Raw genomic sequence first — 287146 nt, forward strand, 5'->3', positions numbered from 1 at the left:
GCACATAGTAGGCGCTTAAGAAATGCCATCCTTATTATTAACAAATACCATCATTAGTAGTAGTAACTTCTCTTAACTTCACTTAACTTCTCTGTGCCTCGGTTTCCTCATCTGTCCAATGGGGATGAAGACTGTGAGCCCCCTGTGGGACAACCTGATCACTTTATATCCTCCCCAGCGCTTAGAACGGTACTTGGCACATAGTAAGCGCTTAACAAATGCCATCATCATTATTATTATTAGTAGTAGTAGTAGTAGAGCGCCTGGCACATAGTAAGGGCTTAACAAATACCATCATTAGTAGTAGTAGTAACAACTTCTCTTAACTTCACTTAACTTCTCCGGGCCTCAGTTCCCTCATCTGTCAAATGGGAATGAAGACTGTGAGCCCCCCGTAGGGCAACCTGATCACCTTGTATCCCCCCCCGCCCCCCCAGTGCTTAGAACAGTGCTTGGCAAAGAGTAAGTGCTTAACAAATACCATCATTAGTAGTAGTACTAACAACTTCTCTTAACTTCACTTCTCCGGGCCTCAGTTCCCTCATCCGTCAAATGGGGATGAAGACTGTGAGCCCCCCGTGGGGCAACCTGATCACCTTGTAATCTCCCCAGCGCTTAGAACAGTGCTTGGCAAAGAGTAAGTGCATAACAAATACCATCGTACTAACAACTTCTCTTAACTTCGCTTCTCTGGGCCTCAGTTCCCTCATCCGTCAAATGGGGATGAAGACTGTGAGCCCCCCGTGGGGCAACCTGATCACCTTGTAATCTCCCCAGCGCTTAGAACAGTGCTTGGCAAAGAGTAAGTGCATAACAAATACCATCGTACTAACAACTTCTCTTAACTTCGCTTCTCTGGGCCTCAGTTCCCTTATCTGTCAAATGGGGATGAAGACTGTGAGCCCCCCATGGGACAACCTGATCACCTTGTATCCCCCCCAGCGCTTAGAACAGTGCTTGGCACTGAGTAAGCGCTTAACAAATACCATCATTAGTAGTAGTACTAACAACTTCTCTTAACTTCAGTTCACTTCTCCGGGCCTCAGCTCCCTCATCCGTCAATCAATCAATCAATCAATCGTATTTATTGAGCGCTTACTGTGTGCAGAGCACTGGACTAAGCGCTTGGGAAGTCCAAATGGGGATGAAGACTATGAGCCCCCCGTGGGGCAACCTGATCCCCTTATATCCCCCCCAGCGCTTAGAACAGTGCTTGACACCGAGTAAGCGCTTAACAAATACCATCATTAGCAGTAGTACTAACAACTTCTCTTAACTTCACTTCACTTCTCCGGGCCTCAGCTCCCTCATCCGTCAAATGGGGATGAAGACTGTGAGCCCCCCGTGGGGCAACCTGATCCCCTTGTATCCCCCCCAGCGCTTAGAACAGTGCTTGGCACAGAGTAAGCGCTTAACAAATACCATCATTAGTAGTAGTACTAACAACTTCTCTTAACTTCACTTCTCCGGGCCTCAGCTCCCTCATCCGTCAATCAATCAATCAATCAATCATATTTATTGAGCGCTTACTGTGTGCAGAGCACTGTACTAAGCGCTTGGGAAGTCCAAATGGGGATGAAGACTGTGAGCACCCCGTGGGGCAACCTGATCACCTTGTATCCCCCCCCCCCCCCAGCACTTAGAGCAGTGCTTTGCACCGAGTAAGTCCTTAACAAATACCATCATTAGTAGTAGCACTAACAACTTCTCTTAACTTCACTTCACTTCTCCGGGCCTCAGCTTCCTCATCTGTCAAATGGGGATGAAGACTGTGAGCCCCCTGTGGGGCAACCTGATCACCTTGTAACCTCCCCAGCGCTTAGAACAGTGCTTGGCAAAGAGTAAGTGCTTAACAAATACCATCGTACTAACAACTTCTCTTAACTTCGCTTCTCTGGGCCTCAGTTCCCTTATCTGTCAAATGGGGATGAAGACTGTGAGCCCCCCGTGGCGCAACCTGATCACCTTGTATCCCCCCCCAGCGCTTAGAACAGTGCTTGGCACCGAGTAAGCGCTTAACAAATACCATCATTAGTAGTAGTACTAACAACTTCTCTTAACTTCACTTCACTTCTCCGGGCCTCAGCTCCCTCATCCGTCAAATGGGGATGAAGACTGTGAGCCCCCCGTGGGGCAACCTGATCCCCTTGTATCCCCCCCAGTGCTTAGAACAGTGCTTGGCACAGAGTAAGCGCTTAACAAATACCATCATTAGTAGTAGTACTAACAACTTCTCTTAACTTCACTTCTCCGGGCCTCAGCTCCCTCATCCGTCAATCAATCAATCAATCAATCATATTTATTGAGCGCTTACTGTGTGCAGAGCACTGTACTAAGCGCTTGGGAAGTCCAAATGGGGATGAAGACTGTGAGCACCCCGTGGGGCAACCTGATCACCTTGTATCCCCCCCCCCCAGCACTTAGAGCAGTGCTTTGCACCGAGTAAGTCCTTAACAAATACCATCATTAGTAGTAGCACTAACAACTTCTCTTAACTTCACTTCACTTCTCCGGGCCTCAGCTTCCTCATCTGTCAAATGGGGATGAAGACTGTGAGCCCCCCGTGGGGCAACCTGATCCCCTTGTATCCCCACCCCCAGCGCTTAGAACAGTGCTTGGCACCGAGTAAGCGCTTAACAAATACCATCATTAGTAGTAGTACTAACAACTTCTCTTAACTTCACTTCTCCGGGCCTCAGCTCCCTCATCCGTCAAATGGGGATGAAGACTGTGAGCCCCCTCAGCTCCCTCATCCGTCAATCAATCAATTGTATTTATTGAGCGCTTACTGTGTGCAGAGCACTGGACTAAGCGCTTGGGAAGTCCAAACGGGGATGAAGACTGTGAGCCCCCCGTGGGGCAACCTGATCCCCTTGTATCCCCCCCAGTGCTTACAGCAGTGCTTGGCACCGAGTAAGTGCTTAACAAATACCATCAGTAGTAGTAGTACTAACAACTTCTCTTAACTTCACTTCTCCGGGCCTCAGCTCCCTCATCCGTCAAATGGGGATGAAGACTGTGAGCCCCCTCAGCTCCCTCATCCGTCAATCAATCAATTGTATTTATTGAGCGCTTACTGTGTGCAGAGCACTGGACTAAGCGCTTGGGAAGTTCAAATGGGGGTGAAGCCTGTGAGCCCCCCGTGGGGCAACCTGATCCCCTTGTATCCCCCCCAGCGCTTAGAACAGTGCTTGGCACCGAGTAAGCGCTTAACAAATACCATCATTAGTAGTAGTACTAACAACTTCTCTTAACTTCACTTCACTGGGCCTCAGTTCCCTCATCCGTCAATCAATCAATTGTATTTATTGAGTGCTTACTGTGTGCGGAGCACTGTACTAAGCGCTTGGGAAGTCCAAATGGGGATGAAGACTGTGAGCCCCCCGTGGGGCAACCTGATCCCCTTGTATCCCCCCCCAGCGCTTAGAACAGTGCTTGGCACATAGTAAGCGCTTAACAAATACCATCATTAGTAGTAGTACTAACAACTTCTCTTAGCTTCACTTCTCCGGGCCTCAGCTCCCTCATCCGTCAAATGGGGATGAAGCCTGTGAGCCCCCCGTGGGGCAACCTGATCCCCTTGTATCCCCCCCTCCAGCGCTTAGAACAGTGCCTGGCACATAGTAAGCGCCTAACAAATGCCATCATCATCAGTAGTAGTAGAAAGCCTGGCACATAGTGAGCGCTTGACAGCTCCCCTCCTTACGATCTCAGCCTGGGTGGCAATCAATCAATCGTATTTATTGGGCGCTTACTGTGTGCAGAGCACTGTACTGAGCGTTTGGCAGGGCTGCAGCCGCTGTGAGGGTTAAATCCCCGACCCCCCTCTCTCTTTCTCTCCCTTGCAAGTGCCCCCTCCTCCTCTGGCTCCGGCTGCCGTCATTTCCGCCCCGCTGCCGCCCGTGCCGTCTCCCAAGTAGCGGCCCGGGGGGTCCTGGGGGGTCCGGGGGGCCCGGGGGGTCCGGGGGGCGGCGGTGGAGCCCGCGGGGACCCCAACGGGGCGCCCCCAGCCCCAGCCCCCAGCCCCCAACCCCCGGCATGACCAGCACCGGGGAGGGGGAAAGGTGAGTTGGGGGGCTTGGGGAGAGGGGGGGGGGGTTTGGGGGGGTCGGTCAGGTATGGGGGGGTGGGAGGGTGGGGGGCTGAGAAGAGGAGGGGGCAGGGTGGGGCCTGTGCCATGTGGCACAGGGGCAGCGGGCTTCGGCCAGGGATGGAGGGCGGCCTGGAGGAAGAAGGAGGAAGGCCCCTGCCTCATTCAGTCGCATTCTTGGAGCGCTACCTATCTATTCTATTGATTTTATTACATAGCTATTCCATTTGTTTTATTTCCATGTCTATTCTCTTGATTTTATTTTGTTAGTATGTTTGGTTTTGTTCCCTGGCTCCCCCTTTTAGACTGGGAGCCCACTGGTGGGTAGGGACCGTCTCTAGATGTTGCCAATTTTGACTTTCCAGGCGCTTGGTACAGTGCTCTGCACATAGTAAGCGCTCAATAAATGCGATTGATGATGATGATGATGATGGAGGGCGGCCTGGAGGAAGAAGGAGGAAGGCCCCTGCCTCATTCAGTCGCATTCTTGGAGCGCTACCTATCTATTCTATTGATTTTATTACATAGCTATTCTATTTATTTTATTTCCATATCTATTCCCTTTATTTTATTTTGTTAGTATGTTTGGTTTTGTTCCCTGGCTCCCCCTTTTAGACTGGGAGCCCACTGGTGGGTAGGGACGGTCTCTAGATGTTGCCAGTTTTGACTTCCCAGGCGCTTGGTACAGTGCTCTGCACATAGGAAGCGCTCAATCAATGCGATTGATGATGATGATGATGATGATGATGATGTGCTGAGCGCCTCTGCGGGGAAGGGGCCGGAGGATGGACAGCCCGGCCCGGCCTCCCCTCCGACCTGAGGCTCGTTGGGAAACTTGGGGTCCCGTGTGGGGGGCTTTCTTCCCTTCAAGGCCCTGCTGAGAGCTCACCTCCTCCAGGAGGCCTTCCCAGACTGAGCCTCCTCCTTCCTCTCCCCCTCCTCCTTATCCCCCCATCTTACCTCCTTCCCTTCCCCGCAGCACCTGGATAGATGGATTTATGTTTGTACAAATTTATTACTCTATTTCTTTATTTTACTTGTACATATCTATTCTATTTATTTTATTTTGTTCGTATGTTTGGTTTCGTTCTCTGTCTCCCCCTTTTAGACTGGGAGCCCATGTTGGGTAGGGACGGTCTCTATATGTTGCCAATTTGTACTTCCCAAGCGCTTAGTACAGTGCTCTGCACATAGGAAGCGCTCAGTAAATACGATTGATGATGACGATGTTGATGGAGGGCGGCCTGGAGGAAGAAGGAGGAAGGCCCCTGCCTCATTCAGTCGCATTCTTGGAGCGCTACATATCTATTCTATTTATTTTATTACATATCTATTCTATTTATTTTATTACCTATCTATTCTATTTATTTTATTTACGTATCTATTCTATTTATTTTATTTTGTTAGTATGTTAGGTTTTGTTCTCTGTCTCCCCCTTTTAGACTGTGAGCCCACTGTTGGGTTGGGACTGTCTCTAGATGTTGCCAATTTGTACTTCCCAAGCGCTTGGTACAGTGCTCTGCACATAGTAAGCACTCAATAAATACGATTGATGATGATGATGATGATGATGTGCTGAGCCCCTCTGCGGGGAAGGGGCCGGAGGATGGACAGCCCGGCCCGGCCTCCCCTCCGACCTGAGGCTCCTTGGGAAACTTGGGGTCCCGTGTGGGGGGCTTTCTTCCCTGATGGACCCCTTCCCCCAATTGCCCCCATTGAGGGAGGTCTCTGATCTGCACTGCGACCCCCAATTCCAGGGGGGCCGCAGGACCGGTTACTTTCAACCCCCCATCCATCCATCAATCAATCAATCAGTCATATTGATTGAGCGCTTACTGTGTGCAGAGCACTGGACTAAGCGCTTGGGAAGTCCAAGTTGGCAACATCTAGAGACAGTCGCCACCCAACAGTGGGCTCACAGTCTAAAAGAGGGAGACAGAGAACAAAACCAAACATACTAACAAAATAAATAGAATAGATATGTACAAGTAAAATTAATGAATAAATAGAGTAATAAATATGTACAAACATATGTAATCGGGGGTGGCTACTGTGTGTACCAGGCACTTCCTTCCCCTCCCCCTCGTCCCCCTCTCCATCCCCCCCATCTTACCTCCTTCCCTTCCCCACAGCACCTGGATAGATGTATATATGTTTGTACAGATTTATTACTCTATTTATTTATTTTACTTGTACATATCTAGTCTATTTATTTTATTTTGTTAGTATGTTTGGTTTTGTTCTCCGTCTTCCCCTTTTAGACTGTGAGCCCACTGTTGGGTAGGGACTGTCTCTAGATGTTGCCAACTTGGACTTCCCAAGCGCTTAGTCCAGTGCTCTGCACACAGTAAGCACTCAATCAATACAGTCGATGATGATGATGACAAGCAAATCAGGTTGGGCCCAAACCCCCGTCCCATATGGGGCTTAAGGTCTCAATCCCCATTTTACAGACGAGGTAACTGAGGCACAGAGAAGTGAAACGATTTGCCCAAGGTCACACAGCAGACCTGTATATATGTATATACGTTTGTACAGATTTATTACTCTATTTATTTATTTATTTATTTTACTTGTACATATCTATTCTATTTATTTTATTTTGTTCGTATGTTTGGTTTTGTTCTCTGTCTCCCCCTTCTAGGCTGTGAGCCCACTGTTGGGTAGGGACCGTCTCTAGATGTTGCCAACTTGGACTTCCCAAGCGCTTAGTCCAGTGCTCTGCACACAGTAAGCGCTCAATCAGTACAATCGATGATGATGATGACGAGCAAATCAGGTTGGGCCCAAACCCCCGTCCCATATGGGGCCTAAGGTCTCAATCCCCATTTTACAGACGAGGTAACTGAGGCCCAGAGAAGTGAAACGGTGTGCCCAAGGTCACACGGCAGACAGTGGAGTCCCTGAGGGGCCGGCCATCCATCCATCCATCCATCCATCCCCCCGGTCGGTGGTTGGGTGGGGTGCAGGGAGGCGCTTGCTGGGGGGTGGGTGGGGGTCTCCTTAGGCCTCAGGGGCTGGTGGGCTTTGGTTGTACATATTTATTACTCTATTTATTTATTTATTTATTTATTTTACTTGTACATTTCTTTCCTATTTATTTTATTTTGTTGGTACGTTTGGTTCTGTTCTCTGTCTCCCCCTTTTAGACTGTGAGCCCACTGTTGGGTAGGGACTGTCTCTATGTGTTGCCAATTTGTACTTCCCAAGCGCTTAGTACAGTGCTCTGCACATAGTAAGCGCTCAATAAATACGATTGATTGATTGATTGATTGATTAATTTGTATCTCCATGGTAGGGGGTCTCAGACCAAAAGGAAGGCAGACTGGGGCCCCCACTCGCCCCCCGACCTCTGACCCTGGGCCTGTCGTCCTCCCCAGGGGCCCTGGAAGGAAGCTGGCTAATTCAGCCCCCTGGGTCGGGGGGCTTCCCCTCCCTGGGCCCGGGGAGGGGGGTCCAAACCGTCCAAACCCCTTCTAGACTGTGAGCCCACTGTTGGGTAGGGACTGTCTTTATATGTTGCCAATTTGTACTTCCCAAGCGCTTAGTCCAGTGCTCTGCACACAGTAAGCGCTCAATAAATACGATTGATGATGATGATGATGATGGGGAGGTTCCAAGGTGATCAGGTTGTCCCAAGTGGGGCTCCCAGTCTTCATCCCCATTTTCCAGATGGAACCGAGGCCCAGAGAAGTGAAGTGACTCATCATCATCATCATCAATCGTATTTATTGAGCGCTTACTATCATCGTCATCATCATCATCAATCGTATTTATTGAGCGCTTACTATGTGCAGAGCACTGTACTAAGCGCTTGGGAAGTACAAATTGGCAACATCTAGAGACAGTCCCTACCCAACAGTGGGCTCACAGTCGAAAAGGGGGAGACAGAGAACAAAACCAAACATACTAACAAAATAAAATAAATAGAATAGTTATGTACAATAGATATGCACAAACAAAATAAATAAATAAATAAATAAAATAACTATGTGCAGAACACTGTACTAAGCGCTTGGGAAGTACAAATTGGCAACATCTAGAGACAGTCCCTACCCAACAGTGGGCTCCCAGTCTAAAAGGGGGAGACAGAGAACAAAACCAATCATACTGACAAAATAAAATAAATAGAATAGATATGTACAATAGATATGTACAAATAAAATAAATAAATAAATAAATAAAATAACTATGTGCAGAGCACTGTACTAAGCGCTTGGGAACTACAAATTGGCAACATATAGAGACAGTCCCTACCCAACAGTGGGCTCACAGTCTAGAAGGGGACTCACCCAAAGTCACACAGCTGGCAGTTGGCGGAGCCGGGATTCGAACCCATGAGCTCTGACTCCAAAGCCCGCGCTGTAATGGACCCTGACCCTCTGGGCCCCGGCCTGTGTCTCCCCCCTGATCCTGTGTCTCTGTCTCTCTCTCTGTCTCTCAGAGACGCCCATGGGCCAGGAGGACCGGGCTGGGGGAGATGTCTCTCTGGGCGAAGAAGCGGCCCCCAGGTAAGGCCACAGGCTGGGGGGCTCATGGGGGGCTGACGGGCGGCGGGGGTGAGACAATTCCTTCCTTCCCGCCAGTCCTGAGCACCCCCCTGCACGCGTTGGCAGGAGAATAATAATCATGGTACTCATTAAGCGCTTACTACATGCCCAGCAATGTTCCAAGCGCTGGGGGTGGAGGGGGATACAAACTAATCAGGTTGGACCCACCCCCGGCCAGTTCCCCCTCCTTAACTTTTTTTGGGTTCGTTAATGGTACTTCATTCATTCAGTCGTATTTATTGAGCGCTTACTGTGCGCCCAGCACTGTACTAAGCGCTCGGGAAGTCCAAGTTGGCAACGTATAGAGACGGTCCCTACCCAACAACGGGCTCACAGTCTGGAAGACTTGTTATAATAATGGTGATGATGGTATTTGTTGAGCGCTTACTATGTGCGAGGCACTGCTCTAAGCGCTGAGGGGGAATGCAGGGTGATCAGGTTGTCCCACAGGGGGCTCGTGGTTTTAATCCCCACTTTACAGATGAGGGAACTGAGGCCCAGAGAATAATAATAATGTTGGCATTTGTTAAGCGCTTACTATGCGCAAAGCACTGTTCTAAGCGCTGGAGGGGCTACAAAGTGATCAGGTTTTTCCACGGGGAGGCTCGCAGTCTTCATCCCCATTTTACAGATGAGGGAACTGAGGCTCAGAGAAGTTAAGTGGCTTGCCCAAGGTCACACAGCAGACATGTGGCGGAGCCGGCATTCGAACCCATGACTTCTGACTCCAAAGCCCGGGCTCTTTCCACTGAGCCACGCTGCTTCTCTAAGGGAAGTGACTTGCCCAAAGTCATAATCATCGTCATCATCAATCGTAGTTATTGAGCGCTTCCTGTGTGCAGAGCACTGCACTAAGCGCTTGGGAAGTCCAAGTTGGCAACATATAGAGACGGTCCCTACCCAACAGTGGGCTCACAGTCTAAGTCACCCGGCTGACCAGCGGCAGAGCCGGGATTAGAACCCATGACCTCCGACTCCCGAGCCCGGGCTCTTTCCACTGAGCCACGCTGCTTCTCAATGTGCCGGACACTGTACTAAGCGTGATATCCCAAGCGCTCAGTCCAGTGCTCTGCACACGGTAAGCGCTCAATAAATACGATTGAATGACTGAATGAATGAATATCAGCCAGTACTGGGGTCCCTGCTGTTCCTCGCCTGGACTGGAGCAGTTCTAATAATAATAATAATCAATCAATCATATTTATTGAGCGCTTACTATGTGCAGAGCACTGGACTAAGCGCTTGGGAAGTACAAATTGGCAACATATAGAGACGGTCCCGACCCAACAGTGGGCTCACAGTCTAAAAATTGGATTTGTAAAGCGCTTAGGACGTACCAGGCACTATCCTAAGTGCTGGAGGGTGGGGGGGGGGGAAGAGCGTCCCCCCCATATTGTGTCCCCTCCCTCCCCGTCACCCACCCTGCCCTCGCGCCTGTGATCAGAAGGGTTTAGAACAGTGTTTAGCACATAGTAAGTCCTTCTAGACTGTGAGCCCACTGTTGGGTAGGGACCGTCTCTATATGTTGCCAACTTGGACTTCCCAAGCGCTTAGTACAGTGCTCTGCACACAGGAAGCGCTCAATAAATACAACTGATTGATTGATAGTAAGTGCTTAACAAGTACCATTATTACTTATTATCATTATGGGTTCTAATCCCGGCTCTGCCGCTTGTCAGCCGTGTGACTTTGGGCCAGTCACTTCACTTCTCCGGGCCTCAGTTCCCTCATCATCATCATCATCATCTATCGTATTTATTGAGCGCTTACTGTGTGCAGAGCACTGTACTAAGCGCTTGGGAAGTACAAATTGGCAACATATAGAGACGGTCCCTACCCAGCAGTGGGCTCACAGTCTAAAATGTGTCATCTGTCAAATGGGGATTAATAATAATAATGGTATTTGTTAAGCACTTACTATGTGCAAAGCACTGTTCTAAGCACTGGGGGATAGAAGGTGATTAGGTTGTCCCACGTGGGGCTCACGGTCTTACTCCCCATTTTCCAGATGAGGTCACTGAGGCACCGAGAAGTTAAATGACTTGCCCAAAGTCACACAGCAGACAAATGGCAGAGTCGGGATTCGAACCCGTGACCTCAGACTCCCAAGCCCGTACTCTTTCCACTGAGCCTACGGGGATTAAGACTGTGAGCCCCACGTGGGATAACCTGGTCACCTTGTATCCCCCCCAGCGCTTAGAACAGTGCTTCGCACATAGCGCTTTACAAACGCCATCATTATTATTATTATAAGAAGCAGCGTGGCTCAGTGGGAAAGAGCCCGGGCTTTGGAGTCAGAGGTCATGGGTTCAAATCCCGGCTCCACCACTTGTCAGCTGTGTGACTTTGGGTAAGTCACTTAACTTCTCTGGGCCTCAGTTCCCTCATCTGTAAAATGGGGATGAAGACTGTGAGCCCCACGTGGGACAACCTCATCACCTTGTATCCTCCCAGTGCTTAGAACAGTGCTTTGCACATAGTAAGCGCTTAATAAATGCCATTATTATTATTATTATTAACAAATACCATTATTATTATTATTGTCTGCTGTGTGACTTTGGGCCAGTCACTGCACTTCTCTGGGCCTCAGTTCCCTCATCTGGAAAATGGGGATTAAAACTGTGAGCCCCCCGTGTGACAACCTGATTACCTTGTATCCTCCCCAGCGCTTAGAACAGTGCTTTGTACGTAGTAAGCGCTTAACAAATACCATTATTATTATTATTGTCTGCTGTGTGACTTTGGGCCAGTCACTGCACTTCTCTGGGCCTCAGTTCCCTCATCTGGAAAATAGGGATTAAAACTGTGAGCCCCCCGTGTGACAACCTGATTACCTTGTATCCTCCCCAGCGCTTAGAACAGTGCTTTGCACGTAGTAAGCGCTTAACAAATACCATTATTATTATTATTATTGTCGGCTGTGTGACTTTGGGCCAGTCACTGCACTTCTCTGGGCCTCAGTTCCCTCATCTGTCAAATGGGGATGAAGACTGTGAGCCCCCAAGTGGGGCAACCTAATACCTTGTTGTTGTCTGTCTCCCCCTTCTAGACTGTGAGCCCACTGTTGGGTAGGGACCGTCTCTATGTGTTGCCAACTTGTCCTTCCCAAGCGCTTAGTACAGTGCTCTGCACACAGTAAGCGCTCAATAAATACGATTGAATGAATGAATGAATGAATGAATGAATGAATCTACCCCAACGCTTAGAACAGTGCTTTCTAGCCTGCGAGCCCGTTGTTGGGTAGGGACTATGTTGCCGACTTGTCCTTCCCAAGCGCTTAGTCCAGTGCTCTGCACACAGGAAGCGCTCAATAAATACGATTGAGTGAATGCATGAATGCTTGGCACATAGTAAGCGAAAGAGCGCGGGCTTGGGAGTCAGAGGTCATGGGTTTGAATCCCCGCTCAGCCACCTGTCAGCTGTGTGACCTTGGGCAAGCCACTTAACTTCTCTGGGCGTCAGTTCCCTCATCTGTCAAACGGGGATGAAGACTGGGAGCCCCACGTGGGACAACCTGATCACCTTGTATCCTCCCCAGCGCTTAGAACAGTGCTTTGCACGTAGTAAGCGCTTAATAAATGCCATCATCATTATTATTATTCTCTGAGCTCCAATTACCTCATCTGTAAAATGGGGATGAGGACTGTGAGCCCCCCGTGAGACAACCTGATCACCTTGTGTCTCCCCCGGCGCTTAAACAGTGCTTTGCACATAGTAAGCGCTTAATAAATGCCATCATTATTATTATTATTATTCTCTGAGCTCCAGCTCCCTCATCTGTCAAACGGGGATGAGGACTGTGAGCCCCCCGTGGGACAACCTCATCACCTTGTATCCTCCCCAGCGCTTAGAACAGTGCTTTGCACGTAGTAAGCGCTTAATAAATGCCATCATTATTACTATTATTCTCTGAGCTCCAGTTCCCTCATCTGTCAAACGGGGGTGAGGACTGTGAGCCCCCCGTGGGACAACCTCATCACCTTGAACTCAAAGGTGACAATATGTACAGTTGTGAAAAGTGCAAAAAGTAAGTGAAAATCAACCTTAATGTTTTTCCTCCTGTAAGCGTTATTGCCCTGAGAACTGTAGTTCATTCACTGGAAAGGCTATGCCTGTCAGTTTTCAAGAAAATTAGAATTAAAAATTGGGGCTAATTTGTCACTTAAATTTTGAGAGAAAATTTGGGTCATAATATAAGCTTAAACTTTGTATAAAAGATAAAAAGCAAAGTGATTTTTGGCAAGTCTGGCTAATGAATTTGGGTTAAAGGAGATGTGTATCATTTGACTTGACGAGGACTTGAATAAGACTTGTAAGTGGAGTATCCCGCTCTGCCCATTGTCAGCTGTGTGACTTTGGGCAAGTCACTTAACTTCTGTGTGCCTCAGTGACCTCATCTGTAAAATGGGGATTAAGACTGTGAGCCCCACGAGGGACAACCTGATCCCCTTGTAACCTCCCCAGCGCTTAGAACAGTGCTTTGCACATAGTAAGCGCTTAATAAATGCCATTATTATTATTATTATTGTATCCTCCCCAGCGCTTAGAACAGTGCTTTGCACATAGTAAGCGCTTAACAAATGCCATCATCATCATTATGATTTGCACGTAGTAAACGCTTAACAAATCCCAACATTATTATTACAGTAAGCGCTCAATAAATACGATTGATTGATTTTAGAGAAGCAGCGTGGCTCAGTAGGAAAGAGCGCGGGCTTTGGAGTCAGAGGTCATGGGTTCAAATCCCGGCTCTGCCAATTGTCAGCTGTGTGACTTTGGGCAAGTCACTTCACTTCTCTGGGCCTCAGTGGCCTCATCTGTAAAATGGGGATGAAGACTGTGAGCCCCCCGTGGGACAACCTGATCCCCTTGTAACCTCCCCAGCGCTTAGAACAGTGCTTGGCACATAGTAAGCGCTTAATAAATGCCATTATTATTATTATTATTATTCTCTGAGCCTCAGTTCCCTCATCTGTAAAATGGGGTTTGACTGTGAGCCCCACGTGGGACAACCTCATCACCTCGTATCCTCCCCAGCGCTTAGAAAAAGTGCTTTGCACGTAGTAAGCGCTTAATAAATGCCATTATTATTATTATTATTGTATCCTCCCCAGCGCTTAGAGCAGTGCTTTGCACATAGTAAGCGCTTAACAAATCATCATCAATCGTATTTATTGAGCGCTTACTGTGTGCAGAGCACTGTACTAAGCGCTTGGGAAGTACAAGTTGGCAACATCATCATCATCATCATCATCAATCGTATTTATTGAGCGCTTACTGTGTGCAGAGCACTGTACTAAGCGCTTGGGAAGGACAAATTGGCAACATATAGAGACAGTCCCCACCCAACAGTGGGCTCATCATCATTTTTATGATTTGCACGTAGTAAACGCTTAAGAAATCCCAACATTATCATTACAGTCAGCGCTCCATAAATACGATTGATTGATTGATTTTACTCTGAGGGGAGGTGGCCGCCCATTGGAAGCGGTTGCCCCAGGCAACGCGGCGGTGGGGGGGGGGGAGGGAGACCCAATCGGCCCGTTCCCATTGGTCGAGCCCGCCGGGGTGGGCGGGGCTTGAGTCTGGCGCGCGCTCCCCCCCCTCGCAGTGGTGCGCGTGCGCGGTGTGTGGGGGGGGGGGGAGGGGAGGGGAAGGGGTTTCCCCTCGCAGCTGTGCGCGTGCGCGGTGTGGGTGGGGCGGGGGGAGGAGTGGCCCCTTGGAGTTGTGCGCGTGCGCGGTGTGTGGGGGGCGGGGGGAGGAGTGTCCCCTTGGAGTTGTGCGCGTGCGAGGTGGGGGAAGGGGGCGTGGCCTCGAGGGGGCGCGCGGCAGGGGGCGTGGCCGCGCAGGCGCGCTGGCGCCCCCCGCTCGCGGGCGGCCGTCGAGGATGGCGGGGCTCCCCTCAGAGCGGCCGCCCTGAGGCGACGGCCGGCGGGAGCCGCCGCCATGACGGTCCCCAAGGACGGGCCCGAGAAGCGGCCCCGGGCCGGGCCCCCCGACGACTGGACCCGTCGGGGGCCGCCCTGGGGAACAGGTAATGGCGGGGCGGCCTCCCCCCCACACTAACCATCCATCCATCCATCCATTTTTAGACTGTGAGCCCACTGTTGGGTAGGGACTGTCTCTCTATGTTGCCAGTTTGTCCTTCCCAAGCGCTTAGTCCAGTGCTCTGCACACAGTAAGCGCTCAATAAATACGATTGATGATGGCCAAGCTCGCTCTCTTCCTCCCTCCAAGGCCCTGCTGAGAGCTCACCTCCTCCAGGAGGCCTTCCCAGACTGAGCCCCTTCCTTCCTCTCCCCCTCGTCCCCCTCTCCATCCCCCCCATCTTACCTCCTTCCCGTCCCCACAGCACTTGTATATATGTATATATGTTTGTACATATTTATTACTCTATTTATTTATTTTACTGGTACATAGCTATTCTATTTATTTTATTTTGTTAGTATGTTTGGTTTTGTTCTCTGTCTTCCCCCTTTTAGACTGTGAGCCCTCTGTTGGGTAGGGACTGTCTCTAGATGTTGCCAATTTGTACTTCCCAAGCGCTTAGTACAGTGCTCTGCACATAGTAAGCGCTCAATAAATACGATTGATGATGATGATGATGATGATGATCCACCTCCAGCCCCACTTCCGGCCCCCATCATCCCCCTCTCCATCCCCCTTGCCCACTGTGAGGCCCCACCTTGTCATCCTCATCAGTCGTATTTACTGAGCGCTTACTGTGTGCAGAGCACCGTACTAAGCGCTTGGGAAGCAGAGAAGCCGCGTTGCCCAGTGGAAAGAGCCCGGGCTTTGGAGGCAGGGGGCATGGGTTCGAATCCCGGCTGACTTTGGGCGAGTCACTTCACTTCTCTGGGCCTCAGTTCCCTCATCTGGAAAATGGGGATGAAGACTGTGTGGCCCCCCCCCCCCCCCCGGGGGGACAATCTGATCTCCTTGTAACCTCCCCAGCGCTTAGAACAGTGCTTTGCACATAGTAAGCACTTAATAAATGCCATTATTATTATTATTACAAGTTTGCAACATATAGAGACAGTCCCTACCCAACAGTGGGCTCACAGTCTAAAAGGGGGAGACAGAGAACAAAACCAAACATACTAATAAAATAAATAGAATAGATATGGACAAGTGAAATAATTAAATAAATAAATAGAGTAATAAATCTGTACAAACATATATGCATCTATCCAGGTGCTGTGGGGAAGGGAAGGAGGTAAGATGGAGGGGGGATGGAGAGGGGGACGAGGGGGAGAGGAAGGAAGGGGCTGAGTGTGGGAAGGCCTCCTGGAGGAGGTGAGCTCTCAGTAGGGCCTTGAAGGGAGGAAGAGAGCTGGTTTGGCGGATGGGCAGAGGGATTGGGGGCATTCCAGGCCCGGGGGAGGATGTGGGCCGGGGGTCAATGGCGGGACAGGCGAGAACGAGGCCTAACGGTGAGGAGATTAGCAGCAGAGGAGCGGAGGGTGCGGGCTGGGATGGAGAAGGAGAGAAGGGAGGTGAGGTAGGACGGGGCGAGGGGATGGATGGACAGCCTGGAAGCCCAGGGTGAGGAGTTTCTGCCTGATACTGTCACCTCTGCCCCCTCCATCTTCATTCATTCATTCATTCATTTATGGACTTCCCAAGCGCTTAGTACAGTGCCCTGCACACAGTCAGCGCTCAATAAATACGATTGAATGAATGAGGAGGAGGAGGAGGACCGTCTCTAGATGTTGCCAACTTGGACTTCCCAAGCGCTTAGCCCAGTGCTCTGCACACAGTAAGCGCTCAATAAATACGATTGAGTGAATAGTCCAGTGCTGTGCACACAGTCAGTGCTCAATAACTACGATTGAATGAATGAATGAACCCCCCGCCTCACCTCCTTCCCCTCCCCACAGCCCCTGTATACGTGTTTGCACAGATTTATTACTCTTATTTATTTTACTTGTGCATATTTGCCATTCTATTTATTTTATTTTGTTCATATGTTTTGTTTGGTCATCTGTCTCCCCCTTCTAGACTGTGAGCCCGCTGTTGGGTAGGAACCGTCTCTAGATGTTGCCAACTTGTACTTCCCAAGGGCTCTGCACACAGTAAGCGCTCCATAAATGCGATTGAATGAATGAATGAATGAATGAACTGAGGCTCAGAGAAGTGAAGTGATTTGCCTAAGGTCACACAGCAGACGTGGCGGAGCCGGGGTTAGAACCCATGATCTTGGACTCCCAAGCCCGGGGTCTTTCTGCTGTAGAGGCCGCCCCCCTGCACTGCCGTCCTTTCCTTCCTCGGCCTCCCCTCTTTCCGCCCGTCAGCTTTGGAAAGGACCCCGCACAGCTGACTGGAAACCCCCCCCATTCCGCCCCGACACTGTTGGGCAGGGACTGTCTCTATGTGATGCCAATTTGTACTTCCCAAGCGCTTAGTACAGTGCTCTGCACATAGTAAGCGCTCAATAAATACGATTGATTGATTGATTGACTGTGAGGACCCCCAAGGACCACCCCCCTCTCCGGGACCAGGGAGGGCCCTGATGGGAGGGTGGCGGCGGCACCGGGGCGAGAGGCAGCGACCCCCTGGAGTTCCCGTCCCGGGTCCTTCCGACCGGGCCCGGCATCCCTTCCCGCCCCCTCCCTCCATCCCTCGGTACCCCGGCCCGACTTGGGGATGAGCCTTGAAATAGGCTGATGTCATCGCGGGCCAGTGAGGCGCCGGGCCCGGGGACATGTGACTGCCACCGGCGCCGGTCCGAGAGGCTGCACGTGGGGGTTGGGACACCGCCGCCGCCGCAGCGGCCCCGCTGAGAGACATCCAGACCTCCCTCCCCCTTTTCCCCCCCCCTCCCCTCCCATCCTTCCCCCCCAACCAGGATCGCGTGAGCAGGGGACTCCAGTGCGGCACGCACAGTGCTCCCACCGCTGGGAGGACCAGCTTCCCCCCGTCCATTCCCCCCAACCCTCGCCCCAGATAACAGGAATGGTAATGGTGCAATTTAAATGCCTGCCGTGGGCCAAGCACTGTGGTAAGGACTGGTGTAGACAGGAGATAATCAGATCGGACCGAGTCCGAAGGGAGCGAGTCGATAGCGCAGGCCCCGTGCCCCAGCTGGATTTCCCCCGAGGTGGGGAGAGGGCGTGCGGGTGGGTCGGCCGCAGAACAGACCCGGCCGCGTCCGGGGACGGGGCCAGGACGGAGAGACGGAGAGGCCCCGGGTGGTGGGGAGGGGGTGTGGGGGTGCCGCCCCTCCAGGGAAGGGCCCCTGACCGCCCTGTCCCCCGCAGAGGAAGAGCGGCGCGCACGGGCCAACGACCGGGAATACAATGAGAAATTCCAGTACGCGGTGAGTGGCCCCGGCTGGGCGGACAGATCTAGGGGGCGGAGGGGGCTGGGGGTCCAACCCCATCGAGGCAGGCGGGGAGGCGGAGGCCTGCGATCTGACGCTCCTCGCCCTCCTCAGAGTAACTGCATCAAGACTTCCAAGTACAACATCGTCACCTTCCTGCCCGTCAACCTCTTCGAGCAGTTCCAGGAAGTGGCCAACACGTACTTCCTATTCCTCCTTATCCTGCAGGTGAGCGGCCTGGGGTGGGATGGAATGGGGATGGGGACCGGGAAGGGGCCCGACGGGGGGAACCCACCCGGGCCTCTTTTCCCCCGCAGCTGATTCCTCAGATCTCGTCACTGTCCTGGTTCACCACCATTGTGCCTTTGGTTCTCGTCCTCACCATCACGGCTGTGAAGGACGCCACCGACGATTACGTGAGTCTCCCCGGCCCAGAAAGCGGGGAGGAGGACGCCGTGCCCAGAATCCTCGGGGAGGGGCCCACCACCTTGATTCTCACTTCCTGTCTAGACCGGCAGCTCCCTGTGGACAGGGAATGTGTCTCCCAACTCCGTGGTACCGTCCTCTCCTTAGCGCTTAGTACACAGCTCTGCACGCGGCAAAGGCTTAATAAATGCCGCGATTGATTATCGATCGATTTCTGCCCCCGCCCTCTAGTTCCGCCACAAGAGCGACAACCAGGTGAATAACCGCCAATCTCAGGTCCTGATCGGTGGAATGTGAGTACCGGCTGCGAGGGAGGCCGGGGTGGAGCGGTGGACCGGAGGTGGCGGGGGTAAGGAGGCCTGACTCTGCCTCCCCCCGCCCCCGGTCTCTGCAGCCTCCAACAGGAGCAGTGGATGAACGTCCGCGTCGGCGACATCATCAAGCTGGAAAACAACCAGTTTGTGGCGGTAAGGGCGGGTGCGGGTGGCGGGGTGGGGGTTGGGGGGGGCCGCGACGGGGGCCAGAGCCCCCATTTATCCCCCGGACTTCTACCCCAGGCGGACCTCCTCCTGCTGTCCAGCAGCGAGCCCCATGGGCTGTGCTACATTGAGACGGCTGAGTTGGATGGGTACGTGACCCGACCCGAGGCGGCGGGGTGAGTGGGGGGCGCGGGGCGGCCCCGGCTCGAGGCGCGGGTGATCCCAGCGCGGCCCTGTCCTTGCAGAGAGACCAACATGAAAGTGCGCCAAGCCATCCCCATCACCTCGGAGCTGGGCAGCACTAGCAAACTAGCCAAGTTTGACGGTGAGGGGCCGGGGGACCACTGGGGCGGGTGGGTGTGGGTGAGCATGTGCGGACCCGGGAGGGCGATGGGTATGGAGCGCCGGGCCTGTCGGGACGCCGGGATCATGGCGTAGTGCCTAGAGCCCCGGCTTGGGAGTCAGGAGATCCATGAGTTCTAATCCCAGCTCCACCACCTGTCTGCTGTGTGACCTTGGGCGAATCACTTTACTTCCCCGGGCCTCAGTTCCCTTATCTGCAAAGTGGGGATTGAGACTGTGAGCACCACGTAGCACAGGGACTGTGTGTCCACCCCAGCGCTTAGTAGGGTGCCTGGCACAGAGTAAGCGCTTAACGAATACCGTCATCATCATCACCTATTCCACCGCCGCCTCCCGGGACCTCCCCCTCCTTGCCTCCCTGCAGGCGAGGTGATCTGCGAGCCCCCCAACAACAAGCTGGACAGATTCGGCGGGACCCTGTACTGGAAGGAGAGCAAGTTCCCGCTGAGCAACCAGAACGTGTTGCTGCGCGGCTGCGTGCTGCGCAATACCGAGTGGTGCTTCGGCCTGGTCATCTTCGCAGGTGGGCCTGCACCGGCCCGTCCCCAAGGGGACGGTCGGCAAGTCAGTCGACAAGTCAGTTTCACTTCTCTGGGCCGCAGTGACCTCATCTGTAAAATGGGGATGAAGACTGTGAGCCCCAAGTGGGACAGGGACTGTATCCAATCTGATTAGCTGTTATCTACCCCGGTGTCTGGCACGTAGTAAGCGTTTAACCGATACCATAAAAAAGCGGGATGGGGGGCACGGAGACACCCGCACACACTCTCTGTCTGTCTCTGGCGCTGTGGGGAGGAGGGACGAGGAGATACGGGGGAGCTGCCTGTCTGATGGGGAGTTGGGGCACACACACACACCAGCATGTGAAGAAGCGTGTGGGGGGGATAGGTGTGGGGTGCGTAAGCCACAGGAAGTCACACACCAAGCCTCTAGCCACGCAGGTCAGGCTTGCGGAAGCCAATTGTGGTTCCTAGGGGCAAGTTGAGGGTGGGAGGGTTTGTTTTGGGGCGTGGGGGACGGGAATTTCCCAGGGCGGACGGGGAACCAGGACGTGGGGAAGAGGCTCCCAGCTCGCTCTCCATCCCTCTGTCCCTTCCTCCCTCCCTCCATCCCTCTCTCTCTCTCTCCCGTCCCCTGTTGTCACTGCCGCTCTCCCCGCCCCGCGACCAGGCCCCGACACCAAGCTGATGCAGAACAGTGGGCGAACCAAGTTCAAGAGGACCAGCATCGACCGGCTCATGAACACGCTGGTGCTCTGGGTAGGGACTGCTGCACCACCCTACCTCTGCATCCAGTCCTCCCTGCCATCCCGATCTCTCCTCTATTCCCCTTCTCTCCAACCCCCACCCGGTCTTCTCCTTTTCCCACTATTTCGCTTCCCCTCAGCCTCTTTCATGCCTCCTCCTGTCAAACTCCCCCATGTCTCCTCCCCTCCGCTTCCCCCGTGTCTCTTCCCCTCAGCTTCCCCTGTGTCTCTTCCCCTCAGCTTCCCCCTTGTCTCTTCCCCTCCGCTTCTGTAATGTCTCTTCCCCTCAGCTTCCCTCATGTCTTTTCCTCTCAGCCCCCCATGTCTCTTCCCCTCAGCTTCCCTCATGTCTCTTCCCCTCAGCTTCCCCCATGTCTCTTCCCCTCAGCTTCCCCCTTGTCTCTTCCCCTCCGCTTCTGTAATGTCTCTTCCCCTCAGCTTCCCTCATGTCTCTCCCTCTCAGCCCCCCATGTCTCTTCCCCTCAGCTTCCCTCATGTCTCTTCCCCTCAGCTTCCCCCATGTCTCTTCCCCTCAGCTTCCCCCTTGTCTCTTCCCCTCCGCTTCTGTAATGTCTCTTCCCCTCCGCTTCTGTAATGTCTCTTCCCCTCAGCTTCCCTCATGTCTCTTCCTCTCAGCCTCCCCCTTGTCTCTTTCCCTCCACTTCTGTAATGTCTCTTTCCCTCAGCTTCCCTCATGTCTCTTCCTCTCAGTCTCCCATGTCTCTTCCCCTCAGTTTCCCCCATGTCTCTTCCTCTCAACCCTCCAGGTCTCTTCCCCTCAGGTTCCCCCATGTCTCTTCCCCTCAGCTTCCCCCTTGTCTCTTGCCCTCAGTTTCCCCCATGTCTCTTCCTCTCAGCCTTCTATGTCTTTTCCCCTCAACCCCCCTCGTGTTTTCTTCCCTCAGGTTCCCCCCATGTCTCGTCTCCTGAGCTTCCCTCATGTCTCTTCCCCTCAGTTTCCCCCGTGTCCCTTCCTCTCAGCCCCTTATGTCACTTCCCCTGAGCTTCCGTCATGTTTCCTCCCCTCAGCTTCCCCCATGTTTCTTCCCCTCTACTTCCCTCAAGTCTCTTCCCCTTCGTCTCCCCTATGTCTGTTCTTTTCCGCCCCGTGTTTCTTCCCCTCAGCTTCCCTCATGTCTCCTCCCCTCAGCCTCCCCCATGTCTCCTCCTCTCAGACCCCCATGTCTCCGCCCCTCAGGCCCCCACATCTCTTCCCCTCAGTTTCTCTCATGTCTCTTCCTCTCGTGTCTCCTCCCCTCAGTCCCCCATGTCGCCTTCCCTCAGCCCCCCATGTCTCCTCCCCTCAGCTTCCCACATGTCCCTTCCCCTCAGTTTCCCCCATGTTTCTTCCTCTCAGTCTCCCAGCTCTCTTCCCCTCAGCTTCCGTCATGTCTCTTCCTCTCAGTTCCCTATGTCTCTTCCCCTCAGTTTCTGCCATGTCTCTTCCTCTCAGCCATATGTCTCTTCCCTTCAGCACCCCTCATGTTTCCTCCCCTCAGCTTCCCTCATGTCTCTTCCCCTCAGCCCCCTCATGTCTCTTCCCCTCAGTTTCCCCCATGTCTCTTCCTTTCCGCCCCCTGTGTTTCTTCCCCTCAGCTTCCCTCAGGTCTCCTCCCCTCAGCCCTCATCTCTTCCCTTCAGCTTTTCTCAAGTCTCTTCCCCTTGTGTCTCCGCCCACCCCATGTCTCCTTCCCTCAGCTTCCCCCATGTCTCTTCCTCTCAGCCCCGCCATGTCTCTTCCCCCAGGCCCTGTGATGTGTCTTCCCCTCAGCCCCCCAATGTCTCCTCCCCTCAGCCCCTCTGATGTCTCTTCCCCTCAGCTCCCCTCGTGTCTCCTCCCCTCAGCTTCCCCCATGTCTCTTCCTCTCAGCCGCTCACGTCTCCTCCCCTCAGCCCCCCCCCCCCGTGTCTTCTCCCTTCAGCCCCTCTAGTGCCTTTTCCCCTCAGCTTCCCTCGCGTCTCTTCCCCTCTGCCCCCATCCCATCCCCTGTGCCCCCCACCGTGTCCCTCCCCCATCCCCCATCAGCCTCCTCCCACCCCATCCCCCCGCAGTCTCCCCTCCTCCACCCACCACGTCCCCTCCCGGCTCGGCTCTGGCCCCGGCTCCCCGGGCCAAGCCCTAGGTTTGTTCCTGGCCGCGGCCCCGGCCGGACCTCGGAAAATATGACGGGAGCCCTGGGAGCATCTGCAGGGAAAACAAGCCGGAGAACAAGCCCGACTTTCAACCGGCCGCCCCCGCCCCTGCCCCCTCCCCCGCCGGGCTCCTGGGCCTCCCAGGCAGGGGCGGCCTGGCCCCCGGCCGTGGCAGCGGGGGGAGCGGGCAGGGCGCGGTGGGCCGGGGCGTCTCAGCAAACACGGCCACCGCCCGGCTTTCCTGGCCGAACCTCAATCCCGCTCCTCGTGGCACTCCCCGCACGTTCCCGCCGCCGCCGCCCGCCACGCGCTCCCGATGCCCACCCTCCTGGCATGGAGCTTGAAGGCCCGCAGTCGCCCGCCGGTGGCCACCATCCGGGCCATCCCATCCTTAGCCTTTCGTAATCGAGCCCCCCACCCCACCCTCACCCCCCGAGGCCTCTTCACCCTCCCCGCGCCCGCATCCGCCTGCCCATCCTGTCACTGAATGCCCCCCCTTCCCCGCCCCCCGGCAGATCTTTGGTTTCCTGGTGTGCATGGGGGTGATCCTGGCCATCGGCAATGCCATCTGGGAGCACCAGGTGGGCGCCCGCTTCCAGGCCTACCTGCCCTGGGACGAGGCGGTGGACAGCGCCGCCTTCTCTGGCTTCCTCTCCTTTTGGTCGTACATCATCATCCTCAACACCGTGGTGCCCATCTCCCTCTACGTCAGGTACCGCCCGCCGCCCCCCAGGGTCCCACCCCTCCATGAAGCCCCCCGGTCCGAGGGGGGCCCCGCCCCCTCCCCCGCCCCGCCAGCCCGGCCCGGGCTCCCCCTCTGCCTGTCTCTCGTCCCTCTCACGCTCTCTCTCGTTTTTCTCCGCACGGCCCCTGTCACAATAACCCGGAGGTAAGAGCCGTCCCGCTCCCCAGCCTAGCGGCCTCCTCTGTCCAGTTCCCCGCTGCCCCGACCCTGCCCCCCCTCGGCCCCAGCTGGACAGCTGGAGCTCCTCCGGGCCTCAGTTTCCCCCAGCCTTCGGGTACCACCCCGCTGTCCTCCCCAGCCCCGTTCCCGTCAGCCCCTCCCTCAGCAAACGTTCCCTGTGGCTGGTCCTTCTGCGTGTGTTCGGGTTTGGGCGTGTGGGCTCCCGGGGGAGCGGGCCCGGCCCCCAGCCCCGCCCCGTCCTTCCCGCAGCGTGGAGGTCATCCGGCTGGGCCACAGCTACTTCATCAACTGGGACAAGAAGATGTACTGCGCCAAGTGCCGCACCCCGGCCGAGGCCCGCACCACCACCCTCAACGAGGAGTTGGGCCAGGTGGAGTACGTCTTCTCCGACAAGACTGGCACCCTCACCCAGAACATCATGGTCTTCAGCAAGTGCTCCATCCACGGGCGCAGCTACGGTGGGGAGTCAGCCCTGGGGACGGGGAGAAGGGAGGGAGGGCCGCGGGGGACGGGGGAGTCAGGCCGAGGGACGGAGGACCCATCCTGAGGGAAGGCGGGCCGCAGGGGGAGTCAGAACCAGGGACGGAAGACCGCATTCATTCATTCATTCAATCGTATTTATTGAGCGCTTACTGTGTGCAGAGCACTGGACTAAGCGCTTGGGAAGTACAAGTCGGCAACATATAGAGACGGTCCCTACCCAACAACGGGCTCACAGTCTAGAAGGGGGAGACAGACAACAAAACAAAACACGTGGACAGGTGTCAAGTCATCAGAATAAATGGAAGTAAAGCTGGATCAATCAGTCGATCAATCGTATTAATTGAGCACTTACTGTGTGCAGAGCACTGGACTAAGTGCTTGGGAAGTACAAGATGGCAACATATAGAGACAGTCCCTACCCAACATGCACATCATTAACAAAATAAGTAGAATAGTAAATACGCACAAGTAAAATAAATAGAGTAATAAATCTGTACAAACCTATATACGGGTGCTGTGGGGAGGGGAAGGAGGTAGGGCAGGGGGGATGGGGAGGAGGAGAGGAAAAAAGGGGGCTGAGTGTGGGAAGGCCTCCTGGAGGAGGTGAGCTCTCAGTAGGGCTTTGAAGGAAGGAAGAGAGCTAGCTTGGCGGATGTGAGGAGGGTGGGCATTCCGGGCCAGGGGGAGGATGTGGGCCGGGGGTCGACGGCGGGATGGGCGAGAACGAGGCCTGGTGAGGAGGTTAGGGGCGGCAGAGGAGCGGAAGGTACGGACTGGGCTGGAGAAGGAGAGAAGGGAGGGGAGGTAGGAGGGGACGAGGGATGGAGAGCCAGAGGAGTCAGCGTGGGGGAGGGAAGGCGCAGCAGGAGCCCCCGGGGAGGGCAGCATTACCCTAGCTCCGGCGCAGACCACCACCACCTCCCACTCCCCCAATCTCTCCCGGGCAGGTGACGCGATCGACGTCCTGGGACACAAAGCGGAGCTGGGAGAGGTAGGACTCGGGGGGCCAAGGGCCCGTGCCCGCGGGTCTGCCGCCGAAGCGAACGAGAGGACGGTTGGCTGCCCCGGGCAGCTCGGATGACCCCACCCTGTCTCCCCCCCCCCCCGCCCCCGGCGTCCCAGAGGCACAAGCCCATCGACTTCTCCTTCAACCCGCTGGCCGACAAGAGGTTCCTGTTCCGGGACGCCAGCCTGCTGGAGGCGGTGAAGGTGGGAGACCCCCACGCCCACGAGTTCTTCCGCCTCCTCTCGCTGTGCCACACTGTCATGTCCGAGGAGAAGAGCGAAGGTGAGGCCAGGGGCCGGCGGGTCCCCGCGGAGCCCCCCGCCGCAGATGGTCGGGCGGGTGGCCGGTCCATACGTCGCTCCGCTGCCCGAATCGCTGTTCTATAAAAATGTTCGGACCACGTTTCCCCCCTCCTCGAGAACCTCCAGCGGTCACCCATCCACCTCTACGTCACACAAAAACTCCTCATTCCCTTTGCCTTCATTCCCCTTACCCCCTCACCTCTCTACTCTCAACTCAGCCCGCACACTTTGTTCCTCTAAATCAATCAATCGTATTTATTGAGCGCTTACTGTGTGCAGAGCACTGTACTAGGCGCTCTAAAGCCAACCTGCTCAATGTCCCTCCATCTCATCTGCCTCACCTCCAGCTCTCGCTCACGTCCTGCCTCTGGCCTGGAATGCCCTCCCTCCTCGTATCCAACAGACAACGACTTTTCCCGGCTTCAAAGCCTTATCGAAGGCCCGTCTCCTCCGAGAGGCCTTCCCTGACTTAAGCGCTCCTTCCTTCTCTCACTCCCTTCTACATCGCCCTGACTCGCTCCCTTTGTTCTCCCCGACTCCTAGCCCCTCAGCACTTAGAGAAGTAGCGTGGCTCAATGGAAAGAGCCCGGGCTTTGGAGTCAGAGGTCGTGGGTTCAAATCCCGGCTCCGCCAGTTGTCAGCTGTGTGACTTTGGGCAAGTCACTTCACTTGTCTGGGCCTCAGTTCCCTCATCTGTAAAATGGGGATTAAGACTGTGAGCCCCCCGTGGGGCAACCTGATCACCTTGTAACCTCCCCAGCGCTTAGAACAGTACTTTGCACATAGTAAGCGTTTAACAAATGCCATTATTATTATTATTCTTATTAGGTCCAATGTCCACCATTATATTCATTATATTCATTCATTTATTTATTTTACTTGTACATATCTATTCTTTTTATTTTATTTTGTTAGTATGTTTGGTTTTGTTCTCTGTCTCCCCCTTTTAGACTGTGAGCCCACTGTTGGGTAGGGACTGTCTCTAGATGTTGCCAACTTGTACTTCCCAAGCGCTTAGTACAGTGTTCTGCACACATTAAGCGCTCAATAAATACGATTGATTGGTTATAGTGACGTCTGTCTCCCCCTCGAGACTGTCAGCTCATCGAGGGCAGGGAACGTGTCTGTTTATTGAGAAGCAGCGTGGCTCAGTGGAAAGAGCCCGGGCTTTGGAGTCAGAGGCCGTGGATTCAAATCCCGGCTCCGGCAATTGTCAGCCGCGTGACTTTGGGCAAGTCACTTCAGCTCCCTGGGCCTCAGTTCCCTCATCTGGAAAATGGGGATTAATGACTGTTAGCCCCCGGTGGGACAACCTGATCACCTTGCAACCTCCCCAGTGCTTAGAACAGTGCTTTGCACATAGCAAGTGCTTAATGCCATTATTATTATTATTATTGTTGTAGAATCAATCAATCAATCAATCAATCGTATTTATTGAGCGCTTACTGTGTGCAGAGCACTGTGGGAAGTACAAGTTGGCAACATATAGAGACAGTCCCTACCCAACAGTGGGCTCACAGTCTAAGAATCAATCAATCAATCAATCATATTTATTGAGCGCTTACTATGTGCAGAGCACTGTACTAAGCGCTTGGGAAGTACAAATTGGCAACGTATAGAGACAGTCCCTATCCAACATTGGGCTCACAGTCTAAAAGGGGGAGACAGAGGACAAAACCAAACATACTAACAAAATAAAATAAATAGAATAGATATGTACAAGTAAAATAAATAGAGTAATAAATATGTGCAAACATATATACAGGTGCTGTGGGGAAGGGAAGGAGGTAAGATGGGGGGATGGAGAGGGGGACGTGGGGGAGAATCCTCTCCCAAGCGCTTAGGACAGTGCTGTACACCTAGTAGGTGCTCAATAAATAAGACCGACTGTATGTTCCCACTGCCTGGCTCTGTTCCCCCGTCCCCCAGGCGAGCTGTACTACAAAGCGCAGTCTCCGGACGAAGGCGCGCTGGTGACGGCCGCCCGCAACTTCGGCTTCGTGTTCCGCTCGCGCACGCCCAAGACCGTCACCGTCCACGAGCTGGGCCGACCCGTCACCTACCAGCTGCTGGCCATCCTCGACTTCAACAACATCCGCAAGCGCATGTCCGTCATCGGTGAGACCGGGGCCTCTGAAAGCCCCCCGGGGGGCGGAGGGGGCCGGCGGGGAGACCGATCCGTCCTCCGGCCAGTCGCTCGGGCGGGTTTGCGGAGCAAGGGCACGAGGGACAATTCCGTAGGAGGACGCGGCCCCCCTCCGCACCCTCAAGGAGCGTCCGGTCTAAAGGGAAAAGCTCAGCGGAGGCGGTCTGGGGGCCTCCGACGTCCGGGTTAGGGGAGCGGCAGCCATAACTTTGGTGTGTATTGAATGCCTACTTGGTTCAGGGTGCTGTAGTAGGTGCCTGGGAAGGGCAGCGAACCCACCCAAGTGAACCAATCTCGGCTGGCGCAGTAGCAGGAGAGACCGGCCTGCGGGACCCGGGGCTGGGGGTGGGACGGGCAGACGGCCGGACACAGTTCCCGGGGGGCGGCGGAGCAGTGGGGTAGATTGGTCACCCCCCCCCCCCCCCCATCTGACGTATGTATCTCCCCCGCGGCGGCGACAGTGAGGGACCCCGAGGGCCGGATCCGCCTCTACTGCAAGGGGGCCGACACCATCCTCCTGGAGAGACTGCACCCCCCCGCACCCCGAACTCCTCAGTGCCACCACTGACCACCTCAACGTGAGGCCCGGCCCGTGACCCCCACCCCCGATTCGCCCTCCTCCCCCCAACAATCCCCTCACCCCCTTCACATTCCCCTTCTCCACCCCCCACAATAATAATGGTATTTGTTAAGCGCTTACTACGTGCAAAGCCCTGTTCTAAGCGCTGGGGAGGTTACAAGGTAATCAGGTTGTCCCACGGGGGGCTCACAGTCTTCATCCCCATTTGACAGATGAGGTCACTGAGGCCCAGAGAAGTGAAGTGACTTCCTCAAAGTCACACAGCTGACAGTTTGCGGAGCCGGGATTTGAACCCATGACTTCTGACTCCAAAGCCTGTGCTCTTTCCACTGAGCCACGCTGCTTCTCCCAATAATAAGGGTGGTATTTATTAAGCATTTAGCATGTGCCAAGCACTGTTCTAAGTGCTGGAGTGGCTACAGGGTAATCAGGTTGTCCCATAATAATAGTAATAATAATAATAATAATAATAATGGCATTTATTAAGCACTTAGTAGGTGCAAAGCACTGTTCTAAGCACTGGGGAAGTTACAAGGTGATCACGTCCCACGTGGGGCTCACAGTCTTCATCCCCATTTTACAGATGAGGTTACTGAGGCACAGAGAAGCAGTCTTAATCCCCATTTTACAGATGAGGTTACTGAGGCCCAGAGAAGTGAAGTGACTTGCCCAAAGTCACACAGCTGACAGTTGGCGGAGCCGGGATTTGAACCCATGACCTCTGACTCCAAAGCCCGGGCTCTTTCCACTGAGCCACGCTGCTTCTCCCCTAAGCGCTGGGGAAGTTACAAGGTGATCAGGTTGTCCCATGTGGGACTCACAGTCTTCATCCCCATTTGCAGATGGGGATGAAGGGCCTTCAAGGCCCTGCTGAGAGCTCACCTCCTCCAGGAGGCCTTCCCAGACTGAGCCCCTTCCTTCCTCTCCCCCTCGTCCCCCTCTCCATCCCCCCATCTTACCTCCTTCCCTTCCCCACAGCACCTGTGTATATGTATATATATATTTGTACATATTTATTACTCTATTTATTTTATTTGTCCATATCTATTCTATTTATTTTATTTTGTTAGTATGTTTGGTTTTGTTCTCTGTCTCCCCCTTCTAGACTGTGAGCCCACTGTTGGGTAGGGACTGTCTCTAGATGTTGCCAATTTGTACTTCCCAAGCGCTTAGTACAGTGCTCTGCACATAGTAAGCGCTCAATAAATACGATTGATGATGATGATTTACAGAAGAGGTAACTGAGGCCCAGAGAAGTAAAGTGGCTTCCCCAAAGTCACACAGCAGACAAGTGGCGGGGCCAGAATTAGAACCCACATCCTGTGACTCCCAAGCCCCTCCCCAGCGTAGCCTCGTGGAAAGAGCACAGGCCCGGGAGTCAGAGGACCTGGGTTCTAATCCCTACTTGCCTGCTCTGTGACCTTGGGCAAGTCACTTCACTTCTCTGGGTCTCAGTTACTTCATCTGTAAAATGGGGATTAAAACTGTGACCCCACCGTGGGACAACCTGATCACCTTGTAACCTCCCCAGCGCTTAGAACGGTGCTTTGCACATAGTAAGCGCTCAACAGATACCGTCATTATTATTATTATTATTATTATTCATTCATTCATTCAATCGTATTCGAGTGCTTACTGTGTGCAGAGCACTGTACTAAGCGCTTGGGAAGTACAAGTTGGCAACAGCGTGGCTCAGTGGAAAGAGCACGGGCTTTGGAGTCAGAGGTCATGGGTTCGAATCCCTGCTCCGCCACTTGTCAGCTGTGAGACCTTGGGCAAGCCACTTAACTTCTCTGTGCCTCAGTTACCTCATCTGTAAAATGGGATTAAGACTGTGAGCCCCACGTGGGACAACCTGATCACCTTGTATCCCCCCCAGCGCTTAGAACAGTGCTTTGCACATAGTAAGCGCTTAATAAATGCCATTATTATTATTATTATTATTATTATTATTATATAGAGACGGTCCCTGCCCAACAGTGGGCTCACAGTCTAGGAGACTAAGCGCTTGGAAAGTACAATTCAGCAACAAAAAGAAACAGTCTCTGCCCACGATGGGCTCACAGTCCATAAGAGGGGAGGTACATTGTGGGGGTTAACAAATAACAAACAGCGCTTAACAAATAATAATAATGGCATCTATTAAGCGCTTACTATGTGCTAAGCATTGGGGAGGTTACAAGGTGATCAGGTTGTCCCACGGGGGGGCTTACAGTCTTAATCCCCGTTTTCCAGATGAGGGAATCGAGGCACAGAGAAGTGAAATGGCTTCAATCCATCAATCAGTCGTATTTATTGAGCGCTTACTGTGTGCCGAGCACTGTACTAAGCGCTTTTTAGACTGTGAGCCCACTGCTGCGTAGGGACTGTCTCCATATGTTACCAACTTGTACTTCCCAAGCGCTTAATACAGTGCTCTGCACACAGTAAGCGCTCAATAAATACGATTGGTGATGATGATGGGAAGTCCAAGTTGGCAACATATAGAGACAGTCCCTACCCGACAGTGGGCTCACAGTCTAAAATAAAATGTAAAGTAAAATGGGGATTAAGACTGTGAGCCCCCCGCGGGACACCCTGATCACCTTGTAACCTCCCCAGCGCTTAGAACAGTGCTTTGCCCATACTAAGCGCTTGATAAATGCCATTATTATTATTACAAGCGCTCAGCACAGTGCTCTGCACGCTGTAAGCGCTCAATAAATACGACTGATGACAAAAGGACTTGCCCAGAGTCACCCAGCTGACAATTGGCAGAGCCAGGCTTTGTGCCCGTGACTTCCGAGTCCAAATCCCGGGCTCCTTCCATCATCATCATCATCAATCGTATTTATTGAGCGCTTCCTATGTGCAGAGCACTGTACCAAGCGCTTGGGAAGTACAAATTGGCAACATATAGAGACAGTCCCTACCCAACAGTGGGCTTACAGTCTAAAAGGCTTCCACCGAGCCGCGCCGCTTCCCCAGCACGATTGTTGTCGTTACCCCCCGCCCCGTCCGCGTCCCCTTCGGCCCATCCCGACCGGGGGCCGGTGTCCGCCCCCCACCAGGAGTACGCGGGGGACGGGCTGCGGACCCTGGTTCTGGCCTACAAGGACCTGGAGGAGGGCTACTACCAGGCCTGGGCGGAGCGGAGGCTGCAGGCCAGCCTGGCCCAGGACGGCAGGGATGCCCGGCTGGCCAGCGTCTACGACGAGGTGGAGAGCGGCATGACGGTGTGTGTGGAGACCGCCGCCCCGGGAGGCGGGAGGGACGGGGGTCCCCTCGCCCCAGCCCCGCTCCCGTGGGCCTTGGAGACCCCCCTCCCGACCCTCCGCCCCCGCCTTCCCCCGCAGCTGCTCGGGGCCACGGCCATCGAAGACAAGCTCCAGCAGGGCGTGCCCGAGACCATCGCCCTCCTGACTCTGGCCAACATCAAGATCTGGGTGCTGACGGGCGACAAGCAGGGTGAGGGCCCGGGCGGGGAGGGAGAGGCCGGGCCGGGCCGGGCCGGGGTGGAGGCGGGCACCGGGCCAGGGGGATCCGACCCTCCCCGCCGTTCCCCGCCCAGAGACGGCCGTCAACATCGGCTACTCCTGCAAGATGCTGACGGACGACATGACCGAGGTGTTCGTGGTCACGGGGCGCACGGTGCTGGAGGTGCGGGAGGAACTCAGGTGAGGGGCCGGGAAACCCCCCTTCCGGCGCGGGGAGCTGCCCATTCTCCCTCTCCTGCCGGGGGCCGCCTCCCCCCGGCCGGCCCGCATCCCCGGGGAAGCAGCGTGGCTCGGTGGAAGGAGCCCGGGCTTTGGAGTCGGAGGTCGTGGGTTCAAATCCCGGCTCCGCCAGTTGTCAGCTGGGTGACTTGGGGCGAGTCACTTCACTTCTCTGGGCCTCAGTGCCCTCATCTGGAAAATGGGGATAAAGACCGTGAGCCCCCCCACCCCCGTGGGACAACCTGATCACTTTGTAACCTCCCCGGCGCTTAGAACGGTGCTTTGCACGTATTAAGTGCTTAATAAATGCCATTATTATTCCTGTATATATGTTTGTACATATTTATTACTCTATTTTACTTGTCCATATCCTATTTATTTTATTTTGTTAGTATGTTTGGTTTTGTTCTCTGTCTCCCCCTTTTAGACTGTGAGCCCACTGTTGGGTAGGGACCGTCTCTAGATGTTGCCAAATTGGACTTCCCAAGCACTTAGTCCAGTGCTCCGCACACAGTAAGCGCTCAATAAATACGATTGATGATGACTTCACTTCCCCGGGCCTCAGTTCCCTCATCTGCTAAATGAGGATGGAGCCTGTGAGCCCCCCATGGGACAACCTGATTACCTTGCACCCCCCCACCCCCCGCGCGCTTAGAACAGTGCTTTGCACATAGTAAGCGCTCAACGAATGCCATCATTATCACCTCTCTCGGTTCTCTTGTCCGTCGCCGTCGGCTCACACGCTTCCGCTTGGCCCTCCCCATCCCCGCCCCGCCGTCTCCTCCGCCCCGTGCCCCCCGGCCGCCCCTCAGGAAGGCCCGCGAGAGGATGATGGACTCCCAGCAGCCCGCGGGCAACGGCTTCTCCTCGCCGGAGAAAGCGGCTTCGGCCCAGCTGACGTCGATGCTCGAGGCCATCGCCGGGGAGTACGCCCTCGTCGTCAACGGGCACAGCCTGGTAAGGGGCCCCCCGCCCGACCCCTTTCCTCTTCCTTCCCCGCCCCCTCTGCCAGTCTGCACCCCAAACCACCACCATCACCCACACAATCACTCCCTCACTCTCCCCGCCCCAGGGCCGCCCCCCTCACCTGGAGAGAAAAAGTGGGGGTTGTTGGAAACAAACCCTTTCACCCCCTTCGCCGTGGGAAGCAGCATGGCGTAGCGGCCGGAGCCCGGGCCCGGGAGTCGGAGGAAAGTCATGGGTTCTAATCCCGGCTCCCCCGCTTGTCTGCTCTGGGGCCTTGGGCAAATCACTTCACTTCTCTAGGCCTCAGTCCTCTCATCTGTAAAATGGGGATTAAGACCGTGAGCCCCATGTGGGACAAGGACTGTGTCCAACCGGATTTCCCTGTATCTGTCTTACGTGGCTTGGCATGTAGTAAGCATTTAATAAATACCATTATTGTCATGCTTCCTCCAAGAGGCCTTCCCCGACTAAGCCCTCATCTCCTCTTTTCCCACTCCCTTTTGTGTCTCCATTCCACTTGGATTTGCTCCCTTTATTCCCCCCCCTCCTTCAGCCCCACAGCACCTATGTCCATATCCCTAATTTATTTATTTATATTAATGTCTGTCTCTAGTCCATAAACTCGTTGTAGGCAGAAAACACGCCTACCACTCTGTAACGGTTTACTCCCCCTAATACAGTGCTCTGCACCCAGTAAATCCTCAATAGATACGATTGATCGAAGGACAGACTATCAATTCTGTTGTACTGTTAATCAATCGATCGTATTTATTGGCTATTGTGTGCAGAGCAATAGAACAGACACATTCCCTACTCATAAGGAGCTTAGTCTAGACGGGGGGACGGATATTAGTAGAAATAAATAAATGAAGGATGTAGACCAAAGCGGAATTTGGCCGGGAGGGCAGATGAATGAAGGGAGTGAGTCAGGGCGACGCAGAAGGGAGTGGGAGAAGAAGAAAGGGGGGGCTTAATCAGGGAAGGCCCCTTGGAGGAGACGGGATTTTAATGAAGATTTGAAGGCGGGGAGAGTCACCGTCGGAGATGAGGAGGGCCAGAGGCAGAGACGTGGACAGGAAGTCGGGGCGACCTCCCGAGCACTCAATCGCTTGCTCCACACATCGTCGTATTTACTGAGCGCCCGCCGTGTGTGGAGCACTGCAGCGTGGCTCAGTGGGAAGAGCCCGGGCTTGGGAGTCACAGGTCAAGGGTTCGAATCCCGGCGCCGCCACTTGCCCGCTGTGTGACCTGGGGCGAGTCACTTCTCCGGGCCCCAGTTCCCTCATCTGTAAAATGGGGGTGAAGACTGTGAGCCCCACGGGGGACAACCCGATCTCCTCGTATCCCCCCCCCCAGCGCTTAGAACAGTGCTTTGCACGTAGTAAGCGCTCAACAAATGCCATCATTACTATTATTATTATTATTATTGCTAAGCGCTTGGGAGAGGGCAGCTCACAACCGCATCCGCAGATGCGGTCGACTGCCGGGGGACTGACCTGTGCCGGCCCCGTGCGCCCCGCCCCCCCCTTCCCCGGTGCGTCCCCCCTCAGGCCCACGCGCTGGAGGCCGACATGGAGCTGGAGTTCCTGGAGACGGCCTGCGCCTGCAAGACGGTCATCTGCTGCCGCGTCACGCCCCTGCAGAAGGCCCAGGTGGTGGAACTGGTCAAGAAGCACAAGAAGGCCGTGACGCTGGCCATCGGGGACGGCGCCAACGACGTCAGCATGATCAAGAGTGAGAGGGGGCACCCCAGGGGGCGGTGGCGGGGGGCCGGAGGGGGAGCCCGAGCCCCCCTGACCGCCCGCCCTCTCCCTTTCTCCCCCTCCCACAGCCGCCCACATCGGGGTGGGCATCAGCGGGCAGGAGGGCATCCAGGCGGTGCTGGCGTCCGATTACTCCTTCTCGCAGTTCAAGTTCCTGCAGCGTCTCTTGCTGGTGCACGGCCGCTGGTCCTACCTGCGCATGTGCAAGTTCCTCTGTTATTTCTTCTACAAGAACTTCGCCTTCACCATGGTCCACTTCTGGTTTGGCTTCTTCTGCGGCTTCTCGGCCCAGGTCGGGGCCGGGGGGGAGGACCGTCCCCTTTCCGCCTCTCCCCTGCCCCCCTTTGCTTTTGTAAATGGTATTCATAATTATAGTGGCATTTATGAAGCGCTTACTATGTGCCAAGCACTGCCCTAAGCGCCGGGGAGGTTACAGGTGACCAGGCCGTCGCTCACGGTCTTCACCCCCATTTTCCAGATGAGGTCGCTGAGGCCCAGAGCAGTTAAGTGACTTGCCCAAGGTCACGCAGCTAAGTGTGTGACAGACTGAGCCCCCTCCTTCCTCTCCCCCCGCCTTACCTCCTTCCCCTCCCCGCACCACCTGGATATATGTATATATCATCATCATCAGTCGTATTTATTGAGCGCTTACTGTGTGCAGAGCACTGGACTAAGCGCTTGGGAAGTCCAAGTTGGCAACATCTAGAGACGGTCCCTACCCAACAGTGGGCTCACAGTCTAAAAGGGGGAGACAGAGAACAAAACCAAACATACTAACAAAATAAAATAAATAGAATAGAATAAATAGAATTATTTATTCTATATATATATGTATATATACATATATGTATATGTTTGTGCATATTTATTACTCTATTTTATTTGTATGCATTTATTCAATTTATTTTATTTTAATATTAATATCACTCTATTTATTTATTACTCTATTACTCGATTTATTTATTTATTATTACTCTATTTTACTTGTACATATCTATTCTATTTACTTTGTTTTGTTAATATGTTTTGTTCTCTGTCCCCCCCTTCTAGGCTGTGAGCCCACTGTTGGGTAGGGACCGTCCCTAAGCGTTGCCAACTTGTACTTCCCGAGCACTTAGTACAGTGCCCTGCACACAGTAAGCGCTCAGGAAATACGATTGAATGAATGAATGACTGAAAGCGGCGGAGCCGGGATTTGAACCCGCGACCCCCGACTCCAAAGCCCGGGCTCTTTCCACTGAGCCACGTCGAAAGCGCTTTTAAGCGCTTACCGTGCGCCGGGCACCGCGGTGGAGCCGAGCGAATCGAGGTGGACCCAGCCCCCGTCCCACGGGGGGCTCCCAGTCTCCGTCCCCATTTTACGGCTGCGGGAACCGCAGAAGCGACGCGACTCGCCCTAGGTCACCCGGCAGACAAGTGGGGGAGCCGGGATTAGAACCCGGGACCCGACTCCCGGGGTTGGGCTCCGTGCATTGCGCTGTGTAGGTCTGCTCCCCTGCCCACCTCTCCCCCAGCCTGTTATCGAGAGCCGCCGCGGGCCCCCGATGGGCACCGTGACCCCGTCGGTCCTCCCCCTCCCCACAGACGGTGTACGACCAGTATTTCATCACCCTGTACAACATCGTCTACACCTCCCTGCCCGTCCTGGCCATGGGCGTCTTCGACCAGGTGCGTCCAGACCCCCGTCCCGGCCGCGGCGGAGGGGACGGGGCCGCGGGCGGGAGCGGAGGCGGCGGGATCGGGTGGGCCCCGGGCCAATAGGAGGCCGCCCTTGGCCGTGGGATGAGGTGGGAAGGGTAACGATAATAGTAATGATGATAACGATGGTACCTTTATAAAGATAAATTTATTTATTTATTTATTTTACTTGTACATATGTATTCTATTTATTTTATCATCAATCATATTTACTGAGCGCTTACTATGCGCAGAGCACTGTACTAAGCGCTTTATTTTGTTAGTATGTTTGGTTTTGTTCTCCGTCTCCCCCTTTTAGACTGTGAGCCCGCTGTTGGGTAGGCACTGTCTCTATATGTTGCCAACTTGGACTTCCCAAGCGCTTAGTACAGTCTGCACACAGTAAGCGCTCAATAAATACGATTGATGAGAACGATGGTACCTTTATACGGGTAAATTTATTTATTTATTTATTTTACTTGGACATATCTATTCCATTTATTTTATTTTGTTAGTATGTTTGGTTTTGTTCTCCGTCTCCCCCTTTTAGACTGTGAGCCCACTGTTGGGTAGGGACTGTCTCTAGATGTTGCCAACTTGGACTTCCCAAGCGCTTAGTACAGTCTGCACACAGTAAGCGCTCAATAAATACGATTGATGAGAACGATGGTACCTTTATACGGGTAAATTTATTTATTTATTTATTTTACTTGGACATATCTATTCCATTTATTTTATTTTGTTAGTATGTTTGGTTTTGTTCTCCGTCTCCCCCTTTTAGACTGTGAGCCCACTGTTGGGTAGGGACTGTCTCTAGATGTTGCCAACTTGGACTTCCCAAGCGCTTAGTACAGTGCTCTGCACACAGTAAGCGCTCAATAAATACGATTGATGATAACGGTGGTACCTTTATAAAGGTAAATTTATTTATTTATTTATTTTACTTGTCCATATGTATTCTGTTTATTTTATTTTGTTAGTATGTTTGGTTTTGTTCTCCGTCTCCCCCTTTTAGACTGTGAGCCCACTGTTGGGTAGGGACTGTCTCTAGATGTTGCCAACTTGGACTTCCCAAGCGCTTAGTACAGTGCTCTGCACACAGTAAGCGCTCAATAAATACGATTGATGATGATGATGACCTGTTCGGTGCTTACTTTGTGCCAAGCACTGTCCCAAGCGCTGGGGCAACTCCAAGGTAATCAGGTTGGACACGGTCCCTGTTATTCAGTCGTGTTTATTGAGCACGTACTGTGTGCGGAGCACTGTGCTAAGCACCTGAGAGAGGACGGTGCAGCCCCAAGTAGACACATTCCCTGCCCACAAGGAGCTGAAAATCTGGAGGGAGAGAACAGCTCCAGGTCTCCATCCCCATTTTCCAGATGAGGTCACTGAGGCCCGGAGAAGCCAAGTGACTTGCCCAGGGTCACAGAGCGGAAGCGTGGCCGAGCCGGGATTAGAACCCATGACAGCCAGGCTCCCGGGCCTGCTCCGTCCACTGTGGGAAGCAGACGGGCTTGGGGTTGCCATCCTTTTAGACTGTGAGCCCACTGTTGGGTAGGGACTGTCTCTATATGTTGCCAATTTGTACTTCCCAAGCGCTTAGTACAGTGCTCTGCACATAGTAAGCGCTCAATAAATACAATTGATGATGATGATGATCCGGGAGAGGCGGGCGGGACGGTGGGCCGCCCTGACCCCAGCCCTCCCCGCCGGGTCACTTAGGACATATATGTATATACCTGAATATATGTATATATGTTTGTACATATTTATTACTGTATTTATTTATTTTACTTGTACATATCTATTCTATTTATTTTATTTTGTTAGTATGTTTGATTTTGTTCTCTGTCTCCCCCTTTTAGACTGTGAGCCCACTGTTAGGTAGGGACCGTCCCTGTATGTTGCCAACTTGTACTTCCCAAGCGCTTAGTACAGTGCTGTGCACACTGTAAGCGCTCAATAAATCATCATCATCATCAATCGTATTTATTGAGCGCTCACTGCGTGCAGAGCACCGGACTAAGCGCTTGGGAAGTACAAGTTGGCAACATCTAGAGACAGTCCCTACCCAACAGTGGGCTCACAGTCTAGAAGGGGGAGACGGAGAACAAAACCAAACATACTAACAAAATAAAATAAATAGAATAGATATGGACAAGTAAAATAAATCAATAAATAGAGTAATAAATATGTACAGACATATATACATCTATACAGGTGCTGCGGGGAAGGGAAGGAGGTAAGATGGGGGGAGAGAGCAAAAAAAGGAAAATAATCGGAGGCGGCCAAGGCCTTCTGGCTGCTGTAAATCGGGAATAATTTCGCAGCGAGAAGTGGGGAGTTTTAGAGACGAAACCCTATCCTGGGGATGTGGGATGGACAGAGCAGTCATTCATCAATCAATCAATCAATTTGTCGTATCTATTCATTCATTCATTCAATCAATCGTATTCATTGAGCGCTTACTGTGTGCAGAGCACTGGACTAAGCGCTTGGTAAGTCCGAGTCGGCAACATATAGGGACGGTCCCCACCTGACAGCGGGCTCACAGTTGTGTGCAGAGCACTGTACTAAGCGCTTGGGAAGTCCAAGTCAGCAACATCTAGAGACGGTCCCTACCCGACAGCGGGCTCACAGTCGGTCCCGGGGGTCCCGGGGGTCCCGAGCCGGCCGCTCCGCGGGGCCTCGGCTCGCCCAGCGCGTCACTTCAATACGATTGATTGATTGACTGATCGATTAGGACGTGCCGGAGCAGCGCAGCCTGGAGTACCCCAAGCTGTACGAGCCCGGCCAGCTCAACCTGCTGTTCAACAAGCGTGAGTTCTTCATCTGCATCGGCCAGGGCATCTACACGTCCGTCCTCCTGTTCTTCGTCCCCTACGGCGCCCTGGCCCACGCCACGCGCGACAGCGGCCCGCAGCTGGCCGACTACCAGTCCTTCGCCGTCACCGTGGCCACCTCGCTGGTCATCGTGGTCAGCGTGCAGGTGCGGGGAGGGGCGGGGGCCGGAGGGGCTGGGGGTGGCGGGGCCGGCTCCCCGGCGCTGACCGCCCCCGCCCTCCCCAGATCGGGCTGGACACGGGCTACTGGACGGCCATCAACCACTTCTTCATCTGGGGCAGCCTAGCCGTCTACTTCGCCATCCTCTTCGCCATGCACAGCGACGGGCTCTTCGCCATGTTCCCCAACCAGTTCCGCTTCGTGGGTGAGGCTGCCCGGACCCCACCACCCCCGGGAGCCCTCCCGGACTGCGGCCCCCAGTTCTGGACCCCCCCCATCCCTTAGGGCAGCGGGCGTGAGCCCCCGGGGCCTGGGCCCCCGGGCGGGTGGGGGGCACGGACAGGTCAGCGGACTCCCCGCGCGCTACCCGCCGACGCCGCCCCTCCGTCCCCTCATCCCAGGGAACGCCGCCAACACGCTGGGCCAGCCGTCGGTGTGGCTGACCATCGTGCTGACCACCGTGGTCTGCGTCGTGCCCGTCCTCGCCTTCCGCTTCCTCAAGCTGGACCTCAAACCCGAGCTGTCCGACACGGTGGGCATGTGTTTGTGTGTGTGTGTCCGGGAGAGACCCCGACTCATCGCCAGGCAGTCAGTCAGCTGTATTTATTGAGCGCTTACGGTGTGCAGAGCACTGGACTGAGCGTATTTATTACTCTATTTTACTTGTCCGTATCTATTCTATTTATTTTATTTTGTTAGTATGTTTGGTTTCGTTCTCTGTCTCCCCCTTTTAGACTGGGAGCCCACTGTTGGGTAGGGACTGTCTCTAGATGTTGCCAGTTTGTACTTCCCAAGCGCTTAGTCCAGTGCTCTGCACACAGTAAGCGCTCAATAAATACGATTGATGATGATGATGATGAGGGGCCGCCGGGGGCGGCGATGAATGAAGGGAGACGAGTCGGGGCGACGCAGAAGGGAGGGCCTCTCGGAGGAGGTGCGTTACCCCGGTGCCCAACGCCCCTTCCCCGTCCCCTTTCCTTGGCACAGGTGCGCTACACGCAGCTGGTGAAGAAGAAGCAGAAGGCGCAGCACCGGTTCATGCGGCGGGTGGGCCGCACGGGATCGCGGCGCTCCGGCTACGCCTTCTCCCACCAGGAGGGCTTCGGCGAGCTCATCATGTCCGGCAAGAACATGCGGTTCAGCTCCCTGGCGCTGGCCAGCTTCGCCACCCGCCCGGGCTCCGGCTGGATGGACACCCTGCGCCGTGCCAAGAACCCCAGCCCCGCCAGCCCTGTCGGCGCTGCCGGCGGGGGCGACCGGACCCTCGGCCTGAGCGCAACCACCCCCTCCCCGCCCGGCCCCAAGCGACCAAAGTGAGTGAGCCAGCAGCCCGCCTCGGACGGACGGACGGACGGACGGACGGGGCCCGGGCCGGTGCCCCTGCCCCCTCCGGCCCTCTATTTTTCTACTGCCTGGCACTTGGAGGGGGCCGGACCGCCCGCCTCCCACACCCGTCCGCACGAATGTATCGTCCGGCCCCGACCTTCCGCGCGCGTGTCCCGTCGGCGTCCGCCCGTCTCGCCCTCTCATCCGTCCGTGTCGCCGCCGGGCCCCTCAGTCGGGGGGGGTGCCCGGGCCCCGGCCCCCAAATGCCTGCTGTCCATCCCCCACGTGCGCATCCAGACGCATGCACGCGCTGGCTGACCCGCCGGGAAGGCTGGAAGAGAGAAGCCCCCCACTTCCCTCCCCCAGCACAGGGAGCCCGTCCACCCCTCTCCCCCTACCCCTTTGAGCAATAGGTCAGTTAGCCGTCCCCGTCCCCCCGCCCGAGCCCCCCCAGCAATAATCCCGACGGGGTCATCGCCAACCCCCTCGCCCCGACCAGCTGACCAACCGACCGCCCGTGGTCACCGATCCCAAGCCATTGCGGCCGGCCGGCTTTGGTCCAGCCCGCCTGGGTAGGAGGGGAGGGGGTCCGGTGGCCGCCCCTCCTCGTCCCCCGCTGTTCCTGCCCCGGGACTCCTTCGGAAGCCAGGGGGGCGACTCCCCCATCCCCCTCGCTCCGCCTGGGGACCCCCCGACGCCCTTCCGGGGGGGATGGGGAGGCAAGGCACCGCTCGGGCAGGTGGGTTCCGCAGCCCCCTCCCCAACTTTTCGGCCCACAACCAAGTGGACCGGACCAGTGGGGAGGGGGACGGGTGGGGAGGGTGGGCGTTAGCCTCGCAGTTTACAACCCACATCATCGCATCTTGTCTCTGTGCGTCCCGGCGAGTCTGATTTTTATACCAAAGAGGAAAGAATTTTTTTCATATTTTGTTGTCTATATTATATATATATATATATATATATATACATACAGTTCTATATATTATTTTTGGTTCTCGTTTTGTTTCGTTTTTTTTTTTTTTTTAAGGGAGGGGGGTCAGTACCAAGCTGCGGGAAACGAGGGACATTCCGTATAATTTATTACATATTTCTATACTGGCAGAATTGTATCATTTTATGGGGGTAAAGAGAGAAAAAAAAGCCTTTTATAAAGCTCGTGTTGGTTTCTGAGCCGTTGCCCGTCTGGTTTCTGCGCAGCCTGTCCGTGGGCGGGGGGCTCGAGGGGCCGGGGACCCCCTTTTCCAGGGAGGATGGTGTGGGGCAAGTGGCAGGATTTTCCCTTCCTCCCTCCCTCCCTCATCCTCCTCATCCTTCACCTGGTGCGGTGGAGCTGAGCTCCTGGAGGGAGCAAATATTTGCTGTGACCAAGCGGCAGGTGAGAGGTTAATTAGCCCATCAATCAATCGTATTTATTGAGCGCTTACTGTGCGCAGAGCACTGTACTAAGTGCTTGGGAGAGGCCAACAGAATAAAGACACCTTCCCTGCCCTCAGCCAGATTAGAACCCGCTGTTGTCATCATCATCATCAATCGTTTTTATTGAGCGCTTACTGTGTGCAGAGCACTGTACTAAGCGCTTGGGAAGTGCAGGTTGGCAATATATAGAGACAGTCCCTACCCAACAGTGGGCTCACAGTCTAAAGGGGAGAGTACTTCCTAAGCGCTTAGTACAGTTCTCGGCACATAGTAAGTGCTCAATAAATACGATTGATGATGAGTAGGGACCGTCTCTATATGTTGCCAACTTGTACTTCCCAAGCGCTTAGTACAGTGCTCTGCACACAGTAAGCGCTGAATAAATACGATTGAATGAAATCCTCCTGACCACAAGGACACGTTGCTCCTCAGAGAAGCACCGTGGCTCAGTGGAAAGAGCCCGGGCTTGGGAGCCCGAGGTCGCGGGTTCTAATCCCAGCTCTGCCACTTCATTCACTCAATCGTATTTATTGAGCGCTTACTGTGTGCAGGGCGCTGTACTAAGCGTTTGGGAGATACAAGTCGGCAACACACTTAGCTGTGTGACTTTGGGCAAGTCAGTTAACTTCTCTGGGTCTCAGTTCCCTCATCTGGAAAATGGGGATTAAGACTGTGAGCCCCGTGTGAGACAACCCGATCACCTTGTATTTCACCACCACCCCCGGTGCTTAGAACAGTGCTTTGCACATAGTAAGCGCTTAACAAATGCCATCGTTATTATTAAGATTCTGGCCTTCCCAAATGACCCTGAAAGAGGTGGGGGGGGGGGTCTGCCCCGCCCCAGAAAAGCCCCTGAGCCTCCTGGGCCCTGCCCCAAACCTTGGCTTTTAGGGGTGAAATATCAACTGGGGGGGTCGGATCAGTTCAGACACCCATCTCCCAGACATGAGGTGGCCCCCTCTTCTCCCCCATTTCCTCCCTTTCCCTTCTCCCCTCCCTCAATCAAAAAATTGTATTTATTGAGCGCTTGCTGTGTGCAGAGCACTGTACTAAGCGCTTGGGAAGTCCAAGTTGGCAACATCTAGAGACAGTCCCTACCCAACAGTGGGCTCACAGTCTAAAAGGGGGAGACAGAGAACAAAACCAAACATACTAACAAAATAAAATAAATAGAATAGATGTGTACATATACATATACAGGTGCTCTATCTTTCTTCCTCTCCCCCCTTCCTCTTTTTTTTTGTATGGTATTTATTGAGCGCCTACTATGTGCCAGGCACTGTTCTCAGCACCTGAGTAGGTACAAGCTAATGGCGCTGGACACAGTCCCCGTCCCACGCGGGAGTCAGAATTCCTTCATTCATTCAATCGTATTTATTGAGCGCTTCCCGTGTGCAGAGCACTGTACTAAGCGCTTGGAAAGTACATCGGCAACAGAGAGAGGCCATCCTTACCCGACAACGGGCTCACGGTCTACAGTCTTAATCCCCATTTGACAGAGGAGGTAACTGAGGCCCAGAGAAGTGAAGTGACTTGCCCAAGGTCACCCAGCAGACGAGTGGAGGAGGCGGGACTAGAACTCAGATCCTTGTGATTCCCAGGCCCCGGCCCTCACCACGAGGCCACGCTCCTTGCCTTCCCGGACCCGCCCCGCCTCCCCTCCCGCTTTCTCCTTTCCGCCCCTCCCCTTTTCCTCTCCCTGCCCCCGTCCCTCTTCCCTGCCGCCTCTCCTCCTCCCTCCTAGCTCTCCTCTGGCTCCCCATCTCCTCTCCCCGGCCCCCCCTCTTCTCCTATCTCTCCTCTCTCCCTTCTCCTAGCTCTCCTCTCCTCTCTCCCTTCTCCTATCTCCCCTCTTCTCTCTCCCCTCTCCTATCTCTCCTCTCCTATCTCTCCTCTCCCCCTCCTATCTCTCGTCTCTCTTCTATCTCTCCCTCCCCCTCCTATCTCTCGTCTCTCCTCTCCTATCCCTCCTCTCCCTCTCCTATCGTCTCTTCTCTCCTATCTCTCTTCTCCATCTCTCCTCTCCTATCTCTCATCTCCTCTCTCTCCCCTCTCCTATCCCTCCTCTCCCTCTCCTATCGTCTCTTCTATCTCTCTCATCTCCTCTCGTGTCTCCTCTCCTATCTCTCCTCTCCCCCTCCTATCTCTCCTCTCTCTTCTATCTCTCCTCTCCCCCTCCTATCTCTCGTCTCTCCTATCCTATCTCTCCTCTCCCTCTCCTATCGTCTCTTCTCTCCTATCTCTCTTCTCCTATCTCTCCTCTCCCCCTCCTATCTCTCCTCTCCTCTCCTCCTACAATCATCTCTCCTCCCCCCCTCCTATCTCTCGTCTCTCCTCTCATCTCTCTTCTCCTATCTCTCTTCTCTCCTATCTCTCTTCTCCTATCTCTCTTCTCCTATCTCTTGTCTCTCCTCTCATATCTCTCCTCTCCCCTTCCTATCTCTCGTCTCTCTTCTATCTCTCCTCTTCCCCTCCTATCTCTCGTCTCTCCTATCGTATTTCTCCTCTCCCTCTATCGTCTCTTCTCTCCTATCTCTTCTCCTATCTCTCGTCTCTCCTCTCCTATCTCTCTTCTCCTCTCTCCTATCTCTCCTCTCCCCCTCCAATCGTCTCTCCTCTCCCCCTCCTATCTTTCATCTCTCCTCTCTTATCTCTCTTCTCCTATCTCTCGTCTCTCTCCTATCTCTCGTCTCTCCTCTCCTATCTCTCCTCTTCTCTCTCCTATCTCTCCTCTTCCCTTCCTATCTCTCCTCTCCTCCTCCAATCGTCTCTCCTCTCCCCTTCCTATCTCTCATCTCTCCTCTCATCTATCTTTCGTCTCTCCTCTCTCTCCTCTCCTCCCCTCCTATCTCTCCTCTCCCCTCCCATCTCTCTTCTCTCTTCTATCTGTCGTCTCTCCTCTCCTGTCTCTCCTCTCCTCCTCCAATCGTCTCTCCTCTCTCATCTCTCGTCTCTCCTCTCTCTCCTCTCTCTCTCCTCTCCTATCTGTCTCTCCTATCTCTCCTCTCCCCCTCCTATCTCTCGTCCCCCCTCTCTTATCTCTCCTCTCCCCTCTCCTATCTCCCTCCTCCCCCTCCTCCTCCCCGGCCTCCGCCCTCCTCCCCAGTCATCTCTGCTATCCCTGCCATGTCTCCTCCCCCCCGCCCCGGGGGTCCCCCGGGGTCCCCCTCCCCGGAGGGGGAGGGTGGCGGGGGTTTCCCCCTTGGGGGGGCCTCGCCCAGGTGCAGGAGGGTGGCAGACAGGCTGGCACCCAGACAGACAGCAGACAGGCAGAGGGGCGGGTTAGTGGTGCCATCCGCCCCTCCGACCGCTTTCACAATCTCAGGGGGAGGAGGAGGAGGAGGAGGAGAAGGAGGAGGAGGAGGAGGAGGAGGAGGAGGAGGAGGGCCGAGGGTGGGGGCAGCCGGGACCGGCGAGTTCCTCCAATGTTTTCCTGTTTGGCGTCGTAGGCGTGGGGCAGGACTGGGCCTCGCCGCCGGTGGTGGCCCCAAGGGCGGGCATGGGCGCCCCCCAAAGCCCCTGCCCGGGCCACTAGAGCCCCCCTGCCCACCGGGCCCCCCCGCCCACCGGGCCCGGGGGCGGCTGCCGACGCCAGAGCGGGGGGTCTCCCGGGGGGCCTTGCCCCCCGACCCCCTATGCCGGCCGGGGAGCATGAGCTGCCTGGTCCTCGCCGTCCTGCTGGTGGTCGTCGGCGAGGGGCTGGCCCGGGGACGCTGCCCCCCTCTAGGTAAGACCCCCCGGACTGGGGACGGACCGAGGGGAGGGGTCTCCCCGGGACCTAGCCCCCCTATCTCTCATTCACTCAATCGTATTTATTGAGCGCTTACTGTGTGCGGAGCACTGTCCTAAGCGCTTGGGAACTACAAGTTGGCAACATATAGAGACGGTCAATCAATCAATCGTATTTATTGAGCGCTTACTGTGTGCGGAGCACTGTCCTAAGCGCTTGGGAACTACAAGTTGGCAACGTATAGAGACGGTCAATCAATCAATCAATCGTATTTACTGAGCGCTTACTGTGTGCAGAGCACTGTACTAAGCGCTTGGGAACTACAAGTTGGCAACATATAGAGACGGTCAATCAAACAGTCAATCAATCGTATTTATTGAGCGCTTACAGTGTGCGGAGCACTGTCCTAAGCGCTTGGGAACTACAAGTTGGCAACATACAGAGACGGTCAATCAAACAGTCAATCAATCGTATTTATTGAGCGCTTACTGTGTGCGGAGCACTGTCCTAAGCGCTTGGGAACTACAAGTTGGCAACATATAGAGACGGTCAATCAATCAATCGTATTTATTGAGCGCTTACTGTGTGCGGAGCACTGTCCTAAGCGCTTGGGAACTACAAGTTGGCAACGTCTAGAGACAGTCCCTACCCAACAGTGCCCATCTTCCCCTCCCCACAGCACCTGTCTGTATGTTTGTACAGATTGATTACTCTATTTTACTTGTACAGAGTTACTCTTCTATTTATTTTATTTTGTTAATATGTTTTGTTTTGCTGTCTGTCTCCCCCTTGTAGGCTGTGAGCCCGCTGTGGGGTAGGGACCGTCTCTATACTTGTACATAGTTACTATTCTATTTATTTTATTTTGTTAATATGTGGCGTTTTGCTGTTTGTCTCCCCCTTTTAGACCGTGAGCCCACTGTTGCGTAGGGACCGTCTCTAGATGTTGCCAACTTGTACTTCCCAAGCGCTTAGTACAGGGTTCTGCACACAGTAAGCGCTCAATAAATACGATTGATTGATTGATTGACCGTCTCTATACTTGTACATATTTACTATTCCATTTATTTTATTTTGTTACTATGTGTCGTTTTGTTGTCTGTCTCCCCCTTCTAGACTGTGAGCCCGCTGTTGGGGTAGGGACCGTCTCTATACTTGTACATATTTACTCTTCTATTTATTTTATTTTGTTAATATGTTTTGTTTTGCTGTTTGTCTCCCCCTTCTAGACTGTGAGCCCGCAGTGGGGTAGGGACCGTCTCCATACTCGTACATATTTACTATTCCATTTATTTTATTTTGTTAATATGTGTCATTTTGTTGTCTGCCTCCCCCTTCTAGACTGTGAGCCCGCTGTGGGGTAGGGACTGTCTCTATACTTGTACATATTTACTATTGTATTTATTTTATTTTGTTAATATGTGTCGTTTTGTTGTCCGTCTCCCCCTTCTAGACTGTGAGCCCGCTGTTGGGTAGGGACTGTCTCTATATGTTGCCAACTTGGACTTCCCAAGCGCTTAGTACAGTGCTCTGCACACAACAGGCGCTCAATAAATACGATTGATTGATTGATTGACCGTCTCTATACTCGTACATATTTACTATTCCATTTATTTTATTTTGTTAATATGTGTCGTTTTGTTGTCTGCCTCCCCCTTCTAGACTGCGAGCCCGCTGTTGGGGTAGGGACCGGCTCTAGATGTTGCCAACTTGGACTTCCCAAGCGCTTAGTACAGTGCTCTGCACACAGTAAGCGCTCAATAAATACGATTGAATGAATGAATGAATGACCTCCCACCCCGCTGTCAGGGCCCCTCGGCGGCCCCTGCTTCGGGGGTCGGAGGTCAAGGGACGGTCTTGGGGGGGCTGGGCGGCTTGGGAGGCAGAGGTCGTGGGTTCTAATCCCGCTCCGCCACTTTCATTCATTCATGAATCGTACTTATTGAGCGCTTACCGAGTGCAGAGCACTGGACTAAGCGCTTGGGAAGTCCAAGGAGGCAACAACAGAGACGGTCCCTACCCAACAACGGGCTCACAGTCTAGAAGGGGGAGACACCTGGGTGTCTTCGGGCAAGTCGCTCTGGGCCTCAGTTCCCTCCTCTGTCAAATGGGGATAATAATAATAATAATGATGGCATTTATTAAGCGCTTACTACGTGCAAAGCACTGTTCTAAGCGCTGGGATGAAGACTGGGAGCCCCATGGGGGACAACCTGCTGACCTTGTATCTCCCCCAGCGCCTAGAACAGTGCGTGGCGCATAGTAAGTGCTTAATCAATCAATCAATCGTATTTATTGAGCGCTTACTGTGTGGAGAGCACTGTACTAAGCGCTTGGGAAGTACAAGTTGGCAACATATAGAGACAGTCCCTACCCAACAGTGGGCTCACAGTCTAGAGCTAAGTCACAGCTTAACAAATACCATCATTGTCATTATTATTAAGGTGGGGGTGGACCTGTTCCACGCTGGCCGCCCCTCCGGGGCCCAAACCTGAGGGATGGGGCCAGACCTTGGAGCCTCAGTTTCCCCCTCCGCCCTCCCTTGGGGGTCAATCAATCAATCGTATTTATTGAGCGCTTACTGTGTGCAGAGCACTGTACTAAGCGCTTGGGAAGTACAAATTGGCAACATATAGAGACAGTCCCTGCCCAACAGTGGGCTCACAGTCTAAAAGGGGGAGACAGAGAACAAAACCAAACATACTCACAAAATAAAATAAATAGAATAGATATGGACAAGTAAAATAAATAAATAAATAGAGTAATCATCATCATCAATTGTATTTATTGAGCGCTTACTGTGTGCACAGCACTGTACTAAGCGCTTGGGAAGTACAAATTGGCAACATATAGAGACAGTCCTTGCCCAACAGTGGGCTCACAGTCTAAAAGGGGGAGACAGAGAACAAAACCAAACATCCTAACAAAATAAAATAAATAGAATAGATATGGACAAGTAAAATAAATAGGGTAATCATCATCATCAATCGTATTTATTGAGCGCTTACTGTGTGCAGAGCACTGTACTAAGCGCTTGGGAAGTACAAATTGGCGACATATAGAGCCCAACAGTGGGCTCACAGTCTAAAAGGGGGAGACAGAGAACAAAACCAAACATACTAACAAAATAAAATAAATAGAATAGATATGTACAAGTAAAATAAATAGAGTAATAAATCTGTACAAACATATATACATCTATACAGGTACTGTGGGGAAGGGAAGGAGGTAAGATGAGGGGGATGGAGAAGGGGACGAGGGGGAGAGGAGGGAAGGGGCTCAGTCTGGGAAGGCCTCCTGGAGGAGGTGAGGAGGTCGAGGCCTCCGGGACGGTGAGAGGTCACTGACTGTCGCTCCTCGGAAACTGCTGACTCACCCGGAAAAACGCATCCCGACCCCCCCACGACCCTCCCACGACCCCCCACGACCCTCTCCCCCCAATCCCGCGGGGCCTGGGGGCGGGAGGCGTCCCCCCCACCGGCCTCCTGCTGGGAAGGGTCCCCAGGGCCGGGGGGTGGGCACAGGGCCCAGACAACGTCCAAGCTGGGAGGGAGGAGGGGCACCAAAGGGCAGAAGGACGGGCCCCGGGGGAGAGGGAGGGGGCCTGGGCACCCATGCCAACTGCCGTGGGGTCCCAGAATAGCAGGAGGGCCCTGGCCGCCCGCCCGGGGCCCTGGCCAGCTCCAGATTTCCCCAGGGGCCCTACTGCCCCTTCCCCCTCGGCCCTGCCCGTACTGATGATGATGGCATTGGTTAAGCGCTTACTATGTGCCAAGCACTGTTCCAAGCGCTGGGGGGATACAAGGTCATCAGGTTGTCCCACGTGGGGCTCACAGTCTTCACCCCCATTTGACAGATGAGGGAACTGAGGCCCACTGAAGTGGACTGGTCCCAAGTCACACAGCCGACAATAATAATAATGGTATTTGCTAAGTGCTTACTATGTGCCAAGCACTGTTCCAAGCGCTGGGGGGATACAAGGTCATCAGGTTGTCCCACGTGGGGCTCACAGTCTTCATCCCCATTTGACCGATGAGGGAACTGAGGCCCAGAGAAGTGAAGTGACTGGTCCAAAGTCAACAGCTGACAATAATAATAATAATAATGGTATTTGTTAAGCGCTTACTATGTGCCAAGCACTGTTCTAAGCGCTGGGGGGATACAAGGTGATCAGGTTGTCCCACATGGGGCTCACAGTCTTCATCCCCATTTGACAGATGAGGGAACTGAGGCCCAGAGAAGAGAAGCAACTGGCCCAAAGTCACACAACTGATAAGTGGCAGAGTCAGGATTAATAATAATAATGATGGCGTTTATTAAGCGCGTATTATGTGCCAAGCACTGTTCTAAGCACTGGGGAGGTTACAAGGTGATCAGGTTGTACCTCGGTGGGGGGGGCTCACAGTTTTAATTCCCATTTGACAGATGAGGTAACTGAGGCCCAGAGAAGTTAAGTGATTTGCCCAAAGTCAGACGGCTGATGATTGGCGGAGTGGGGATTAGAACCCATGACCTCTGACTCCCAAACCCGGGCTCTTTTCACGGAGGGTGGGGGGGCGGGGATGGGGTCCCTTGGGACCCCCTGCTCCAGACCCTCTGGGCCAACAAGGCCCCGCTCCCCCCACCCCCGGGGCTGGTGATAAATAAGGGTGCCCAGGTGACGGGGGCGTTTCAGACCGGACACTTGACTGGTCAAGGGATGGAGTTGATGGAAAGGGGGGACCCCAGTGGGGGGGAGAGGAGGGAAGGGAGGGAAAGGGGGGTCCACTCCCCCAGGGAAATTCTGGGAATTTGGTTGGTCCACGGGCCAGGTCTCCCTCCAGGAGAGTCCGGGGTGCAGGGTGGGCCGTATTGGGTCCCTGGGGAGAGGCAGAGATAATAATAATAATAATAACTGTGATATTTGTTACGCGCTTACTACATGCCAGGCACTGTACTAAGCCCTGAGATGGATGTAAGCAAACCGACGACGTTGGATGGTCCATGCTGGGTCACTGGGGAGACCCAGGGATCAATCAATCAATCAATCGTATTGAGCGCTTGCTGTGTGCAGAGCACTGTACTAAGCGCTTGGGAAGTACAAGTCGGCAACACGCAGAGACGGTCCCTACCCAACAGCGGGCTCACAGTCTAGAAGGGGGAGACGGAGAACAAAACCAAACATATTAGGAATGGAGAGGGGCGAGGCAGAGATGTTCAGTGGGCCATGCTGGGACACCGGAGGAGTCAGGGATCGATCAATCAATCAATCAATCGTATTTATTGAGCGCTTACTGTGTGCAGAGCACTGTACTAAGCGCTTGGGAAGTACAAGTTGGCACCATAGAGAGACAGTCCCTACCCAACAGTGGGCTCACAGTCTAGAAGGGGGAGACAGAGAACAAAACCAAATTACCAAAATAAAATAAATAGAAATGGAGAGAGAGAGAAACAGAGAGGGGGCAGAAAAACAGAGAGATAGAGAAACGGAGAGAGAGAGAGAGGGAGAAACAGAGAGGGGGCAGAGAAACAGAGACAGAGAAAGAGAGGAAGAAATAGAGAAATGGAGAGAGAGAGAGAGAGAGAGAGAGAGAGAGAGAGAGAGAGAGAGAGAAACAGAGGGGGCATAGAAACAGAGACAGAGAAAGAGAGGAAGAAATAGAGAAATGGAGAGAGAGGGAGGGCAGAGAAGCAGAGACAGAGAGAGAGACAAACAGGCAGAGACAGAAAGAGAAACAGAGACAAACAGGGAAACAGAGACAGAGAAACAGAGAGAGGCAGAGACAGAGAGTTAATACAAGGGGGCAGAGAAACAGACAGAGAAAGAGAGGAAGAAATAGAGAAATGGAGAGAGAGAGAGAAACAGAGGGGGCAGAGAAACAGAGACAGAAAGAGAGAGGAAGAAATAGAGAAATGGAGACAGAGAGGGCAGAGAAGCAGAGACAGAGACAATCAGGCAGAGACAGAAAGAGAGACAGAGACAAACAGGGAAACACAGAGAAACAGAGGCAGAGACAGAGAGAGAGAGTTAATACAAGTTAATCAGGTTGGACACAGTCCCATAATCCCCATTTTACAGATGATGGAGAGGGGCGAGGCAGAGATGTTCAGTGGTCCATGCTGGGGCACCGGAGGAGTCAGGGATGGAGAGGGGCGAGGCAGAGATGTTCAGTGGTCCATGCTGGGGCACTGGGGGAGAGTCAGGGGATGGAGAGGGGAGAGACAGGGTGGTTGGGTGGTCGGTGCTGAGTCCCTGGGGGAGAGACCCTGATGGGGAGAGAGGGGTTGGCCGGCCCTTTCCTCCTTGGGAGTGTTGGGGTGCGGGAGGGAGAGACCTGGCGAGCATCTCGGGGCGGTGGGCCACCCGGGAGGGGGTCCCAAGCTCGGCGGCGGGGCAACGTCCAGGGCAGCTGAGGCCGGAGGGGGCAGTGGGGTGGGGGGGGGGGGTCACCTGCTGTCCTCTGGGCCTGTCCGAGGCCCCGCCCGGACCATTGTTTTGGAGAGAACCGAAAGCTGGGGCGGAGGAGGGGAAAGGGAGAGGCCGCAGGGTCTTCCCTTTCCGTCGGGGACTCTATTTACGTACTTATTTTACTTGTACATATCTATTCTATTTATTTTATTTCGTTAATATGTTTGGTTTTGTTCTCCGTCTCCCCCTTCTAGGCTGTGAGCCCACTGTTGGGTAGGGACTGTCTCTATACGTTGCCAACTTGTACTGCCCCTTCCTTCCTCTCCCCCCACCTCGTCCCCCTCTCCATCCCCCTCATCTTACTCCTTCCCTTCCCCACAGCACCTGTATATATGTATATATGTTTGTACAGATTTATTACTCTATTTATTTATTTTACTTGTACACGTCTATTCTATTTATTTTATTTTGTTAGTCTGTTTGGTTTTGTTCTCTGTCTCCCCCTTCTAGGCTGTGAGCCCACTGTTGGGTAGGGACTGTCTCTAGATGTTGCCAACTTGGACTGCCCCTTCCTTCCTCTCCCCCTCGTCCCCCTCTCCATCCCCCTCATCTTACCTCCTTCCCTTCCCCACAGCACCTGTACATATGTATATATGTTTGTACATATTTATTACTCTATTTATTTTACTGGTACATATCTATTCTATTCATTTTATTTTGTTAATACGTTTGGTTTTGTTCTCCGTCTCCCCCTTCTAGACTGTGAGCCCACTGTTAGGTAGGGACTGTCCCTATATGTTGCCAACTTGGACTTCCCAAGCGCTTAGTACAGTGCTGTGCACACAGTAAGCGCTCAATAAATACGATTGATTGATTGATTGACTTGGAGGGGAAGGGAGGAGGGGTGAGGAGGAGGAGGAAGGCTAGAGAGGATGGGGGCGGGAGGGGTTAGGGGCAGGGGGACTCGGCAAGGAAAAGACAGGAGGGTTTAAGGAGGTTCATCAATAGAGTTTATTGAGTGCTTACTGGGCGTGGAACACTAATAATAATAATAATAATAATAGCATTTATTAAGCGCTTACTATGTGCAAAGCACTGTTCAAAGCACTGGGGAGGCTACAAGGTAATCGGGTTGTCCCACGGGGGGCTCACAGTCTTCATCCCCATTTTACGGATGAGGTAACTGAGGCCCAGAGAAGTTAAGTGACTTGCCCAAAGTCACACAGCAGACAATTGGTGGAGCCGGGATTTGAACCCATGACCTCTGACTCCAAAGTCCGTGCTCTTTCCACTGAGCCACGCTGCTTCTCATCGCTTACAGCGCTTAGTGCTGTACTAAGCGCTTGGGAGGGTATATCACAACAGAGTTGGTAGAGGCTACCCCTGCCCACAGTGAGCTGACAGTCTAGGGGGGCGGCTAGAGGAGGGAAGGCAGGGAGGAGGCTTCATTCATTCACTCAATCGCATTTATTGAGCACTTACTGTGTGCAGAGCACTGTACTAAGCGCTTGGGAAGTACAAGTCGGCAACATATAGAGACCAACAAAGGGGTCAGGAGGGTGAGGGGGAGGAGGGTTAATGGGGAGGGGAGGAATGGAGGAAGGTGAGTGAGGAGGGGGAGGAGGGAAGGCAGGGAGGAGGGTTAGTGGGGAGGGGAAGGGATGGAGGAAGGTTAGTGAGGAGGGGGAGGAGGGAAGGCAGGGAGGAGGGTTAGTGGGGAGGGGAAGGGATGGAGGAAGGTTAGTGAGGAGGGGGAGGAGGGAAGGCAGGGAGGAGGGTTAGTGGGGAGGGGATGGGATGGAGGAAGGTTAGTGAGGAGGGGGAGGAGGGAAGGCAGGGAGGAGGGTTAGTGGGGAGGGGATGGGATGGAGGAAGGTTAGTGAGGAGGGGGAGGAGGGAAGGCAGGGAGGAGGGTTAGTGGGGAGGGGGAGGGATGGAGGAAGGTTAGTGAGGAGGGGGAGGAGGGAAGGCAATCAATCAATCGTATTTATTGAGTGCTTACTGTATGCAGAGCACTGGACTAAGCGCTTGGGAAGTACAAGTTGGCAACATATAGAGCCGGTCAATCAATCAATCGTATTTATTGAGCGCTTACTGTGTGCAGAGCACTGTACTAAGCGCTTGGGAAGTACAAGTTGGCAACATACACAGTCCCTACCCAACAGTGGGCTCACAGGGAGGAGGGTTAGTGGGGAGGGGGAGGGATGGAGGAAGGTTAGTGGGGAGGTGGAGGAGGGGAGGCAGAGAGGAGGGTTAGTGGGGAGGGGGAGAGATGGAGGAGGGTTAGTGAGGAGGTGGAGGAGGGAAGGCAGGGAGGAGGGTTAGTGGGGAGGGGGAGGAATGGAGGAAGGTTAGTGAGGAGGTGGAGGAGGGAAGGCAGGGAGGAGGGTTAGTGGGGAGGGGAGGGATGGAGGAAGGTTAGTGAGGAGGTGGAGGAGGGAAGGCAGGGAGGAGGGTTAGTGGGGAGGTGGAGTAGGGGAGGCAGGGAGGAGGGTTAGTGGGGAGGGGGAGGTGAGGGAGAGATGGAGGAGGGTTAGTGAGGAGGGGGAGGTGGGGGAGGAAAGGAGAGAGGAGCGTTGGTGGGGGGGAGGTGGGGGAGGAAAGGGGGGGTTGGCCTTGGGTCCGTGGGTCCGGGGGTCGAGGGCACCCGGAGAGGAGCCCAGGGAAAACAGGTGACGTCAGATCTGGGCCCAGCTCATCGGGGGAGGCCAGGACAGGGCCAGGACAGGGCCAGGGGAACCCCCACACCAACACAGATGGTTTTCTCGGGTCCTGGGGGGGCGGGGGGGGGGGAGGCGGAGGAGGATCCTGACCCCTCGCAGCCGCTGACTAGGCCCCCTCCCGCTGGCGGGGCCCAGCACAGCTTAGGGGGAGGAGGGGGAGGAGATGTTCTCTGATGGAGCCATTTGACTCTGACAAATATTGACACAGCTTCCCCCCACCCGCCTCCGCTTGTGGAGGAGGAGGTCGGTTGAGCATCAAGGCGGAGGGATGGACCAGATGACCTTTGGAGATAAACGGCATTGAGAGAGTCCCTTCTCTGGGGCCCAGCGCCGCTTTGGGGACTAAGAAAGGAGTCCTCTGGCCTCATCAATCAATCAGTGGTATTTACTGAGCTCCTGCTAGGTGCAGAGCACTGTTCTAAGTGCTTGGGAGAGTAACCTTGCAACAGAATTAGCAGCTGTGTTCCCTGCCCCTAGCGATCAATCAATAATAATAATAATAATGATGGCGTTTGTTAAGCGCTTACTATGTGCAGTGCGCTGTTCTAAGCGCTGAGGGGGATACAAGGTGGTCAAGCTGTCCCACGTGGGGCTCACAGTCAATCTCCATTTTACAGATGAGGAAACTGAGGCCCAGAGAAGTTAAGTGACTTGCCCAAGGTCACACAGCAGACATGTGGCGGAGCCGGGATTCGAACCCAAAGCCCGGGCTCTTTCCACTGAGCACGCTGCTTCTCTAATCAATGAGAAGCAGCTGACTGAGAAGCAGCGGGGCTCAGTGGGAAGAGCCCGGGCTTTGGAGTCAGAGGTCGTGGGTTCAAATCCCGGCTCCACCGCTTGTCAGCTGGGTGACTTGGGGCAAGTCGCTTCACTTCTCTGGGCCTCAGTTCCCTCATCTGGAAAATGGGGGTGAAGACTGGGAGCCCCACGTGGGACAACCTGATCACCTTGTAACCCCCCCAGCGTTAGAACAGTGCTTGGCACATAGTAAGCGCTTAATAAATGCCATCATTATTATTATTATTATTAATGGTATTTACAGAGCTCTTGCTAGGTGCAGAGCACTGTTCTAAGTGCTTGGGAGAGTAACCGTGCAACAGAATTAGCAGACGCGTTCCCTCATCATCAATCGTATTTATTGAGCGCTTACTGTGTGCAGAGCACTGTACTAAGCGCTTAGTTCCCTGCCCCTAGCGAGCTGGGAAGCAACGTGGCTTAGTGGATGGAGCCCAGGCCTGGGAATCAAAGGTCGTGGATTCTAATCCCAGCTCTGCCACGTGTCTGCCGTTTGACCTTGGGCAAGTTGCTTCACTTCTCTGGGCCTCAGTCACCTCATCTGTAAAAATGGGGATCAAGAGTGTGAACCCCACGTGGGACAGGGACTGTGTCCAACCTGATTAACTTTGTATTCATTCATTCATTCAATCGTATTTATTGAGCGCTTACTGTGTGCAGAGCACTGGACTAAGCTCTTGGGAAGGACAAGCTGGCAACATATAGAGGCGGTCCCTACCCAACAGTGGGCTCACAGTCTAGAACGGGGAGACAGGGAACAAAACAAAACGTATTAACAAAATAAAATAAATAGAATAAATATGTACAAATAAAATAGAGTAAGATATCCATACAAACATCTATACATATATACAGGTGCTGTGGGGAGGGGAAGGAGGTAAGGCGGGGGGGATGGGGAGAGGAAGGAGGGGGCTCAGTCTGGGAAGAGTGTCAGTGCTTAACAAATACCCTTATTATTATGGGGGAAGACATAGTTCTATGAATAATTTATAATATATAATTTAAATACATGTACATTATTGCTCAGTGGTACTGACTTGTCCATATCTATTCTATTTATTTTATTTTGTTAGTATGGTTTGGTTTTGTTCTCTGTCTCCCCCTTTTAGACTGTGAGCCCACTGTTGGGTAGGGACTGTCTCTATATGTTGCCAGCTTGTACATCCCAAGCGCTTAGTACAGTGCTCTGCACACAGTGAGTGCTCAATAAATATGATTGATTGACTGCAGAATGATTTACCTCAGTGCTTAGCCTCAGAGGGGCTGCCAGTCTGAGGGGGCTACAGGGGATACACACCCACACAGGCTGCCAGTCTGAGGGGGGACTGGACACACAAACACACACACACATACACACACAATTCCTGGGGGCCTGAAGTTGTCCAGTGGAGAGGCACAAACTAAGGAGTCAAAGATTCTTCCGGGGTCCACGGGGCCGGGGCTGTAGGGTGGTCTCTGAGGGGTGCAGCGGAGTCAGAGCTGGTGGGAATCGTCGGTGTGGAGGGGCAGAGGTGGGCCAGGAGGAGTCGGGGAGACGGACCGGGGGTCGGAGGGTCGGGCCGGGCCTTGTTTAGAAGAGAAGCGGCGTGGCTCGGTGGAAAGAGCCCGGGCTTGGGAGACAGAGGTCATGGGTTCAAATCCCGCCTCCGCCACCTGTCAGCCGTGTGACTTTGGGCAAGTCCCTTCACTTCCCTGCGCCTCAGTGACCTCACCTGGAAAATGGGGATTAAGACTGTGAGCCCCCCGTGGGACAATCTGATCACCTTGAGACTGTGAGCCCACTATTGGGTCGGGACTGTCTCTATACGTTGCCAACTTGGACTTCCCAAGCGCTTAGTCCAGTGCTCGGCACACAGTAAGCGCTCAATAAATACGATTGATGATGATGATGATGATGAATTGTGGCATTTACTAAGCGCTTACCACGTGCAAAGCGCTGTTCTAAACGCTGGGGAGGTTACAAGCTGATCAGCTTGTCCCACGGAGGGGGGGCTCACCGTCTTCATCCCCGTTTGACAGGTGAGGGAACTGAGGCAGAGAGAAGTGAAGGGACTTGCCCGAAGCCCCCCCGGCTGACAATTGGCGGAGCTGGGATCTGAACCCCCGACCTCTGACTCCAAAGCCCGGGGTCTTTCCACTGAGCCACGCTGCTTCTCTTGTACCCTCCCCAGGGCTTAGGACAGTGCTTTGCACATAGTAAGCGCTTCACAAATGCCACCAGTGGTATTACTAGTATTAGAAGGTTGAGCTCCTCTTGTTGGGAATCTGATCCGCCTCCCTCCTCCTCCTCCTTCTCCTCCTCCTCCTCCTCCTCCTTCTCCTCATCCTCCTCCTCCTTCTCATCCTCCTCCTCCTCCTTCCCAGGTGTCCCCGTAGGGATCCTGCCGAGCGCTCCGGGGACCCTGGTCACCCTGCCCTGTCCGGCGGACGGTCCGGGGACTGACACCGACAACGACTCGGCCTCCGCCTCGGCCTCCTGGAGCCTTGAAGGCCGGGTCCTGGAGCGGGAGCCCGGCCGCCCGGTGCTGCTCAACGGAAGCCTGTTGTTGGGGCCGGTGCGGCCTGACCACGCCGGGGTCTACACCTGTTACCGCCACGGACGCCTCGTCCAGAGGGTCCAGCTGCTGGTGGAGGGTCAGCCCGGAGCCGGGGGATGGAAGGGGGTGACGAGGAGGGTGGGAAGGGAAAAGGATGGGGAGGGGGCGTCGGGAAGGAAGCAGTCTTTCCGGAACCGGCCCCGGGGTCCTCAGGGTCTCAGTGGGCCCAGCCCGGGCCTCCGGGCTCCATCGCCCTCGGGGGTCGCAGACGGGGGTCCCGAGACCGTGCTCCCCGTTCCCTCACGGCCGCCCCCCGTCCCCTGCAGCTCCGCCCGAGGTGCCCCAGATCTCGTGCTATCGGAAGAGTCATAACAGCAACGTCCTGTGCGAATGGGTCCTGGACCGCCCGCCGTCCCCGCGGACCCAGGCCGCCCTGTGGGTGAGGCACGGGTGAGTGTCCGCCGCCGGACGGTCCCTTCCCCGCGGGGTCCCGGGTGGGGTGTGTGTGTGTGGTTGTGTGGACTGCCAGCTGGTTGTGGGCAGGCAACGTGTCTGTTTATTGTCTTGTCCTCTCCCAAGCGCTTAGTACAGCGCTCTGCACACAGTAAGCGCTCAGTAAATGCGATTGAGTGAATGAATGGGCTCGCCGATCCTCTTGACCCAGGCCGCCATTTGGGTGAGGGGCGGCTGGAGGGTCCCCTCCTCAAGGGTGTGTATGTGGACTGTACGCTTGCTGTGGGCAGGGAATGTGAACGTGTCTGTTTCTTGTATCGTCTTCTCCCAAGTGCTTAATACAGTGCTCTGCACACAGTAAGCGCTCAATAAATACGATTGACTGACTGAATGTGCCCGCCAGTCCCCATGGACCCAGGCCACCATCCATGGGAAGCAGCGTGGCTGGGCCTGGAAATCAGAAGGTCCTGGGTTCTAATCCCGGCTCCGTCGCTTGTCTGCTGTGTGGCCCTGGGCAAGTCACTTCACTTCTCTGTTCCTCAGTTCCCTCATCTGTCAAATGGAGATGAAGGCCGTGAGCCCTATGTGGGACAGGGACTGTGTCCAACCCAATTTGCTGGGATCCACCCCGGCACTTAGAACAGTGCCTGATACACTCGAAGCACTTAAAAAGTACCTTTTTAAAAAAATCTTGGGCAAGTCACTTCTCTGGGCCTCAGTTCCCTCTTCTGTAAAATGGGGATGAAGGCTGTGACAGGGATAGGGACTGTGTCCAACCCGATTTACTTGGATCCACCCCGGCGCTTAGTACAGTGCCTGACACACTCTAAGCACTTAAAAAGTACCTTTTTAAAAAAATCTCGGGCAAGTCACTTCTCTGGGCCTCAGTTCCCTCCTCTGTCAAATGGGGATGAAGGCTGTGAGCCCTGTGTGGGACAGGGACTGTGTCTAAACCATGAAGGCTGTGACAGGAACAGGGACTGTGTCCAACCCAATTTGCTTGGATCCATCCCGGCGCTTAGTACAGTGTCTGACACTTCTAGACTGTGAGCCCGCTGTTGGGTAGGGACCGTCTCTGTATGTTGCCAACTTGTACTTCCCAAGTGCTTAGCACAGTGCTCTGCACACAGTAAGCGCTCAATAAATACGATTGAATGAATGACACGCTCTAAGCACTTAGAAAGTACCTTTTAAAAAAAATCTTGGGCAAGTCAAGGCCCTACTGAGAGCTCACCTCCTCCAGGAGGCCTTCCCACACTGAGCCCCTTCCTTCCTCTCCCCCTCGTCCCCCTCTCCATCCCCCCATCTTACCTCCTTCCCTTCCCCACAGCACCTGTATAGATGTAGATATGTCTGTACGTATTTATTACTCTATTTATTTATTTATTTTACTTGTTCCCCCTCTCCATCCCCCATCTTACCTCCTTCCCTTCCCCACAGCACCTGTATATATGTCTGTACATATTTAATACTCTTTATTTATTTTACTTGTACCTATCTATTCTATTTATTTCACTTTGTTAGTATGTTTGGTTTTGTTCTCTGTCTCCCCCTTCTAGACTGTGAGCCCACTGTTGGGTAGGGACTGTCTCTAGATGCTGCCAACTTGGACTTCCCAAGCGCTTAGTCCGGTGCTCTGCACACAGTAAGCGCTCAATAAATACGATTGATTGATTGATTGATTGACCGTCTCTATATGTTGCCAACTTGGACTTCCCAAGCGCTTAGTCCAGTGCTCTGCACACAGTAAGCGCTCAAGAAATACGATTGATTGGCTGATTGATTGACGGATAAGGGAACTGAGGCCCAGAGAAGTGGGTTGGCCAAAGTCACCCAACTGACTGTGTGTGTGTGTGTCCCCGTGTCCCCGGTGTTTGGGGGTGTCCCACAGGTCCCGGTCCCGGTCCGGGGAGCCCCGGGGCGCGTCCTGCGAGTACTTGTCGGGTCGCCGGGCCTTCTCGTGCCCGCTGGCCCTGCCCGGCTGGGAGGACGAGGACTACGTGGCCTCCGCCTGCGTGGCCAACACCGTGGCCGGACACCTCAGCCCCTACCACCGCTTCAACAGCTACAGATGCGGTAAGCCCGCCGGATCCCGCCGGATCCCGCCGGATCCCACCGGATCCCGACACGTGACCCCACCACGGCCCCGCCCGTCCTATTGGCCACTCCCCGTCCATCACGTGACCCGCCCTCGATCCTTCCCCTTGGCCTCACCCTTCAATCAATCGTATTTATTGAGCGCTTACTGTGTGCGGAGCACTGTACTAAGCGCTTGGGAAGTACAAATTGGCAACATATAGAGACAGTCCCTACCCAACATTGGGCTCATCCCAATGGCCATTCCTCTTTCCAGGGCTGGGGGGGGGCGGGGGGTGTCACGTGACCTGCCCTCAGCCCCGCCCTCCACCGCCCATCCCATTGGCCACTCCCCCTTAAGGCCCCGCCCCCGCCCGCCGTCGCCTCATCCCATTGGCCACGCCCCATCAATCAATCAATCGTATTTATTGAGCGCTTACTGTGTGCAGAGCACTGTACTAAGCGCTTGGGAAGTCCAAGTTGGCAACATATAGAGACAGTCTCTACCCAACAGTGGGCTCACAGTCTAAAAGGGGGAGACGTGACCCGACCACGCTCCTTCCCGTCGGCCTCGCCCTCCATCGCCCCACCCCATTGGTCACGCCCCTTCCCGACCGCTCGCCGCCCTCCGTCGCCTCATCCCGATCCAGGCCCGGGGCCCACGGGCCCGCCACGTGACCTGACTTCGGCCCCGCCCCTTCCCCTTGGCCCCGCCCTCCACCGCCAAATCCCATTGGCCCCGCCCCTTCAGGCCCCGCCCCTTTCCCACAATGCCCCCTCCTCCTTCTGCCCCGCCCCTCACGGCCCCGCCCCTTTCCCTTCCTCCCCTTCTCACCCCTCCCTGTCCCCGCCCCTATACGGCCCCGCCCCCTTCCCCCTCCTCTCCCCACAAAGGCCCCTCCCCTTCTCTCCCCTCATTGACCCCGCCCCTCCATCGGCCCCGCCCATTCCCCCGCCCCTCCCTCCTTGGCCCCTCCCATTCTCAGCCTTCATTGGCCCCACTCCTTCACGGGCCCCCTTACCTCCCCTCCCTCCTTGGCCCCGCCCCCTTTCCCCAGGCCCCACCCCTTTCCCCATCGCTCCCCACAAAGGCCCCTCCCATTCTCGCCCCTCATTGGCTCCGCCCATTCGCAGGCCCCGCCCAGTTCCCCCCATCCTCGCCCTTATTGGCCCTGCCCCTCTATAGGCCCCGCCCCCTTTCCCCCTTCCTTCCCTCCTTGGCCTCACCCCTTCCCCTTTCTCTCCCCACAAAGGCCCCTCCCATTCACAGGCCCCGCCCCCTCCCCGCCCTCTTTTACCTCCCCTCCCTCCTTGCCCCCACCCCCTTTCCCCAGGCCCCGCCCCTTCCCCCTTTTCATTCCTTCATTCAATCGTATTTATGGAGCGCTTACTGTGTGCAGAGCACTGTACTAAGCCCTTGGTAAGTACAAGCAGAGAAGCAGCATGGCTCAGTGGAAAGAGCACGGGCTTTGGAGTCAGAGGTCATGGGTTCAAGTTTCGACTCCGCCAATTGTCAGCCGTGTGACTTTGGGCAACTCACTTGACTTCTCTGGGCCTCAGTTCCCTCATCTGTAAAATGGGGATTAAAACTGTGAGCCCCCCGTGGGACAACCTGACCACCTTGTAACCTCCCCAGCGCTTAGAACGGTGCTTTGCACATAGTAAGCGCTTAATAAATGCCATTATTATTATTATTATTATTATTATTGTTATTACAAGTTGGCAACATATAGAGATGGTCCTTCTCTCCCCACAAAGGCCCCACCCATTCTCACCCTCATTGGCCCGCCCCTTCACAGGGCCCGCCCCATTCCCCCCTCCCTCATCGGCCCCACCCCTTTTGCCGAGGCCCCGCCCCTTTCCCGTCTATCCCCACAAAGGCCCCGCCCCTTTACAGGCCACGCCCCTTTCCCCTCCCCTCCCACATCGGCCCCGGCCCCGCCCCTTTCCCCGAGGCCCCGCCCCTTTCCCCATCTCTCCCGGCCAAGACCCCGCCCATCCTCCCCTCTCATTGGTCCCGCCCCTCCGCAGGCCCCGCCCCCTTCCCCATCCTCGCCCCCCATTGGCCCCGTCCCTTCGCAGGCCCCGCCCCTCACGGCCCCTCCCTCCGTCCCCCCCTCAGTGCGGCCGGACGCCCCGTCTGACGTCACGGTGACGTCAGTGGCGGGCAGGCCTCGCTGGCTGAACGTCACGTGGAGCTACCCGCCCTCCTGGGACTCGCTCTTCTCCCTGCTGCGCTTCCAGCTGCGATACCGGGCCCGGGCCTCGGCCGCCTTCACCACGCTCAGGATGGTCAGCACATCATCATCATCATCAATCGTATTTATTGAGCGCTTACTGTGTGCGGAGCACTGGACTAATCGCTTGGGAAGTGCAAGTTGGCAACATCTAGAGACAGTCCCTACCCAACAGTGGGCTCACCGTCTAAAAGACTAAAAGCACACACACACATACACACCCTCCCCCCACCGTTCCGCCCCGAGACCTTGGCCAAGTCATTGCATTCCTCCTTTGGGCCCCTGGCACCTTGGTAAAGTCATTGCACTCCCCCTCTGGGCCCCTGTCTCCTTGGCCAAGTCATTGTAGACCGTGAGCCCGCTGTGGGCAGGGATGGTCTCTCTTTGTTGCTGAATTGCCCTTCCCAAGTGCTTAGTACAGTGCTCTGCACACAGTAAGCGCTCAATAAATACGATTGAATGAATGAGTGAATGAATGGATTGTACTCCTTCTCTGGGTCCCTGGCACCTTGGCCAAGTCATTGCACTCCTCTGGGCCTCTGTCACCTTGGCCAAGTCATTGTACCCCTCTGGGCCTCTCTCATTCATTCATTTAATCATATTTATTGAGCGCCTACTGTGTGCAGAGCACTGTACTAAGCGCTTGGAAGAGGACAAGTTGGCCACATATAGAGACGGTCCCTACCCAACAACGGGCTCGCAGTCTAGAAGGGGGAACCTTGGTCACCTTGGCCAAGTCATTGCACTCCTCTGGGTCCCTGTCACCTTGGCCAAGTCATTGCGCTCCTCTGGGTCCCTGTCACCTTTTCATTCATTCATTCAATCATATTTATTGAGCACTTACTGTGTGCAGAGCACTGGACTAAGCGCTTGGGAGAGGATAAGTTGGCAGCATATAGAGACAGTCCCTACCCAACAACAGGCTCATAGTCTAGAAGGGGGAACCTTAGTCACCTTGGCCAAGTCATTGCACACCTCTGGGCCTCTGTGACCTTGGCCAAGTCGCTGCTCTTTTCTGTGCCTCAGTTCCCCCTTCTGTAAAATGGGGACTGAGGCCGGGAGCCCCACGTGGGACAACCTGATGACCTTGGATCCACCGCAGCACTTAGTACAGGGCCCGACACATAGCAAGCGCTTAACAAATACCGTAATAATAATATCAATAATGATGGTATCAAGCGCTTAACAAATACCATAATAATAATATCAATAATGATGGTATTAAGCGCTTACTCTGTGCCAAGCACTGTTCTAAGTGCTGGGGGAGATACAAGGCTATCAGGTTGTCCCTGGTGGGGCTCACAGTCTTCATCCCCATTTTCCAGATGAGGCAACTGAGGCCCAGAGAAGTGAAGCGGCTTGCCCAAAGTCATACAGCAGACAAGTGGCGGAGCCAGAATTAGAACCCACGACCTCTGACTCCCAAATCTGGGCTCTTTCCACCAAGGCACACTGCTTCTCTACCATCATCATTGTTATTATTATTCTCTCCCTTTTGCTCCATCCCCCTGTCTCTCTCCCCTTCCCTGTTTCCTCCTGCTTCCCCAGCTCCGCCACTTGTCAGCTGGGTGACCTCGGGCAAGTCACCTAACTTCTCTGTGCCTCAGTTGCCTCATCTAAAATGGGGATGAAGACTGTGAGCTCCACGTGATACAGGGACTGCATTCAGCCAGATTAGCTTGGATCCACCCCCCCGCGCTTAGTGCAGGGCCTGGCACATTCATTCATTCGATCGTATTTATTGAGCGCTTACTGTGTGCAGAGCACTGGACTAAGCGCTTGGAAAGCACAATTTTCAGCAACAGAGTTGCTGCATGTAGTGAGCACATATGGCACGTAGCAAGCGCTTAAAATACCGTAATTATTATCATTATTGTTGTTCCATCTCCGTCACTCGGGGGCAAATCGATCAATCAGTGCTACTTACAGAACGCCCGGGAGAGTACAATACAACAGAGTTTATAAATGTGATCCTTGCCAATTTGTACTTCCCAAGCGCTTAGTACAGTGCTCTGCACATAGTAAGCGCTCAATAAATACGATTGATTGATTGATTGATCCCTGCCCACCAGGAGCTTACAATCTTGAGGGGGAGACAGACCCCCCAAAAAAATCCTGGCTATGTGCACGAATGCCGTGGGTCCTTCTCTCCTCTGCCACCCCCATCCTCCCTTTCTCCTCCTCTTCCTCTGGTGCTCTTTCCCCCAAGCCACGCTGCTCCTTTTGGTCGGAGAACATGTCTACCAAATCACTTGTACTTTAGTAGTCTCCCAACCGCTCAATACAGTGCTCCGCACGCAGTAAGCGCTCAATAAATACCACTGGTGGAATGTGTCTGTTGCTCTATCGTACTCTCCCAAGCGCAGTACGGCGCTTTGCACCCCGTAAGCGCGCGATAAATACGATCGGATGAATGAGCGAATAGTCAGTCGTATTTATTGAGCTCCTACTCTGTGCAGAGCACTGTACTAAGCGCTTGGAACAGATCGATAGCAAATAACCAATAAATTGAGCCATCCCAGCGCTCGGCTCAGAATGGACCCAGTAACGGAAAGCCCGGCCGAGGCGGGACGGGGTGGCGGGGGCCGGGTGCGGGTGCGAGTGGCCGTCTGTTTGAACGTCCCCCTGTCGCGGTCCCCCTCAGGAGGCCCAGTCGCACTGGCAGCTGTCGCACCTCATCAGCGATGCCTGGGCCGCCATGGATCACGTAGTGCAGCTGCGGGCGCGGGAGGAATTCGACGTCGGAGAGTGGAGCGCCTGGAGCCCGGAGGCCAGGGCCACGCCGTGGACCGGTAGGAGCCGGGATCTGGGGGCCGTTGCAGCGTGAGGGACTCGGGCTAGACCTGAGGAAAGACTTCCAGACCGCGCGGGAGTGTGGCAGGAGTCACGGGTGGACCGGAGATGGGGGAGAGACTGGCTCGTGAGCAGGGAATGTGTTTATCGTTATAGCTTACTCTCCCAAGCGCTCAGTAATAATAGTAATAATAACAATAATGGCAGTTGTTAAGCGCTTACTATGTACCAAGCACCGTTCTAAGCGCTGGAGGGGATACATAGTAATCGGCTTGTCCCATATGGGGCTCACAGTCTTAATTCCCCCTTCTAGACCGTGAGCCCACTGTTGGGTAGGGACTGTCTCTAGATGTTGCCAACTTGGACTTCCCAAGCGCTTAGTCCAGTGCTCTGCACACAGTAAGCGCTCAATAAATACGATTGATGATGATGATGATGATGGAGGGGATACAAAAGTAATCGGCTTGTCCCATATGGGGCTCACAGTCTTAATTCCCCCTTCTAGACTGTGAGCCCACTGTTGGGTAGGGACTGTCTCTAGATGTTGCCAACTTGGACTTCCCAAGCGCTTAGTCCAGTCCTCTGCACACAGTAAGCGCTCAATAAATACGATTGATTGATTGATTAATCCCCATTTTACAGATGAGGTAACTGAGGCCCAGAGAAATGAAGTGAGAAGAGAAGCAGCGTGGCTCAGTGGAAAGAGCACGGGCTTTGGAGTCAGAGGGCATGGGTTCAAACCCCTGCTCTGCCAACTGTCAGCTGTGTGACTTTGGGCAAATCACTTAACTCCTCTGGGCCTCAGTTACCTCATCTGTAAAATGGGGATTAAGACTGTGAGCCCCAAGTGGGACAAATTGATCACCTTATATCCTCCCCAGTGCTTAGAACAGTGCTTTGCACATAGTAAGCGCTTAACAAATGCCATTAGTAGTAGTAGTAAACCCCGGCTCTGTCAACTGTCAGCTGTGTGACTTTGGGCAAATCACTTAACTCCTCCGGGCCTCAGTTCCCTCATCTGTAAAATGGGGATGAAGACTCTGAGCCCCCCGTGGGACAACCTGATCACTTTGCGACCTCCCCAGTGCTTAGAACAGTGCTTTGCACATAGTAAGCGTTTAATAAATGCCACTAAAAAAAAAAAGTGACTTGCCCAAAGTCGCACAGCTGACAAGTGGCAGAGCCGGAATTAGAGCCCATGACTTCTGACTCCCAAGCCCGGGCTCTTTCCACCGAGCCACGCTGCTTCTCTAAGCTTAGTGCAATGCTCTGCGCACAGTACGCGCTCAATAAATACCACTGAATGATTGAATGACTATATAACACATTCCCTGCCCACCACGAGCTTATAGTATCAGTTCCCTCATCTGGAAAATGGGGATTAAAATTGTGTGAGCCCCCCGTGGGACAACCTGATCACCCTGTATCCTCCCCAGCGCTTAGAACAGTGCTTTGCCCATAGTAAGCGCTTAACAAATGCCAATTATTATTATTATAGAGCGGGAGGTAGACATTAAGAAAATTAAATAAATGACAGATAGGGACGTAAGTGCTGTGGGGCTGGGAGAGGGAATCGGGGGTCTCTGACCCTTTTAGACTGTGAGCCCACTGTTGGGTAGGGACTGTCGCTATATGTTGCCAATTTGTACTTCCCAAGCGCTTAGTACAGTGATGATGATGATGATGGCATTTATTAAGCGCTTACTATGTGCAAAGCACTGTTCTAAGCGCTGGGAAGGCTACAAGGTGATCAGGTTGTCCCACGGGGGGGCTCACAGTCTTCATCCCCATTTTACAGACGAGGTAACTGAGACACAGAGACTGGGGAGGCCCTTCCTCCGCGGATAATCTTCGCCCAGACCCCCTGCTCGGACCCCTGAAAGGCCTCACCTTTCATCCATCCAGTCGTATTTATTGAGCGCTTAACTGTGTGCGGAGCACTGGAGTAAGCGCTTGGGAAGCCCAAGTTGGCAACAGCTAGAGCCGGTCCCCACCCGACAGTGGGCTCACAATCAATCAATCGTATTTACTGAGCGCTTACTGTGTGCAGAGCAGTGCTCTGTACATAGTAAGCGCTCAATAAATACGATTGATGATGATGATGATGATGATGACCCCTCCCGCCTCCCCTTTCCAGATCCCAGAGTGCCCGTGGCCAGAACGGAGGCCAGCAAGTCCCCGCAGGTAAGTCGGCCCGCTCCGGACGGTGACCCTCGGTGGTGGGGTCCACTCCCCTTGAGTCCCGGGACCCCCCCTGCCCAAAGATCCTCAGGCCCAGGGGTCTCCGGGAGTGGGAATGGGGGCCCAGGCTTACCCGTCCTCCTTTCCAGCCGCCTCTTGCCGACGACCACTTCACCAAGCTCCCCACCGGCCAACCGGACAAATCCGGATCGGACAGCCTCCCCAGTAAGTGAAAACCCATCTGTAAAATGGGGGACACAATACCTGCTCCCCCTCCCCCTGAGATCGTGGAACGGGGACTGTGGCCACTTCGCTTACATTGTATAATAATAATTATTATTATTATGGTATTTGTTAAGCACGCACTATGTGCCAAGCACTGGGGTAGATACAAGGTGATCGGGTTATCCCACTTGGGGCTCACACTTTTAATCCCCATTTTACAGACGAGGTAACCGAGGCACAGAGAAGTGAAGTGACTTGATGATGATGGCATTTGTTAAGCGCTTACTATGTGCAAAGCACTGTTCTAAGCGCCGGGGGGGATACAAGGTGCTTAAGTTGCCCCACGTGGGGCTCGCAGTCTTAATCCCCGTTTTACAGGTGAGGTAACTGAGGTTCAGAGAAGTTAAGTGACTTGCCCAAGGTCACACAACAGACACGTGGCAGAGCCAGGATTCGAACCCATGACCTCTGGCTCCAAAGCCCGCGCTCTTTCCACTGAGCCACGCTGCTTCTCTGCTACCCCCGTGCTTAGCAGAGTGCTTGGTGCATAGTATGTGCTTTTCATTGTTATTATTATTATTATTATTAACCTACACTGAACTGAGCATTGGGAGAGTAATTAGTAGATCCCCCCGTCTTACCTCCTTCCCTTCCCCACAGCACCTGTATATATGTATATATGTTTGTACATATTTATTACTCTATTCATTTATTTATTTTACTTGTACATATCCATTCTATTTATTTTATTTTGTTAATATGTTTGGTTTTGTTCTCCGTCTCCCCCTTCTAGCCTGTGAGCCCACTGTTGGGTAGGGACTGTCTCTGTGTGTTGCCAACGTGTACTTCCCAAGCGCTTAGTCCAGTGCTCTGCACACAGTAAGCGCTCAATAAATACGATTGATTGACAACAGGGAACTCTGTTATAATTATGACTGCTATAATTGTACTCTCCCAAGTTGTGGGGCAAGGAATGATTCTGTTCTATTGTTATCTTGTGTTCATTCATTCAAAAGTATTTATTGAGCACTTTCTGTGCGCAGAGCACTATGCTAAGCACTTGGGAAAGAACAGTATAACAGTAAACAGGCACATTCCCTGCCCGCAGTGAGCTTGCAGTCTGGGGGGGGGGGGGGGGGCAGATGTGAATATAAATAAATAAATTGCAGACCTTGTCCTCTACCAAGCGCTTAGTACAGTGCTCTGCACCCCCCAGGCACTCAATAAATATGATTGACAGAAGTGCTTAGAACAGTGCTCTGTACACAGTAAGAGCTCAACAGATATGATTCATGGATTGATTGAAAGAATTTCAGCCTGGCAGGTCGACACGCCCGAATTTGGTAATTATCATCGTGACATTATTTACCGAGCACATGCCCGGCGCTTGGGAGTGTGTACCAAGTAGCAAGCTACATCCTCCCTACCCCGGGGGAACTTGCAGTGTCTTGGGGAAGACGTGATCAGATAGCGAAAGCCAGAGGAAGAAAGGGTTGAGCATTCATTCGGTCGGTCGTATTTATTCAGCCGTGCTTATTGAGCACTTTGTGCGTGCGCGGAGCACTGTTAACGGATGCATTTCCTGTCCACAAAGAGCTGACAGTCTAGAGGGGATGTGTAGGTTGTAAGCCCCCTCCTTACCCCTCATCAAGGCATTTTAACTCCCTATCCATTCCCAAATTATTCATTCATTCAGTCGTATTTATTGAGCGCTTACTGTGTGCAGAGCACTGTACTGAGCGCTTGGAAAGTACAAGTCGGCAACATATAGAGTCGGTTCCTACCCAACAACGGGCTCGCAGTCGAGAAGGGGAAGACAGACGACAAAACAAAATAGATGCCCGTGGCCAGCCCCTGGGTACCAAGCCTGGAGTCCCTGGCGAAGAAAAGCAGGGTGGCCTAGTGGGAAGAACCCGGTGCCTAGGAGTCAGAGGACCTGGGTTCTAATCCCGGCTCCACTACCTACCTGCTGGGGATTTTGGGCTGGTCACTTCAATCCTCTGTGCCTCCGTTTCCTCACCTGTAAAATGGGGGTTCAATACCCATTCTCCCTCCTACTCTGCGAGCCCCAGGGACTGTGTCCAACTTCATTCATTCCATCGTATTTATTGAGCGCTTACTGTGTGCACAGCACTGTTCTAAGCGCTTGGGAAGGGAAAATGCAACAATAAACAGATACGTTCCCTGCCCACAAGGAGCTGACAGTCTAGAGGGGGGGAGACAGACATTAGTATAAGAAAATAAATGACAGATACGGAAATAAGTGGTGTGGGGCTGGGAGAGGGGAAGAACAGAGGGAGTGAATCAGGACGACGTAGAAGGGACTGAGAGAAGAGGAAAGGGGGAGCTTAGGGAAGGCCTCTTGGAGGAGATGGGGGAGAGTAACTGTCTCAGTACGGTGCTCAAGAGCTTAGTACAGTGCTCTGCACTCAGAAAGCACTTAATAAATACGATTGAGTGAATTTGAGAAGGGAGGGCGTTCCAGGCCAGAGGCAGGACGTGGGCCAGGGGTCGGTGGTGAAGTAGATGAGATGGAGAAGGTTAGCATTAGACTTGATGATCTTGTATCTGCCCCGGCGCTTAGTGTACCTGCCCCAGCGCTTAGTACAGTGCTTGGCATACTGTATGGCCTTAGCAAATACCACAGAGGAGTCACAGTGTCCCCAGGCAGGCGGGGGTCCCCCCGAGGCAGGCAGGCAGGCCGGCGGGGACCCCCTGGAACTGTTCCTGTTCCTTTCTCCCAGGGCTGCTCCCCTCGGGGCCGCAGTACTCCTTCCTGGTGGCCGGAGGAAGCCTTATCCTGGGCATGGCTTTGTTCGTCGGCATCATGATCAGGTGAGGTGGGTGGGGGGCGCAGGTGTGGGCGGGGGGGTACCCCACATCCTGAGCTCCCCCTGCTCCCTCGACACCCCCACCCCCCACCCCAATTATAGTTTCCCTATTGGACGGGAGTATTTTGGCCGGATTTTTCGGTTTTGCCGGATGCCCGATCCATCCAAGGATGGGGATCCCCCCTCCCCCAGGCCCTCCCAGACCCCCCCACCCCCAGGCCCGACGACCCCAGCCCCTTCCCCAACCCGTGAGGGCCGCTTGGCGCCGGTTTTGGGTGGAGGAAACGGGGTGGAAGATTTGGGTCCTTCTTCCTCTTTCCTCTGGGGGAGGGGAACACAGCGGACAGAAAAATCCACAGCGGAAAATCCCTTCTGTCTCCACTTCCCTTCTGTCCGGGGCCGGGCCCCAGGGGGCTCCCGGGTCGTGAGAGCTTCCTCCCCTGGGCCCGGGTGCCCCCTGCCCCCCATCATAAACTGGGGGGAAGGGACGGGAGTTGGGAGGGCTTGATTCTTTCTCTCTCAGCTCACTCGGGGCCCTCCTGCTTCCTGCATCCGACCCGGGTGGCTTAGTCTTCCCTGCCCCGGGGATTATTGGGGTCCACGGCGGGGGGATCCGGGGGACACCCACGGACTCTGTCTCTCTGCGTTTGTGTCTGTCTCTGCAAAGGTACTGGAGAACGTGGAAAAAACAGGGCAAGCTCAAGGCGGGCAAAGCGTCCGGACCGCCCCAGTGTCCGTGGGGCCGGCAGGCGGCCGCGTGGATCGGTTCCGGCCCGGTCCTGGCCTCCCTCATCTCGGGCCCCGGGCCGGCGTCCCCACGGACCGAGCCCCCCGCGAACGGAGGGCGGCCCCCACGGAGGGCCGAGGGGGCCGGAGGAAGGACCCCCCGAGACGGAGGAAGAGGGAGGATCGTCTAGAAGAGGAGGTGGATTGAGGACGCCTCTCCTGGCCCCTTTGGACCCCCGGCTATACTGCTGAGATTGACTGAGCCCCCCTGGACCCAGCCTCTCCCCTCCTCCTCTTCTTCCTCCTCCTCCTCCTCTGAACCGAGTGACCCCAGCAGCCTCGGCCCCGGGGAGGGGGACCCTCAAAGTAGCCCGGGGCTTGAGTTGGCTTGGCCGCCCAGGTTCCTTGGGCGGTCTCTGGGAGAAGGAGGTGGCTGGGGAGGGGAGGGGGCGGTGTGTATGTGTGCGTGTGTGTCCATGTGTCCATCCCAGAGGGAGCCTAATAGGGAAATGGGGGCATCGGGGACGCTTTATTAGGGGCAGCCCGCCTTTCCCCGCTGTCCAGAGGCTGGTTTAGGGGGTCTCTGACCTTTCTCCTGGGCTGGGCCGCTGACTGCACAAAGAGGAAGAAGAGAGGAGGGGGCCTGCACCCCAAACCCCCCTCCCCAAGGGGTCCGGACCCAGGGATCTCGGTGTGAAGACAGGCTAGGGAAGAGAGAGAGGGTGTGTACGTGTGCATGCATGCATGCGTGCGCGCATGTGCCAGAGGACTGGCATTGACAGGGCAGCATGGCCTAGTAGCTAGAGAAGGTGACCAGAAGGTCATGGGTTCTCATGCCGGCTCCGCCACATGTCTACTGTGTGACCTTGGGCAAGTCACCTCACTTCTCTGGGCCCCAGGTACCTCATCTGTAAGAATGGGGATGAAGACAGGGAGCCCCACGTGGGCCCGGGTGTCCTACCCGATTTGCTTGTCTCCATCCCAGCGCTTAGGACAGTGCCTGGCACATAGTAAGCACTTCACAGACACCGCAATGATGATGGTGATGATGGGGGTGATGATACCATTCCCCTTCTCGTCCCCTTCCCTATCCCTCCGGCCCCGGGACCGGAAAAAGCCCTCCCCAGGCCCCCACCCCCAGCCTCCGTCTGAAATCGCTTATTCCGAGGAAACTTCACAACCGAAACTGGGCGAGCGAAAGAGCGAGCGAGGCCCGGGGGCGGAGGCGGGGGAGGTACACAGAGACACACAGAGACACAGAGAGATAGCGCGTTATCACGGGACGAGAGGGCTCTCTGTTCTCCGCGCTCCCCACTTTTGGCACCTTTGACACTTTGAGGGCCCCCCCCCCAGGCCCCCAGCACACTCATACACACCTGCGCGCATGTGTTTACGTGCACACATGTGCATACACACACCTGCACACGTGTGCTCACACACGTGCCTCACACCTGCACACACATGCTTACCCACAGACAAGTCTCCCAATTCCTCCTCCGAGAGAGAGAGGGAAGGGCAGGGTATAATCTGGGGGGGACCCCCCCTGAGGCCTAGGGGGGCTCCGTCCATAGCCCTTTGACCTCCCAGGGGCGTCTTGGGAGTTCAGGTAGCCAGGGGTGGCTATGGGGGAGATTCCCCCCGCTACCCAGAGTCGCGTGTGCCTCGGTTGTAAAGAATTAGAGAAAGGGGTTTTAACCCCTAGAACCGCCCCCCACCCAGACTGTGAGTTTGATGTGGGAATGTGAATGTGTCCGTTTATTGTATTATCCTCACCAAGCGCTTAGTACAGGGCCCCGCACACAGGAAGCGCTCGATAAATGCGAATGAATGGATGAACCAAGGCCCCCCGGTTTTCAGGCCGGGGGATATTGGGCTCAGCCGGGGGTCAATAAGCCCCCCGGTGAGGCTACTGAAATACCTCACCCCCTCCTCTGGGCCACCCTTCCACCCCCAAGGTGGCCCACCCAAAGCTAAGCGCTCTGCTGGGGCCGGGGCTCCCGCGCGCAACTATTTTCCGGTCGCTTCTCTGAAACGCGTGGTTTTTGTTTTTTTAATAAACGGTGTCCGAAAGAGCCTCCTCGGTCCTGTTAGTGAATTTGGGGTGCGTTCCCCCCCGCCCGCTGTCTGGGAGGTGTCAAAAGGACCTGGGTTCTAATCCCGCCTCTGCCACTTGTCTGCTGGGTGACCTTGGGGAAGTCCCTTCACTTCCCGGGGCCTCAGTTACCTCATCTGGAAAATGGGGGTGGAGACAGAGTCGTCCCCCCCGGAGGACAGGGACTTTGTCCAGTCCGATTACCTTGTATCGACCCCAGGGCTTAGTACAGTGCCTGGCACGTAATAATAATAAGCACTTTACAAATGCCAATAATAATAATAATAATAAGCACTTTACAAATGCCAAAATTATTATTATTAACCATAGGAAAGAGCCGGGGGAGGATTCTCTTTTCCTGCTCTAATTTTTCTCTCCCCATCACCGCCCTCCAGGAACCCCACCTCCTCCCGGAGGCCTTCCCTGATTCATTTGTCCCCTCTCCCTGACTTTATCCCCTCCTCCCCCACGTCACCAACACCCCAGCACTTTGTCCCAACTCCACCCTTGTGCACTCCTAATCTTCGGGACACACCTACTGATTCACCTACTAAAAGCAGTATTTATTAAGCACTTACTATGTACCAAGCACTGGGGTAAACCCAAGATAATTAGGTCTAACAGGGAGGAGGAGGAGGAGGAGGAGGACAAGGAAGACCTAGTGGGCAGAGCCGGATTCTGGGAGTCAGAAGACCTGGGTTCTAATCCCGCCTCCGCCACTTGGCTGCTGTGTGACCTTGGGTAAGTCACTTCACACCTCCTCAACTGTAAAATGAGTATTAAATACCCGTTTTCCCTCCTACTTAGCCTGAGCCTCATGAGGGACAGGGACAGAGAAGCAGCGTGGCTCAGTGGAATGAGCACGGGCTGTAGAGCCAGAGGTCGTGGGTTCAAATCCCGGCTCTGCCACTTGTCAGCTGTGTGGCTTCACTTCTTTGGGCCTCAGTGACCTCCTCTGTAAAATGGGGGTGAAGACTGTGAGCCCCCCGGGGGACAACCTGATCACCTTGTAACCTCCCCAGTGCTTTGCACATAGTAAGTGCTTAATAAATGCTGTCATTAATAATAATAATAATAGTAATAGCATTTATTAAGCACTTACTATGTTCAAAGCACTGTTCTAAGCGCTGGGGTGCCATTATTATTAATGCTAGCATTTATTAAGCACTTACTATGTTCAAAGCACTGTTCTAAGCACTGGGGTGCCATTATTATTATTATTAATGCTAGCATTTATTAAGCACTTACTATGTTCAAAGCACTGTTCTAAGCGCTGGGGTGCCATTATTATTATTATTAATGATAACATTTATTAAGCACTTACTATGTTCAAAGCACTGTTCTAAGCGCTGGGGTGCCATTATTATTATTATTAATTATAGCATGTATTAAGCACCTACTATGTGCAAAGCACTGTTCTAAGTGCTGGGGTGCCATCATTATTATTATTATTAATGATAGCATTTATTAAGCACTAACTATGTGCAAAGCACTGTTCTAAGCACTGGGGGAGTTACAAGGTGACCAGATTGTCCCACATGGGGCTCACGGTCTTCATCCCCATTTTACAGATGAGGTCACTGAGGCCCAGAGAAGTGAAGTGACATGCCCAAAGCCACCCGGCCGACAAGCGGCGGAGCCGGGATTTGAACCCCCGACCTCTGCCTCCAAAGCCCGGGCTCTTTCCACTGAGCCACGCTGCTTCTCCTCCTCCAGGAGGCCTTCCCAGACTGAGCCCCTTCCTTCCTCTCCCCCTCGTCCTCCTCTCCATCCCCCCATCTTACCTCCTTCCCTTCCCCACAGCACCTGTATATATGTATATATGTTTGTACAGATTTATTACTCTATTTTACTTGTACATATCCTATTTATTTTATTTTGTTAGTATAATAATAATAATAATATGTGTTGCCAATTTGTATTTCCCAAGCGCTTAGTACAGTGCTGTGCACATAGTAAGCGCTCAATAAATACAATTGATGATGATGATGATGATAATGGCATTTATTAAGCGCTTACTATGTGCAAAGCACTGTTCTAAGCGCTGGGGAGGTTACAAGTATGTTTGGTTTTGTTCTCTGTCTCCCCCTTTTAGACTGTGAGCCCGCCGTTGGGTAGGGACCGTCTCTAGATGTTGCCAACTTGGACTTCCCAAGCGCGTAGTCCAGTGCTCTGCACACAGTCAGCGCTCAATAAATACGATTGATTGGTTGATTCTCCTGCTTAGAACAGGGCTCGACACGTACTAAGCGCTTAAAAAATACCTTTAAAAAACCCCAAAGAGTTGGGTAACAGCAGCTGCACCCCTGGGGAGGGGGTAGGGGACAAACATCAGGGTGGGAAGGGCCCCGACTTCCGCTTTGGGCCTGATTCGGCCGTTAGAAAACCGCACAGGACACAGATGAAGGAACCAGGAAAATGGGCATCCAGGGCCCGGATGGGCTGGACCCCGGGACAGGGAAGAGGAGGGGGTCTGGATGGAGGGAGAAGAAGAAGAGGGGGTCTTGGATGGAGCCCCCAGTTCGGCGCTTAAAACAGTGCTCGGCCCAGAGTAAGCGCTTAACCAATACCATCTTCATTATTATTATTATCTGTGCCCACAGGTTCTTCCTTCCCCTTCTCCGCCTTCTTCCTCCCCCAACCCCTCACCCCCATCTTCCAGCCTTTCAATCATCATCATCATCATCATCAATCGTATTTATTGAGCACTTACTGTGTGCAGAGCACTGTACTAAGCGCTTGGGAAGTCCAAGTTGGCAACATCTAGAGACAGTCCCTACCCAGCAGTGGGCTCACAGTCTAAAAGGGGGAGACAGAGAACAAAACCCAACATGCTAACAAAATAAAATAAATAGAATAGATATGTACAAGTAAAATAGAGTAACAAATATGTACAAACATATATACATAATACATATATATACATATATACATATTAATAATAACAATGGCATTTATTAAGCGCTTACTATGTGCAAAGCACCGTTCTAAGCGCTGGGGAGGTTCCAAGGTGATCAGGTTGTCCCACGTGGGGCCTCACAGTTTTCATCCCCATTTTACAGATGAGGGAACTGATGATGATGATGGTATTTGTTAAGCGCTTACTACGTGCAAAGCACTGTTCTAAGCCCTGGGGAAGATACAAGGTTATCAGGTTGTCCCACATGGGGCTCACGGTCTTAGTCCCCGTTTTACAGATGAGGGAACTGAGGCCCAGAGAAGTTAAGTGACTTGCCCAAAGTCACCCAGTTGACAAGTGGCAGAGCTGGGATTCGAACCCATGACCTCTGACTCCAAAGCCCGTGATCTTTCCACTAAGCCACGGCTGCTTCTAAGCCACTAAGCCACTGAGGCACGGAGAAGTGAAGTGACTTGGCCAAAGTCACCCAGCTGACGACTGGCGGAGCCAGGATTTGAACCCATGACCTCTGACTCCAAAGCCCGGGCCGCGCTGCTTCTCTGTTTCTCCAATCAACCGTTGGTTCAAGCCACTCTTGGGGGTGCGGGCCTCTCAGCTGGACGACGGCTGGGTATAAATGCCGCTGTACTGAGCGCCTGTTGGGCACCTACTGTATGCAAAGCACTGGGCACCAACTCTATGTAGAGTGCCGGACTGAGCGCCTACTGTGCGCAACCTCCTGTACTTAGGCATCAGCGTGGCTCAGTGGAAAGAGCCCGGGCTTTGGGGTCAGAGGTCATGGGTTCGAATCCCACCTCCCCAACATGTCTGCTGTGCGACCTTGGGCAAGTCACTCAACTTCTCGGAGCCTCATTACCTCATCTGTAAAATGGGGATGATGACTGTGAGCCCCACGCGGGACAACCTGATCACCTTGTATCCCCCCCAGCGCTTAGAACAGTGCTTTGCACATAGTAAGCGCTTAATCAATCAATCAATCAATCATATTTACTGAGCGCTTACAGTGTGCAGAGCACTGTACTAAGCGCTTGGGAAGTACAAGTTGGCAACATATAGCGACAGTCCCTACCCAACAGTGGGCTCACAGTCTAAAAGATAATAGTAATGGCATTTATTAAGCGCTTACTATGTGCAAAGCACCTTTATAAGCGCTGGGGAGGTCACAAGGTGATCAGGTTGTCCCACGGGGGGCTCACAGTCTTCAGGCTTAACAAACAAACAGGCTTAACAAATGCCATTATTATTATTATTTTATTATTATTATCTCCTGGATACAGGTCACTGAGCTGGGCACCCACCGTGTGCAGAGCGCTGTGCTGGACGCATTTTAGCAGGCAGCTGTGACCCCAAACTAGGAGGGCCCTCCCTCTTTCTCTCTCCCTCTCCCTCTGTTCTTTTTTTGAGTTAGCCACTTCCTACCAGAGACGAAAGCGGCTTAGGAGGAAGTGCAACAGGGGGATCGAAATCTTGATTTGCTTCTGGTGAACTGAGATCAAGGATTTTTTTATTTTTTCAGAGCTTAAACGAGATCATATCTGCGCACAGGAGGGGGAAGGATCACAGAGAACTGAAGAAGCAACCACTCATTTTTTTTTCATAGTATTTGTTAAGCGCTTATTCTGTGCCAGGCGGTTGTGCTAAGCGCGGGCGGGAGGTTTCGTTCAATCGTATTTATTGGGCGCTTTCCGTGGGCAGACTACTTGGGACAGGACAATGAAAGAATAAACAGGCACATTCCCTGCCTTCAGCCAGCTTACAGTCTAGCTGGGGAGACGGACATTAATAGAAATGGTATTAAATGACGGATTTTGTAATTTTGTAAATCACAAATGTTCTCATGCTCCCTTGCACAAGATCACTTCCTTTTTCACCTTATAAAGCGCGTTTTCCACCTGGGCTTTAGAAACCTTGTCGTGGATTTAGCGACATGTGTGCAGTCAGATAGACAAACTCAAATCTAACTCCCAGGCCGTGCTTTGACTTGCTGCCGTTCATTGACTTATTTAAGATTTTAGGAACAAAATTAATCCTTCCCGCTGAAACTGCCCGCTGAAACTGCAAACTCTATGTGGGACAGAGACTGTGTCAAACCTGTTTATCTTGTCTCTACCCCCGCACTTAATACAGTGCTTGGCACCTAGTAAGCACTTGAGCCCGTGGTGGACAGGGAATCAATCAATCAATCAATCAATCATATTTATTGAGCGCTTACTGTGTGCAGAGCACTGGACTAAGCGCTTGGGAAGTACAAGTCGGCAGCATCTGGAGACGGTCCCTACCCAACAACGGGCCCACAGTCTAGAAGGGGGAGACAGACAACGAAACAAAACATGTGGATTCATTCATTCAGTCGTATTTATTGAGCGCTTATGTTGCACAGAGCACTGGACTAAGCGCTTGGGATGTACAAGTTGGCAATGTGAATAGGTGTCAAGTCATCAGATCAGACAGAATTAAAGCTAAATGCGCATCATTAACAAAATAAATAGAATAGTAAATATGGATCTACCCATCCGGTTGTATTGTAATCAATCAATCAATCATATTTATTGAGCGCTTACTGTGCACAGAGCACTGGACTAAGCGCTTGGGAAGTACAAGTTGGCAATGTGGATAGGTGTCAAGTCATCAGATCAAATCGAATTAAAGCTAAATGTGCGTCATTAACAAAATAAATAGAATAGTAAATATGGATCTACCCATCTGGTTGTATTGTAATCAATCAATCATTCAATCGTGTTTATTGAGCGCTTACTGTGTGCAGAGCACTGTACTAAGCGCTTGGGAAGTACAAGTTGGCAATGTGGATAGGTGTCAAGTCATCAGATCAAACAGAATTAAAGCTAAATGTGCATCATTAACAACATAAATAGAATAATAAATTCATTCATTCATTCATTCAATTGTATTTATTAAGCACTTACTGTGTGCAGAGCACTGTACTAAGTGCTTGGGAAGTCCAAGTTGGCAACATATAGAGACAGTCCCTACCCAACAGTGGGCTCACAGTCTAGAGTCTATTGTACTTTCTCAAGCGCTTAGTACAGGGCTCTGCACACAGTAAGCACTCCATAAATACATTGGATGGTTTGAATTAACACATATTCTCACCAATGTACAGTATAGAGATATCTTTAATATTTGAAAGTGAACATCAAGAAGCAGCCCGTCTTAGTGGATTGAGCGCGGGCCCAAGAGTCAGAAGGCCCTGGGTTCTAATCCTGCCTCCGCCACTTTGCTGTGTGACCCTGGGCAAGTCACTCGGTCAGTCGTATTTAACCCAGTGCAAAGCGCCGTACTAAGCGCTTGGGAGTGCACAACAAAACAGACACGTTCCCTGCCCACTATGAGCTTGCAGTCTAGAGGGACAGAGACAGATGGTAATAGAAATAAATCAGTAAATGACAGATCTGAACGTAAGTGCTGTGGGGCTGGGAGGGGGAATTAATAAAGGAAGCAAGTCAGGGCAATGCAGAAGGGAGTGGGAGCAGAGGAAAGGAGGGTTTAGTCGGAACAAGTCACTTCACTTCTCGTTGCCTAGGTTCCCTCATCTGTAAAATGGGAATTAAGGCTGTGAGCCCCACGTGAGACAGGGACTGTGTCAACCCCAGTGCTTAGTACAAAGCCCCGTACGAAGGAAGTGCTTAACAAATACCATTAAAAAAAATTCATTTTAAGAGTTCCTGTCAGGCTGAGAAGATCCATGTGGGTGGGACCCAGAATCTCAACTATATTACACACACACGCATTCATTCACTCATTCAATTGCATTCAGTTATTCATTCATTGTCGTATTTATTGAGCGCTTAGTCTGTGCAGAGCGCTGTACTAAGCACTTGGAAAGTTCAATTCAGCAACAAATAGAGACAATCCCTACCCGACAACGGGCTCACAGTCTAGAAGAGCACTTATGGAGCACTTACTGTGCGCAAAACACTGTACTAAGCGCTTGGGAGAGTACAATAGAACAATAAACACACGCATTCCCGGTCCACACTTTCCTTACAATCTAGACACAAAGCTTACAGTCACCCAGGCAAGCTCTGCCGCTTGCCTGCTGTACGACTTTGGGCAAGTCACTTCACTTCCCTGGGCCTCGGTTCCCTCATCTGGAAAATGGGGATGGAGACCACGAGCCTCATGTGGGACGGGGACTGTGTCCAACCTGATTAGCTTGTATCTATCCCAGCGCTTACTCCAATAATAATAATAATAATGGCATTTATTAAGCGCTTACTATGTGCAAAGCACTGTTCTAATCACTGGGGAGGTTACAAGGTGATCATGTTGTCCCACGGGGGGCTCACAGTCTTAATCCCCATTTTACAGATGAGGTCACTGAGGCCCAGAGAAGTTAAGTGACTGGCCCAAAGTCACACGGCTGACAATTGGCAGAGCCAGGATTTGAACCCATGACCTCTGACTCCAAAGCCCGGGCTCTTTCCCACTGAGCCACGCTGCTTCTCTAATGTCTCTAATGTGCCAATGTCTGCCACAAAATAATAATAATGATGGCATTTATTAAGTGCTTACTATGTGCAAAGCACCGTTCTAAGCGCTGGGGAGGTTACAAGGTGATCAGGTTGTCCCACATCGTAAACGCTTAACAAATACCATAATAATTATTATTAGACAAGCCCCGTGTCTTAGTGGAAAGAGCCCAGGCTGGGAGTCAGAGGCTGTGGGTTCTAATCCCGCCTCCACCACTTGTCGGCTGTTTGACCTTGGGCAAGCCACTTCACTTCTCTGGGCCTCAGTGACCTCATCTGGAAAATGGGGATCAAGACTGTGAGCCCCGAGTGGGACAACCTGATAACCTTGTATCTATCCCAGTGCATAGAACAGTGCTTGGCACATAGTAAGCGCTTAACAAATACCATTGTTATCATTATTAATATATCATTATTATAATATATCAATTATATAGTCATTATATTACTATATTATTTTGTGCTAATATTAATAATAATATATATTATAAATATATATATTATAAAATATATCCTTTTCTTAGAGAAGCAGCGTGGCTCAGCGGAAAGAGCCCGGGCTTTGGAGCCGGAGGTCATGGGTTCAAACCCCGGCTCTGCCAATTGTCAGCCGTGTGACTTTGGGCAAGTCCCTTAACTTCTCTGTGCCTCAGTGACCTCATCTGTAAAATGGGGATGAAGACTGTGAGCCCCCTGAGGGACAACCTGATCCCCTTGTAACCTTTCCAGTGCTTCGAACAGTGCTTGGCACATAGTAAGCGCTTAATAAATGCCATTAAAAAAATAATAACAATAATGTCACTTCACTTCTTTGGGCTTCAGTTCCCTCATCTGGAAAACAGGGATGAAGACTGTGAGCCCCACATGGGACGGGGACTGTGTCCGACCTGATTAACTTGTATCTAGCCCAGTGCTTAGTACAGTCCCTGGTGCATAGTAAGCGCTTAACAAGTACTATTAAAAAATAACCCAAGTGCACACACACACACATCCTCCCTCCTGTTGTGCTGTTGTTTTGATGTGAGCAACACCTGGCCTGTTTTTTTTCTTTTTCCTCCTGGTCTGTCGTTTCTTTCAAAGCCTTGGCGGGCAAAGCGCTGCGGCGTCCCTGCTTGGCAATGCCCCCTGCCCGTCTTTTCTCCACCACGGTCTCCCAGTGTTCAGCGGAGGGTGCGGTACTGTCTGTGACTTTCACTCATTCCTTCACTCGTACTTATTGAGTACCTACTGGACATGTTCCCAGCCCACAAGGAATTCGCAGTCTAGAGGGGGAAGCAGACACTACAATAAATTAGAGATAATAGTTATAATAATAATGATGATGGCATTTATTAAGCGCTTACTATGTGCCAAGCACTGTTCTAAGCGCTGGGGAGGCTGCAAGGGGATCGGGTTGTCCCATGGGGGGGCTCACAGTCTTCATCCCCATTTTACAGATGAGGGAACTGAGGCACAGAGAAGTGAAGTGACTCACCCGAAGTCACACAGCTGACAACTGGTGGAGTCGGGATTTGAACCCCCGACTTCTGGCTCCAAAGCCCGGGCTCTTTCCACTAAGCGGGGGCGAGCTGATAGAGAGCTTTAAAGATGAGAGGGAGGTGTTTCCGTTCGATGCGGGGGTGGATGGGCAGCCACTTGAGGTTCTTGAGGGGAGTTGGGATAATTTTTGAGAAAAGCGATCGGCGTCGATAAAGAAATAATGCAAAGAAATAGTGATTATTGAGCTCCCAGTAAGCCAAGTCCTGGAACAGTTCCCAGACAATCAGATCGGACACAGTCCCTGTCCCACACAGGGTGAGCAGGAATCTTATCTCCATTTTACAGAAGAGGACACAAGCTCAGAGAGGTCAAGGGCTTTGCCCGAGGTCACACAGCGAGCCAGTGTCGGAGCTGGGATTGGAGCCAGGTTTTCCCGATTTCCAATGCCAAACTCTTTCCATTAGACCACCTAGGGGTAGACATTGTAAACTCTTGGAGGGCTATCAAGTACCAACTACTCTCCCAAGCGTTTAGTATAGCGCAGTGCTCTGCGTCAATTGATAATTCAGATACCTCCAATCAATCAATCAATCAGTCGTATTTATTGAGCGCTTACTGTGTGCAGAGCACTGTACTAAGCGCTTGGGAAGTACAAGTTGGAAACATATAGAGACAGTCCCTAACCAACAGTGGGCTCACAGTCTAAAAAGGGGAGACAGAGAACAAACCCAAACATAATAACAAACCAAAATAAATAGAATAGATATGTACAAGTAAAATAAATAGAGTAATAAATATGTACAAACATATATACATATATACAGGTCTCCCAGTTCTCCCAGTTGTCCTGAGATGACTGGTCCATGACCTAATGGAAAGAGCTCTGCTCTGGGAGACAGAGGATCTGGGTTCTAATGTCGCCTCTATCACTCGCCTGCTGTGTGACCTCGGACAAGTCTCTTAACTTCTCTGTCTCAGTTCCCTCCTCTGTAAAATGGGGATTCAATCCCTGAGGAGCAGCATGGCCTAGTGGGAAAAGCACGGGTCTGGAAATCAGAGGACCTGGGTGCTAATTCTGACTCTACTATGTGCCCGCTGGGTGACCTTGGGAGACTCACTTAGCTTCTCTGTGCCTCAGTTTCCTCATTTTGTAAAATGGGGATTCAACACCCGTTCTCCTTCCTACTTCTACTGTGAGTCCTATGTGAGACAGGGCTGTGCCTAACCGGATTATTTTGTATCTTTCCCAGCACTTAGAACAGTACTATCAATCAATCAATCAATCAATCGTATTTATTGAGCGCTTAATATGTGCAGAGCACTGTACTAAGCGCTTAGCACTGTACTAAGCGCTTAGCACTGTACTAAGTGTACTAGACACATAGTAGGTGCTTAACAAGTGACATTATTATTATTAATATTATCATTATTATTACCTGTAAGCCCCATGTGAGCCAGGGACTGTGTCCCAATTAGCACAATGTTTGGTTCACTTAACAAAATGCCATAATTATCATTAATTATGACCCCCGTTTCCTCCCCATCAGTCCTATTTATTGAACGCTTACTGTGTGCACAGCACTGTACTAAGCTCTTGGGAGAGTCCAATACAACAATAAACAGACACATTCCCTGCCCACAATGAGTTGACAATCGAGCGGGGGAATAGTAAGCGTGGTTTCACCAGGACACAAACCAGGAACCACTCAGATATAATAATGGTATTTGTTAAGCACTTACTATGTGCCAAGCACTGTTCTAAGCGCTGGGGAGGTTACAAGGTGATCAGGTTGTCCCACGTGGGGCTCACAGTTTTAACCCCATTTCACAGATGAGGTGACTGAGGCCCAGAGAAGTGAAGTGACTAGCCCAAAGTCACACAGCTGACAGTTGGCAGAGCCGGGATTTGAACCCATGACCTCTGACTCCAAAGCCCGGTCTCTTTCCACTGAGCCACGCTGCTTTGGACACCCATGGGAAGGATTTAAAAGTGAGAAGCAGCATGACCTAGTAGAAGCAGCACAGGCCCGGGAGTCAGAGGAGCTGGGTTCTAATCCTGACCCTGCCATCTGTCCCTTTTTAATGGCATTTAAGTGTTTACTATGCGCCAGGCACTGTACTAAACACTGAGGTAGATACAAGCCAAGACAGAGTCCACATCCCACATGGGGCCCCCAGTCTTCACCCCCTTTTTACAGATGAGGGAACTGAGGCCCAGAGAAGTGAAGTAACTCGCCCGAGGTCACACAGCCAACAAGAAACAGAGTCAGGATTAGAACACAGATTCTTCTGACACCCGGGCCCATGCTCTAACCATTAGGCCACAGTGCCTGCTGTGTGACCTTGGACAAGTCATGTAACTCCTCTGTGCCTCAGTTTCCTCATTTGTAAAAATTGGGGATAAGACTGTGAACCCCTTGTGGGACAGGGACTGTGTCCAATCTGATTAATTTGTATTTACTCCAGTCTTTAGAACAGGCTCGGCACATAGTAAGCGTTTAACAAACACCATTTAGAAGAAAAAACCCCCTAAACACCCGCCCTGAGGACTTATGGACTTTAATCTTCTCTTTAGCGCTCGGAAACCCGTGACTAGGACACCCGTGACTGTGGCTATTGATTTATAGCAATTTTTGTTTGCGTTTCTCTGCATCTTTGAATCTTCATTTAACATTTTCGCTGCAGTGCGGCCTCCCGGAGGGAGCCCGGGGAGTAGGAGGACTGGGTTCTGATCCAGCTGGTCTCGGGCAGGTCACTTCATTTCTCTGAGCCTCAGTCCCCTCACCTGTAAAATGGGGACTAAATACCTGGTCGCCCTCCCCCCCTCCCGAGACTGTGAGCCCTATGTGGAACAGGAGCTGTGTTCAAACTGATTATCGTGCCTCTACTTCACCAATCTCCAAATCAATCAATCAATCAATTGCATTTATTGAGCGCTTACTGTGTGCAGAGCACTGTACTAAGCGCTTGGGAAGTACAAGTTGGCCAAAAATGATTGAATCTCCTACTCCAACCCAGCCCACTCCTCTAACACCAGCTTCCTCATTGTGCCCCAATCTCATCTATCTCTCCACCGACCCCTTTCCCACATCCTTCCCCTAGCCTGGAATTCCCGCCCCCTCCACAATAATAACGATAATGATGGTATTTGCTAAGCGCTTACTATGTGCCAAGCACCCCTCTCCCCTCCTTCAAAGCACTCACATCCCAAGCGCTTAGTACGGTGCTCTGCACGCAGTAAGCGCTCAATAAATACGATTGAATGAATGAATGAATGAATCTCCTCCGAGAGATCCCCTCTTGAGATCACATCTCCTCTTTTCCCCAGCTCCCTCTCAATCAATCAATCAATCCATCAATCAATCGTATTTATTGAGCGCTTACTGTGTGCAGAGCACTGTACTAAGCGCTTGGGAAGTACAAGTTGGTAACCCTTTTGCATCTTCTGTGCCCTTGGATCTGTGACCTCTGGGCATTTGATCATCAATCGTATTTATTGAGCGCTTACTGTGTGCAGAGCACTGTACTAAGCGCTTGGGAACATATAGAGACAGTCCCTACCCAACAGTGGGCTCACAGTCTATTGATATTTGCTTATGTTCAGAACAGTGCTCTGCACACAGTAAGCGCTCAATAAATACGATTGAATGAATAAATGAATACCACAGAGTTATATATTCTAAATTATTTATTCATATAATTGCTGGTCTACCCCTCTAGGATGTAGGCTTGTTGTGGACAGGGAACGTGTCTACCAACTCTGTTATATTGTACACAGCCAAGCGCTTCGTACAGTGCTCTGCACATAGTACGTGCTCAGTAAATACTATTGATTGATGAATTCCCTCCTTCAAAGCCTTACTGAGGAGACATCTCCTCCAAAAAGCCTTCTCTAAGCCTTCCTTTCCTCTTCTCGAGAAGCAGCGTGGCTCAGTAGGAAAGAGCACGGGCTTTGGAGTTAGAGGTCATGGGTTCAAATCCCGGCTCTGCCAATTGTCAGCTGTGTGACTTTGGGCAAGTCACTTCACTTCTCTGGGCCTCAGTTCCCTCAACTGTAAAATGGGGATTAAGACTGTGAGCCCCCCCGTGGGACAACCTGATCACCTTGTAACCTCTCCAGCGCTTAGAACAGTGCTTTGCACATAGTAAGCACTTAATAAATGCCATTATTATTTATTTATTATTATTTATTATTCTCCCACTCCCTTCTACGTCGCCCTGACTTGCTGTATTTATTCATCCCCCCTCCCAACCCCACACCACTTATGTCCATATCTCTCATTTATTTAATTCTCTTCCCGTCTGTCTCCCGCTCTAGACTGTCAGCTCTTCGTGGGCAGGGAATGTTTCCATTTATTGTTCTACTGTACTCTCCCGAGGGCTTAGTACAGTGCCGTGCACACGGTATGCACTCAATCAATCAATCAATCAATCAATCGTATTTATTGAGCGCTTACTGTGTGCAGAGCACTGTACTAAGCGCTTGGGGAGTACAAATTGGCAACATATAGAGACAGTCCCTACCCAACAGTGGGCTCACAGTCTAAAAGATAAATATAACCGGCTGACTTGTTTGATTGATTAGCTCAGAGTAAGGGCCCCACAAATAGTCTCAACATTATTAGTAATATTGATATTAATTATTAGTATCGTGGCTCAGCGGAAAGAGCCCGGGCTTGGGAGTCAGAGGTCATGGGTTCTAATCCCGGCTCCGCCACTTGTCAGCTGGGTGACCTTGGGTGGGTCACTTCACTTCTCTGTGCCTCAGTTCCCTCATCTGTAAAATGGGGATGAAGACTGTGAGCCCTACGTGGGACAACCTGATTACCGCGTGTCTTCCCCAGTGATGATGACGATGGCATTTATTAAGCACTTACTATGTGCCAAGCACTGTTCTAAGCGCTTAATGCTTAGAACAGTGCTTGGCACATAGTAAGCGCTTAACAAATACCAACATTATTATTATTATTTTGTTCAAATATTTTTGTGCTGCCTCCTGTTTTATCTCTCTGTCCCTGTTCTCCCTTTCTCTTTCACTACCTATAAGTAGTTTATCTCTGTTTTCCTGATTAGTTTGCAAACTTCTTGAGGCAGAGAACACTTTTTTTATGATATTTGTTAAGCGCTTACTAAGTGCCAGGAACTGTACTAAGCAAAGATCCAAACTAATCAGGCGAGAACCAGTCCCTAGCTCATATGGGATGCGCAGATATTGAATCCCTATTTTACAGATGAGGGAACTGAGGCACAGAGAAGTTTAGTGACTAGCCCAAGGTCACACAGCAAAGCGGCAGAGTCCAGATTAGAACTCAGGTCCTCTGGCACCCAGGCCCAGGCTCTTTCTGCTAAGCCATGCTGCTTCTCCAGTGTCAGCTCCTTGAGATGTGTCTGGTGGCTGTTGTTCATTCAATCATATTTATTGAGCACTTACTGTGTGCAGAGCACTGTACTAAGCACTTGGGAATTACAATTCGGCAACAAATAGAGACAATCCCTGTCCACAGTGGGTTCTCTCTCAAGCTCTTAGTACAGCATCTAGAGCTCAGTCGGCGCTCAGTAAATACTATTGATGATGACGTTGAAAATAATCATAATAATTGTGGTATTTGCTATGCACTCACTAGGTGCCAGGCACTGTACTAAGCGCTGGGGTGGATTCAAGCCAATCAACTTGGACGCAGTCCCTGTCCCACGTGGGGCTCACAGTCTCAATCCCCATTTTCCAGATGAGGAAACTGAGGCCCGCAGAAATGAAGCGACTTCCCCAGGGTCACACAGCAGAGAAGTGGCAGAGGCAGGATTAGAACCCACAGCCTTCTGACTCTCTGGCCCTTGCTCTATCCGCTGCGCCATGTGTAAGAATAACCAATTTGTGCCTGTCTCCCCTATTAGCACAGAAGCTCCTTGGGGGCCGAGACCATGTCTCTTATTAACAATAATAACAACTGTGGTTATTATTAACTGTGGTTAAGCGCTTACTGTGTGCCAAGCACTGTACTAAGCGCTGGGATGGATACAAGCAAAGCAGTTTGGATAATAATAATAATAATAATAGCATTTATTAAGCGCTTACTATGTGCAAAGCACTGTTCTAAGCGCTGGGGAGGTTACAAAGTGATCACGTTGTCCCACGTGGGGCTCACAGTCCTAATCTCCATTTTACAGATCCAGTCCCATGTGGGGTTCACAGGCTCAATCCCGATTTTCCAGAAGAGGTAACTGAGGCACAGAAGAGTGCTTGCCCAGGGTCACAGAGCAGCCAATTGGCAGAGACAGGATTAGAACCCACACCCTTCTGAGCCCCCGGTGTATACTCTCTCCACGTTTCTTGTTTCTGGTAACACTCCAAAGATGCAGAGTAAATCAATCAATCAATCGTATTTATTGAGCGCTTACTATGTGCAGAGCACTGATAAATGCCATTTATCGATTGAATTTTTCGGTTTTAGCTCATTGCCAGATGATCAATAGATTCATCATTCCCACCTCCACCACAGTATTTATTTATATTGACGCCTGCTTACTTATTTTAATGTCCGTCTTCCCCCTTCTAGACCTGTAAACCCGGTGTGTGGGTAGGGATCGTCTCTCTTCATTGCTGAATTGTACGTACCAAGCGGTTAGTACAGTGCCCGACACGCAGTAAGTGCTCAATCATCATCATCATCATCATCAATCGTATTTATTGAGCGCTTACTGTGTGCAGAGCACTGTACTAAGCTCTTGGGAAGTACAAATTGGCAACATCTAGAGACAGTCCCTACCCAACAGTGGGCTCACAGTCTAGAAGGGGGAGACAGAGAACAAAACCAAACAGACTAACAAAATAAAATAAATAAAATAAATACGATGGAATGAATGAATGAATCCCCCGACTACCAAAATAAAGAAATTCTATGGAGTGAATTCAGTCTCTCCCACTGGGCGAGGGACTGACAGGTTGAAACACACCAGATCTCAATAGCCTCCCTTTGGAGTCCCAAAATTAAAATTAATTTAAATAATAATAATAATGGTGGTATTTGTTAAGCACTTACTATGTGCAAAGCACTGTTCTAAGGGCTGGGGGAGATACAAGGTAATCAGGTTGTCCCACGTGGGGCTCACAGTCTTCATCCCCGTTTTACAGATGAGGGAACTGAGGCCCAGAGAAGTTAAGTGACTTGCCCAAGGTTACACAGCTGACCAGTGGCGGAGCCGGGATTTGAACCCACGACCTCTGGCTCCCCAGCCCGTCCGTGCTCTTTCCACTGAGCCACGCTGCTTCTAATCATATATATATGATATAAATAATCATATTTATGAAGCACTTACTGGGTGCAGAGCAGTTGCGTGACTTGACCAAAGTCACCGAGCAATCCAGAGGCAGAGATGGAATAATCATCATCATCAATCGTATTTATTGAGCACTTACTGTGTGCAGAGCACTGTACTAAGCGCTTAAATAATCATATTTATTAAGCACTTACTCTGTGCTGAGCAGTTACGTGACTTGACCAAAGTCACCGAGCAATCCAGAGGCAGAGATGGGACTGAACCAAGGTCTCCTAACAATTATTATTATAATAACATTAGTAATAAGCCATTTGTTAAGCAGCTGGGCCTAGTGCGTGGATAGTGCACGGGACAGAAGGACCTGGGTTCTAATTCCAGTCCTGCCCCTTGTCCACTCTGTGACCTTGGGAAAGTCACTTGATTTTTCTGTACCTCAGCTACTTCATCTGTAAAATGGGGATGAAAACTTGGAGTTCCATGTGGGTTAGGAACTGTGTCCAACTTGATTATCCTGGATTTAGCCCAGCACTTAAAAGTGCTTGACCCAGAGAGACAGCGTGGTTTAGTGGCAACAGCCTGGGCTTGGGAGTCAGAAGTCTTGGGTTCTAATCCCGGCTCCGTCACTTGTCTGCTGTGTTGGGTAAGTCATTTCACTTCTCTGGGCCTCAGTTACCTCATCTGTAAAATGGGGATTAAGACTCTGAGCCCCACGTGGGACAACCTGATAACCTTGTATCTACTCCAGCGCTTAGAACAGTACCTGGCACATAGTAAGTGCTTAACAAATGCCATCATTATTATAGTAAGCACTTATTATTATTATTACGAATTAAGCACTTACTATATGTCTGGCACCATTCTAAGCGCCGGGATAAACACAAAATAATTAGATTGAACACAGTCCCTGTCCCACATGGGGTTCACAGTCCAAGTAAGAAGGAGAACAGAAATTTTGTAAAATGGAGATGAAGACCATGAGCCCCACGTGGGACAACCTGATTACCTTGTATCTACCCCAGCGCTTAGAACAGTGCTTGGCACATAGTAAGTGCTTAACAAATGCCATCATTATTATAGTAAGCACTTAGTATTATTATCATGAATTAAGCACTTACTATATGTCTGGCACCATTCTAAGCGCCGGGATAAACACAAAATAATTAGATTGAACACAGTCCCACATGGGGTTCACAGTCCAAGTAAGAAGGAGAACAGAAATTCTGTAAAATGGGGATGAAGGCCGTAAGCCCCACGTGGGACAACCTGATTACCTTGTATCTACCCCAGCGCTTAGAACAGGGCTTGGCACATAGTAAACGCTTAACAAATACCATCATCATTAGTATTATTACTATTAATTCCCATTTTACAGATGAGGAAACAGGCACAGAGAAGTGAAGTGACTGGCCCACACAGCGGGCAAGTGGCAGAGCTGGGAAATTAGAACTCGGGTCCTCTGTCTCCCGGTTCTTTTTCAACTAGGCCACGCTGCCGTTGTGATCAAGCGATAGTATTTACTGAAGACCTCCTCTGTGCAAAACAAGTGTACTAAGCACATGTACTAAACTCCACTCTAACAGGGGGGCAGACAGTTAAATATATTCCACACAGGAAGGAGGAGAAGGCAAAGTGTGTGTGAGTCAGAGGGTGTGTGCGATAGGGAGAGGAACGCTCTGGGGTTGGGCGTTGGTAAATTGAACTCCGCCACTTGCAGCTGTGTGACCTTAGGCAAGTCATTTCACTTCTCTGGGGCCCATTTCCCCCATCTGTCAAATGGGGATTAAGACTGTGAGCCCCACGGGAGACCTGGACCGGTCCAGCCTGATGATCTTTTATCCACCCCAGCGCTTAGTACAGTGCCTTTTAGACTGTGAGCCCACTGTTGGGTAGGGACTGTCTCTATATGTTGCCAACTTGTAATTCCCAAGCGCTTAGTACAGCGCTCTGCACACAGTAAGCACTCAATAAATACGATTGATTGATTGATTGATTGCCTGGCACATAGTAAGCGCTTAAGTAATTCTTAGAGAAGCAGCGTGGCCCAGTGGAAAGAGCCCGGGCTTGGGAGCCAGAGGTCATGGGTTCTAATCCCGGCCCCGCCGCATGTCTGCCGTGTGACCTTGGGCAAGTCACTTCACTTCTCTGAGCCTCAGTTCTCTCATCTGTAAAATGGGGATTAAGACTGTGAGCCCCATGTGGGACAACTTGATCACCTTTTATAATAATAATAATAATGATAGCATTTATTAAGCGCTTACTACTTGCAAAGCACTGTTCTAAGCGCTGGGGAGGTTACAAGGCAATCAGGTTGTCCCACAGGGGGCTCACAGTCTTAATCCCCATTTTACAGATGAGGGAACTGAGGCCCAGAGAAGTTCAGTGACTTGCCCAAAGTCACACAGCTGATGAGTGGCGGAGCCGGGATTCGAACCCATGACCTCTGACTCCAAAGCCTGGGCTCTTTCCAGTGAGCTATGCTGCTTCTCCAGCTTATCCCCCCACAGAGCTTAGAACAGTGCTTTGCAGATAGTAAGTGCTTAACAAATGCCATTATTATTATTATTATTACTACAACAATTAATAAAAAATAAATAAATAGTAAAGATAAATCATTACAAACAAATAATAATAATAACATTGTCCAGCACTGTTCTAAGGGCTGGGGTAGATAGAAAGCTATTCTAATTACTATCATTTATTCATTCAATCGTATTTATTGAGTGCTTACTCTTTGCAGAGCTCTGTACTAAGAGCTTGGGAAATACAAATCGGCAACGTATAACTATCGTTCAGCAAATACCATCATTAATAATAATAATAATAATAATAATAATAATAATGGTACTTGTTAAATTCTTACTTTGTATCAAGCACTGTTCTAAGCTCTGGGGAAGAGACAAGCTAATCAAGTTGAATACAGTCCCTGTCCCACGTGGGGCTCACAGTCTTAATCCCCATTTTACAGATGAAGTTACCGAGGCCCAGAGAAGTGAAGTGATTCGTCCAAGCCCACACAGCAGACAGTTGACAGAGGCGGAATTAGAACCCAGGTCTTCTGACTTCCAGGCTCCGGGCTCTTTCCACTAAGCCATGCTGCTCCTCACAGAGTCAGAGGTCTGGGTTCGAATCCCGACTCCGCCGCTTGTCGGCTGTGTGACCTTGGGCAAGCCACCTAGCTTCTCTGTGCCTCAGTTCCCTCATCTGTAAAATGGGGATGAAGACTGTGAGCCCCACGTGGGACAACCTGATCACCTTGTATCCCTCCCAAAGTTGTGTGACTTTGGGCAAGTCACTTCACTTCTCTGTGCCTCATCATCATCATCAATCGTATTTATTGAGCGCTTACCATGTGCAGAGCACTGTACTAAGCGCTTGGGAAGTACAAATTGGCAACATATAGAGACAGTCCCTACCCAACAGTGGGCTCACAGTCTAAAAAGGCCTCAGTGACCTCATCTGTAAAATGGGGATGAAGACTGAGAGCCCCACGTGGGACAACCTGATCACCTTGTATCCCTCCCAGTGCTTAGAACAGGGCTTCGCACGTAGTAAGCGCTTAACAAATATTAAATAAATGTCCTATAAAAGGGGGCGCCATCAGTTGCACTTCTGTGTTGGGTGGAGAGGGGGCGCTGCCGGCTTCGTTCGGCGTTCTACCAGGAGGGGGCGCCCTGCGGAGTCGCTGTGCGTTCGGCCGGGAGGGGGCGCGGCCCGCTGCGTTTCTGCGATCTACCAGGAGGGGGCGCCCTGCGGGGGCGTTCTGCGTTCGGCCGGGAGGGGGCGCGGCCTGCTGCGTTTCTGCGTTCTACCAGGAGGGGGCGCCCTTCGGGGGGCGTTCTGCGTTCGGCCGGGAGGGGGCGCGGCCCGCTGCGTTTCTGCTATCTACCAGGAGGGGGCGCCGCACAGTGCGCTCTGCGTTCGGCCGGGAGGGGGCGCGGTCCCGCTGCGTCTCTGCGATCTACCAGGAGAGGGCGCCGCACGGTACGCTCTAGGTTCGGCCGGGAGGGGGCGCGGCCCGCTGCGTTTCTGCGATCTACCAGGAGGGGGCGCCCTGCGGGGGCGTTCTGCGTTCGGCCGGGAGGGGGCGCGGCTCGCTGCGTTTCTGCGATCTACCAGGAGGGGGCGCCGCACGCTGCGCTCAGCGTTCGGCCGGAAAGCAGCATGGCCTCGTGGCTCGACCACGGGGCCCGGGAGTCATTCATTCATCCATTCATTCATTCATTCATTCATTCAATCGTATTTATTGAGCGCTGACTGTGTGCAGAGCACTGGACTAAGAGCTCGGGAAGGACAAGTTGACAACATCTAGAGACGGTCCCTACTACCCAACAGCGGGCTCACAGTCTAGAGTCAGAAGGTCACGAGTTCATTCATTCAATCGTATTTATTGAGCGCTTACTGTGTGCAGAGCACTGTACTAAGCGCTTGGGAAGTCCAAGTTGGCAACATATAGAGACGGTCCCTACCCAACAGTGGGCTCACAATTGAGCGCTTACTGTGTGTAGAGCACCGTACTAAGCGCTTGGAAAGTACAAATCAGCAGCATATAGATGGTCCCTAACCAACAACGAGTGCTCTGCACACAGTAAGCATTCAATAAATACGATTGAATGAATGAATCCAGGCTCCGCCAGCTCGTCTGCCTTGTGACGTTGGCCAAATCACTGCACTTCTTTTCGCCTCAGTTATCTGTAAAATGAGGATAGAGACTGTGAGTGCCCCACATGGGGCAGGGACTTTGTCCAGCCCGATTTGCTTGGATCGACCCCAGGGCTTAGTACAGTGCCAGGCACATAGTAAGCGCTTAACAAATACCGTAATTATTAGAACAGTGTTTGGCACATAGTAAGCGCTTAACAAATACCATCATTAATTATGATGATGATTGCTATTTAGGGGGGCGAGCTTGCTGCGTTTCTGCATTCTACCAGAAGGGGGCGCCTCACGGTACACTCGGCCTTCGGCGGGGAAGGGGCGAGGCCCGCTGCGTTTCTGCGTTTTACCAAAAGGGGGCGCCGCACGGTGCGCTCCGCGTTCGGGTGGGGAAGCAGCATGGACTATTGGCTAGAGCCCGGGCCTGGGAATCAGGAGGTCATGGGTTCTAATCCCGCCTCCGCCAACTTGTCTGCCTTGTGACCTTGGGCAAATCACTTCTCCGTCCCTCAGTTATCTCATCTGTAAAGTGGGGATTGAGACTGTGAGCCCCACATGGGACAGGGACTAACCCGACAGAGAAGCAGCGTGGCTCAGTGGCAAGATCCCGGGCTTGGGAGTCGGAGGTCCTGGGTTCGAATCCTGCCTCCGCCCCTTCATCATCATCATCAATCGTATTTATTGAGCGCTTACTGTGTGCAGAGCACTGTACTAAGCGCAAGCTTGGGAAGTCCAAGTTGGCAACATGTAGAGACAGTCCCTACCCAACAGTGGGCTCACAGTCTAAAAGGGGGAGACAGAGAACAAAACCAAACATACTGACACCCTTGTCATCTGGGTGACTTTGGGCAAGTCACTTCACTTCTCTGGGCCTCAGTTCCCTCGTCTGTCAAATGGGGATAAAGACTGTGAGCCCCACGTGGGACAACTGATTACCTTGTATCTCCCCCAGTGCTTAGCACATAGTAAGGCTTAAATACCATCCTCATCCTCATCATCATTTGTTTGGATCCACCCCAGCGCTTAGTGCAGTGCCTGGCACGTACTTTCCAAGGGCTTAGTGCAGTGCTCTGCACACAGTAAGCGCTCAATAAATACGATTGAATGAATGAATAGTAAGCACTAAACAAATACCAAAATTGTTATTATGATGATTGTTATTTAGGGAGGGGAGCTCGCTGCGTTTCTGTATTCTACCAGAAGGGGGCGCTTCATAGCCTTCGGCGGGGAAGGGGCAACTCGTTGCGTTTCTGCGTTCTACCAGGAGGGGGCGCCGCACTGTGCACTCTGAGAAGCAGCGTGTCTTAGTGGAAAGAGCCCGGGCTTGGGAGTCAGTGGTCATGGGTTCTAATCCCACCCCCCGGCCAGTTGTCAGCTGTGTGACTTTGGGCAAGTCGCTTCACTTCTCTGGGCCTTAGTGACCTCATCTGGAAAAGGGGGATTGACTGTGAGCCCCACGTGGGACAACCTGATTACTTTGTATCTACCCTAGCGCTTAGAACAGTGCTCTGCACATAGTAAGCGCTTAACAAATGCCATCATTATTATTACTTATTCAGCCGGGATGGGAGCCCGCTGTTGGGTAGGGACCGTCTCTGTATGTTGCCAACTTGTACTTCCCAAGCGCTTAGTCCAGTGCTCTGCACACAGTAAGCGCTCAATAAATACGATTGAATGAATGAATGAATGAATGAATGAATGAATGGGGCGCACCCTGCTGCGTTTCTGCGTTCTACCAGGAGGGGGAGCCACATACTGCGCTCCGCTTTCGGCCGAGATGGGGCGCGGCCCGCTGCGTTTCTGCGTTCTACCAGGAGGGGGAGCCACATACTGCGCTCCGCTTTCGGCCGAGATGGGGCGCGGCCCACTGCGTTTCTGCGTTCTACCAGGAGGGGGCGCCGCACGGCGCACTCTGCGTTCGGCCGGGAGGGGGCGCAGCCCGCTGCGTTTTCTACGTTCTACCAGGAGGGGGCGCCGCACGGGGCGCTCTGCGTTCGGCCGCAATGGGGCGCGGCCCGCTGCATTTCTGCGTTCTACCAGGAGGGGGCGCCGCACCGGGCGCTCTGCGTTCGGCCGCGAGGGGGCGCAATTCGTTGCATTTCTGCGTTCTACCAGGAGGGGGCGCCACCGATCGCCCCTTCATCATCATCATCATCATCAATCGTATTTATTGAGCGCTTACTATGTGCAGAGCACTGTATTAAGCGCTTGGGAAGTACAAATTGGCAACATATCCCTCCAATTAGGGGGATCGCAGGGAAGGAAAAGGCGACGCTTTTCTGGTGTCGATTTTTATTTAAGTTACACTTCGGGGTTATGGGCGTCGAGGAGGAGGAGGAGAAGGAGGAGGTGGGGCCTCGGTCCAGCCAGAAACTTTTATAAACCATTTCTCTGGGGTGGAACATAAATATTTTGAACAGGAAGAGAGCGGCCGCGCGTTAGGATACATTCTTTAAAAACGTATGTGGGTTTTGAGGGTCCAGGAGGGGAGGGGAGGGACATTAAAACCCCCCCGGCTTTGGAAGTGACTGCCATCTCCCCGGGGGAAGAGGCCTGAGTGGTTAGAAGCAGCGACAGAGCGGGGGTTGGCCCAGTGACTGGTGGCTAAAACGGGGGCGAAGGCAGGGAAGGAGGCCAAAGATGGACCCAACCGCGTGATATCCAGATGCCAGCGTGTTCCTGGGCACAGTGGCTTTACGATAGAGCCGGGCGGCAGGCACTGTCGAGGCCGGGGGTTCCCAGCCGCGGGGGGAAGGTGGGTGGGGGGCGACCACTTAAGGGTGGAGGGTCCTTGGAGACTCGGAGGGTGAAAGCAGCCACCGAGGAGGGGAGACCACCCTCCTAGGAGGGAGGGGAAAGCGGGAGGGGCAAGGCCCGGAGGTGTGAAGGAAAGCAGAGAGCTGGAAATTCGGGTTCTGGAGGGTCGGGAGAAGCGGGGCGCTCTAAGGGGGTCCCGGCCGTAGAAGGGGCTGGTGGAAAAGGGGAACGGGGTTGGGAGGAGGGGGAGAGGAATCCCGATGACCAGCTCCTCTTAGCAGGGAGCGTTAAGTGCAGGAAAAGGTTGAAAATGAGGCTGGGGTCGCTTGGTGGCCCCCAAGTCCGCCACGTGCCAAGGGGCGAGGCACCCCCTTCCCCTGGACCAGTTCCCCCCGGGGTGGGCTGGGGAAGGGGCTTTCTCCCAAGTCCTCCCTGGACCAGAGTGATCACGGCCTGAGGAGGCCGGAGAGACCCCTCCCCGGCTGATGAGATCCCCGGGGAGGATCCGGGGAAGACCCTCTGGCCGGGCCCGGGCGCCACGAGGGACGGGAAGAGCGAGGAACGGGCGAGGAATGGGCGTCTCTCCCCTTCCCTCGACACTCGGCCTGGGCGAGTAGGCTTGGGCGAGCAGACGGGCCTGCAAGCCTGTTGTAAAAGAGGAGCGGGCCGGCCAAGGAGGCCCTGAGGGTGGTGGGGGGAAGGAGGGGGTCGCCCGGGGGCTAGTGCATCTTGCAGGGCACCGGGTAGAGGAGGGTTAGGTGCCCGGCTTCCTTGAAGGGCAGCTTTTCGTTGGAATAATAGTGTACCACCTCAGGGATGCTCCCGAACACGGCGCTGGTCTGGTCCAACGTGTATTTGCCATCTTTCGTCTGGGCCACGATGATGTGCGCGCAGCCCTGAGGCGTCCTAGGACCCACAAAAACCGATTTGTTATCCTCCACGACTGCCCCTTCCCTCCCACCCAAATGAAAATCTTGCTACTCGTTAAGCGCTAATAACGATAATCATAATAATGGGATTTTTCCACGCTTACTATTGCTCCCGAGCACTATTCTGAGCACTGTCGTGGATAGTTGGGTAGGGACCGTGCCTATCTGTTGCCGATTTGTACTTTCCAAGCGCTCTGCACACAGTAAGTGCTCAATAAATACGATTGAATGAAATTAATCAGGTCGGACACAGTCCCTGCGCCACGTGGGGCTCACGGTCTAAGAAGGAGGGAGGACAGGTAATCCTAATGACGATGGTATTTGTTAAGCACTTACTATGTGCCATGCACTGTTCTAAGCGCTGCGGTGGATTCAAGGTAATCGGGCCGGACGCAGTCCCCGTCCCACATGGGGCCCACACTCTGAATCCCCCTTTAATAATAATAATAATAATGGCATTCGTTAAGCGCTTACTATGTGCAAAGCAGTGTTCTAAGCGCTGACAGATGAAGGAACTGAGGCACAGACAAGTGAAGTGACTTCCCCAAGGTCACCCAACAGACCTTTTGAACATTTTACAGAGGAGGAAAGTGGGGCACGGAAATGACTGGCCCAGAGTCACACAGGAGGCAGGGGCCGCCTCTCCCGCCCACCCTGGGCCCAGGCCCACCCCGGGCTCGTCAACCACATCAGTCCCTGCCCCCTCCAAACCAGACCTCACTCTTCCGACCCCCACCATTCCTCCGAAACACCATTCTATGGTATAACGGGGTCTACCCTCCTCAAAACCCTCCCCAAAGACCATCCTCCGGCTACCCCCGGGCCTGATTGTTTGGGCTCCACGAGTCTGCTCCAACCCGCGTCCCAGACCCCGGACCCCATCATCATCATCATCATCAATCGTATTTATTGAGCGCTTACTGTGTGCAGGGCACTGGACTAAGCGCTTGGGAAGGACAAGTTGGCAACATAGAGAGACGGTCCCTACCCAACAGTGGGCTAGACCCCAGACCCCAGGGCGAGAGACATATCTGCCCCTTCGGCCCTTCGGTCCACCTCCGCCCTCCGGCCCGTCCAAACGCCCACTTTTCCGGGGACGCATCCGGGAATCCCCTCCTTCCCGAGGGGACACTCATTTCCCGCCCTTCTTCCCCATCCAGGCCACTAGCCTCTCCTGCCCACCTCCTCCAAGAGGCCTTCCATGACTGCGCCCTCCTGATCTCTTCTCCCACTCCCTTCTGCGTCCCCCTGACTCGCTCCCTTTCTTCATCCCCCCTCCCGGCCCCACACCATTTTTATGTCCATATAATAATAATAATAATAATAATGTTGGCATTTGTTAAGCGCTTACTATGTGCAAAGCACTGTTCTAAGCGCTTTGGGGGATACAAAGTGATCAGGTTGTCCCACGTGGGGCTCACAGTCTTAATCCCCATTTTACAGATGAGGTCACTGAGGCTCAGAGAAGTGAAGTGACTTGCCCAAGGTCACACAGCAGACATGTGGCGGAGCCGGGATTCGAACCCATGACCTCTGACTCCAAAGCCCGTGCTCTTTCCACTGAGCCACGCTGCTTCTCCCGACCTCATAATAATAATAATTATTATTAGTATTATTATTATTATGGTACTTGTTAAGTACTTACTATGTGCCAAGCACTGTTCTAAGTACTGGGGAAGATTCAAGTTAGTTTGGACACAGTCCCTGTCCCACATGGGGCTCACCCTCTTAATCCCCATAATAATAATAATAACAATGATGTTAAGCGCTTACTACTACTACTACTAATAATGATAGCATTTCTTAAGCGCTTACTATGTGCAAAGCACTGTTCTAAGCGCTGAGGAGGTTACAAGGTGATCAGGTTGTCCCTCGTGGGGCTCACAGATTTAATCCCCATTTTCCAGATGAGGTAACCGAGGCTCAGAGAAATTAAGTCAATCGATCAATCAATCGTATTTATTGAGCGCTTACTGTGTGCAGAGCGCTGGACTGAGCGCTTGGGAAGTAGAAGTTGGCAACATCTAGAGACGGTCCCTACCCAACAGTGGGCTTACAGTCTAGAAGGGGGAGACAGTTAAGTGACTTGCCCAGGGACACACACCAGACACGTGCGGGGAGCCGGGATTAGAACCCGTGACCTCTGACTCCCAAGGCCGTACTCTTTCCACAGAGCCACGCTGCTTCTCCATATCTGTCATTTATCGATTTCTATTCACGTCTGTCCACCCTTCTGGACGGTCAGCTCGCTGTGGGCAGGGACCGTGTCTGTTTATTGTGCTGGCGCGCTCGGCCAAGCGCTTCTCTGTGCCTCAGTTACCTCCTCTGTAAAATGGGGATGAAGACCGGGAGCCCCTGTGGGACAACCTGATCACCTTGTACTTCTCTGTGCCTCAGTTCCCTCCTCTGTAAAATGGGGGTGAAGACCAGTAGCCCCTGTGGGACAACCCGATCACCTTGTACTTCTCTGCGCCTCAGTTCCCTCCTCTGTAAAATGGGGATGAAGACTGTGAGCCCCTGTGGGACAACCTGATCACCTTGTACTTCTCTGTGCCTCAGTTCCCTCCTCTGTAAAATGGGGATGAAGACTGGAAGCCCCTGTGGGACAACCTGATCACCTTGTACTTCTCTGTGCCTCAGTTCCCTCCTCTGTAAAATGGGGATGAAGACTGGAAGCCCCTGTGGGACAACCTGATCACCTTGTACTTCTCTGTGCCTCAGTTCCCTCCTCTGTAAAATGGGGATGAAGACCGGGAGCCCCTGTGGGACAACCTGATCACCCTGTACTTCTCTGTGCCTCAGTTCCCTCCTCTGTAAAATGGGGATGAAGACTGTGAGCCCCTGTGGGACAACCTGATCATCATCATCATCATCAATCGCATTTATTGAGCGCTTACTATGTGCAGAGCACTGTACTAAGCGCTTGGGAAGTACAAATTGGCAACATATAGAGACAGTCCCTACCCAACAGTGGGCTCACAGTCTAAAAGACTGATCACCTTGTACTTCTCTGTGCCTCAGTTCCCTCATCTGTAAAATGGGGATGAAGACTGGGAGCCCCTGTGGGACAACCTGATCACCTTGTACTTCTGTGTGCCTCAGTCATCTGTAAAATGGGGATGAAGACTGGGAGCCCCTGTGGGACAACCTGATCATCATCATCATCATCAATCGCATTTATTGAGCGCTGTACTAAGCGCTTGTACAGAGAAGTACAAGGTGATCAGTCTTTTAGACTGTGAGCCCACTGTTGGGTAGGGACTGTCTCTATATGTTGCCAATTTGTACTTCCCAAGCGCTTAGTACAGTGCTCTGCACATAGTAAGCGCTCAATAAATACGATTACTGCGCTTACTGTGTGCAGAGCACTGGACTAAGCACTTGGGAATCAATCAATCAGTCATATTTATTGAGCGCTGACTGTGTGCAGAGCACTGTACTAAGCGCTTGGGAAGTACAAATTGGCAACATATAGAGACAGTCCCTACCCAACAGTGGGCTCACAGTCTAAAAGACTGATCACCTTGTACTTCTCTGTACAAGCGCCTAGTACAGTGCTCTGCACATAGTAAGCGCTCAATAAATACGATTGATTGATTCTCTGTGCCTCAGTTCCCTCATCTGTAAAATGGGGATGAAGACCGGGAGCCCCTGTGGGACAACCTGATGACCTTGTACTGCGTACTCCGCACATAGTAAGCGCCCCGGATTGAATGACCGAATGAATCCACCCACCCCGTCTCTCCCCCCAGGGCCCCGACGTCGGCCACTCACTTGAGCGCAATGGAAAACTTGCTGTTGCCGGACTCGCTGTTCCTCACCAGGTAACCGGCCTCCTTGCCCGGCTGGAGCCGGCTCTCCGCCTCCGCCCGGGAGATCGACCCGTGATACCACCTGGGAATGGGGGGGACACACGCCCGGCTCAATCTTCCTCGACCCGTCAGTCAATCCGTCGCATTTATTGAGCATCATCGTCAATCGTACTTATTGAGCGCTTACCATGCGCAGAGCACTGTGCTGAGCACCTGGGAAGTCCAAGTTGGCAGCATATAGAGACGGTCCCTACCCGACAGAGGGCTCACAGTCTAATAATAATAATAATGGCATTTATTAAGCGCTTCCTATGTGCAAAGCACTGTTCTAAGCGCTGGGGAGTTACAAGGTTATCAGGTTGTCCCACGGGGGGTCACAGTCTTAATCCCCATTTTACAGATGAGGGAACCGAGGCCCAGAGAAGTGAAGTGACTCGCCCGAAGTCACACAGCTGACAGTTGGCGGAGTCGGGATTTGAACCCATGACCTCTGACTCCAAAGCCCAGGCTCTTTCTGCCGAGCCACGCTGCTTCTCTAAAAGGGGAGCCTAAAAGGTTGAGCTCTTACCGGGTGCGGAGCATGGGACTAAGCGCCTTTCATTCATCCGTCCCGCTGTGTTTATTGAGCACTATGTGCAGAGCACTGGATTAAGCACCCGGGAGAGGACAACTGAACAACAGACACAACGAGCTGACCGTCAAGAGTGGGGGGGGACGGGAATAGAAATAAATAAATAACAGTTATGGACGTTCCCTGCCCACAGGGAGCTTACAGTCAGAAGCAGCGTGGCTCAGTGGAAAGAGCCCGGGCTTTGGAGTCAGAGGTCAACGGGTTCGAATCCCGACTCTGCCACGTCCGCTGTGTGACCTCAGGCGAGTCACTTCACTTCTCTGAGCCTCAGTTACCTCATCTGTAAAATGGGGTTTAAGAGTGTGAGCCCCCCGTGGGACAACTCGATCACCTTGTATTCCCCCCAGCGCTTAGAACAGTGCTGTGCACATAGTAGGCGCTTAACAAATGCCATCATTATTATTATTAGAGAGGGACAGGCAGGCGTTCATAGCAGCGTGGCCTAGTGGAGAGAGCCCGAGTCCTGGGAGTCAATCAATCAATCGATCAATCAATCGTATTTATTGAGCGCTTACTGTGTGCAGAGCACTGGACTAAGCGCTTGGGAAGTCCAAGTTGGCAACATCTAGAGACGGTCCCTAGCCAACAGTGGGCTCACGGTCTAGAAGGGGGAGACAGAGAACAGAGCCAAACACACTAACAAAATAAAATAAATAGAATAGATATGTACAGGTAAAATAGAGTAATAAATATGTACAAACATATATCCATCTATACAGGTGCTGTGGGGAAGGGAAGGAGGTAAGATGGGGGGATGGAGAGGGGGACGAGGGGGAGAGGAAGGAAGGGCTCAGGCTGGGAAGGCCTCCTGGAGGAGGTGAGCTCTCAGCAGGGCCTTGAAGGGAGGAAGAGAGCGAGCTTGGGTTAGCTTGGGTTGAGCTAGCTAGGGTTGGATACAGCCCCTGTCCCACGCAGGGCTCACAGTCTCAATCCCCGTTTTCCAGCTGAGGTCACTGAGGCCCAGAGAAGTGAAGTGATATGCCCGAGGTCACCCAGCAGGGAAGTGGTGGAGCCGGGATTAGAACCCATGACCTTCTGACTCACAGGCCCGGACTCTAACCACTAGACCACCCTGCGATGAATGCTTGTCTCCCCCTCTAAACTGTAACCTCCTCCTGGGCAGGGAAGGTGTCCACCAACTCTGTTGTACTGTCCTCTACTCATGGTGCTTCTAGCCCTCTAGACTGTAAACTCACTGTGGGCAGGGACTGTGTCTATGTATTATTCTAGAGTCCTCTTTTAAGCGCTTAGTACAGTGCTCTGCATAGGTATATATGTTTGTACATATTTATTACTCTATTTATTTATTTATTTATTTTACTTGTACATGTCTATTCTATTTATTTTATTTTGTTAGTATAGTTTTGTTCCCTGTCTCCCCCTTTTAGACTGTGAGCCCACTGTTGGGTAGGGACTGTCTCTAGATGTTGCCAACTTGGACTTCCCAGGTGTTCAGTACAGTGCTCTGCCCACAGTAAGCGCTCAATAAATACGATTGAATGAATGAATGAACGCCAGGGTGGCTCCCAAGGAGATCGGGTTGGACGCAGGTCTACGCTGATGACACCCAGATCTCCATCTCTGCCCCTGCTCTCTCCCCCTCCCTCCAGGCTCGCATCTCCTCCTGCCTTCAGGACATCTCCATCTGGATGTCCGCCCGCCACCTAAAGCTCAACATGTCGAAGACTGAGCTCCTTGTCTTCCCTCCCAAACCTTGTCCTCTCCCTGACTTTCCCATCTCTGTTGACGGCACTACCATCCTTCCCGTCTCACAAGCCCGCAACCTTGGTGTCATCCTCGCCTCCGCTCTCTCATTCACCCCTCACATCCAAGCCGTCACCAAAACCTGCCGGTCTCAGCTCCGCAACATTGCCAAGATCCGCCCTTTCCTCTCCATCCAAACCGCTACCCTGCTAATTCAAGCTCTCATCCTATCCCGTCTGGACTACTGCACCAGCCTTCTCTCTGATCTCCCATCCTCGTGTCTCTCTCCACTTCAATCCATACTTCATGCTGCTGCCCGGATTATCTTTGTCCAGAAACGCTCTGGACATATTACTCCCCTCCTCAAAAACCTCCAATGGCTACCGATCAATCTGCGCATCAAGCAGAAACTCCTCACCCTGGGCTTCAAGGCTCTCCATCACCTCGCCCCCTCCTACCTCACCTCCCTTCTGTCCTTCTACTGCCCAGCCCGCAACCTCCGCTCCTCCACCACTAATCTCCTCACTGTACCTCGTTCTCGCCTGTCCCGCCATCGACCCCCGGCCCACGTCCTCCCCCGGGCCTGGAATGCCCCCAATCCCTCTGCCCCTCCACCAAGCTCGCTCTCTTCCTCCCTTCAAGGCCCTGCTGAGAGCTCACCTCCTCCAGGAGGCCTTCCCAGACTGAGCCCCTTCTTTCCTCTCCCCCTCGTCCCCCTCTCCATCCCCCCGTCTTACCTCCTTCCCTTCCCCACAGCACCTGTATATATGTATATATGGTTGTACATATTTATTACTCTATTTATCTATTTATTTATTTATTTTACTTGTACATTTCTATCCTACTTATTTTATTTTGTTGGTATGTTTGGTTCTGTTCTCTGTCTCCCCCTTTTAGACTGTGAGCCCACTGTTGGGTAGGGACTGTCTCTATGTGATGCCAATTTGTACTTCCCAAGCGCTTAGTACAGTGCTCTGCACATAGTAAGCGCTCAATAAATACGATTGATTGATTGATTGATTGATTGATTGTAGCGGGCTCTTACCATGTGTATTACTCTATTTATTTATTTATTTATTTATCTTATTTACTTATTTACTTATTTTATTTGTTTCATTTGTTACTTATTTTATTTTACTCTTTATTTACTTATTTTATTTGTACATGTTTATTCTATTTATTTTATTTTGTTAATATGTTTTGTTTTGTTGTCTGTCTCCCCCTTCTAGACTGTGAACCCACTGTTGGGTAGGGACCGTCTCTCTATGTTCCCGATTTGTACTTCCCAGGCGCTTAGTCCAGTGCTCTGCACACAGGAAGCGCTCAATAAATACGATTGAATGAATGAATGAATGAATAAATACGATTGAATGACTGGGTCTCTGCTCGGGTCCCTCGAGTCTGGGGACTCGCTCCCCTCGGCCCAGCCCGGAAGCCGGCCGGCCCCCACCCCCTAAGATGGCATAATAATAATAATAATAATAATAATAATAATAATAATAATAATAATAGCATTTGTTAAGCGCTTACTATGTGCAAAGCACTGTTCTAAGTGCTGGGGAGGTTACAAGGTGATCAGGTTGTCCCACGGTGGGCTCGCAGTTTTAATCCCCATTTGACAGATGAGGTCACTGAGGCACAAAGAAGTGAAGTGACTTGCCCAAAGTCATCATCATCATCAATCGTATTTATTGAGTGCTTACTATGTGCAGAGCACTGTACTTAAGTGCTTGGGAAGTACAAGTTGGCAACATCTAGAGACAGTCCCTACCCAACAGTGGGCTCACAGTCTAAAAGGGGGAGACGGAGAACAAAACCAAACGTGTTAACAAAATAAAATAAATAGAATAGATATGTACAAGTAAAATAAATAGAGAAATCATCATCATCATCAGTCGTGTTTATTGAGCGCTTAACTATGTGCAGAGCACTGGACTAAGCGCTTGGGAAGTACAAATCGGCAACATCTAGAGACAGTCCCTACCTAACAGTGGGCTCACAGTCTAAAAGGGGGAGACGGAGAACCAAACCAAACATACTCACAAAATAAAATAAATAGAATAGATATGGACAATAGAGTAATAAATCTGTACAAACATAAATCCATATATACAGGTGCTGTGGGGAAGGGAAGGAGGTAAGGCGGGGGGGATAGAGAGGGGGAATAGGGGCAGAGGAAGGAGGGGGCTCAGTCTGGGAAGGCCTCCTGGAGGTGGTGAGGTCTCAGTAGGGCCTTCACAAATACTACGATTATTATTATTAATAGTCCCGGTCAAGGAGTCCAGCCCCCGGGGTCTCCCCACCCCATCCACTCACGGTTGTTTCTCCAGTGAGACGGCCGGGTCCACTCTCCCCCCGTCGCCGTGGTCGGTGGTGCCACTGGTCTTGAGGATCTTCTGGGTCCAGCTCTTCTGCCGGTGGTTTTGCTGTGCGTTGCCCTCCTCCTTGACCGGCCCCGGCCTCTCGGGGCCCTCGAACTGAGCTAGAGGGGCAGCGTTGGGAGGGGTTGCCGCTGGCTCCCCCATGGACCAAGTCAGAGAGACCCCCCCTGCAACTTAGCCCTCCCCCCAGACCAGCCCAGGGAATAATCAATCAATCAATCGATCGGATTTATTGAGCGCTTACTGTGTGCAGAGCACTGGACTGAGCACTTGGGAAGTCCAAGTTACAGAGAAGCGGCGTGGCTCAGTGGAAAGAGCCCGGGCTTTGGAGTCAGAGGTCATGGGTTTGAATCCCGGCTCCGCCACATGTCTGCTGTGTGACCTTGGGCAAGTCACTTCACTTCTCTGAGCCTCAGTTACCTCATCTGTCAAATGGGGATGATGGCTGTGAGCCCCACGTGGGACAACCTGATCACTTTGTATCTCCCTTAGCGCTTAGAACAGTGCTTTGCACATAGTAAGCGCTTAACGAATGCCATCATTAGTATTAGTAGTATTACAAGCTGGCAACAATAACTCCCCCCTCCCCCCTTTCCTCCAACTCTATAATAATAATAATGGTGATGATGGCATTTATTAAGCGCTTACTCTGTGCAAAGCAATCAATCAATCAATCGTATTTATTGAGCGCTTACCGTGTGCAGAGCACTGGACTAAAGCGCTTGGGAAGTACAAGTTGGCAACAATAACTCCCCCCTCCCCCCTTTCCTCCAACTCTATAATAATAATAATGGTGATGATGGCATTTATTAAGCGCTTACTCTGTGCAAAGCAATCAATCAATCAATCGTATTTATTGAGCGCTTACTGTGTGCAGAGCACTGGACTAAAGCGCTTGGGAAGTACAAGTTGGCAACAATAACTCCCCCCTCCCCCCTTTCCTCCAACTCTATAATAATAATAATGATGATGATGGCATTTATTAAGCGCTTACTATGTGCAAAGCAATCAATCAATCGGATTTATTGAGCGCTTACCGTGTGCAGAGCACTGGACTAAAGCGCTTGGGAAGTACAAGTTGGCAACAATAACTCCCCCCTCCCCCCTTTCCTCCAACTCTATAATAATAATAATGATGATTATGGCATTTATTAAGCGCTTACTATGTGCAAAGCAATCAATCAATCAATCGTATTTATTGAGCGCTTACCGTGTGCAGAGCACTGGACTAAAGCGGTTGGGAAGTACAAGTTGGCAATAATAACTCCCCCCTCCCCCCTTTCCTCCAACTCTATAATAATAATAATAATGATGATGATGGCATTTATTAAGCGCTTACTATGTGCAAAGCAATCAATCAATCAATCGGATTTATTGAGCGCTTACCGTGTGCAGAGCACTGGACTAAAGCGGTTGGGAAGTCCCAGTTGGCAACAATAACTCCCCCCTCCCCCCTTTCCTCCAACTCTATAATAATAATAATGATGATGATGGCATTTATTAAGCGCTTACTCTGTGCAAAGCAATCAATCAATCAATCGTATTTATTGAGCGCTTACCGTGTGCAGAGCACTGGACTAAAGCGCTTGGGAAGTACAAGTTGGCAACAATAACTCCCCCCTCCCCCCTTTCCTCCAACTCTATAATAATAATAATGATGATGATGGCATTTATTAAGCGCTTACTCTGTGCAAAGCAATCAATCAATCAATCGTATTTATTGAGCGCTTACCGTGTGCACAGCACTGGACTAAAGCGCTTGGGAAGTACAAGTTGGCAACAATAACTCCCCCCCTCCCCCCTTTCCTCCAACTCTATAATAATAATAATGATGATGATGGCATTTATTAAGCGCTTACTATGTGCAAAGCAATCAATCAATCAATCGTATTTATTGAGCGCTTACCGTGTGCAGAGCACTGGACTAAGGCGCTCGGGAAGTACAAGTTGGTAACAATAACTCCCCCCTTTCCTCCAACTCTATAATAATAATAATAATGATGATGATGGCATTTATTAAGCGCTTACTCTGTGCAAAGCAATCAATCAATCAATCGTATTTATTGAGCGCTTACCGTGTGCAGAGCACTGGACTAAAGCGCTTGGGAAGTACAAGTTGGCAACAATAACTCCCCCCTCCCCCCTTTCCTCCAACTCTATAATAATAATAATGGTGATGATGGCATTTATTAAGCGCTTACTATGTGCTAAGCAATCAATCAATCAATCGTATTTATTGAGCGCTTACCGTGTGCAGAGCACTGGACTAAAGCGCTTGGGAAGTACAAGTTGGCAACAATAACTCCCCCCTCCCCCCTTTCCTCCAACTCTATAATAATAATAATGATGATGATGATGGCATTTATTAAGCGCTTACTATGTGCAAAGCAATCTATCAATCAATCATATTTATTGAGCGCTTACTGTGTGCAGAGTACTGGACTAAGCGCTTGGGAAGTCCAAGTTGGCAACATATAGAGACAGTCCCTACCCAACAGTGGGCTCACAGTCTAGAAGAGCACAGTACTACGTGCTTGGGAGAGTATTAGGTGTTTGGGAGAACTGCGCTTCACAAGTACCAACATTATTATTATTATTCCATAGTAAGCGCTTAACAAATATCATCATCATCATAATGATTACTAAGCGGTGGACATCCAAGTAGAGTTGGAGTTAAGACAAGCAGCGTGGCTCAGTGGAAAGAGCCCGGGCTTTGGAGTCAGAGGTCATGGGTTCAAATCCCGGCTCCGCCAATCGTCAGCTGGGTGACTTTGGGCGAGTCACTTCTTCGCTTCTCTGGGCCTCAGTTTCCTCATCTGGAAAACGGGGATTAAGACTGTGAGCCGCCCCGTGGGACAACATGATCACCTTGTAACCTCCCCAGCGCTTCGAACAGTTCTTGGCACACAGTAAGCGCTTAACAAGTACCAACATTATTATTATTATTCCATAGTAAGCGCTTAACAAATATCATCATCAGTTCAGTCCACATCTCCGCTCTTCTCAAGAACCTCCAGTCGTTTCCCAATCACCTCTGTATCAAACAGAAATTCCTTACCACCGACTTTAAAACGTTCAATCAACTCTCTCCCTCTGACTTTACCTTGCTGATATTCTACTACAACCCAGCCCTCACACTTTGTTCCTCTACATCCAACCTATTTACCGATGATTCTATTTGTTCTGACGATTTTGACACCCGTCAACATGTTTCGTTTTGTCGTCTGTCTCCCCCTTCTAGACCGTGAGCCCGTTGGGTAGGGACCGTCTCTAGATGTTGCCGCCTTGTACTTCCCAGGCGCTTAGTCCAGTGCTCTGCACACAGTAAGGGCTCAATAAATACAGTTGAATGAATGATGATGATGATGGTATTTGTTAAGCGCTTATTATGTGCCAGGCACTGTTCTAGGCGCTGGGGTAGAAACAAGGTAATCAGATTGGACACGGTCCCTGTCCCACACAAGGCTCACCCTCTTAATCCCCGTTTTACAGAGGAAGGAACTGAGGCCCAGAGAAGTGAAGTGACTTGTCCCAGGTCACCCAGCAGAGAAGTGGAGAATCAAAGAAGCAGAGAAGTAAAGGATATTACTCTATTTATTTATTACTCTATTTATTTATTTATCACTCTATTTATTTATTACTCTATTTATTTATTTATCACTCTATTTATTTATGACTATTTATCACTCTATTTATTTATCACTCTATTTATTACTCTATTACTCAATTTATTTATTACTCGATTTATTTATCTATTATTACTCTATTTACTTATTTATTTTACTTATACATATCTATTCTATTTATTTTATTTTGTTAATATGTTTTGTTTTCTTCTCTGTCTCCCCCTTCTAGACTGTGAGCCCGCTGTTGGGTAGGGACCGTCTCTAGATGTTGCCAACTTGGACTTCCCAAGCGCTTAGTCCAGTGCTCTGCACACAGTGAGCGCTCAATAAATACGATTGAATGAATGAATGAAAGTGGCAGAGCCGGGATTAGAACCCATGACCTTCTGACTTCCAGGGCCATGCTCTAGCCACTGAGCCACCTCGATGTCGTCTATCGTATTGCCAGACTCTTGATCTCGTCCTCCCTCTGGCCTGGAACTCCCTTCCCATGTATATTCCCCAGACCACCACTTCCAATTAATCAATCATATTTATTGAGTACTTACTAAGTGCAGAGCAATCAATCAATCGTATTTACTGAGCGCTTACTGTGTGCAGAGCACTGTACTAAGCGCTTGGGAAGTACAAGCTGGCAACATATAGAGACAGTCCCTACCCAACAGTGGGCTCACAGTCTAGAAGAGCACAGTACTATGTGTTTGGGAGAGTATTAGGTGTTTGGGAGAATTGGTAGACCCATTCCCTGCTTACAGCAACCGTACAGTCTACTCATCTGGGGTACCCTCCTAAAAGCCCACCTCCTCCAAGAGGCCTTCCCAGACTAAGCCCATATTTCCCCTATTCCCTCTTCCTTTTTGCGTTATTTTTGCATTTGGATCTGTTCCCTGGAAGCATTTGAAAATCCACCCCACCCTCATCCCCACAGCACTTCTGGGCACAGAATATGTCTTCTAATTGTTCTATTGTCCTCTCATTCATTCATTCATTCAATCGTATTTATTGAGCGCTTACTGTGTGCAGAGCACTGTATTAAGTGCTTGGGAAGTCCAAGTCGGCAACGTATAGAGATGGTCCCTACCCAACAACGGGCTCACAGTGTAGGAGGGGGAGACAGACAACAAAACATGTGGTCAAGTGTCAAGTCATCAGAATAAATAGAAATTAAGCTAAATGCACATCAGTACAGTGCTCTGCACACAGTAAGCACTCAATACATACGACTGACTGACTTACTTATGTACATATCATTACTTTATTTTAATGTGTCTCCCCCCTCTAGACTGAAATCGTCTTGTGGGCAGGGAACACGTCTTCCAACTCAGTTGTATTGTCCTCTCCCAAGTGCTTAGCAGAGTGTTCTGCACACAATAAACACCCAATAAATACCATTTGATTGACTGACTGATTCTATCCGCCTGTCCCCCCACCTCAGTCTAGGGAATTTCTCCCTCTCTTAGACCGAGTCCACTATGGGAAAGAGATTGTGTCCAACAATATTAATAATAGTAATAACAATAATTACGGTGATAGGCGCTTACTATGTGCCAAGTACCGTTCTAAGCGCTAGGATAAATTCTCATGCATCTACCCTAGTGCTTAGACCAGTGCTTGGCACTTGGTAATGGTAATAGTAATAATATTGTTATCTGAACTTCTTCTGCAACTTTCTCCCCGGTCAGACTGGAAGTTCCTTGAAGGCAGAAACTGTGTCTGCTAACTCCAATCATCATCATCATCAATCGTATTTATTGAGCGCTTACTGCGTGCAGAACACTGTACTAAGCGCTTGGGAAGTACAAGTTGGCAACATATAGAGACAGGCCCTACCCAACAGTGGGCTCACAGTCTAAAAATAATAATGATGGCATTTATTAAGCGCTTACTATGCGCAAAGCACTGTTCTAAGCACTGGGGATGTTACAAGGTGATCAGGTTGTCCCACGTGGGGCTCACAGTCTCAATCCCCATTTTACAGATGAGGAAACTGAGGCACAGAGAAGTGAAGTGACTTGCCCAAAGTCACACAGCTGACAACTCCAATTCCCCGAGCGCTCAGTACAGCACCCTGAAGCAGCACGGCCTAGTGGCAAGAACATGGGCTTGGGAGTCAGAGGACGTGGGTTGTAATCCCGGCTCTGCCACTTGCCTGCTGCGTGACCTTGGGCTAGTCCCTTCACTTCTCTGTGCCTCAGTTCCCTCCTCTGTAAAATGGGGGTGAAGACGGTGAGCCCCACGTGGGACCGGGACTGTGTCCAACCTGATTAGCTTGTATCGGCGCTTAGAACAGTGCCTGGCACATTGTCAGTGCTTAACTAATACCACAATGATTAATTATTATGATTTTATTATCTAGAGAAGCAGCGTGGCTCAGTGGAAAGAGCCCGGGCTTTGGAGTCAGAGGTCAGGGGTTCAAATCCCGGCTCTGCCATTTGTCAGCTGTGTGACTTTGGGCGAGTCCCTTCACTTCTCTGTGCCTCAGTTCCCTCATCTGGAAAATGGGGATTAAGACTGTGAGCCCCATGTGGGACAACCTGATCACCTTGTGACTTCCCCAGCGCTTAGAACAGTGCTTTGCACATAGTAAGCGCTTAACAAATGCCATTATTATTATTAGTAGTAGTGCTCTGCACATAGGAAGCACTTAATAAATGCCATTATTATTAGTAGTAGTAGTATTAATATTAGTATTAGTATTACTCCAGTGCTTAGAACAGTGCCTGGCACACAATAAGCACTTAACAAATGCTATTATTATTAATCAATCAATCGTATTTACTGAGCACTTACTGTGTGCAGAGCACTGTACTAAGCGCTTGGGAAGTGCAAGTTGGCAACATATAGAGACAGTCCCTACCCAACAGTATTATTATTATTATTATAGCGGGCGCTCAGTAGGTCATCCTGATGGACTGAATGGGTCAATAGCAGAATGTGTTCATTGACTGCCGGGGGGGGGATGGAGGGGAGGGGAGGGGAGGGGGTCCCGCCCTCCCCGTCCCCCCACGCGTGGCCGAGACCCCCTTACCGGACAGGGCTTTCACGATCTGCTCCTTCTTCCACTCCCAGGGCTGCTCGTACTCGGCCGCCGGACGCTCGTCGTTCTCGGGCAGGCGAGGCCTTCGCTCCAGCCCCGCGACCCCCGGGGCCTCGGGACCCCCCGGCCCCCCGCAGCCCCCGGCCGGTTCGTAGGGGGTGTCGTACAGCTGGGGGGTCTTCCCCAGCACGTCCCGGGACCCCCGCCGCTTGGGCCCGGGCTCCGGGCGCCCACACCCACTGTCCCCCGCCTCGCAGGGGCCTTCTAGCAGCTGGGCCACCTTGACCAGCGGGTCCTTGGATCCTCTCCGCCGGATTTCTGAAAGGCAGGCGGGGGGTGGGGGGGGGCAGAGAGGGACAAGGGGAGGTTGAGGCCACCCCCTTAGAGGCAGACATGGACAGAAAGGCAGCTTGGTCCAGTGGGGTTCATTGGACTCTCCCAAACGCTTAGTACAGTGCTCAGCACACAGCAAGCGCTCTATAAATACCATTCAAGGAATGACAGAGCTCGGGCTGGGAGACAGGAGGCCAAGTTCCCGCCCTGCTCTGCCCCAACTTGCTGTGTGACCTCTGGAAAATCACTGACCTTCTCTGGACTTCGGCCTCCTCCTCTGTAAAGTGAGGATTCATTCATTCATTCATTCACTCAATCGTATTTATTGAGCGCTTACTGTGTGCAGAGCACTGTACTAAGCGCTTGGGAAGTACAAGTTTGCAACATATAGAGACGGTCCCTACCCAACAGCGGGCTCACAGTCTAGATGACCCCCCCAGCCCTCTCTCCCTCCCTCTAAGACCGAGAGTCCCACGGGGGACAGGGACTGGGTTCCCATCTCATTACCCTCCATCTGCCCCAGCGTTCAGCACAGCGCTCGGCACAGAGTAAGCACTTGATGAACGCCACAATAATAATAATAATGATGATAATTACAGCGCTTGGTGCCACTTGGTTGTACTAATGTGCCAAACACTGCTCTAAATGCTAGGGCACACAGAAGCTAATCAGGTTGGACTCAGCCCCTGCCCCACATAATAATAATAGCAATAATGGTGGTATTTGTTAAGTGCTTACTATGTACCAGGCCCCGTACTAAACGCTGAGGCACTGTACTAAGCACATGGGGCTCACACTCTTAACCCCATTTTACAGACGAGGCAACCGAGACACAGAGAAGCGAAGTGATTTGCCCAAGTCACCCAGCAAACAGGTGGTGGAGCCGGAATTCGAACCCAGGTCCTTCTGATTTCCAGGCCCGGGCTATCTACTAGGCCTCACTGCTTCTCAAAAACTATCGCTAGAATGAATATACTGAGTGCTTGGAGGAGCACAGCCGAAGCCAAGCTCCGCCCTTAGGAGTTCACACCCTGGAGAGGCCGGAGAGGAAGGGTGGGGAGAGAGCGGAAATCGGGCCGATGTGTCTCATGGACTCACACCATCAGAGATTAGAGCGTGGCTTAGTTCAGAAAGCAGAGGAGGCCTGGGAGTTAGAAGACCTGAGTTCTAATCCTGGCCCCGCCACTTGTCTTCTATGTAACCTCGGGCAAGTCACTTACTTCACTTCTCCGTGCCTCAGTTCCCTCATCTCTAAAACGGGGATGAAGACTGTGAGCCCCATGTGGGACTGTAAATGCGCCTAACCTGAATAGTTTGTATCTACCACAGTGTAAGCGCTTAACAGATACCATCATTTGTCCACTTTTCTGGGCAAGTCAGCTTCTCTGGGCCTCAGTTTTTCATCTGTAAAACTGTTAGTATGTTAGTATGTTTGGTTTTGTTCTCTGTATCCCCCTTTAAGACTGTGAGCCCACTGTTGGGTAGGGACTGTCTCTATATGTTGCCAATTTGTACTTCCCAAGCACTTAGTACAGTGCTCTGCACATAGTAAGCGCTCAATAAATACGATTGATGATGATGATGGTGATCTGTAAGAATGGGGATTAAATACCTGTTCTCCCCCGGCATTTTAGACTATGGGCACCACATGGGACAGGGACCGTGTCCAACCCGTTTATCTCGCATCTCCCCCGGTGCTCAGTACAGTGCCTGGCACAGAGTAAGCGCTTAACAAACACCTTTATCATTAGGAGAGGCCCGCCGGAGCCGGCGCGAGAGGAAAAGGAAACACAAAATGGGGGAGGAGGGCGGGGGTGGGAATCGGCAGCGAAAAATCTTTTATTTCCAGCTTCTGTTCCACTCACTTCCTGTTATTCTGCCCAGCTGGGTCCCCTCCCCCCCCATCCGAGGGGGGAGGAGGAGGAGGAAGAGGAAGAGGAGGGAGGGCCCAGAGCCCCTGCATTTGGGGAGTAGGCCTTTGGCCAAGGGACTCAGGCCTGCGACCCTCTCCCCTGGGGGATGGTCCCCAGCTCCCCCTGTTTTTCCTGGGGGACAGCCACCAACTCCCCTTGTCTCCCCTGGGGGACGGCCCCCACTTCCCCCCAGTTTTCCTGGGGGGACAACCACCAACTCCCCGTGTCTCCCCTAGGGGACGGTCCCCAGTTCCCCCTGTTTTTCCTGAGGGACAACCACCAACTCCCCCTGTCTCCCCTGGGGGACGGTCCCCAGTTCCCCCTGTTTTTCCTGGGGGACAACCACCAGCTCCTCCTGTCTTCCTTGGGGGACGGTCTCCAGCTCCCCCTGTTTTTCCTGGGGGACAACCACCAACTCCCCATGTCTCCCCTGGGGGTCGGTCCCCAGTTCCCCCTGTTTTTCCTGGGGGACAACCCACCAACTCCCCCTGTCTCCCCTGGGGGACTGTCTCCACCTCCCCCTGCTTTTCCTGGTGGACAACCACCAGCTTCTCCTGTCTTCCTTGGGGGACAGTCTCCAGCTCCTCCTGTTTTTCCTGAGGGACAACCACCAACTCCCCCTGTCTCCCCTGGGGGACTGTCCCCAGTTCCCCCTGTTTTTCCTGGGGGACAACCACCAGCTCCTCCTGTCTTCCTTGGGGGATGGTCTCCAGCTCCCCCTGTTTTTCCTGAGGGACAACCACCAGCTCCCCCATCTCCCCTGGGGGACAGTCCCCAGTTCCCCCTGTTTTTCCTGGGGGACAACCACCAACTCCCCCTGTCTCCCCTGGGGGGTGGTCCCCAGCTCCCCATTTTTCCTGGGGGACAAACAACAACTTCCCCGTCTCCCCTGGGGGACGGTCTCCAGCTCCTCCTGTTTTTCCTGAGGGACAAACACCAACTCCCCCTGTCTCCCCTGGGGGACGGTCTCCAGCTCCCCCTGTTTTTCCTGGGGGACAACCACCAGCTCCCCCATCTCCCCTGGGGGATAATCCCTAGTTCCCCGTTTTTCCCGGGGGTCAACCACCAGCTCCCTGTCTTCCCTGGGGGGAGGCCCCCAGCTCCCCCTCTTTAGGACAACCTCTCAAACTTTCCGTTCCAGTCTCACCTCCCCCCGGCCCACGCACCCACCCACTCCTGCACACTGCAGCATCTTGAGCACTCCCTACCCCTGCCCCTGCCCCACCCCAGTATTTAGGGCCTCACTCACATCCCCCATCTCCTCTCTTTCTCTCTCCCGCCCCTTCCCCATAGACCAACACCCACCCCCCCCCCGCCTTCCCTGCTAGACTTGAAACTCCTTGAAGGCAGGGATTGTGTCTACTAATTATTGTACTCTCTGGAGTTCACGGTGCTGTGCAGGGTGGGTGCTCAATAAGTACTATTGATGGATTGATTGAGGACATTAAATTATTTAAGATTGTTCTGTCTGATCCGATCCTATTTTATCTACCCCAGCGTTAAGCATACGGTTGCTTATCTGCTGTATGACCGTGGGCAAGTCACTTCACTTTTTTGTGCCTCAGTTCCCTCATCTGTAAAGTGGGGATTGAGACTATGAGCCCCACACGGGACAGGGACTGCATCCAACCCGATTTTCTTGGATCCACCCCAGTGCTCAGTATAGTGCCTGGCATACAGTAAGTGCTTAACAAATACCACAGTTATTAAATTATTATTATTAACACATACCATGGTTATTATTATTATTGTCAATTATTAATAATAATAGTCTGTCTTCCCCAGCTAGACTATAAACACTTCAAGGGCAGGGATCATGTATAATAATAATAATGGCATTTGTTAAGCACTTACTATGTGCAAAGCACTGTTCTAAGCACTGGGGAGGATACGAGGTGATCAGATTGTCCCGTGTAGGGCTCACAGTCTTCATCCCCATTTTACAGATGAGGTAACTGAGGCACAGAGAAGGTGACTTGCCCAAGGTCACACAGCTGACTATTGGCACAGCTGGGATTTGAACCCATGACTTCAGACTCCAAAGCCCGTTTTCTTTCCATTGAGCCACGCTGCTTCTCAATAATAATAATAATATATAAGTGATTACTTATATATTATTACTCCCAAGCACTGAGGTAGAATTTAATCCGGTTGGACACAGTCCTTGTCCCAGCTACGGCTCCCAGTCTAAGTACGAGGGAATAGGATTTAATCTCCATTTTATAGATGAGGTAACTGAGGCACTGAGAATTTAAGTGACTTGCCCAAGGTCACAGAGCAGAATGTGGTGGAGTCTGAATTGGAACCCGGGTCCTCTGATTCCCAGGCCTGTGCACCTCTCTCCAGCCCTCAGTACAGTGCTCTGCACAAAGTAATAATAATAATAAAAACACTTAGTACATAATAATAATAATAATAATAATGTTGGTATTTGTTAAGCACTTACTATGTGCCAAGCACTGTTCTAAGCGCCGGGGTAGATACGAGGTAATTATTATTGACTGATCAATCCCACATAAACCAGCCACATAATAATAATAAATAATGGTACTTGTTAAGCACTCACTATGTGCCAAGCACTGGGGTAGATACAAGCTAATCAGGTTGGACAAAGTCCCTCTCCCACATGGGGCTCACCCTCTTAATCCCCATTTTACAGATAACTGAGGCCCTGAGAAGTGAAGTGACTTTCCCAAGGTCACACAGCAGATATGTGGAGGAGCCAGAATTAGAACCCAGGTCCTTCTGACTCCCAGGCTCTGTGCTCTAAACCACGCTGCTTCATCTCTGTTGACTCTAGAGGGTGAGCTGTTTGGGCTGGAAACATGATGATGGTAATGACGGTGGTGTTTATTAGGCTCTTACTATGTGCCAAACATTGAACTGAGCTCTGGATAATAATAATAATAATAATAATAATAATAATAATGGCATTTATTAAGCACTTACCATGTGCAAAGCAGTGTTCTAAGAGCTGGGGGGATACAAGGTGATCAGGTTGTCCCACGTGGGGCTCACACTCTTAATCCCCATTTTACAGATGAGGTCATTGAGGCCCAGAGAAGTGAAGTGACTTGCCCAAAGCCACACATCTGACAAGTGGCAGAGCCGGGATTTGAACCCATGACCTCCGACTCCAAAGCCCGGGCTCTTTCCACTGAGCCACGCTGCTCAGTGGAAAGAGGATCAGTGAATTATCTGACCTGATAATCAGATCAGAGACAGACCCTCATTGGAGTCCCAATCTAAGGGAGAGGGAGAAGGTACTGAATCCCCATTTTACAGATTAGGAAACTGAGAAATGAAATGATTTGCCCAAGGTCACCCAGCAGGCCCTTGGCAGAGCTGGGATTAGGGACCGCCTCTATATGTTGCTCATTTGTACTTCCCAAGCGCTTACATATTTACTATTCTATTTATTTTGTTAATGATACGCATATAGCTATAATTTTATTTATTCTGATGATTTTGACACCAGTCTCCCCCTTCTAGACCGTGAGCCTGTTGTTGGGTAGGGACCGTCTCTATATGTTGCCGATTTGTACTTCCCAAGCGCTTAGTCCAGTGCTCTGCACGCAGTAAGCGCTCAATAAATACGACTGAATGAATGAACCCTGGTCCTCCAACTCCCAGGCCTGGGCTCTGTCCATTAGGCCATGCTGCTTCCCTGACAGCCTTTGTTTACTTCTGGCCTCGGTAGCCAGTTGCCTGCTCTGTGACCTTGGTCAAGTCATTTATCTTCTCTGTGCCTCGGTTACCTTATCCGTAAAATGGGGATTAAGGCTGCGAGCCTTATTTTATTTTGTTAGTATGTTTGGTTTTGTTCTCTGTCTCCCCCTTTTAGACTGTGAGCCCACTGTTGGGTAGGGACTGTCTCTATATGTTGCCAACTTGTACTTCCCAAGCGCTTAGTACAGTGCTCTGCACACAGTAAGTGCTCAATAAATACGATTGATGATGATGATGAGCCCCATGGGGGTCAGGGACTGCGTCCAACCTGACTCATCTGTCAAATGGGGATGAAGACTGTGAGCCCCACGTGGGACAACCTGATTACCTTGTATCAACCCCAGTGCTTAGAACAGCCCTTGGCACATAGTAAGCGCTTAACAAATACCATCATTATTATTATCATTAGCTTGTATCTACCCCACCCGGCATTTAGTACAGTGCCTGGCACATAGTCTTTTAGACTGTGAGCCCACTGTTGGGTAGGGACTGTCTCTATATGTTGCCAACTTGTACTTCCCAAGCACTTAGTACAGTGCTCTACACATAGTAAGCGCTCAATAAATACGATTGATTGACTGATTGATAGTATTATTCTGGGCAGGGAACATGTCTACCAACTCTGTTACATTATACTCTCTCAAGAGCTTAGTAGTGGGCTCTGCACACAAGCACTCAGAGAAGCAGCGTGGCTCGGTGGAGAAAGAACGGGCTTTAGAGGCAGAGATCATGGGTTCAAATCCCGCCTCCGCCACTTGTCAGCTGTGTGACTCTGAGCAAGTCGCTTCACTTCTCTGGGCCTCAGTTCCCTCATCTGGAAAATGGAGATGAAGACTGTGATCCCCCCGTGGGACAACCTGATCACCTTGTAAGCTCCCCAGCGCTTAGAACAGTGCTTTGCACATAGTAAGCGCTTAATAAATGCCATCATTATTATTATTATTATTATAACTTTTTTTAAAAAAAACTGGGGAGGTGGAAAAACACTGGCTGAGGAGGGCGCCATATGCTCGCCTGGTGGCCAAAAGGGGGAACTGCGCCTCCCTCCGGAACTCAGAGCCGGGAGAAAACTTGGATTTTATTCGTTAATGGTATTATTATTTTTTCCTGGTATTTGTTAAGCGCTTACTATGTGCCACGCACCGTACTAAGCGCCGGGGTAGATACAGAGATAATCAGGTTGGACCGTGCCCCCCAAGGGGCTCACACTCTTAAATAACAATAATGATAATGTTGGTATTTGTTAAGCGCTTACTCTGTGCCAAGCACTGTTTTAAGCGCTGGGGGGAGAAAAGGTAATCAAGGTTTACAATCAAGGGGATTGTAAAATGTAATCCCCATTTTACAGATGAGGGAACTGAGGCACGAAGTTAAGTGACTTGCCCAAAGTCACGCAGCTGACAAGTGGCAGAGTCGGGATTAGAACCCATGACTCTCAAGCCCGGGCTCTTGCCACTGAGCTACGCTGCTTCTCATTTTCCAGAGGAGGTAAATTAGGAACAGGAGGAATGGGTGACGCGGGATTAGAACAGTGCTTTGCACATAGTAAGTGCTTAATAAATGCCATTATTATTATTATTATTATTATTAGAACCCAGGTCCTCTGATTCCCAGGCCCGTGCTCTTTCCGCTAGTCCACACTGCTTCTCCGCAGACCGTGTTGAGCGTCTACAGGGTGCAGAGCACTGTACTGAGCGCTGGGGAGCGAACAGTAATAATAATAATGATAATAATGGTATTTGTTAAGTGCTCACTATGTGCCAAGCACTGTTCTAAGTTGCCAACTTGTACTTCCCAAGCGCTTAGTACAGTGCTCTGCACACAGTAAGCACTCAATAAATACGATTGATTGATTGTTCTAAGTGTTGGAGTAGATACAAGGTAAGGAGGTTGTCCCACGTGGGGCTCCCAGTCTTCATCCTCATTTTCCAGATGAGGTAACTGAGGCACAGAGAAGTGAAGTGATTTGCCCAAAGTCACCCAGCTGACAAGTGGTGGAGCCGGGATTAGAACCCACAACCTCTGGCTCCCAAGCCTGGGCTCTTGCCACTGAGCCACGCTGCTTCTACAGTAGAGTAGACGGTATCCCCAGCTCTCAGGGGGCTGCCAGTCTAGCTGGAGGAGATGGACACAGAAATAGTTAACAAACAGGGGGAAGTGGGTAATCAATCAATCGATCGTATCTATTGAGCGCTTACCGTGTGCAGAACACTGTACTAAGCGCTTGGGAGAGGACCACACAACAATATGAGTGAGTTAGTGTGCTGGAAACGGGAGGGTGGGTCTGCCCAGATGGACCCAAGTGTTATCCCGGCCTAATGGATAGACCTGGGAGTCTGAAGGACCTGAGTTAATCCCAACTCCAACTGTCAGCTGCGTGACTTTGGGCAAGTCACAACTTCTCCATGCCTCAGTTACCTCATCTGTAAAATGGGGATTAAAACTGTGAGCCCCCCGTGGGACAACCTGATCACCTTGTAACCTCCCCGGCGGTTAGAACAGTGCTTGGCATAAGTGCTTAACAAATACCATCATTATTAACTCCACCACTCGTTTGCTGTGTGACCTTGGTCAAGTTGCTTCACTTCTCTTTTATTTTATTTTGTTAGTATGTTTGGTATTGTTCTCTGTCTCCCCCTTTTAGACTGTGAGCCCACTGTTGGATAGGGACTGTCTCTGTATGTTGCCAACTTGTACTTCCCAAGTGCTTAGTACAGTGCTCTGCACACAGTAAGCGCTCAATAAATTTGATTGATTGATTGATTCTCTGTATCTCAGTTGCCTCCAGGGTAAAATGGCGATTAAGACCGGGAACCCTCTGTGGGTCAGGGACTGTGTCCAACCTGATTACCGTGTATCTACCCCAGCGCTTACAAGAGTGTCTGGCACATAGTGAGCGCACAACAAGTACAATAATAATAATAATAATAATAATACTTCAAGACCTCTGCTGCCTTTTTCTTCTATCGGTGTTTTGTTGGGTTTTTTTAATCCCGAACGCCTGCCCCCTGACTCATTTATTACTATTATTATTTTTTTTTTTTTCTGGTGGACGAGGGTCTTGCCGGGAGGAGGAGGAGGAGGTGGAGGGGGTGGCTCGGGCCTGCTACTGACTTCCTTCCATTCAAGAACATCTTCAGGGTTCACTGGCTAGTGACCCTTGGGGTCCCGGCCCGGGCGGGGAAGGGTGGGGAGGGCCCGGGAGGGAGGCCCCCGCCCAAGAGCTGCCTCCTTATCTCTGGGAGCAGCGAGGCCGGCCGGAAACAGGCCTCGGGCTTTCCTGTCCCGGCTGGCCGGCCGGCCGGCCGGCCGCCTGCCTGTCCCTCCCTCCCTCCCCGCCCGGCCTGGGCTGCCCCAGGACACCCCAGACCCTCCCCCAACGCCCCCAGCCCCTGTCCCTCAGCCGCTTCTACCCCTCGAGACCCTTTCCCATCCCTCAGCCCCTCTACTCCTCAAAACCCTGCCCCTGTCCTTCAGCCCCTCTCCCCAAGACCCTGCCCCGTCCCTCAGCCCTTCCCTCCCCGACCTACCCCCATCCTTCAGCCTCTCTGCCCCCTCCCCAAGACCTCCTCCTGTCCCTCAGCCCCTCTCCCCCACCCCAAGACCCTGCCCCTGTCTCTCAGCCCCTCTCCCCTCCAAGACCCTACCTCTGTCTCTCAGCCCCTCTCCCCCCCTCCCCAAGACCTCCTCCTGTTCCTCAGCCCCTCAGCCCCCCTCCCCAAGGCCCTGCCCCTGTCCCTCAGTCCCTCAGCCCCCCTCCCCAAGGCCCTGCCCCTGTCCCTCAGTCCCTCTCCCCGCCCCAAGATCCTGCCCCTGTCTCTCAGCCCCTCTCCCCCCTCCCCAAGACCTGCTCCTGTCCCTCAGCCCCTCTTCCCCCAAGACCCTTTCCCTGTCCCTCAGCCCCCCTCCCCAAGGCCCTGCCCCTGTCCCTCAGTCCCTCTCCCCACCTCAAGACCCTGCCCCTGTCTCTCAGCCCCTCTCCCCTCCAAGACCCTGCCTCTGTCTCTCAGCCCCTTTCCCTTCTCCCCAAGACCCTTTCCCTGTCCCTCAGCCCCTCTCCCCTCCAAGACCCTACCCCTATTCCTCAGCCCCTCTCCCCCGGCCCCCCAAGATCTGCTCCTGTCCCTCAGCCCCTCTTCCCGGGCCCCTCAAGACCCCCTCTCCCCCCCAAGACCCTTTCCCTATCCCTCAGCCCCTCTTCCCCCTCCCCAAGACCCTGCCCCTGTCCCTCAGCTCCTCTCCCCCCTCCCCAAGACCTGCTCCTGTCCCTCAGTCCCTCTCCCCCTACCCCTAAACATTGGCTGCTCCCCCCAATCCCCGCCACTGCCCCGTCCTCTGTCCCCTCCTCCCCAACACCCAGCCCCTGTTCATTCATTCATTCAATCGAATTTATTCAGAGCTTACTGTGTGCAGAGCAATATACTAAGCGTTTAGGTTCCCCCTTCTAGACTGTGAGCTCCCCCTCCTAGACTGTGAGCCCACTGTTGGGTAGGGACCGTCTCTATATGTTGCCAACTTGTACTTCCCAAGCGCTTAGTCCAGTGCTCTGCACACAGTAAGTGCTCAATAAATACGATTGAATGAATGAATGAACAACAATAAACAGACACATTCACTGCCCACAACGAGCTTACAGTCTAGAGGAGATTCGAACCTGTGAGGGTGGGGGGAACCCATTGGATTTGAGCCCGTTGTTGGGTAGGGACCGTCTCTATATGTTGCCAACTTGTACATCCCAAGCACTTAGTACAGTGCCCTGTACACAGTAAGCGCTCAGTAAATACGATTGAATGAATTTCAACTCCAACGCTAAAGCTTTCGGGCCATCACAGGCCCCTCCTCCTAAGACCCTGCCCCTACTGCTCTCGCCCAGCGCTGACCGTCGCAGTTTTAGCGTTTCGTTTGGATTTTTACAGACCAGAAACCCCAAAACCTCAAGTGGACGACGAGCCCACTCGCGACCCCCCTCCCGGCTCTGTGAGCCCCACGTGGGACAACCTGATTCCCTTGGATCTCCAGGGAATCCCTTGGATTCCAGGGACTGTCTCTATATGTTGCCAACTTGTACTTCCCAAGCGCCTAGTTCAGTGCTCTGCACACAGTAAGCGCTCAATAAATACGATTGATTGATTGATTGATTGATTGATTGATCCACACGGATTAGCTTGTGCCCTGCCCGGGCAGGGAGGAGTTGGGGAGGCGGGGAAGGACTGACCCCCGGCCCTGTCACGGTTCTTCCTACGATCCTGGAATTCTAGGAAAACGTTCTCGGCTCCAGACCCCCGCCCTCGTTCCAAATCGGGCTCCTGGGGAGGGGGTCTCCAACTCAGATACCCCCCAACCACACACTCTCTCTCTCTCTCTCTCTCTCTCTCTCTCTCTCTCTCTCTCTGTCTCAGACAGGGTCGACAGGCACTGTGGGGAGCCTTCGGGAGCTGTTTGAAGAAGCCCCCTCCCCTAAACTGACTGGCTCCCTCCCTCCCTTCCCTCCCCAGCCACAGTGGGGACGGAGGGAGGAGGAGAAGAGAGAGGGGGCCCCTGTCCTGGGGGGCGGGAGGCTGCGCGACTGATGAGGGAGACAGGACACACACACACACACACACAAACCCACCCTCTCTTTCCTGCTTAGACAGTGTGCCACATCGAACAAGGGTTGTGTCTGACCTGATTATTTTGTATCTACCCCAGCGCTTAGAACAGTGCTTAACGCATAGTCCTCCTCCTCCTCTTCTTCTTCCTCCACTTCCTCCTCCTCTCCTCCCTTCACCTTTCCTCTTCCACCTCCTCCCCACCTCCTCCCTTCTCCACCTCCTCCCTCCTTTTTCCTCCTCCTCTCTCCTCCTCCCCCTTTCTCCTCCTCCTCTCTCCTCCTCCCCCTTTCTCCTCTTCCCTTCTCTCCTCCTCCTCCCTTCTCCTCCTCTTCCTCCTCCTCTTCCCTCCTCCTCCTCTCCCTTTCGCCTCTTCCCTTCTCTCATCCTCCTTTCTCCTCCTCTTCCTCCTCTTCTTCTTCCTCCACTTCCTCCTCCCCCTTGTCCTCCTCCTCCTCTTCCTTCTCTTCCTCCTCCTCCTCCTCCCTTCTCCTACTCCTCCTCTCTCCTCCCTTCACCTCTTCTTCCTCCTCCACCTCCTTCTTCTTTCTCCTCTTTCCTCCTCCCTTCTCCTCCTCCTCCCCTTCCTCCTCCCCCTCCTCCTCTTCCTCTTCTTTCCTCCTCCTCCCTTCTCCTCCTTTCTCCTTTTCCCTTCTCTCCTCCTCCTTTCTCCTCTTCCCTTCTCCCCTCCTCCACCCTCCTCCTCCTCCTTTCTCCTTCATTCATTCAATCGTATTTATTAAGCGCTTACTGTGTGCAGAGCACTGTACTAAGCGCTTGGGAAGTACAAGCTGGCAACATCTAGAGACGGTCCCTACCCAACAGCGGGCTCACAGTCTAGAAGGGGGAGGCAGACAACAAGGCAAAACATATTAACAAAATAAATAGAATAAATACGTACAAATAAAATAAATACAAACATCTATACATATCTACAGGTGCTGTGGGGAGGGGAAGGAGGTAAGGCGGAGGGGAGGGGGAGGAGGGGGAGAGGAAGGAGGGGGCCCAGTCTGGGAAGGCCTCCTAATACTGGTCTCCTCTTCCCTTCTCCCCTCCTCCTCCACCTTTTTCCTCTTCCCTTCTCCCTTCTCTCCTCCTCCTCCTCTTCCCTCCTCCTGCTCCCCCCTGCCCGTGCCCCCCGGGCCCGTTGGGCAGCGGGGAGGAGCCCGGGTCGCCCCCGCACCTGTAATGAGCTGCTGGGCATCATAGGGCTCCATGTAGCCGTCGTTCTCGCCCTCTCTGTCGGCCTCCCTCGGGCTCCTAGTGCGCTGGGCGTCGTACGGATCGGCGTAGTCTTCCACGATGGACACCTGCCGGGCCGGGACGAGGGACAAGGAGGGCTCAGCCCCCGGGGAGACCCCCGGGGAGACCCCCAGAGAGCTCCCACAGACCCCCAAGTAGCCCCCAGAGACCCCCACACAACTCCTAGGGAACCCCAAGGAGCCCCCCAAAAACTCCCAGAGACCCCCAAGGGGCCCCCCAAGACTCCCCAGAAAGACTCCAGGGATCCCCAGAGACCCCAAGAGAGTTCCCAGAGACCCCCAGGGAGCTCCCCGAGAACCCCAGGCAGTCCCCAGAGACCTCCCAAACTCCTAGAGACCACCCAGAGACCCCCCGAACAACTCCTAGAGACCCCCAAGGAGCCCTCCAAGACACCCCAGAGGGACTCCAGGGATCCCCAGAGACCCCAAGAGAGTCCCCAGAGACCCCCAGGGAGCTCCCAGAGACCCCCAGGGAGCCCCCAGAGACCCTCAGGGAGTCCCCAGAGAGCTCCCAGAGACCACCAAGGATCCCCCGGAGACCACCAGGAAGCCCCCGGAGACACCCCAGAGAGACCCCAGGGACTCCCAGAGAGCTCCCAGAGACCCCCAAGTAGCCCCCAGAGACCCCCACACAACTCCCAGGGAACCCCAAGGAGCCCCCAAAGTACTCTCAGAGACCCCCAAGGAGCCCCCCAAGAACCCCCAGAACGACTCCAGGGATCCCCAGAGACCCCAGGAGAGTTCCCAGAGACCCTCAGGGAGCTCCCCGAGACCCCCAGGCAGCCCCCAGAGACCCCCAGGGAGTCCCCAGAGACCTCCCAAACAACACCTAGAGACCCCCCAGAGACCTCCCGAACAACTCCTAGAGACCCCCAAGGAGCCCCCCAAGACACCCCAGAGGGACTCCAGGGATCCCCAGAGACTCCAAGAGAGTCCCCAGAGACCCCCAGGGAGCTCCCAGAGACTCCCAGGGAGCCCCCAGAGACCCCCAGGGAGTCCCCAGAGAGCTCCCAGAGACCACCAAGGATCCCCCGGAGACCACCAGGAAGCCCCCGGAGACACCCCAGAGAGACCCCAGAGACACCCAGAGAGTCCCCAGAGAGCTCCCAGAGACCCTCAAGCATCCCCCAGAGACCACCAGGGAGCCCTCAGAGACTTCCAGAGAGCTCTCAGAGACCCTCCCAGGGAGCCCCCAGAGAGTCCCCAGAGACCCCCAGAGAGCTCTCAGAGACCACCGGGGAACCCCCAGAGACCCCCAGCGAGCTCTCAGAGATCCCCAAGGATCCCCCCAAGACCACCAGGGAGCCCCCAGATACCGCCAAAGAGCTCCCAGAGACCCCCAGAGAGCCCCGGGAGCCCCTCCAGCTCCGGGGCCGCCGGGGAAACCTGCCAGCCCCCGTCGCCCCCACGGAGTCAGCCAATCGATCGTTTGAGCTTATTGACAGGGAGCTTATTAAGTGCAGGGCGCTGTACTAAGCGGTTGGGAGAGTCCGATATAGATAAATCCACCTCCGAATGACCGCAGGCTAACTGGGCGGGGGGGCGGCCACCCCCGACCCCGATGCACTTTAGGGGCCCAGCCTCACACTCCTGCAGCTCAGGCTACTGTCTACCTCCCCCCGGGCTACGCTGAAAGCTCCTCCAGAGCAGGGATTCGGGACTACTCAGTGGATATATCACACTTGTACATATTGTCCATATCTATCCTATTTATTTTATTTTGTTGGTATGTTGGGTTTTGTTCTCTGTCTCCCCCTTTTAGACTGGGAGCCCACTGTTGGGTAGGGACTGTCTCTATGTGTTGCCAATTTATACTTCCCAAGCGCTTAGTACAGTGCTCTGCACATAGTAAGCGCTCAATAAATACGATTGATGATGATGATGATATATCACACTTGTACATATTGTACATATCTATCCTATTTATTTTATTTTGTTGGTATGTTTGGTTTTGTTCTCTGTCTCCCCCTTTTAGACTGGGAGCCCACTGTTGGGTAGGGACTGTTTCTATGTGTTGCCAATTTATACTTCCCAAGCGCTTAGTACAGTGCTCTGCACACAGTAAGCGCTCAATAAATACGATTGATGATGATGATATATCACACTTGTACATATTGTCCATATCTATCCTATTTATTTTATTTTGTTGGTATGTTTGGTTTTGTTCTCTGTCTCCCCCTTTAAGACTGTGAGCCCACTGTTGGGTATGGACTGTCTCTATGTGTGGCCAATTTGTACTTCCCAAGCGCTTAGTACAGTGCTCTGCACATAGTAAGCGCTCAATAAATACGATTGATGATGATGATATATCACACTTCTACATATTGTACATATCTATCCTATTTATTTTATTTTGTTGGTATGTTTGGTTTTGTTCTCTGTCTCCCCCTTTTAGATTGGGAGCCCACTGTTGGGTAGGGACTGTCTCTATGTGTTGCCAATTTGTACTTCCCAAGCGCTTAGTACAGTGTTCTGCACATAGTAAGCGCTCAATAAATACGATTGATGATGATGATGATGACTCTCCCCAACGCTCAGCACAGTGCTCTGCGCCCAGTAAGCGCTCAGTAAATGTCTCTGATTGATTGGAAGCCAGTTCAGCAACCTCCCCCCGGTTCCTCCAAGCTCTCCCCCGCCCCCCGGACAGCTCCGGGGGTCGGGCTTGGGAATTGGAGGTCGTGGGTTCTAATCCTACCTCTCATCATCATCATCAATCGTATTTATTGAGCGCTTACTGTGTGCAGAGCACTGTACTAAGCGCTTGGGAAGTCCAAGTTGGCAACATATAGAGACGGTCCCTACCCAACAGTGGGCTCACAGTCTGAAAGGGGGAGACAGAGAACAAAACCAAATGTGTGACTTTGGGCAAGCCACTTCACTTCTCTGGGCCTCAGTTCCCTCATCTGTCAAATGGGGGTGAAGGCTGTGAGCCCCACGGGGGGCAACCTGATTACCTTGGATCTCCTCCAGCGCTTAGAACAGTGCTTGGCACATAGTAAGCGCTTAACAAAAGCCATCATTATTACCTTCTAGACTGAGAGCCTGTTGTTGGGTAGGGACCGTCTCTAGATCATCATCAATCGTATTTATTGAGCGCTTACTGTGTGCAGAGCACTGTACTAAGCGCTTGGGAAGTACAAATTGGCAACATCTAGAGACAGTCCCTACCCAACAGTGGGCTCACAGTCTAAAAGGGGGAGACAGAGAACAAAACCATCATCATCATCCTCATCAATCATATTTATTGAGCGCTTACTGTGTGCAGAGCACTGTACTAAGCGCTTGGGAAGTACAAATTGGCAACACATAGAGACAGTCCCTACCCGACAGCGGGCTCACAGTCTAAAAGGGGGAGACAGAGAACAAAACCAAACATACTAACAAAATAAAATAGATGTTGCCGAATTGTAGTTCCCAAGTGCTTAGTCCAGTGCTCTGCACACAGGAAGCGCTCAATAAGTACGATTGAATGAATGAATGGGGGGGAATAGTAAAAGGAAGATCATCATCATCATCAATCGTATTTACTGAGCGCTTACTATGTGCAGAGCACTGGACTAAGCGCTTGGGAAGTACAAATTGGTAACATATAGAGACAGTCCCTACCCAACAGTGGGCTCACAGTCTAAAGATGAAGATGAAGAGGGGCGAGATGGGCGGCCCCCCGCCATGAGCACAGAGTTGCGTTGGAAAACCCAAGCGCTCAGTACAGTGCTCCGCACACAGTAAGCGCTCAATAAATACGATTGAATGAAGAATGAATGGAGGCAGAGGGAGGGGAGAGAGCAGGGGGAGCCCAACCCGCTTGGACCTACGCAGCGCTTAGCACCGACCACTTCATTCATTCCTTCGTTCAATCATATTTATTGAGCGCTTCCTGTGTGCAGAGCACTGTACTGAGCGCTGGGGAAGTCCAAGTCGGCAACATCTAGAGACGGTCCCTACCCAACAACGGGCTCCCAGTCTAGAGGCGCTTTAGGTTGTCCTCTCCCAAGCGCCGGGTGCAGTGAGCGCCCAATAAATACGATGATCAATAAACACGATGATCAATAAATACGATGGATGGATTCGATGGACGCCACTTGCCTGCTGTGCTGCCTGGGGCGCGTCACTTCACTTCCCTGGGCCTCAGTGACCTCCTCTGGAAAATGGGGATGAAGACTGGGAGCCCCACGTGGGACAGGGACTGTATCCAACCTGACTTGCTTGTACAGCGCTTAGTACAGTGCCTGGCACATAGTAAGCGCCTAACAAATACCATTGTTACTATCACAGTGTCTGGCACATAGTTAGCGCCTAACAAATACCCTTGTTACTATCACAGTGCCTGGTACATAGTAAATTCATTCATTCATTCATTCAATCGTATTTATTGAGCGCTTACTGTTTGCAGATCACTGTACTAAGCGCTTGGGAAGGACAAGTTGGCAACATCTAGAGACTTAGCAAATGCTTCCCTGGGCCTCAGTGACCTCCTCTGGAAAATGGGGATGAAGACTGTGAGCCCACCGTTGGGTAGGGACCGTCTCTATATGTTGCCAACTTGTCCTTCCCAAGCGCTTAGTACAGTGCTCTGCACACAGTAAGCGCTCAATAAATACGATTGAATGAATGAATGGATGAATGAAATACCATCATTATTATTACAATGCCTGGCACGTAGTAAGTGCCTAACAAATACCACTGTTACTATCATCACAGTGCCTGGCACATAGTAAGCGCTTAATACATGTCATGATTATCACAGTGCCTCCAACATAGTAAGCGCTTAGCAAATACCATCATTATTATTACAGTGCCTGGCACATAGTAAGTGCCTAACGAATACTATTGTTACTATCATCACAGTGCCTGGCACATATTAAGCGCTTAATACATGTCATGATTATCACAGTGCCTCCAACATAGTAAGCGCTTAGCAAATACCATCACTATTATTACAGTGCCTGGCACATAGTGAGTGCCTAACAAATTCCATTTTTACTATCATCACAGTGCCTGACACATAGTAAGCGCTTAATACGTCATGATTATCACTGTACCTCCAACATAGTAAGCGCTTAGCAAATACCATCATTATTACTACAGTGCCTGGCACATAGTAAGTGCCTAACAAATACTATTGTTACTATCATCACAGTGTCTGGCACATAGTAAGCACTTAATACATGTCATGATTATCACAGTGCCTGCAACATAGTAAACGCTTGGCAAATACCATCATTATTATTACAGTGCCTGCATAGTAAGTGCCTAACAAATACCATGCTACAGTGCCTGGCACATAGTAAGCGCTTAATACATGTCATGATTATCACAGTGCCTGCAACATAGTAAACGCTTGGCAAATACCATCATTATTATTACAGTGCCTGGCACATAGTAAGTGCCTAACAAATACCATGCTACAGTGCCTGGCACATAGTAAACGCTTAATACATGTCATGATTATCACAGCGCCTGCAACATAGTAAACGCTTGGCAAATACCATCATTATTATTACAGTGCCTGGCACATAGTAAGTGCCTAACAAATACCATGCTACAGTGCCTGGTACATAGTAAGCGCTTAATACATGTCATGATTATCACAGTGCCTCCAACGTAGTAAGCGCCTAACAAATGCCATTGTTACTATCATCACAGTGCCTGGCACATAGTAAACGCTTAGCAAATACCATCATTATTATTACAGTGCCTGGCACATAGCAAGTGCCTAACAAATACCATTGTTACTATCATCACAGTGCCTGACACATAGAAAGTGCTTAATAAATACCATTGTTACTATCCCAGTGCCTGGCACATAATAAGTGCCCCAAAATACCACTGTTACTATCCCAGTTCCTGGAACATAGTAAGCACTGAACCAACACCATCGTTATTATCCCAATGCCTGGCACATAGTAAGCGCCTAACAAATGCCACTGTTGCTATCATCACAGTGCCTGGCACATAGTAAACGCTTAGCAAATACCATCATTATTATTACAGTACCTGGCACGTAGTAAGTGCCCAAAAACACCACTGTTACTATCCCAGTTCCTGGAACGTAGTAAGCACTGAACCAATACCATCATTATTATCCCAGTGCCTGGCACATAGTAAGCGCCTAACAAATGCCATTGTTGCTATCATCACAGTGCCTGGCACATAGTAAACGCTTAGCAAATACCATCATTATTATTACAGTACCTGGCACATAGTAAGTGCCCAAAAATACCACTGTTACTAACCCAGTACCTGGCACATAGTAAGCACTGAACCAACACCATCTTTTCTAGACCGTGAGCCCGTTGTTGGGTAGGGACCGTCTCTCTATGTTGCCGATTTGTTCTTCCCAAGCGCTTAGTACAGTGCTCTGCACACAGCAAGCGCTCAGAATGAATGAATGAAACTGTTATTATCCCACTGCCTGGCTCATAGTAAGCGCTTAACCAATACCATCATTACTATCACACATAGTAAGCGCCTAACAAATGCCATTGTTACTACCACAGTGCCTGGCACATAGTAAGCGCTTAGCAAACACCATCATTATTATTACAGTACCTGACACATAATAAGCGCCCAAAAAATACCATCATTACCACCCCAGTGCCTGGCACCTAGTAAGCGCTTAACAAATAGCATCGTTACTATCCCAGTGCCTGGCACCTAGTAAGCGCTTAACAAACAGCATCGTTACTATCCCAGTGCCTGGCACATAGTAAGCGCTTAACCAATACCACTGTTACTACCACAGTGCCTGGCACATAATAAGCGCTTAACCAATACCATTGTTACTACCACAGAGCCTGGCACATAGTAAGCGCTTAGCAAACACCATCATTATTATTACAGTACCTAACACATAGTAAGCGCTTAACCAATACCACTGTTACTACCACAGTGCCTGGCACATAATAAGCGCTTAACCAATACCATTGTTACTACCACAGAGCCTGGCACATAGTAAGCGCTTAACAAACAGCATCATTACTATCCCAGTGCCTGGCACATAGTAAGCGCTTAACAAACAGCATCATTACTATCCCAGTGCCTGGCACATAGTAAGCGCTTAACCAATACCACTGTTACTACCACAGTGCCTGGCACATAATAAGTGCTTAACCAATACCACTGTTACTACCACAGTGCCTGGCACATAGTAAGCGCTTAGCAAACACCATCATTATTATTACAGTACCTGACACATAATAAGTGCCCAACAAATACCATCGTTACTATCTCAGTGCCTGGCACCTAGTAAGCGCTTAACAAATAGCATCGTTACTATCCCAGTGCCTGGCACCTAGTAAGTGCTTAACAAATACCATCATTACTATCCCAGTGCCTGGCACATAGTAAGCGCTTAACCAATACCACTGTTACTACCACAGTGCCTGGCACATAATAAGCGCTTAACCAATACCATTGTTACTACCACAGTGCCTGGCACATAGTAAGCGCTTAGCAAACACCATCAGTATTATTACAGTACCTGACACATAATAAGTGCCCAACAAATACCATCGTTACCATCCCAGTGCCTGGCACCTAGTAAGCGCTTAACAAATAGCATTGTTACTATCCCAGTGCCTGGCACCTAGTAAGCACTTAACAAACAGCATTGTTACTATCCCAGTGCCTGGCACATAGTAAGCGCTTAACCAATACCACTGTTACTACCACAGTGCCTGGCACATAATAAGTGCTTAACCAATACTATTGTTACTACCACAATGCCTGGCACATAGTAAGCGCTTAGCAAACACCATCATTATTATTATAGTACCTGACACATAATAAGCGCCCAAAAAATACCATCATTACCATCCCAGTGCCTGGCACCTAGTAAGCGCTTAACAAATAGCATCGTTACTATCCCAGTGCCTGGCACCTAGTAAGCGCTTAACAGCATCATTACTATCCCAGTGCCTGGCACATAGTAAGCGCTTAACCAATACCACTGTTACTACCACAGTGCCTGGCACATAATAAGCGCTTAACCAATACCATTGTTACTACCACAGTGCCTGGCACATAGTAAGCGCTTAGCAAACACCATCATTATTATTACAGTACCTAACACATAGTAAGCGCTTAACCAATACCACTGTTACTACCACAGTGCCTGGCACATAATAAGCGCTTAACCAATACCATTGTTACTACCACAGAGCCTGGCACATAGTAAGCGCTTAACAAACAGCATCATTACTATCCCAGTGCCTGGCACATAGTAAGCGCTTAACCAATACCACTGTTACTACCACAGTGCTTGGCACATAATAAGCGCTTAACCAATACCATTGTTACTTCCACAGAGCCTGGCACATAGTAAGTGCTTAGCAAACACCATCAATATTATTACAGTACCTGGCACATAATAAGTGCCCAACAAATACCATCATTACCATCCCAGTGCCTGGCACCTAGTAAGCGCTTAACAAATAGCATCGTTACTATCCCAGTGCCTGGCACCTAGTAAGCGCTTAACCAATACCATTGTTACTAAGCAGCGTGGCTCAGTGGAAAGATCCCGGGCTTTGGAGTCTAGAGGTCATGGGTTCAAATCCCACCTCCACCAATTGTAAGCTGTGTGACTTTGGGCAAGTCACTTCACTTCTCTGTGCCTCAGTTCCCTCATCTGTAAAACGGGGATGAAGACTGTGAGCCCCCCGTGGGACAACCTGATCACCTTGTAACCTCCCCAGCGCTTAGAACAGTGCTTTGCACATTGTAAGCGCTTAATAAATGCCATTATTATTATTATCATTATTATTACCACAGTGCCTGGCACATAGTAAGCGCTTAGAAAACACCATCATTATTATTACAGTACCTGGCACATAATAAGTGCCCAACAAATACCATCGTTGCCATCCCAGTGCCTGGCACATAGTAAGCGCTTAATAAATGCCATCATTATTATTATTATTATTACCACAATGCCTGGCACATAGTAAGCGCTTAGCAAACACCATCATTATTATTACAGTACCTGGCACATAATAAGTGCCCAACAAATACCATCGTTGCCATCCCAGTGCCTGGCACATAGTAAGCACTGAACCAATACCATCGTTATTATCCCAGTGCCTGGCACATAGTAAGCGCTTAATCAATACCATCGTTATTATCACAGTGCCTGGCACATAGTAATAATAATGATGGCATTTTTTAAGCGTTTACTATGTGCAAAGCGCACACAGTAAGCGCTTAGCCAATCCTATCGTTACTGCCACAGGGCTGGGCACATAGTAAGTGCCTGACAAATACTACCGTTGCTATCCCAGTGCCTGGCACATAGTAAGCGCTTAGCCAATCCTATCGTTACTGTCACAGTGCCTGGCACATAGTAAGCGCTTAGCCAATCCTATCGTTAGTGTCACAGTGCCGGGCACATAGTAAGTGCCTAACAAATACTACTGTTGCTATCCCGGTGCCTGGCACATAGTAAGCGCTTAGCCAATCCTATCGTTAGTGTCACAGTGCCTGGCACATAGTAAGCGCTTAGCCAATCCTATTGTTAGTGTCACAGTGCCGGGCACATAGTAAGTGCCTAACAAATACTACTGTTGCTATCCCGGTGCCTGGCACATAGTAAGCGCTTAGCCAATCCTATCGTTACTGTCACAGTGCCTGGCACATAGTAAGCGCTTAGCCAATCCTATTGTTAGTGTCACAGTGCCGGGCACATAGTAAGTGCCTAACAAATACTACTGTTGTTATCCCGGTGCCTGGCACATAGTAAGTGCTTAGCCAATCCTATTGTTACTGTCACAGTGCCTGGCACATAGTAAGCGCTTAGCCAATCCTATTGTTAGTGTCACAGTGCCGGGCACATAGTAAGTGCCTAACAAATACTACTGTTGCTATCCCAGTGCCTGGCACATAGTAAGCGATTAGCCAATCCTATCGTTACTGTCACAGTGCCTGGCACATAGTAAGCGCTTAGCCAATCCTATCGTTAGTGTCACAGTGCCGGGCACATAGTAAGTGCCTAATAAATACTACTGTTGCTATCCCGGTGCCTAGCACATAGTAAGAGCTTAGCCAATCCTATCGTTACTGTCACAGTGCCTGGCACATAGTAAGCGCTTAGCCAATCCTATCGTTAGTGTCACAGTGCCAGGCACATAGTAAGTGCCTAACAAATACTACTGTTGCTATCCCAGTGCCTGGCACATAGTAAGCGATTAGCCAATCCTATTGTTACTGTCACAGTGCCAGGAACATAGTAAGTGCCTAACAAATACTACTGTTGCTATCCCAGTGCCTGGCACATAGTAAGCGCTTAGCCAATCCTATCGTTACTGTCACAGTGCCTGGCACATAGTAAGCGCTTAGCCAATCCTATCGTTAGTGTCACAGTGCTGGGCACATAGTAAGTGCCTAACAAATACTACTGTTGCTATCCCGGTGCCTGGCACATAGTAAGTGCTTAGCCAATCCTATCGTTAGTGTCACAGTGCCTGGCACATAGTAAGCGCTCAGCCAATCCTATCGTTAGTGTCACAGTGCCGGGCACATAGTAAGTGACTAACAAATACTACTGTTGCTATCCCGGTGCCTGGCACATAGTAAGCGCTTAGCCAATCCTATCGTTACTGTCACAGTGCCTGGCACATAGTAAGCGCTTAGCCAATCCTATTGTTAGTGTCACAGTGCCGGGCACATAGTAAGTGCCTAACAAATACTACTGTTGTTATCCCGGTGCCTGGCACATAGTAAGTGCTTAGCCAATCCTATTGTTACTGTCACAGTGCCTGGCACATAGTAAGCGCTTAGCCAATCCTATTGTTAGTGTCACAGTGCCGGGCACATAGTAAGTGCCTAACAAATACTACTGTTGCTATCCCAGTGCCTGGCACATAGTAAGCGATTAGCCAATCCTATCGTTACTGTCACAGTGCCTGGCACATAGTAAGCGCTTAATCAATACCATCGTTATTAACCCAGTGCCTGGCACGTAGTAAGCACTTAGCCAATCCTATCGTCAGTGTCACAGTGCCAGGCACATAGTAAGTGCCTAACAAATACTACTGTTGCTATTACAGTGCCTGGAACATAGTAAGCACTTAATCAATACCATCGTTATTATCCCAATGCCTGGCACATAGTAAGCGCCTAACGAATAGCATGGTGATTTCATTTCATTTCTATTTGTTCTGACGACTTGACACCTGTCCACATGTTTTGTTTTGTTCTCTGTCTCCCCCTTCTAGACTGTGAGCCCGTTGTCGGGTAGGGACCGTCTCTATATGTTGCCAACTTGTACTTCCCAAGCGCTTAGTCCAGTGCTCTGCACACAGTCAGAGCTCAATAAATACGATTGAATGAATGAATGAATGATGATGATGAGGCCCGGGGTGGGGAGGAAAGTTGTGGTGATATGGATGTTCTGCCCCAGACTTCCAGTCTGGGGTGGGTGAGGGGGGTGTTTGCCAACTTGTCCTTCCCAAGCGCTTAGTCCAGTGCTCTGCACACAGTAAGTGCTCAATAAATACGATTGAATGAATGAATGAATGATGATGATGAGGCCCGGGGTGGGGGGGAAAGTTGTGGTGATATGGATGTTCTGCCCCAGACTTCCAGCCTGGGGTGGGTGAGGGGGTGTTTGCCAACTTGTACTTCCCAGGCGCTCAGTACAGTGCTCCGCACACAGTCAGCGCTCAATAAATACGAATGAATTAATGATTGAATGAATGAATGATGATGATAAGGCCCGGGGTGGGAGGGAAAGTTATGGTGATATCATCATCATCAATAGTATTTATTGAGCGCTTACTATGTGCAGAGCACTGTACTAAGCGCTTGGGAAATACAAATTGGCAACACATAGAGACAGTCCCTACCCAACAGTGGGCTCACAGTCTAAAAAGGGGAGACAGAGAACAAAACCAAACATACCAACAAAATAAAATAAGTAGGATAGATATGTACAAGTAAAATAAATAAATAAATAGAGTAATAAATCTGTACAACCATATATACATCTATCCAGGTGCTGTGGGGAAGGGAAGGAGGTAAGATGGGGGGATGGAGAGGGGGACGAGGGGGAGAGGAAGGAAGGGGCTCAGTCCGGGATGTTCTGCCCCAGATTTCCAGCCTGGGGTGGGTGAGGGTGGTGTTTGCCAACTTGTCCTTCCCAAGCGCTCAGTACAGTGCTCCGCACACAGTCAGCGCTCAATAAACAGGATTGAATGAATGAATGATGACGATGAGGCCTGGGGTGGGGAGGAAAGTTGTGGTGATATGGATGTTCTGCCCCAGACTTCCAGTCTGGGGTGGGTGAGGGGGGTGTTTGCCAACTTGTCCTTCCCAAGCGCTCAGTCCAGTGCTCCGCACACAGTCAGCGCTCAATAAATACGATTGAATAAATGAATGAATGAATGAATGAATGATGATGATGAGGCCCGGGGTGGGGGGGAAAGTTGTGGTGATATGGATGTTCTGCCCCAGACTTCCAGCCTGGGGTGGGTGAGGGTGGTGTTTGCCAACTTGTCCTTCCCAAGCGCTTAGTCCAGTGCTCCGCACACAGTAAGCGCTCAATAAATACGATTGAATGAATGATGATGATGAGCCCTGGGTAGGGGGGAAAGTTGTGGTGATATGGATGTTCTGCCCCAGACTTCCAGCCTGGGGTGGGTGAGGGGGGTGTTTGCCAACTTGTCCTTCCCAAGCGCTCAGTACAGTGCTCCGCACACAGTCAGCGCTCAATAAACACGATTGAATGAATGAATGAATGATGATGATGAGGCCCAGGGTGGGGGGGAAAGTTGTGGTGATATAGTTGTTCTGCCCCAGACTTCCAGTCTGGGGTGGGTGAGGGGGGTGTTTGCCAACTTGTACTTCCAGGCACTTAGTCCAGTGCTACGCACACAGTCAGCGCTCAATAAATACGATTGAATGAATGATGATGATGAGCCCTGGGTAGGGGGGGAAAGTTGTGGTGATATGGATGTTCTGCCCCAGATTTCCAGCCTGGGGTGGGTGAGGGGGGTGTTTGCCAACTTGTCCTTCCCAAGCGCTCAGTCCAGTGCTCCGCACACAGTAAGCGCTCAATAAATACGATTGAATGAATGATGATGATGATGAGGCCCGGGGTGGGGGGGAAAGTTGTGGTGATATGGATGTTCTGCCCCAGACTTCCAGTCTGGGGGGGTGTGGGGGTGGTGAGGGTGGTGTTTGCCAACTTGTACTTCCCAAGCGCTCAGTACAGTGCTCCGCACACAGTCAGCGCTCAATAAATACGATTGAATGAATGATGATGATGAGCCCTGGGTAGGGGGGGAAAGTTGTGGTGATATGGATGTTCTGCCCCAGACTTCCAGTCTGGGGTGGGTGAGGGTGGTGTTTGCCAACTTGTCCTTCCCAAGCGCTCAGTCCAGTGCTCCGCACACAGTCAGCGCTCAATAAATACGATTGAATGAATGAATGAATGAATGAATGATGATGATGATGAGGCCCGGGGTGGGGAGGAAAGTTGTGGTGATATGGATGTTCTGCCCCAGACTTCCAGCCTGGGGTGGGTGAGGGGGGTGTTTGCCAACTTGTCCTTCCCAAGCGCTCAGTCCAGTGCTCCGCACACAGTCAGCGCTCAATAAATACGATTGAATGAATGAATGAATGAATGAATGATGATGATGATGAGGCCCGGGGTGGGGAGGAAAGTTGTGGTGATATGGATGTTCTGCCCCAGACTTCCAGTCTGGGGTGGGTGAGGGGGGTGTTTGCCAACTTGTCCTTCCCAAGCGCTTAGTCCAGTGCTCCGCACACAGTAAGCGCTCAATAAATACGATTGAATGAATGAGGAAGAGGAGGATGATTACCGTGTCCTGGGGTCTGACGCCCTTGTCCGGCTCGGATCCCTGGGAGGGGGCGGCGGTGGAAGAGGAGGAGGAGGAGGAGGAGGAGGAGGAGGAAGAGGAGGAGGAGGAGGAGGGGGGCGAGGAGGACGGCTGTCCGGACCCCCTGGCGTTCCTGTCGGGGGCGTCCAGCTTGATGAGCCGGTTGATGTAGGAGCCGCCCCCCGGGCCGGGGGGCTGCGGGTCTTCCTCGGGGGCGGCCCTCGAGTCCTTGCGGCGCCGCCCGTCGCGGGGGCCCGGGGGGGGCCCGGCCGGCTCCCAGCTCTTCCTCAGTTTCCCCGGGCCGGTGCCGCCGCCCCCCCCGCCCCCGGCCGGGCCCCCTCCCCCGCCGCCCCCGGGCCGGGCCCGCTCCGACACCGTCTTCAGGTGCTGCGGGAGGTCGCGGAACCAGCGGGTCGCCATGCGGGGGGCACCGGGGGGCGGCCCCCCCCGACGGCCGGTGGGCACGGGGCGAGGGGCCCACGCCTCCAGGCTCGCCCCCACTCCTGGGGAGGATGGACGGTTGGACGGCCGGGGGCAACGGGAAACACCACCGGCACCACCACCAGCACCACCACCCCTGCTCGACGGCCCACTTTTCCCTTCCCTTCCCTTCCCTTCCCTTCCCTTCCCCCTCCTTTCCTTCCTCGGCCAAGCCCCCTTCCCCTAAAGGACACTCCCCTCCCCATATATATATATATGGGGAGAAGCAGCGTGGCTCAGTAGAAAGAGCCCGGGCTTTGGAGTCAGAGGTCACGGGTTCAAATCCCGCCTCCGCCAACTGTCAGCTGCGTGACTTTGGCCAAGTCGCTTCACTTCTCTGGGCCTGTTCCCTCATCTGGAAAACGGGGATGAAGACTGGGAGCCCCCCCCCCCCGTGGGACAACCTGATCATCCCAGCGCTTAGAACAGTGCTTGGCACAGAGTAAGCGCTTAGTAAATGCCATCGTTATCTTTTAGACTGTGAGCCCACTGTTGGGTAGGGACTGTCTCTATATGTTGCCAATTTGTACTTCCCAAGAGCTTAGTACGGTGCTCTGCACAGAGTAAGCGCTCAATAAATACGATTGATGATGGTGATCATTATGTTTTAGACTGTGAGCCCACTGTTGGGTAGGGACTGTCTCTATATGTTGCCAATTTGTACTTCCCAAGCGCTTAGTACGGTGCTCTGCACAGAGTAAGCGCTCAATAAATATGATTGATTGATATATATGATAGTAATAATGTTGGCATTTGTTAAGCACTTCCTCTGTGCCAAGCACTGTTCTAAGCCCTTGGGGGGATACAAAGTGATCAGGTTGTCCCATGTGGGGTTCACAGTCTTGATCCCCATTTTACAGATGAGGGAACTGAGGCTCAGAGAAGTTAAGTGACTCGCCCAAGGTCACACAGCAGACAGGTGGTGGAGCCGGAATTCGAATCCCTGACCTCTGACTCCAAAGCCCGGGCTCTTTCCACTGAGCCACGCTGCTTCTCTCTGTTCCATCGTATTGATTGAGCGCTGACTGTGTGCAGAGCCCTGGACTAAGCGCTTGGGAAGGACAAGGTGGCAACATATATTTATTCAGTCAGTCAGTCAATCGTATTGATTGAGCGCTGACTGTGTGCGGAGCCCTGGACTAAGCGCTTGGGAAGGACAAGGTGGCAACATATATTCATTCATTCAGTCAGTCAATCGTATTGATTGAGCGCTGACTGTGTGCGGAGCACTGGACTAAGCGCTTGGGAAGGATATCTATCCTATTTATTTTATTTTGTTAGCAAGTTTGGTTTTGTTCTCTGTCTCCCCCTTTTAGACTGTGAGCCCACTGTTGGGTAGGGACTGTCTCTATATGTTGCCAATTTGTACTTCCCAAGCGCTTAGTACAGTGCTCTGCACATAGTAAGCGCTCAATAAATACGATTGATGATGATGATGACAAGGTGGCAAGATATATTCATTCATTCAGTCAATCGTATTGATTGAGCGCTGACTGTGTGCGGAGCCCTGGACTAAGCGCTTGGGAAGGACAAAGTGGCAACATAAATTCATTTGTTCAGTCGTATTTAGTGAGCACTGACTGTGTGCGGAGCACTGGACTAAGCGCCTGGGAAGTACAAGTGGCAACATATATTCATTCATTCAGTCAGTCAATCGTATTTATTAAGCGCTGTGTGCGGAGCACTGGACTGAGCGCTTGGGAAATACAAGGTGGCAACATATATTCATTCATTCAATCGTATTTATTGAGCGCTGTGTGCGGAGCACTGGACTAAGCGCTTGGAAAGTACAAGTTGGCAACATCTATTCATTCATTCATTCATTCAATCGTATTTATTGAGCGCTGACTGTGTGCGGAGCACTGGACTAAGCGCTTGGGAAGTACAAGGTGGCAACATATATTCATTCGTTCAATCGTATTTATTGAGCGCTGACTGTGTGCGGAGCCCTGGACTAAGCGCTTGCGAAGTACAAGTTGGCAACATATATTCATTCATTCATTCCTTCAATCGTATTTATTGAGCGCTGACTGTGGGCGCCCATTTCACCTACAGGCCACGCCCCTTCCACTAAATGACACGCCCACCCCCTACAGGCCACGCCCCTTTCTCTATAGGACACGCCCCTTTCTCTGTAGGACACGCCCCTTCCCCTATGGGCCACACCCATTTTCCCCAAAAGACACGCCCCTTCATGTAGGTCACGCCCCCTCCACCTACGGGCCCCACCCCTCCCACTACATGACAGGTCCCTTTCTCTATAGGGCACGCCCCTTCCCCTTTGGGCCACACCCACTTCCCCCAAAGACACGCCCCATCATATAGGCCACGCCCCTTCATATAGGTCACGCCCCTGTCACCTACGGGCCACGCCTCTTCCCCTAAATGAGACGCCCCTTTTCCTTTACATGCCACGCCCCTTCCTCTATAGGGCACGGCCCTTCCCCTACGGGCCAAGCCATTCCCCTAAAGGCCACTCCCCTTTCCCCTACAGACCACACCCTGTCCCCTACCGACCACGCCCCTCCCCAAATGACACACCTCTTCCCCTATAGACCACACCCCTCCCCTAAATGACACGCCCCTTCCCTGCAGGCCACGCCCCCTCATCTACGGCCCCGCCCCTAAACGGCACTCCCCTTTCCCCTATAGGCCACGCCCCTTTCCACTAAAAGACGCCCCTTTCCCCTAAATCATCAATCATCAATCGTATTTATTGAGCGCTTACTGTGTGCAGAGCACTGTACTAAGCGCTTGGGAAGTACAAATTGGCAACACACAGAGACAGTCCCTGCCCAACAGTGGGCTCACAGTCTAGTTTGGTGCGGAGAAGCAGCGTGGCTCAGTGGAAAGAGTCCGGGCTTTGGAGTCAGAGGTCATGGGTTCAAATCCCGGCTCCACCAATTGTCAGCTGTGTGACTTTGGGCAAGTCACTTCACTTCTCTGGGCCTCAGTTCCCTCATGGATCGGAGTGAGGAGAGAGGAGGCCGGCTGGTAGCCCAGGTGGGATAGGGACCGTCTCTAGATGTTGCCAATTCGTACTTCCCAAGCGCTTAGTCCGGTGCTCTGCACACAGGAAGCGCTCAATAAATACGATCGGATGAATAGGATGAGTGCTTGGATCAGCACGGTAGAAGTTTGGATAGAGAGGAAAGGGCAGATTTTAGCAATGCGAAGGTTTTGGAAGGAGTTTGAAGGATTTGGTGACAGATTGAATATGTGGGTGGATGAGTCGAGGACAGTGCCAAGGTTACCGGCTGCTGAGGTGGAGAGGGAAGTGGTGTTGTCTACAGTTATAATAATAATGTTGGTATTTGTTAAGCCCTTACTATGTGCCAAGCACTGTTCTAAGCGCTGGGGGAGATCCAAGGTAATCAGGTTGTCCCACGGGGGGCTCCCAGTCTTCACCCCCATTTTCCAGATGAGGGAACTGAGGCCCAGAGAAGTGAAGAGACTTGCCCAAGGTCACACAGCTGACGAGTGGTGGAGCCGGGATTAGAACCCACGGCCTCGGGCTCCCCGGCCCGGGCTCTTTCCACTGAGACCCGCAGCTTCTCTCTGGGAAAGATAAGGGAAGGACAGGGTTTGGGTGGGAAGATAAGGAGTTCAGTTGCGGATGGGTTTAATCTGAGGTGTTGGCGGGAAAACCCGAGTTGAGATGTCTAAAAGTCAGGAGGATATGTGACATTGCAGGGAAGGGGAGAGGTCAGGGCTGGAGATTTGGGAATCATCTGCGTGGAGAAGAAGATTGAAGCTGTGGGAGTGAATGAGTTCTCCAAGGGAAGAGCACGGGCTTTGGAGTCAGAGGTCGTGGGTTCAAATAATAATAATAATAATAATAATAATGGCATTTATTAAGCGCTTACTACGTGCAAAGCACTGTTCTAAGCTCTGGGGAGGTTACAAGGTGATCAGGTTGTCCCATGTGGGGCTCACAGTCTTAATCCCCATTTTACAGTTGAGGTAACTGAGGCACAAAGAAGTGAACTGACTTGCCCAAGTCACCCAGCTGACAATTGGCAGAGCAGGGATTTGAACCCATGACCTCTGACTCCAAAGCCCAGACTCTTCCCACTGAGCCACGCTGCTTCTCTAAATCCCGGCCCCACTGCTTGTCAGCTGTGTGACTTTAGGCAGGTCACTTCACTTCTCTGGGCCTCAGTTACCTCATCAGTAAAATGGGGATTCATTCACTCATTCAATCGTATTTATTGAGCGCTTACTGTGTGCAGAGCACTGTACTAAGCGCTTGGGAAGTACAAGTTGGCAACACACAGAGACGGTCCCTACCCAACAACGGGCTGACACTCTACAAGGGGGAGACGGACAACAAAACAAAATATATTAACAAAATAAAATAAATAGAATAGTAAATACGTACAAGTAAAATAGAGTAATAAATCTGTACAAACATGAGGCCTGTGGTGGCTGTGAGGCCTGTGGTGGCTCAGAGGGAAAGTAACAGCCTTGAAAGGTTGGAGGCCTGGGTTCTAATCCCCCCTCTGGTATGAGAGTTGAAAAAAGATTGTAAATACCTAGGAGGGTTTAGAATAGATCACCTAAGAGTGCTGAGATAAAATAAGCGCTTAGTACAGTGCTCTGCACATAGTAAGCGCTCAATAAATACGATTGATGATGATATAGACAGGTGCTGTGGGGTGGGGAAGGAGGCAGGGCCGGGGGGCAGAGGGTTAAGACTGTGAGCCCCATGTGGGACAACCTTATCACCTTGTTACCTCCCCAGCGCTTAGAACAGTGTTTTGTACATAGTAAGCACTTAATAAATGCCATTATTATTATTATTATTATTATTACTGGAATGCCCTCCCTCTGCCCATCCGCCAAGCTAGCTCTCTTCCTCCCTTCAAGGCCCTACTGAGATCTCACCTCCTCCAGGAGGCCTTCCCAGACTGAGCCCCTTCCTTCCTCTCCCCCTCGTCCCCTTCTCCATCCCATCTTACCTCCTTCCCTTCCCCACAGCACCTGTATATATGTATATATGTTTGTGCATATTTATTACTCTTTATTTTACTCGTACATATCTATTCTATTTATTTCATTTTGTTAATACGTTTGGTTTTTGTCTCTGTCTCCCCCTTCTAGACGGTGAGCCCACTGTTGGGTAGGGACTGTCTCTAGATGTTGCCAACTTGTACTTCCCAAGCGCTTAGTACAGTGCTCTGCACAAAGTAAGCGCTCAATAAATACGGTTGATTGATTGATTGATAGAAAGGGGCCCAGAACTGAGACTTCAATAACAATAATAATAATAATGGTATTTGTTAAGCGCTTACTATGTGCAAAGCACTATTCTAAGCGCTGGATCACCAACAACATTAAGAGCAAGGAAAGAGGTTTTCTTAAGGACTCCTACTGTCAGAGGGTGGGAGGCAGAGGAGGAGCCCGCAAAAGAGACGGAGAAGGAGAGGTCAGAGAGGCAGGAGGAGAACCAAGAGAGGACGAGTGTCAGTGAAGCCAAAAGAGTTGTGCAGAAACGCTCTGGGCATGTTACTCCCCTCCTCAAAAATCTCCAGTGGCTACCACTCAACCTATGCATCAGGCAGAAACTCCTCACCCTGGGCTTCCAGGCTGTCCATCCATCCCCTCGCCCCGTCCTCCCTCACCTCCCTTCTCTCCTTCTCCATCCCAGCCCGCACCCTCCGCTCCTCTGCCACCGCTAATCTCCTCACCGTTAGGCCTCGTTCTCGCCTGTCCCGCCATCGACCCCCGGCCCACGTCCTCCCCCGGGCCTGGAATGCCCCCAATCCCTCTGCCCATCCGCCAAGCTCGCTCTCTTCCTCCCTTCAAGGCCCTGCTGAGAGCTCACCTCCTCCAGGAGGCCTTCCCACACTGAGCCCCCTCTTTCCTCTCCCCCCCCCCCCATCGCCCTACCTCCTTCCCCTCCCCACAGCACCTATATATGATGATGATGGCATTTATTAAACACTTACTATGTGCAAAGCACTGTTCTAAGCGCTGGGGGAAGTTACAAGGCGATCAGGTTGTCCCACGGGGGGCTTACGGTCTTAATCCCCATTTTACAGATGAAGTAACTGAAGCACAGAGAAGCTAAGTGACTTGCCCAAAGCCACACAGCTGACAACTGGTGGAGCCAGGATTTGAACCCATGACCTCTGACTCCAAAGCCCGTGCTCTTTCCATTGAGCCACGCTGCTTCTCCTGTATATGCTTGTGCAGATTTATTACTCTATTTTACTTGTACATATTTACTATTCTATTTATTTTGTTAATGATGTGCATCGAGCTTTACTTCTATTATTCTGATGACTTGACACCTGTCCACATGTTTTGTTCTCCTGTCTGTCTCCCCCCTCTAGACTGTGAGCCCGTTGTTGGGTAGGGACCGTCTCTATATGTCACCAACTTGTACTTCCCAAGCGCTTAGTCCAGTGCTCTGCATACAGTAAGCGCTCAATAAATACGATTGAATGAATGAATGAATGAGTGGATAAGGTTTTAAGAAGGGATCTACAGTGTCAGAAGCAGCTGGGGGGTCTAGGAGGATTAGGACAGAGTAGAGGCCGTCAGATTTGGCAAAAAGAAGGTCGTCCGTGACCTTAGAGAGGGTTATTTCTGTGGAGCGAAGGGGGCGGAAGCCAGATTGAAGGGAATCTGGGAGAGAATCGGAGGAGAGGAAGTGGCAACAGAGGATATAAACAACGCTCTCAAGAAGTTTGGAGAGAAATGGAGATGGGGAGATAACTGAAGGGAGCCATGGGGTCAAGGGAGGGTCTTTTTTAAGGGAGGGGAGACACGGGCGTGTTTGAAAGCAGTGGGGAAGAAGCCGCTAGAAATGGCAGTCGAGGAGGGAAGGAGGAAGGGGGCAAGTGTTCCCATAAGGTGCGAAGGAATGCTCCCTGCTGAGAGCTCACCTCCTCCAGGAGGCCTTCCCAGACTGAGCCCCTTCCTTCCTCTCCCCCTCTTCCCCCTCTCCATCCCCCCATCTTACCTCCCTCCCTTCCCCACAGCACCTGTATATATGTATATATGTTTGTACATATTTTTTTACTCTATTTATTTAATTTATTTGTACATATCTATTCTATTTATTTTATTTTGTTAGTATGTTTGGTTTTGTTCTCTGTCTCCCCCTTTTAGACTGTGAGCCCACTGTTGGGTAGGGACTGTCTCTATATGTTGCCAATTTGTACTTCCCAAGCGCTTAGTACAGTGCTCTGCACATAGTAAGCGCTCAATAAATACGATTGATGATGATGATGATGATGATGAAGGAATGGGGTTGGATTTACAGGTGGAAGGGGTAGATTTAGAGAGGAGGCAAGAGATTTCATCTTGAGTTACTGCAGGGAACATAGGGGACCATTGCAGGGGAGATTTTAGGGAGATCATGCCAGATGGTTTCAATTTTGTGGGTAATAATAATAATGATGGCATTTATTAAGCGCTTACTACGTGCAAAGCGCCGTTCTAAGTGCTGGGGAGGTTACAAGGTGATCAGGTTGTCCCACGGGGGGCTCCCAGTCTTCACCCCCATTTGACAGATGAGGGAGCTGAGGCCCAGCGAAGTGACTTGCCCAAAGTCACATGGCAGACGAGTGGTGGAGTTGGGATTAGAACCCAGGACCTCCGACTCCCAAGACCGTGCTCTTCCCATTAAGCCGCGCGGCTTCTCAAGTATGGATGTGAAGTCCGTAGCCAGCTCATTAGGGGAAAGGGTCGGTGGGAATCGGGGGGGACGGGAGGTTCGAGAAGGGAGTTTAAATGTCTGGAAAGGCTGGCGGGGGCTGTGGGTATGGGAGTTCATTAAGAATCAATCAATCAATCAATCGTATTTATTGAGCGCTTACTATGTGCAGAGCACTGTACTAAGCGCTTGGGAAGTCCAAGTTGGCAACATCTAGAGACAGTCCCTACCCAACAGTGGGCTCACAGTCTAAAAGGGGGAGACAGAGAACAAAACCAAACATACTAACAAAGTAAAATAAGTAGAATAGATATGTACAAGTAAAATAAATAGAGTAGTAAATATGTGCAAACATATATACATCTATACAGGTGCTGTGGGGAAGGGAAGGAGGTAAGATGGGGGGGATGGAGAGGGGGACGAGGGGGAGAGGAAGGAGCAATATTGTTGTCGGGCAGAGGAGAGGGCCAAATTGAAGCAGAAAAGAATGAATTTGGGCCAAATTGAAGCAGAAAAGAATGAATTTGAGGCGGCCAAGGTCAGAGAGATGTCTGGATTTCCTCCAACAGCCTTCCGGGGCACGGGAGCGGAGGAAGCGGACTGTTGAGGTGATCCAGGGTGGCAGGTCACCGCTACGGGACCGGCGGAGGGACGGAGGAGCAAAGGAGTTCAGTTCAGTGGAGAGGGTGGTGTTGACTGGGTTGATTTGTACGTATTTATTACTCTATTTATTTATTTTACTTGTACATATCCTATTTATTTTGTTAATCTGTTTGGTTTTGTTCTCTGTCTCCCCCTTCTAGACTGTGAGCCCACTGTTGGGTAGGGACCGTCTCTAGATGTTGCCAACTTGGACTTCCCAAGCGCTTAGTCCAGTGCTCTGCACACAGTAAGCGCTCAATAAATACGATTGATTGAGCCCACTGTTGGGTAGGGTCCGTCTCTATATGTTGCCAACTTGTACTTCCCAAGCGCTTAGTACAGTGCTCTGCACACAGTAAGCGCTCAATAGATACGATTGATTGATTGATTCAGAAGGTAGTTTGGCTGTGGAGACCTAATGGGGTAGGATAGCTGTAGAATACAAGCTCCTAAGTCTCTGCTGTGTGACCTTGGGCAAGTCACTTGCTTGGCACATAGTAATAATAATAATGATGGCATTTATTAAGCGCTTACTATGTGCAAAGCACTGTTCTAAGTGCTGGGGAGGTTACAAGGTGATCAGGTTGTCCCACAGGAGGCTTACAGTCAATCCCCATTTTACAGATGAGGTAACTGAGGCACAGAGAAGAAGAATAATAATGATGGCATTTATCCATCCATCATCAATCGTATTTATTGAGCGCTTACTGTGTGCAGAGCACTGTACAAACCGCTTGGGAAGTACAAGTTGGCAACATATAGAGACAGTCCCTACCCAACTTATTAAGCGCTTACTGTGTGCAAAGTACTGTTCTAAAGCGCTGGGGAGTTTACAAGGTGATCAGGTTGTCCTACGGGGGGCTCACAGTCTTAGTCCCCATTTTCCAGATGAGGGAACTGAGGCCCAGAGAAGTGAAGTGACTTGCCCAAAGTCACACAGCTTACAATTGGTGGAGCTGGGATTTGAACCCCTGACCACTGATTCCAAAGCCCGTGCTCTTTCCACTGAGCCATGCTGCTTCTCAAATCGCTTAACAAATACCATAATTATTATTCTTCTTCTCAGGGCCTCAGTGACCTCATCTGGAAAATGGGGATTAAGACTGTGAGCCTCAGGTGGGACAGGGCCTGTAACCAACCTGATGAACTTGGATAGCGATAATTGTGATATTTGTAATTATTATTAATAATAATCATTAATAGCATTAGTATATTAATTATAATATAATGTTGAGCACTAGCGTTAATATATTAATAATAATATAATGTTGAGCTCTTACTATGTGCCAGGCACTATTCTAAGCACTGGGAGGGACACAAGCAAATCGGGTTGGACACAGTCCTTGTCCCACGTGGGGCTCAAAGTCTCAATCCCCCTTTTACAGATGAGGGAACTGAGGCACAGAGAAGAGGAGTGACTGGCCCAAGGTCCCAAGGCAGACAGGTGGCAAAACCGGAATTAGAACCCATGACCTTCTGACCCCTAGGCCCGCTCTCTATCCACCATGCCGTGCTGCTTCTTTATCTACCCCAGTGCTTAGAACAGTGCTTGGCACACAGTAAGCATTCAAAAAGTACCATTATTAGCATTAGGGGCAGTCATCTCGTCTACCAACTCTAATCTTGTACTCTCCCAAGCGTTCAGTATAGCGCTCTGCACACAAAGAGCGCTCAATAAATATTATCCATGGATGAGCAAGGACCAGATGTGGCGGGGTTAGGGAAGACTGCTCCTCAAATCCAACAGAGAGTTTCTCTCCCCCTCTTCAAAGCCTGTATATATGCATATGTTTGTATATGTTTATTACTCTATTTATTTATTTATTTTACTTGTACCTATCTATTCTATTCATTTTATTTTGTTAGTATGTTTGGTTTTGTTCTCTGTCTCCCCCTTCTAGACTGTGAGCCCACTGTTGGGCAGGGACTGTCTCTATATGTTGCCAGCTTGTACATCCCTAGTGCTTAGTACAGTGCTCTGCACACAGAAAGCGCTCAATAAATACGATTGATTGATTGATTTATCTACCCCAGTGCTTGGCACACAGTAAGCATTTAACAACTACCATTATTAGCATTAGGGGCAGTCATCTCGTCTACCAACTCTTATCTTGTACTCTCCCAAGCGTTCAGTATAGCGCTCTGCACACAAAGAGCGCTCAATAAATATTATCCATGGATGAGCAAGGACCAGATGTGGCGGGGTTAGGGAAGACTGCTCCTCAAATCCAACAGAGTTTCTCTCCCCCTCTTCAAAGCCTGTATATATGTATATATGTTTATTACTCTATTTATTTATTTATTTTACTTGTAGCTATTCTATTTATTTTATTTTGTTAGTATGTTTGGTTTTGTTCTCTGTCTCCCCCTTCTAGACTGTGAGCCCACTGTTGGGTAGGGACTGTCTCTATATGTTGCCAGCTTGGACTTCCCAAGCGCTTAGTACAGTGCTCTGCACACAGTAAGCGCTCAATAAATACGATTGATTGATTGATTATTGAAGGCTCATCTCCTCCAGGAAGCCTTCCCAGACTAAGCCCCCCTTTCCTCTTCTCCCGCTCCCTTCTGCGTCGCTCCGAGTTGTTCCCTCTGCCTTTTCCCCCCTCCCAGCCCCACACCACTTACGTCCATATCCCCTCCCTCTAGACTCTAAGCTCGTTTTGGGCAGGGAAAGTGTCCGCTTACTGTTGTATTGTGCTCTCCCGAGCGCTTAGTCCAGTGCTCTGCACACAGTAAGTGCTCAATAAATACGATGGAATGGATGACCGCTCTGACCGTTTTGACAACTAAATTCATTCATCCGACTTGTCCTTCCCAAGTGCTCAGTCCAGTGCTCCGCACACAGTGAGCGCTCAATACGATTGAATGAATGAATGAAAATCGTCAGAATAAATAAATACGATTGAATGGATGGATGAAGAGGAGTACCCCAGGGGGGATTGGGGGGGCCGGGTGCTCACTCTGGTAGGAGTACTCGAGGAAGGAATGATGACGGAGGGTAGTGAAGACGGTGTATAGAGCCCAGTCCAGTACACAGGTCACCAGCAGTAGCAGAGTCGATGCCACCATCAGCTCCCGGATCTGCCGGACCCGCCAGATGCCCTTTTTGTTTTTCCTCTCCTCCTCCCCATCCCCTCTGCCCCACCTCCTTCCCCTCCCCACAGCACCTGTAAATGTAATAATAATAATAATAATGATGGTATTTGTTAAGCGCTTACTATGTGCCAAGCACTGTTCTAAGCGCTGGCGGGGGGGGGGATACAAGGTGATCAGGTTGTCCCACGGGGGGCTCACAGTCTTCATCACCATTTTACAGATGACGGAACTGAGGCCCAGAGAAGTGAAGTGACTTGCCCAAGGTCACACAGCTGACAAGTGGCGGAGCCGGGATTCGAACCCATGACCTCTGACTCCAAAGCCCGGGCTCTTTCCACTGAGCCGTTTGTACAGATTTATTACTCTATTTATTTTACTTGTGCCGTCTCCCCCTTGAAGACTGTGAGCCCGCTGCTGGGTAGGGACCGTCTCTATATGTTGCCAGCTTGGACTTCCCAAGCGCTTAGTACAGTGCTCTGCACACAGTAAGCGCTCAATAAGTACGATTGAATGAATGAATGGTGGCCTCTTCCGGCTCCATGGCGCCCCCTAAAGGCGCCCTGGGGTATGACACCTCACACCTCGGCTGAAGAGAATTCCCAAAAGATAATAATAATAATAATAATAATAATAATAATAATAGTAATAATAATGTTGGTATTTGTTAAGCGCTTACTATGTGCCAAGCACTGTTCTAAGCGCTGGGGGAAGATACAAAGTAATCAGGTTGTCCCACGAGGGGCTCACGGTCTTCATCCCCATTTTACAGATGAGGGAACTGTAAGTGCCTACGGTGTTAGTAATAATAATAATAATGGCATTTATTAAGCGCTTACTATGTGCAAAGCACTGTTCTACGCGCTGGTATTTACGGTATTTAATAAGCACTTGCTGTTAATTACGGTACTCATTCATTCAACCGTACTTATTGAGCGCTTACTGCATGCAAAGCACTGTACTAAGCGCTTAGCAGAGTACAATATGACAGAGGCATTCCCTTCTCACAAGGGTATCTCTTCAGCTCATTAGTAAGCATTGCGCTAAGGCCTGGGACAGATATAGGACAGTCAGATCAGACCCAATCATCAGGAAGAGAGCATGGGGCTGGTCGTCAAGAAGGCCCTGAGTTCTAATCCCGACTCTGCCATAATAATAATATATAATAATAATAATTATTACTATTATAACGGCATTTATTAAGCGCTTACTATGTGCCAAGCACTGTTCTAAGCGCTGGGGAGGTTACCAGGTGATCAGGTTGTCCCACGGGGGGCTCACAGTCTTAATTCCCATTTTACGGATGAGATAACTGAGGCCCAGAGAAGTGAAGTGACTTGCCCAAAGTCACCCAGCTGACAATTGGCGGAGCCAGGATTTGAACCCAAGACCTCTGACTCCCAAGCCCGGGCTCTTTCCACTGAGCCACACTGCTACTCACGCCTCGTACCTCCTGTGTGCCCTTCGGCAAGTCACTTACCTGTGTCTCAGTTTCTTCATCTGTCAAATGGGGATTAAGACTGTGAGTCCTGTGTGGGATGGGGACTGGGTCCAACCCAATTATCCTCTAAGCTATAAGCTCACTGTGGGCAGGGAATGAGTCTATTTGTTGTTGTATTGTACTCTCCCAAGCGCTTAGCGTAGTGCTCTGCACACTAAGTGCTCAATAAATACAATTGAATAATCTTGTACCTACCCCGGTGCTTAGTACAGTGCCTGGTCCATAGTAAGTGCTTAACTACCACATTTATTATTATTTTTAGGGGTGGAGTGGGAGAGACCAGGGATTGATAGAGGACACCGAGGCCCTACCTCCTTCCCCTCCCCACAGCACTTGTACAGATTTATTACTCTATTTTACTTGTACATATTTACTATTCTATTTTATTAATGATGTGCATCTAGCTTTAATTCTATTTATTCTGACAGTTTTGACACCTGTCTACATGTCTTGTTTTGTTGTCTGTCCCCCCACTTCTAGACTGTGAGCCCGCTGTTGGGTAGGGACCGTCTCCAGATGTTGCCGACCTGTACTTCCCAAGCGCTTAGTCCAGTGCTGCGCACACAGTAAGCGCTCAATAAACACGAATGAATGAATGAATGCAGCCCAGAGAGCAAAGTGACTTGACCAGGGTCGCAATCAATCAACAAACCCTACTTTTTGAGTACTTACTGTGTGCAGAACGCTGGACTAAGCGCCTGAGAGGGGACAATACAACAGTTGGCGGACATTCCCTGCTCATAACGAGCTTGAAGTCGAGAGGGGGAGACAGAGGTTAATAGAAATCAATCAATCAATCGATCGTATTTATTGAGCGCTTACTGTGTGCAGAGCACTGTACTAAGCGCTTGGGAAGTCCAAGTTGGCAACATATAGAGATGGTCCCTACCCAACAGTGGGCTCACAGTCTAGAAGTCGCCCAGAAGACGATGAATTACGGATATGTACACAAGTCAGATGGTCAATCGTATTTATTGAGCGCTTGTGCACAGAGCGCTGTACTATCAATTGATTGTATTTATTGAGCGCTTACTGTGTGCAGAGCACTGTACTAAGCGCTTGGGAAGTCCAAGTTGGCAACATATAGAGACGGTCCCTACCCAACAGTGGGCTCACAGTCTAGAAGTCGCCCAGAAGAGGATGAATTACGGATATGTACACAAGTCAGATGGTCAATCGTATTTATTGAGCGCTAGTGCGCAGAGCGCTGTACTGTCAATCAATCGATCGTATTTATTGAGCGCTTACTGTGTGCAGAGCACTGGACTAAGCGCTTGGGAGAATACAACAGACTATAACAGACACATTCCCTGCCCACAACGAGCTGACAGTCTAGAGGGGGGATATGGGGTGAGTAAAGGGTGCAAATCTAAGTGCAAGAGTGACACAGAAAGGAGTGGGAAAATGAGAGGGAATGTGTTTGTTTATTGTTGTATAGTCCTCTCCCCAGCGCTTAGAACAGTGCTTTGCACGTAGTAAGCGCTTAACAAATACCATTATTATTATTAGTAGTACAGCACTCTGCACACAGTAAGAGCTCAATAAATACAATTAAATGAATGAGTGAATGAAAAGAGGAAATGAGGGCTTAGTCAGGGAAGGCCAGGGGCAGAGCTGGGACCAGAAAGGGGGGGTCTCTCGAGGTATTAAGACTGTGAGCCCACCGTTGGGTAGGGACTGTCTCTATATGTTGCCAACTTGTACTTCCCAAGCGCTTAGTACAGTGCTCTGCACACAGTAAGCGCTCAATAAATACGATTGATTGATTGGGCTAAGCACTGTCCCATCGTGGAGGTCCAAACCACAGACTTAGTGGACTACAATACTCCTCTCCCCACCCCTGGCTATCACCCCAAGACGTGCGACGGCAACTTGACATGCATCAGTCCGTATATCCTTCGCCTATCCTTCCTTTAAGCAGCAGCATGGCTTAGTGGCTAGAGCCCAGGCTTAGGAGTCAGAGGGACCTGAGTTCTAATCCTGCTCCACCCTATGTCTGCCACGTGACCGCGAGCGAGTCACTTCACTTCTCCGGGTCTCAGCTGCCTCACCTGTACAACGGGGACCGAGACTGGGAGCTCCACCTGGGACGGGGACTATGCCCAACCTGCTTAACAAATACCATTCTTATTATCGTTATTAATGATTACTTCCATAATAATAACAGTACGTGATTATTAATAATAATAATGAGTCCAGTGCTCTGCACACAGTAAGTGCTCAATAAATACTATTGAATGAATGAGGTAAGGCAGGGGGATGGGGAGGGGGACATAATAAGCGCTTAACAAATGCCATTCTTATGATCATTATTAATGATTTACATCATCCAAGCGCTTAGTACAGTGCTCTGCACACAGTAAGCGCTCAATACGATTGATGATGATCATCCTAATAACTCACTATTATATTAATAATGATGAGTCCAGTGCTCTGCACACAGGAAGCGCTCAATAAATACGATTGCATGAATAATAATGGGAATAAGTGTACATATTTATTCTATTTATTTTATTCTGTTAATATGTTTTGTCGTCTGTCTCCCCCTTCTAGACTGTGGGTCCGCTGTCGGGTCGGGACCGTCTCTAGATGTTGCCAACGTGGACTTCCCAAGCGCTTAGTCCAGTGCTCTGCACAAAGTAAGCGCTCAATAAATACAATTGAATGAATTAATGAACTTGTCTCTACCCCAGTGCTTAGAACAGGGCTTGGCCCCTAATAAGCACTTACGCCACCTCCGATCCACAGCGACGCCAGGAGCACCATAAATATTATTATTACTCAGTATTCACCCCCTTTTAGACTGTGAGCCCACTGTTGGGTAGGGACTGTCTCTATATGTTGCCAACTTGTACTTCCCAAGCGCTTAGTACAGTGCTCTGCACACAGTAAGCGCTCAATAAATATGATTGATTGATTGATTGTGCCCCCACAGCGACGCCAGGAGCACCATAAATATTATTATTACTCAGTATTCACCCCCTTTTAGACTGTGAGCCCACTGTTGGGTAGGGACCGTCTCTATATGTTGCCAACTTGTACTTCCCAAGCGCTTAGTACAGTGCTCTGCACACAGTAAGCGCTCAATAAATATGATTGATTGATTGATTGTGCCCATAGTCATGATTTATATGAATGTCTGTCTCCCCTTCTGGACTGTAAGCTCATCGAGGGCAGCAAGGAACGTGTCTTAACGACTCTGTTATACTCTCCCTTAGTACAGGACTCTGCGCACGGTAAGCGCTCAATAAATGCCACCGACCAAAGGCATCTACTGAGCGCTTCCCGCGCGGAGCACTGTACCGAGCACTTGGGAGAGCACGGCAGAGTTAACAGAGGATCCCGGCGGGGTGGACGGATTGTCCCCTGCCCTGGCCACCTCCAGCCCTCTCCCCTACTTCCAGCCAGTCCAGCGTACTTACGGAGCGCTTACTGTATGCAGAGCGCTGTACTAAGCGCTTGGGAAAGTCCGATAGAACAATAAACAGACATCCCTGCCCACAACGAGCTTACCCTCTGGAGGGGGAGACAGACATGAATAGAAATAAATAAGTGACGGATACAGAGATAAGGGGTGTGGGGCTGGGAGTGGGGGATAATAATAATAACAATAATAATAATAGCATTTGTTAAGCGCTTACTATGTGCAAAGCACTGTTCTAAGCGCTGGGGGGATACAATGTGATCAAGTTGTCCCACGTAGGGCTCACAGTCTTAATCCCCATTTTTACAGATGAGGTAACTGAGGCACAGAGAAGTGAAGTGACTAATAATGATGGTATTTGTTAAGCGCTTACTACGTGCAAAGCACTGTTCTAAGCGCCGGCGGGGGGTTACAAGGTGATCAGGTTGTCCCACGGGGGGCACCTAGTTTTAATCCCCATTTTACAGATGAGGGAACTGAGGCCCAGAGAAGTGAAGTGACTTGCCCAAAGTCACACAGCTGACAGTTGGCGGAGCCGGGATTTGAACCCATGACCTCTAACTCCAAAGCCCGGGCTTTTTCCCGGGAGCGAGTCAGGGAGACACAGAAGGAAGTGGGAGAAGAGGAAAGGAGGCCGCAGTTAGGGAAGGCCTCTTGGAGGAAATGGGCCTTCAATCAGGCTTTGGCTCCGGGGGCGAGGGAGAGGGGTCGTTTAATCATTCATTCACTCAATCATATTTATTGAGCGCTTACTGAGTGCAGAGCACTGTACTAAGCGCTTGGGAAGTACAAGTCGGCAACATATAGAGAAGGTCCCTACCCAACAATCTCCAGCCTCTCTGGTATTGCATATTTATTACTCTATTTATTCATTTATTTTACTTGTACATATCTGTTCTATTTATTTTATTTTGTTAGTATGTTTGGTTCTGTTCTCCGTCTCCCCGTTTTGGACTGTGAGCCCACTGTTGGGTAGGGACTGTATCTATATGTTGCCAACTTGGACTTCCCAAGCACTTAGTACAGTGCTCTGCCCACAGTAAGCGCTCAATAAATACGATTGATTGATTGGTTCCTTTTGGCTTACATCTTTGCTTTTTAATGGTATTTTTTAAGGCCTTACTGGGTGCCAGGCACTGTATAGACTCCCCGTTCTAGACTGTGAACCCGTTGTTGGGTAGGGACTGTCTCTATATGTTGCCATCTTGTACTTCCCAAGCGCTTAGTACAGTGCTCTGCACGCAGTAAGCGCTCAATAAATACGATTGATTGATTGATTGATTGTTGGCCTGGTCTGGGCCGGACCTCTCCCCTCCCTCCCACCCCCGGCCCCAACGTCTGGGGAGCCGGACCGTCCGTTTCCACGCCCCAGGAATCGGGAAAGACAAAAAACCCCCCAAAAAACGGTTCCGTGGAGGCCGGATCTGGACCACGAGACAAACCGTAACTGCCTTTTCCTTTTTTTTTTTTCTCCAAAGATACGCTTTTGTCTTTAATTCATCATACACATCCATCATACACTGTAACAAAAAAAAAAAAAAAGGCCGTGTACATGAAAGAGAAAATAAATTAAAAAAAAAAAAATCCATAGCATGGGGCGGGGAGGGTGGGGAGGGGGGTCCCCGGGGAGGGGGGCAGGGGATGTGGCCAAGTGTCCAGTGGCTGAAGGAGGCCGCGGGACGGAGGGCGAGACCGTCCGTCCGCCCTCCCTCCCCGGCGGCCGAGGTCCGCGGGGCCGACTCCATCCCGCCGGGGGGGAGGGCGGGGAGGAGGAGCCGGGCACGGCCTCGCCGGGAGAATTGGTCCATTGGGTCCCCGGGATGGGGTGGCGGGGGACGGGGCCCTGCCAATTAACCGTCTTCTTTTGGGGGTGTGTACCAGCCTGTGGGGGAGAGCAGAGGGTCAGCCCGGGCACCGCGGCCCACGTCCCGGCGCGGTGGGAGGGGGGCCGAAGTGTCAAGCTGGGGGAGGGGGGCCGCCCCCAGAGCTCCTCTCTGCCCCACCCCAACACGTCTGACCCTCAGTGTCTACTCCCGGCCCCCCATCCCCTCCCCAAGCCCCCATCCTCCCCATCCCCATCCCCCTCCGGCCTCACCGTTCTTTTCGTGGATCTGCACAAGGGACTTGTAGGACTGCTGGGCTCTGGTCAAGCTGTACTGTGACTGCAAGCGGGGAGAGGCCGGGGCCGGGACGGAAGACCGATTAACTGGGATAATCACGATAGCTAGGGTACTCGTTAAGCGCCTACCGGGTGCCGGGCACTGGACTGAGAGCCGGGGCGGATACGAGCCAGTCGGGTAGGGCCCGTCCCACGTGTCGATCCCCGTTTTCCAGAGGAGGGAATCGGGGCAGGGAAAAGCGACTCGCCCCAGGTCACACACAGCCGACAAGTGGGGGAGCCGGGATTAGAACCCACCACCTTCTGTGGCCCAGGCTCTATCCGTTACGTCACGCTGCTTCTGGGATCCACCCAGGCGCTCACAACAGCGCTTGATGCGGGCAGTCAGTCCACCGTGCTTATTGAGCGCTGACCAGGCCGAGCACCGTACTGAGCGCTTAGGGAGAGTACACTACGACAATGAACGGACTCATTCCCTGCCCACCACAAACCTACAGTCTAGAGGAGGACAAATTGAAGAATTACAAATATAGACACAGAGCCGGCACTTCATATCCGACCCCTCCCCGCAAAGCAATGGGAATACCGAGAGGGCAGGAATATTAAAGTTGGGGACACACCACGGCTTTGCAATTGCCCCGGTGGGCGTTTCTTAAGCGCTTACTCCGTGCCAGGGACCGTACTAAGCGCTGGGGTAGATCCAAGCTGGTCAGGTTGGACACAGTCCCCCGTCCCAGCTGGGGCTCCTCACGGCGCTAATTCCCATTTTGCAGGTGAGGGAACTGAGGCGCGGAAAAGTGGCCCTCCCCAGGTCCCCCGGCAGGAAAGGGGCAGGGCGGGATTGGAACCCAGGTCCTTCTATTAGGTCTGGGCTCTCTCCGCTAAGGCCGTGCTGCTTCTCGCTGCGGAGGGGGGGTAGAAACAGGCCGTGTCCCCCCACCCACCCCCTCTTCGCCCCCCACCCCCAGCGCTGCCCCCCCCCCCCGCCCCCTCACTTTATTGGCTCCAAACTGGACTCGCGCCTTCCCCTTCACCAGTGTCGCGCTGATCTGCATGATGACCGATTCGATGGAGTAGGCGCTGCTCCAGCCCTGGGGGGGGACACACATACACACACATACACACAAATACACGCACACACACGCCTGAGCCGGAACACACAGACACATGCCTGGGCCAGAACGCACACGAGTGAGCCAGAACACACAGACACGTGCCTGGGCCAGAACACAGACACAAGACGGGCCCACCTGAGCCTGAACGCACACAAAGACACACAACAGACACACCCTCCCACCCGAGCCAGAACACACAGACGTATACGTGAACTTCAACACGGACACACTCGTGAGCCCCCACCTCCCCCCCCCACCAACCTGACTCAGGACAGACACACGCCTGAGCCAGGACATGGAAACACACGTGAGCTAGGACACACAGACACACACGAGAGAGCTAGAACACACGGACAGACATGGGAGCCGGAACACGGAGAGACACACGCCTGAGCCAGGCCCCGGGGAGGTGGGGGGCTGACTGGAGAGGAGGCTGGGGGTTCTCACACACCTGTTTGGTCAGAAGCTCCATGCAGATGGCTCCTCCTCCCAAAACATACCTATATGGGGAGGGGGGCGTCCAAGTGAGACGGGGAGAGTGGGGAGGACACCCTCAGCAACCCCCAAATCCGCCCCCCGCCCACCCCCAAGCTACTCACCCTCCGGAGAGGACGGGAGACACCACCCTGACAAAGGGGGGGTCAAAGGGGAAATTATCCTGCCGGGAGAGAGATCAGAGGTCAGGCTTGGGGGACAACCAGGGGATGGGGTGGGGGGAGCAGAGCGGGACACTCAAAACAGTAATAATGATGCCTGTGGTACTGGCTAAGCGCTTACTCCGTGCCAAGGCACTGTACCAAGCGCTGAGATGGATACGTGCCAACCGGACTGGACAGTCCCTTATCGCCCGTGGGGCTCACAGTCTCAATCCCCATTTTACAGATGGGGGAACGGAGGCGACGGAGAAGCAAAGTGACTTGCCCCAGGTCGCGCGGCAGACAAGTGGAGGAGTCAGGATTAGAACCCAGGACCTCCGGGCTCGAGCCACTAAGCCAATACGGTACTGTTCCAGCGTGGCTCGGTGGAAAGAGCCCGGGCTCTGGAGTCAGGGGGTCAACGGGTTCGAATCCCAGCTCCGCCAACTGTCAGCTGGGTGACTTTGGGCGAGTCGCGTCACTTCTCTGGGCCTCAGTTCCCTCATCTGTCAAATGGGGATGAAGACTGGGAGCCCTCCGTGGGACAACCCGATCTCCTTGGAACCTCCCCAGCGCTTAGAAGAGTGCTTGGCACATAGTAAGTGCTTAACAAATGCCATCGTTATTATTACTGTTATTCATTCATTCCATCGAACTTATTGAGCACTCCCGAGCACCGGACGAAGCGGTTGAGAGAGGACGATGCAACAATAAACGGACACATCCCCTGCCCACGATGAACTGACGGTCTTGGGGGGGGGAACAGGCAAGACTATAAGGGTCGGTGGGGGGGGGGTCTCACTTTAAAGGAGAAGTTTAGCAGGATGAAGTCGGCTCCTTCCTTCTCTTTGAGAACCTGGAGATCGTTGTGCAGAGCACTGTCCTGGTCGACCCTGCGGCGGAGGTAAGGCGGGGAGGGGGCCTCAATTCTCCCCCCCCGAACCCCCGGGCACCCCCCCAAACCCCTCCGACCCTCCCCACGCCCCCTCCCTCGCTCACTTGAGGAGTTTGACGTCCCAATCATACAGACTGTCGTTCACCAGCTCAACTGCATAGTTTCCTGCACGAGGGATGCGGGGGCAGGGGGTGTGGGGATTAGGTGCCAACCCTCCCCGCCACCCGCCCCGATCCCCCGGCCACCCCCCTCCGGCAGGCAGGGGCCCGGCCTAAGCCCCCCGCCCCACACTCACCGCCCTTGAAACTCTGTGACCGGTAAATATCCCTGAGTTCCTTCATCAGCCGATCGGTGGCCTGCACGGAGCCGGACACGGCGCCCTGCGAGGGGGCCGAATGGGCGCCACCGGTTACCCAGCCCCCCGCCCCTCGCCCTCCCCGGGCACCCCGCCCGCCCCCCGGCCGGGGCCACCTACGTTGAGGTAATCTTGCCTCTGGTTCTTTTTGATCTTCTCTAGGATGGCCAGGTTCTCTTTGCCGATGCCCTCGTCCTCCGACTTCTTGCCCTCGGCGGGCTCCTCCTCCTTCATCTCGTAGTGATCCAAGTCCTCCGTGTCCTGGGGCGCGGAGGCGGTTGGCGGGTGTCCAGGATCTCTCCCCGCCGCCCCTCCAGCCCCGGGTGGGCCACCCTCCCACCCCCCTCCAAACCTCGGGCATCTCCTCATCTTCGTCCTCCGAAGAAGCATCCTCCTGGGTGCACTGCGGGAGGGGCGAGGGTCACGGGCTGAGCGCCCGCCTCCCAGGTGGACGCCCCCCCCCTCCGCCCCTCCTCCCCCCGGGGCGGCCCACCTGCTCGGCGGGCAGGGGCTGATCCAGCATTTCCACGTCGGGGTGCTGCGGGAGGTTGTACAGTTTGCACAGGTCCGAGATGATGCGCTTCAGGTGCTGCAGCAACTGAGGGGGGGGGTGACCGGGCGGAGGGGTCAGAGGTCGGTGCCGACCCTTCCCGTCGCCTCCGCCCGGGTCAACCGTTCTGCGGTCCTCTCCGAAGCGCTCGGTACAGTGCTCCGCACGCGGTGAGCGCTCACGGGACGCGGCCGAGTGAAGGACCGAGCGCGCTCACCAGCGTGTTGCCCTTCCGGACGTCTCCCAGGCGCTCCAGGACGGCCGCCAGGCTGGGGTCATCCGACTCCACGGACCAAATCGGGGGCACGGCCGGGTACGACTCCTGAGGGCCGGCGGCGGGAGAGGAAAAGGGTTGCGGGCCCCACGCAACCATCCCCCCGTCCCAATCTCGGCTCCCCGGGCCGGCCGGATAATAACAATAATAACAATGATGGCATTTATTAAGCACTTTCTAGGTGCAAAGCACTGTTCTGAGCGGTGGAGAGATTACAATCGATCAATCAATCGTATTTATTGAGCGCTTACTGTGTGCAGAGCACTGTTCTAAGCGCTTGGGAAGTACAAGTTGGCAACATTTACAAGGTGATCAGGCTGTCCCACATGGGGCTCACAGTCTTAATCCCCATTTTACAGGTAACTGAGGCAGACTAGACTATCAGTCAATCGTATTTATTGAGCGCTTACTGTGTGCAGAGCACTGGACTAAGCGCTTGGGAAGTACAAGTTGGCAACATTTACAAGGTGATCAGGTTGTCCCACGTGGGGCTCACAGTCTTAACCCCCATTTTACAGGTGAGGTAACTGAGGCAGACTGGACTATCAATCAATCATATTTATTGAGCACTTACTCTGCGCAGAGCACTGTACTAAGCGCTTGGGAAGTCCAAGTTGGCAACATCTAGAGACGGTCCCTACCCAACAGTGGGCTTACAGTCTAGAAGGGGGAGACAGAGAACAAAACCAAACGTATTAACAAAGTAAAATAAATAGAATAGATATGTACAAGTAAAATAGAGTAATGAATATGTACAAACATATATACATATATGCAGGTGCTGTGGGGAAGGGAAGGAGGTAAGGCGGGTGGGATGGAGAAGGGGAGACTAGACTGTGAGCCCACTGTTGGGTAGGGACCGTCTCTATAAGTTGCCAACTTGTCCTTCCCAAGCGCTTAGTACAGTGCTCTGCACACAGTAAGCGCTCAACAAATACGACTGATGACGGACGATGGATGGCACAGAGATGTTAAGTGACTTGCCCAAGGTCACACAGCTGACAGTTGGCAGAGCGGGGCCGGCCAGATGGAGCCTGGACCGCCCTCCCCTGCCAAAATCCGACGGACACCGACTCTCCCTCGCTTTGAAGCCTTATCGAAGGCCCGTAATAATAGTAATTTTGGTATCTGTTGGGCGCTTACTATGTGCCAGGCACTGTACTGAGCACTGGGGTGGAGACAGGCCAATCGGGTTGGACCCAATCCCTGTCCCACATCTCCTCCGAGAAGCCTTCCCCGACTCGGCCCCCCTTTCCGCTTCTCCCAATCCCTCTGCGTCGCCGGGACTCGCTCCCTTTATTCCTCCCCCTTCTCGTCCACGCCGCTAAATTACGACTTTCTACTCGCGTCTGTTGCCCCCTCTTCGACTGTAAGCGCGCTGTGGGCAGGGAACGTGTCTTATTTATTTTATGTCGTCCTCTCCCAAGCATTTAGAGAAGCAGCGTGGCTCGGTGGAAAACAGCACGCGGGCTTCGGAGTCATCATCATCATCATCAATCGTATTTATTGAGTGCTTACTGCGTGCAGAGCACTGGACTAAGCGCTTGGGAAGTCCAAGCTGGCAACTTATAGAGACGGTCCCTACCCAATAGTGGGCTCACAGTCTAAAAGGGGGAGTCAAAGGTCGTGGGTTCGAACCCCGGCTCCGCCAACTGTCAGCTGGGTGACTCTGGGCGAGTCACTTCACTTCTCTGGGCCTCGGTGACCTCATCTGGAAAATGGGGATGAAGACCGTGAGCCCCCGCCCCGTGGGACAGCCTGATCACCTTGTAACCTCCCCAGCGTTTAGAACAGTGCTTTGCACATAGTAAGTGCTTAATAAATGCCACCATCGGGATCTGCACGCAGTAAGCGCTCAAGAAATACAACTGAATGAAAACTGGGGGCTCAGTCAGTCTCCTTTCTCTCCCCCTTCCCCTCCCCACAGCACCTGTATATATGTTTGTACGGATTTATTACTCTATTTTATTTGTACATATTTATTTTATTTATTTTATTTTGTTAATAAGTTTTGTTGCCTGGCTCCCCCTTCTAGACTGTGAGCCTGCTGTTGGGTAGGGATCAATCAATCAATCAATCAATCAATCAATCAATCGTATTTATTGAGCGCTTACTATGTGCAGAGCACTGTACTGAGCGCTTGGGAAGTACAAATTGGCAACACATAGAGACAGTCCCTACCCAACAGTGGGCTCACAGTCTAAAAGGGGGAGACAGAGAACAGAACCAAACATACCAACAAAATAAAATAAATAGGATAGAAATGTACAAGTAAAACAAATAAATAAATAAATAAATAGAGTAATAAATATGTACAACCATATATACATATATACAATATAGGGATATATATGATACCTGTATATATGTATACCTGTATTTATTTATTTTACTTGTACCTATCTATTCTATTTATTTTATTTTGTTAGTATGTTTGGTTCTGTTCTCTGTCTCCCCCTTCTAGACTGTGAGCCCGCTGTTGGGTAGGGACCGGCTCTCTATGTTGCCAACTTGGACTTCCCCAGCGCTTAGTACAGTGCTCTGCACACAGTAAGCGCTCAATAAATACGATTGATTGATTGATTGATTGGTGGGGGGGTCTAGGGCTCAAAGCAGCGAGGGGGGGGTCCACCAGGGGGTCAGGGGGCCCCATCCACTTCCAGTAGTGACCCTCCCCGGGTCCCATGGGGGGGGGGGGGCACGGGGCTTGGAGATCGCTGAGGGGGTCGAAGAGGGGCAGGATCGGGGGGGGGGGGGGCTGGGGGAGAGGAAGAGGGGGGTGGGGGGAAATTGGGGGGTGGGGGCCTGAAACTGAAGACTGTGAGCCCACTGTTGGGTAGGGACCGTCTCTATAGGTTGCCGACTTGTACGTCCCAGGCGCTTAGTCCAGTGCTCCGCACGCAGTAAGTGCTCAATAAAAAGAAGCAGCGTGGCTCAGTGGAAAGAGCCTGGGCTTTGGAGCCAGAGGTCATGGATTCTAATCCCGGCTCTGCCAACCGTCAGCTGGGTGACTGTGGGTAAGTCACTTCACTGGGCCTCGGTTCCCTCATCCGTCAAATGGGGATGAAGACTGTGAGCCCCCCCCCCGCCCACCGTGGGAAAACCTGATCACCTAGTCCCCTCCCCAGCGCTTAGAACAGTGCTTTGCACATAGTAAGCGCTTAATAAATGCCATTATTATTATTACTATTAATAAATACGATTGAATGAAGGAATGAATGGCAAGTTCAAGCGCTCAGAAGAGTGCTTTGCACATAGTAAGTGTTTAATAAGTGCCATTATAAAAGTCCTGGGCCAGAAACTAAGGGAAAGGGAGGAGATTTATTTTGGTGGGGGGCTCAAGAGGGAGTTTGGGGCCCCAATGAGGGAGTGCAGCCCGTTGTTGGGGAGGGCCCGTCTCTAGATGTTGCCGACTTGGACACTGCCCAAGCGCTTAGTCCAGTGCTCTGCACACAGTAAGTGCTCAATAAATACGATCGAATGAAGGAATGAATGGCAAGTCCAAGCGCTCAGAACAGTGCTTTGCACATAGTAAATGTTTAATAAGTTCCATTATAAAAGTCCTGGGCCAGAAAGTCAGTAAGGGAAAGGGAGGAGATTTATTTTGGGGGGGGGGGGCTCAAGAGGGAGTTTGGGGCCCCGAGGAGGGAATGCAGCCAGTTGCTGGGGAGGGACCGTCTCTAGATGTTGCCGACTCGGACTTCCCAAGCGCTTAGTCCAGTGCTCTGCGCACAGTATGCGCTCACTGGGGAAGCAGCGTGGCTCAGTGGAACGAGCCCGGGCTTTGGAGTCAGAGGTCATGGGTTCAAATCCCGGCTCCACCGGTTGTCAGCTGGGTGACTTTGGGTGAGTCACTTCACTTCTCTGGGCCTCAGTTCCCTCACCTGTCAAATGGGGATGAAGACTCTGAGCCCCCCCCCCCCCCATGGGACCACCTGATCGCCTTGTAACCTCCCCCAGCGCTTAGAACAGTGCTTGGCACATAGTAAGCGCTTAATAAATGCCATTACTATTATCACTATTAATAAATACGATTGAATGAAGGAATGAATGGCAGGTCCAAGCGCTCGGAACAGTGTTTTGCACATAGTAAGTGTTTAATAAGTGCCATTATAAAAGTCCCGGGCCAGAAAGTCAACAAGGGAAAGGGGGGAGGTTGATTTATTTTGGGGGGGGGGTCCCAAGAGGGACTCTGGGGCCCTGAGGAGGGACTGCAGCCCGTTGTTGGGGAGGGACCGTCTCTAGATGTTGCCGACTTGGACACTGCCCAAGCACTTAGTCCAGTGCTCTGCACATAGTAAGTGCTCAATAAATATGATTGAATGAAGGAATGAATGGCAAGTCCAAGCACACGGAACAGTGCTTTGCACATAGTAAGCGTTTAATAAGTTCCATTATAAAAGTCCCGGGCCAGAAAGTCAACAAGGGAAAGGGGGGAGATTTATTTATTTGGGGGGGGTGGGGGGTCCCAGGAGGGAGTTTGGGGCCCCAAGGAGAGAGTGCAGCCTGTTGTTGGGGAGGGACCGTCTCTAGATGTTGCCGACTTGGACTTCCCAAGCGCTTAGTACAGTGCTTTGCACATAGTAAGCGTTTAATAAGTGCCATTATAAAAGCCGCGGGCCAGAAAGTCAACGAGGGAAAGGGGGGAGATTTATTTAATTTGGGGGGGTGGGGGGTCCCAAGAGGGACTCTGGGGCCCAGAGGAGGGAGTGCAGCCCGTTGTTGGGGAGGGACCGTCTCTAGATGTTGCCGACTTGGACTGCCCAAGCGCTTAGTCCAGTGCTCTGCGCACAGTAAGTGCTCAATAAATACGATTGAATGAAGGAATGAATGGCAAGTCCAAGCGCTCAGAAGAGTGCTTTGCACATAGTAAGCGTTTAATAAGTTCCATTATAAAAGTCCCGGGCCAGAAAGTCAACAAGGGAAAGGGGGGAGATTGATTTACGAGTTTGGGGACCCGAGGAGAGAGTGCAGCCCGTTGTTGGGGAAGGACCGTCTCTAGATGTTGCCAACTTGGACTTCCCAAGTGCTTAGTACGGCACTTTGCACATAGTAAGCGTTTAATAAGTGCCATTATAAAAGTCTTGGGCCAGAAAGTCAACGAGGGACAGGGGGGAGATTTACTTATTTTCGGGGGGGGGGGGGGGGGTCCCAGGAGGGAGTTTGGGGCCCCGAGAAGGGACTGCAGCCCGTTGCTGGAGAGGGACCGCCTCTAGATGTTGCCGACTTGGACTTCCCAAGCGCTTAGTCCAGTGCTCTGCGCACAGTAGGCGCTCACTGGGGAAGCAGCGTGGCTCAGCGGAAAGAGCCCGGGCTTTGGAGTCAGAGGTCAGGGGTTCAAATCCCGGCTCCACCGGCTGTCAGCTGTGTGACTTTGGGCAAGTCACTTCACTTCTCTGGGCCTCAGTTCCCTCATCTGGGAAATGGGGATGAAAACTGTGAGCCCCCCGTGGGACAACCTGATCACCTTGTATCCTACCCAGCGCTTTAACAACGCTCTGCACATAGTAAGTGCTTAACAAATACCATCATCAATCATCATTAGCTGTGTGACTCTGGGCAAGTCACTTGACTTCTCTGGGCCTCAGTTCCCTCATCTGTCAAATGGGGATGAAAACTGTGAGCCCTCCCATGGGACAACCTGATCACCCTGTAACCTCCCCAGCGCTTAGAACAGTGCCTTGCCCAAAGTAAGCGCTTAAAAAATGGCATCGTTGTTATTATTATTAATAAATACAATTGAATGAAAGAATGAATGGCAAGTCCAAGCGCTCACAAGAGTGCTTTGCACATAGTAAGCGTTTAATAAGTGCCATTATAAAAGTCCCGGGCCAGAAAGCCAACCAGGGAAAGGGGGGAGATTTATTTAATGGGGGGGGGGGGGGGTATCCCAGGAGGGAGTTTGGAGCCCCGAGGAGGGAGTGCAGCCCGTTGTTGGGGAGGGACCGTCTCTAGATGTTGCCGACTTGGACTTCCCAAGCGCTTAGTACAGTGCTCTGCACACAGTAAGCACTCAATAAACATGACCGAATGAATGACCATCTCTAGATGTTGCCCACTTGGACTTCCCTTAATCCAGTGCTCTGCACACAGTAGGCGCTCAATAAATACGACAGAATGAAGGGATGAATGGCAAGTCCAAGCACTCAGAACAGTGTTTTGCACATAGTAAGCGTTTAATAAGTACCATTATAAAGGTCCCGGGCCAGAAAGTCAACCAGGGAGAGGGGGGAGATTGATTTATTTTGGGGGTGGGGGGTGTCCCAGGAGGGAGTTTGGGACCCCGAGGAGGGAGTGCAGCCCGTTGTTGGGGAGGGACCGTCTCTAGGTGTTGCCCACTTGGACTTCCCAAGCGCTTAGCCCAGTGCTCTGCACACAGTAGGCGCTCAATTCGATGGAATGAAGGAGTGAACGGCAAGTCCAAGCGCTCAGAACAGTGCTTTGCACACAGTAAGCGTTTAATAAATGCCATTATAAAACTCCCGGGCCAGAAAGTCAACCAGGGAAAGGGGGGAGATTTATTTATTTTTTGGGGGGGGGGGGTCCCAGGAGGGAGTTTGGGGCCCCGAGGAGGGACTGCAGCCCCTTGTTGGGGAGGGACCGTCTCTCTATATGTTGCCGACTTGTACTTCCCAAGCGCTCAGTCCAGTACTCTGCACACAGTAGGTGCTCAATAAATGAGACTGAATGAATGAATGAAAGGGAGCCCGATGTTAGGTAGGGACCGTCTCTAGATGTTTCCGACTTGGACTTCCCAAGCGCTTAATCCAGTGCTCTGCACACAGTAAGCGCTCAATAAATACGATAGAATAAAGGGATGAACGGCAAGTCCAAGCGCTCAGAACAGTGCTTTGCATATAATAAGCATTTAATAAGTACCATTATAAAGGTCCTGGGCCAGAAAGTCAACAAGGGAAAGGGGGGAGATTTATTTAATTTGGGGGGGGGGGGGGGGTCCCAGGAGGGAGTTTGGGGCCCCGAGGAGGGAGTGCAGCCCGTTGCTGGGGAGGGACTGTCTCTAGGTGTTGCCGACTTGGACTTCCCAAGCGCTTAATCCAATGCTCTCCACACAGTAAGCGATCAATAAATAGGATGGAATGAATGAATGAATGACCGTCTCTAGATGTTGCCCGCTTGTACTTCCCAAGCGCGTAGTCCAGTGCTCTGTACACAGCAAGCGCTCAATAAATAGGATGGAATGAATGAAGGACCGTCTCTAGATGTTGCCCACTTGGACTTCCCAAGCGCGTAGTCCAGTGCTCTGTACACAGTAAGCGCTCAATAAATACAACTGACTGAATGAATGAATGACCATCTCTAGATGTTGCCGCCTTGTACTTCCCAAGCGCTTAGTCCAGTGCTCCGTACACAGTAAGCGCTCAATAAATAGGATGGAATGAATGAATGAATGACCGTCTATAGATACTGCCAACTTGTACTTCCCAGGCATGTAGTCCAGTGCTCCGCACACAGTAGGCGCTCAATAAATACGACTGAATGAATGAATGACCGTCTCTAGATGTTGTCGCCTTGTACTTCCCAAGCGCTTAGTCCAGTGCTCCGTACACAGTAAGCGCTCAATAAATAGGATGGAATGAATGACTGACCGTCTCTAGATACTGCCAACTTGTACTTCTCAAGCGCTTGGTCCAGTGCTCGGCACACAGTAGGCGCTCAATAAAGAGAAGCAGCGTGGCTCAGTGGAAAGAGCCCGGGCTTTGGAGTCAGGGGTCATGGGTTCAAACCACGGCTCTGCCAATTGTCAGCTACGTGACTTTGGGCAAGTCACTTCACTTCTCTGGGCCTCAGTTCCCTCATCTGGAAAATGGGGATTAAGACTGTGAGCCTCACGTGGGACAAGTTGATCAACTTATATCTACCCCAGCGCTTAGAACAGTGCTTTGTACATAGTAAGCGCTTAACAAATACCAACATTATTATAAATAGGATGGAATGAATGACCGTCTCTGGATGTCGCCCACTTGTACTTCCCAAGCGCGTAGAGAGAGTACACAGGGAGCGCTCAATAAATACGCTGGCATGAAAGAATGAATGGCAAGCGCTCAGAACAGTGCTCTGCACATAGTGAGTGCCTAATAAGTGGCACTATAAAGGTCCCGGGCCAGAAAGCCAACCAGGGAAAGGGGGGAGATTGATTTACTTTTGGGGGGGAGGGGTCGCAGGAGGGAGTTTGGGGCCCCGAGGAGGGACTGCAGCCCCTTGGTGGGGAGGGACCGTCTCTAGATGTTGCCCACTTGGACTTCCCAAGCGCTTAGTCCAGTGCTCGGCACACAGCAGGCGCTCAATAAATAGGATGGAATGAATGAACGACCGTCTCTAGATGTCGCCCACTTGTACTTCCCAAGCGCGTAGTCAGAGTACACAGGGAGCGCTCAATAAATCCGCTGGCATGAAGGAATGAATGGCAACCGCTCAGAGCAGTGCTTTGCACATAGTGAGCGTTTAATAAGTGCCATTATAAGGGTCCCGGGCCAGAAAGCCAACCAGGGAAAGGGGGGAGATTTATTTACTTTTGGGGGGGAGGGGTCGCAGGAGGGAGTTTGGGGCCCCGAGGAGGGACTGCAGCCCCTTGTTGGGGAGGGACCGTCTCTAGATGTTGCCCACTTGGACTTCCCAAGCGCTTAGTCCAGTAGTGCTCAATACGATGGAATGAATGAATGAATGAATGACTGTCTCTAGATGTTGCCCACTTGTGCTTCCCAAGCGCTTAGTCCAGTGCTCGGCACACAGCAGGCGCTCAATAAATAGGATGGAATGAATGAATGAATGACCGCCTCTAGATGTCGCCCACTTGTACTTCCCAGGCGCGTAGTCGGAGTACACAGGAAGCGCTCAATAAATACGCTGGCATGAAAGAACGAATGATAAGCGCTCAGAACAGTGCTCTGCACATAGTGAGCGTTTAATAAGTGCCACTATAAAGGTCCCGGGCCAGAAAGCCAACCAGGGAAAGGGGGGAGATTTATTTACTTTGGGGGGGGGGGGCGTGTCCCAGGAGGGACTTTGGGGCCCCGAGGAGAGAGTGCAGCCCCTTGTTGGGTAGGGACCGTCTCTAGATGTTGCCCACTTGTGCTTCCCAAGCGCTTAGTCCAGTGCTCGGCACACAGCAGGCGCTCAATAAATAGGATGGAATGAATGAATAACAGTCTCTAGATGTCGCCCACTTGTACTTCCCAAGCGCGTAGACAGAGTACACAGGGAGCGCTCAATAAATACGCTGGCATGAAAGAATGAATGGCAAGCGCTCAGAACAGTGCTCTGCACATAGTGAGCGTTTAATAAGTGGCACTATAAAGGTCCCGGGCCAGAAAGCCAACCAGGGAAAGGGGGGGGATTTATTGATTGATTTTTTTTTTTTGGGTGGGGGGTCCCCCATGTCCCGCTCACCGTGATGTTGCAGTGGATGCGGACGGGGTCTCCGGGGGCCCGGGCCGGGGCCGGCGGCGGCGGCGGGGGCGGGGGGGGGGGGCGGGGGCGGCGGGGGCGGGGGCGGCGGAGGACGGGGCGGGGTCGGGGCGGCCCCGGCGGCAGCCCCGGAGGCCCCCCCGGCGGAGGCGGAGGCGGAGGCGGAGGCGGAGGCGGCCAGCAGGAACTCGCAGCTGAGCTCGTCCAGGCAGGCGCTGGCGATGCGGAACCGCTCGTGGCCGCGGTGGAAGATGGACTCCAGCAGCTTCAGCTCCCGCCGCAGGCACGGGACCCCCGGGCCCCCCGGGGCCCCCGGGGCCCCCGCGGCCGACGCCGACGCCCCCCCCGACCCCGCCCGCCCCGGCGGCAGCGGCGGCAATGGCTGCGGCTGCGGCTGCTGCTGCTGCGGCAATGGCGGCGGCTGCTGCTGCTGCATCCTCCGGCCACCGAGGGGCCGCGGGGGTGGGCCCCACCGCTCCTCCACCCGCCGCCGCCGCCGGGAGCCGCCGCCGCCACTTCCGGCCCCGCCGCCAAGATGGCGCCGCCGCCGCCCCGCCCACACCGGAAGCGCCCGGCACCTCCCACCCCCTCACGTGACCGCCCGCTTCCGGCCCGCCGCCCCGCCTCGGCCCCCCATTGGTCGGCGCGCCCGCACGTCACCGCGCTCCGCCCACCCGCCGGCACGTGACGCCCCTCTCCCCAACCACGTGACATCACGCCCCCGGTCACGTGACGCCCTTTCCCCGCTCCTCCATCACGTGACGACACGTCACCTCGCTCCCTCACGTGATGCCACTCTCTCTCACCCCCTATGACGTGACACCGCCCCCGCCGCCGCTCCTCCGTCACGTGACGGCACGTCCCCTTGCTCCCTCACGTCACCGCACAAAGCCCCCCGGCACGTGATGCCACGTTCCCTCACCCCTATCACGTGACTCCACCCCCACCGCTCCCCCGTCACGTGACGTCACGCCGCCCCCCGCTACGTCACGCTACGCTCCCTCACCCTATATCACATGACGCCACTCCCTCGGCCCCTCGACGCTCCACCGTCACGTGACGGCACGTCCCCTCGCTCCCTCACGTCACCGCACACCGCCCCCCCGGCACGTGAAGCCACGTTCCCTCACCCCCATCATGTGACGCCATGCTCCCCGGCACGTGACGCCACCCCCCCGCCGCTCCTCCGTCACGTAACGGCACGCCCCCTTGCTCCCTCACGTCAACGCACACCGCCCCCCGGCACGTGATGCCACGCTCCCTCACCCCCTATCACGTGACGCCACGATCCTTCACCTCCATCACCTGACACCACGCTCCCCCGGCACATGACGCCACTCCCCCCGCCGCTGCTCCCACACGTCACCGCACACCGGCCCCCGGCACGTGACACCACCCAGCGCCACTCCTCCGTCACGTGACGGCACGCCCCCTGCTCCCGCGCGTCACCAGACACCGCCCCCCGGCACGTGACGCCACTCTCCCTCACTCTCTCTCACGTGATGATGCCACGCTCCCCCGGCACGTGACGCCACTTCCCCCCCACGCCGCTCCTCCGTCACGTGACGGCACGCCCCCCCCGCCCCCTTACGTCACCGCGCACCGCCCCCCGGCACGTGACGCCATGCCCTCCCACCCCCATCACGTGACAGAGCGTCCCCTTGCCCCCCACGTCATCGGGCGCAGCCACGCTCCCCCGGGACGTGACGCCACTTTCCCCCGCCCCCGCACGTGACGCTGCTTTTCCCGCCCCTCCGTCACGTGGCAGCACGTGCCCCCCGCCCCCCGCCCATGACGCCGCATTCCCCCGTCCCCCTCCCCGCACGAGACGCCACTTCAATAATAATAATAATAATAATAATAATAATGGCATTTATTAAACGTGACACCACTTCAATAATAATAATAATAATGGCATTCATTAAGCTCTTACTATATGCCAAGCACTGCTCGAAGCGCTGGGGACGTTACCAGGGGATTAGGTTGTTCCCCGGGGGGCTCACAGTCTTCATCCCCATTTGACAGATGAGGGAACTGAGGCCCAGAGAAATGAAGTGACTTGCCCAGAGTCACACATCTGACAAGGGGCGGAAGTGGGATTTGAACCCATGACCTCCGACTCCAAAGCCCGCGCTCTTTCCACTGAGCCATTCTTCTTCTTCTTCTTTCTTCTTCTTCTTCTTCTCCTTCTTCTCCTTCTTCTTCTCCTCCTTCTCTTTCTCCTTCTTCTCCTTCTCCTCCTTCTCCTTCTTCTTCTGCTCCTTCTTCTTCTCCCTCTTCTTCTTCTTTTTTTCTTCCCCTTATTCTCCTTTTTCTTCTCCTTGTTCTTCTTCTCCTTCTCCTTCTTCTTTCTTCTTCTTCTTCTCCTCTTCTTCTCCTTCTCCTCCTCTTCTTCTTCTCCTTCTTCTCCTTCTTCTTCTCCTTCTTCTCCTTCTTCTTCTCCTTCTTCTCCTTCTTCTTCTCCTCCTTCTCTTTCTCCTTCTTCTCCTTCTCCTCCTTCTTCTGCTCCTTCTTCTTCTTCTTCTCCCTCTTCTTCTTCTTTTTTCTTCCCCCTTATTCTCCTTCTTCTTCTCCTTCTTCTCCTCCTCCTCCTCCTCCTTCTTCTCCTCCTTCTTCTTCTCCTTCTTCTTTTTCTTCTCCTTCTCCTCCTTCTTCTTCTCCCTCTTCTTCTTCTTTTTTCTTCTTCTCCTGCTTCTCCTTCTTTCTTCTTCTCTTCTTCTTCTCCTCCTCCTTCTTCTTCTCCTTCTCCTTCTTTCTTCTTCTCTTCTTCTTCTCCTCCTCCTTCTTCTTCTCCTTCTCCTTTTTCTTCTCCTTCTTCTTCTTCTCTTCCTTCTTTTTCTCATCCTCCTCCTCATTATTATTATTATTTCCACTCTTTCCCCCCCACCCCCTGCCCACCAGAGCCCAAGCTGCGGAGAAGACCGTGACCGTGAGCCCACTGTTGGGTAGGGGCCGTCTCTAGATGTTGCCAACTTGTAGTTCCCAAGCGCTTAGTCCAGTGCTTTGCACACAGTAAGCGCTCAATAAATACGATTGAATGAATGAATGAATGGATGAATAAATGAATGAATGAATGAATGAATGAGAAGGCATCGCGAGCGCCGAGGTAGGAGGAGCTGCAGTACCCATTTCCGGGCGCGAGGTGGCGTGACGGCGAACATCAATGCCGCTTGGCGCCCCCCACTGGTGAGTAATAATAATAATAATAATAATAATAATAATAATAATATTTGTTAAGCGCTTACTCTGTGTCAAGTACTGTTCCAAGCGCTGGGGGGATACTAGGTCATCATATTGTCCCACATGGGGCTCACAGCCTTAATCCCCATTTTCCAGACGAGGTCAGAGAAGTGAAGTGACTCGCCCAAAGTCACCCAGCTGACAAGTGGCGGAGTCGGGATTAGAACCCATGACCTCCGACTCCCAATCCCGGGCTCTTTCCACTGAGCCACGATGGAATGATAATAATTGTATTATTTGTTATTAATAATAATGATGATGGCGGTATTTGTTTCCAGCGCTTAGAACAACGCTTGACGTAGTAAGCGCTTAACAAATACCATTATTATTATTATTATTAATTACTTAATAGCTTACTATACGTCAGTGTACTAAGCGCTAGGGTGGATGCAAGCAAATCGTGTTGGGCACCATCCCTGTCTCACAGCAGGGTTTACAGTCAATCCCCATTTTCCAGATGAGGGAACTGAGGCCCGAAGAAGTTAAAAGTGACTCTCCCAAGTTCACACAGCAAAGTGGCGAAGCCGGAATTAGAACCCAGATCTTTCTAAAAGTAATAATAATAATAATGAGTGTGGTATTTGAGTGCTTACTGTGTGCGTGGCACTGTACTAAGCACCGGGGTGCACACAGTAATAATAATAATAATGATAGCATTTATTAAGCGCTTACTACATGCATCGCACTGTTCTAAGCGCTGGGGAGGTTCCAAGGTGATCAGGTTGTCATCATCATCATCATCATCAATCGTATTTATTGAGCGCTTACTGTGTGCAGAGCACTGTACTAAGCGCTTGGGAAGTACAAATTGGCAACATATAGAGACAGTCCCTACCCAACAGTGGGCTCACAGTCTAAAAGGGGGAGAATAATAACGACATTTATTAAGCGCTTACTATGTGCAAAGCACTGTTCTAAGCGCTGGGGAGGATACAAGGTGATCAGATTGTCCCACGGGAGGCTCACAGTCTTAACCCCCATTTTACAGATGAAGGAACTGAGGCCCAGAAAAGTGAAGTGATTTGCCCAAGGCCACACAACTGACAGTTGGCGGAGCCGGGATTTGAACCCGTGACCTCTGACTCCAAAGCCCGGGCTCTTTCCACTGAGCCACGCTGGGGGGCTCACAGTCTTCATCCCCATTTTACAGATGAGGGAACTGAGGCTCAGAGAAGTGAAGTGACTCGCCCAAAGTCACCCAGCTGGCGGAGCTGGGATTTGAACCCATGACCTCTGACTCCGAAGCCCATGCTCTTTCCACTGAGCCACGCTGCTTCTCTGTATATAGCCACGCTGTATATATGTTTGTACAGATTTATTACTCTACTTATTTTACTTGTACATATTTACTATTCTATTTATGTTGTTAATGATGTGCATCGAGCTTTACCTCTATTTATTCTGAGGACTTGACACCCGTCCACATGTTTTGTTTTGTCGTCTGTCTCCCCCTTCTAGACTGTGAGCCTGTTGTTGGGTAGGGACCGTCTCTAGATGTTGCCAGCTTGTACTTCCCAAGCGCTTAGTACAGTGCTCTGCACACAGGAAGCGCCACTTGTCAGCTGTGTGACTTTGGGCAAGTCACTTCACTTCTCTGGGCCTCAGTTCCCTCATCTGTAAAATGGGGATGAAGACTGTGAGCCCCACGTGGGACAACCTCATGACCTTGTATCCCCCCCAGCGCTTAGAACAGTGCTTGGCACATAGTAAGCGCTTAATAAATGCCATCATCATCATCATCATCATCAATAAATACGATTGAATGAATGAATTAATTTAGCTTTACTTCTATTTGTTCTGACGACTTGACACCCGTCCACATGTTTTGTTTTGTCGTCTGTCTCTCCCTTCTAGACTGTGAGCCCACTGTTGGGTAGGGACCGTCTCTCTCTGTCGCCGACTTGTCCTTCCCAAGCGCTTAGTCCAGTGCTCTGCACACAGGAAGCGCTCAATAAATACGATTGAATGAATGAATGGATAGGATGAGCGGGATAACCTCCTCCCCAGGCGAACTCAGAAACGGAGGTGGGCAAGAAGACCCCCTCCCCAGGCGACCCACAGATGGGGAAGCATGGTGGCTCAGTGGAAAGAGCCCGGGCTTTGGAGTCAGAGGTCACGGGTTCAAATCCCGGCTCCGTCAACTGTCAGTTGTGTGGCCTTGGGCAAGTCACTTCACTTTTCTGGGCCTCAGTTCCTTCATCTGTAAAAGGGGGGTTAAGACTGTGAGCCCCCCGTGGGACAACCTGATCACCTTGTATCCTCCCCAGCGCTTAGAACAGTGCTTTGCACATAGTAAGCGCTTAATAAATGCCATTATTATTTATTATTATTATCATTATGGAGATAGGCGTGATAACCCCCCCTCCTCTTCCTCCCTCCTCCTCCTCCTCCTCCCCCCGGGGTCCGGCCCCTCCCCCGCTTTAAACCAGGTCTGACCTACATCAGTGGCCGCACCGCCCTCGGCCCCCGCCAGGACCACCCCCCCCCGCCCCTAACCCCCCCCCCCCACACACACACCTATACACGTGCACACACAAGCTCACACACATATACACACACACACAAACTCGGCCCCCGCCAAGACCACCCGACCCGCGCCCCCTCCCCAGCAAAGACCCCCCCCCCCGCCCCTAACACACACACACACACCCCTATACACGTACACACACAAGCTCACACACATATACACACACACACACAAACTCGGCCCCCGCCAAGACCACCCGAGCTGCGCCCCCTCCCAGCAAAGACCTCCCCCCGCCCCCAACACCCCCCCCCCCACACATATACACATAAACACACAAACTCACACACATATACACGTACACACGTACACATACACACAAACTCTCGCACACACACACACACACAAACTCGGCGCCCGCCAGGACCACCCGAGCTGCGCCCCCTCCCCAGTAAAGACCCCCCCCTGCCCCCAACACACACACACACACACATATACACATACACACACAAACTCACACACACACACACACAAAAACACTCACACACACACACACACAAACTCACAGACACACTCGGCCCCCGCCAGGACCACCCGAGCTGCGCCCCTTCCCCAGCAGAGACCCCTCCCGCCCCCAGCACACACACACACACACACACACACACATCAGCGCTTAGAAGAGTGGCTTGCACATATAGTAAGCGCTTAATAAATGCCGCCATTATCATTATTATTATTATCATTATATACAAACACCCCCCCCGCCCCCGCCAAGGGGGCGAGGCTCCGCCTTCCATCCCAGCTCCTCCCTCCCCCCCGCCGCAGCCCCCGGAGCCCGAGGAGGAGGGAGGAGGGAGGAAGGGGCCGGGGGTCTCCGGGCTCCTCGGGGGGCGGGAAAGATGGGGGGGGAGGCCTCGGCCTCGGCCTCGGCCTCCCGGGCCGCTGCTGCGGGGCCTCCTCGCCCTCCTGGCGGCGCTCCCAGGTACGGCCCGCCGGGATTGGGATTGGGATTGGGAAGGGGGGGATTGGGAAGGGGGGGATTGGGGAGGGGGATTGGGAAGGGGGATTGGGGAGGGGGCTTGGGGAGGGGGATTGGAAGAGGATTGGGGAGGGGAATTGGAGGGGAATTGGGGAGGGGGATTGGAGAGGGGAATTGGAGGAGGATTGGGGAGGGGAATTGGAAGAGGATTGGGGAGGGGAATTGGAGGGGGATGGGGAGGGGAATTGGGGATTGGGGAGGGGGATTGGAGAGGGGAATTGGGGAGGGGATTGGAGAGGGGAATTGGAGGGGGATTGGAGAGGGGAATTGGAGGAAGATTGGGGAGGGGAATTGGGGATTGGAGAGGGGAATTGGAGGAAGATTGGGGAGGGGAATTGGGGATTGGGGAGGGGAATTGGGAAGGGGGCTTGGGGAGGGGAATTGGAGGGGGATTGGGGAGGGGAATTGGAAGAGGATTGGGGAGGGGAATTGGAGGGGGATGGGGAGGGGAATTGGGGATTGGGGAGGGGGATTGGAGAGGGGAATTGGGGAGGGGATTGGAGAGGGGAATTGGGGAGGGGATTGGAGAGGGGAATTGGAGGGGGATTGGAGAGGGGAATTGGAGGAAGATTGGGGAGGGGAATTGGGGATTGGAGAGGGGAATTGGAGGAAGATTGGGGAGGGGAATTGGGGATTGGGGAGGGGAATTGGGAAGGGGGCTTGGGGAGGGGAATTGGAGGGGGATTGGGGAGGGGAATTGGAAGAGGATTGGGGAGGGGAATTGGAGGGGGATGGGGAGGGGAATTGGGGATTGGGGAGGGGGATTGGAGAGGGGAATTGGGGAGGGGATTGGAGAGGGGAATTGGAGGGGGATTGGAGAGGGGAATTGGAGGAAGATTGGGGAGGGGAATTGGGGATTGGAGAGGGGAATTGGAGGAAGATTGGGGAGGGGAATTGGGGATTGGGGAGGGGAATTGGGAAGGGGGCTTGGGGAGGGGAATTGGAGGGGGATTGGAGAGGGGAATTGGAGGAAGATTGGGGAAGGGAATTGGGGATTGGGGAGGGGAATTGGGAAGGGGGCTTGGGGAGGAGGATTGGGAAGGGGAATTGGGGAAGGGGATTGGGGGATGGGGAAGGGGATTGGGGAGGGGGCTTGGGAAGAGGAAAATGGGGGAGGGAAAAGGGGACGGGGGACTCCCCCCATGGATGGGAAGGGGAGGGATCCTGTTGGAGTGGAAGGGAGGAGGGACCCGGGGGGTGATTGGGGGGGGGAGGAATTTGGGGAGGGGGGGCGCCCGGGGTGGGACAGGCCGGTGGCCCCGGGAGGGACAGCCCACCCGCACAGCTCCAGGGCGAGAAGAAAAAGGGGAAGGGGGGGGGGGGTCCCGAGCAGAGAGACCCCCCCTACCCCCACCCCAGGCCCGGGGTTGAAGCCCCTCCCCCAGCCGAGGGGGACCCCCCCCAGCCCCCTCCTCCCCCTGGGTAAACTAAGGCGAGGCCGGCTCGGATGATAGCTCATTCATTCATCCAGTCGTATTGATGATTGAGCGCTGACGGTTCGTTCATTCATTCAGTGGGATTTATTGAGCGCTCACTGTGTGCAGAGCACTGTAATAAAATAATAATGACGATGGTATCTGTTAAACGCTTACTATATGCGGAGCACTGTTCTAAGCGCTGGATGATGGCATTTGTTAAGCGCTTACTATGTGCCAAGCACTGTTCTAAGCGCTGGATGACGGCATTTGTTAAGCTTACTATCAATCAATCAATCAATCAATCGTGTTTATTGAGCGCTTACTGTGTGCAGAGCACTGTACTAAGCAATTGGGAAGTACAAGTTGGCAAGATATAGAGACGGTCCCTACCCGACAGTGGGCTCACAGTCTAAAAGGGGGAGACAGGGAACAAAACCAAACATACTAACAAAATAAAATAAATAGAATAGATATGCACAAGTAAAATAAATAGAGTAATAAGTATGCACGAACATATATATATGTGCGGAGCACTGTTCTAAGCGCTGGATGATGGCATTTGTTAAGCGCTTAGTATGTGCCAAGCACTGTTCTAAGCGCTGGGGAGGTTGCAAGGTGATCAGGTTGTCCCACGGGGGGCTCACGGTTTTAATCCCCATTTTACAGATGAGGTCACCGAGGCCCAGAGAAGTGAAGTGACTCGCCCAAAGTCACACAGCTGACAGTTGGCGGAGCTGGGATTTGAACCCGTGCCCTCTGACTCCCAAGCCCGGGCTCTTTCCACTGAGCCACGTTGTATCGCTTAGAACAGTGCTTGGTACATAGTAAGCGCTTAACAAATACCAACATTATTATCATTAAGAAAATACCAGCTGATGAGTAGCGGAGCTGGGATTAGAACCCATGACCTTGTACTTCCCAAGCGCTTAGTACAGTGCTCTGCACACAATAAGCGCTCAATAAATACGATTGATGATGATGATGACCTCTGACTCTCAGCCAGTACTTATGGGGGGACGGGGCAGGGGCATTCATTCATTCATTCCATCGTATTTATTGAGCGCTTCCTGTGTGCGGAGCACTGGACTAAGCATTTGGGAAGGACAAGTCGGCAACATCGAGAGACGGTCCCTACCCAACAGCGGGCTTACAGTCTAGAAGGGAGAGACAGACGACACAACAGTCAGTCATTCCTTCGTTCAATCGTGTTTGTTGAGCACTTACTGAGCGCACAGCACTGGGCTAAGCGCTTGGAAAGTCCAATTAGGCAACAGATAGAGACCATCTCTCCCCAACAGCGGGCTCACAGTCTACAAGGGAGGGACAGACGACACAACAGTCAATCAGTCAGCCATTCCTTTGTTCAATCGTGTTTGTTGAGCACTTACTGAGCGCACAGCACTGGGCTAAGCGCTTGGAAAGTCCAATTAGGCAACAGATAGAGACCATCCCTCCCCAACAGCGGGCTCACAGTCTACAAGGGAGGGACAGACGACACAACAGTCAATCAGTCAGCCATTCCTTTGTTCAATCGTGTTTGTTGAGCACTTACTGAGCGCACAGCACTGGGCTAAGCGCTTGGAAAGTCCAATTAGGCAACAGATAGAGACCATCCCTACCCAACAGCGGGCTCACAGTCTAGAAGGAGAGACAGACGACACAACAGTCAGTCAGTCATTCCTTCGTTCAATCGTGTTTATTTAGCGCTTACTGAGCGCACAGCACTGGGCTAAGCGCTTGGAAAGTCCAATTAGGCAACACATAGGGACCATCACTCCCCAACAGCGGGCTCACAGTCTAGAAGGGAGGGACAGACGACACAACAGTCAGTCATTCCTTCGTTCAGTTGTATTAGTCGGTCATTCCTTCATTCAATCGCGTTTGTTGAGCACTTACTGAGCGCACAGCACTGGGCTAAGCGTTTGGAAAGTCCAATTAGGCAACAGATAGAGACCATCCCTCCCCAACAGCGGGCTCACAGTCTACAAGGGAGAGACAGACCACACAACAGTCAGTCAGTCAGTCATTCCTTCGTTCAATTGTATTTGTCAGTCAGTCATTCCTTCGTTCAATTGTATTTGAACAGACGACACAACAGTCAGTCAGTCAGTCAGACAGTCATTCCTTCGTTCAATCGTGTTTGTTGAGCACTTACTGAGCGCACAGCACTGGGCTAAGCGCTTGGAAAGTCCAATTAGGCAACAGATAGAGACCATCCCTACCCAACAGCGGGCTCACAGTCTAGAAGGAGAGACAGACGACACAACAGTCAGTCAGTCAGTCATTCCTTCATTCAATTGTATTAGTCATTCCTTCGTTCAGTCGCGTTTGTTGAGCACTTACTGAGCGCACAGCACTGGGCTAAGCGCTTGGAAAGTCCAGTTAGGCAACAGATAGAGACCATCCCTCCCCAACAGCGGGCTCACAGTCTAGAAGGGAGAGACAGACAACACAACAGTCAGTCATTCCTTCGTTCAATCGTGTTTGTTGAGCACTTACTGAACGCACAGCACTGGGCTAAGCGCTTGGAAAGTCCAATTAGGCAACAGATAGAGACCATCCCTCCCCAACAGCGGGCTCACAGTCTACAAGGGAGGGACAGACGACACAACAGTCAATCAGTCAGTCATTCCTTCATTTATTGAGCGCTTACTAGTACATGTCTACTACTCTATTTTATTCTGTTAATATGTTTTGTTGTCCGTCTCCCCCTCCTAGACTGTGAGCCCGATGTTGGGTAGGGACCGTCTCTAGATGTTGCCGATTTGTACTTCCCAAGCGCTTAGTCCAGTGCTCTGCACACTGTAAGCGCTCAATAAATGTGATTGAATGAATGAACTGAGCGCAGAGCACTGGGCTAAGCGCTTGGAAAGTCCAATTAGGCAACATCTAGAGATGGTCCCTACCCAACAGCGGGCTCACAGTCTAGAAGGGGGAGACAGACAACGAACCAACAACAGACAGGTCATCCTCCTCCTCTTCCTCCTCTTCCTCCTCCTCCTCCTCCTCCGCGGAGGCCCAGCCGGTGGTGTTGGGGCTGGGGAGGGGGCGCGTGGCTGAACCCCAAGGCCCGGGCCTGTGTCCCCTCGTCCCCCTCTCCATCCCCCCATCTTACCTCCTTCCCTTCCCCACAGCACCTGTATAGATGTATATATGTTTGTACAGATTTATTACTCTATTTATTTATTTATTTTACTTGTACATATCTATTCTATTTATTTTATTTTGTTAGTATGTTTGGTTTTGTTCTCTGTCTCCCCCTTTTAGACTGGGAGCCCGCTGTTGGGTAGGGACCGTCTCTATATGTTGCCAGCTTGTACTTCCCAAGCGCTTAGTACAGTGCTCTGCACACAGTAAGCGCTCAATAAATACAATTGATGATGATGATGATGATGATGATATGTATATAGGTTTGTAAATACGATTGATGATGATGATGATACGTATATAGGTTTGTACATATTTATTACTCTATAATAATAATAATAATGGCATTTATTAAGCGCTTACTATGTGCAAAGCACTGTTCTAAGCGCTGGAGAGGCTACAAGGTGATCAGGTTGCCCCACGGGGGGGCTCACAGTCTTAACCCCCATTTTCCAGATGAGGGAACTGAGGCACAGAGAAGTGAAGTGACTTGCCCAAAGTCACACAGCTGACAGTTGGAGGAGCTAGGATTTGAACCCATGACCATCATCATCATCATCAATCGTATTTACTGAGCGCTTACTGTGTGCAGAGCACTGTGCTAAGCGCTTGGGAAGTCCAAGTTGGCAACATATAGAGACAGTCCCTACCCAACAGCAGGCTCACAGTCTAGAAGGGGGAGGCAGAGAACAAAACCAAACATACTAACAAAATAAAATAAATAGAATAGATATGGACAAGTAAAATAAATAGAGTAATAAATCCGTACAAACATATCGTCATCATCAATCGTATTTATCGAGCGCTTACTATGTGCAGGGCACTGTACTAAGCGCTTGGGAAGTACAAATTGGCAACATCTAGAGACAGTCCCTACCCAACAGCAGGCTCACAGTCTAGAAGGGGGTGGCAGAGAACAAAACCAAACATACTAACAAAATAAAATAAATAGAATAGATATGGACAAGTAAAATAAATAGAGTAATAAATCCGTACAAACATATCGTCATCATCAATCGTATTTATCGAGCGCTTACTATGTGCAGGGCACTGTACTAAGCGCTTGGGAAGTACAAATTGGCAACATCTAGAGACAGTCCCTACCCAACAGTGGGCTCCCAGTCTAAAAGGGGGAGACAGAGAACAAAACCAAACATACTAACAAAATAAAATAAATAGAATAGATATGGACAAGTAAAATAAATAAATAAATAGAGTAATAAATATGTACAAACATATATACATATGTACAGGTGCTGTGGGGAAGGGAAGGAGGTAAGATGGGGGGATGGAGAGGGGGACGAGGGGGAGGCCCAAAGTCACCCACCTGACAACTGGCGGAGCCGGGATTTGAACCCCTGACCTCTGACTCCAAAACCCGGGCTCTTTCCACTGAGCCACGCGAACGACCTTTTTATTTATTATTTTACTTGTCCCTATCTATTCTATTTATTTTATTTTGTGAGTATGTTTGGTTCTGTTCTCCGTCTCCCCCTTTAAGACCGCGAGCCCGCTGTTGGGTAGGGACCGTCTCTAGATGTTGCCAACTTGGACTTCCCAAGCGCTTAGTCTGGCGCTCTGCACACAGTAAGCGCTCAATAAATGCGATCGATCGATTGATTGATTGTGTCCGGCGTGCAGGGGTCCTGCCCACGGCCACGGAGGAGCGTTTGGTGGAACACCTTTTGGACCCGGCCCGCTACAACAAGCTCATCCGCCCCGCGGCCAACGGCTCCCAGCTGGTCACCGTGCAGCTCATGGTCTCCCTGGCCCAGCTCATCAGCCTGGTCAGTCAGCCCCGGGGCTCATTATTATTATTAATTAACTAATGATGGTACTTAGTAAGCGCTTACTACGTGCCAAGCGCTGTTCTGAGCGCCGGGGAGGTTACAAGGTCATCAGGTTGTCCCACGGGGGGCTCCCAGTCTTCACCCCCATTTGACACATGAGGGAACTGAGGCCCAGAGAATAATAATAATAATAATGATGGCATTAATTAAGCGCTTACTATGTGCAAAGCACTGTTCTAAGCGCTGGGGAGGTTACAATAATAATAATGATGGCATTAATTAAGCGCTTACTATGTGCAAAGCACTGTTCTAAGCACTGGGGAGGTGACAAGGTGATCGGGTGTCCCACGTGAGGCTCACAGTCTTAATCCCCATTTGACACATGAGGGAACTGAGGCCCAGAGAATAATAATAATAATAATGATGGCATTAATTAAGCGCTTACTATGTGCAAAGCACTGTTCTAAGCGCCGGGGAGGTTACAAGGTGATCAGGTTGTCCCACGGGGTGCTCCCAATCTTCATCCCCATTTGACAGATGAGGTCACTGAGGCCCAGAGAATAATAATAATAATAATAATGATGGCATTTGTTAAGCGCTTACTATGTGCCAAGTGCTGTTCTAAGCGCCGGGGAGGTTACGAGGTGATGAGGTTGTCCCACGGGGGGCTCCCAGTCTTCATCCCCATTTGACAGATGAGGTCACTGAGGCCCAGAGAATAATAATAATAATAGTGATGGCATTTGTTAAGCGCTTACTATGTGCAAAGCGCTGTTCTAAGCGCCGGGGAGGTTACAAGGTGATCAGGTTGTCCCACGGGGTCTCCCAGTCTTCGTCCCCATTTGACAGATGAGGTCACTGAGGCCCAGAGAATAATAATAATAATAATGATGATGGCATTTATCAAGCGCTTACTATGTGCAAAGCACTGTTCTAAGCGCTGGGGAGGTTACAGGGTGATCAGGTTGTCCCACGGGGGACTCCCAGTCTTCACCCCCATTTGACAGATGAGGTTACTGAGGCCCAGAGAATAATAATAATAATAATGATGGCATTTATTAAGCGCTTACTATGTGCAAAGTGCTGTTCTAAGCGCCGGGGAGTTTAGATAATAATAATAATAATGATGGCATTAATTAAGCATTTTTACTATGTGCAAAGCACTGTTCTAAGCGCCGGGGAGGTTACAAGCTGATCAGGTTGTCCCACGGGGGGGCTCACAGTCTACATCCCCATTTGATGGATGAGGTCACTGAGGCCCAGAGAATAATAATAATAATAATAATGATGGCATTTGTTAAGCGCTTACTGTGTGCAAAGTGCTGTTCTAAGCGCTGGGGAGGTTACAATAATAATAATAATGATGGCATTAATTAAGCGCTTACTATGTACAAAACACTGTTCTAAGCGCCGGGGAGGTTACGAGGTGATGAGGTTGTCCCACGGGGGGCTCCCAGTCTTCATCCCCATTTGACGGATGAGGGAACTGAGGCCCAGAGAATAATAATAATAATAATGATGGCATTTATTAAGCGCCTACTATGTGCAAAGCGCTGTACTAAGCACCGGGGAGGTTACGAGGTGATGAGGTTGTCCCCCGGGGGGCTCCCAGTCTTCATCCCCATTTGACAGATGAGGGAACTGAGGCCCAGAGAATAATAATAATAATAATGATGGCATTTGTTAAGCGCTTACTATGTGCAAAGCGCTGTTCTAAGCGCCGGGGAGGTTACAAGGTGATCAGGTTGTCCCACGGGGGGCTCTCAGTCTTCGTCCCCATTTGACAGATGAGGTCACGGAGGCCCAGAGAATAATAATAATAATAATGATGGCATTTATTAAGCGCTTACTATGTGCATAACGCTGTTCTAAGCGCCGGGGAGGTTACGAGGTGATGAGGTTGTCCCACGGGGGGCTCCCAGTCTTCATCCCCATTTGACAGATGAGGTCACTGAGGCCCAGAGAATAATAATAATAATAATGATGGCATTTATTAAGCGCTTACTATGTGCAAAGCGCTGTTCTAAGCGCCGGGGAGGTTACAAGGGGATCAGGTTGTCCCACGGGGGGCTCACAGTCTTCATCTCCATTTGACAGATGAGGTCCTGAGGCCCAGAGAATAATAATGATAATAATGATGGCATTTGTTAAGCGCTTACTATGTGCAAAGTGCTGTTCTAAGCGCTGGGGAGGCTACAATAATAATAATAATAATGATGGCATTGATTAAGCGCTTACTATGTGCAAAGCTCTGTTCTAAGCGCCGGGGAGGTGACAAGGTGATCAGGTTGTCCCACGGGGGGCTCCCAGTCTTCATCTCCATTTGACAGATGAGGTCACTGAGGCCCAGAGAATAATAATAATAACAGTGATGGCATTTGTTAAGCGCTTACTGTGTGCAAAGTGCTGTTCTAAGCGCTGGGGAGGTTACAATAATAATAATAATGATGGCATTAATTAAGCGCTTACTATGTGCAAAGCTCTGTTCTAAGCGCCGGGGAGGTGACAAGGTGATCAGGTTGTCCCACGGGGGGCTCCCAGTCTTCATCCCCATTTGACAGATGAGGTCACTGAGGCCCAGAGAATAATAATAATAATAATGACAGCATTTATTAAGCGCTTACTATGTGCAAAGTGCTGTTCTAAACGCTGGGGAGGTTACAATAATAATAATAATGATGGCATTAATTAAGCGCTTACTATGTGCAAAGCACTGTTCTAAGCGCTGGGGAGGTGACAAGGTGATCAGGTGTCCCACGTGAGGCTCACAGTCTTAATCCCCATTTGACACATGAGGGAACTGAGGCCCAGAGAATAATAATAATAATAATGATGGCATTTATTAAGCGCCTACTATGTGCAAAGCACTGTTCTAAGCGCCGGGGAGGTTACAAGGTGATCAGGTTGTCCCACGGGGGGCTCCCAGTCTTCGTCCCCATTTGACAGATGAGGTCACTGAGGCCCAGAGAATAATAATAATAATAATGATGGCATTTATTAAGCGCTTACTATGTGCATAACGCTGTTCTAAGCGCCGGGGAGGTTACAAGGTGATGAGGTTGTCCCCCGGGGGGCTCCCAGTCTTCAACCCCATTTGACAGATGAGGTCACTGAGGCCCAGAGAATAATAATAATAATAATGATGGCATTTATTAAGCGCTTCCTATGTGCAAAGCACTGTTCTAAGCGCTGGGGAGGTTACAAGGTGATCAGGTTGTCCCATGGGGGGATCCCAGTCTTCATCCCCATTTGACAGATGAGGGAACTGAGGCCCAGAGAAGTGAAGTGTCTTGCCCATAGTCACCCAGCTAACTGGCGGAGCCGGGAGTTGAACCCATGACCTCTGACTCCAAAGCCCGGGCTCTTTTCCGCTGAGCCACGCTGCTTCTCTACATGCACATTCATTCAATCGTATTTATTGAGCGCTTACTGTGTGCAGAGCACTGTACTAAGCGCTTGTGTCACGTGTGCCGGATGACGGGGGACGCCTGACGCGGGGCGGGAGGACACTGTAATGGAGACGTGGGAGTGCAGACCTGGCGACCATAATAATAATAATAATCAATCAATCGTATTTATTGAGCGCTTACTGTGTGCAGAGCACTGTACTAAGCGCTTGTGTCACATAGAGAAGCAGCGTAGCTCAGCGGAAAGAGCCCGGGCTTTGGAGCCAGAGGTCATGGGTTCAAATCCCGGCTCCGCCAGATGTCAGCTGGGTGACTTTGGGCAAGTCACTTCACTTCTCCGTGCCTCAGTTCCCTCATCTGTAAAATGGGGATTAAGACTGTGACCCCCATGTGGGACAACCTGATCACCTTGTATCCCCCCTCAGCGCTTAGAACAGTGCTCTGCACATAGTAAGCGCTCAACAAATGCCATTATTATTATTATTATTATATGTGTTGGATGACGGGACGCCTGACGCAGGGCGGGAGGACACTGTAATGGAGACGTGGGAGCGCAGACCTGGCGACCATAATAATCAATCAGTCAATCAATCAATCGTATTTATTGAGCGCTTACTATGTGCAGAGCACTGTACTAAGCGCTTGGGAAGTACAAATTGGCAACACATAGAGACAGTCCCTCCCCAACAGTGGGTTCACAGTCTAAAAGGGGGAGACAGAGAACAGAACCAAACATACCAACAAAATAAAATAAATAGGATAGAAATGTACAAGTAAAATAAATAAATAAATAATAATTATTAATATATAAATTAATAATAATGATGATGGCATTTATTAAGCGCTTACTACGTGCAAAGCGCTGTTCTAAGCGCCAGGGAGGTTACAAGGTGATGAGGTGGTCCCACGGGGGGCTCCCAGTCTTCATCCCCATTTGGCAGGGGGGCAGGGGCGGCCTGGTTATGTTGCCAACTTGGACTTCCCAAGCGCTTAGTACAGTGCTCTGCACACTGGAAGCGCTCAATAAATAGGATTGATGATGATGATGATGATGGTTCTCAGCGGGCCCCCTCTGTTCCAGCACGAGCGGGAGCAGATCATGACCACCAACGTCTGGCTGACCCAGGTGAGCGACCCGTCCCCTACCCCTCCCTCCTCATTCCTTTACTCGGTGGCATTTATTGGCCTCCTCCCTCCTCATTCCTTTACTCGGTGGCACTTATTGGCCGCCCCCCTCCTCAGTCACTCATCCAGTGGCCTTTATTGAGCGCTTACGGGACGCAGGGCCGAGCGGTCGGGAGAGGACAACACAGCGTGGCTCGGTGGAAAGAGCCCGGGCTTTGGAGTCCGTGGTCGTGGGTTCAAATCCCGGCTCCGCCAGTGGCCAGCTGGGTGACCGTGGGCAAGTCGCTTCTCTGGGCCTCAGTGACCTCATCTGGAAAATGGGGATTAAGACTGTGAGCCCCCCGTGGGGCAGCCTGATCACCTTGTATCCCCCCAGCGCTTAGAACGGTGCTTGGCACATAGTAAGCGCTTAATACATGCCATTAAAAAAAAAAAAACCACACACGCAACAGGAAACGGATACATTCCCTGCCCAGCTTGGGAGAGGACAATATGGGTACAGCGCTTAGAACAGTGCTTGGCACATAGTAAGCGCTTAATACATGCCATTAAAAAAAAAAAAAACCACACACGCAACAGGAAACGGATACATTCCCTGCCCAGCTTGGGAGAGGACAATATGGGTACAGCGCTTAGAACAGTGCTTGGCACATAGTAAGCGCTTAATAAATGCCATTTAAAAAAAAAAAAACCACACACGCAACAGGAAACGGATACATTCCCTGCCCAGCTTGGGAGAGGACAATATGGGTACAGCGCTTAGAACAGTGCTTTGCACACAGGAAGCGCTTAACAAATGCCATCGTTATTATTATTAATTAATTAACGATGGTATTTATTAAGCGCCTACTACGTGCCAAGCACCGTTCTAAGCGCTGGGGAGGTTACAAGGTGATCCGGTTGTCCCACGGGGGGGCTCAGTCTTCACCCCCATTTTCCGGATGAGGAAACTGAGGCCCAGAGAAGTGAAGTGACTTGCTCAAAGTCACCCAGCTAAGGGGTGGAGCCGGGATTTGAACCCATGACCGCTGACTCCAAAGCCCGGGCTCTTTCCACCGAGCCACGCTGCTTCTCCGTACAACAGACACGTTCCCTGCCCACAACGAGCTGACAGTCTAGAGGCCGGGAGACGGACGTAAGTAATTATAATAACGATGGCATTTATTAAGCGCTTACTATGTTAGAAATAAATGATGGCTGTGGACATTAGAGAAGCGGCCGGGCTCAGTGGAAAGAGCCCGGGCTTTGGAGTCGGAGGTCGTGGGTTCGAATCCCGGCTCCGCCACTCGTCAAGCTGTGTGACTTTGGGCGAGTCGTTTCACTTCTCTGGGCCTCAGTCACCCCATCTGTAAAATGGGGATTGACTGTGAGCCCCCCGGGGGACAAGCTGATCACCTTGTAACCTCCCCAGCGCTTAGAACAGTGCTTGGCACATAGTAAGCGCTTAATAAATGCCACCAGCATCATCATTACGAGCAAATCAGTTTGGACACAGTCCTTGTCCCATGTGGAGCTCCCAGTTTCAAATCCCATTTTCCAGACGAGGGAACTGAGGCCGAGAGAAGTGAAAGTGACCTGCCCGAGGTCCCGCAGCAGACGAGGGGATCAGGATTAGAACCCATGACCACCAGACTTCCGGGCCCGGGCTGTAGCCACTAGGCCACTCTGCTTCATACCTGTCATTTATTTCTGTTCAAGCGCTTAGTCCACTGCTGTGCACACAGTAAGCGCTCAATAAATACTCAGAGAATATTAAATATTAATTTATTATATTAAGTAATATTAAATATTAAATACTGCTCAGAGAAGCAGCGTGGCTCAGTGGAAAGAGCTCGGGCTTTGGAGTCAGAGGTCATGGGTTCGAATCCCGCTCCGCCACTTGTCAGCTGGGTGACTTTGGGCAAGTCACTGCCCAATGGAAAGAGCCTGGGCTTGGGAGCCAGAGGTCGTGGGTTCAAATCCCGGCTCCGCCACTTGTCAGCTGGGTGACTTTGGGCAGGTCACTTCACTTCTCTGGGCCTCAGTTACCTCATCTGTCAAATGGGGATTAAGACTGTGAGCCCCCCGTGGGACAACCTGATCACCTTGTATCTCCCCCCACCCCCCCCAAGGTCACACAGCTGACAGTTGGCAGAGACAGGATTGTAAGTGCTTAACAGATAATAATAATAATGATGATGATGGCATTTGTTAAGCGCTTACTATGTGCAAAGCACTGTTCGGTATATAACACGATCAGGTTGTCCCACGTGGGGCTCTCGGTCAATCCCCATTTTACAGATCATCATCATCATCATCATCAATCGTATTTATTGAGCGCTTACTGTGTGCAGAGCACTGTACTAAGCGCTTGGGAAGTCCAAGTTGGCAACATAGAGAGACAGTCCCTACCCAACAGTGGGCTAAGTGCTTAACAGATAATAATAATAATAATGATGATGATGGCATTTGTTAAGCGCTTACTATGTGCAAAGCACTGTTCGGTATATAACACGATCAGGTTGTCCCACGTGGGGCTCTCGGTCAATCCCCATTTTACAGATCATCATCATCATCATCATCAATCGTATTTATTGAGCGCTTACTGTGTGCAGAGCACTGGACTAAGCGCTTGGGAAGTCCAAGTTGGCAACATAGAGAGACGGTCCCTACCCGACAGTGGGCTTACAGTCTAAAAGGGGGAGCAGGGATTTATTTTATTTTGTTAGTATGTTTGGTTTTGTTCTCCGTCTCCCCCTTTTAGACTGGGAGCCCACTGTTGGGTAGGGACCGTCTCTAGATGTTGCCAACTTGGACTTCCCAAGCGCTTAGTCCAGTGCTCTGCACATAGTAAGCGCTCAATAAATACGATTGATGATGATATCTATTCTATTTGTTTTATTTTGTTAGTATGTTTGGTTTTGTTCTCTGTCTCCCCCTTTTAGACTGTGAGCCCACTGGTGGGTAGGGACTGTCTCTAGATGTTGCCAATTTGTACTTCCCAAGCGCTTAGTCCAGTGCTCTGCACATAGTAAGCGCTCAATAAATACAATTGATGATGATGATGAAAACCAAACACGCTAACAGATGAGGTAACTGAGGCTCAGAGAAGTTGAGTGACTTGCCCAAAGTCACCCAGCTGACATTACCGCCACCCCCACCGCCTCCCCAGGAGTGGGAAGACTACCGCCTCACTTGGAAGCCGGAGGAGTTCGACAACATGAAGAAAGTCCGGCTGCCGTCCAAGCACATCTGGCTGCCGGACGTCGTCCTCTATAACAAGTAGGGAACCGGAGGACGACGGGGCGGGGAGGCCTCTTCCCTGCCGTGCCCCGGTCGCCCGACTGAGGGAAGGACGGGATGACGGGGATGAGGGGGGACGGGATGACGGGGATGGAGGGGTGGATCCGGACCGACCCGCGGGGGAGGCGGGATGGTCGGTCCGGACGGGGAGCGGGTGAATCCGGGCGGACGGACGGCCTGGTGAGCACGTGGACGGAGAGGCGAGGCCTGTCTCGGGACGGACGGTCCCGGGGGGCGAGTCCGGACTCACGGACGGACGGACGGACGGACGGAGTGAGTCGGGGGGAAGCTGAGGCTCAGAGAGGCCGAGGGCAATCCGCCCCCCGGACCCCACGGCGAGCCGAAGGGGAGACGCGGGGCATCCCCCCGACCCCTCTTTCATCATCATCATCATCATCAATCGTATTTATTGAGCGCTTACTATGTGCAGAGCGCTGGACTAAGCGCTTGGGAAGTCCAAATTGGCAACATCTAGAGACAGTCCCTACCCACCAGTGGGCTCACAGTCTAAAAGGGGGAGACAGAGAACAAAACCAAACATACTAACAAAAGAAAATAAATCCCGTCCGAGCCCCGACACCCGCCGGTTCCCACCGGCCCTAGCAGCCCGGATTCCCCACATCTCCGGGACGGACGGACGGACGGACGGACGGACGGAGTGAGTCGGGGGGAAGCTGAGGCTCAGAGAGGCCGAGGGGAATCCGCCCCCCAGGCCCCACGGCGGGGCCGAAGGGGAGACGCGGGGCGTCCCCCCGACCCCTCTTTCATCATCATCATCATCGATCGTATTTATTGAGCGCTTACTATGTGCAGAGCGCTGGACTAAGCGCTTGGGAAGTCCAAATTGGCAACATCTAGAGACGGTCCCTACCCACCAGTGGGCTCACAGTCTAAAAGGGGGAGACGGAGAACAAAACCAAACATACTAACAAGATAAAATAAATCCCGTCCGAGCCCCCACACCCGCCGGTTCCCACCGGCCCTAGCAGCCCGGATTCCCCACATCTCCGGGACGGACGGACGGACGGAGTGAGTCGGGGGGAAGCTGAGGCTCAGAGAGGCCGAGGGGACTCCGCCCCCCGGGCCCCACGGCGGAGCCCAAGGGGAGACGCGGGGCGTCCCCCCGACCCCTCTATCGTCATCATCATCATCATCGACCGTATTTATTGAGCGCTTACTGTGTGCAGAGCGCTGGACTAAGCGCTTGGGAAGTCCAAATTGGCAACATCTAGAGACGGTCCCTACCCACCAGTGGGCTCACAGTCTAAAAGGGGGAGACGGAGAACAAAACCAAACATTTATTTATTTATTTATTTATTTATTTATTTTGCTTGTACATTTCTATCCTATTTATTTTATTTTGTTGGTATGTTTGGTTCTGTTCTCTGTCTCCCCCTTTTAGACTGTGAGCCCACTGTTGGGTAGGGACCGTCTCTATGTGTTGCCAATTTGGACTTCCCAAGCGCTTAGTACAGTGCTCTGCACATAGTAAGCGCTCAATAAATACGATTGATCGATTGATCGATTGAAACATACTAACAAAATAGAATAAATCCCGTCCGAGCCCCCACACCCGGCGGTTCCCACCGGCCCTGGCGGCCCGGATTCCCCCCGTCTCCGGGCGGGAGGCCGGGGGCCGGCCAGGATGACCTCCAGCGAGTCCTTTCTGCCCGTGTCTCTTCCCGCCCCCCTCCACGGTGACCCCCCGGTGCGGCGGCGGCGGCGGCGGCGGGACAGCGCGGACGGCATGTACGAGGTGTCCTTCTACTCCAACGCGGTGGTGTCCCACGACGGCTCCATTTTCTGGCTGCCCCCGGCCATCTACAAGAGCGCCTGCCGCATCGAGGTGCGGCACTTCCCCTTCGACCAGCAGAACTGCACGCTGAAATTCCGCTCCTGGACGTACGACGGGCGCGAGATGGACCTGGTGCTGAAGAGCGAGGCGGCCAGCCTGGACGACTTCACGCCCAGCGGCGAGTGGGACATCGTGGCCCTGCCCGGGCGGCGCCACGCGGGGCCGGGCCCCGCGGCCTACGTGGACATCACCTACGACTTCGTCCTCCGCCGCAAGCCCCTCTTCTACACCATCAACCTCATCGTGCCCTGCGTCCTCATCACCAGCCTGGCCATCCTGGTCTTCTACCTGCCGTCGGACTGCGGCGAGAAGATGACCCTGTGCATCTCCGTCCTGCTGGCCCTCACCGTCTTCCTGCTGCTCATCTCCAAGATCGTGCCGCCCACCTCGCTGGACGTGCCCTTGGTGGGCAAGTACCTCATGTTCACCATGGTCCTGGTCACCTTCTCCATCGTCACCAGCGTCTGCGTGCTCAACGTCCACCACCGGTCCCCGGCCACGCACGCCATGGCCCCCTGGGTCCGGGCCTTGTTCTTGGAACGGCTGCCCGCCCTGCTCTTCATGCGGCCCCCGCGCCGGGGGCGACCGCCGGGCCGGGAGGCCGGGACGCCCGGGAAGGAGCCCCGCGGACCGCCCTGCCGCTGCGGGGGGCTGGGAGAGGCGGTGGACGGGGTCCGCTTCATCGCCAGCCGCATGAAAGGCGAGGACGACGACCAGAGCGTGAGTGACGGATGGGGCGGCCGATGAGGGGGCAGGGTGGGGGGCTGATACGGGACCAGCTTGCTGCTTCCTGCTCCTCCTCTGGGTGATACGGGATGAGCTTGCTGCTTCCTGCTCCTCTGGGGACTCCGGGTGATACAGGATGAGCTTGCTGCTTCCTGCTCCTCTGGGGACTCCGGGTGATACAGGATGAACTTGCTGCTTTCTGCTCCTCTGTGGACTCTGGGTGATACAGGATGAGCTTGCTGCTTCCTGCCCTTCTGGGAACTCAAGGTGATACAGGATGAGCTTGCTGTTTCCTGATCCTCTGGAGATCAGGGGCAGGGGAGAGGTGGGGGGTGGGGTGATACAGGATGAGCTTCCTGCTTCCTGTTCCTCTGGGGACTCCAGGTGATACAGGATGAGCTTGCTGCTTCCTGCTCCTCTGGGGACTCCGGGTGATACAGGATGAGCTTGCTGCTTCCTGCTCCTCTGGGGACTCGAGGTGATACAGGACGAGCTTGCTGCTTCCTGCTCCTCTGGAGACCAGGGGCAGGGTGATACAGGATGAGCTTGCTGCTTTCTGCTCCTCTGGGGACTCCAGGTGATACAGGATGAGCTTGCTGCTTTCTGCTCCTCTGTGGACTCCAGGTGATAGAGGATGAGCATGGTGCTTCCTGCTCCTCTGGGGACTCGAGGTGATACAGGATGAGCATGCTGCTTCCTGCTCCTCTGGGGACTCGAGGTGATACAGGACGAGCTTGCTGCTTCCTGCTCCTCTGGAAACCAGGGGCAGGGAAGGAGAGGTGAGGGGCAGGGTGATACAGGATGAGCTTGCTGCTTCCTGCTCCTCTGTGGACTCCAGGTGATACAGGATGAGCTTGCTGCTTCCTGCTCCTTTGGGGACACTGGGTGATACAGGACGAGAATGCTGCTTCCTGATCCTCTGGGGGCTCCAGGTGATAGAGGATGAGCTTGCTGCTTCCTGCTCCTCTGGGGACTTGAGGTGATACGGGATGAGCTTGCTGCTTCCTGCTCCTCTGGAGACCAGGGGCAGGGAAGGAGAGGCGGGCTGCGGGGTGATACAGGATGAGCTTGCTGCTTCCTGCTTCTCTGGGGACTCCAGGTGATACAGGACGAGCTTGCTGTTTCCTGCCCCTCTGGGGACTCCAGGTGATACAGGATGAGCTTGCTGCTTCCTGCTCCTCTGGAGACCAGGGGCAGGGAAGGAGAGGTGGGCTGCGGGGTGATACAGGATGAGCTTGCTGCTTCCTGCTCCTCCTCTGGGAACTCGAGGTGATACAGGATGAGCTTGCTGCTTTCTGCTCCTCGTGGACTCTGGGTGATACAGGATGAGCTTGCTGCTTCCTGCTCCTCTGGGGACTCCGGGTGATACAGGATGAGCTTGCTGCTTCCTGCCCTCTGGGGATTCTAGGTGATACAGGACGAGCTTGCTGCTTCCTGCCCCACTGGGGACTTCAGGTGATACAGGATGAGCTTGCTGCTTCCTGCTCCTCTGGTGACTCCGGGTGATCAGGATGAGCTTGCTGCTTCCTGCTCCTCTGGGGACTCCGGGTGATACAGGATGAGCTTGCTGCTTCCTGCCCCACTGGGGACTCCAGGTGATACAGGACGAGCTTGCTGCTTCCTGCTCATCTGGGGACTCCGGGTGATACAGGATGAGCTTGCTGCTTCCTGCCCTTCTGGGAACTCGAGGTGATACAGGATGAGCCTGCTGCTTCCTGCTCCTCTGGAGACCAGGGGCAGGGAAGGAGAGGTGGGGTGTGGGGTGATACAGGATGAGGTTGCTGCTTCCTGCTCCTCTGGGGACTTGAGGTGATACAGGATGAGCTTGCTGCTTCCTGCCCCTCTGGGGACTCGAGGTGATACAGGATGAACTTGCTGTTTCCTGGTCCTCTGGAGACCAGGTGCAGGGAAGGAGAGGTGGGGTGCGGGGTGATACAGGATGAGCTTGCTGCTTCCTGATCCTCTGGGGACTCCAGGTGATACAGGATGAGCTTGCTGCTTCCTGCCCCTCTGGGGACTCGAGGTGATACAGGACGAGCTGGCTGTTTCCTGGTCCTCTGGAGATCAGGGGCAGGGAAGGAGAGGCGGGGTGCGGGGAGATACAGGATGAGCTTGCTGCTTCCTTCTCCTCTGGGGACTCCAGGTGATACAGGACGAGCATGCTGCTTCCTGATCCTCTGGGGACTCCGGGTGATACAGGATGAGCTTGCTGCTTCCTGCCCCTCTGGGGACTCCGGGTGATACAGGATGAGCTTGCTGCTTCCTGCTCCTCTGGGGACTCGAGGTGATACAAGAGAGGCAGCGTGGCTCAGTGGAAAGACCATGGAGTCAAAAGTCATAGGTTCTAATCCTGTCCCGTCGCTTGTCACCTGGGTGACTTCGGCCAAGTCATTTAACTTCCCTGTGACAGTTACCTCATCTGTAAAACGGATCGTAAGACTGTAAGCCTCACATGGGACAACCTGATCACCTTGTATCCCCCCCCAGCGCTTAGAACAGTGCTTTGCACATAGTAAGCGTTTAAAAAAATGCCACTAATATTATTAAAGGACGGTGTTGCTGCTTCCTGCTCCTCTGGAGACCCAATGTAATCATAATACTTATGGTCCTTATTAAGGGCTTACTAGGTGCCAAGCGCTGTTCTAAGCACCGGGGCAGATACAAATTAATCGGATTGGGCACCATCCCTGCCCCACCTGGGGCTCCCAGTCTTCACCCCCATTTCCCAGATGAGGGAACTGAGGCTCAGAGAAGCGAAGTGACTGGCCCAAGGTCACACAGCAGACCGAGGATTAGAACCCAGGTCCCTTTGACTCTTAGGCCCATGCTTTTTTCGCCAAGCCACGCTGTTTCTTGTGGGATGTTTGAGGGAGAGGGGGCTGCTCCACTGGACATCCGGCTCATCCTGGAAAATGTTGAGGAGAGCGGGAAGGGACATGGGGCCAAACGGGGGTCAAAGGGCAAGAATGAACCGGGCTGACCTGTTTCCTCTTCCTATGGAGTGGGGGCACTTTCTGCGGCTGCCCCATATATAGTAATTATAATAATAGTATTTGTTAAGTGCTTACCACGTGCCAGGCACTGTACTAAGCGCTGGGGTGGGTACAAGTGGGGTGAGCCCATTGTTGGGTAGGGATCGCCTCTATCTGTTGCCGAATTGCGCCTTCCAAGCGCTTAGTACAGCGCTCTGCACCCCGTAAGCGCTCAATAAATACAACCGAATGAGTTGGGACAGTCCCCGTCCCACCTGGGGCCCCCAGGCTCAATCCCCGTTTTCCAGATGAGGGAACTGAGGCCCCCAAAAGTGAAGTGACTCGCCTAGGGTCCCAGCAGCGGAGGCAGGATTAGAATCCATGACCTTCTGACTCCCAGGCGCAAGTCACCGCGCCCTGCGATCATTCTTAAAAATTATTTTTTTAGTTTTCCTTCCCCGATCCTGGAGCTAGGACCCCAGCTCCCTTTCCTTGTCCCCCCACCAGGTGAGCGAGGACTGGAAGTACGTCGCCATGGTGATCGACCGCCTGTTCCTGTGGATCTTCGTGTTCGTCTGCGTGTTCGGCACCGTGGGCATGTTCCTACAGCCCCTCTTCCTCCAGAACCGCACGGCCCACGGCCTGCTGCCCGCGGCTCCCCGTGAATGAAGCCCCGTCCCCCCGGGGAATGGCTGGAGGCCCGGGGGTCCGGTCAGTCACGAAGGAACGGCTGGGTCAGGGGAGGATCGGGAAAAAAGGGAGTCAGGGGGTGTCACGAGGCCCGTGCTCGGTCGCTGTGGGGAGATGGAAGCTGAGCTAAATGTCCAGCTCCAGAAGCAACCCCAACCACCCCAAAACAATGGCCGGGGAAGGGGTCTCTCTCCTTCGACGGATGCGACCACCCTCCCCAGGGCAGGGAGCAAAGGGAAGTCAATCGTATTTATTGAGCGACCCTAGGGGTCATCCAGTCCATCCCCCGGCCTCCCAACGGGCAGACAACATGCCCACTCCCCCCTCCTTGGCCTTTTCCTCTCCAGGCCGGATCCCTCCCGGGGGTCCTTCCTCCTCGGCCCCCCTGGACCCGGCCGACCTTGACCTCTGACCCCAGACGGCCACAGCCTCGGCCCAACACCCAGGGGAGGGACAGAGGGAGACGGGATGCGACCCCTGCCCCGCGGGGAGACCTGAAAGTGCACACGCACGCCTGCACACTCCCAAATCTGGGATGAGCATGGCCCCAGCCCCTTCCCCACCTCGGCTTTCCCTTCCCTCGGTCTCCCCCTTTTCCTAACCCCTCCACTTTTGCCCCTCTGCCCTTCACTCCCCCCATAACTGTGGAATAAACCCCAGTGGATGCTCGCTTGTCTCTTCTTTATAATAATAATAATGGCATTTATTAAGCGCTATGTGCAAAGCACTGTTCTAAGCGCTGGGGAGGTTACAAGGTGATCAGGTTGTCCCACGTGGGGCTCACAGTCTTAATCCCCATTTTATTATTATTATTTATTATTATTAGCTCGCTTGTCTCTTCTTTACAATAATAATGGCATTTATAAAGCGCTTACTATGTGCAAAGGCACTGTTCTAAGCGCTGGGGAGGTTACAAGGTGATCAGGTTGTCCCACGTGGGGCTCACAGTCTTAATCCCCATTTTATTATTATTATTTATTATTATTATTAGCTCGCTTGTCTCTTCTTTATAATAATAATAATGGCATTTATTAAGCGCTTACTATGTGCAAAGCACTGTTCAAAGCGCTGGGGAGGTTACAAGGTGATCAGGTTGTCCCACGGGGGGCTCAGTCTTAATCCCCATTTTCCAGATGAGGTAACTGAGGCACAGAGAAGTGAAGTGACTTGCCCAAGGTCACACAGCGGCCATGTGGTGGGGCTGGGATTCAAACCCATGACCTTTATCCGCAGGGCTGCACTCCCACGGGTGGGACGAGGTCGGGGGACGCCTCTGCCACATCCGCTGGGTGACCTTGGGCAGGTCGCTTCCCTTCTCCGGGCCTCAGTTCCCTCGCCTGGAAAATGGGGATGAAGACTGGGAGCCCCCCGGGGGACCACCTGATCACCTTGTATCTGCCCCATTACTTGGAACAGTGCTCAGCACATAGTATGCGCTTAACAAACACCGACGGGGTAGGGGAACGCCTCTGCCACGTCTGCTGGGTGACCCTGGGCAGGTCGCTTCCCTTCTCTGGGCCTCAGTTCCCTCGTCTGGAAAATGGGGATGAAGACTGGGAGCCCCCCGGGGGACCACCTGATCACTTTGTATCTGCCCCATTACTTAGAACAGTGCTCAGCACATAGTATGCGCTTAAACATTAATGGGGTAGGGGAACGCCTCTGCCACGTCCGCAGGTCGCTTCCCTTCTCCGTGCCTCAGTTCCCTCGTCTGTAAAATGGGGATGAAGACCGTGATCCCCCCGTGGGACAACCTGATCACCCTGTAATTTCCCCAGCGCTTAGAACAGTGCCTTGCACATAGCAAGCGCTTAATAAATGCCATCGTTATTATTATTAAGGACAGAAACACTGATAAAACCCCCTCCCACGCTCCCTCCTACCACAGTCCAAAGTCACCGCCCGACGCGCGGGAGCCCCCAACTCCCCACCCCGGGGACTGGCGGTGTCGGCAGTGGAGGTGGAGGTCTGGGGGAGGCCACTACGGAAAAAAAAATGGGAGAATTTATTTCATCTGCGGAATGTGTCTTCGGCGGCCGGGGGGCCCGAAGGTCTGCGGAAGCAGTTACAAAATGGGGGTGGACGTGGGGCGGGGGCTACTCTTCTCCCGGGTGTTCCCCCTCTGTCCCCGGTCAGGTGGGAGCGAACGCTCGGACCACGGCGCATCATTTTTTGAAATCATAGCCATAATAGTGGGGGGGAAAATAATGGGGGTGGTGGGGGAGACAACTCGAAGGCAGAAACTGGGGCCGCGAGGTCGGAATCACCCAACCCCCCGCCATGCAGGGGCTTCCCTCCCCCGGGAGCCACGGGGGCCCCCGGCTCGGGGATCGAGGGCTGCTTGGGGGACTACCTTTTTTCGGGGGGGAACGGTCGGGAGACTCGAGGTGGGGGGGAGAAAGGGGGCCGACCGAGAGCATGCACGGCGGAGGTTCGGGCGGGCTCGCCCGCGGGGCCCGCCGCCCGCCCTCTCCCCCGCGTCCGTCCCGGAGGGCGAGGGGCTACGGCTCCGGCTCCTCGGGCGCGAAGCTCTTCTCCTCCTGGGGCTTGCCGATCCAGCTGCCGTAGCCCAGCTCCTCCAGGCCCTGGACGAAGTAGTCGCGGGCCACCTGGTAGGCCCGGGCCGCCCCCTTGGCCTCCGCGTAGGAGGCGAAGGCCAGCAGGTCCGCCCGCCCGGCCTGCTGGCTCAGCCGGCGGAACAGGGCGAACAGGCTGCGCTTGGACACGCGGGACACCTCCAGGGGCGGCCCGGGGGTGGGGGCTGGGGGGGACGCCTCCGCCTCCGCCGCCGCCTCCGCCGCCCCCGCCGCCGGGCCCGCCCCGTCCCCCTCCGGGGCGGCCCACGGCTGGACCGACCCGTCCACCTTGCCCTTGGTGCCGTCCAGCACCTCCACCTCCGTGCCGTCCGCCAGGCACCAGTTGACGCTGGATTCCTTGGTCTTGCCAGTCTGCCGCGTCGAGTCGTACACGCTCACCCGGCCCAGCTGCGCTCGGGAGAGGGGGCGGCCCGTGGGTCCCGGCGGACGCCCCCCCGGCCTCCCCGCCACCCTCCCCCGCCGCCCCCCGAGGGTGGTACCTTGGGGTGGTTGAGGGCGTAGGGGGGCCGGAGCCCCTCGGGAAACCCGCTCCCTTCTCTCGCCATGCGGCAGCACAGGGCCCGGGTCAGGTGACCTTGACTGTACAAGTAGCCTGCGGAGACGGGGTGGGGGGGGCCTCGGTCACTGCCCACCCCCACGCCGGCCGCCCCCCGCTCCCAACCCCCGGGACGGGGGCGGGAAACCGGCCCCTCGCTCGTTGCCGGCTTGGACTAATAACGATGGCGGCATCTATCAATCAATCGGATTTAGACTGTGAGCCCACTGTTGGGCAGGGACCGTCTCTATACGTTGCCAATTTGTACTTCCCAAGCGCTTAGTACAGTGCTCTGCACATAGTAAGTGCTCAATAAATACGATTGATGAGGATGATGATGATGGCGGCATCTGTCAATCGGATTTAGACTGTGAGCCCACTGTCGGGCAGGGACTGTCTCTATATGTTGCCAATTTGTACTTCCCAAGCACACAGTAAGTGCTCAATAAATACGACTGATCATCATCATCATCATCATCAATCGTATTTATTGAGCGCTTACTGGGTGCAGAGCACTGTACTAAGCGCTTGGGAAGTCCAAGTTGGCAACATCTAGAGACAGTCCCTACCCAACAGTGGGCTCACAGTCTAAAAGGGGGAGACAGAGAACAAAACCAAACATACTAACAAAATAAAATAAATAGAATAGATATGTACAAGTAGAATAGAGTAATAAATCTGTACAAACATATATACATCATCATCATCAATTGTATTTATTGAGCACTTACTATATGCAGAGCACTGGACTAAGCGCTTGGGAAGTACAAATTGGCAACATCTAGAGACGGTCCCTACCCAACAGTGGGCTCACAGTCTAAAAGGGGGAGACAGAGAACAAAACCAAACATACTAACCAAATAAAATAAATAGAATAGATATGTACAAGTAGAATAGAGTAATAAATCTGTACAAACATATCTACATATATACAGGTGCTGTGGGGAAGGGAAGGAGGCAAGATGGGGGGGATGGAGAGGGGGACGAGGGGGAGAGGAAGGAAGGGGCTCAGTGTGGGAAGGCCTCCTGGAGGAGGTGAGCTCTCAGCAGGGCCTGGAAGGGAGGAAGAGAGCGAGGTGGGCGGGTGGGCAGAGGGATTGGGGGCATTCCAGGCCCGGGGGAGGATGATGATGATGATTTATCAAGCGCTTAGTCCAGTGCTCTGCACACGGTAAGCGCTCGATAAATACGATTGATGATGGTGATGATGCTTCCTGCACGCGGAGCACTGGACTAAGCGCTTGGGAAGTCCCAAGTTGGCAACATCGAGAGACGGGGCCGGACCCGACAGCGGGCTCACGGGCTAGAAACGCTGGGCAGGGGGGTAGAAGGTGATCAAGTTGTCCCCCGTGGGGCTCCCAGTCTTAATCCCCATTTGACAGACAAGGGAACTGAGGCTCAGAAAAGTCTTCTAGACTGTGAGCCCACTGTCGGGTAGGGACCGTCTCGATATAAAAATGATGGCATTTATTAAGCGCTTACTATGTGCAAAGCACTGTTCTAAGCGCTGGGAAGGCTACAAGGTGATCAGGTTGGCCCACGGGGGGGCTCACAGTCTTCATCCCCATTTGACAGATGAGGTAACTGAGGTGCAGAGAATAATAATAATAATAATAATGATGATGATGATGGCATTTATTAAGCGCTTACTATGTGCAAAGCACTGTTCTAAGCGCTGGGAAGGCTACAAGGTGATCAGGTTGGCCCACGGGGGGCTCACAGTCTGCATCCCCATTTTACAGATGAGGTAACTGAGGTGCAGAGAATAATAAAAATAATAATAATAATAATGATGATGATGATGATGATGGCATTTATTAAGCACTTACTATGTGCAAAACACTGTTCTAAGCGCTGGGAAGGCTACAAGGTGATCAGGTTGTCCCACGGGGGGCTCACAGTCTTCATCCCCATTTTACAGATGAGGTAACTGAGGTGCAGAGAATAATAAAAATAATAATAATAATAATAATGATGATGATGATGATGGCATTTATTAAGCGCTTACTATGTGCAAAACACTGTTCTAAGCGCTGGGAAGGCTACAAGGTGATCAGGTTGGCCCACGGGGGGCTCACAGCCTGCATCCCCATTTTACAGATGAGGTAACTGAGGTGCAGAGAATAATAATAATAATAATAATAATAATAATAATGATGATATTATTAAACGCTTACTATATATATACTATATAGTGCTTATATGATCGAATGAATGACGTGATCACCTTGTAACCTCCCGGCGCTTAAGACTGGGAGCACCCCGTGGGACCACCTTAGTACGAGCGCTCAATAAATAAGATCGAATGAATGACGCGATCCCCTTGTAACCTCCCCGGCGCCTACGACTGGGAGCACCCCGTGGGACGACCTTAGTACGAGCGCTCAATAAATATGATCGAACGAATGACGTGATCACCTTGTAACCTCCCCGGCGCTTACGACTGGGAGCACCCCGTAGGACCACCTTAGTACGAGCGCTCAATAAATATGATCGAATGAATGACGTGATCATATTTGTAACCTCCCCGGTGCTTAAGACTGGGAGCACCCCGTGGGACCACCTTAGTACGAGCGCTCAATAAATATGACAATGAATGACGCGATCGCCTTGGAACCTCCCCGGCGCTTACGACTGGGAGCACCCCGTGGGACCACCTTAGTATGGGGGTGAAGACTGTGAGCCCCTCGTGGGACAACCTGATCACCCCGTATCCTTCCCAGCGCTTAGAACAGTGCTTTGCACATAGTAAGTGCTTAATAAATGCCACCACCATCATCATTATTATTATTATTATTATTCTCTGCACCTCAGTTACCTCATCTGTAAAATGGGGATTAAGACTGTGAGTCCCCCGTGGGACAACCTGATCACCCTGTATCCTTCCCAGCGCTTAGATCAGTGCTTTGCACGTAGTAAGCGCTTAATAAATGCCATCATCATCATCATTATTATTGTTCTCTGCACCTCAGTTACCTCATCTGTAAAACGGGGATTAAGGCTGTAAGCCCCCTGTGGGACAACCTGATCACCTTGTAGCCTCCCCAGCGCTTAGAACAGTGCCTTGCACATCGTAAGCACTCAATCATCATCATCATCATCATCATCAATCGTATTTATTGAGCGCTTACTATGTGCAGAGCACTGGACTAAGCGCTTGGGAAGTCCAAATTGGCAACATCTAGAGACAGTCCCTGCCCAACGGTGGGCTCCCAGTCTAAAAGGGGGAGACAGAGAACAAAACCAATCATTACAGTGTGAGTGCTCAATAAATATGATCGGATGAATCAATCAACCAATCGTATTTATTGAGCGCTTACTATGTGCAGGGCACTGGACTAAGCGCTTGGGAAGTCCAAATTGGCAACATCTAGAGACAGTCCCTGCCCAACGGTGGGCTCACAGTCTAAAAGGGGGAGACAGGGAACAAAACCAATCACTATAGTGTGAGTGCTCAGTAAATATGATCGGATGAATGACGCGATCGCCTTTAGCACATAGTAAGTGCTTAGTAAATCAATCAATCAATCAATCGTATTTATTGAGCGCTTACTATGTGCAGAGCACTGTACTAAGCGCTTGGGAAGTACAAATTGGCATCACATAGAGACAGTCCCTACCCAACAGTGGGCTCACAGTCTAAAAGGGGGAGACAGAGAACAGAACCAAACATACCAAATGCCATGGTATATGCCACAGTAAATGTGCATTTACTGTACAGTACAGTACATTTACTGTACAGTACTGTACAGTACTAAACATAGTAAATGCCATGGGTGTTATTATTATCAGTGACAGGGACCCCCCCCCGCCCCGGGGTGACCGTCGCGCCCGCCGGCCCGCCCGCCCCGGGGGCACTGACCGAGCGTGATGGAGGTGAGATAGATGGGCTGCAGGAAGTGGGTGAGCATCGCTCCTTGCAGGCCCAGGACGTTCCAGCGCAGGATCTTGTCGCTGCAGGACATGGTGCGCAGCCGCTCGCCGTGCTGGATGCCGTCCCACGTGGGCACGATGGCGCTCGACTCCACCGGGATGGTGCCCTCGCCTGGGGGCACACGCCGGACAAGCCGCTCCACCCTCCCGCCCCTCCCGGACGGACCCCCCCCCGGCCCCCCGGTCGGCGCTCAAGCGCCCAGCACAGCGCTCCGCACGCGGAAAGCGCTCGATAAATAAGACTGAGGGAGGATCGGGGAAGCGGCGTGGCTCAATAGAAATCAATCGATCGATCGTATTTATTGAGCGCTTACTGTGTGCAGAGCACTGGACTAAGTGCTTGGGAAGTCCAAGTTGGCAACATCGAGAGACAGTCCCCACCCAACAGTGGGCTCACAGTCTAAAAGGAGGAGGCAGAGAACAAAACCAAACATACTAACAAAATAAATAGAATAGATGTGTACAAGTAAAATAAATAGAGCAATAAATATGTACAGGCCAGGCTTTGAATCTCATAGTAACAGTAATTATATTACTCTATTAATTCATTTCATTTGTTAAATAGAGCAATAAATATGTACAGGCCAGGCTTTGAATCTCACAGTAACAGTAATTATATTACTCTATTTATTAATTCATTTCATTTGTACATATTCATTCTATTTATTTTATTTTGTTAATGGGTTTTGTCTTGTTCTCTGTCTCCCCCTTCTAGACTGTGAGCCCGTTGTCGGGTAGGGATCGTCTCTAGATGTTGCCGACTTGTCCTTCCCAAGCGCTCAGTACGGTGCTCTGCACACAGTAAGCGCTCAATAAATACGATTGAATGAACTGAACGAATAGTAAGCGCTTAATAAATGCATCATTATTACTATTATTATTATTGTTACAGTGCTCTGCACACAGTAAGTGCTCAATAAATAAGATTGAGGGAAGATCAGGGAAGTGGCATGGCTCGACAGAAAGAGGCCAGGCTTTGAATCTCATAGTAACAGTAATTATATTACTCTATTAACTTATTTCATTTGTACATATTCATTCTATTTATTTTATTTTTTTAATGTGTTTTGTCTTGTTGTCTGTCTCCCCCTTCTAGACTGTGAGCCCACTGTTGGGTAGGGACCGTCTCTAGCTGTTGCCAACTTGTCCTTCCCAAGCGCTCAGTACGGTGCCCTGCACACAGTAAGCGCTCAATAAATACGATTGAATGAATTGAATGAATAATAAGTGCTTAATAAATGCAACATTATTACTATTATTATTATTATTACAGTAATCCGCACGCAGAAAGCGCTCAATAAGTAAGACTGAGGGAAGATCAGGGAAGCGGCGTGGCTCGATAGAAAGAGGCCGGGCTTTGAATCTCATAGTAACAGTAATTATATTACTCTATTAATTTATTTCATTTGTACATATTCATTCTATTTATTTTATTTTTTTAATGTGTTTTGTCTTGTCCGTCTCCCCCTTCTAGACTGTGAGCCCGTTGTCGAGTAGGGACTGTCTCTAGCTGTTGCCGACTTCTCCTTCCCAAGCGCTCAGTACGGTGCTCTGCACACAGTAAGCGCTCAATAAATACGATTGAATGAATTGAATAGTAAACGCTTAATAAATGTATATATGTTTGTACATATTTATTACTCTATTTATTTTACTTGTACATATCTATTCTTTTTATTTTATTTTGTTAGTATGTTTGGTTTTGTTCTCTGTCCCCCCCTTTTAGACTGTGAGCCCACTGTTGGGTAGGGACTGTCTCTAGATGTTGCCACCTTGGAATTCCCAAGCGCTTAGTACAGTGTTCTGCACATAGTAAGCGCTCAATAAATACAATTGATGATGATGATGATCATTATTACTATTATTATTATTATTATTACAGTGCTCCGCACGCAGAAAGCGCTCAATAAATAAGATTGAGGGAAGATCAGGGAAGCGGCGTGGCTTGGCTGAAAGAGGCCGGGCTTTGAATCTCAGCTTCACCACTTGTCCCCCCTTTAGACTGTAAGCCCACTGTTGGGTAGGGACGGTCTCTAGATGTTGCCAACTTGGACTTCCCAAGCGCTTAGTACAGTGCTCTGCACGCAGTAAGCGCTCAATAAACACGATTGATTGATTTATTGTCAGCTGTGGGACTTTGGGCAAGTCCCCCTCCTCCCCCTTGCCTTACCTCCTTCCCCTCCCCACAGCACCTGTATATATGCTTGTACAGATTTATTACTCGATTGATTTATTTATTTTACTTGTACATTTTTATTCTACTTATTTTATTTTGTTATTATGTTCTGTTTTGTTGTCTGTCTCCCCCTTCTAGACCGTGAGCCCGCTGTCGGGTAGGGACCGTCTATGTCGCTGACGTGCACTTCCCAAGCGCTTAGTCCAGTGCTCTGCACACAGTAAGCGCTCAATAAATATGACTGAATGAATGAATGAAAGTCACTTCTCTGGGCCTCAGTTACCTCGTCTGGAAAACGGGGATGAAGGCTGGGAGCCCCCCAGCCCCCGTGGGACAACCTGATCATCTTGTAGCCGCCCCCCCCCCCCCAGTGCTTAGAACAGTGCTTGGCACATAGTAAGTGCTTAATAAATGCATTATTACTATTACTATTATTATTATTATTATTTCAGTGCTCTGCATACAGTAAGCACTCAATAAATAAGATTGAAGTCACTTCACTTCTCTGTGCCTCAGTGAACTCAACTGTAAAATGGGGATGAAGACTGTGAGCCCCCCGGGGGACAACCTGATCACCCTGTATCCGCCTCCCAGCGCTTAGAACAGTGCTTTGCACATAGTAAGCGCTTAATAAGTGCATCATTATTACTATTATTATTATTACAGTGCTCTGCACACAGTAAGCGCTCAATAAATAAGATTGAAGTCACTTCACTTCTCTGTGCCTCAGTGACCTCATCTGTAAAATGGGGATGAAGACTGGGAGCACCCCCCCCGTGGGACAAACTGATCACCTTGTATCCACAGCACCAGCATATATGTATTTATTACCCTATTTATTTGTACGCATTTATTCTATTTATTTTATTTCCCCCCCGCCTTACCTCCTTCCCCTCCCCACTGCACCTGTATATATGTATGTATTTATTACTCTATTTGTACGTATTTATTCTATTTATTTTATTTCCCCCCTTACCTCCTTCCTCCCCACAGCCCCTGTATATATGTATGTATTTATTACTCTATTTATTTTATTTGTACGTATTTATTCTATTTATTTTATTTCCCCCCCGCCTTACCTCCTTCCCCTCCCCACAGCACCTATATATATGTATTTACTACTCTATTTTATTTATACGTGTTTATTCTATTTATTTTATTTCCCCCCCCCCCCAAAGCACCTGTATATATGTATGTATTTATTACTCTATTTTATTTGTATTTATTTTGTTACTATATTTTGTTTTGCTTTCTGCCTCCCCCTTCTAGACCTTGAGCCCGCCGCTGGGTAGGGACCGCCTCTCAACGCTGCCAACTCGGGCTTCCCAGGCGCTTAGTGCAGTGCCCGGCACACGGGACGTGCTCAATAAATACGGCCGAATGACCTCCGACCCTCAACGCCGCTCTCGGCCTGGGCCGGCCCCCCCAGGGGTGGGGATGGGGGGCCGGGGGGGGTCCTTACCGTTCTCCACTTTGGTGCGTAGTTTGCCCTGCTTGGGGTTCTCGAAGAGCGGCTGGTGGAGGCCCTCCACGCCCCGGCCGGGGCGGTCAGTACAGGACTTGTCGAACAGGGCGCCGTCCCCACAGGGGGCCGTGCTGCGCGGGGCCGAGGGGGTGGGTGGGTGGGTGGGTGGGAGCGGGCCCGGGCGTCGGGGGGGCGGCCCCCACCCTCCCTGGAGGTGGGGTGGGGGCTCCCCAGTAGCCGCCCCCACCCTCCCTGGAGGTGGGGTGGGGGCTCCCCAGTAGCCGCCCCCACCCTCCCTGGAGGTGGGGTGGGGGCTCCCCAATAGCCACCCCCCGCCCCGCGTTGCCCACCTGACGTAGAGGTGGAAGGTGACGCCCCTCTTGACCTGGAGGCGGCCGCCCTCGGCCGGCTCGAAGATGCTGTCGGCCCCCGACGCGGGGCTGTACTTCATCAGCTCGCTATACAGGAACCTGAGTGCGAGGAAGGCGGGGTGCGGGCCGGGTTGGCGGGGGGGGCCCGGGCGGCTGCTCCCCGCCCCCAGCCTTCATCCCCATTTTACAGACGAGGGAACTGAGGCACAGGGAAGTGAAGTGTAGCTCCCCGCCCCCAGCGGAACCCCCGCAGTCTTCACCCCCGTTTTACAGATGAGGGAACTGAGGCACAGAGAAGTGAAGTGTATATGCATATATGTTTGTATTTATTTTACTTGTACATATTTATTCTATTTTGTTAATATGTTGGGTTTTGTTCTCTGTCTCCCCCTTTTAGACTGTGAGCCCGCTGTTGGGAGGGGACCGTCTCTAGATGTTGCCAACTTGTACTTCCCAAGCGCTTAGTACAGTGCTCTGCACATAGTAAGCGCTCAATAAATACGATTGATGATCATGATGATTACTGTATTTATTTTAGTTGTACATATCTATTCTATTTATTCTATTTTGTGAATATGTTGGGTTTTGTTCTCTGCCTCCCCCTTTTAGACTGTGAGCCCGTTGTTGGGAGGGGACCGTCTCTAGATGTTGCCAACTTGTACTTCCCAAGCGCTTAGTACAGTGCTCTGCACATAGTAAGCGCTCAATAAATACGATTGATGATAATGATGATTACTGTATTTATTTTACTTGTACATATCTATTCTATTTATTTTATTTTGTGAATATGTTGGGTTTTGTTCTGTCTCCCCCTTCTAGACTGGGAGCCCACTGTCGGGTAGGGACCGTCTCTAGATGTTGCCAACTTGGACTTCCCAAGAGCTTAGTGCGGCGCTCTGCACACAGTAAGCGCTCAATAAATACAATTGATATGTTTGTATGTATTTAGTACTCTTATTTGTACATATCTATTCTATTTATTTTATTTTGTTAATATGTTTGGTTTTGTTCTCTGTCTCCCCCTTTTAGACTGTGAGCCCGCCGTTGGGTAGGGACCGTCTCTAGATGTTGCCAACTTGGACTTCCCAAGCGCTTAGTCCAGTGCTCTGCAGGCAGTAAGCATTCAATAAATACGATGGATTGATATGTTTGTATGTATTTATTACTCTATTTTATTTGTACATATTTATTCTATTTATTTTATTTTGTTAGTATGTTTGGTTTTGTTCTCTGTCTCTCCCTTTTAGACTGTGAGCCCGCTGTTGGGTAGGGACTGTCTCTAGATGTTGCCAACTTGGACTTCCCAAGCGCTTAGTCCAGTGCTCTGCACACAGTAAGCGCTCAATAAAGACGATGGATTGATATGTTTGTATGTATTTATTACTCTATTTTATTTGTACATATTTATTCTATTTATTTTATTTTGTTAATATGTTTGGTTTTGTTCTCTGTCTCCCCCTTTTAGACTGTGAGCCCACTGCTGGGTAGGGACTGTCTCTAGATGTTGCCAACTTGGACTTCCCAAGCGCTTAGTACAGTGCTCTGCACACAGTAAGCGCTCAATAAATACAATTGATCGATTGCAAAGTACTGTTCCAAGCGCCGGAGAGGCTGCAATGGTGCTCTACAGTAAGCGCTCAATAAATACTGAATGGATAATAACAATGGCGTTCATTAAGCGCTTACTATCTGCAAGGTACTGTTCCAAGCGCCGGGGAGGTTGCAATGGTGCTCTACAGTAAGCGCTCAATAAAAACGACTGAATGAATAATAATGGCATTTATTAAGCGCTTACTATGTGCAAAGCACTGTTCCAAGCGCCGGGGAGGTTGCAATGGTGCTCTACAGTAGGCGCTCGATAAATACGACTGAATGAATAACAATGGCATTTATTAAGCGCTTACTATGTGCAAAGTACTGTTCCAAGCGCCGGGGAGGTTGCAATGGTGCTCTACAGTAAGCGCTCACTAAAAACGACTGAATGAATAATAATGGCATTTATTAAGCGCTTACTATGTGCAAAGTACTGTTCCAAGCGCCGGGGAGGTTGCGATGGTGCTCTACAGTAAGCGCTCGACTGAATGAATAATAATAATGGCATTTATTAAGCGCTTACTATGTGCAAAGTACTGTTCCAAGCGCGGGGAGGTTGCGATGGTGCTCTACAGTAAGCGCTCGATAATAACGGCGTTCATTAGTAAGCTCTCGACTGAATGAATAATAATAATGGCATCTATTAAGCGCTTACTATCCGCAAGGTACCGCTCCAAGCCCCGGGGCGGTTCCAAAGTGAACCCCCATTTTGCAGATGAGGGAGCCGAGGCCCGGAGGCGTGCCTCGACCTCCCCGGGGTCCCCCACCCGCCCTCCGTACCTGATGAAGCCCCTCCGGGAGATGATCTCGGCGTGGCAGTCGTTGACCGTCTCTCCCCGGAGGCTGAGCTCCCCTCCTTTCACGCAGCGGTTCCCTGGGGCGGGAGGGGGGGAGAGAGGGGCCGGCGGTCAGTCAGCCCCGGCCGGCCGCCCCCTTCCCGCCCCCCGCGGACCCCCGGCGGGCCCCCCGGCGGGCTTACCCGTCCCGAGGCTGACCACGGCCCCCAGGTCCCCCGGGCCCTTCTTCATGACGATGGCGGCCAGTATCTTGCGGCCGAGGAGGCTGTGCTGGATGCGGGCCGTCAGCGCGTTGAAGCACCTGTGGCTCAGCATGGCGATCTGGTCGTGGACGGTGCTTCCCCCCATTGGGAGCTGGGGGGTCACGGGGGGGTCACAGGCCGGCCCTCGCCCTCCCCCTACAAAGGGGTCTCCCCACCCCCCACCATCACAACATTTATTAATAATAATAATAATAATGCATTTGTTAAGCGCTTACTACGCGCGAAGCACTGGGAGGGGATACAAGCTGATGATGGGGTCACTTTCCCTCCCCCTACAAAGGGGTCTCCCCACCCCCCACCATCACAACATTTATTAATAATAATAATAATAATAATGCATTTGTTAAGCGCTTACTACGCGTGAAGCACTGGGGGGGGATACAAGCTGATGATGGGGTCACAGGCCGGCCCTCACCCTCCCTCTACAAAGGGGTCTCCCCACCCCTCACCATCACGACAACATTTATTAATAATGATAATAATAATAATGCATTTGTTAAGCGCTTACTACATGCAAAGCACTGGGGGGGGGGGGGGATACAAGCTGATGATGATGATGGGGTCACAGGGCGGCCCTTGCCCTTCCCCTACAAAGGGGTCTTCCCATCCCCAATCACAATAACATTTATTATTAATAATAATAATGCATTTGTTAAGCGCTTACTACGCGCGAAGCACTGGGGAGGGGGGATACAAGCTGATGATGATGGGGTCACAGGCCGGCCCTCGCCCTCCCCCTACAAAGGGGTCTCCCCACCCCCCACACCCCACCATCACAACAACATTTATTAATAATAATAATGCATTTGTTTAGCGCTTACTATGCGCGAAGCACTGGGGGTGGATACAAGCTGATGATGATGGCATTTATTAAGCGCTTACTACGTGCCAAGCCCCGTTCTAAGCGCTGGGGAGGTTACAAGGTGATCAGGTTGTCCCACGGGGGGCTCACAGTCAATCCCCATTTTACAGATGAGGGAACTGAGGCACAGAGAAGTGAAGTGACTTGCCCAAAGTCACGCAGCTGACAATTGGCAGAGCCGGGATTTTAAGCTGATCAGGTTGTCCCCCGTGGGGCTCACAGCCTTCCCAGACTGAGCCCCTTCCTTCCTCTCCCCCTCGTCCCCCTCTCCATCCCCATCATCTTACCTCCTTCCCTTCCCCACAGCACCTGTATATATGTATAGATGTTTGTACAGATTTATTACTCTATTTATTTATTTTACTTGTACCTATCTGTTCTATTTATTTTATTTTGTTAGTATGTTTGGTTTCGTTCTCTGTCTCCCCCTTTTAGACCGTGAGCCCACTGTTGGGTAAGGACTGTCTCTAGATGTTGCCAACTTGGACTTCCCAAGTGCTTAGTACAGTGCTCTACACACAGTGAGTGCTCAATAAATACAACATTGATTGATTGATCTATTCTATTTATTTTATTTTGTTAGTATGTTTGATTTTGTTCTCTGTCTCCCCCTTCTAGACTGTGAGCCCACTGTTGGGTAAGGACTGTCTCTAGATGTTGCCAACTTGGACTTCCCAAGCGCTTAGTACAGTGCTCTACACACAGTAAGTGCTCAATAAATACGACATTGATTGATTGATCTATTCTATTTAATTTTGTTAGTATATTTGGTTTTGTTCTCCGTCTCCCCCTTCTAGACTGCGAGCCCACTGTTGGGTAGGGACTGTCTCTCTATGTTGCCAACTTGGCCTTCCCAAGCGCTTAGTCCAGTGCTCTGCACGCGGTAAGCGCCCAGTAAATACGACTGATGGATTGATTGACCTCTGACTCCAAAGTCCACGCTCTTCGGTCCGTCCCAAGGGCTCAGTCCAGAGCTCCGCACGCGGTAGGCGCTCGGTAAATGCGACTGGACTGAACCGAATCAATCAATCAATCAATCGTATTTATTGAGCGCTTACTATGTGCAGAGCACTGGACTAAGCGCTTGGGAAGGACAAACTGGCATCACATAGAGACAGTCCCTACCCAACAGTGGGCTCACAGTCTAAAAGGGGGAGACAGAGAACAGAACCAAACATACCAACAAAATAAAATAAGTAGGATAGAAATGTACAAGCAAAATAAATAAATAAATAGAGTAATAAATATGTACAACCATATATGCATCTATACAGGTGCTGTGGGGAAGGGAAGGAGGTAAGACGGGGGGATGGAGAGGGGGACGAGGGGGAGAATGAACGAATGGGCTTCCCACGAGTGGCCGCCCCGCGACCCTCCGCCACCCCCCGGGTGAGGCCCGGTCACCTCCGGCTGGCCGGTGGCTCCCCGCCGCTCCTCCATCTCGGTCTCGCCGATGAGGACGCGAAGGGCCGCGTCCGCCGCCACCTGCTTGCCCTGCTTCTTGCTGTGCGCGCTGACCGCCGGGAACCAGCGACCTCCGACCTTGGCCTGGTAGATGAACCTAGTGGACGCACCGGGGCGGGAGGGGGAGAACACTCTGGACCCCTGCCCCCTATTTATTGACTTTATCGGCACATATTTACTCTGCTTATTTTACTTCGTTAATATGTTCCGTTCTCCGGCTCCCAGGGCTCTGCACACAGTAAGCGCTCAATAAATACGACTGATTGATCGACTGTGAGCCCGCTGCCGGGTAGGGACCGTCTCTAGACGTCGCCAACTTGGACTTCCCAAGCGCTCAGTCCAGTGCTCTGCACACAGGAAGCGCTCGATAAATACGACTGAATGAACGAATGAATGGTCGAGGGCAGGGAATGCCCGCTATATCATCATCATCAATCATCATCATCATCAATCGTATTTATTGAGCGCTTACTGTGTGCAGAGCACTGTTCGAAGCGCTGGGAAGGCTACAAGGTGATCAGGTTGTCCCACGGGGGGCTGACAGTCTTAATCCCCATTTTACAGATGAGGTGACTGAGGCACAGAGAATAATAATAATGATGGCATTTATTAAGTGCTTACTAGGTGCCAAGCACTGTTCTAAGCGCTGGGAAGGCTACAAGGTGATCAGGTTGTCCCACGGGGGGGGGCTCACAGTCTTCACCCCCATTTTACAGACGAGGTCACTGAGACCCAGAGACTGGGGAGGCCCTTCCTCCGCGGATAATCTTCGCCCAGACCCCCTGCTCGGACCCCTGAATGGCCTCGCCTTTCATCCACTCAATCGTATTTATTGAGCGCTTACTGTGTGCGGAGCACTGGACTAAGCGCTTGGGAAGCCCAAGTTGGCAACATCTAGAGACGGTCCCCACCCGACAGTGGGCTCACAGTCAATCAATCGTATTTATTGAGCGCTTACTGTGTGCAGAGCACTGTCCTAAGCGCTCAGTCTAGAAGCACATAGTAGGCGCTTAATAAAAGCCACCGTTATTATTATTATTATCATCACCAAATGGCCGAGCCGGGTTCAGGACCCGTGACCTAGACTGTGAGCCCACTGTTGGGTAGGGACTGTCTCTATGTGTTGCCGATTTGTACTTCCCAAGCGCTTAGTACAGTGCTCTGCACATAGTAAGCGCTCAATAAATACGATTGATTGATTGACTGATTGGTAGGGACCGTCTCTAGATGTTGCCAACTTGGACTTCCCAAGCGCTTAGTCCAGTGCTCTGCACACAGTAAGCGCTCAATAAATCTGACTGATGATGATGATGGTGGGTAGGGACCGTCTCTAGATGCTGTCAAGGCCCTGCTGAGAGCTCACCTCCTCCAGGAGGCCTTCCCAGACCGAGCCCCTTCTTTCCTCTCCCCCTCGTCCCCCCCTCCATCCCCCCGTCTTACCTCCTTCCCTTCCCCACAGCACCTGTATGTATGTATATATGGTTGTACATATTTATTACTCTATTTATTTATTTATTTATTTATTTTACTTGTCCATTTCTATCCTACTTATTTTATTTTGTTGGTCTGTTTGGTTCTGTTCTCTGTCTCCCCCTTTTAGACTGTGAGCCCGCTGTTGGGTAGGGACTGTCTCTATGTGATGCCAATTTGTACTTCCCAAGCGCTTAGTACAGTGCTCCGCACATAGTAAGCGCTCAATAAATACGATTGATTGATTGATTGATTGATTGATTGCCAACCCGCTTAGTCCAGTGCTCTGCACGCAGTAGGCGCTCAATAAATACGATCGATCGATTGATGGAGCTTCCGACTCCCGGGCCCGCGGTCCAGCCACCGGGCCCCGCCGGGCCCGCCGCCGCCGCCCCTCGCCCTCCCGCCCCGGGATGGGGGTCCGGCCCACTCACTTGGGGTCGTGGGGGGGGCCCCGACTGGTTGACCAGCTTGAACTCGGCGGCGAAGCCGCTGGACCGGGCGTACTCGAACAGGCCGCTGATGGGGTTGGCGTTCAGGTACTTGATGAGCTGGCCCACGCGCCGCGGCTGGTTCTCCGCGCCCAGCAGCGGGGTGCCCAGCGGCGGCACCAGCTGCCGGGGGGGGGGGCGGGTCAAAGAGGGGGGGCACGGCCGCCGGTAAGCCCGATAACCCTCCCACCCTTCCCCTCTAGCGGCTCTGGGGAAAGGCGGTTTCAAGGAGCCCCCGCTTTCCAACAGCTGCGTCCCGCCCGCCCTCACCAATCGGTCGCATTTATTGGGCGCTTACTATGGGCAGGGCGCCGCACTAAGCGCTTGGGAAGGGCAAACTGGCAACACTCTCACCGGCTCCGGGGGTCCGGCCGCGGCCTCGGGGTCGTCGTGGAGCGCCTTCACCGCCGCCTCGGCCGCCATCTGCTTCGCCACCTTCTTGCTGTTGGCGATGGCCGAGGGGAAGACCCGGCTGCCCACCATGACGCAGTACTCGAACCTGAGACCGGGGGGGGGGGGGAGGGAGGGTGAGAGGCCGCCCCGGACCCCCGGACCCCCGGACCCCCCGGACCCCCGGACCTACTTGGGGTCGTGGGCCGGGCCCTCCTGGGCCAGCAGGCGGAACTCGCAGGTGCCGCCGGCCTTCTGCACGTGCTCCATGAGGATGCTGATGGGGTTCTTGTTGATGACGGGCACGGGCCGCGGGGACCCCTGGGCCTCGCTCTGCGGGGAAGGAAAGCTCCTTGTGGGCAGGGAACGCGTCTCTTTATCCTACCGTCCTCCCCCGAACGCTCAGTACAGTGCCCCGCACACGCCAAGTGCTCCATATCGTCATCATCAATCGTATTTATCGAGCGCTTATGACCCTCTGCGCCTGTTACCTCATCTGTAAAACGGGGATGCAAACTGGAAGCCCCCTGTGGAGCAACCTGATTACCTTGTATCTCCCCCCAGAACATAGTGTTTTGCACATAGTAAGCGCTTAATAAATGCCATCATCATCATCATCAATAAACAACCACGGCGATTCCGGTACTTGTTAGGCGCTCACTATGTGACAGGCACCGAACGAAGCGCTGGGGTAGATGAGAAGCAGCGTGGCTCAGCGGAAAGAGCCCGGGCTTGGGACTCGGGGGTCATGGGTTCAAATCCCGGCTCCGCCGACTGTCGGCTGGGTGTGCACACGCCAAGTGCTCAATAAACAAGCATGGCGATTCTGGTATTTGTTAAGCGCTCACTACGTGCCAGGCACCGAACGAAGCGCTGGGGTAGATGGGGTAGAAGAGAAGCAGCAAAGAGCCCAGGCTTGGGAATCGGAGGTCATGGGTTCAAATCCCGGCTCCGCCGACTGTCGGCTGGGTGTGCACACGCCAAGTGCTCAATAAACAAGAACGGCGATTCCAGTATTTGTTAAGCGCTCACTACGTGCCAGGCACCGAACGAAGCGCTGGGGTAGATGAGAAGCAGCGTGGCTCAGTGGAAAGAGCCCGGGCTTGGGAGTCGGAGGTCATGGGTTCAAATCCCGGCTCCGCCGACTGTCGGCTGGGTGCGCACACGCCAAGTGCTCAATAAACAATAACAGCGATTCCGGTATTTGTTAAGCGCTCACTACGTGCCAGGCACCGAACGAAGCGCTGGGGTAGATACAAGATGGGGTAGATGAGAAGCAGCGTGGCTCAGCGGAAAGAGCCCGGGCTTGGGAATCAGAGGTCATGGGTTCAAATCCCGGCTCTGCCAACTGTCAGCTGGGTGCGCACATGCCAAGTGCTCAATAAGAAAGAACGGTGATTCCGGTATTTGTTAAGCGCTCACTACGTGCCAGGCACCGAACGAAGCGCTGGGGTAGATGGGGTAGATGGGAAGCAGCGTGGTTCAGAGGAAAGAGCCCGGGCTTGGGAATCAGGTCATGGGTTCAAATCCCGGCTCCGCCGACTGTCGGCTGGGTGTGCACATGCCAAGTGCTCAATAAACAAGAACGGCGATTCCGGTATTTGTTAAGCGCTCGCTACGTGCCAGGCACCGAACAAAGCGCTGGGGTAGATACAAGATGGGGTAGATGAGAAGCAGCGTGGCTCAGCGGAAAGAGCCCGGGCTTGGGAATCAGAGGTCATGGGTTCAAATCCTGGCTCCGCCGACTGTCGGCTGGGTGCGCACATGCCAAGTGCTCAATAAGAAAGAATGGTGATTCCGGTATTTGTTAAGCGCTCGCTACGTGCCAGGCACCGAACGAAGCACTGGGGTAGATGGGGTAGATGGGAAGTAGCGTGGTTCAGAGGAAAGAGCCCGGGCTTGGGAATCAGAGGTCATGGGTTCAAATCCCGGCTCCGCCGACTGTCGGCTGGGTGCGCACACGCCAAGTGCTCAATAAACAAGAACGGCGATTCCGGTATTTGTTAAGCGCTTGCTACGTGCCAGGCACCAAATGAAGCGCTGGGGTAGATGGGGTAGAAGAGAAGCAGCAAAGAGCCCAGGCTTGGGAATCGGAGGTCATGGGTTCAAATCCCGGCTCCGCCGACTGTCGGCTGGGTGTGCACACGCCAAGTGCTCAATAAACAAGAACGGCGATTCCAGTATTTGTTAAGCGCTCACTACGTGCCAGGCACCGAACGAAGCGCTGGGGTAGATGAGAAGCAGCGTGGCTCAGTGGAAAGAGCCCGGGCTTGGGAGTCGGAGGTCATGGGTTCAAATCCCGGCTCCGCCGACTGTCGGCTGGGTGCGCACACGCCAAGTGCTCAATAAACAATAACAGCGATTCCGGTATTTGTTAAGCGCTCACTACGTGCCAGGCACCGAACGAAGCGCTGGGGTAGATACAAGATGGGGTAGATGAGAAGCAGCGTGGCTCAGCGGAAAGAGCCCGGGCTTGGGAATCAGAGGTCATGGGTTCAAATCCCGGCTCTGCCAACTGTCAGCTGGGTGCGCACATGCCAAGTGCTCAATAAGAAAGAACGGTGATTCCGGTATTTGTTAAGCGCTCACTACGTGCCAGGCACCGAACGAAGCGCTGGGGTAGATGGGGTAGATGGGAAGCAGCGTGGTTCAGAGGAAAGAGCCCGGGCTTGGGAATCAGGTCATGGGTTCAAATCCCGGCTCCGCCGACTGTCGGCTGGGTGTGCACATGCCAAGTGCTCAATAAACAAGAACGGCGATTCCGGTATTTGTTAAGCGCTCGCTACGTGCCAGGCACCGAACAAAGCGCTGGGGTAGATAATGGGGTAGGTGAGAAGCAGCAAAGAGCCCAGGCTTGGGAATTGGAGGTCATGGGTTCAAATCCTGGCTCTGCTGACTGTCAGCTGGGTGCGCATACGCCAAGTGCTCAATTAACAAGAACGGCGATTCCAGTATTTGTTAAGCGCTCACTACATGCCAGGCACCAAACCAAGTGCTGGGGTAGATGAGAGGCTGCGTGGCTCAGTAGAAAGAGCCCGGGCTTGGGAATTGGAAGTCATGGGTTCAAATCCTGGCTCCGCTGACTGTCAGCTGGGTGCGCACACGCCAAGTGCTCAATAAACACTAACGGCGATTCCGGTATTTGTTAAGCGCTCGCTACGTGCCAGGCACCGAACGAAGCGCTGGGGTAGATACAAGATGGGGTAGATGAGAAGCAGCGTGGCTCAGTGGAAAGAGCCCGGGCTTGGGAGTCGGAGGTCATGGGTTCAAATCCTGGCTCCGCCGACTGTCAGCTGGGTGCGCACACGTCAAGTGCGCAATAAACAAGAACGGCGATTCCGGTATTTGTTAAGCGCTCGCTACGTGCCAGGCACTGAACGAAGCGCTGGGGTAGGTACAAGATGGGGTAGATGAGAAGCAGCGTGGCTCAGCGGAAAGAGCCCGGGCTTGGGAGTCGGAGGTCATGGGTTCAAATCCCGGCTCCGCCGACTGTCGGCTGGGTGCGCACATGCCAAGTGCTCAATAAGAAAGAACGGTGATTCTGGTATTTGTTAAGCGCTCGCTACGTGCCAGGCACCGAACGAAGCACTGGGGTAGATGGGGTAGATGGGAAGCAGCGTGGTTCAGAGGAAAGAGCCTGGGCTTGGGAATCAGAGGTCATGGGTTCAAATCCCGGCTCCGCCGACTGTCGGCTGGGTGCGCACACGCCAAGTGCTCAATAAGAAAGAACGGTGATTCTGGTATTTGTTAAGCGCTCGCTATGTGCCAGGCACCGAACGAAGTGCTGGGGTAGATGGGGTAGAAGAGAAGCAGCAAAGAGCCCGGGCTTGGGAATCGGAGGTCATGGGTTCAAATCCTGGCTCCGCCGACTGTCAGCTGGGTGCGCACACATCAAGTGCGCAATAAACAAGAACGGCGATTCCGGTATTTGTTAAGCGCTCGCTACGTGCCAGGCACTGAACGAAGCGCTGGGGTAGGTACAAGATGGGGTAGATGAGAAGCAGCGTGGCTCAGCGGAAAGAGCCCGGGCTTGGGAGTCGGAGGTCATGGGTTCAAATCCCGGCTCCGCCGACTGTCGGCTGGGTGCGCACATGCCAAGTGCTCAATAAGAAAGAACGGTGATTCTGGTATTTGTTAAGCGCTCGCTACGTGCCAGGCACCGAACGAAGCACTGGGGTAGATGGGGTAGATGGGAAGCAGCGTGGTTCAGAGGAAAGAGCCTGGGCTTGGGAATCAGAGGTCATGGGTTCAAATCCCGGCTCCGCCGACTGTCGGCTGGGTGCGCACACGCCAAGTGCTCAATAAGAAAGAACGGTGATTCTGGTATTTGTTAAGCGCTCGCTATGTGCCAGGCACCGAACGAAGTGCTGGGGTAGATGGGGTAGAAGAGAAGCAGCAAAGAGCCCGGGCTTGGGAATCGGAGGTCATGGGTTCAAATCCTGGCTCCGCCGACTGTCAGCTGGGTGCGCACACGTCAAGTGCGCAATAAACAAGAACGGCGATTCCGGTATTTGTTAAGCGCTCGCTACGTGCCAGGCACTGAACGAAGCGCTGGGGTAGGTACAAGATGGGGTAGATGAGAAGCAGCGTGGCTCAGCGGAAAGAGCCCGGGCTTGGGAGTCGGAGGTCATGGGTTCAAATCCCGGCTCCGCCGACTGTCGGCTGGGTGCGCACATGCCAAGTGCTCAATAAGAAAGAACGGTGATTCTGGTATTTGTTAAGCGCTCGCTACGTGCCAGGCACCGAACGAAGCACTGGGGTAGATGGGGTAGATGGGAAGCAGCGTGGTTCAGAGGAAAGAGCCTGGGCTTGGGAATCAGAGGTCATGGGTTCAAATCCCGGCTCCGCCGACTGTCGGCTGGGTGCGCACACGCCAAGTGCTCAATAAGAAAGAACGGTGATTCTGGTATTTGTTAAGCGCTCGCTATGTGCCAGGCACCGAACGAAGTGCTGGGGTAGATGGGGTAGAAGAGAAGCAGCAAAGAGCCCGGGCTTGGGAATCGGAGGTCATGGGTTCAAATCCTGGCTCCGCCGACTGTCAGCTGGGTGCGCACACGTCAAGTGCGCAATAAACAAGAACGGCGATTCCGGTATTTGTTAAGCGCTCGCTACGTGCCAGGCACTGAACGAAGCGCTGGGGTAGGTACAAGATGGGGTAGATGAGAAGCAGCGTGGCTCAGCGGAAAGAGCCCGGGCTTGGGAGTCGGAGGTCATGGGTTCAAATCCCGGCTCCGCCGACTGTCGGCTGGGTGCGCACATGCCAAGTGCTCAATAAGAAAGAACGGTGATTCTGGTATTTGTTAAGCGCTCGCTACGTGCCAGGCACCGAACGAAGCACTGGGGTAGATGGGGTAGATGGGAAGCAGCGTGGTTCAGAGGAAAGAGCCTGGGCTTGGGAATCAGAGGTCATGGGTTCAAATCCCGGCTCCGCCGACTGTCGGCTGGGTGCGCACACGCCAAGTGCTCAATAAGAAAGAACGGTGATTCTGGTATTTGTTAAGCGCTCGCTATGTGCCAGGCACCGAACGAAGTGCTGGGGTAGATGGGGTAGAAGAGAAGCAGCAAAGAGCCCGGGCTTGGGAATCGGAGGTCATGGGTTCAAATCCCAGCTCCGCCGACTGTCAGCTGGGTGCGCACACGCCAAGTGCTCAATAAACAAGAACGGCGATTCCGGTATTTGTTAAGCGCTCACTACATGCCAGGCACCAAACGAAGTGCTGGGGTAGATGAGAGGCTGCGTGGCTCAGTAGAAAGAGCCCGGGCTTGGGAATTGGAAGTCATGGGTTCAAATCCTGGCTCCGCCGACTGTTAGCTGGGTGCGCACACGCCAAGTGCTCAATAAGCAAGACCGGCGATTCCGGTACTTGTTAAGCGCTCGCTACGTGCCAGGCACCGAACAAAGCGCTGGGGTAGATGGGGTAGATGAGAAGCAGCGTGGCTCAGTGGAAAGAGCCCGGGCTTGGGAATCAGAGGTCATGGGTTCAAATCCCGGCTCCGCCGACTGTCAGCTGGGTGACTTTGGGCAAGTCACTTCACTTCTCTGGGCCTCAGTTCCCTCATCTGTCAAATGGGGATGAAGACTGTGAGCCCCCCCGGGGGACAACCGGATCACTCTGTAACCTCCCCAGCGCTTAGAACAGTGCTTTGCACGTAGTAAGCGCTTAATAAATGCCAGCATTAGTATTATTATATTATTACAAGAGAACCGTGGTAGACACAGGCCCTGTCATTCAATCACTCGATCGTATTTATTGGGCACTTACTGTGTGCAGAGCACTGTACTAAACAGATAAAGGCAGTCCCTACCCCACAACGGGCTCACAGTCTAGAAGGGGGAGAGAGATGACAAAACAAAACACGGGGAGAGGTGTCAAAATCCCGCCTAGGGCTTGCAGTCTTCACCCCCATTTTCCAGATGAGGAAACTAAGGCACAGAGAAGTGACCTGCCAGGGTCACACTGTGAGCCCGTCGTTGGGTAGGGACCGTCTCTATATGTTGCCAACTTGTACTTCATCATCATCATCGATCGTATTTATTGAGCGCTTACTGTGTGCAGAGCACTGTACTAAGCGCTTGGGAAGTACAAATTGGCAACATAGACAGACAGTCCCTACCCAACAGCGGGCTCACAGTCTAAAAGGGGGAGACAGAGAACAAAACCAAACATACTGACAAAATAAAATCAATAGAATAGATATGGACAAGATAAATAAATGGAGTAATAAATATGTACAAACATATATACATCTATACAGGTAATGTGGGGAAGGGAAGGAGGTAAGATGGGGGGATGGAGAGAGGGACGAGGGGGAGAGGAAGGAAGGGGCTCAGTCTTAGCGCTTAGTACAGTGCTTTGCACACAGTAGGCGCTCAATAAATACGACTGAATGAATCAATGAATGATGGCATTTATGAAGCACTTACCGTGTGCCAAGCACTGTTCTAAGCGCTGGGGAGGTTACAAGGTGATCGGGGGGGGGGGCCTCCCAGTCTTCATCCCCATTTGACAGATGAGGTCACTGAGGCCCAGAGAAGTGAAGTGACTTGCCCCAAGTCACAAGACTGTGAGCCCCACGTGGGACAACCCGATCACCTTGCATCCTCCCCGCCGCTTAGGACAGCGCTGGGCACATAGTGAGCACTTAACAAGCGCCACCGTTATTATTACTATTATTGACAGCTGTGTGACTTTGGGCAAGCCACTTAGCCTCTCTGCGCCTCAGTTCCCCCACCTGTAAAATGGGGATGAAGACCGTGAGCCCCCCGCGGGACAACGTCACCCCCCCGCAACCTCCCCCGCGCTCGGAACGGCGCTTTGCACGTAGTAAGCGCCCATTAAATGCCATTATCGTTATAGGCAGAGCCGGAATTTGGGCCCGATGCCCACGCGCTTTCCACGGGGCCACCGCTTCGTACTTCCCGAGCGCTCAGTCCAGTGCTCTGAGAGCTCACCTCCTCCAGGAGGCCTTCCCAGACTGAGCCCCTTCCTTCCTCTCCCCCTCGTCCCCCTCTCCATCCCCCCGTCTTACCTCCTTCCCTTCCCCACAGCACCTGTATATATGTATATATGGTTGTACATATTTATTACTCTATTTATTTATTTATTTATTTTACTTGTACATTTCTATCCTACTTATTTTATTTTGTTGGTATGTTTGGTTCTGTTCTCTGTCTCCCCCTTTTAGACTGTGAGCCCACTGTTGGGTAGGGACTGTCTCTATGTGATGCCAATTTGTCCTTCCCAAGCGCTTAGTACAGTGCTCTGCACATAGTAAGCGCTCAATAAATACGATTGATTGATTGATTGATTTATTACTCTATCTATCTATTTATTTATTTATTTTACTTGTACATTTCTATCCTACTTATTTTATTTTGTTGGTCTGTTTGGTTCTGTTCTCCGTCTCCCCCTTCTAGACTGGGAGCCCACTGTTGGGTAGGGACTGTCTCTGTGTGATGCCAATTTGTACTTCCCAAGCGCTTAGTACAGTGCTCTGCACATAGTAAGCGCTCAATAAATACGATTGATTGATTGATTGATTGACTGCTCTGCGCACCGTGAGCGCTCCAGGAACACGAGCGAAGGGACGAGGGGCGGCGGGGCCGGGATCGGCACCCGATTGAATGAAAGGAAGGATGAGCACCCACGCGCCCGCCGCCCGGGGGGGTGCTGGGGGAGACGCCCCGCCGCCGCCGCCGCCGCCGCCCGCACCTGCTCCATGTCTTCCTCCTCCTCATCCTCCACGGGACAGTCTCCGTCGGCGCCGGCCGCCCCGGCCTCGCGCAGGAGGACGCTCAGGGCCCTCGTGGCCGCGTCGTGCTTGGCCAGCTTCTTGCTGCTGGCCTCGGCGGGGGGGAAGCGCCTTCCGCTGATCACCGCCTGGAACTTGAACCTGAGGCGGGGAGGGAAAGTGGTCAGCGTCCGGCGCCCGAGCCCGGCCCCCCGGCCCCCCACCCCGGGGGGCCCCCGCCGCCCTCACCGGGGCTCGTGCGAGGGCCCGCTCTGCTCCAGGAGGGTGAACTCGCAGGGCTGGCAGGTGAACTGCGTGAACTCCATGAGCCCGCTGACGGGGTTCTTCTTGCGGCAGGCGGTCAGCTTCTCCAGCGGGGACGGCTGGGGCGGCGGCGGGAAGCCCAGCTGGGCGATGGAGCCGGGAGACTCCGCCGCGGCCGCCGCGGCCGCCGCCGTCCCCGGGGGCCGGATCATGTTGAGGCTGTCGGGGATGTCGTCGCTGGCCCAGCGGCCGTCCTCGCCGGCCGGCCGGGCGCCCGGGGGCGGCCCCGCGTCCTCGCCGCCGCCGTCCTCCGCGGCCCCCGGCCGCCGGCCGTTCTCCAGGGCGGGCGCGGCGGGGTCGGCCGCCTCCTTCTTGATGCGCATGCGCTCCCGCTTCTTCTCGGTGAGCGCCCAAAGCGGCTGGGTCATGCCCTCGCGGCACACGTCGCCCTGGCGCTCCAGGTAGTAGAGGGCCGGGTTCACGTCCCGCGCCCGCATCAGCCCGATGCCCTTGGCCAGGGTGAGGGCCGACACGGCCCCCGTCCCGAACAGGTGGGCGCAGATCCTCTCCCGGGTCTCGGCCATGGCGGCGGCGGCGGCGGCGGCGCCGTCAGCGGGGGCGGCGCTCCTCCAGCGCGGGGGGACCCCCTCCTCCCGGACCAGGCAGCCCCGGGCGCGCAGGGAGTAGAGGGCGCGGTTGACGTCCTTCTTGGCCACCCGCAGGCGCCGGGCGAGGTCCCGCGCGTGGGCCCCGGCCCCCGGCCCGAGCTCGCCCAGGAGCCGGAGCACGCCCGCCTCCGGGCCGGACACCGACAGGCGTCCGAAGCTGGCGCTGAGGGAGTCCAGGCGCCGGTCCTCGACGGCACGGGCCCGGGACGGTCGGCCGGGACGCGGCCGGGGGGGACTGGGGTCGCCGCGGGCTCGGGCGCGGTCGGGGGGACTGGGGTCGCCGCGGGCTCGGGCGGGTGGCAAGGACGGGGGCCGCCGGGAGCCGCCCCTGCAGGAAATCTATCTGCTGTTGGTGAAGGTGGGCCAGAGAAGCAGCTCCGGCCCGGTGCCCGCAGCCCGGAGGGAAGTGGCGATCGGGGGCGCAGCCCTGGGGGGCAGAGAACGGGGAGACCGTTAGGGCGCCGGCGGGCAAAGAGGGACGACGACCGATCCCGTCCGTCGCGTTTACCGGGCGCCGAGCGCTGTCGTAAGTGCTTGGGAGCGCACGACGGAACAACAGACGGACGCGCTGCCCGCTCCGTGCCCGCCGCGGCGACCGGCGGCGGCCTAGCGGGTAGAGCCCAGGGGACCCGGGTCCTCCGCCCCCCGTCCGCCGGGCGACCTTGGGCGAGTCGAGTCGCTTTTCCCGGGCTCAGTTCCCTCATCTGTAAACGCGGGTCGGGGCCCTATCCCGGGACAGTGCCTGGCATCATCATCGTCATCGATCGTATTTATTGAGCGCTTACTGTGTGCTGAGCACTGTGCTAAGCGCTTGGGAAGTACAAATTGGCAACACAGAGAGACAGTCCCTACCCAACAGTGGGCTCACAGTCTAAAAGAAAAATACATGGGGATCGAACCCACGACCTTGGCGTTATTAGCACCACGCTCTAACCAACTGAGCTAACCGGCCGCCATGGCACATAGTAAGCGCTTAATAAATCCCACAATCCCACAATTATTCCCTTCAAGGCCCTACTGAGAGCTCACCTCCTCCAGGAGGCCTTCCCAGACTGAGCCCCCTCCTTGCCTTACCTCCTTCCCTTCCCCACAGCACCTGTACAGATGTATATATGTTTGTACGGATTTATTACTCTATTTATTTATTTTACTTGTCCATATTTAGTCCATTTATTTCATTTTGCTAATATGTTTTGTTCTCTGTCTCCTCCTTCTAGACTGTGAGCCCGCTGTGGGGTAGGGACCGTCTCTACATGTTGCCAACTTGTACTTCCCAAGCGCTTAGTACAGTGCTCTGCACACAGTAAGCGCTCAATAAATACGGTTGAATGAATGAATGTACTTCCCAAGCGCTTAGTACAGTGCTCTGCACACAGTAAGCGCTCAATAAATACGATTGAATGAATGAATGATTATTATCGTCAGACTCGGTCCCTGGCTGTGGTGGGGCTGGCGGTAATTTAAAGCGGCAGCGTGGCTCAGTGGAAAGAGCCCGGGCTTGGGAGTCAGAGGTCATGGGTTCGAATCCCCGCTCCCCCACGTGTCTGCTGTGTGACCTTGGGCAAGTCGCTTCACTTCTCTGAGCCTCAGTGACCTCATCTGGAAAATGGGGATTAAGAGACTGCGAGCCCCCCGTGGGACAACCTGATCACCCTGTATCCCCCCAGTGCTTAGAACAGTGCTTTGTAACATAGTAAGCGCTTAACAGATGCCATCATTATTATTATTTTTATTAAATCCACGAGAGGAAACCGGGGCCCGGGGGGTGATGAAGACTTGTGAGCCCACTCTTTTAGACTGTGAGCCCACTGTTGGGTAGGGACTGTCTCTATATGTTGCCAATTTGTACTTCCCAAGCGCTTAGTACAGTGCTCTGCACATAGTAAGCGCTCAATAAATACGATTGATGATGATGATGAAGTGAGTCACCCAGGTTCTGAAGGACAGTAGACCAGGGGTGGGATGGAGACTGATCATAACAACGGTACTTGTTAAGCGCTTATTATGTGCCCATCGCTGTTCTAAGCGCTGGGGCAGATACAAGCTAATCAGGTTGGACACCTGAGTACGTATTTACTCTTCTACATATTTACTATTCTATTTATTTTATTTTGTTAATATGATTTGTTTTGTCGCCTCTCTCCCTCTTCTAGATGGTGAGCCCGCTGTCGGGTAGGGACCGTCTCTCTATGTTGCCAACTTGTACTTTATTCATTCATTCAATCGTATTTATTGAGCGCTTACTGTGTGCAGAGCACTGTACTAAGCGCTTGGGAAGTACAAGTTGGCAACATCTAGAGACGGTCCCTACCCAACAACGGGCTCACAGTCTAGAAGGGGGAGACAGACAACAAAACAAAACCTGCAGACAGGTGTCAGGTCATATGTTGCCAACTTGGACTTCCCAAGCGCTTAGTCCAGTGCTCTGCACACAGTAAGCGCTCAATAAATACGACTGATTGATTGATTGAGGCGTGAACGAGAGAGCGGAGTCGAGGACGACAGCAAGGTTGCGGGCTTGTGAGACGGGGAGGACGGTAGTGCCGTCGACAGTGATGGGAAAGTCAGGGAGAGGGCAGGGTTTGGGAGGGAAGACAAGGAGTTCAGTCTTGGACAGTGCTCCAGTGCTCTGCACACAGTAAGCGCTCAATAAATAATAAAAATGGCATTTATTAAGCGCTTACCACGTGCAAAGCACTGTTCTAAGCGCTGGGGAGGTTACAAAGTGATCAGGTTGTCCCACGGGGGGCTCACACTTTTAATCCCCATTTTACACGAGGTAACCGAGGCCCAGAGAAGTGAAGTGACTTGCCCAAAGTCACACAGCTGACAAGTGGGGAGTTGGGATTTGAACCCGTGACCTCCGACTCCAAAGCCCGGGCTCTCTCCACTGAGCCACGCTGCTTCTCATAAATACGACTGAATGAACGAATGACACAGTCCCCGTCCCACCTGGGGCTCGCGGTCTCCGCCCCTATTTTGCCACCGAGGCCCAGAGAAATAAAGCGACTTGCCCCGGGTCCCGCAGCGGAGTGGGGATTCGAACCCGTGACCCCCAGGCTCCCCGGCCCGGGCTCTAGCGTGGCTCAGTGGAAAGAGCCCGGGCTTGGGAGTCAGAGGTCACGGGTTCTAATCCCGGCTCCGCCGCCTGTCAGCCGGGTGACTTGGGCAAGTCACTTCACGTCTCTGAGCCTCAGTTCCCTCGTCTGTCAAATGGGGATGAAGACCGGGAGCCCCCCGTGGGCCCACCCGATCACCTTGTATCCCCCCAGCGCTTAGAACAGTGCTCTGCACATAGTAAGCGCTTAACAAATGCCATTATTATGATTATTATCATTACCCACTCTGCCCCGCCGCTTCTCCGCTCCCCACCGTCCCTGACCCTGGGTCAATCAATCAATCAATCAATCGTATTTATTGAGCGCTTCCTGTGTGCAGAGCACTGGACTAAGCGCTTGGGAAATACAAGTTGGCAACATCTTGAGACGGTCCCTACCCGACAGTGGGCTCACAGTCCTGCGCGCTCTTCCCGCTAGGCCGCCCGGCCCCGCGGCCCTCACCTGGAGCTCCTCTGTGGAGATTGGCATGGCCGGAGCCCCCCCCCCACCCACTCCACGGCCAGTGTCCGGCACCGGTGGGCTTCCCCACGGGTCGGTCGGTGGGTCGGTCAGTCGGCCAGTGTCCGGTGCCGGCGGGCCTGGCCGCGGGTCGGTCGGTGGGTCAGTCCGTCGGCCAGTGTCCGGTGCCGGCGGGCCTGGCCGCGGGTCGGTCGGTGGGTCGGTCCGTCGGCCAGTGTCCGGCGCCGGCGGGCCTGGCCGCGGGTCGGTGGGCCGGTCTGTGGGTCAGTCGGTCAGTCCGTCCACCGGCTCCCCGAGGGGGAAGGTTTCATTTTCGGTTCCCGGGATCCCCCGCCCCCGGCCCCGCCCCCCAAGAGGCCGCGGAAACCCACACAACCCCTCCCCTCCTGTCTCCTCCTCCTCCATCGTATTTACCGAGCGCTTACTACGTGCACAGCACCGCACTAAGCGCCTGGGAAGTCCAAATTGGCAACCTCTAGAGACGGTCCCTACCCAACAGTGGGCTCACAGTCTAAAAGGGAGTAATAAGAATATTTGTTAAGCGCTTACTAGGTGCAAGGCACCATTCTAAGCGCTGGGGAGGTTACAAGGTGATCAGGTTGTCCCACGGGGGGCGGGTGTCGCAGTCTTCATCCCCATTTGACAGATGAGGTCACCGAGGCCCAGAGAAGTGAAGGGACTTGCCCAGAGTCACACAGCTGGCGGGGCCGGGATTCGAACCCGTGACCTCTGACTCCAAAGCCCGGGCTCTTCTCGCTGAGCCACGCTCCTCACGGACCCCTCCCCTTACAGCCCCCTCCCCTCCCCTCCTTTCTCCTCACACTGACCCCTCCCCTCCCCATCTTTCTCCTCACAGCCCCCTGCCCTCCCCTCCTTTCTCAATCAATCAATCAATCATATTTATTGAGCGCTATGTGCAGAGCACTGTGCTAAGCGCTTGGGAAGTACAAACTGGCAACATCTAGAGACAGTCCCTACCCAACAGTGGGCTCACAGTCTAACAGGGGGAGACGGAGAACAAAACCAAACATACTAACAAAATAAAATAAATAGGATAGATAGGTACAAGTAAAATAAATAAATAAATAAATAGAGTAATAAATCTGTACAAACATCTATCCATCTATCCAGGTGCTGTGGGGAAGGGAAGGAGGTAAGATGGGGGGATGGAGAGGGGGACGAGGGGGAGAGGAAGGAAGGGGCTCAGTCCTCCTCCCAGCCCCCTCCCCTCCCTTCCTTTCTCCTCCCAGCCCCCTCCCCTCCTTTCTCCCCACAATGACCCCGCCCCCTCCCCTCCGCCCCCTCCCCTCCTTTCTCAATCAATCAATCATATTTATTGAGCGCTTACTATGTGCAGAGCACTGGACTAAGCGCTTGGGAAGTCCAAGTTGGCAACATCTAGAGACGGTCCCTACCCAACAGCGGGCTCACAGGCTAGAAGGGGGAGACAGACAACAAAACCAAACATACTAACAAAATAAAATAAATAGAATAGATAGGTACAAGCAAAATAAATAAATAAATAAATAGAGTAATAAATCTGTACAAACATCTATCCATCTATCCAGGTGCTGTGGGGAAGGGAAGGAGGTAAGATGGGGGGATGGAGAGGGGGATGAGGGGGAGAGGAAGGAAGGGGCTCAGTCCTCCTCCCAGCCCCCTCCCCTCCCCTCCTTTCTCCTCACAGCCCCCTCCCCTCCGCCCCCTCCCCTTTCTTTCTCCTCACAGCCCCCTGCCCTCCCCTCCTTTCTCAATCAATCAATCATATTTATTGAGCGCTTACCATGTGCAGAGCACTGTGCTAAGCGCTTGGGAAGTACAAATTGGCAGCATCTAGAGACAGTCCCTACCCACCAGTGGGCTCACAGTCTAACAGGGGGAGACGGAGAACAAAACCAAACATACTAACAAAATAAAATAAATAGGATAGATAGGTACAAGTAAAATAGATAAATAAATAGAGTAATAAATCTGTACAAACATATATCCATGTATACAGGTGCTGTGGGGAAGGGAAGGAGGTAAGATGGGGGGATGGAGAGGGGGATGAGGGGGAGAGGAAGGAAGGGGCTCAGTCCTCCTCCCAGCCCCCTCCCCTCCCCTCCTGTCTCCTCACACTGACCCCGCCCCCTCCCCTCCGCCCCCTCCCCTTTCTTTCTCCTCCCAGCCCCCCCGCCCCCAATCCCGGCACGCCCCCAATCCCTCGGCCCACCCGCCAAGCTCCCTCTCCCCCTCCCTTCTCCCCCTTCTAGACTGGGAGCCCGCTGTTGGGTAGGGACCGTCTCTAGATGTTGCCAACTTGGACTTCCCAAGCGCTTAGTACAGTGCTCTGCACACGGTAAGCGCTCAATAAATACGATTGATTGATTGATTCAAGGCCCTACTGAGAGCTCACCTCCTCCAGGAGGCCTTCCCACACTGAGCCCCTTCCTTCCTCTCTCCCTCTCCATCCCCCCGCCTTACCGCCTTCCTTTCCCCACAGCACCTGTATATATATATTTGTACATATTTATTACTCTGTTTATTTTACTTGTACATATTTATTCAACTTATTTTATTTTGTTAATATGTTCGGTTTTGTTGTCTGCCTCCCCCTTCTAGACTGTGAGCCTGCTGTTGGGTAGGGAACGTCTCTACACGTTGCCAACTTGGACTTCCCAAGCGCTTAGTCCAGTGCTCTGCACACAGTAAGCGCTCAATAAATACGACTGAATGAATGAATGACCCCTCCCCTCACACTGACCCGCAAGCGCTCAATAAATACGATTGAATGAATGAATGAATGACCCCTCCCCTCACACTGACCCACCACGCTCCGCCAAGCCTCCCCAGGCCCCTCCCCCTCCTTTCGCAATCAATCAATCAATCGATCATATTTATTGAGCGCTTACTGTGTGCAGAGCACTGGACTAAGCGCTTGGGAAGCCCAAGTTGGCAGCATCTAGAGACGGTCCCTGCCCACACAGTGGGCTCACAGTCTAGTAGGGGGAGACAGACAACAAAACCAAACATATTAACAAAATAAAATAAATAGAATAGATATGTACAAGTAAAATAAATAAATAGAGTAATAAATCCGTACAAACATCTATACATCTATACAGGTGCTGTGGGGAAGGGAAGGAGGTAAGGCGGGGGGATGGGGAGGAGGGGGAGAGGAAGGAGGGGGCTCAGTCTGGGAAGGCCTCCTGGAGGAGGAGGCCTTTTTCCTCACAGACACCCCCCCCCCCCCCCGCGTGGGGCAACCTGATCACCTTGTAACCTCCCCAGCGCTTAGAACAGTGCTTGGCACATAGTAAGCGCTTAACAAATGCCAACATTATTATTATTCTCTGGGCCTCAGTTCCCTCACCTGGAAAATGGGGATGACGACTGTGAGCTCCCCCGTGGGACAACCTGATCACCTTGGAACCTCCCCAGTGCTTAGAACGGCGCTTGGCACATAGTAAGCGCATAATAAATGCCATTATTATTTATAGCTATAATTCTATTTGTTCTGCCGATTTTAACACCTGTCTCCATGTTTTGTTTTGTTGCCTGTCTCCCCCTTCCAGACTTTGAGCCCGCAGTTGGGTAGGGACTGTCTCTATGTGATGCCAATTTGTACTTCCCAAGCGCTTAGTACAGTGCTCTGCACATAGTAAGCGCTCAATAAATACGATTGATTGATTGATTAGGGACCGTCTCTAGATGTTACCGAATTGTACTTTCCAAGCGCTTAGTCCAGTGCTCTGCACACACTAAGCGCTCAATAAATACGACTGAATGAATGAATGAACAAAGAGCGCAGGCTTGGGAGTCGGAGGAGGTGGGTTCTAATCCCGCCTCCGCCACCTGTCTGCTGTGTGACTTTGGGCAAATCCCTTCGCTTCTCTGGGCCTCAGTTCCCTCATCTGGAAAATGGGGATGAAGACGGTGAGCCCCACGGGGGCCAACCTGATTACCCTGCATCTCCCCCAGCGCTTAGAACAGTGCTTGGCAGATAGTAAGCGCTTAGCGTGGCTTAGTGGAAAGAGCACGGGCTTGGGAGTCAGAGGTCGTGGGTTCTAATCCCGCCTCCGCCACTTGCCTGCTATGTGACTTTGGGCAAATCCCTTCACTTCTCTGGGCCTCAGTTCCCTCATCTGTAAAATGGGGATGAAGACTGTGCGCCCCCCCCGTGGGACAACCTGATCACCTTGCATCTACCCCAGCGCTTAGAACAGTGCTTGGCACATAGTAAGCGCTTAGTGTGGCTTAGTAGAAAGAGCGTGGGCTTGGGAGTCAGAGGTCATGGGTTCTAATCCTGTCTCTGCCACTTAATAATAATAATGATGGTATTTATTAAGCGCTTACTATGTGCAAAGCACTGTTCTAAGCGCTTGAGAGGTTACAAGGTAATCAGGTTGCCCCACTGGGCGGGGGGGGGGGGGGGGGGCGGCTCAGTCTTAACCCCCACTTTACAGATGAGGTAACTGAGGCCCAGAGAAGTGAAGTGACTTGTCCAAAGTCACACAGCTGACAAGTGGCGGAGCGAGGATTTGAACCCAAGACCCCTGACTCCAAAGCCCTGGCTCTCTTCACTGAGCCACGCTGCTTCTCTGCTGTGTGACCCTGGGCAAGTCACTTCACTGGGTCTCAGTTACCTCATCTGTAAAAATGGGATGAAGACTGTGGGCCCCACGTGGGACAACCTGATTATCTTGCATCCCCCCCCCCCCCCAGCATTTAGAACAGTGCTTGGCACATAGTAAGCGCTTAACACCATCATTATTAATATAAATACGGTTGCAGGAATGAATGAGTTCTGCGTTTCTCTCCCCAGCGCTTAGTAGAGCATTCTGCACCCAGGACGTGGTCGATCAATATCACCACGTGACACTGAGAAGCAGCGTGGCTCAGTGGAAAGAGCCCGGGCTTTGGAGTCAGAGGTCGTGGGTTCAAATCCCGGCTCTGCCAATTGTCAGCTGGGTGACTTTGGGCGAGTCACTTCACTTCTCTGGGCCTCAGTTCCCTCATCTGGAAAATGGGGATTACGACTGTGAGCCCCCCGTGGAACAGCCTGATCACCTTGTATCCCCCCCCCAGCGCTTAGAACAGTGCTCTGCACATAGTAAGCACTTAACAATTGCCATCATTATTATTACTATTATTATTCTCTGGGCCTCAGTTCCCTCATCCGGAAAATGGGGATGAAGACTGTGAGCCCCCCGTGGGACAACCTGATCACCTTGTAACCTCCCCAGCGCTTAGAACTGTGCTTGGCACATAATAAACACTTATAAATGCTATTATTATTATTATTATTATTATTCTCTGGGCCTCAGTTCCCTCATCCGGAAAATGGGGATGAAGACTGTGCGCCCCCCATGGGGCAACCTGATCACCTTGTAACCTCCTAAGTGCTTAGAACAGTGCTTGGCACATAGTAAGTGCTTAACAAATGCCATCATTATTATTATTATTCTCTGGGCCTCAGTTCCTTCACCTGGAAAATGGGGATGAAGACTGTGAGCCCCCTGTGGGGCAACCTGATCACCTTGTAACCTCCCCAGCGCTTAGAACAGTGCTCTGCACATAGTAAGCGCTTAACAAATGTCATTATTCACTGGGCCTCAGTTCCTTCACCTGGAAAATGGGGATGAAGACTGTGAGCCCCCCATGGGTCAACCTGATCACCCTGTAACTTCCCCAGCGCTTAGAACACTGCTTGGCACATAGTAAACGCTTAATAAGCGCCATCATTATTATTATTGTCTGGGCCTCAGTTCCTTCACCTGGAAAATGGGGATGACGACTGTGCGCCCCCCAGTGGGACAGCCTGATCACCTTGTAACTTCCCCAGCGCTTAGAACAGTGCTTGGCACATAGTAAGCGCTTAATAAATGCCATTATTATTATTATTACTATCACCAATTGATTGAGCGGGGGGGTCGACGACGCCCCGCGGGCACGCGGTCCACGGGAGGCCTGAGGGGGCGCGCGCAGGAAGGTGCGCGCGCAGCTCGTCCCCGGGGAGCGCGAGGCAGATGGCCGGCACGTGGCCGCGGCCTGCGCATGCGCGTTCCCGTCCTCGCGCGCTTTCTCCCCCCAGCCCACGCGCGTGCGCACCGGAGGACGCTCCCCCCCCCCCACCGACCGTCCGCGCACGCGCCCCTCAGAGGAGGCGATGGGGGGGGGCGGGAGGGCGCGCGTTTCGCCCCCCGCCTCACGGCGCCCCGGGGGCTGCCCTTACCGCGCCTTCCGGCCCGGGTCCGTCGGAGGGGGGTCCGCCCGCGGAGGGAGGGTCCGCCCGAGGAGGGTCCGTCCTTGTCGCCCGCCGGCCCCCTGCCCGGACCCTCGGCGAGGCCCGCGCGCGCGCGCTCGCTCGATCGCTCCCCGCAGCCGCCGAGAATCAATGGCCCCGGCGCGCCTCCGTGACGTCACGGCCCGCGACGCCGGGGGCGGGGCCGCGCGAGCCCCGCGAGGGGGGGTCACGTGACCGGCCCCTCACGCCATTCTCCTCCCTCCCTCCCTCCCTCACCGGCACTTTTCCTCTGTCTCATTCATTCGTTCGACTCAGTCGTATTTATCGGACGCATTTCTTCATTCAGTCGATCGTATTTATTGGACGCATTCATTCATTCATTCGATCGTATTTATTAGACGCATTCATTCATTCCATCGTATTTATTGGAAGCATTCATTCATTCGATTGTATTTATTGGACGCATTCATTCATTCGATCGTATTTATTGGACGCATTCAGTCATTCATTCGATCGTATTTATTGGACGCATTCATTCATTCGATCGTATTTATTGGACGCATTCATTCATTCGATCGTGTTTATTGGACGCGTTCAGTCATTCATTCGATCATATTTATTGGACGCATTCATTCATTCGATCGTATTTATTGGATGCATTCATTCATTCATTCCATCGTATTTGTTAGACGCGTTCATTCATTCGATCGTGTTTATTGGACGCATTCATTCATTCATTCATTCGATCATATTTATTGGGCGCATTCATTCATTCATTCGATCGTATTTATTGGACACATCCATTCATTCCATCGTATTTATTAGACGCATTCATTCATTCGATCATATTTATTGGACGCATTCATTCATTCGATCATATTTATTGGACGCATTCATTCATTCAATATTTATTAGACGCATTCATTCATTCGATCGTGTTTATTGGACGCATTCATTCATTCATTCGATCATATTTATTGGACACATTCATTCATTCATTCGATCGTATTTATTGGACGCATTCATTCATTCGATCGTGTTTATTGGACGCATTCATTCATTCATTCGATCGCATTTATTGGACACATTCATTCATTCGATCGTGTTTATTGGACGCATTCATTCATTCGATCGTATTTATTGGACGCATTCAGTCATTCGATCTTATTTATTGGACGCATTCATTCATTCAATTATATTTATTAGATGCATTCATTCATTCAATCGTATTTATTGGACACATTCATTCATTCGATCGTATTTATTGGACGCGTTCATTCATTCGATCGTATTTATTGGACGCGTTCATTCATTCGATCGTATTTATTGGATGCGTTCATTCATTCAATCGTATTTATTGGACGTGTTAACTCAATCGTATTTATTGAGCGCTTACTGCGTGCAGAGCGCTGGACTCATTCATTCAATCGTATTTGTCAGACTCATTCATTCAATCGTATTTATCGGACTCTTCATTCATTCATTCAATCGTACTTATTGAGCACTTACTGTGTGCAGAGCACTGTATTCATTCATTCAATCGTATTTTCTGGACTCACTCATCCATTCATTCAATCGTATTTATTAGACATTCATTCGATCGTATTTTTTGGACTAATTCATTCATTCATTCAATCAATCGTATTTGTTGGACGCATTCACTCATTCGATCATATTTATTGGATGCATTCATTCATTTGATCGTATTTATTGGACGCATTCACTCATTCAATCGTTTTTATTGGGCGCATTCATTCAATTGTATTGATTGAGCGCTTACTGCGTGGAGAGCGCTGGACTCATTCATTCAATCATTCATTCATTCAATCGTATTTATTGAGCGCTTACTGTGTGCAGAACACTGTACTAAGCGCTTGGGAACTACACGTTGGCAACATATAGAGACGGTCCCTACCCAACAGCGGGCTCACAGTCTAGAAGGGGGAGACAGACAACAAAACAAAACATATTAACAAAATAAAATAAATAGAATAAATATGTACAAGTAAAATAAATAGAGTAATAAATACGTACAGACATATATACATATATACAGGATCGAATTTATCGGACTCATTCATTCAATCGTATTTATAGGACTCATTCATTCATTCAATCGTACTTATTGAGCACATACTGTGCAGAGCACTGGCTTCATTCATTCAATCGTATTTTTTTTGGACTCATTCATTTATTCATTCAATCGTATTTGTTGGATGCATTCATTCATTCGATCGTATTTATTGGACGCATTCATTCATTCATTCATTCAATCGTATTTATTGGACGCATTCATTCAATCGTATTGAGCGCTTACTGTGTGCAGAGCGCTGGGCTCATTCATTCAATTGTATTTATCGGACTCATTCATTCATTCATTCATTCAATCGTATTAATAGGACTCATTCATTCATTCAGTTGTACTTACTGAGCGCTTACTGTGTGCAGAGCACTGGACTCATTCATATTTATTGGACTCATTCATTCATTCAATCATATTTATTGGATGCATTCATTCATTCCTTCAATCGTGTTTATTGAGCGCTTACTGTGTGCAGAGCACTGGACTCATTCATTCCAGGAGAAGAAGCGTGGCTCAGTGGAAAGAGCCCGGACTTGGGAGGCAGAGGTCGCGGGTTCTAATCCCGGCTCCGCCGTTTATAATAATGATGACATTTATTAAGCGCTTACTATGTGCAAAGCACTGTTCTAAGCGCTGGGGAGGTTACAAGGTGATCAGGTTGTCCCACGGGGGGCTCACAGTCCTCATCTGAGAAGCAGCGTGGCTCAGTGGAGAGAGCCCGGGCTTGGGAGTACGAGGTCATGGGTTCTAATCCCGGCTCTGCCACTTGTCAGCTGGGTGGCTTGGGGCAAGTCGCTTAACTTCTCTGGGCCTCAGTTCCCTCATCTGTAAAATGGGGATTAAGACTGGGAGCCCCGCGTGGGACAACCTGATCACCTTGTATCTATCCCAGCCCTTAGAACAGTGCTGGGCACCCAGTAAGCACTTAATAATACCATAATAATTATTCATTCATTCATTCGTATTTACTGAGCGCTTACTGTGTGCAGAGCACTGTACTAAGCGCTTGGGAAGTACAAGTTGGCAACATCTAGAGCCCCCCTTCTAGCCTGTGAGCCCGCTGTTGGGTAGGGACCGTCTCTAGATGTTGCCAAATTGGACTTCCCAAGCGCTTAGTCCAGTGCTCTGCACACAGTAAGCGCTCAATAAATACGATTGATTGAATGAATGAATATAGAGACGGTCCCTATTATGGTATGCAGTGTGGCTTAAATGGAAAGAACACGGGTTTGGGTCAGAGGACGTGGGTTCTAATTCTGGCTCCGCCACTAGTCTGCTGTGTGACCTTGGGCGAGTCACTTCACTTCTCTGTGCCTCAGTTCCCTCATCTGCAAAATGGGGGTGAAGACTGTGCGCCCCATGTGGGACAGGGACTGCGTGGCTCAGCGGAAAGAGCCCGGGCTTTGGAGTCAGAGGTCGTGGGTTCAAATCCCGGCTCCGCCAACTGTCAGATGTGTGACTCTGGGCGAGTCGCTTCACTTCTCTGGGCCTCAGTGACCTCATCTGGAAAATGGGGATTAAGATTGTGAGCCCTCCGTGGGACAACCTGATCGCCTTGTAACCTCCCCAGCGCTTAGAACAGTGCTTTGCACATAGTAAGCGCTTAACAAATACTGTCATTATTATTATTATTACTACCCTAGCCCTTAGTACAGGGCCTGGCACATAGTAAGCACTAAAGTCCCGAACTTTCCCATCACTGTAGACGGTCCAACCACCCTTTCCAGCTCACAAACCCGTGACCTTGGTGTCATCCTTGACTCCGCCGTCTCATTCAACTCACGTATCCAATCCATCACCAAATCCTGCCGGGCTCACCTTCCCGACACGGCCAAGATTCCGCCCTTCCCTCTCCATCCAAACCGCTACCGCGTGAGCACAGTCAACTCATCCCGTCCCGACCGGATGACTGCATCAGCCTGGAGAAGCAGTGCAGCTCAATGGAAAGAGCCCGGGCTTTGGAGTCCGAGGTCATGGGTTCAAATCCCGGCTCCGCCAACTGTCGGCTGGGTGACTTTGGGCAAGTCACTTCACTTCTCTATGCCTCAGTTCCCTCATCTGTGAAATGGGGATTAAAACTGCGAGCCCCCTGTGGGACAACTTGATCACCTTGTAACCTCCCCCCGGCGCTTAGGACAGTGCTTTGCACATAGTAAGTGCTTAACAAACGCCATCAGCAGCCTCCTTCTCTGACCTCCCAACCTTTCATCCATTCAGTCATATTTATTGAGCGCTTACTGCGTGCAGAGCGCTGGACTATATGTTGCCAATTTGTACTTCCCAAGCGCTTAGTACAGTGCTCTGCACATAGTAAGCGCTCAATAAATACGATTGATGATGATGATGATGGACTAAGCGATTGGGAAGTCCAAGTTGGCAACATCTAGAGACGGTCCCTACCCAACAGCGGGCTCACAGTCTAGAAGGGGGAGACGGTCAGCAAAACCAAACATACTAACAAAATGAAATAAATCATCATCATCATCAATCGTATTTATTGAGCGCTTACTATGTGCAGAGCACCGTACTAAGCGCTTGGGAAGTACAAATTGGCAACATATAGAGACAGTCCCTACCCAACAGTGGGCTCACAGTCTAAAAGGGGGAGACAGAGAACAAAACCAAACATACTAACAAAATAAAATAAATAGAATAGATATGTACAAATAAAATAAATAAATAAATAGAGTAATAAATATGTGCAAACATATATACATAAATAAATAGAATAGATATGTATTATTATTATTATTATTATTATTATTATTATAAGGGGGAACCTCCTGCCTCTACCCTCTTCGGTCCATACTTCACTCCGCTGCCCTGATTATCTTTCTACAAAACCAAACATACTAACAAAATGAAATAAAAATAGAATAGATATGTATTATCATTATTATTATTAGAAGGGGGAACCTCCTGCCTCTCCCCTCTTCAGTCCATGCTTCACTCCGCTGCCCTGATTATCTTTCTACAAAACCAAACATACTAACAAAATGAAATAAATAGAATAGATATGTGCTATTATTATTAGAAGGGGGAACCTCCTGCCCCTCCCCTCTTCGGTCCATACTTCACTCCGCTGTCCTGATTATGCTTCTACAAAACCAAACATACTAACAAAATGAAATAAATAGAATAGATATGTATTATTATTATTAGAAGGGGGAACTTCCTGCCTCTCCCCTCTTCAGTCCATACTTCACTCCGCTGCCCTGATTATCCTTCTACAAAACCAAACATACTAACAAAATGAAATAAATAGAATAGATATGTATTATTATTATTATTATTAGAAGGGGGAACCTCCTGCCTCTCCCCTCTTCGGTCCACACTTCACTCCGCTGCCCTGATGATTATCTTTCTACAGAAACGTCCGGGGCCTGGCACCCCCCTCCTCAAAATCTGCAGTGGTTGCCTAACAACCTCCTTATCAAACAAAAACTCCTCATTATTGGCTTAAAAGCTGTCCATCCCCTCGCCCCCTCCTACCTCCCCTCCCTTCTGTCCTTCTCCAGCCCAGCCCGCACCCTCCGCTCCCCTGGCACCGCTAACCTTCTCACTGGGCCTCCATCTCCCTTGTCTCGATTTATTCCATTTATTTATTTATTTTATTTTGTTAGTATGTTCGGTTTTGTGCTCCGTCTCCCCCTTTTAGACTGGGAGCCCACTGTTGGGTAGGGATTGTCTCTAGATGTTGCCAACTTGGACTTCCCAAGCGCTTAGTCCAGTGCTCTGCACACAGTAAGCGCTCAATAAATACAACTGAATGAATGAATGAATGAATTTACTATAAAGCGCTTAGTCCAGTGTTCTGCACACAGTAAGCGCTCAATAAATATGATTGAATGAATGAATGAATGAATTTACTATCCTATTCATTTTATCTTGTTAATATGTTTTGTTTTGTTGTCTGTCTCCCCCTTCTAGACTGTGAGCCCGCCGTTGGGTAGGGACCGTCTCTATATGTCGCCAACTTGTACTTCCAAGCGCTTAGTGCAGTGCTCTGCACACAGTAAGCGCTCAATAAATATGATTGATTGATTGATTGATTGATCAAAGCCCTACTGAAGGCCCACCTCCTCCACGAGGCCTTCCCAGACTAAACCCCGCTTTTCCTCAGCTCTCCCTCCCTTCCCCGTCACCACAACTTCCTCCCTTTGCTCTTCCCCCCCTCCCACTCCCACAGCCCTTCTGCGTATATCTATAATTCTATTTATTTATATTGATGCCTGTTTCCTTGTACCGATATCAGTCTCCCCTGCCCTAGACGGAGGGCCCGTTGTGGACAGAGATTGTCTCTATTTGCTGTATTGTACTTTCCAAGCGCTTAGTACAGTGCTCTGCACACAGTAAGCACTCAATAAATACAATTGAATGAATGAATGAAAGAAAGTATGCGCTTAACAAATACCACAATTCTTCTTCTTCTTCTTCTTCTCCTCCTCCTCCTCCTCCTCCTCCTCCTCCTCCTCCTCGGGAGGCGGGAGAATTCCCAGCGGATCCGCAGGGCGGCAGCCTCTTCCCGCCGCCCAACCTCAGCGCCAAGCGTGGTTTTCCAGGGGTTGGGTTCGCCGCTCTCCTCCCCCTCCTCCTTTCCTCCTTTCGTACCCCCTCCGCCTACCCTTTTCCTCCCTAGCCCCTCTCTTCTTCCCCCTTTCCTCCTTAGCCCCTCTCCTCTGCCAACTTGGACTTCCCAAGCGCTTAGTCCAGTGCTCTGCACACAGTAAGCGCTCAATAAATACGATTGATTGATTCCCCTTTTCCTCCTTAGCCCTCTCCTCTTCCTCCTTTCCTCCTTAGCCCCTTTCCTCTTCCCCTTTCCTCCTTAGCCCCTTTCCTCTTCCCCCTTTCCTCCATAGCCCCCTCTTCTTCCCCCCTTTCCTCCTTAGCATCTCTCTCTCCCCCTTTCCTCCTTAGCCCCTTTCCTCTCCCCCTTTCCTCCTTAGCCCCTATCCCCTTCCTCCTTTCCCCCTTTGCCTTTCTCCTCTTCCCCTTTCCTCCTTAGCCCCTTTCCTCTTCCCCCTTTCCTCCATAGCCCCTCTCTTCTTCCTCTCCTCTTCCTCCTTTCCTCCTTAGCCCCTTTCCTCTCCCCCTTTCCTCCTTAGCCCCTTTCCTCTTCCCCCTTTCCTCCATAGCCCCTCTCTTCTTCCCCCTTTCCTCCTTAGGATCTCTCTCTCCCCCTTTCCTCTTTCCCCTTTCCTCCTTAGCCCCTATCCCCTTCCTCCTTTCCCCCTTTGCCTCTCTCCTCTTCCCCTTTCCTCCTTAGCCCCTCTCCTCTTTCCCCTTTCCTGCTTAGCCCCCTCCCTCCCCCTTTCTTCTTTAGCCCCTCTCCCCTTCCTCCTTTCCTCCTTAGCCCCTTTCCTCTTCCCCCTTTCCTCCTTAGCCCCTCTCCTCTTCCCTCTTTCCTCCATAGCCCCCTCTTCTTCCCCCTTTCCTCCTTAGCCCCTCTCCTCTTCCCCTTTCCTCCTTAGCCTCTTTCCTCTTCCCCCTTTCCTCCATAGCCCCTCTCTTCTTTCCCCTTTCCTCCTTAGCATCTCCCTCCCCCTTTCCTCCTTAGCCCCTTTCCTCTTCCCCTTTCCTCCTTAGCCCCTCTCCCCTTCCTCCTTTCCCCCTTTGCCTCTCTCCTCTTCCCCTTTCCTCCTTAGCCCCTTTCCTCTTCCCCCTTTCCTTCATAGCCCCTCTCTTCTTCCTCTTTTCCTCCTTAGCCCCTTTCCTATTCCCACTTTCCTCCGTAGCCTCTCTCTTCTTCCCCCTTTCCTCCTTAGCCCCTCTCCTCTTCCTCCTTTCCTCCTTATCCCCTTTCTTCTTTCCCCTTTCCTCCTTAGCCCCTTTCCTCTTTCCCCTTTCCTCCTTAGCCCCTTTCCTCTTCCCCCTTTCCTCCTTAGCCCCTCTCCTCTTTCCCCTTTCATCCTTAGCCCCTTTCCCTCCCCCTTTCTTCCTTAGCTCCTCTCCCCTTCTTCCTTTCCTCCTTAGCCCCTCTCCTCTCCCCCTTTCCTCCTTAGCCCCCTCTTCTTTCCCCTTTCCTCCTCAGCCCCCCTCCTCTTACTCTTTAGCCCCCTTCTCATCCCCCTTTCTCCTTAGCCCCTCTCCCTCTCCCCTTTCCTCCTTAGCCTTAGACAGTGCCTGGCACAAAGGAAGCACTTAGCAAATACCACTGCGATTATTATTCTGGAATTTGAATAGTGCCTGGCACATAGTAAGCACTTAACAAATACCACTATTATTATTATTATTCTGGAATCTGGACTCTAGATATATTCACCCTAGAGAAGGTCTGGGGAGAGAGTTGGGGGGAACAGGCACTTGGCCTGGAGGGAGGGTCGGAAAATAGTCTCCCCTACTCCCACCCCTCACCACTGGAAAGGCCAAACGTTTCCGGCAGGAAATGGGAGGTTGGGGTGGAGGAAATCTCCGAGAAACAAAGGAAACTGGAGATTCTTTGCCCCACAGCACTTACGTCCATATCTGGAAATGATTTAATAATAATAATAATAATTATAATAATGTTGGCATTTGTTAAGCGCTTACTATATGCCAAGCACTGCTCTAAGCGCTGGGGTAGATACAAGTTCGTCAGGTTTTCCCACATGGGGCTCACAGTCTTCATCCCCATTTTACAGATGAGGGAACTGAGGCCCAGAGAATCAATCAATCAATCAATCGTATTTATTGAGCGCTTACTATGTGCAGAGCACTGTACTAAGCGCTTGGGAAGTACAAGAGAAGTGAAGCGACTTGCCCAAAGTCACACAGCTGACAAGTGGCGGAGCCGGGATTTGAACCCATGACTTCTGACTCCCAAGCCCGGGCTCTTTCCACTGAGCCACGCTGCTTATTTCCATTAATGTCTATCTCCCCCTCTAGTCTGTTACCTCGCTGTGGACAGGGAGTGTGTCTGTTCTGTTGTTCTATTGTACCCTCCCAAGCGTTTAGTACAGTGCTCTGTACACAGTAAGTAGTCAATAAATACGATTGACTGACTGACTACCTCCCCAACTCTCCTAGAATTAAGAAGCAGCACGGCTCAGTGGAAAGAGCCCGGGCTCTGGAGTCAGAGGTCAAGGGTTCAAATCCCAGCTCCACCAGTTGTCAGTTGGGTGACTTTGGGCAAGTCACTTCACTTCTCTGGGCCTCAGTTCCCTCATCTGTAAAATGGGGATTAAGACTGTGAGCCCCACATGGGACAGCTTGATCACCTTGTATTCCCCCAGCGCTTAGAACAGTGCTTGGCACATAGTAAGCGCTTAACAAATGCCATCATTCATTCATTCATTCATTCAATCGTCATCATCATCATCAATCGTATTTATTGAGCGCTTACTGTGTGCAGAGCACTGTACTAAGCGCTTGGGAAGTCCAAGTTGGCAACACATAAAGACGGTCCCTACCCAACAGTGGGCTCACAGTCTAGAAGGGGGACTCTGTGTAATAATAATCATCATTATTATTATTATCTCTATCAGAATTATTATTATTACCTCTCCATCCTACCTTTCCCTCTCTCTCCCCTAACTCCCCATCTCTTCATAATAATAATAATAATAATGGCATTTGTTAGGGGCTTACTATGTGCAAAGCACTGTTCTAAGCGCTGGGGAGGTTCCAAGGTGATCAGGTTGTCCCATGTGGGGCTCACAGTCTTAATCCCCATTTTCCGGATGAGGGAACTGAGGCTCAGAGAAGTGAAGTGACTTGCCCAAAGTCACCCAGCTGACAGTTGACGGAGCCGGGATTCGAACCCATGACCTCTGACTCCAAAGCCCGGGCTCTTTCCACAGAGTCACGCTGCTTCTCTAACCTTCATCCATACCTCCCCCATCTCCCTCCCTACCTCCCCATCATCACAATAATTAATGGTACTTGTTAAGCACTTACAGTGCCAGGCACTGTACTAAACGCTGGGGTAGATATACAGTAATCAGGTTGGACACAGTCCCTGTCCCATTTAGGGCTCACAGTCTCCATCCCCATTTTACAGATGAGGGGAAATGAGGCATGAAAAAGCCAAGTGACTTGCCCAGGGTGACACAGCAGACAAGGGGCGGAGCCAGGATTAGAACCCAGGTCTTTCTGAGTCCCAGCCCCGGGCTCCCCCTCGTCCCCCTCTCCATCTCCCCCATCTTACCTCCTTCCCTTCCCCACAGCACCTGTATATATGGATATATGTTTGTACAGATTTATTACTCTATTTATTTATTTATTTATTTATTTTACTTGTACATAGCTATTCTACTTATTTTATTTTGTTAGTATGTTTGGTTTTGTTCTCTGTCTCCCCCTTTTAGACTGTATATATGTTTGTACATATTTATTACTCTATTTATTTGTTTATTTTACTTGTACATATCTATTCTACTTATTTTATTTTGTTAGTATGTTTGGTTTTGTTCTCTGTCTCCCCCTTCTAGACTGTGAGCCCACTGTTGGGTAGGGACCGTCTCTCGATGTTGCCCACTTGGACTTCCCAAGCGCTTAGTACAGTGCTGTGCACACAGTAAGCGCTCCATAAATACGATTGATTGATTGATTGATTGATTGTATCCACTAGGCCATGCTGCTCCCCCTTGCCCACCTCCCTCCCCTCCCACTCAGTCTAGTTCTGGTTTCGAGTATCATGTTGCCGATTTGTACTTTCCAAGCGCTTAGTCCAGTGCTCTGCACACAGTAAGCGCTCAACAGATACGACTGAATGAATGAATGAGTAGGCATTTACTCTGTGCCAAGCACTGTGCTTAACACAGGGAAATCAGATCAGACATACTCTTGCCCCCCTTGGAGCTTTCAGGCTGAGAGAAGTCATTTTACGGAGGAAACTGAGGCCCAGAGGGGTCAAGCAATTTACCCGAGATCACCCAGCCGGTCAGCGGCGGGGTCGGGATTCGAACTCGACTCTCCCGACTCCCAGCCCTACCGAGCTCTTTCCGTTAGGCTGTACCGTCTCGTCCGCGGCAGACCGAGCCACGTTTGCCAAGAAACTGAGCTGAGCGAGGGAGGGCAGGGAGGAGGAAGGAGGGAGGGGGAGGCTGAAGGAGAAATGGTCGATGACTTCACATTATTGTGCTCTGGATGGGAGAAGGGTTGGGAGACTTTCCAGATCTTCCTGTCTGGGACCCGGAGCATGTGCGTGACAGTCGGTTGCTTCCAACGTGCGCAATCCCTCCTCACTGTGCCTCCGTCTCGTCGGTCTCCTCCGGTCCCCTTGTCCACGTCCCGTCTCTGGCCCGGAACGCCCTCCCTCCTCAGATCCGATGGACAATGACTCTTCGAAGCCTTATTGAAGGCCCATCTCCTCCAAGAGGCCTTCCCGGACTAAGAAGCCCCACTTTTCCTCATCTCCCATTCCCATCTGCATCGCCCGGACTTGCTCCCTTTATTCTTCCCCTTCCCCAATTCCACACCACTTGTGTCCATCTTGCCCGTAGTTGGGTCTCTATCCCAACTAGATAGAGTCTCTCTATGGGTCTCTATCCCGTAGTTGGGACCGTCTCTATCTGTTGCCAACTTGTACTTCCCAAGCGCTCAGTCCAGTGCTCTGCACACAGTAAGCGCTCAATAAATACGATTGATTGATGGATTGCTCTGCACACAGCAAGCGCTCAGTAAATACGATCGAATCAATTGAACGAATCTCTTTCATTTGTTTATTTCTCTTCGTGTCCGTCTCCCCCTCTAGACTGAAAGCTCACTGTAGGCAGGGAATGTGACTGCTTATTGTTGGATTGTCCTCTCCCAAGCACTTGGTAATAATAATGATGATGGCATTTATTAAGCGCTTACTATGTGCAAAGCACCGTTCTAATCGCTGGGGAGGTTACAAGGTGATCAGGTTGTCCCACGGGGGGGCTCCCAGTCTTCATCCCCATTTTCCTGATGAGGGAACTGAGGCTTAGAGAAGTGAAGTGACTTGCCCAGAGTCACCCAGCTGACACTTGGCGGAGCCGGGATTCGAACCCACGACCTCTGACTCCAAAGCCCGGGCTCTTTCCACTGAGCCACGCTGCTTCTCAACACAGTAAGTGCTCAATAAATATGAGTGACTTGTTGAATGAGTACTCCGGGATGTTTCGGGCCTCCGGTATAAGGAGGGGGGAGCCTTAAGCCAAGATGCCACCCCTTGCCCATCGAGTTTCACCCCTACAGTCTCCTCTGGTGGGCCCCCCCCCTCGTCCGTGGCCGCAGCTGAGGGCAGAGTCTTTGGGCTACCGGGGCCAAGGGCCAGAATCTCTTTCCTCCAGCCGCTTCAATCAATCAATCAATCAATCAATCAATCGCTCTGCTCCACCCGGGCCTGCCCTCCATCCGTGCAGCAACACCCCTAGGGGCTACCCAGAATCCTCTGCTCCATCGGGGCCTGCCCTCCATCCGGGCATCAACGCCCCTAGGGGCTACCCAGAATCCTTTGCTCCATCCGGGCATACCCTCCCTCTGTGCATCAGCGCCCCTAGAGGGTACCCAGAATCCTCTGCCGCATCGGGGCCTGCCCTCCATCTGTGCATCAACGCCTCTAGAGGCTACCCAGAATCCTCTGCTCCATCGGGGCCTGCCCTCCATCCGTGTAGCAACGCCCCTAGGGGCTACCCAGAATCCTCTGCTCCATCGGGGCCTGCCCTCCATCCGGGCATCAACGCCCCTAGAGGCTACCCAGAATCCTCTGCTCCACCTGGGCCTGCCCTCCACCCGGCATCAACACCCTAGAGGGTATCCAGAATCCTCTACCTCATCCGGGCCTGCCCTCCACCCGGGCATCAACACCCTAGAGGCTTCCCAGAATCCTCTACCTCATCCGGGCCTGCCCTCCATCTGGGCATCAAAGCCCTAGGGGCTACCCAGAATCCTCTGCTCCATCGGGGCCTGCCCTCCATCCGGGCATCAACACCCCTAGGGGCTACCCAGAATCCCCTGCTCCATCCGGGCCTGCCCTCCATCCGGGCATCAACGCCCCTAGGGGCTACCCAGAATCCTCTGCTCCACCTGGGCCTGCCCTCCATCCGGGCATCAACGCCCCTAGAGGCTACCCAGAATCCTCTGCTCCACCTGGGCCTGCCCTCCACCCGGGCATCAACACCCTAGAGGGTATCCAGAATCCTCTACCTCATCCGGGCCTGCCCTCCATCCGGGCATCAAAGCCCTAGGGGCTACCCAGAACCCTCTGCTCCATCCAGGCCTGCCCTCCATCCGGGCATCAATGCCCCTAGAGGCTACCCAGAATCCTCTGCTCCATCGGGGCCTGTCCTCCATCTGGGCATCGAAGCCCCTAGAGGCTACCCAGAATCCTCTGCTCCATCCGGGCATCAATGCCCCTAGAGTTTACCCAGAATCCTCTGCTCCATCCGGGCCTGCCCTCCATCTGTGTAGCAACAGCCCTAGGGGCTACCCAGAATCCTCTGCTCCATCGGGGCCTGCCCTCCATCCGGGCATCAATGCCCCTAGGGGCTACCCAGAATCCTCTACCTCATCCGGGCCTGCCCTCCACCCGTGCATCAATGCCCCTAGGGGCTACCCAGAATCCTCTGCTCCATCCGGGCCTGCCCTCCATCCTGGCATCAATGCCCCTAGAGTTTACCCAGAATCCTCTGCTCCATCCGGGCCTGCCCTCCATCCGGGCATCAAAGCTCTAGGGGCTACCCAGAATCCTCTACTCCATCCGGGCCTGCCCTCCATCCGGGCACCAATGCCCCTAGAGTTTACCCAGAATCCTCTGCTCCATCCGGGCATCAATGCCCCTAGAGTTTACCCAGAATCCTCTGCTCCATCCGGGCCTGCCCTCCATCCGGGCATCAATGCCCCTAGAGTTTACCCAGAATCCTCCGCTCCATCCGGGCATCAATGCCCCTAGAGTTTACCCAGAATCCCCTGCTCCACCCGGGCCTGCCCTCCATCCGGGCATCAAAGCCCTAGGGGCTACCCAGAATCCTCTGCTCCATCGGGGCCTGCCCTCCATCCAGGCATCAACGCCCCTAGGGGCTACCCAGAATCCTCTGCTTCATCCGGGCATGCCCTCCATCCGTGCAGCAACGCCCCAGAGGGTACCCAGAATCTCCTGCTCCATCCGGGTGATAACACCCCGGAGGCTACCCAGAATCCCCTGCTCCATCCGGGTGCCAACACCCCGGAGGCTACCCAGAATCCTCTGCTCCATGTGGGCATGCTCTCGATCTGTGTGTCAATGCCCTCAGAGGCTGCCCTGAATCCCCTGCCCCAACGGAGCACGTGCCCAGTGGCTATATTCCCCCCCCCCAACCCGCCCCCCATCCCAGTGAGTGTCTCACAACCCCCCGCCCAGGCCCCTGGAGCCCCCCGGGCTTGGGCCCCTGTCCCGCCTCTGGCTCTGGAGGCGGTGGTCCCGCGGGGGCCCGGAAGCAGCAGCGGTCGGGGGGGGGGGGGGGGGGCTTTTCTTTTCCCACCCCGCTCCTCCTTCCCGTCCCGGCCTCCCGGGCAGCGGAAGAAAACGAGTCAGGCCCGCGGGCTGGCGGCGTTTTTCCTTTTTTTTTTTTGGAACCTTTACCTTTTTAATAAAAAGTAAAAAACAAAACTAATAAACAGTGATAAGAATAATAATTATTATAATCATACATTGTTGTTCGGAAGCAGGACCCCTGTACGACAAGGTCGCTCGTGGAACAATAAATGTCAGACTAGGTTGGAGCGGCGATAGCGGTATGATTGGATATTGAGAAGCTGTCCTATAGTGGAAGGGTTGGGGGGGGGGGGTATATATCCTCTATGGGGTGGGGGGCGTCTGGACGAATTGGCGGGGGTCGGGGGTTTGGGGGGGCTCTCGCCTCCACAGGGAAACACCCACGCGAATGTCTCTGACCTCTTCGCGGTGAAGACCAAGGCACTTTTTTTTTGGCGGGGAAAACGGGATTGAAGCCCGTCGGTTTGGACGTGGCTATTTCCGGGCACGCAATCTCTCCGCGGGCGGGCGGGCGGGCGGGCGGCGAGACCTCTGAAATTGTCTTGCCCCCTCCCGCCCCCTGCTCCTCTCCCCTGCAGGGTGGGTTGGAGAAGTTGGGGAGGAAGAAGAAGAGGAGGAGGAGGAGGAGGAGGAGAAGGAGGAGGAAGGCCCTCTGGGGGGGTCCAGACGGGGAAACAGTTCACCGGTGGGATATAAGGGGGTGGGCGCGTGTCCGACCGCGTCGCCTCCCCCTCCACCCCTCAGGAGCGACCCCCCATCCCTCTCCTCCCCCAAGGCCTCGCGAAAGACGACATAGAAAGATCTTTTTGGTTTTCAGGTTTCTCCCCCCCGGAAAAAAAGCGAAGGAAGGGAAGGAGGGGAGAGCGTAGAAAAAGGAAGGAGAGGGCCGGACTCTTGGTCCGGTGCGGGGGGCTGGGGGAGCCCCAGATCCCGACTGCTCTCCCGGAAAGACACAAGTCGGGCAAGGCCCCGTTCCGGGCGAGGAAGCCGGGGCGGGGAGGGGGACGTTAAGGCCTTTTGAGGGCCGGGGCGGGCCGGATCGAGTACCCCTCGCCCCCACCCCAGATCAAACGAAAAGCGCGGGGGGCAGTTGAAGGGTTTCCCTCCGGCCCGTCCGGCCCAAAGGCGGTCGAGGCCCCCGTTCCTCCGCGCCCCCGGAGGACCGGGCCGGGCCGTAGGCGAAGGACACCGCCCTGGCCGCGATGGCTCCGGGCGGAATCCCGGGTCCGGTCCCGTCGCGACGACGAGACCCGACCCTGTTGGCAGTGAGGCCCCCCCACACTCGCTGACCCTCCACCTCCTCCCTCCGCTACATCCCGGGGGTCCCCGGAGGCCAGGCCGGCAGGGAGCGATGGCTATTTATCCCGGTCCCGTGACCCGCCGGGAAGGCTGGCGAGAACCGGGGTTTTCCGGGCCCGGAGGGACGGCAGTTATCAAGGCAGTGATGTAGCCCCCTCCCCTTGCCCCCATCCCCGTCCCCAGGGGGGCCCTGGGCCAGGCCGCAGCCTCCGGGACTCACTGCGGGGGGGTAAAGAGCGGGGCGACGGGGAAAGGGGGTGTAAACAAGGCAATCTTGGGGGGGCTGGAGGGGCAGGGTGGGCGTGCGTGGGGTGGGGGGCTTTTGGGGAGCGAAGAAGTGGGGGGGTCGATGACAGAGTGACCCCCCACCCCCCCAGCTTCCACAGAGGCCCCGGACCGACTCCGGATGGATTGCGGAGAGAGACACCCGGGAGGGAGGCGGAGGGGGGAACGGGGACCCTTGGGGAAAGTCCCCCGTGGCATCTCACTCCAGTCCAGTCCCTGGGGGTCTCGGGGCGGGGATGGGGGCCTTTCCAGGCCCAAGCGGGGAAGGCAGGCGGGAGCGGGGGGATCCAACCGGGAATAGGCCCCAGCCCGGAGTGGGCCGAACCCTAGTTTCCCTCGCTTCGGACCCTTGTCTGCAATCTCCCTCCCCTCCCAGAGGGGCGGGGACCACGGCCCCCCTACGTTTGTCGTCTCTCTCAGCCACCGACCCCCCTTCCAACCCGGGTGAGCCCAGTGTTGGGCAGGGACTGTCTCTAGACGTTGCCAGTTTGTACTTCCCAAGCGCTTAGTACAGCGCTCTGCACATAGTGAGCGCTCAATAAATACGATTGATGATGATCGCTTTGTCGTCTCTCTCAGCCACCGACCCCCCTTCCAACCCGGGTGAGCCCAATGTTGGGCAGGGACTGTCTCTATATGTTGCCAGTTTGTACTTCCCAAGCGCTTAGTACAGCGCTCTGCACATAGTAAGCGCTCAATAAATACGATTGATGATGATCGCCATCACCCCATTCGCCAACACCAGTGATTCTCTGGCCCGTCCCCAGCGCCGAGCCCCATGCTTATCGCCCCCACTGTACCACTCTCCTTCCAAGGGGGTCCTGCCCCCCAGCTCTTCCCTCCACAATTAGGCAGAGAGAGGGAGCCTCTTTTTAGGGGTGGGGGGTCTCTCTTTGAAAGGGAGAGAGGATGGAGGGGGGGACCGACTGGGCCTATCAGAGAGGAGGCAGGGCTGGGGGGCACGGGATGGACCCCCGAGGCTCAAACCACAGCAGGGGGAAGGTGTCCGGGGGTGGGGCATCGGGGGGTGGGCCGGAGCTAGCGGGACCCCTGTCCCCGGGAGAGGAGGGGTCTCTGAGATCACAGTATATCCCTGACCGTACGACCGTACAGTACTTAAGATCGCACTATGGCTTGAGGGGACTGCACGCTGCTGTTTCCTTGGGGTCCCCGTCCCCCTCCCCGAGATGAAATGGGGCGGGGGCCGGGGAGCGTCTACAGGGGAGGAAGAGGGCCTGTGGGGCGCCTTTCTTGAACCGAAGGAAGGGGAGGTGTGCCGCTGGGTCTTCTGGAAGCTTTTGCTCCTTTCTCCCTCGGGAGATGGGGCCATCTTGGCACGAGGCGAGGGCGCCCACGTCCTCCGGAAACAGCCGTCTCTCCCCGGCGCTGGCGACCCCGAGGGGAATCGACCCCCGTGGAGGATCCAAAACTACCGACCCACCGGGACGGCATCCAGACGGCAGAGCGGGAATAGCGCGGTGGGAAGGGGAGAGGGTCACCTCTGGTCCCCCCCCCACCGCCCCGGCCCTCAACACGGTGGATAGAAGGGATTCCTGGACGATCCAACCCCTTGGTTGGAAAGGGCCGAGTTTCGTCCCTTGCAGGGGCCACCCCCCCGTCCCCTCTCCGTGTCCCCGGTTTCCGAGCCTCGGTCCCTGCGCCTCTTCTGGGTGGGGGCGAGGGGTGGGGAGGGGGGTCCGGAGAAACGCTCTTTGGCTGGGATGGAGCCGCGAGGCCCCGGGGGAGATGAAAATCCGCCTCCGGCTCGGACGCCACGAGACGCGAGCGGGAGAAGACCGCTCCAGGATGGGTGGCGGGGCGGCGATGGGGACGGGGACGGGGGCGTCCGCCCATCTCCCCTCGGGACAGAGGTAGGAAAGCCTCGTCCGGGGAAGCGGGGGGGGGGGAGGCGTCTTCCCCACGCCCGCGGATAAGCAGCCTCCGCGGATAAGCAGCACCCGCTGACCGTCGAAGAAGAACGCGGTCCCCTGGAGGGCCCCGCTGTTCCCGCCTACCTTCTGGGGGGTCTGGGAGGGGACCCCCACCAGTCACCCGGGTCACCTTCCGCCGGCACCCCATCCCCGGGCCCACCGCCCAGGAGGCCGAGGCATCCGACCCGGACCCTCTCGCTTCCCCCCACCCCGAAACGGTCAGCTCGCCCCCAAGCCCATCGTCCCGAATCCCGCCGCCGGCCGGGTGGATTCCCTTGGGGGGGCGGGGAGAGGGTCCGGCTCCCACGGGGTGCCCCCAGATCTGTCGGGAGGAAGGGGTGAAAGTGCAGCTCCCCTAATTTGGCTCAGCGGGCCGGGCTGGTGCCCGGATGCCCTTCGAGGACCGGAGCGAGTCGGGGGTCTGTTTGGCACAAGGCAAGGGTACTGGAGTTTCTCAGATAGCACGTTACCCGCGGTGACGGCTGGCCGGCGGCTGTGCCGATAAATGACCCCCCACCCCGCCACGGATAATATACACGCGCGCGCGGATAATCCAGCCCCGCGGATAATCAGCACCAGCGGGGTCCCCGGAAACGCCACCCGGCCCGGGAAGCCCCCTCCCCTATTCTCGGGGGGCCGGCCGGCCACGGGCGCGCCCGGGAATTCAGGCCAGGGCCGGGCTGGGGTCGCGCGGGGGGGGTCCCGTCGACGGGGGCCGGGGAGAGGGAGGGTGTCCCTCGGGGTGTGATGTCCGCCCTCCTCCCCGCCCCGTCCCACCTCGGTCTGGGGGCGCGGGATCCTCTTTGTCCAAAACCGCCGCCGCCGCCGCCGTCCGATCCCGATCCGAAACCCTGAGATCCGGGGGCGCCGGGCCGGCCGGGACGCCGGGGGCCGAGGACGCCCTGGCCTGACTGCGAGGGTCCCTCCGGGCGTCGAAGCCCCCCGTCCCGACGGACGGACGCCGAGCAGGCCCCGGGGTGGGCCCACCGACGCCGAGTAGGCCTCGGGGCGGGCCCACCGCCGCCGAGTAGGCCTCGGGGTGGGCCCACGGGCGCAGCTGGGGGTCCGAGGGGGCGAGCGTCCCGCCGGGGGGGGGGGAGGGAGGGCTGGAGGGGGGTCCCTCAGCAGGTCCCGGGGCCGTCGGCGGGTTGGGGGCCCCGGGGCCCCGCGGCCCGGGCCTCGGCCACGGCGGCCAGGAGCTGCTGCTGCTGTTGGCGCAGGGCGTCGGCGATGAGGAGGGGGAGGGCGTGGAAGCCGGCGGCCAGCTGCTCCAGCTTCGACTCCAGCCCGGCCACCTGCTTCTCCAGGTCCTCGCTGCGCTCGTTCAGCTCCGTGATCAGGTCAAACATCACGTTCTGCATCTGCCGGCGGCCACCCACGGGGTCAGCGGGCCCGCGGGACCCCCTCCCGCCGCGCCGGGCCTCGGCCTCCCCCGAAACCTCACGTCCTGCCTCTGCCGGCGGCCACCCACGGGGTCAGGGGCCGCGGGGCTCCCTCCCGCCGCGCCGCCCGCGGCCTGGGAACGCCCGCCCGGCTTGACCTCTAGGCCGTGAGCCCGCTGTCGGGTCGGGACCGTCTCTAGATGTTGCCGACTTGGACTTCCCAAGCGCTTAGTACAGTGCTCTGCACACAGTAAGCGCTCAATAAATACGATTGATTGATTGATTATATGCGTCTGTTATATCGTACCCATATCGTCCTCTCCCAAGCGTTTAGTACGGCGCCCTGCCCACAGTAGGCGCTCAATAAATACAATCGAACGAATGAACGGGAGACCCCAGCCTCTGCCTGTCTTCTTCCCAACCCCGCCTCTCCCCTCTCCACCGCGACCTTCCCAAGACCCCTGACTCGGCAGCATGGGTCATGGGTTCAAATCCCGGCTCCCCGCCGCTCGTCGGCTGTGTGACTGGGCAAGTCGCTTCCCTTCTCTGGGCCTCAGGGACCTCATCTGTAAAATGGGGATTCAGAACGTGAGTCCCCGGAGGGACGGGACCTGTATCCCACTCAATTTACCCGTATTTACCCCGGCGCTAAGTACAGTGCCTGGCACATAGTAAGCGCTTAACGGATACCATCATCATCTTCCCTCCATCCCTGACTCTCTCCAGCGGCCACAAGCCACCCCACCACCCTGACTCTTCCCCTCACTGTCCTGGATCTGCCGGTATTCCCAGTGGCACCCTCCCTGGGAGAGTGATTCCCTCTGCTCCTCTCCTCCGCTTCCTGGAAAACCGGGTCGGCTTCTCTTAGTCCTGAACCGACCTTGTACTTGTCCATATCTATTTATTTTATTTGGTTAATATGTTTGGTTTTGTTCTCTGTCTCCCCCTTCTAGACTGGGAGCCCGCTGTGGGGTAGGGACCGTCTCTAGATGTTGCCAACTTGGACTTCCCAAGCGCTTAGTACAGTGCTCTGCACACAGTAAGCGCTCAATAAATACGATTGATGATGATGATGATGACTGTCTCTATATGTTGCCAACTTGGACTTCCCAAGCGCTTAGTCCTGTGCTCTGCACACAGTAAGCGCTCAATAAATACGATTGATGATGATGATGATGACCGTCTCTATATGTTGCCAACTTGGACTTCCCAAGCGCTTAGTACAGTGCTCTGCACACAGTAAGCGCTCAATAAATACGATTGATTGATTGACCTGCTCCCTTGGGGGCACGACCCCCCAAGCCCACCCCTCCCGGCCTGCCTTGCAGTTGGGGTGGGTGACGCCAAGTGCCACCCTGTGATCGACTGCGACTAATACATCTGCTTACTGTTGCATCGTATCCTCCCGAGCGCTTAGTACAGTGCTCTACACACAGTCAGCGCTCAATAAAACCACTGAATGAAAGAATCGACGGTCTCCAGGCCTCTCCCGGAGCCCCGTGACGACCCTCCCTGCCCACACGCCCGTCCTGCTGATCCGTGTTCCCAACCCCGGCATGGGTGTTCACGGGGCACGGAGAGCATGCGTGCGGCGAGGCTCTGAAGCTGCCCACGCACATGCTCCAAGTCCCGGACCCAGCCATCGAGCGGTGTGAGACCCATTCTCTGGAGCGGGTGGAAACCTGTCCAAGCCACCCGGAGGTAGGCATGGGGCCCCGGGTGGTCTTCAGATAATAATAACGATGGCATTTGTTAAGCGCTTACTATACGCAAAGCACTGTTCTAAGCGCTGGGGAGAATACAAGGTGCTCAGGTTGTCCCACGTGGGGCTCACAGTCTTCATCCCCATTTTACAGCTGAGGTCACCGAGGCCCAGGGAAGTGAAGTGACTCGCCCGAGGTCACACGGCTGACGGCTGGCGGAGCCGGGATTTGAACCCGTGACCTCTGGCTCCCAAGCCCGGGCTCTTCGCTGCTTCTCGATGGGCCTCCGACCCAGAGGACGACCCCCTCCTAAGGGGGCGAAAGTCAGCATGGAAAGCGGCAGGGTCACGGGGAGGGGGCAAATGGTCGTGGAATCTTATCCTGGGTCCCCCCCCCAAAATCCCTGAGCATCCTAGCGCTAAGCAACGGAGCTGGAGCCGGGAAGAGACGCCGTGAGGGAGAAAAGAGACAGGAGGACAGAGACAGTGGAGACAGGGAAGCTGTGTCTCTCCCTCTAGCTTTTTCTCTCTCCCTGTCCCCCTCCTCCTCTGCCGTCTCAGCTATTGCCCTCACCCACCCACCCAATTGGACACCCTTCTTCTCTGCCTCATGTCCAGGGAAAGGGGGGAAGAGGAGTGGAGGAAATCTGCTCCCCCAGGGAGCTGTTAGTCAAGGAATCCCGGCAGATCCCATGGGGATCTGGGCAGTTCACCAGACGAATGACCTGAGATGGGTCCCTGGGGAGAGTTAGGGATGGAGAGGGGAGAGTTGGGGTGTTGGATGGTCAGTGTTGGGTCACTGGGGAGAGTCAGGAGTATTGGATGGCCCTGGGAAGATTCAGGGATGGAGAGGGGAGGGTCAGGGTGTTGGATGGTCAGTGCTGGGTCGCTGGGGAGACTCAGGGATGTTGGATGGTCAATACTATATCACTGGGGGAGAGCCAGGGAGGGAGAGGGGAGAGTCGGGGTGTTGGATGGCCAGTGTTGGGTCACGGGGGAGAGTAAGGGGTGTTGGATGGCCCTAGAGAGAGTTAGGGATGGAGAGGGGAGAGTCAGGGTATCGGATGGTCAGTGCTAGGTCACCGGGGAGACTCAGTGGTGTTGGATGGACCATACTAGGTCACTGGGAGAGAGGCAGGGATGGAGAAGGGACAGTCAGGGCTGTTGGATGGTCTGTGCTGGCTCCGTGGGGAGAGTCAGGGACAGAGAAGGGAGAGTCAGGGTATTGGATGGTCTGTGCTGGGTCCCTGGAGAGTCAGGGGTGTTGGAAGGCTCTGGGAAGAGTCAGGGTGTCCGATGGTCAGCACTAGGTCACTGGGGAGAGTCGGGGGGGTTGGACGGTCCATACTAGGTCACTGGGGGAGAGGCAGGGATGGAGAGGGGAGAGTTGGGGTGTTGGATGGCCAGTGTTGGGTCACGGGGGAGAGTAAGGGGTGTTGGATGGTCCTAGAGAGTTAGGGATGGAGAGGGGAGAGTCAGGATATTGGATGGTCAGTGCTAGGTCACCGGGGAGACTCAGGGGTGTTGGATGGACCATACTAGGTCACTGGGAGAGAGGCAGGGATGGAGAAGGGAGAGTCAGGGATGTTGGATGGTCTGTGCTGGCTCCGTGGGGAGAGTCAGGGACAGAGAAGGGAGAGTCAGGGTATTGGAGGGTCTGTGCTGGGTCTCTGGAGAGTCAGGGGTGTTGGAAGGCTCTGGGAAGAGTCAGGGTGTCCGATGGTCAGCACTAGGTCACTGGGGAGAGTTGGGGTGTTGGACGGTCCATACTAGGTCATTGGGGGAGAGGCAGGGATGGAGAGGGGAGAGTTGGGGTGTTGGATGGCCAGTGTTGGGTCACGGGGGAGAGTAAGGGGTGTTGGATGGTCCTAGAGAGTTAGGGATGGAGAGGGGAGAGTCAGGATATTGGATGGTCAGTGCTAGGTCACCGGGGAGACTCAGGGGTGTTGGATGGACCATACTAGGTCCCTGGGAGAGAGGCAGGGATGGAGAAGGGAGAGTCAGGGATGTTGGATGGTCTGTGCTGGCTCCGTGGGGAGAGTCAGGGACAGAGAAGGGAGAGTCAGGGTATTGGAGGGTCTGTGCTGGGTCTCTGGAGAGTCAGGGGTGTTGGAAGGCTCTGGGAAGAGTCAGGGTGTCAGGTGGTTAGCATTAGGTCACTGGGGAGAGTCGGGGGGTTGGACGGTCCATACTAGGTCACTGGGGGAGAGGCAGGGATGGAGAGGGGAGAGGCAGGGGTGTTGGATGGTCTGTGCTGGGTCCCTGAGGAGAGTCAGGGACGGAGAAGGGAGAGTCAGGGTGTTGGAGGGTCAGTGCTGGGTCACTGGGGAGAGTCAGGGGTGTTGGAAGGCTCTGCGAAGAGTCAGGGTGTTGGGTGGTCAGCATTAGGTCACTGGGGAGAGTCGGGGGTTGGACGGTCCCTACTAGGTCTTTGGGGGAGAGGCAGGGATGGAGAGGGGAGAATCAGGGGCGTTGGATGGTCTGTGCTGGGTCCCTGAGGAGAGTCAGGGACGGAGAAGGGAGAGTCAGGGTGTTGGAGGGTCAGTGCTGGGTCGCTGAGGAGAGTCAAGAATGTTGGAAGGCTCTGGGAAGAGTCAGGGTGTCGGGTGGTCAGCATTAGGTCACTGGGGAGAGTCGGGGGGTTGGACGGTCCATACTAGGTCACTGGGGGAGAGGCAGGGATGGAGAGGGGAGAGGCAGGGGTGTTGGATGGTCTGTGCTGGGTCCCTGGGGACAGTCAGGGACGGAGAAGGGAGAGTCAGGGTGTTGGATGGTCAGTGCCGGGTCACTGGGGAGAGTCAGGGGTGTTGGATGGCCCTGGGGAGATTCAGGGATGGAGAGGGGAGAGTCAGGGTGTTGGATGGTCAGTGTTGGGTCACTGGGGACAGTCAGGGGTGTTGGATGGCCCTGGGAAGAGTCAGGATGTCGGATGGTCAGCATTAGGTCACTGGGGAGAGTCGGGGGGTTGGACGGTCCATACTAGGTCAATGGGGGAGAGGCAGGGATGGAGAGGGGAGAGGCAGGGGTGTTGGACGGTCTGTGCCGGGTCCCTGGGGACAGTCAGGGATGGAGAAGAGAGAGACAGGGTGTTGGATGGTCAGTGCCAGGTCACTGGGGAGAGTCAGGGGTGTTGGATGGCCCCCTGGGGAGATTCAGGGATGGAGAGGGGAGAGTCAGGGTGTTGGATGGTCAGTGTTGGGTCACTGGGGAGAGTCAGGGGTGTTGGATGGCCCTGGGAAGAGTCAGGGTGTCGGATGGTCAGCATTAGGTCACTGGGGAGAGTCGGGGTGTTGGACGGTCCATACTAGGTCACTGGGGGAGAGGCAGGGATGGAGAGGGGAGAATCAGAGGTGTTGGATGGTCTGTGCTGGCTCCCTGGGGAGAGTCAGGGACAGAGAAGAGTGAGAGAGGGTGTTGGATGGTCAGTGCCGGGTCCCTGGGGAGAGTCAGGGGTGTTGGATGGCCCTGGGGAGATTCAGGGATGGAGAGGGGAGAGTCAGGGTGTTGGATGGTCAGTGTTGGGTCACTGGGGACAGTCACGGGTGTTGGATAGCCCTGGGAAGAGTCAGGATGTCGGGTGGTCAGCATTAGGTCACTGGGGAGAGTTGGGGGGTTGGACGGTCCATACTAGGTCACTGGGGGAGAGGCAGAGATAGAGAGGGGAGAGTCAGGGGTGTTGGACGGTCTGTGCTGGCTCCCTGGGGACAGTCAGGGACAGAGAAGAGACAGACAGGGTGTTGGATGGTCAGTGCTGGGTCACTGGGGAGAGTCAGGAGTATTGGATGGCCCTGGGGAGAGTCAGGAATGGAGAGGGGAGAGTCAGCATGTTGGATGGTCAATGTTGGGTCACTGGGGAGAGTCGGGGTGTTGGATGGCCCTAGGAAGAGTCAGGATGTCGGATGGTCAGCATTAGGTCAGTGGGGAGAGTCGGGGCGTTGGACGGTCCATACTAGGTCAATGGGGGAGAGGCAGGGATGGAGAGGGGAGAATCAGGGGTGTTGGACGGTCTGTGCCGGGTCCCTGGGGACAGTCAGGGATGGAGAAGAGAGAGACAGGGTGTTGGATGGTCGGTGCCGGGTCACTGGAGAGAGTCAGGAGTATTGGATGGCCCTGGGGAGATTCAGGGATGGAGAAGGGAGAGTCAGGGTGTTGGATGGTCAGTGCTCTATTTATTGTGATGACTTGACACCTGTCCACGTGTTTTGTTTTGTCGTCTGTCTCCCCCTTCTAGCCCGTGAGCCCGTCGTTGGGCAGGGACCGTCTCTAGATGCTGCCGACTTGGACTTCCCAAGCGCTTAGTCCAGTGCTCTGCACACAGGAAGCGCTCAATAAATACGGCTGAATGGATGCTGGGTCACTGGGGAGAGTCACGGGTGTCGGACGGTCAATACCGCGTCGCCGGGGGGACGGCCAGGGAAGGAGAGGGGAGAGTTGGCGATTTTGGAGGGTCTCTTGGGAACCACGCATCGGGTGGATGGGGGGTGATGGACAGCCATGGCACAGTTTGTCCCAGAATTACGACCCCAGACCCCCCCACTGGACACGTAGCCCCCTCATGGAGCCCAGACCCACTCCCTCTCCCCTCCCCGTCCCCCGGCCGGGGGGGTCCCCAACCTTGGACAGATCCACCAGCGTGTTGGCCTGGTCACTTAGCTTCCTCTGCTCCATCTTGACGCTGCGTAACCTGCAGGCGAGACCCACACCCAGAGACCAGCCTCGTCCTGCAGACGCCCCCCTCCTCGCCCCTCGCCGACCCACAGGGTGACCCCACCGGATTTGGGGGGGGGGGGGAGAGGGGAAGAGGGACCCCCGCTGCCTCAGTTGTCCCAGAACACGTCCGCCCGGAGAAGCAGGGTGGAGACTGTGAGCCCACTGTTGGGTAGGGACTGTCTCTAGATGTTGCCAATTTGTACCTCCCAAGCGCTTAGTACAGTGCTCTGCACATAGTAAGCGCTCAATAGATAGGATTGATGATGATGATGATGATGGAGTCAACCCTGCTTCTTCCCCGGGCACGGCGTCGCGGGCTCAAAACCCACCTTGAGCTCACCTCTGGACCATCAGCCCGCTGTGGGCAGGGAACGTAATAATTAACGATAACGATGGCATTAATCAGGTGCTTACTATGTGCCCAGCACTGGCACATCGGGTTGGACGCGGTCCCTATCCCATTTGGGGCTCGCAAACTCAACCCCCATTTTACAGATGAGGGAGCTGAGGCCCAGAGAAGTAAAGCGACCTGCCCGAGGTCACACAGCAGACATCATCATCATCATCATCATCAATCGTATTTATTGATTCCCGGTTCTAATCCCGGTGGAGCCGGGATTAGAACCCAAGACCTGCTGGCTCCCAAGTCCGGTCTCTATCCACTACACCGTGCTGCTTCCCACTGGTACTCTCCCAAGTGCTCAGTACAGTGCCCGGCGCCCAGTAAGCGCTCAACAAACACGGTCGATTGATGGATAATAATAATGATGACGGCATTTGGTAAGAGCTTACTATGTGCGAAGCACTGTTCTAAGCGCTGGGCGGGGGGATACAAGGAGATCAGGTTGTCCCCCGTGGGGCTCCCAGTCTTCATCCCCATTTGACAGATGAGGGAACTGAGGCTCAGAGAAGTTCAGTGGCTTGCCCAAGGTCACACCGCCGACAAGTGGAGGAGCCGGGACTCGAACCCATGACCTCTGACTCCCAAGCCCGGGCTCTTTCCACTGAGCCACGCTGCTTCTCTAACCGCTTTTAGACTGTGAGCCCACTGTTGGGTAGGGACTGCCTCTAGATGTTGCCAATTTGTACTTCCCAAGCGCTTAGTACAGTGCTCTGCACACAGGAAGCGCTCAATAAATACGATTGACGATGATGATGATAGATCTCGGTTTTCGGCTTCTGTCCCGGCAAGGGCCCCCTACATGGATCTGAGAAGATAGATATGAGAAGCAGCGTGGCTCAGTGGAAAGAGCCCGGGCTTGGGAGCCGGAGGTCATGGGTTCAAATCCCGCCCCTGCCACTTGTCAGCTGGGTGGCTTTGGGCAAGTCACTTCACTTCTCTGGGCCTCAGTTCCCTCATCTGTAAAATGGGGATGAAGACTGTGAGCCCCCCGTGGGACAACCTGCTCACCTTGGATCCCCTCAGCACTCAGAACGGTGCTTCGCACAAAGTGAGTGCTTAACAAATAATAATAAGAAGAATGGTGGTATTTGTTAAGCGCTAACTATGTGCAAAGCACTGTTCTATTTATTACTCTATTTATTTTATTTGTACCTATCTATTCTATTTATTTTATTTTCTTAGTATGTTTGGTTTTGTTCTCTGTCTCCCCCTTTTAGACTGTGAGCCCACTGTTGGGTAGGGACCATCTCTAGATGTTGCCAACTTGGACTTCCCAAGCGCTTAGTACAGTGCTCTGCACACAGTAAGCGCCCAATAAATACGATTGATGATGATTTCCCAAGCGCTTAGTCCAGTGCTCTGCACACAGGAAGCGCTCAATAAATACGATTGATTGATTGATTGATTCTAATGGCTGGGGAGGTTACAAGGTGATCAGGTTGTCCCATGGGGGGCTCACAGCTTTAATCCCCATTTTCCAGATGAGGGAACTGAGGCACAGAGACGTGAAGTGACCTGCCCAAAGTCGCACAGCTGACAGTTGGCGGACAAATGCCATCATCATCTGAGACGAACCCATTTTATCTTTCTGCGGTATTTGTTAAGCGCTTACTCTGTGCCAGGCGCTGTTCTAAGCGCTGGGCTTTGGAGTCCGAGGTCGTGGGTTCGAATCCCGGCTCCCCCACGAGTCTGCTGTGTGACCTTGGGCAAGCCACCTCACTTCTCTGAGCCTCAGTTTCCTCATCTGTAAAAATGGGGATTAAGACTGGGGGCCCCCCGTGGGACAACTTGATCACACTGTAGCCCCCCAGCGCTTAGGACAGCGCTTTATATTTTTCAAGCGCTTAGTACAGTGCTCTGCACATAGTAAGCGCTCAATAAATACGATTGATGATGTCCCACATGGGGCTCACAGTCGTCACCCCCATTTTACAGGTGAGGGGACTGAGGCGCGGAGAAGGAAAGCGATTTGCCCGAGGTCGCACGGCAGACAAGTGGCAGGGGCGGGATTAGAACTCAGGTCCGGGTGACTCTCAAGCCCGGGCTCTACCCACTAGGCCATAAGCCGGGACTCGAACCCGGGGGGCGGAGGTCACAGGGGAAAGTCTTTCCATCCGCCCTGCGGGTGTCTTAGACGGTAGGGAGGTCAATCAATCAATCAATCAATTAATAAATACATCTTATTGTATGCAATGGAGTCCAATAGAGTGCAGAAAACTCAATAGACTACAATACTATTATATTGTACAATACTATTATATTTTTAGACTGTGAGCCCACTGTTGGGTAGGGACTGTCTCTATATGTTGCCAATTTGTACTTCCCAAGCGCTTAGTACAGTGCTCTGCACACAGTAAGCGCTCAATAAGTACGATTGATGATGATGATGATATATTGGACTCAGTACAACATATTGGACTCAATGTATTGACTACTGCTGCACTCTATTATTATTATTGTTATGGTATTTGTTAAGCACTTACTAGGTGCCAAGCACTGCTCTAAGCGCTTAGTACAGTGCTCTGCACACAGTAAGCGCTCAATAAATACGATTGATGATGATGATGATATATTGGACTCAGCACAACATATTGGACTCAATGTATTGACTACTGCTGCACTCTATTATTATTATTATTATTGTTAGGGTATTTGTTAAGCACTTACTAGGTGCCAAGCACTGCTCTAAGCGCTTAGTACAGCGCTCTGCACACACTAAGCGCTCAATAAATACGATTGATGATGATGATGATATATTGGACTCAGCACAACATATTGGACTCAATGTATTGACTACTGCTGCACTCTATTATTATTATTGTTATGGTATTTGTTAAGCACTTACTAGGTGCCAAGCACTGCTCTAAGCGCTTAGTACAGTGCTCTGCACACAGTAAGCGCTCAATAAATACGATTGATGATGATGATGATATATTGGACTCAGCACAACATATTGGACTCAATGTATTGACTACTGCTGCACTCTATTATTATTATTATTATTGTTAGGGTATTTGTTAAGCACTTACTAGGTGCCAAGCACTGCTCTAAGCGCTTAGTACAGTGCTCTGCACCCAGTAAGCGCTCAATAAATACGATTGACGATGATGATGATGATGATGGGGTGGATGAAAAGTAATCAGGTTGTCCCCCATGGGGCTCACCGTCTTAATCCCCATTTGACAGATGAGGGAACTGAGGCACAGAGAAGTGAAGTGACTTGCCCAAAGCCACACAAAGGATGAGGGGCGAAGCCAGGATTAGAACCCATAATAATAATGATATTTGCTAAGCGCTTACTACGTGCCAAGCACTGTTCATCAATCGTATTTATTGTTATTAAGCACTGTTCTAAGTGCTGGGGTAGATACGAGGTAATAATAATAATAATAATAATAATAATAATAATAATAATGGCATTTATTAAGCGCTTACTACGTGCTAAGCACTGTTCATCAATCGTATTTATTGTTATTAAGCACTGTTCTAAGCGCTGGGGTAGATACGAGGTAATAATAATAATAATAATAATAATAATAATAATGGCATTTATTAAGCGCTTACTACGTGCCAAGCACTGTTCATCAATCGTATTTATTGTTATTAAGCACTGTTCTAAGCGCTGGGGTAGATACGAGGTAATAATAATAATAATAATAATAATAATGGCATTTATTAAGCGCTTACTACGTGCCAAGCACTGTTCATCAATCGTATTTATTGTTATTAAGCACTGTTCTAAGCGCTGGGGTAGATACGAGGTAATAATAATAATAATAATGGCATTTATTAAGCGCTTACTACATGCCAAGCACTGTTCATCAATCGTATTTATTGTTATTAAGCACTGTTCTAAGCGCTGGGATAGATACGAGGTAATAATAATAATAATAATGGCATTTATTAAGCGCTTACTACGTGCCAAGCACTGTTCATCAATCGTATTTATTGTTATTAAGCACTGTTCTAAGCGCTGGGGTAGATACGAGGTAATAATAATAACAATAATAATAATGGCATTTATTAAGCGCTTACTATGTGCCAAGCACTGTTCATCAATCGTATTTATTGTTATTAAGCACTGTTCTAAGCGCTGGGGTAGATACGAGGTAATAATAACAATAATAATGGCATTTATTAAGCGCTTACTACGTGCCAAGCACTGTTCATCAATCATATTTATTGTTATTAAGCACTGTTCTAAGCGCTGGGGTAGATTTGAGGTAATAATAATAATAATAATGGCATTTATTAAGCGCTTACTACGTGCCAAGCACTGTTCATCAATCGTATTTATTGTTATTAAGCACTGTTCTAAGCGCTGGGGTAGATACGAGGTAATAATAATAATAATAATAATAATGGCATTTATTAAGCGCTTACTACATGCCAAGCACTGTTCATCAATCGTATTTATTGTTATTAAGCACTGTTCTAAGCGCTGGGGTAGATACCAGGTAATAATAATAATAATAATAATGGCATTTATTAAGCGCTTACTACGTGCCAAGCACTGTTCATCAATGGTATTTATTGTTATTAAGCACTGTTCTAAGCGCTGGGGTAGATACGAGGTAATAATAATAATGGCATTTATTAAGCGCTTACTACGTGCCAAGCACTGTTCATCAATTGTACTTATTGTTATTAAGCACTGTTCTAAGCGCTGGGGTAGATACGAGGTAATAATAACAATAATAATGGCATTTATTAAGCGCTTACTACGTGCCAAGCACTGTTCATCAATCATATTTATTGTTATTAAGCACTGTTCTAAGCGCTGGGGTAGATTTGAGGTAATAATAATAATAATAATAATAATGGCATTTATTAAGCGCTTACTATGTGCCAAGCACTGTTCATCAATCGTATTTATTGTTATTAAGCACTGTTCTAAGCGCTGGGGTAGATACGAGGTAATAATAATAATAATAACGGCATTTATTAAGCGCTTACTACGTGCCAAGCACTGTTCATCAATCGTATTTATTGTTATTAAGCACTGTTCTAAGCGCTGGGGTAGATACGAGGTAATAATAATAATAATAATGGCATTTATTAAGCGCTTACTACATGCCAAGCACTGTTCATCAATCGTATTTATTGTTATTAAGCACTGTTCTAAGCGCTGGGGTAGATACCAGGTAATAATAATAATAATAATGATGGCATTTATTAAGCGCTTACTACGTGCCAAGCACTGTTCATCAATGGTATTTATTGTTATTAAGCACTGTTCTAAGCGCTGGGGTAGATACGAGGTAATAATAATAATAATAATAATGGCATTTATTAAGCGCTTACTACGTGCCAAGCACTGTTCATCAATTGTACTTATTGTTATTAAGCACTGTTCTAAGCGCTGGGGTAGATACGAGGTAATAATAATAATAATAACGGCATTTATTAAGCGCTTACTACGTGCCAAGCACTGTTCATCAATCGTAGTTATTGTTATTAAGCACTGTTCTAAGCGCTGGGGTAGATACGAGGTAATAATAATAATAATAATGGCATTTATTAAGCGCTTACTACGTGCCAAGCACTGTTCATCAATCGTACTTATTGTTATTAAGCACTGTTCTAAGCGCTGGGGTAGATACGAGGTAATAATCATGATAATAATAATAATAATGGCATTTATTAAGCACTTACTACGTGCCAAGCACTGTTCATCAATCGTATTTATTGTTATTAAGCACTGTTCTAAGCGCTGGGGTAGATACGAGGTAATAATAATAATAATAATAAGAAGAAGAAGAATGGCATTTATTAAGTGCTTACTACATGCCAAGCACTGTTCATCAATCGTATTTATTGTTATTAAGCACTGTTCTAAGCGCTGGGGTAGATTCGAGGTAATAATAATAATAATAATAATGGCATTTATTAAGCGCTTACTACATGCCAAGCACTGTTCATCAATCGTATTTATTGTTATTAAGCACTGTTCTAAGTGCTGGGGTAGATTCGAGGTAATAATAATAATAATAATAATAATGGCATTTATTAAGCGCTTACTATGTGCCAAGCACTGTTCATCAATCGTATTTATTGTTATTAAGCACTGTTCTAAGCGCTGGGGTAGATACAAGGTAATAATAATAATAGCATTTATTAAGCGCTTACTACGTGCCAAGCACTGTTCATCAATCGTATTTATTGTTATTAAGCACTGTTCTAAGCGCTGGGGTAGATACGAGGTAATAATAATAATAATAACGGCATTTATTAAGCGCTTACTACGTGCCAAGCACTGTTCATCAATCGTATTTATTGTTATTAATCACTGTTCTAAGCGCTGGGGTAGATACGAGGTAATAATAATAATAATAATGGCATTTATTAAGCGCTTACTACGTGTCAAGCGCTGTTCATCAATCGTATTTATTGTTATTAAGCACTGTTCTAAGCGCTGGGGTAGATACGAGGTAATAATAATAATAATAATAATGGCATTTATTAAGCGCTTACTACGTGCCAAGCACTGTTCATCAATCGTATTTATTGTTATTAAGCACTGTTCTAAGCGCTGGGGTAGATACGAGGTAATAATAATAATAATAATGGCATTTATTAAGCACTTACTACGTGCCAAGCACTGTTCATCAATCGTATTTATTGTTATTAAGCACTGTTCTAAGCGCTGGGGTAGATTCGAGGTAATAATAATAACAATAATAATAATGGCATTTATTAAGCGCTTACTACGTGCCAAGCACTGTTCATCAATCGTATTTATTGTTATTAAGCACTGTTCTAAGCGCTGGGGTAGATACGAGGTAATAATAATAACAATAATAATAATGGCATTTATTAAGCGCTTACTACATGCCAAGCACTGTTCATCAATCGTATTTATTGTTATTAAGCACTGTTCTAAGCGCTGGGGTAGATACAAGGTAATAATAATAATAATAATAATAATGGCATTTATTAAGCGCTTACTACGTGCCAAGCACTGTTCTAAGCGCTGGGGAGGTAACAAGGTGATGAGGTTGTCCCACGGGGGGCTCCCAGTCTTCATCCCCATTTTACAGACGAGGGAACTGAGGCCTAAAGAAGTGAAGTGACTTAGCCAAGGTCACCCACCCAGCTGACAATTGGCGGAGCCGGGATTCGAACCCATGACCTCTGCCTCCAAAGCCCGGGCTCTTTCCACTGAGCCACGCCGCTTCTCAGATTGCGGGGCGTCCAGTCTTAATCCCCATTTTCCAGAGGAGGGAACTGAGGCGCGGAGGAGAAAAGCGACTGGCCCAAGGTCACACGGCAGACAAGTGGCAGAGGCAGGATTAGAACCCAGGTCCGGGTGACTCTCAAGCGCAGGCTCTACCTACTAGGCCATAAGCCAGGACTCGAACCCGGGGGGCAGAGGTCACAGGGGAAAGTCTTTCCATCCGCCCTGAGGGTGTCTTAGACGGTAGGGAGGTCAATCAATTAATAAATACATCGTATTTGTACTTCCCAAGCGCTTACTACAGTGCTCTGCCCACCGTAAGCGCTCAATAAATACGATTGATTGATTGATTGATTGACTGTATGCAATAGAGTCCAATAGAATACAGAAGAGAGCTTAGTACAGTGCCCAGCACATAGTCAGCGCTCAATAAATACGATTGAATGAATGAATGAACTCAATAGACTACAGTACTATTATATCGGACTCGATACAACATATTGGACTCAATGTATTGAATACTGCTGCACTCTATTATTATTATTATTATTGTTATGGTATTTGTTAAGCACTTACTATGTGCCAAGCACTGTACTAAGCGCTGGGGTGGATAAGAAGTAATCAGGTTGTCCCACTTGGGGTTCACAGTCTTAATCCCCATTTGACAGATTCATTCCTTCATTCAATCAATCGTATTTATTGAGCGCTGACTGTGCGCAGGGCACTGTACTAAGCGCTTGGGAAGTACTGGGGCGGATAAAAAGTAATCAGGTTGTCCCACATGGGGTTCACAGATTTAATCCCCATTTGACAGATTCATTCCTTCATTCAATAGTATTTATTGAGCGCTGACTGTGCGCAGGGCACTGTACTAAGCGCTTGGGAAGTACTGGGGTGGATAAAAAGTAATCAGGTTGTCCCACATGGGGTTCACAGTCTTTATCCCCATGTGACAGATTCATTCCTTCATTCAATCAATCGTATTTATTGAGCGCTGACTGTGCGCAGAGTGCTGTACTAAGCGCTTGGGAAGTACTGGGGTGGATAAAAAGTAATCAGGTTGTCCCACATGGGGTTCACAGTCTTAATCCCCATTTGACAGATTCATTCCTTCATTCAATCGTATTTATTGAGCGCTGACTGTGTGCAGGGCACTGTACTAAGCGCTTGGGAAGTACTGGGGCGGATAAAAAGTAATCAGGTTGTCCCACATGGGGTTCACAGTCTTAATCCCCATTTGACAGATTCATTCATTCATTCAATCAATCGTATTTATTGAGCGCTGACTGTGCGCAGAGCACTGTACTAAGCGCTTGGGAAGTCCAAGTTGGCAACATATAGAGACGGCCCCTGCCCAACAGTGGGCTTGCAGTCTAGAAGATGAGGAAACTGAGGCACAGAGAAGTGAAGTGACTTGCCCAAAGTCACACAAAGGATGAGCGGCGAAGTCAGGATTTGAACCTATAATAATAATGATATTTGCTAAGCGCTTACTACGTGCCAAGCACTGTTCTAAGCGCTGGGGTAGAGTGCTTTGCACATAGTAAGCGCTTAACAAATGCCATTATTATTATTATTATTATTATTATTATTATTATTACACAAGGTAATCAGATTGTCCCACATGGGGCATCCAGTCTTAAGCGCCTACTATGTGCCAAGCACTGTTCTAAGCGCTGGGGTAGAGTGCTTGGCACATAGTAAGCGCTTAACAAATGCCATCATCATTACTATTATTATTATTATTATACAAGGTAATCAGATTGACCCACATGGGGCATCCAGTCTTAAGCGCCTATTATGTGCCAAGCACTGTTCTAAGCGCTCGGGTAGAGTGCTTGGCACATAGTAAGCGCTTAACAAATGCCATCATTATTATTATTATTATTATACAAGGTAATCAGATTGTCCCTCATGGGGCATCCAGTCTTAAGCGCTTACTATGTGCCAAGCACTGTTCTAAGCGCTGGGGTAGAGTGCTTGGCACATAGTAAGCGCTTAACAAATGCCATCATTATTATTATTATTATTATTATACAAGGTAATCAGATTGTCCCACACGGGGCATCCAGTCTTAAGCGCCTACTATGTGCCAAGCACTGTTCTAAGCGCTGGGGTAGAGTGCTTGGCACATAGTAAGCGCTTAACAAATGCCATCATTATTATTATTATTATTATTATACAAGGCAATCAGATTGTCCCACATGGGGCATCCAGTCTTCATCCCCATTTTCCAGAGGAGGGAACTGAGGCACAGAGAATTGAGCCAAAGTCCCACCACGGACAAGTGGCGGAGGCGGAATTAGAACCCACAGCCTTTGACTCCCAAGGCCGGGCCCTTGTCACTAAGCCACGCCGCTTCTCCAGTACGATATAATAATAATAATGGCATTTATTAAGCGCTTACTATGTGCAGAGCACTGTTCTAAGCACGATATGATACAGTAGTATACAGAGAAGCAGCTTGGCTCAGTGGAAAGAGCCCGGGCTTTGGAGTCAGAGGTCATGGGTTCAAATCCCAGCTCCGCCACTTGTCAGCTGGGTGACTCTGGGCAAGTCATTTCACTTCTCTGGGCCTCAGTGACTTCATCTGTCAAATGGGGATGAAGACTGGGAGCCCCCGGTGGGACAATCTGATCACCTTGTAACCTCCCCTTGCGCTTAGAACAGTGCTTGGCACATAGCAAGCGCTTAATCAATGCCATTATCATTATCATTAACAATGCTTTGCACATAGCAAGCGCTTAATCAATGCCATTATCATTATCATTAACAATGCTTTGCACATAGCAAGCGCTTAATCAATGCCATTATCATTATCATTAACAATGCTTTGCACATAGCAAGCGCTTAATCAATGCCATTATCATTATCATTAACAATGCTTTGCACATAGCAAGCGCTTAATCAATGCCATTATCATTATCATTAACAATGCTTTGCACATAGCAAGCGCTTAACCAATGCCATTATTATGATTATTAACAATGCTTTGCACATAGCAAGCGCTTAATCAATGCCATTATTATTACTATTAACAATGCTTTGTATGTAGTAAGCACTTAATCAATGCCATTATTATGATCATTAACAATGCTTTGTACATAGCAAGCGCTTAATCAAGGCCATTATTATGATCATTAACAATGCTTTACACATAGGAAGCGCTTAATCAATGCCATTATCATGATTATTAACAATGCTTTGCACATAGCAAGCGCTTAATCAATGCCATTATTATTATTATTAATGCTTTGCACATAGCAAGCGCTTAACCAATGCCATTATTATGATTATTAACAATGCTTTGCACATAGCAAGCGCTTAATCAAGGCCATTATTATTACTATTAACAATGCTTTGTATGTAGTAAGCACTTAATCAATGCCATTATTATGATTATTAACAATGCTTTGCACATAGCAAGCGCTTAATCAAGGCCATTATTATGATTATTAACAATGCTTTGCACATAGCAAGCGCTTAACCAAGACCATTATTATTACTATTAACAATGCCTTGCACATAGCAAGCGCTTAACCAAGGCCATTATCATGACTATTAACAATGCTTTGCACGTAGTAAGCGCTGAATAAATCATCATCATCATCATCAATCGCATTTATTGAGCGCCTACTGTGTGCAGAGCACCGTACTAAGCGCTTGGGAAGTCCAAGTTGGCAACATCTAGAGACAGTCCCTACCCTCCAGTGGGCTCCCAGTCTAAAAGGGGGAGCCGGAGAACAAAACCAAACGTACTAACAAAATAAAATAAATAGACTAGAACAAATGCCATTATTATGATTATTAACAATGCATTGCACATAGTAAGCGCTTAACAAATGCCACTGTCATTATAATAATAATAATAACAAAACCAAACACACTAACAAAATAAAATCGACTAGAACAAATGCCATTATTATGATTATTAACAATGCTTTGCACATAGTAAGCGCTTAATAAATGCCACTGTCATTATAATAATAATAATAACAACAAAACCAAACACACTAACAAAATAAAATCGACTAGAACAAATGCCATTATTATGATTATTAACAACGCTTTGCACATAGTAAGCGCTTAACAAATGCCACTGTCATTATAATAATAATAATAACAACAAAACCAAACGCACTAACAAAATAAAATCGACTAGAACAAATGCCATTATTATGATTATTAACAATGCTTTGCACATAGTAAGCGCTTAATAAATGCCACTGTCATTATAATAATAATAATAACAACAAAACCAAACACACTAACCAAATAAAATCGACTAGAACAAATGCCATTATTATGATTATTAACAACGCTTTGCACATAGTAAGCGCTTAACAAATGCCACTGGCATTATAATAATAATAATAACAACAAAACCAAACACACTAACAAAATAAAATCGACTAGAACAAATGCCATTATTATGATTATTAACAACGCTTTGCACATAGTAAGCGCTTAACAAATGCCACTGTCATTATAATAATAATAATAACAACAAAACCAAACACACTAACAAAATAAAATCGACTAGAACAAATGCCATTATTATGATTATTAACAACGCTTTGCACATAGTAAGCGCTTAATAAATGCCACTGTCATTATAATAATAATAATAATAATAATAAATGCCAGTATTATTGTAGTAAACGCTTGACTAATATTTATTTATTTCTATATATTTATTATACATATTTATTACTCTATTTATTTATTTATTTATTTATTTTACTTGTACATTTCTATCCTATTTATTTTATTTTGTTGGTATGTTTGGTTCTGTTCTCTGTCTCCCGCTTTTAGACTGTGAGCCCACTGTTGGGCAGGGACCGTCTCTATGTGTTGCCAATTTGTCCTTCCCAAGCGCTTAGTACAGTGCTCTGCACATAGTATGCGCTCAATAAATACGATTGATTGATTGATTGACTAATAATGATAATAACAAATGCCATTATTACTGCAGTAAACGCTTGACTGTGAGCCCACTGTCGGGTAGGGACTGTCTCTCGATGTTGCCAACTTGGACTTCCCAAGCGCTTAGTACAGTGCTCTGCACATAGCATGCGCTCAATAAATACGATTGATTGATTGATTGATTGACTAATAATGATAATAATAAATGCCATTCTTATTGCAGTAAACGCTTGACTGTGAGCCCGCTGTCGGGTAGGGACCGTCTCTCGATGTTGCCAGCTTGTACTTCCCAAGCGCTCCGTCCAGTGCTCTGCACATAGTAAGCGCTCAATCAATACGATTGATGATGATGATGATGATGGCGATGAATACCATCATTATGATTCTCAGGACGGGCGTTGGGTACCCAAGGCAGCCGAGGGGGGCTTCTTTGGGACCCCCAGGACGGGCAGGGCTTACTGGTGGATGGCCTGCAGGAACTTCCTCTGGTGCTTGCGGACTTTCGCGTGGTGAATCTTCTTCAGCAGCTTGGTGTGCTTGTAGATGAGCCAGGTCTCCCGCAGGACGTTGGCGGCCGCGTTCTTGATCTGAGCGGGCGAGACGGGGACTCGAGTCTGACCCCGCTCCCTCTCACTGCAGCTCCGACATCCCCCCAGGACTGTCGGAAGCCCCCAGTTGACCAAACCGCTCCCACGGCAGCCTGCGGCCTAGTCCCCCTCCTGAGCCCGTGAGCCCGCTGTCGGGTCGGGACCGTCCCTCCATGTTGCCAACTTGGACTTCCCAAGCGCTCGGTCCGGTGCTCCGCGCGCAGGGAGCGCTCAATAAATAGGACGGGCTGAATGAATGATAATAACAGCTCCGCCGCGTGTCAGCGGTGTGGCTCGGGGCAAGTCACTCGACCTCTCCGTGCCTCAGTTCCCTCGTCTGTAAAACGGAGATTCAAATTGTGAGCCTCCCACCGTGGGACAGCCTGATCACCTTGTAACCTCCCCAGCGCTTAGAACAGTGCTTGGCACATAGTGAGCGCTTAACAAATACCAATATTATTATTATTATTATCATCTGTCAAATGAGGATTGAGATTTTTAGACTGTGAGCCCACTGTTGGGTAGGGACTGTCTCTAGATGTTGCCAATTTGTACTTCCCAAGCGCTTAGTACAGTGCTCTGAACATAGTAAGCGCTCAATAGATACGATTGATGATGATTAAGATTGTGAGCCCCACGAGGGACCACCTGATCACCTTGTATCCTCCCCAGCGCTTAGGACGGTGCTTTGCACATAATAAGCGCTTAACAATAAGCGTGGTTCAGTGGACAGAGCACGGGCTCTGGCGTCAGAGGTCACGGGTTCGAATCCCGGCTCCGCCAATTGTCAGCTGGGTGACTCTGGGCAAGTCACTTCACTTCTCTGGGCCTCGGTTCCCTCATCTGGAAAATGGGGGTGAAGACTGTGAGCCCCCCGGGGGACAACCTGATCACCTTGGAACCTCCCCAGCGCTTAGAACAGTGCTTGGCACATAGTAAGCGCTTAATAAATGCCATCATTGTCATTATTATTATTAACAAATACCCAAATTATTATTCATTAAGCACTTCCTATGTGCCAGGCACCGTTCTAAGCATTGGGGTAGATACAGGCTAATCATCATCATCATCATCAGTCGTATTTATTGAGCGCTTACTGTGTGCAGAGCACTGTACTAAGCACTTGGGAAGTACAAATTGGCAACATTAGAGACGGTCCCTACCCAACAGTGGGCTCCCAGTCTAAAAGGGGGAGACAATCAGGTTGGACACAGTCCCTGTCCCCCATGGGGCTCCCAGTCTTCAATCCCCATTTTACAGATGAGGTTACCGAGGCCCAGAGAGTAATAATAACAATTATGGTATTTGTTAAGCGCTTACTACATGCCCGGCACCGTACTAAGCGCTGGGGTGGAGACAAGCAAGTCGGGTTTGGACGCAGTCCCTGTCACACGGGGGGTTCCCAGCCTTACTCCCCATTTTACAGATGAGGGAACTCAGGTACAGAGCGGCAAGGTGACTTCCCCAAGGTCACACAGCAGACAAGAGGCAATTTACTACTCTATTTATTTATTAATTTTACTTGGACATATTTATTATTCTATTTATTTTATTTTGTTAATATGTTTTGTTTTGTTGTCCGTCTCCCCCTTCTAGACTGTGAGCCCGCTGTTGGGTAGGGACCGTCTCTGTATGTTGCCAACTTGGGCTTCCCAAGCGTTCAGTACAGTGCTCTGCACACAGTAAGCGCTCAATAAATACGATTGATGATGTTGCCAACTTGGGCTCCCCAAGCGTTCAGTACAGTGCTCTGCACACAGTAAGCGCTCAATAAAAACGATTGAATGAATGAATGAATGAATGAATGAATGCCGGGATTAGAACCCAGGTCCTTCCGACTCTCAGACCCGGGGCCTACCCACGAGGCCAGCGTGGCTCAGTGGAAAGAGCCCGGGCTTTGGAGTCAGAGGTCAGGGGTTCGAATCCCGGCTCCGCCACTCGTCAGCTGGGTGACTTTGAGCAAGTCACCTCACTTCTCTGGGCCTCAGTTCCCTCATCTGTCAAATGGGGATGAAGACTGGGAGCCCCAAGTGGGGCAACCTGATCACCTTGTAACCTCCCCAGCGCTTAGCACAGTGCTTTAGAACAGTCTTCTAGACTGTGAGCCCGCTGTTGGGTAGGGACCATCTCTATGTGTTGCCAACTTGAACTTCCCAAGCGCTTAGTCCAGTGCTCTGCACACAGTAAGCGCTCAATAAATACGATTGAATGAATGAATGAATGCTTTGCACATAGTAAGCGCTTAACAAATGCCATCATCACCACAGTAAGCGATCAATAAATACGATTGATTGATTGACCATCATCAGCGCGGCTCATTGGAAAGAGCCCGGGCTTCGGAGTCGGAGGTCATGGGTTCAAATCCCGGCTCCGCCGATTGGCAGCTGTGTGACTTTGGGCAAGTCACTTCACTTCCCTGGGCCTCAGTTCCCTCATCTGTCAAATGGGGATGAAGACTGGGAGCCCCAAGTGGGACAACCTCATCACCTTGTATCCTCCCCAGCGCTTAGAACAGTGCTTTGCACATAGTAAGCGCTTAACAAATGCCATTATTATTATTATTATTATTATTATTAGAACAGTGCTTGGCACATAGTAGGGACTTCAGCTGTATGACTCTGGGCAAGTCACTTAACTTCTCTGTGCCTCAGTGACCTCATCTGGAAAATGGGGATGAAGACTGTGAGCCCCCCGTGGGGCAACTGATCACCTTGTATCCTCCCCAGCGCTTAGAACAGTGCTTTGCACATAGTAAGCGCTTAACAAATGCCATTATTGTTATTATTATTATTATTATTAGAACAGTGCTTGGCACATAGTAGGGACTTCAGCTGTGTGACTCTGGGCAAGTCACTTAACTTCTCTGTGCCTCAGTCACCTCATCTGGAAAGTGGGGATGAAGACTGTGAGCTCCCGGTGGGGCAACTGATCACCTTGTAACCTCCCCAGCGCTTAGAACAGTGCTTTGCACATAGTAAGCGCTTAATAAATGCCATTATTATTATTATTATTATTAATAATAAATGCCATCATTATTATTACTATTATGTCCCTTTCCCAGCCGGTTTCCAGAACTCCCGGCAGGGAAGCGGTGACCCGTCCGCGGCCCCTCCGGCCGGCCGGCCGGTGGCTGGAAGCCGTCCCTTTGGACGCTTCCCCTCTCCGCTTCACAGTGGTCTAGACGTCTCCCAGCTGGGCAGGGTCACCCAATCCCGCCGCCTCCCTGGAGGAGGCATCCAGAGGTCATTCGGTCCACGCCCCTGCCTCCGGACAGCCAGGTGGCTCAGACCCTCTTCCCGGCCCCTGACAAAGGTCGGCCTCTGGAACGCCTTCCCTCCTCAATTCGGCATCTAGAACAGTGCTTGGCCCATAGTAAGCGCTTAATCAATCAATCAATCGCATTTATTGAGCGCTTACTGTGTGCAGAGCACTGGACTGAGCGCTTGGGAAGTCCAAGTTGGCAACAACTAGAGACGGTCCCTACCCAACAGTGGGCTCACAGTCTAGAAGGGGGAGGCAGAGAACAAAACCAAACATACTAACAAAATGAAATAAATAGAATAGGTACAAGTAAAATAAATAGCGTGAGAAGCAGCTTGGCTCGGTGGAAAGGGCCCGGGCTTTGGAGTCAGAGGCCACGGGTTCAAATCCCGGCTCCGCCAATTGCCAGCTGTGTGACTTTGGGCAAGTTGCTTAACTTCTCTGGGCCTCAGTTCCCTCATCTGGAAAATGGGGATGAAGACTGGGAGCCCCCCGTGGGACAACCTGATCACCTTGGAACCTCCCCAGCGCTTAGAACACTGCTTTGCACATAGTAAGCGCTTACTAAATGTCATGATTATTATTATTATTAACAAATGCCATCGTTATTATTATTATTATTATAACCGACAATGACTCTCTCTCTCTCCAAACCTTTATCGAAGGCCCTTCTCCTCCAAGCATCCTTCCCTGACTGAGCCCTCCTTTTCCCTTCTCCCACTCATTCATTCATTCATTCAATCGTATTTATTGAGCGCTTACCGTGTGCACGGCACTGTACTAAGCGCTTGGAAAGTACAATTCAATTCAATCGTATTTATTGAGCGCTTACTGTGTGCAGAGCACTGTACTAAGCGCTTGGGAAGTCCAAGTTGGCAACATCTAGAGATGGTCCCTACCCAACAACGGGCTCACAGTCTAGAAGGACGTTCAATTGGGGTGTGATGGTTCAGGGGTCCACAATAATGATAATTAAAGTATTAATTAAGGTATTATCAATCAATCAATCAATCAATCGTATTTATTGAGCGCTTACTATGTGCAGAGCACTGTACTAAGCGCTTGGGAAGTACAAATTGAGTATTAATGAGATATTCATTATTCATTCGTTATTATTATTATTCAACTGGGGTGGGATGGGTCAGGAGTCCCTAATAATAAGGGATTCATGATTATTATTATTCAACTGGGGTGAGATGAGCCCGGGGTCCCTAATAATAGTAAGGCATTTATTATATTATTATTCAACTGAGGTGGAATGGGTCAAGGGTTCCCAATAATAATAATTATGGTATTTGTTATTACTATTATTCAGCTGGGGTGGGACGGGTCAGGAGTCCCTAATAATTATAATAAGGGATTTATTATTATTATTATTATTCATCTGGGTTGGGATGAGCCCAGGGTCCCTAATAATAGTAAGGCATTTATTATATTATTATTCAACTGAGGTGGGATGGGTCAAGGGTTCCCAATAGTAATAATTATGGTATTTGTTATTACTATTATTCAACTGGGGTGGGACTTGTCAGGAGTCCCTAATAATAAGGGATTTATTATTATTGTTATTATTCAACTGGGGTGGGATGAGCCCGGGGTCCCTAATAATAGTAAGGCATTTATTATATTATTATGCAACTGAGGTGGGATGGGTCAAGGGTTCCCAATAATAATAACTATGGTATTTGTTATTACTATTATTCAACTGGGGTGGGACGGGTCAGGAGTCCCTAATAATAATACTAAGGGATTCATTATTATTATTATTATTATTATTATTATTCAACTGGGGTGGGATGAGCCCGGGGTCCCTAATAATAGTAACGCATTTATTATATTATTATTCAACTGAGGTGGGATGGGTCAAGGGTTCCCAATAATAATGGTATTTGTTATTACTATTATTCAACTGGGGTGGGATGGGTCAGGAGTCCCTAATAATAATAATAATAAGCGACTTATTATTATTATTATTCAACTGGGGTGGGATTCATTCATTCATTCAATCGTATTTATTGAGTGCTTACTGTGTGCAGAGCACTGTACTAAGCGCTTGGGAAGTCCAAGTTGGCAACATCTAGAGATGGTCCCTACCCAGCAACAGGCTCACAGTCTAGAAGGGGGCTAACTGTCTAGAAGGAGGTTCAATTGGGGTGAGATGGCTCAGGGGTCCATAATAATGATAATTAAGGTATTAATTAAGGTATTAATAAGATATTCATTATTCGTTCGTTATTATTATTATTCAACTGGGGTGGGATGGGTCAGGAGTCCCTAATAATAATAATAAGGGATTTATTATTATTATTATTCAACTGGGGTGAGATGAGCCCAGGGTCCCTAATAATAGTAAGGCATTTATTATATTATTATTCAACTGAGGTGGGATGGGTCAAGGGTTCCCAATAATAATAATTATGGTATTTGTTATTACTATTATTCAACTGGAGTGGGATGGGTCAAAGGGTCCCCGCTGGTCTCCCCTTACCTTTTTGCCCCAGACCCTTCTAGACGGTGAGCCCACTGTTGGGTAGGGACCGTCTCTAGCTGTTGCCGACTTGGACTTCTTCCCAAGCGCTTAGTCCAGTGCTCTGCACACAGTAAGCGCTCCATAAGTACGACTGAATGAATGAATGAATGAATGAATGAATGAATGAGTGGGCAGAGGGGGACCTCTCTTATAATCCCTTTAGCCTCTAACCCCGTTGAGCAGAGGAACTGGGTCTTTAAACGTTCAGGACGCATCACCCCCCTCCTCAAAAATCTCCAGTGGTTGCCCGTCCACCTTCTTATATATTTATTACTCTATTTATTTATTTATTTTACTTGTACCTATCTATTCTATTTATTTTGTTAGTAGGTTTGGTTTTGTTCTCCGTCTCCCCCTTTTAGACTGTGAGCCCGCTGTTGGGTAGGGACTGTCTATACATGTTGCCAACTTGGACTTCCCAAGCGCTTAGTACAGTGCTCTGCACACAGTAAGTGCTCAATAAATATGATTGATTGATTGATTGATTCTTATCAAACAAAAACTCCTCCCTCTCGGCTTCAAGGCTGTCCAACCCCTCGCCCCCTCCTACCTGACGATGATGATGATGGCATTTATTAAGGCCTTCCCAGACTGAGCCCCCACCCTCCTCTCCCCCTCGTCCCCCTCTCCATCCCCCCCGTCTTACCTCCTTCCCTTCCCCACAGCACCTGTATATATGTATATATGCTTGTACATATTTATTACTCTATTTATTTATTTTACTTGTACATATCTGTTCTAGTTATTTTATTTTGTTAGTATGTTTGGTTTTGTTCTCTGTCTCCCCCTTTTAGACTGTGAGCCCACTGTTGGGTAGGGACCGTCTCTAGATGTTGCCAACTTGGACTTCCCAAGCGCTTACTGCAGTGCTCTGCACACCGTAAGCGCTCAATAAATACGATTGATTGATTGATTGATTGATTGATTAAGCGCTTACCACGTGCAAAGCACTGTTCTAAGCACTGGGGAGGTTCCAAGGTGATGAGGTGGTCCCACGGGGGGCTCCCAGTCTTCATCCCCATTTGACAGATGAGGGAACTGAGGCCCAGAGAAGTGAAGGGACTTGCCCAGAGTCACACAGCCGATAAGGGGCGGAGGCGGGATTTGAACCCGCGACCTCGGACTCCGAAGCCCGGGCTCTTTCCACTGAGCCACGCCGCTTCTACCTCACCTCCCTTCTGTCCGTCTCCATCGCAGCTCGCACCCTCCGCTCCTCTGCCGCCGCTCACCTCCTCACTGGGCCTCCTTCTCGCCTGTCCCGCCGTCGAACTCTGCCCCACATCCTTCCTCCGGCCCGGAATGCCCTCCCTCCTCAAATCCTCCTCAAATCCTCCTCAAATCCTCTCCCCCGCTTCAGAATCTGACTGAAGGCCCATCTCCTCCCAGAGGTCTTCCCAGACTAAGCTCCGCTTTTCACAGAGAAGCAGCGTGGCTCAGTGGAAAGAGCCCGGGCTTCGGAGTCAAGAGGTCATGGGTTCAAATCCTGGCTCTGCCGCTTGCCAGTTGGGTGACTCTGGGCAAGTCACTTCTCCGGGCCTCAGTTCCCTCATCTGTAAAATGGGGGTGAAGAGTGTGAGCCCCCCGTGGGACCACCTGATCACCTTGGAACCTCCCCAGCGCTTAGAACAGTGTTTTCCAATCAATCAATCGTATTTATTGAGCACTTACTGTTTGCAGAGCACTGTACTAACCGCTTGGGAAGTACAAGTTGGCAACATATAGAGACATTCCCTACCCAACAGTGGGCTCACATAGTAAGCGCTTAATAAATGTCATTATTATTATCTCCCCCTCCCTTCTGCGTCACCAGTTCGTTCCCTTTGCTCTCCCCCGCTTCCAGCCCCACACCACTTGTGTCCACAGCTGTCATTTTATTTATGTATATTGCTGTCTATAATAATAATAATAATAATGATGATGATAATGGCATTTATTAAGCGCTTACTATGTGCAAAGCACTGTTCTAAGCGCTGGGGAGGTCACAAGGTGATCAGGTTGTCCCACGGGGGGCTCCCAGCCTTCATCCCCATTTGACAGATGAGGTCACTGAGGCCCAGAGAAGCGAAGTGACTCGCCCGAAGTCACCCAGCTGACAACTGGTGGAGCCGGGATTTGAACCCCTGACCTCTGACTCCAAAGCCCGGGTTCTTTCCGCTGAGCCATCTCCCCCCGTCTATTCATTCATTCAATCGTATTTATTGAGCGCTTACTGTGTGCAGAGCGCTGTACTAAGCGCTTGGGAAGTCCAAGTTGGCAACATCTAGGGACGGTCCCCAGTGGGCTCACAGTCTAGACCGCAAGCTCGCTGTGGGCAGGGAGATTTGCTGTTTATTGTTGTATTGTGCTTTCCCAAGCGCTCAATAAATACTCAATGAATAATGAATAAATAAATGGATAAATAAATGAATGAATGGATGATTTCGCTCCACAAGTGAAATCACAGGAGGTGCCCAGTACAGCACTCGGCATTAGGAAGGCACCCGGGAAATACCGGCGACGATGAAGAGGATGACAGGGAGGGTCGACTGCGGACGAAGATGCCAACGATGATGCGGGTGACGCGGATGACGGTGATGAGGAAGGACGACAATGATGAGGAGGATGATGATGAGAGTCAGTTCTGCAGCGGTCGGGGGAGCAGGCTTCAGGTAATAATAATATTATGGTATTTGTTAGGCGCTTACTATGTACCCGGCTCTGTTCTAAGCGCCGGGGCGCATCCCGGCAAATTGGATTGCTGTCCCCCGGGGGGGCTCACAGTCTCCACCCCCATTTTCCAGACGAGGCCCAGAGAAGCCAAGCGACTGGCTCAGGGTCGCACAGCAGAGAAGCACAAGAGGCAGGATTAGAACCCACGACCTTCTGACTCCCGGGCCTGGGCTGTGATAATAATCATCACCATGGCCTTTATTAGGCGCTTACTATGTACCCGGCTCTGTTCTAAGCACCGGGGCGAACCCCGGCAAATCGGATTGCTGTCCCCCGGGGGGCTCACAGTCTCCACCCCCATTTTATATGGTATATAAATAGTATATATATATATACACTATATATATAGTATATATATATATAGTATATATGGTTGTACATATTTATTACTCTATTTATTTATTTATTTTACTTGTACATTTCTATCCTATTTATTTTATTTTGTTGGTATGTTTGGTTCTGTTCTCTGTCTCCCCCTTTTAGACTGTGAGCCCACTGTTGGGTAGGAACTGTCTCTATGTGTTGCCAATTTGTCCTTCCCAAGCGCTTAGTCCAGTGCTCTGCACATAGTAAGCGCTCAATAAATACGATTGATTGATTGATTGATTGATTTTCCAGACGAGGCCCAGAGAAGCCAAGCGACTGGCTCAGGGTCGCACAGCAGAGAAGCGCCAGAGGCAGGATTAGAACCCACGACCTTCTGACTCCCGGGCCTGGGCTGTGATAATAATCATCACCATGGCCTTTATTAAGCGCTTACTATGCGCCGAGCACCGTTCTAAGCGCTGGGGAGGTTCCAAGGTGATAAGGTGGTCCCCCGGGGGGCTCCCAGTCTTCATCCCCGTTTTCCAGATGAGGGAACTGAGGCCCGGAGAAGTGAAGCGGCTCGCCCAAAGCCGCCCAGCTGGCAACTGGAGGGGCTGGGATTCGAACCCGTGACCTCTGACTCCAAAGCCACTGGGCCACGCTGCTTCTCTTGGTGGCCACCAAGACGGGCTCTTCCCCCACCCCCTGGCCCCAGGACGCCCCGGGAAGCCCCCGGTCCCCACCATCATCATCAATCGTATTTATTGAGCGCTTACTATGTGCAGAGCACTGTACTAAGCGCTTGCGAAGTACAAATTGGCAACATATAGAGACAGTCCCTACCCAACAGCGGGCTCACAGTCCAAAGGGGGGAGACGGAGAACAAAACCAAACATACTAACAAAATAAAATAAACAGAATAGATATGGACAAGTAAAATAAATAAATAAATAAATAAATAAATGGAGACCCCACCAGGGCTGTGACTGAGACGCCACCCTGGGGGTCGTCATCATCATCATCATCAATCGTATTTATTGAGCGCTTACTATGTGCAGAGCACTGGACTAAGCGCTTGGGAAGTACAAATTGGCAACATGTAGAGACAGTCCCTACCCAACAGTGGGCTCACAGTCTAAAAGGGGGAGACAGAGAACAGAACCAAACATACTAACAAAATAAAATAAATAGAATAGATATGTACAAATAAAATAGAGTAAAAAATATGTACAAACATATATACAGGTGGTGTGGGGAAGGGGAGGAGGTAAGATGGGGGGGATGGAGAAGGGGACGAGGGGGAGAGGAAGGAAGGGGCTGAGTGTGGGAAGGCCTCCTGGAGGAGGTGAGCTCTCAGCAGGGCCTTGAAGGGAGGAAGAGAGCAAGCGTGGCGGATGGGCAGAGGGATTGGGGGCATTCCACTCAATCAATCAATCATATTTATTGAGCGCTTACTATGTGCAGAGCACTGTACTAAGCGCTTGGGAAGTACAAATTGGCAACACATAGAGACAGTCCCTACCCAACAGTGGGCTCACAGTCTAAAAGGGGGAGACAGAGAACAGAACCAAACATACCAACAAAATAAAATAAGTAGGATAGAAATGTACAAGTAAAATAAATAAATAAATAAATAAATAGAGTAATAAATATGTACAACCATATATACATCTATACAGGTGCTGTGGGGAAGGGAAGGAGGTAAGACGGGGGGATGGAGAGGGGGACGAGGGGGAGAGGAAGGAAGGGGATGAGTGTGGGAAGGCCTTCTGGAGGAGGTGAGCTCTCAGCAGGGCCTTGAAGGGAGGAAGAGAGCAAGCTTGGCGGAGGGGCAGAGGGATTGGGGGCATTCCAGGCCCGGGGGTCGATGGTGGGACGGGCGAGAACGAGGTACGGTGAGGAGATGAGCGGTGGAGGAGCGGAGGGTGCGGTTTGGGATGGAGAAGGAGAGAAGGGAGGTGAGGTAGGAGGGGGCCAGGGGATGGATGGATGGACAGCCTGGAAGTCCAGGGTGAGGAGTTTCAGCCTGATGCGCAGATTGATTGGTAGCCACTGGAGATTTCTGAGGAGGGGAGTCACATGCCCAGAGCGTTTCTGCACAAAGCTAATCCGGGCAGCAGCATGAAGTCTGGGCCTCCCCCGCCTTCGCTCCGCCGTCCCTTACCCGCTTGGTCAGCTGCGTGTCCATCATGAAGTTGTGGACGTGCTTCTCGGCCTTGGTCAGCTCCAGCTTCCGGGCCACCACGGCCACGACCAGGGCGGTGCAGCCGGCCCCCTAGGCCAAGAATCGCAAGGACAGACGTTGCTGGGGGAGACGCCTCCCCTCAGACCCCCCCCCCCCACTGCCCCTTCCTACCCCAAGCGGGGTCGGTTCGACCCGCCCCCACCCCGCTTTCAGAAGCCGCGTGGCTCGGTGGAAAGTGCTCGGGCTTTGGAGTCAGAGGTCACGGGTTCAAATCCCGGCTCCGCCAACTGTCAGCTGGGTGACCTTGGGCGAGTCACTTCACTTCTCTGGGCCTCAGTGACCTCATCTGGAAAATGGGGATTGAGACTGTGAGCCCCCCGTGGGACAACTTGACCACCTTGTAACCTCCCCAGTGCTTAGAACAGTGCTTGGCACATAGTAGGCGCTTAACAAATACCATTATTACTATTATTATTATTGTAATGAGATATTATAATAATATATAA

At 51.9% G+C, this 287146-nt stretch overlaps 6 protein-coding genes and 1 non-coding gene across 7 annotated transcripts; 3 read left to right on the top strand and 4 right to left on the bottom strand.

Annotated features, from left to right (window-relative positions):
- The first annotated feature begins 4044 nt into the window (after nucleotides 1-4044).
- On the top strand, nucleotides 4045-41413 carry ATP8B2 (ATPase phospholipid transporting 8B2). The gene is given in 29 exon segments (XM_038769008.1): nucleotides 4045-4064; nucleotides 8535-8601; nucleotides 17901-17959; nucleotides 18077-18190; nucleotides 18280-18378; nucleotides 18620-18681; nucleotides 18783-18855; nucleotides 18946-19016; nucleotides 19113-19192; nucleotides 19595-19753; nucleotides 20401-20489; nucleotides 23125-23321; nucleotides 23784-23992; nucleotides 24965-25008; nucleotides 25140-25305; nucleotides 27255-27443; nucleotides 27933-28012; nucleotides 28014-28049; nucleotides 31102-31266; nucleotides 31387-31498; nucleotides 31602-31707; nucleotides 32559-32703; nucleotides 34263-34446; nucleotides 34544-34767; nucleotides 36060-36143; nucleotides 38896-39141; nucleotides 39222-39360; nucleotides 39557-39687; nucleotides 40143-41413. Coding segments are annotated over 28 exon segments (3624 nt in total). The 5' UTR covers nucleotides 4045-4064; nucleotides 8535-8570; the 3' UTR covers nucleotides 40473-41413.
- Nucleotides 41414-45344: 3931 nt separating this feature from the next.
- Nucleotides 45345-72448, top strand: IL6R (interleukin 6 receptor). Its single transcript, XM_038769019.1, has 10 exons — nucleotides 45345-45624; nucleotides 57898-58167; nucleotides 58397-58520; nucleotides 60415-60599; nucleotides 62722-62891; nucleotides 65481-65628; nucleotides 67767-67813; nucleotides 67960-68035; nucleotides 70780-70870; nucleotides 71534-72448. Exons 1-10 carry the CDS (start codon nucleotides 45549-45551, stop codon nucleotides 71781-71783), a joined length of 1437 nt encoding a protein of 478 aa, XP_038624947.1. The 5' UTR covers nucleotides 45345-45548; the 3' UTR covers nucleotides 71784-72448.
- A 24337-nt stretch (nucleotides 72449-96785) lies between these two features.
- SHE (Src homology 2 domain containing E) lies at nucleotides 96786-140585 on the bottom strand. The gene is made up of 6 exons (XM_038769020.1): nucleotides 140021-140585; nucleotides 126122-126248; nucleotides 113367-113693; nucleotides 106648-106813; nucleotides 101959-102078; nucleotides 96786-98161 (listed from the first exon to the last, which is right to left on the bottom strand). Exons 1-6 carry the CDS (start codon nucleotides 140456-140458, stop codon nucleotides 97975-97977), a joined length of 1365 nt encoding a protein of 454 aa, XP_038624948.1. The 5' UTR covers nucleotides 140459-140585; the 3' UTR covers nucleotides 96786-97974.
- A 17863-nt stretch (nucleotides 140586-158448) lies between these two features.
- UBE2Q1 (ubiquitin conjugating enzyme E2 Q1) lies at nucleotides 158449-173543 on the bottom strand. The gene is made up of 17 exons (XM_038768485.1): nucleotides 173519-173543; nucleotides 173310-173429; nucleotides 172661-173085; nucleotides 172304-172595; nucleotides 172196-172245; nucleotides 162731-162835; nucleotides 162457-162561; nucleotides 162316-162366; nucleotides 162084-162224; nucleotides 161904-161988; nucleotides 161713-161773; nucleotides 161516-161606; nucleotides 160678-160736; nucleotides 160530-160578; nucleotides 159959-160054; nucleotides 158940-159006; nucleotides 158449-158726 (listed from the first exon to the last, which is right to left on the bottom strand). The coding sequence occupies exons 1-17, from the start codon at nucleotides 173541-173543 to the stop codon at nucleotides 158695-158697; spliced, it is 1854 nt and encodes a 617-aa protein (XP_038624413.1). The 3' UTR covers nucleotides 158449-158694.
- CHRNB2 (cholinergic receptor nicotinic beta 2 subunit) lies at nucleotides 173542-200037 on the top strand. The gene is made up of 9 exons (XM_038768486.1): nucleotides 173542-173630; nucleotides 173666-173916; nucleotides 175356-175399; nucleotides 178743-178899; nucleotides 185163-185308; nucleotides 189800-189844; nucleotides 192995-193104; nucleotides 194863-195700; nucleotides 199186-200037. Exons 1-9 carry the CDS (start codon nucleotides 173542-173544, stop codon nucleotides 199345-199347), a joined length of 1842 nt encoding a protein of 613 aa, XP_038624414.1. The 3' UTR covers nucleotides 199348-200037.
- A 1313-nt stretch (nucleotides 200038-201350) lies between these two features.
- Nucleotides 201351-226945, bottom strand: ADAR (adenosine deaminase RNA specific). Its single transcript, XM_038769012.1, is given in 14 exon segments — nucleotides 201351-202352; nucleotides 202445-202557; nucleotides 206363-206545; nucleotides 210072-210205; nucleotides 210425-210544; nucleotides 212819-212912; nucleotides 213018-213189; nucleotides 215365-215521; nucleotides 217329-217348; nucleotides 217350-217508; nucleotides 217740-217884; nucleotides 217969-218108; nucleotides 225989-226169; nucleotides 226257-226945. Coding segments are annotated over 14 exon segments (2700 nt in total). The 5' UTR covers nucleotides 226856-226945; the 3' UTR covers nucleotides 201351-201869.
- Nucleotides 226946-227815: 870 nt separating this feature from the next.
- Nucleotides 227816-227891, bottom strand: TRNAI-AAU. The gene has a single exon. It is a non-coding gene; the product is annotated as a tRNA-Ile (tRNA).
- Between the last annotated feature and the right edge of the window lie 59255 nt (nucleotides 227892-287146).

This window comes from Tachyglossus aculeatus, chromosome Y4 (assembly GCF_015852505.1).
Source record: "Tachyglossus aculeatus isolate mTacAcu1 chromosome Y4, mTacAcu1.pri, whole genome shotgun sequence".
Classification (NCBI taxonomy): Eukaryota; Metazoa; Chordata; class Mammalia; order Monotremata; family Tachyglossidae; genus Tachyglossus; species Tachyglossus aculeatus.

Bases quoted from the DNA above. Each gene is read 5' to 3' on its own strand.
- CHRNB2 (XM_038768486.1), top strand. From the start codon at position 173,542: ATGACGCCACTCCCCCCGCCGCTGCTCCCACACGTCACCGCACACCGG. The intron at 173,631-173,665 runs GTGACGGCACGC...GCGCGTCACCAG, and splicing joins CAGCGCCACTCCTCCGTCAC to ACACCGCCCCCCGGCACGTG. The intron at 193,105-194,862 runs GTAGGGAACCGG...GCGGCGGGACAG, and splicing joins GACGTCGTCCTCTATAACAA to CGCGGACGGCATGTACGAGG.
- UBE2Q1 (XM_038768485.1), bottom strand. From the start codon at position 173,543: ATGTGCCGGGGGAGCGTGGTGTCAG. The intron at 173,430-173,518 runs GTGATGGAGGTG...CGTTGACGTGAG, and splicing joins CCGGGGGAGCGTGGTGTCAG to GGAGCAAGGGGGCGTGCCGT. The intron at 160,737-161,515 runs GTGAGACCCCCC...CTCTCCCGGCAG, and splicing joins TGCTAAACTTCTCCTTTAAA to GATAATTTCCCCTTTGACCC.
- IL6R (XM_038769019.1), top strand. From the start codon at position 45,549: ATGAGCTGCCTGGTCCTCGCCGTCCTGCTGGTGGTCGTCGGCGAGGGG. The intron at 62,892-65,480 runs GTCAGCACATCA...GGTCCCCCTCAG, and splicing joins CCTTCACCACGCTCAGGATG to GAGGCCCAGTCGCACTGGCA. The intron at 67,814-67,959 runs GTAAGTCGGCCC...CCTCCTTTCCAG, and splicing joins AGGCCAGCAAGTCCCCGCAG to CCGCCTCTTGCCGACGACCA.
- SHE (XM_038769020.1), bottom strand. From the start codon at position 140,458: ATGGCGACCCGCTGGTTCCGCGACCTCCCGCAGCACCTGAAGACGGTG. The intron at 106,814-113,366 runs GTAAGGGGGTCT...CTGCCCCTCTAG, and splicing joins GATCGTGAAAGCCCTGTCCG to CTCAGTTCGAGGGCCCCGAG. The intron at 98,162-101,958 runs GTGAGTGGCCGA...TGTGGGTCCTAG, and splicing joins AAGTTTTCCATTGCGCTCAA to GACGCCTCAGGGCTGCGCGC.